This window comes from Pelecanus crispus, chromosome 1 (genome assembly GCF_030463565.1).
Source record: "Pelecanus crispus isolate bPelCri1 chromosome 1, bPelCri1.pri, whole genome shotgun sequence".
Lineage (NCBI taxonomy): Eukaryota > Metazoa > Chordata > Aves > Pelecaniformes > Pelecanidae > Pelecanus > Pelecanus crispus.
In genome coordinates, this window is record NC_134643.1 from 43,247,202 (window position 1) to 43,535,559 (window position 288,358).

A 288,358-nucleotide genomic window follows, 5' to 3' on the forward strand; every position below is an offset into this window, starting at 1 on the left:
TTTAGATTTGACAGTACATTCTCAAAACTAGTGTATTTTCAGTAGGTTGCGAGTATAAGCTATACAAGAAACACCCCCAACTCTCTCCTCACCTTCTCTTCAGCCCTCATAAATGCTTCTTTTCATCCAAGCAAACTTGGGATTTCCTCTCTCAGATAAATTGCTACAGCTTATGTATGTCTTTAGCAAAGCTGGCAAAAATGTCAGCAGCTGGATAACAGACTGGCATTAAGGTATGCTATGCAAAAGGGGCTATGCAAGAGGGAGCGTAAGTACAGAAGTACAAGTGAAGACCTTTGTCTGTGCCCTCTCTACAATAAGGATATTGTGAGAAGGGAGCCCTGCAGACCCCAAGCGGAGAACAGCCCTCTGGCCAGGACAGTTGGACAGCGCAGCGACCATCACAGTGACTATGGCTCTGCTTGCCCACATCTCATGGGTGCTTCATCCCACAAACATTAGCCCAGACAGGTTGCGGCTTGGCTTCTCTTCATGCTGAAACAGCTCCCAGGTGTGGATAACAGTACCTAGTTGAAAACCAGGCACACAGCTGGAGTTTGGTGCAACAGACCAAATTCTCCCAACTGGAAACTCACAGATAAGCTTGATGGAAAAATAACCTCCTGAAATGCTAATATATCCATTAAATCTCCATGTTCCCTAAATAGTATAACCAAAATGTATAGAAATCAGCTACAACTTTTCATATGGTTTGTGACGTCTCCAACAGTGCTCTCTATGATGTGTGCTTGGTTGCAACCAATAGTTGCTGTCAGCTATAAAACTTGTTGAGTTTTTCAGAAGTTAGAAGTAATTCATTTTACTAAGACTAGTTTTGCCTTTTTTGTTTTATAGTTATGATTCCATCTTGAAAGATATAAGCTTTGAAAAGTTCAGCTAATTTGTTTTCAACCAGATACCGTAATTTTTCTTTTGAAACCCGCTGGCTTGTTATGACTTGCCAATGAAATAATGCCTGATACTCCTTCTTCATAACATAAAATTTTAACATGGACTGTTTATCATTACAGTCTGTCTTCTGCCTAATGGCACCCAGATGAGTGAGGGCTCCCCATCTAGACATGAAAAAAATGAGGTTTTTCTGTGACTTTGCTTCTTTAAGTGGTCCCAATAGTCTCGCTGTGAAATTAGAAACTATAGATCTAGTAAGAAGCTCAATTTTAAGTCTAACTTCTTCCACTTCTAAAGAAATTCAAATAACATTAGTTTATGGTTTCCTAAATCAAATGGCTACAGAAGTTATGCTATTATCTAAGGTGTCCACATGCTGACAGCTGGAAGACAGTGAAGCTGAGGACTCCTGGCAGTGCTCTCACAAGGTAGTAGCTCACCAATTTTTTGCAACAATTTTTGTAAGTTTGCATTTGACCTAGCACTAACCGGTATTAGTTCTTTTTTTTTACATGAATTTTACATAAAAATTTTCCTCATGGCACCTTAAAGAAATTTGCAAATGAGACCAGGATCAATATCTCTACTTTTACAGACATAGAAAATTAAGGCATAAGTTACCTTGGCTGTGTAACTGAGCAGCCCAAGGCTGATCCAGGCTTCCTGAGCATTCAAGATCTGGTCAGCCAAACCTGAAAAACAGAGTTAACTATGTTACAAATTACCAGCCCTTGGCTGGAAATCCACACCTCTCACCTGAGGCACTGTATCTGTCTCTACTCTGCCCACAGCCCATTCCCATGCCTGATAAAACAGCTTAACTAGCTGGCACTGATGATGGCTGGAGCTGGGAGAGTCATAACTTCCAGCTGAGGAGGCAGAAGCTTAATGAAAAACATTAACTCCATACTTGGGGCTTCTTGGTCTTCCTGTGCCCCAGATGCCCGATGGTTTTGGCATGCACCCAGAGTATCACCTGCCCCACATGCTCTGCCCCCAGCTCTGCCCTGGCATGGATAGCACAGTGTACCTCCAGCTCCCTGGCATATTTTTTCTATTAACACTGCAAGTTCTGTTGCATATTTTAGGTTGTAGCTAGCCTCTTGGGTAAGCACAAATTCCATCCCTTTCCTAGAGGGGCTTTTCTGGCAAGATTCAGCTCTGGGCACATAAATGCAGGTGTCTACATGCAATTTGGGTGCCTTAGCTCCCAATATAGCCAGTGAAGAAAAGACGGTCAGCGGAGCCTAGGCTGCAGGCCACCTTTTCAGATGGATTTGACTGCTTCAACTTAGCCTTCTGGTGTCATCTGAGATGCCCTTGTGTCTCTGCCTTGCCTCCAGCAGCCATTACAGGAGACCTGAGGTGCTCTGTATATCCTGTGACATATCTGACAGCTCCGGAGATGTCTAGGTTCCTCAAAGGCATTGTAAATGACATCTGAATCACACCCTCAGTTCCCTTTGGAGAGAATTGAATCATTCTCTAGGCTCCACTAACTGCTGACCAGCTCTCAATCAACTAGCATGGGAGTCCTGGCACCCCGCTCACATGCAAATGCTGCACGAAACCCAGGTTTCTTCTGCCTTCTCTAACTCTCACTTCTCTGTTACCTTTACTGAGCCACAACCTTGGACTTTAATTTATTCTCCTGCTCTGCTAATTAACAGTCAAATATGGCTGCCTTATTTTGAAAGAAATTTCAAGCTCCTTGCAAATATTTCTTCCAAACGTTAATAGGACCTGTTAGAAGATATTAGAAACTGTGTGAATAACTTGCTAGGACTTCACTTACAAAGTCTCCACGTTTTCTTCTCAGATAAAGGCTCTCTCTCCTGGTCTCTTGGTTCAAGAGGTCTACATCTTCTGCTGAGCTATAAAAGTCTGCTTTTAAATCCCACCTTTTCTCTTTCAAATGAAAAGATAAAAATCTTCGTAGAGTCTGTAGGAGGCTGAGTTTTTTCTGTTTCATGTTCAGTAAGTTTATGTGGCTTCTTTCCATCCCCTGTTCCTGGGTGAAGATGCTATTGCCTAAGTCTTTGTTTGAAACACTGAAGGAAATGCAGCATTTGGGATATGGGACCCATATCACCACTTTTGTACATACTGACATGAAGGCCTAGCTCCATGGCAGAGTACTCAACACAGGAACTGGGACTGTTTCACTGCAGTTGGACAACCAGGGCTGAGGCAGAACCAAGAGGTTTTTATGTTGACGATCTCTCCCACCTCTAGGTTGAAGGGTTTTCTCCTGACAAACTCTACAAAGGTTCAGCAAGCTTTTTGGTTTGGTTTTCAGCTAAGTCATTTACTTTCCTTAATTTGGAAGGAATGTTTTCTTCCCTGACTGTCCTTACTGTTTGCTAGCAGCAGAAGACCTGGAAATAGCATCATAGAATAGAATCATAGAATCATATAATTGTTTAGGTTGGAAAAGACCTTTAAGATCATCCAGTCCAACCATTAACCTAACACTACCAAGTCCACCACTAAACCAATTAAGGGTAGAGTAACAATTTCATGTTTCCTGGCTTGGTGGCTGGATTATTTATAATGAAAGTAAAAACTAGGAATCATTAAGATTGGAAAGGACCTCTAAGATCATCATTCCAATCATCAACCCAACACCACCATGCCCACTAAACCATGTCCCAAAGTGCCACATGTACCTGTTTTTTTAACACTTCCAGGGATGGGGACTCCACCACCTCTCTGGGCAGCCTCTTCCAATGCTTGACTACCCTTTCTGTGAAGAAATTTTTCCTAATATCCAAACTAAACCTCCCCTGGCACAGCTTGAGCCCATTTCCTCTCGTCCTATCGCTAACTACTTGGGAGAAGAGACCAACACCCACCTCACTACAACCTCCTTTCAGGTAGTTGTAGAGAGCGATAAGGTCTCCCCTCAGCCTCCTCCAGGCTAAACAACCCCAGTTCCCTCAGCCACTCCTCGTAAGACCTGTGCTCTTAGATGACCATGAAAGAAGGACATGTTATTGGCATAGGTTCTATGTCCCAGGCCCCCTAAAAATTTATGCACCTCAGCACATCTGAGAATCAAGGACTCATGCTCAGTCCTTAATCTCTGATTCTGAATCCTGAGATTACATCAGGATCACAGCTTTCATTAAAAAAGGTAAGCAAATACAGAAAAAAAGTGTTTTAGTCATCACAGGTTCAAGGGAAAGAGTTTGGACACATAATCCCCATGTAATCAATGCAGCAATCCAAGTGAGAGCAAAGGCAGGTCAAATCTCCAGCTAGAGAGAGCACCAAAAAGAGAGGAGGAGGCATGATCCTGCCTCTCCTGCATCCAACTCCTGCATATGGGTAACATTTCTGAAAACAAAAACTGACCCTTAAAATTGGGAAAGCATCCTCCCTACTCAACCTTTTCAGCTCTGAAGTGAAAGCCCCAGAGCAGAGATAGTCAGCAACACTAAGGCAGGGCTGAAGTGTCCAAGAAAAAGGGGGCAAAATTCTTATTGTAGCAACAGCAGCAGCTGAGGGAGGGAAACCCATAGGTGAATGAGGATGTCTTGTTTGAGGCTGGTGATGTTTCCCATGCTCAGTACTTTGAGGGACTCTCTGAGTGATGGGGGAGCTGCCCTTCCCTTGGATTTTGCTCCTCTCTGCTCTAAATTTGGGGAAGTAGAAAGGCACTGAATTGTGGGCAGGCATCCCAGTCATTTCTAAGGGCCCAAATCCACCAACATGGCCCAGGCAGGAAGCATGAAAGGGTTGTCCTGTGAGCATGAAGTGTTCACACTTAGCAGAGGGATGTTCAAGGCCAGGTGCAATCCTTGGAGGTCCCCAAGCACTCTCTCAACAGAAAAGTCTGTGTGTGGAAAGAAAAGGACCAAAGTTTGGGTTCAGTACTAAAAGGCACTGCAAAGCTGCTCTTGTCTCTCTTTATGGAGGACCCCTACTACACCTTTCACAGGGGAAACAGACACCTTTATCTCTGGAAGAGGCATCTCTGCTACCCAGAGCCCCTAGGGCCACTTGACTTGCTCCTCAGCTGAATTACACGGTCTGGGAAAGAGAAAAGAGATTTTGTACTCAGAAGCAGATTTTAAAGTTAGCTAAGAGGCTAGCAGCACTTGCCCTCCAGCATTCCCTCTTGAGTACCAGATGTCCCCTGCTACCAATTCTGCTATTTCCAGGGGACAGACAGAGCACATTAAAACCACCTCTGTCACTCCATAACAGGAAAGGGCTTGTGTGGATGGTTTTGGACAGAGGGACAGGACAAGGAATAATGGATTTAAACTAAAGAAGAATAGATTTAGACTAGACATAAGAAAGAAATTTTTTACAATGAGGGTGGTGAAACACTGGAACAGGTTGCCCAAAGAGGTAGTGGAGGCCCCATCCCTAGAAACATTCCAGGTCAGGTTGGATGGGGCTCTGAGCAACCTGATGGAGTTAAAGCTGTCCCTGCTCACTGCAGGGGGGTCGGGCTAGATGACCTCTAAAGGTCCCTTCCAACCCAACACATTCTATGATTCTATGATTCTATGAAGGTCAGAGGGGATCAAGGCATGTGCTGTTGTCACTACACCCCTGGTCTACCTTTCCCTGCCTTCTCATGGAGGAGGAAGGGATTTTGAGAAATCCCTCTGGATATGACTTGCAATCCATCATCCTTAAGCTCATAAATGAGTATCCAGAAAGCTTCCACTCTTACATGTATTTTTTATGAGTGGGTTGGGTTTCTGGGAACAATGTGACTTCAGTTAGAGGTCTTTAATTCCAGCATCAACAGATTTTCCTTTAGAATCATTGGACATACTCTTTGTGATTTTTGGACCTGTAACCTGCAGTGGTTTTTTTTTTTTTTCTTCCCTCACCAAAGACATTGGTAAGTTCTGACTCTGTGGCTGGAAGTGGGAATGCAGAGTTTAACAATAGGTTGAGTTTTCTGTGATATACTCTGTGTGAGCCCTGTCATTGTTCATAATTATTGCTCAACACAATTTATAAGAGAAATGACAGTAATCTACATTTCCTCTAAAACTATTATCATTCTGCTATGGCACTAAAATTCAGCTGCCCTCAAGAAATATTTCAATAGGAACATCCATATATAATACATGTGTTCAATTTATTATTAATGCACTTCAATCTGAATCACAAATTCAACATGATGTCTGAATTTTTTCATACTCATTCTGTTCTGTGTCAGCTCTTATAACATGTTCATCATCATAGCATCTGAGCAACAGACCCATAGTGCATTAAGCAATGGACTTAAAAATCAGTCACACACTGTTTATCTTCTCAGCTTTGCCCCAGCAGTACAAGTCTGGATCATGTGGAACATTCAGTTTTGCTAGGGTTTTTATTTAGTTTGGTCTGATGCAGGTTTTCTTTTAAAATATTTGTATTTGAGCCAGTCAAAGCAATGGCTCTTAGCATCAGAGTAATGTGATGGACAGGTTAGTAACCATCCTCAGTTCCTGCACAATTAGTTTCACAGTCTTGGCTCAGCCATCAAGAAAGGCCCATGCCCGCAACAGGCAAGCCTCACCTCTGTGATAGAGAAAGCACCAGTCATCACTTAGCAGTTATCAGCTTTGGTCTTGATCCCAGCATGTCAGGACGTTTTGTAGATATTTGGGCCCAGGTTCAAAATAAAGATTAAAGCCTAGCAATTAGCTACAAGTCATAGAATCATAGAATCATAGTATCGTTTAGGTTGGAAAAGACCTTTAAGATCATCCAGTCCAACCATTAACCCACACTACCAAGTCTACTCTAAGCCAATCAAGGGTAGACTAGACTAAACCATGTCCCGAAGTGCCACCTCTACCTGTTTTTTGAACACATGTTAAGAAGTCCTATGACCTAATCTCATCTGTATGCCAAGCTGTGTCAGTGGCACCCTGAGCCTGGCTGCAGTGCAGGACTGATTGAGCAGTGAGTCAACTGTGTCCTGCTCACATGTTAGCATTAGCCTTAGGTTACCCAACGGCCATGAGATACTGGGGCAAATCCACAGGTGAGGGATCCTGCAGTGATGACATGGTGTCCCAAATCTGATCACTCCATACACAATCCCAGGAGAGATGCAGGGCATCGTTAGCACCTTGCCTGCATCCCTCTTTCAGACAGCGGAGCACCATCTCATGGGGACACAGCAACTGCCAGACTGCATCAGGCTAATACCAGTCCTCAAGTGCCTTTCATCTGATGAGCCAGCATCACACAGTTTTGGCTGGAAAGTTAAGCTTTCTCACCAGGCAAAACTGTTTCTAAAGCTCCTTGGGTCCCTTCCCAGCATTTCCCATTTGCTCCCATGGAGAGGAGTTTTAATAACACTGTTACCACCTGGTGAGGATAACGACTGTGCCACTGGGCATACAGAGCCAGTGGGACCATTAAGCTCAGATCCACATGCTTATCACTGGGATTCCAACAAGCCTTTTTGGGAAGCTGAGAAATAAGGAAAAATGAAGCCAGAAGCAACTCAGATGCCACACACTGTCATTTCCCTTTGCAGAAATCCAAGGAGCTACAGGGAAGTATAGATTTCAGAAGTGGTTGGCTCTTTCCTGGAGCACAGGGTATTTTGCTGTCAATGTAAATATTCCATTTATGACTGTCATCTTGTTATCCAGCTCCCATATGTTGTTCAAAAGGCACCCCTCGGTATAATTCCTCAGGCAGTCAGTAAAATACTAAAAATCCCACAAGTCAAGTTATGATTTGCTACAAAAGCACAGACACTATGTGCTATACACCAGCTGGAAGGAGTCCATAAGTACATTAAAGCATGCCTTTTGAAGTTCTTTGAGAACGTGAATGGCAAGCTAGTAATGCAATGATACTACTGAACAAATTCGCATGTGAGATTTCTTTACTTGAATGGAACAATCTAGCCAAATTATCTTTCAAACCTCTGAAAAGAAAACAAAACTTTCATGTGAGTAAGCATTTCAGAAGAATGCGGCTGAGCCAAATAATCATCATTCTGACACTCATAAAACTCACTTTAATAAAGACCTTGGCGCATATTACAATATTAATGCAGCTATAAGAAATGGGAAACAGGCTGAGCCTAACATCTCCCAGCAAGTCAGAAGCAAACCTGGGAGACAATTCAAGTACTCTGACTTGCAGGCTTCCTGTGCATCAGGCCAAATCTCCCCTTCTAAAGACCTGTGTTGCCATCTCCGCAGTATATCCCTGGGGTCACAAAGCATGCTGCAAGCCCCAGAAACCAAAAAGAGGAGAGAACAGCAGTTTGCACCCTAAAAGCCTGATCCTGCAAATAAGATGTGTATATCACTTTCTGCACAGGTGAGCCCACTGAAGGGCAGCCAGGTTGTATCTGCTTGCAGAACAGAAACCTCCCAGGACCAAGTCCTCTGTCTAACCTGAGCCAAGATCTCAACTGAGGCAAGGCATCACGAACAGATAGGAAGTCAAACTGAGAAGGGAGAAAAGAAGGAGAAAATGCTATCAGTAAGATGATAATATATTTACCGCAGTAGATTGAGAAGAGGTATATAGGAAAGCAGGTCTTGGTCAACAAGTATTTGATAAAAGCTGGAAAAAGGATAAATTTTAAAAGGCTGTATTCCACTAACAGGTTTTCATTCAGAAGGGCATTCTGTACAAGGTGGAGAAAGCCCAGCAGCAGCTCTTAGCTGCTGTAAAAATGAAGTTTATAAGGAAAAAGATGGATCAATGATCACAGCAGCAAGCCTGAGACCCTATCAGTTTCCCTTATGCCTGTCTGCAAGTTATATGCTTTCCACGCCTGTGAATCCCTTGTGCCAGACAGCCAGCCATTCCCCAAAATAGGCCAGCCTGCTGATCACTTCTTTTCTCCTAGCTGAATTTCTGTTCATGAAAGCCAGCTGTCAGTCAGGTGTTCCTATTAAATTTGTAGTTCAGAGTGGTCTGAGTGTTTTAAAAATTTACCAATGTTCCATTTGTGTGAAATCTCTCTATGATATTCTAAGGAATTATATTGTAGTTTATAAATATTTGATTAATGTGGTTGCTAAAATATTACCTTATCAGCTTTTCTCTATGCTACACCCTAATCAAGGGTTTAAGGTCAAAGTATATGGAGGTTGCAAGGGCCTGCTTTAGAGAGCATAATCTGCTGACAAGGAAGCTCAGGGAAGGCTGAGGGGATGGGGACTCAAGGACATGGGTGACTATCCTGGTTTCGGCTGGGATAGAGTTAATTTTCTTCCTAGCAGCAGGCACAGTGCTGTGGTTTGGATTTAGTAGGAGAAGAATGTTGATAACACACTGATGTTTTTAGTTGTTGCTGAGTACTGCTTATGCTAGTCAAGGACTTTTTCAGCTTCCCATGCTCTGCCAGGCACACAAGAAACTGGGAGGGGGCACAGCCAGAATAGTTGATCCAAACTGACCAAAGGGCTATTCCATACCATATGACATCATGCTCAGTATAGAAACTGGGGGGGAGGTGGCCAGAGAGCAGCGATCGCTGCTCGGGAACTGTCTGAGTATTGGTCGGCGGGTGGTGAGCAATTGCATTGTGTATCACTTGCTTCGTATATCATTATTATTATTATCATTATTATACTGTTACTATTATCATTACTATTTTACTTTATTTCAATTATTAAACTGTTCTTATCTCAACCCAGGAGTGTTTCTCACTCTTACTCCTCCGATTCTCTCCCCCATCCCACCGGGGCAGGGGGAGTGAGCGAGCGGCTGCGTGGTGCTTAGTTGCTGGCTGGGGCTAAACCACGACAGTGACCCACTTCCACATGCACAGAGACATCTTATTGTCCTCAAGATTTGACAACTGTACCTCCATCCCCAAATCTGAGCCCATGAAGCCTTTGTTGCATAATTGGGGAAGGGCTGCAACCTCTCGGCTGGTGATCTACCCAAGACAGGGAAAGCAGCTGGCATGCCTGAGGTGCTGTGCAGGCAGCTGCAAGGATTTACTGCTGGTGCTGGCAAATTGGACCCCTTTAGGGTTAGGAACCACTAAGCAGTGTCTTGGAGACTCTGGATGTTGGATGTAAGCACTAACAGTGGATCGGGCAAGTCAGGTGAGTACCTGAGTCCTTTCGTACACTGAGCTAAAGGTGAGACCAGAAGGGGGTATGAAACAACACCCCAGAGTGGTGGGTTTTATAATCTATGGATAAAGGTATGAGATTTCCCAAGGAAAAATCTTGTTGGACAAAACAGTACATATAATTATGTTAATGAATAACCCAACGATATGCAGTCTCCAGAGCCATTAAACATTTAATGCTGCTATTTCCAGGTTAATTTATGCTTGCCTGTTTTTTTCCCTGCTGTCTGATTATTAGTAAGCAGAAGCGACAGTCGCCCTTGAAAGAGAGATTCAGTTTGAAGCTGCCAGAATTTTCCTGAAGTGATTAAACATTTCCAGCAGATTTTTGTGAATGATCAGAAGGAGCTGAGTCACCTTATTGAAGAATTAGAAAAGGAAGCAATCTTTAAGCAATATCTCACAGAGATACCTTACAAGATCTTTATGTGCTCAAAGGGCATTATTTTGCAGTCTAGATTTTGATCATAATGATGATACACTAAGACACTTACAGTTGTGTTTGAAGTGCATCTAAAGTCAATGGGTCTTGCATAAGTGCATGCATTCAAGTGTACCTAACTACTCTGCTAGAAAGGGGTCATTGCTCAGAATTAAGATTTTAGATATTAGCCCTGACATTCATCTGGGTGGTCTGCAATCGTGACCAAGCATTTCTGGCAGAAACATGCACTGTGTAAGGGACTTACACACTCAATCTCAGAAGCAGTTTGCATCAAGTCAGAGCTAGTTAAATGATGGACGTGCCAAAATTTTAAGATAAAGGATGAAGCAGACAACTTCTCGATGCCTTGGCTGTGAGTAACTGTGGACAAAGACAATATCCTGAGTGGAAAAATGTAGAGGTTAAAATTGCCCTAAAAAGTTAAAATCTCTGGTGCCTTCACTAGAGTGGGTGTTGCCCAGGTGAGGAAGGATGCCAAAGACTCTAGAGAGATAACTGAGTCTTTTGGGGCTGATCTTCTTGCCCAGATCAGCAGCATAAGAGCAATTAATACGCAGAGGCTTTCAGTGGACTTGGGATGAAAATCCAAGCAAGAGGTCAAGAAGCTGAAGGAGTCCTGAAGTTTTATGACAGCAGAAGGCAATGATGATGGCACAAGAAGTGATAGTAAGAGGCTGTAAAAATTATATCAGGTGTTGGAGGAAAGGTAACTTCATTATACCAGTCCCCTGAACAGGCTAATCAACCCGTACTGACTGATTTTATTAAATCTTGAGAGTGCCCGATAGACCTTTTAACACCAACATGTGCTTTGTAGATATACTCTGAGCTCTCCATGGAGAACTGGGCAAATTTTACAACAATGTGAGTAAAACTGGAGATCAGCATCCTCCCGGGTACTTACATATACAGATAATGAAGGCCTTTGCTGATCATATTAAAAATGCTGAGACACTTTCTAGGAGACCAGTACTACCAGGAAATGACGAAAGTATTGCAGCTTCCAAAGGGTAGGACCAACCCCTGCACCTCCAGACAGGTGTGAGTGGGAAGCCCAAGAGGGGCTCGGTGGTCACAGACACCCGTACTTCAAGTACAGCAAACAAGGACCAGTACAAGACTCTGTCTGCAGTGTCCGATGAAAAGTGTGCCAGAGGTCAGACAAAAAGTGTGTGCAGATAAGGATGAGGCCTTGCAGAAGGAAATTAAAGCAAATAGCACCCCAATTAAATGCTACCTCGGGCATGTTCTCAGCCCTTTGCATCAGTGAGAGGCAGAGCTCTCAGTAGTGGATTTTTTTCTTTTCCTAGAAACAGAATGGTGTATCATTCCTTAATGCTTACAGAAAAATGCATTTAAAAGGCTGTGTGAGGGTCATTCAGGGATTGAAAAATTTCAGAGGGGAACCAGAGACATTTTAGATTGACCTCAGATGAACTGCGGCATTACAGAAAGTCTAAAGGTTTGTCACATATGCCAAAATACAAGACAAGTCAAACGAAACAGCCCATGTTGGTGGTGCAGAAAAGGGGAAAAACTTGCTGCCTGGAGCAAAGTAAGCATTGGTGTGTTTAACCTGGTGAAAAAAAATACTTCTTGTTTAGATCTATTTTTAAAAACTAGCAGAATCTCCTTTCTAGACCTGGATGTATGCTGTCAAATATTTTATGTGAGTTATCACTTTTTTTTTAATGCATTTATTAGAGACATACCCCTAAGAGTTTTTTGGATTTGCTTTGAACAAACACTTCTGTCACTGAATCTTACTGGCACTTCAGTTTAATCTGAGTAAAACTCATCTTTGTGCAGACTATGATATGAATTCAATGCACTATTTCAATCATCACAGTAAGAACAAGCAATTTTTAGGATAGTGGATATTTACTGCATTGGCATTTGAAGCAAAATGCAGAGTTGTGGATGCAGATGACTGTAGAAAAACGAACTTTTAATTCACAATAGTAATCTTTATTCCAGAAATGTTAGTCCACTGAGGGATCTTATTGTTATAATCAATCACAAATAACCACAGACAGATGAAATATGGAACACTCACAGACTCCATGGATTTCATGCTCACAATAAGCCACATTCCGATCTGTTTTCTTATGTTAGATAATTTTCCCACGTTATCAATATGAACATTTTTGGAGCAGGAGCAACCTTACAAGAAGAGGAGAATAAGAATTTGGTGCAGAATGTATGCCTAAGATTTCATCCATAGACTTTAAATATATTAAAAAATATATCTATCACTTTTCCCCCAGATCCATTCCAGAAGATCATTTTCTGTATTTGTTTAGATCCTCAAAAGCAGTAAGAAAGGCTAAACTTTGAAGCTGAATTTTTAGTCCTGAATTATTAGCTTTTCATTTACTCCTTTACTGTTTTTCACTTTCAGAGCTGGACAGGTAATCTAGATTTCCTTTCAGAGTTACATTTCTAGGACATTAATCTTTTCAGGGGCAGACTTTGGATGGGTGGGTTACAGTAAAACTTTGAGACTCAGCATGTTATTTTTCTCTTGCATCTTTGCTCGTTTTTTCCTGCTCTGCTGTCGTGGTTTAGCCCCAGCCAGCAACTAAGCACCACGCAGCCGCTCGCTCACTCCCCCTACCCCATTGGGATGGGGGAGAGAATCGGAGGAGTAAGAGTGAGAAACACTCCTGGGTTGAGATAAGAACAGTTTAATCATTGAAATAAAGTAAAATAGTAGTAATAATAATAACAATATAATAATGATAATAACAATAATAATATACAAAGCAAGTGATGCACAATGCAATTGCTCACCACCCGCTGACTGATACCCAGACAGTTCCCGAGCAGCGATCGCTGCTCCCTGGCCAACCTCCCCAGTTTATACACTGAGCATGACGTTATATGGTATGGAACAGCCCTTTGGTCAGTTTGGGTCAACTATTCTGGCTGTGCCCCCTCCCAGTTTCTTGTGCACCTGGCAGAGCATGGGAAGCTGAAAAGTCCTTGACTAGCATGAGCAGTACTTAGCAACAACTAAAACATCAGCATGTTATCAACATTCTTCTCCTACTAAATCCAAACCACAGCACTATGCCTGCTACTAGGAAGAGAATTAACTCTATCCCAGCCGAAACCAGGACATCTGCACAAGGACTTGTTCAAATTTCAAAGATGCCTGCTCTTGGCACACTGTATATTAACCAGGGGCTTTTGATGTCTGCAAATGGCAGCATTCATGAATGCTTTTTCCTGCAATTCTGTTTTTCTTAATCTTCAGCTCCAGTCTTCTATTATAAGTAATAAATATTTACGTCATCTTGCATTAGTGCTCTTCATATCTTTGCAATTTCGAATGAAAATTTCACTGGGCCACTCTGGTTTGAAAATGTGAAAGCAGCTGCCATTTTGATTCTGTTTTGAGGAAAACAACAAAAATGTGCTTGAGGCCAACCTGCAAGCCACTGTGCACCTTCATGTGCATTTTCTAGAAAAGTCATATTTCTAAACTTACCTTGCTGCTGATGAGGAATTTGTGAAACGTGAGCAGAAGCTCAAAGGCTGCATATAAAGCAATATGCAGCATTCGCAGCCCCTCTGTCTGACTCATTCTATCAAAGCCATTTACACCCTTCTTCTGGTAGCCAAGAGAGTTACATTTGTACAAGGTCTCCATGCTGAGAGGCAGAGTGAGACATAAAAACACATAAAATGAAGAAGGGTTATTGTCCTTGTACTTGTCCTCTTTATCTCTTAGTTGTTCCTCCTGCAATTCAACTTTGCTCTGACCATGAGTATGATGGCAACAATCTGGATCTTCTCACATCTGCAGTCAAAGGTCAAAGAGGACCTTGATCCTGGGGGACCTTCGGATGTGTGTTATACTGGTCTCCCAAGTTTTGCAGTCGATAAACCAGTGTCAGCTTTCTACACTGGCCATGAGCCACCAGGTTTTCTTTTCGGCAAACTGTAAATGAACTTCTGATGTAGCCAATTTGCATGAGATATTGTTTATAAAGTTCTGAAAACAAGCTGCACTGAGGTTTGGGCAAGGTCGACAGAAACGCAAATCTTTCTCATCTTTTCATAGGTGTAGGGCTGGGGTTTTTCTTTTCTCTTTGTTTTTCCCCCAGTACATAGGCAAGTTTGTTGACATTGCTCCATAATATCCTGACTGGGGAGCAGCCCCACATACAGCTGATTTGTGTTCTTTGTTCTGGCCTGCCAAGCACCCCCCCCTCATCTTTCATCCCTCCTTGTTACTGTGCGGTGGGCAAACACCATGTGCTCTCGTAGTGCTCATACCGCTTTCATCAGCAAATTTCAATTACTTCGTTTGAAACTGTGCTCCTAACGCTACATGGCAGGAAGAAATGTCTTCCCTAAAAAAAGATTGGCTATGATGTGAATAGAAGAACATATGAGGCATTCAGGATTCATGTCAATTAGGAGTGTTTGAACATGTTTATACCAGTTAGGGTTGTTTGAATATTTTAATGACTGCTGGGGTTTTTTTTGTGAAAATGTTTGTGTGTGTCACACATTTGCAGTAGAAGAGCTCATCTCTCTGGAGCACTCATTGCCTGCTCAGATTCAGCCTATGCAGAGAGTCAGCGTGACAAGCAGTGTTAACCTCTGCACAGTTAAAATAGGACCGATGTGTGGGGCACTGTGCTGTTCCTCTTCAGAATGTGCATGTGTCCCAACCGATGAGTCAAAGCTACCACATCAGAAACAGCTTACCCAGAAGCTAAAGCAGATTCAGCAAATGTTTATTGATATTAATGACAGCTGAACACAGTCTCAATGGAAAGGGCTAATACATATGGGATCTGAAAATAACTTAGTTGAAATGGAAGTTCAGTGAAGACCTTTTGTGCAACATACTACTTTCAGCTTGCCATCATAGCTTGTTAAAAATCGTTCGTGTTAATACCACTCTATAATGGCTTTCACTAAGTGTTTGATACATGAAGGAGGAAAGCAAAAAGGTTAAGAACCCTTAACTCTGGACACCACCCACACAACCGGGTTGCTGCCATAGCTTCTTTCATTATTGCCTGGTAATATATTATGTTATTGCTTCTTTACACGTTAGCAGTTAAAAATTAGTGTTGGGAAAATCTGTATCTCCCCAGTGTATAGCAGTCCCTGTACTCCAGAAGAGAAAGTCATATATTTTGATAGTGTAAAATATTAAAAGAAAGTAAAACAGAATTCTTTTTTGAGTTTTCATTTAGATGGGAAAAAAATTAACTCAGTGTGATCAAGATGATGAAAATACAATATCAGTCATTTGGGATGATTATTGAAAAGAGTTACTTTTGTTACTATTGTAGTTTGATTGCTTATAAACAGTAAATAGGAATCTTTCTGATGAAAGACTCAGGAGATGAAAACTAAGGAAGTGCACTAATGAACATCCATTAGATTACATGAATTTTGCTTCCTTAAATTATTTATGCTGGGATTTCCCTGTCAACATAATTTTTGGACAACCATTATATTAAACAGTGTTCCAAAGCTACACAGCGCTGCTTTGCAAGTATAGCTTTTCTTCATCCTTGTTCCTTTTTCTCTGGAAAAAAGAAAGTGCTGATAAATTCATTTGTAATCCAGGTCCACAGAGAAGGGCTTCCAAAGGCAGAATGAGTTTGTCTGAATTAAAGCCGGTAGCAGGTTGTGAAGTGCCCATACACTGAGGGAATGGAGTCTGTGGGGATGCTGCCCAAGAGCCAACGTGTTGAGAGAGCATGTCCTGAACTGCAAACACCTTTCCCTAGAAGGAAGGGATGCCTCCTGCCGTGGCTTCGCTGCCTTGGGGCACGGAGAAGTCTAATTTAGTGGTGCCGGCTGCCAGGCAGGGTTGTGGCTTCCCTGTGGTTTCTGGGCAGCTGTGTACGATGCAACAGAAACCCCTGGCACAACTTGCTAGCCCAGATAGCTCTAGAAATTCAGTGTTAAGTTCTAAAATGTGCAGTCAATTTGCATACTTATTGGTCACTGCACTCACACTGTCTGATGAGAAGGATAAAATTCCCTTTTTGGGGGGAAGAGAGTTTTATTTTGTTGCATGTTAGTGCAGCATGACAGAGGAATTAGCGGTCTCTGGAGCTCCCAAGCCCTGGCAGTGCCTCAGTACTCACGGCCCGACTGCAGCCTTCTCATCTGCAGCTTGGCGTGTGGCAACCCTCCTGAGTGACCTGTGACCAAAGAGACTAGCAGCTTCTTCACAGCAGTTGTGTTTGTCATGCATACAAGGAAAGGCTTTTTCCAACTACATCTTATCCTCCTTTACCCCCAGGGTCAGCACAGGGCTGAGAGTACCAAGTCACAGCTTGCCCATGCAGAGTACCTTATACACAAAGCATCTTTCAGAAGTGGATAAATAATATTACCCCCATTCATTTGTTTGTTTTAAAGAAGGAAACAGGCCCAGTCACTCAACATTTAAGCTAAGACAATGCAATAATTTAATGACCAACGTTGGAGTAACAGAGCTCTGGTTCCCATGTCTGGAGCAGATCCATTCAGTCTGCCAGATCCGGAAGCATTTAGGAACCTGCACTCCATTCATTTCAGTGAATCCCAGGGTCCTAAATGCTAGCATCTTGGCTTTTATCCATTGGTCCCTGCTGTTTCTCTTTCCCTGGCTAAAGAATAGAACAGCCTGACTTTTTCACCCAAGTGAGCTTGCGTGGACCAGCAGCGGGGCAGAAGCTTGTAGGACCAGAGCACCCACACTTGAAACCCCAGTATAGCCAGGAACCACCTTTCTCTGTGGATCCACGACTTCTGACACAGAAGAAACATGAAATCAAACACTGGTAGGAGGGAGAGCTCCTGGGATCCTTCCTTGCACGTTTGACAATAGGCCTGTTGTCCATAAAACCCAGTACCAGTACTTGTTTATTTTTTGTTTGAATCCTTTGAGAGGGGAGGCGGTCACCTGTACAATTTTAGTATGCTTTTTAACAGAAACCCATTTGAAGTTATGTAAAATTAATTCAGAAACACTGGTGGTCTTGCAATCCTGATGAGGCTAAAGACCACATGCAGCTGTGAAACTGTGAGCCAGCACTCGCATTTCAACGTCAGCTGCTATGCTTTTGATGTCTCCTTGAAACTGCCTCAAGTTGGTCTTGAAAGAGAAAATAGTGTTGCAAAAAAAAAGGAAAAAAAGGAATTCCAATGTAGAAGCTAAATTGGATATTTAAGCCTGACTAATTGGAGGCAAAAACATCCAAGCAAACAAACAAGCCCTGCTATCACCTTAAATACAACCACAATCAGGTTCTAGGAGAACATGTAAAAGTGGAAATACTCATCGTTTGAGATAAAGACAGTTCAATAAGTAAAAGAAAAAACAACAAAAAAGAAAAATAAAAGAAAAAAAACCCCAAAACCAAGAAAAACAAGTGGTGCAAAAAACCAAAAAAATTTGCTCACCACCAGCCAACCAATGCCCAGCCCGTCCCCAAGCAACAGCAGCCCTGGCAAGCTCAACCTTCCCCCGCAAGCTTTTGCTGCTCAGTATAATGTCATAAGGTGATCTGGGACATCCCTTTCATCAGTTGGGGTCAGCTGTCCCAGCTGTGTCCCCTCAGAACTTCTTGCGCAGCACCAGCCTGCTCCTGGCAGGGCAGTCTGAGAAGCAGAAAAGGCCTTGACCCTCTGTAAGCGCCATTCAGCAACAGCCAAAACATGGGTGTGTTATCAACACTGTTTTGTTCGTAAATCCAAAAAATGTCCCATATGAGTTGCTATGAAGAAAATTAACTCTGTCCCAGCCAAAACCAGTGCAATCCCTTGTGCAAAATGTGTAATAACAACTGCATCTCTAGGGGTCTAGAGTCCACACCTAGCCCACGGAGCAATTTAACAAATCTTGCCTTATGCTTGACCATATTGTTTTGGGCTGGTTGTGGTGACAAATGTACTTGGTGTCGTCTTCACAGTGACACTGCATTACATAGAGCATCAGGGAAGGAAGACAGAACCTCATTAAGGCCAAAAATGCACAGTGGTTTCTCGTTTTCCAGCTGCTGGGGATGCACAGGGGGTAAGCTGGGGCAGGAAGGAGGAGAAGAACTAGTGGCTGCAGTGATGCATGGGAGAGAAGGGTCTCCCCCTACCCAGGCCACCCGAGGCGCAAATGCTTCTCTGTGCCCTCATCCTGGGGGATGCTCTGTGCTTTCCATTGGTCTGTAGGAGCCAAATCAAGCCCCAAAAGAGAAAATGCGGGGACTGGGGAGGAGTGAGGTACTGCTTTGTGGCAAAGGGCCCAATATCTCTGGCTGTGAGCCCAAGGGGATGTGCAATGGGCAGTGATGCTGCACCCCGCTGGACCACCCCATACCTGTGCCCAAGCCCTGGTGGCAGCTCTCCCCACTGACCTGCAGCCTCTGCAGCTGCCTACCTCCTTGTGCAGCACAGCTCGCTCGCCTCCTGCCCACACCCAGAGCCCCAGCAGATGAGGACCAGCTGGATTTGGCCACTGAGACTGATTTGGGATATACTGTCTCTAGCCCTCACAGCGTGGTCCACATCCAACAGATCCCTTGGATGTTGGTGCAGGCAGGCCAATGCGTGCACACAGAGACCATCCAGTGCACATCTGTCCCCCTCTCAGGCCTACCTGGACCTGCATGACCCTCCAAATCCACCCACCTACCCAACAGGAAAAAACATGAACTCCTTTTCTATCTCTGAAAAAAAAATCATTTACAGCTGATCTCCCAAAGGCGTACTCCTGCAGAGAGATTTGGAGAAGATCCCCTGCCTCCCACTGCCTTGTGCTGTGAGGTACAATTTACAGTTTATACCGAGCACATGATATTGTAAAACACCAAGATGTGGCATTATTCAAACATTTTTGTGATGATGCGACTATTCTGCAAAGCTGTGGAGGCGAAGGGGAAGGGGGAGAGGGCTGTGACGTGTTCGGCGCTCGCCGCACAGCTCTGCTTCCCTGCCAGCAACTCTGCAAGCAAAGCCCACCACACAGGGGAAAACACCCTCATTAAATCCTCAGGACAAGAGGACACAGACACGTGCTGCAGCTGCATTGTGGCTGTCACATAACGCTGCTTCTTGGCCAGACAGCTTGTTCCAGCTGACTCGCTAAAACTTCTGTCAGGGATTGCACAGTTCAGCGTTAAGGTTTGAATGCTGTTACACTTAGCCCGTGCACCACCCGCTGGGTCTCAAACAGGGTGGCCGGCTGCAGGGGTGAAATCAGATCCAGGACCCGAAAGGGTGTTGGCAATGCTGTTGGCAATGCAGGTGTAACACCAGAGCTGTGCCCTGCAGAGGGTGTCCACACAGCTCAGTGGGCTGGGACAGGCTTTTCAGGGAGGCAGGGAATTAAATCCCAGTGCTGGCCATAGACAGATGCTGGCACCTCTCAGCTCTGCATCCTGAAACCTTTATGGGGAGCCAGGCAGCTGCAGTCCCAGCCCCTTCCTTTTAGGTTAGACATGGTAGCAACAGCCCCACTGAGGTAAAGGCAGTCCCACAAATCACCCCAAGGACCTGCTGTGAACTACAGACCATTAATTCGGAGCATCTCCGTTCCTAAACATATGTCTGCCTCCCCTGCCAGACGTTACAGAACATCTCACCTGAAAACTTGGGGAAGCATGTAACACAGTCTGTCTAGTATTTTTAAATAGACACAGGCAATGCAGGAATGACTGAATCAAAAACTTACCAGTTACTGCCTAAAGATTCAAATACAGATAAGTGAAACAGGCTTCCTGGTAATAGGGACAATAGAAGTCTAGAAATTATGTCCCATTTGAAAGCTACTGAGGACTATGAATAAAACTTAATGAACAGCTTTTGTCTAGGACTAGAATATAAAAACTTTTCTTAAAGTAAATTCTTATAGTTACCTTTGAGGGATGTTTATTCCCTGACATCAATTTAGCTAATGCACCTATTTTCATTGTATTTATCTTCAGGTCTGAAGGAAATTCGGTATTACAGTAAGCCTTAAAAAAAGGCAGAAAGAATCATGTCAGTATTTGTCATAATTTTTGATAAATTACCATATATTCAGCACTCCAATCATTCTGCTCAGTACTATTATATTGATTGGTAAATCAATAGTTCAGTGAATATGTGGTTGGAAAGTCTAATTTCTGAATTTGGTTTCTAAGCAATCATCTCTATCAGTTTTCTGGCATGTCCCTCTGCAGTGTCCCTGGCACTGGCCATATTCCAGTTGCAAACTGCTCTTCATTGACAGCTGTGCTGCTTTTAGACAGCACTTTGTGGTTGCAAAATTTAATGGTCCCAGCTGTGGTGGCTATACAAAAGGAGCTGCAGAGAATTGCAAATTCGAGCTGGGCCGGACCCAACTGCATAAGGCAAAATCTCCAACAAGTTTTAGTCTGCTTCACAAGAAAACTCCTCTACCCTTGTGATTAAGATCCAAATTCACTTACCTTTTCCCTTCCCAGCAGCTGTCAGGCAGGCTACAGCCGCACTGTAATGAGGAGACAGGCAAAGGAGGCACGTGGGCAAGTCCTGAATATAGGATGGGCAGAGTTGAAGCTAGGAAAGCTGCAGAAGGCAGAGAGCAGTGAAGACGTGCAAAGAAAACAAGGGAATAATCTACATAGTGGGTTCAGGAGACTGCAGAAGAAAATAAAGCAAACAAGTAACATGAACTTTGTTTAAAGCTTCTCAGATAGCCAGATGCTCTTCCATGAAGTGTTTCTGTAGTACACCTGGAGCTCACATGATAGCATGGTTTCAGTCAGAGATGTAGTTCTTACAACAAAAAAAAGAGAAGAAAGCTTGGGAGTCAGTGGGGACATGTCAGTCCCACGTACACCTGAGCACGAGCCACCTCACGGGCAGGCTCTGATTGCACACTCCCTTCCTCTTCTGAGAAGAACGCAAGTGCTACAAACTGTTTCTGGGGCAGTGGATGGGAAATGTTCATGAAGTAGCCTTGGCACCACACATCTGCGCGAGCAGGCAAAGCACGGGGGGCAGGCACCAGAGCAGGGGCACATTGCCTCTGCACTGAGCCTCTGCCCCTGCGCCAGGAGGGAGACAGGTCCAGCTACTTTTTCTGTCCACAGGCACTCGCAGAAATCAGTTTGACCCATGCTGAAAGAGGTATCTAAGATACGGGTAAAATAACTTTCTGGTCATGCTTGATCCATCTTCTTTAGCTCTGGAGAAACCAAGCAGCTTGCTTGGAGTAGGCACCAGGCATGCATGGGACAGAGGTGGTGCCACACACCCTGCGGGTGAGTTGGGTGTGGAGGTGACAATCACCTTCTCCTCCTCACCCCTGCACCAGGGGAGGGAGGTCGAACCTTCTAGCCACAGCGTGAAGCCCTGGGCACTCGCACAGGCTGTTCTGCTGCAGCAGCTGGTGGAGGATGGAGAATACGGGAATGGGGCACAGATAACAGCTGCAGCTGCATATCCTTATGGCTACTTGTATTCAAACCAGATTCGGTGACCACCACAATAAATGGTGTTATTATTATTATTATTATTTCAGCTGAAAGATGCTTTGATACAAAGATGTTGTCGATAAATGTCCTGGAAATGTCCATGACGTAAACCAGTTGCTTCCCAAGACCTAGTCTTGCTTAAGTAAACCAAGGACTGATTTGCCATTCATTTCAGTGAGGCCATTTCATGCTGGGAACTTGTTCAGATAATGTCCTGTACTGAGAAAACTCTTCAACAATTACAGATGAACCTATTAAGTTTGTGCATAGGTTCTTCCCTGAGCTCAGTCCTAGTGCTGTTAAGCTCCATTATTCACAGATTTAAAGCAAACTCATCAAGGGTTAAGAAGAGATTATAAACAGCAGTAACTAAATAATTTTTTTTGCCATGATTTCCAACCAAAACTAAGAAGACGAGTTTCAGAACTGGAAAAGTTACAGTCAATGTTAAGACACTGACATAGGGAAAGCTGCATATTTTTATTTCTGGGTGGTCACAGTTACATGCAGCAGATTCCGTAAGAGTTCAAGAAAACTGTGTCCCTCAGTGCTCCCTCTACCCCTCTTTCCAGTGTTCCAGTTCAGAAGAAACCTGATTTCTCATGCTGGCAAAATGCAAAAAGTACTACTAAATAATGGCATTGTTTTAAAACTTTCAGAGTGCCAAACACTGCGTCGTACCAACAACATCCATAGGCATGAAGAAATAAGATTTTCATAAAACCCTGGTGCTGCATTTAATTACAAAGCAAGGAAATCCCTGTAAGAAACTGAAAATCCATTCTATATTTAGCATCAGCCTAATAGGATAATGTGGCTACGGTTTACTATTCTTCAGATTGATGGAGGTTTGCATTGTTTTGCTGCAAAGGCCAAGCTTCTTAAATAAGTCTGATCTTGCTGCTTTTGCAAATAAGCTGTCTTAAGGTCAAGGGAAACAACTTCCACTTTCTTCTTTTGGTAGTTCATTACCTTATGCAGGTCTAACGCTGCTCTGAGGAGGCCAACACGAAACCGTCTGCTTTCCATGTTTTAAAGGGTGCCTATACCATTCTGCAAGACAAAGATGGATTACAGCCATCTATTACAGCCTCAGTATTTCCCAAGCAATATCTTTTTCTTCACATTACACCTCATGTTTACAGTCCTATAGGAGTCACAACCATTCTATAGAGAAAACATTTGACTTAAAATAGTACTCTCTGATGTGCCCTAGCATCTTATCTCCAAATCCCATTTGGGGAGACAACTGAGAGCTTCATGTGATAGCAAAATGCAGCGATGCTCTACCCAGATGCAGAAGATAAAATGAACACATCCCAAAAGGTTCAGTATAGCTTAGCTGTGGCCCTGGTTTTAAACCGATCTCCTGTCTTCCACCTGCAAATAATACAGGACATGTTAAATGAAATGCATAAAATTTTTGGTGCCAAATTTTCAAAAAGTGTCCACCTCCAATTTCTTTTTTTTTTTATATATGCTAGAATATTGCCATCTGTGAATGTGAAGCTGTGAAAGTATGAATCTGAAATCTGTCAGCTGTTCATCAACATGCTCATGAGAAAAAAATGCAAGTGACAGAAGGCTGGGTTTTGGGGAGGAGGTTGCAGAGGGCAAGGGAAGCACAGATATTTTGCCAGAAGGCAATGAGAAGCCGCACGTAGACTGTGCCGTGGAGCCAGAAGCTCTGCACCAATCGCACCTGCTGGAGCGCACCCCAGCATTCCTGCAGAGTCGACGTGTGACAGATCCCCATCTCTGGGGCCAGGAATGAGACACCTCTGCAATTTTAACAGTTCCCAGGGATATTCAGTTAAGTAGGAGGGAAATGCTGGTAATGGCACACCAGCTAGGTACCCAACACCCAACACTAACATCTCAGTATTTGCTCATGAGCTAACTCTCAACTTTAAAACCCACCATTTTTTAAATAACTTGTCTCTTTAGAAATTAAATAAATAACAAGTATTTCCAAGGGGAAAATAATGTATTATAAAAATATTAATGTTTCTGATAACTTTAACCTGATAGAAACCTTTGCTTTTTTTGTAATTTGTTCTCATTCAGTTAGTACTCACAGGCTCTATTATGGAATCGTTCAAGCCACTGCTTGTAATACAGCATACTAATATATTAATTTTCCCTTTCTAGTAACAGTTTTCCATTCCAATTTCCTTTATCTGACTTCTGCATGATATATTCTGATGATAAAATGCCCTCCTCTTTCATATAGTTAATTCATTCATAACTTTTAAAATTCATGTCTTCACATTAAATATGCTGGCAAGTTTGCTCATGTCAGATTGGTCCCTGCTCCCTCTAGTTTTCAGTAACCCATCTGAACAGAGGCTTCCTTAAATTTCCTTCTCTTTCAACAGTTTTAATTTAATCCAGACTTTTTGTAAGAGAACTTTTAGGAACAATAATTGTTTCACACATGGAAAAGCCCTCTGACATACAGCATTATATTAATTATCATTAGCTGCATGCTTCTTAGCAGTTCTGGCACCAGTTTACAGTACACGCCTATAACACTTGTAATACAGTGTCTCAAAATTAGCTGGAATAGCAACATGTTCTCAGTGCTGAATGAGGCCCCATAAGAACACTAACTGCGTTCAATGTCCAAAGGTCCCATAATCTACTCATATCCACCATACGTCACAGCTTTTAATCTCTGCACCAACCTTCCTGTTGCACTAGTTTATCTTTCAAAAAGATGCTCATTTTTGACATTTTGACTTTACAACTTTTAAAGGCAAACAAGCAATAGCCCTTGGTAAATTGTCTTAATGGATGCATTGCTTCTAAACTCATTGCTTGCTTAACTCTATCTAGTTTTGACTTCTAACCCTCAAGTGTTACTTATAAAAGGACCAGATAAGTTTTTGGACTCTTAAAGCAGGCCCAGAAATGCCCACAACCACCCCTTGGTGAGTATTTGATCCCCAGGACACCCACACTCACACAGCATCTTCCAAAACTCCCTCCTCCAGGTGCAGTTTTGCTTCTGCAGGGCTGAAGACCTCTGGGAGCTCAGATAGATCTGCTCTGCGTAAGAACACCACACTGTGAAGACACCCTTTACAAAAGATCATTGTACCTACTTATTTTTAAAGGATGGCCAAAAGAGGAAGTGGATGTAAATGTGCTGCCCATCCTCTGCATAGTGTCTGAGACATAACTGCATTACCCTGAAGAGTGAAGTCTAGGTTCAAAGCCTTCCTCAGTCTGAGAAAGTTAAACCTTGGTGGCCTACCTCCCATGAAAATGCACTTTCACCCCTTCTTGGGCCCAGAAGCAGGGGAATAACAGGAGGGGGCTAGTCTTTGAGGGCTGATGGTTAAGCCAAGTCATCATCTTAGAACAGTCAGATTTGGGTTGTAGTCCCAAGACACATGAATTGTTAATGGTCTCACCATCAGCTTGTCCTCCAGGTATGTCTTAAAAAAAAAAAAAAAAAGCATTTAAACATGGGCTTGGTTCACTAGGGGAAAAATAAGTAGCTGCAATCAGGATATTCTGAACTCAAGGTCCTGTGTTGGAGGAGGTCCATCCAGGCTTAAGCTCCTTACCATCCAGACACAGTAGAAGATGTCAGACACCTTCTGGCTATCAGTGTTTTCTACAGTCTTACCCAACACAATGCACAACCCTGTCTGCATCCCATCTGGGGCTCCTCGCTGTCCCCATGTAGCACTGAGGAAAGCCAAACACCTCTCTCTGGGTGCTTGGGGCAGACATCAGACCTGTGTGACTGGAGCTCACTGTGATCCTTGTCCTGGCTAACCACTACACCTCTTCTTCATGTGGGTACTGCTCACAGGTCACAGTACAGACAATTTTTAACCTTTGGGCAAACTCAGCACATTGAGCTTTCATGATATGTTACTATAACCCATCTTCCAAAACTTGAACACCTCTTGGTCCTGTTTTCTGGAATCTTTCTTACATTCCAGCACCCTTTCCAAAATACTGTAGTAACAGCCTCTCAGATCATGTGTACAGCTCTACTAGCTCCCTCACCCCTCTCAGACACTCTGCTTGTGTATTCAGGGATTTCACTGGTTGCCCCAAATACAATATGTGATTAGGATTTTTAAGCAACCATTTATCATGTCCTTTTTAGGTTGCCTTCACACCAGGATGCAATAAAACTGCTTTGAGCCTGATAATATCTAACCCAATTATAACTTCTGCATGAGGCATGGGGTCATTAACAAGAAGGAAGATTTTAAACTGTTTTAGAAGCCAGCTCATGCTAGTTTTTTAATTAGCTCCTCATGTACTCCAGGAAACTGGTTTGAGAATTGGGATGGCCAGTGGCAGGCAGGGGACCGATACAGCTAAAGAAAGCGCATGAGCCACTTCAGAAGATATGTTCCAAGTTCCTCCCCAGGTCTTTTGCCTTTTATTCTCCAAATCAGGTATTACATTTCCACTGGTTTCCACCAGGATTGTGCATGCACCTTGACATGTTCACAGAAGTTCCACGATACAGAGTTTCACAACTGGGACAGGTCCCTACAATCGGGACACCAGGGTGACAAAACAGATTCTGGAGAATTTCCCACTGAATAGGATGGAGAGAACATAATTACCACATCGTAGCACTACAATGCCTCATAAACATAGAATAGACTAGATCCATTTACCACAAAAATCACAGAAAGTAACTGATCAAAGAATATCTCTTTTATGTAAAATATACATTTGTAAGATATAATTTTAATACATCTTTTATAGTTATTGATGTTGGGTTTGCAACACTTTGAAATAAAAAAAAAAAACCCTAAATATTCTTGCTGCCAGAATTTTATTTCTCACAATACTTATAGTTTGAGGTAACAATGAAAGAAGACTGTGCTGTGAACAAAGTTGGTGATGTTTGTCTGCAGTCATATTTCTGTTATCAAAGTGAAAAGTAAACTTAAGACTTGGCACATAAACTAGAATTCAGACAAATATAGGTCATGGCAAACTGAGAAAGCAAGGACTTATGCAAACCTACTCTGTTCATATTTGTGACCTTTGCAAAATATACCATTATTATGACAGAAGTCAAGACAGATGTAGTTTACATCACTATCATTATTAAGTGTGTGTCTTTGTATGATCCACAGCACAACTTACTGCAGGAACCAGGAATAATACACAGGGGTGTGGGTCTTTGCATGGAGCCTTAGCAATGATGACTTTAATTCAGCTTTCCTTGATATAGATAAAAACTGATATTCCATGCACACACATTTTATTTACAGCTGACTCATCAACAGTGACTAGTCACCCCTTCCTCTGGCAGCAGTAATTATGAGCAGTCTTTAATCTTCTTTAACAAGCTCTGCTTCGCATGTAAAGTCTCAGTGACCTCCTCAAGGCGTGAGTTGTTTATCAGGGCCCATTCAGCAGCAGCAGTCTCTTTCCAGTACAGTCCTTGGTATGGCTAAATTCCATTGTCCCTTTTTCAGCAGTCAAAAATCCATGATAAATTCTGTACAACACTGTAGTTAATATAACAGCAGCACCAGATATTATATTAATTCCTTTGCTAAAAGCTCTTTGCAATTATCTCTCTATTGACAATATCTTACCAAAACTAAATCAATGTACATCTCTAAATATCAGAAATGTATACTTTGATAAATACATTATTGTACAAGAATTCTGACATGCAGATCATGCTATTGGGCTAGGCTATATACAGAAGAACATGTTACATGGTCAACAATAAGTTATATTTCTTTTCCTAACAAAAAATAAAACATGACAATCAGGGATTATTCAACAATCTCAAGGATCTCTTAAGATTTGGGTTGTTATGGTCTTCCCCATGTAGTTCTAAAACACTGTGGTTTAGGGTAACTTTTTCTCACCAGCCCAAAACATAAAATCTGCCATTGCATTTTTCCTGTTGCATAAACAGAGGTTAATATTGAATGAAAAAGCCACTAGAGGAGATACAGTTTCAAAACTGTAATGAATGCTGGTTGCTAGGAGGAAGATTGATGCAATAGGCAACCGGTCAGTACTATAAAGCCGCTACTAAGTCCCACTCAAAAAATCTTCAGAGTGCTCACATGAGTTGGTCTAGGTGATACTAACTTGCACTTGAAAAATATATATATTTGTATCTATACACATAAGTATAGTCCATATGAAAAAAAGAGCAAAGGAGAAAAATGTCCTTAGTCAACCTTAAAAGAGGGGGGCATTTTAACAGTATCTCTGTGCTTTATGGAGACAGATGGAGAATACAGTAGACAGGTTGCAAAACAGACAGACAAACAACATATAGGACAAAGCACCTCAAAAAACATTGGCTGAAGAAATTTTTGAAGCTCATGAGCCAGAGGTATAAGGCTGGTCAAAAACCCGACTTGAGAACTACTACCCTCTTATAGTGGTACAAAAAAGCCCCCAGTAATCTCAATTTTACTTGGTACTCAGCCTCTGAAAATGTTGAAGAACCCTGGAGTAGAGAAATGACTACAGTACCAAGCAGCACTTGCTAGCTTAAAATTGCAAGTCTGGATGGCGTTTACCTTTCTTGCATGTTTTGTGCCTTCCCCAAGCCATTAAGAAAGAGATCTGGCTTCTGCTTGCGTGTAACCAGTAATGACAACCTCTTTGCAGTTATCTGTGTGCAAACAACCGGAGACATTCAGAACTCTGATACAGCAATCCAGTACCAAAGTAAGTTAATCACAAAATAAAGCCATTTATAAACAAGTAGATCGTTAAAAAATAAAGGAAAAGGTTAAACAAAGAAAAACAATCCCACATGCAGACCAGTTTATCAGTGCTTTCATTTCAGCAGGATGGTACAATGCGAGAACACACATCCAGAGCCCTCAGTGGTCTCCGCGATCGGCAACACTGCTTGTCAGGTGATGGAGACAAGATGGTCCATGCAAATGAGCAGACCCAAGTCACATCATTGTGTGCAACCAAGACACGATTCCAGACATCTTCAGAATGGATTAGAGTCACAAGAAATGGAGGTTCAATGGAGTGACTGATAATTAGTTGGAAGCACATTATTTTAAGTAAATCTCCCTGAAAATATGCTTATTTATTGAATATACTGGCCAACGGCGTCCACTAACTGTCCTTTTATTGCCACAGGAAAGTAGGACAATTTAGTAGATAAAAGGAGAAGCACTACCTTAGGTAATCTTTAAAAGCCAAGATAAAAATCTTCAGCTACCCAAGTGGCATTTCTTATACTGACAGTTATATCATGCAGGAGTTATACCATATTTGTGGAGCCTATGGTTAATGCTACATTTATTTCCAATATGTGGTAAACAGTATTTGAATTAATACTATGTAGCCGATTGATGCCATCTGGTTTTTACAAGATGGAAGGGATGGGAGACCGAGAGCGCCTTAGAGGACAAGGTGAGCTGTAGGGTGATGTTACTGGAGACAGTCGCAGAGCATTGCCTGTCAAGCCAGCTATGTTGTTTAAGCTTCGGGATTTTTCATAGCCTTGTATGAGAAAATGCACAGACATCAGTTGAATTCAGCCAAAAAATAGACAAAGACAAACAATACAATGTAACGTAATCCAAGGAACTATCTGGGACTCAGAGGGAATCTGCCTGCAAAAGAACTCATGCTGAGACACATTACTACCAAAAGATATTAATAAATAAAATTATTTACAAATTAATGCAGGTATTCTTTCCCAGAAAATTAAACAGACCACACAAGAGGTCTGACCTGCTCTTCCACAACCCATCTTGCACTCAATGCTGCTCTATTGGCTTCAGCATGGTTGCATACAGTGCAAGATAAAGAATCCCAGTAGGGTTACTGGGTGAGCTATCTGGCTAAGCATAATCAAAACCCCATTAAGGCAGACTATAAAAACTGTTAGAATTATATAATCTCTTATAAACCCAATTCCCAGTGAAGGACAATTTTTCTTTAAAAATAAATAAAACAAAAAACAGGTAAATTGCATACAGTATGTGTAAATCACTCCTGCAGAGGATTGAATGATAATATGGGAAAGAAGCTCCATCTTCAGAAATATTAACCCTAAGACTCTGTGTCAAATATTAAAGTATAATAAGATAGCAGTTTGACGTATTTGCAAATGCCTCCTGATTGGCAAATTTAAAACACCGTATTTGTGCTTCTTCTCCAGCTGACTCAAATGAAATCAATGGTATTAATCCACATAAGCAAGTAGTAAATAATTAATCATTAAATGAGGCAACCACATAATGCCTCACAATTTGGAGGGAACATTGCACTTGCAGATATTTCTGTTCACATACACTGCGAGCTCTAGCTACCTACTTTTTGCTACACACAGATTGTTTCCACCTTGTAGAAGTTATGCTGTAAAAATGACAGAAAAGCATTGCTATTCACTGCATCACTATCTTCACACTCAAGTATTTTCAATAGCACCTGAATAAGCCCACTTATGAAGAAAAGGATCAGCCCATTGGTCCGGAGAGACATATCAGCAAGGAAATACAATGAAGATGAAGCCGGACAGGACCTCGCTCCTCAAGTACATGGATACATGCTTCACTGCAAGCATAAGAAGTCCCATTGATTTCAACAGCACTACCTATTTCCCTGAAGACAAGTATGCGTCTAAGCATTTGTCAGGTTAAGACATTCAGGTATACATTGCTTAGAGTGAAATACTGAGACTTTTCCCACAGAAACCATAAAATGTCAATGACAATACAGCTAAACATTACACGGGATGTCACCAGACTTTTTTTTTTTTCTTATTGAAATAGTTACTGTATTAAATTCCAGATCTCCAGATAACAGACAGTTAACAGAGAGTTGTTAGCATCTTCAGGAAAAATCATTTCTTAGGTTCTCCCCTAATGACAATTAGCATATTTCTTACCTACTGAGAACTGTATACTGTAAAACTATACTTAAAGCAAATGTATAACCTCATGTCTGCTAAAATGTTGTGCAATGTTATCTCCAGATTGCAAAAGCAGGCTAGACTGTGATGCTTCACAGACTTCTGATACATTTCAAAACCAGCCTCCAGTATCTGAGTTTCTGTAAGTATTTACACAGACTAGGAATAATCATGTTTGAAAGGGGAATCGAGGGGAAGCACAATGCTAGTGTATATATTTAACCTCCCCTGTAAACATTAAGCTTACCAAAAAAAAATCAAAATAATCAGGTAGCTTTTTTACACAGAAACTAGGAAAGTATTTTTTAAAAATATTTTTCCTGCTACTTTTCTTATGATAAAAGCAAAGAACTGATAGAGGAAGATGGTAAAGATGATAAAGAAATCAGGAACTTCTAAAAAATGAAAACCAGATACACAAGATGAATAGAGATAGAGGCATGATCCAAAATCAGTACTTTGCATGTATTTTAGTGGGGTTTGGATCAGCTCTGAATCAGTATCATCTTAGAGATGGAGATAAGGTGTTAATGCAAAAAAGCTAAGAATAAATGATCATTGAACACAACCAAAGACCAACCAAAGAACCAACCAAACACTAAGGATGTACCAAAAGGAAGGGAAAAAACAAAATGAAAAAGTGTGTGTGATGATGTGTGAATTAAATTCAAGTATTCAAAACCATTTGGATGCTACTTGAAGATGTTTTCCACTTATGAGCTAACTTCCCTACTCTGTATAAAATACACTTGAAAGCCAGTGGCTAAAACATTTCAGCCTAGACTAAGGTTATCATCAGAGCCAGTCAAAGAGCACATTAAGAAACTGTCAGTTCTGAACTCAAGCCCCCATTTTTCTACTAAAAACTATGAAACAATTTTCTTTTGAATCTAGGTTTTGAAATGAAAATGTTCATGTGGTCCCATTATAAAATATTTTTATTGTTATATAAATACATCTTTAGTAGCTGATGGGTAACTTCTTTTATTATTTCTGATCTGTTATGGTTACTGCCAAGTGAACAGCACTCAAATGTTCATACTACCATTCCTAAAAAAAGTCAAGAACCTTATCTTGCAAGATCCCACGGCAATCTGCCTTATTCAGGTGTTCCTGACCTCCTCAAAGACTGGACTCTTACCATTAGAGATATTTAAATAATCTTAGTTGTTGAGAAGACAGTGCGAGATATACACTCAGTGGAAAGCATCCTAAATCTGTGCAAAAACATGTTTGCAACTAAGTCCCATTTAATCTAAACATTATATATAGGAATATGTAAAACACAGGAGCATAGAGACAATCATACTCTCTACAAATACCATACACATCAAACTATGCTTGCCTTTCTGCAACCATTTCTGCATTTCACAGGTTTAACCTACTGAGCTAATGATTTTGAAGTGTAAAAAGTGCATTTGCAGAACAAGCCAAGAGAATTCCTTTAGGGTCTATGGCTGGCTGGGACAGCTACGTTCCCTGTACACAAAGCAAGTTAAAGAAAAAAAAAGGGGGGGGGGGGGGGAGGTGTCAGAAAAATCTCAGCCAAAAATGTTTGTCCAGTGCCACCTGGCTACTGCACATGAACTCTGAGGTGAACGACTGTACATCAGCACTCAGGAATATGAAACCTATTGGAATGATACAATTGCCAAGAAACCAAAGCAATTCTTATCTAAGGCAATGGCAAGACTGCCACTGGCATTGCTGATTTTGGGGCTACGCCCTGAGGTTAGGTTTGCAGCCACGGCCAGCTGTGGCCTGATGGGGTAGCCACACCATCAGTCACATGGGTGATATATACAACGACAGAAGGTTTTGCAAACTCCAGCTGGGGAACCCAATCCTACTGAACACTGAGTAATCAGATTTGAAGAGGCATTTTTAGCACCTTGCAAGATCAAACATTATTTACTGTAGTTGAATTCTGGTTGGGCTAGACAGTCACCTTTTAGCGTCAGTGGTGTATTACAAAGAGGAAACTTTTTGTGGCATTATAAACCCCAACTTTTCTTTGAAAGAAATCTAAATATCTCATATGATACACTTTGTTGTGTTCAGAACAAAAACGTTGCTTACTTCTGACATTTCAACCATTTAAATGTAGTTTATTCAGCTGTAATTTTTACTAAGTTATTAAGTGCAGACCAAAGTTATTAAATAATTAATTTGGTTTTTAGAATGACAAATGGTATTGAGTGATGAGTGGTTGAATGAGCAAGGTCTGAATTGCAGGCTTTTCCATTACAGATAACAGGCAAATGAAGACACAAGCGAAATGAGGGTCCAACATCAAGCACATTTTGTGAAGACTAAAGGAGATGAGTGTTTCTAAAAGGAAAGCAGGAGAAGAATGACTAGGAATAAAGAAAAAAGATACATTGTGAGTACAGTCTTTCCTCTAAGAGCATTGTGCACATCATTTTACTCTAAGATTGCTTTTCACAAGCACATTGCTGAGTAATCTTTTATGATCTAATGAAAGAAGTCCGTACCTTTCCTGATCCCTCCATCAGTAGCACACGTGTAATCACCTGTCGTCAGTAGGAAACATGTTCCCCCTCTTCTGTTTTTGTCTCTTGTACTAGAGCGTCTGATGGGAGGGAGCCTTTCACCAGGTGAGAGTGGCTGCTCACTTCCTGCACTGTCTTCACCTGATAACACTGGTTAAAGCACCATGCCCATTTACAGACAATAATGAATGAGGAAATGAGACATCACAAAGAGCTTATGCTGAATGCCGGATATTCCCATCACTCAAAAAATAGTTATAAGGTAAATCATTAGAAGAAAACAAGATTGCAATTCACCATTAATCAGTACAAAATGGCAAAAAGTATATTTTTGATTAAAGAACAAATGATCTTTTGACTTTCCTGTTCTTCTTTTCAATCTCATATAAAGTTATAGTAAACTAACAAGAAATAAGAAATAATCAAATCAAGGCTCAGTTAGTTGCCTGTTATGGACTGTAACTTTCCAGAGTACAGTCAGCCTTGGATATTTCAAACAAGTATTTACTATTTTGGCTATCCTTTTTGCTAAACAAGAGGTCATACTAGTCATTTTTGCTTAGAATATGTTGCTGAGCATATTTTAAAGACAATCCCTCCCACAGGAGGGTTAAATTTTCAACATTTGGCACTAAAACCTGTTTAATAACACACTTAGCTTTCATTTCTGTACTTATCACAATTACACTGCTTGTCATCATAAGTACCCAACATTAAATGCTGTCTTTGGTCTTTGTAGTTTATTTTGTCAAACAGTGAAACTCTTACCTCTCCTGATTTGGCACTCCCAAAGGACTCTCTTTTAAAATTATCTATTTCAGACTCAGTCCACACTTCAAGAAAAAAAATCTCTGCTCAGTCCAGCACATAACAGGTAATGGCATGTTACTGACTTCAGCTTTACCTTTGCATTTAAACCTGAGCATGTGTTTTTCTGAACTGGTAATGCAAAGGGCTATATTCAGCCTCGAAGTTTTGCACAGAGTTCCTGTGACTCTAATAGCATTCTCTGCCAGAAATAAAGTTACAGTGCACAACGTGAGTGGTGGCACTACTGAAGAGAAAGTTAACACTTTAAAACGGTTCCTTTTTGCATATCTGCTTTCTCTCTAGCTTCAAGGATTATAACACCTTGTAAATAAAGCTGAAGACACAGAAAAGTGTCTCTTTGCTCTGATCACACTGAGCCTCCTCCATTCTGGAATACCTTTAGCAGGACCTGATGGCATGAAAAAGCTGTTATCATTAACACTTTAAAGATGTTGTCTGAAAGTGAGTATCAGTCAAAGCACTGTAAAACTAACTATATTCCACCCTCAGTGTGAGTCCTCTCAAGGGTTTCCATCCTCTTAAATATATTTAGGTTGTTCAAAAAGCTGCGCTAACTTTGTCTGTGAACGCTCACTCGGAGACTGAAACCGAGCTTCTTTGAACATAAATGCTATTCAGTAACAGAGAAACAGACCAAAGACAGATATTGTTCAGAGACCAATTTTCCAGACTCTTTTTAAGAAATAAATTTCAATTACTGAATGACACCAGTCATGGGTGGTTTTGCTCTTATTAGTCTTTAGCAGCTTTCCAACAGGATTCTAATAACTGGTATGTAAGCTTTGTAATCAGATTGTGCTTGCTTTAAGAATAAATACATTCAAGAAACAAACAAAAAATCCTTGCTGTTAAAAAATTTGTTTTAATTATACTGAGAGATAAAATTTATTCTTTAATTTTAAGAGATATGGAATATGGGGCAGTGGCTTGGAGGGGCAGAGGCTGTCATTTGATATGCATTTTCACAGCAATTAGCACAAATCTCCTTATCCATCATTTGGAACTCTAACAAATAAGGTAATATAAATCATAGAAATGAACACTAATAACGATGATGTTTCTAGGGGCTGTCGTTTTCTTTTTTGTTGACAAACTTTATATCAACTATGCTATTATCATTCAATTAATAGTAAATATCACGCAATGTCTCATCTAACACAGACAAAGGAGGTTCTTCTAGCCAGGGAAGCAGAATGCCAAATGGAAAGAAAGCTAGAAAGAGAATTTCTTCCTATTTCCTTTGAGTGCTGGGCTTTTGATGTAAAGCACCTGCTCCTTTTAAATGACTGCTTCTTTGTAGGATCTTGCTTAACAGGCCACGATGTGGCACAGGCAAAGCTGACACAAGAGACAGACACTGAGGCAAAACACCATGGAGTCCAACAGGGTGGGACACGGTGGCTGCTCAAATAGTCACAGTCATGCAGAAAAACAAGAAACATCCATACGACGCAACAAACAACAGGCAAAAGAAAAGGTTGATATCATCAGCAGGAAAGCATTCTCAACAGAGCAAGCAAAACTGTATAGACCAGCTACATAGAGGTTTGGGAACATCGCTATACCTATTTTGTCCTCTATGAGACTGACACACGCAAACACTGGAGGGGAGAAGGGTGGGAGCTACATCTTCTCCTGGCAGAAAGACTGGCTGCTTTCTGGCCCCTACCAAACATACTGGTCTATAAAGTGTTTTCAGAGGACATGCATTTCCAGTGGGGTCCTACCTGATGCTCTGTTGTGCTCCATCAGCTGGTTGTCCTTGCCCAGGCAGATGTCCCCCTGTGTGCTATTGCAGGCCATGTTCAAGTCCGTCTTGCAGAAGGTGGGAGAGCTGGCTTGAGGAGCAGGAGGGATGTGCTTCTTCCGCTTCCTCGGCAGTTTCTGCTTTGCCATGGCCAGGGAGTAGTACATCCCAAAATTGTTAACTATCACAGGCACGGGCATGGCTATGGTGAGCACCCCCGCCAGAGCACACAGGGCTCCCACCAGCATGCCTGACCAAGTCCGTGGATACATATCCCCGTATCCCAGGGTGGTCATGGTGACTACAGCCCACCAGAAGCCGATAGGGATATTTTTGAACTGTGTGTGCTCACTCGCTGACGGGTCATTAGGTTGGGCTCCCACCCGCTCTGCGTAGTAGATCATGGTGGCAAATATCAAAACACCGAGTGCCAGGAATATTATCAGCAGCAAAAATTCATTGGTGCTGGCTCGCAGAGTGTGGCCCAGCACCCTGAGGCCCACAAAGTGCCGGGTGAGCTTGAAGATTCGCAGGATCCTCACGAACCTTACCACCCTGAGGAAACCAAGCACGTCCTTAGCAGCTTTGGAGGAGAGCCCACTCAGGCCCACTTCTAGGTAAAAGGGCAGGATGGCCACGAAGTCAATGATATTCAAGAGGTTTTTGATGAATTCAAGTTTGTTGGGGGAAAAAACAACACGTACTAAAAATTCAAATGTAAACCATACCACACAGACCCCTTCCACATATGTCAGGGCAGGATCTGTCTCAATTTCATACTGTAGCACAGTTTCTGTCCCGTTGATGACCTGCTCAGTTTTGTTTATAATAGTATTGAAAGCCTCGTGTGTTTCCAGGCAAAAGGTTGTGATTGAAACTAGGATGAAGAATAAAGAGGCAAAGGCGATGAACTGAAACAAAAAGAGGGAAAAGAGACATCAGAACCACACAGCTCTTCACATTAATACTAACAATGTCAGTGATCATTATAAACCTTTTCCTCATTCATCCCCAAATGATTCACAAACTTGTATGCATAAAACTTTGTATCTAGCCCAGAGGAGAGCAGCAGACAGCTCTCACACATAGGCCAGGAGTCTGGGAGCAGGAAGTCTTGGTGATGGACACCATGACAGGCTGCAATTCATTCAGAAAGTGGCTACAAATTCTTTAATCTACGCTAAATCATCTGAATTCCATTCAGTTGCCAAGGTACCTTACAAACAGCCCCCATACACACCAACCACAGCAAGATTTGAGGTTGTCCACCTCTCACATAGTGGAAAATGGGGCTGACCCTAATGGTCTTGAGATTATGGTTCAGAAATTCACACTTGGCCTGAATGGCACCTCAGAGGGTCCTAGGAACAGATCCAAACACCGGGTTTCCTTTGGATTTTCAATGATTCACAAACACAAGATATTTACTGATAGAAAATGCCTTCTGTGTTACAGGTAGAGTTGATTGCACAGCCTGTTATGTTCACAATCATTCATCAACTATATTCTTAGGCAGGACCTAGCAGAACGTCTCACTGCAGTGGCAGAGCTTTGCCAGTGTGTTAGGAACCACAATCCTGTTATCAAAGTTACAAATTCAGGACAATCTGAACAAATAGGGAAATACAAACTCAAATCTAGTAGAGGCAAATGAATAGATAAAATACAGTTAAATAACCTGGAGACATCCCTCACAGAGGATTGTTAAGGACCTAAAAAACATTTACTGCCTGATCTTAGACTCAGTCATCACAGTCAAGCATTGAAGAAAAGAGAACGTCCAGGACAGGATCTGATAAAAATTAACACTGAGCCAAACAGCTGAAGGGGGAGATAGATAAACTTTCTTACACCCAGTAAAACGTGCCAAATGAAAAGGTGTTTTGAGGGCAGTTGTTCCCTTGCTACAATGGTTAACTTCTTTTAAGTGACAATACATTACCACCATGTTAGCACTCCAACAGCAACGGTGGGGTACATGAATAAATTATGTCTTTAAATCCCTCCCTGAGCCAGGATTTATAACATGTTATCAATGTGTTTGTTATTCTGGATTTTCAGCTTAACAGACTTTTTATAGCCAGTATTATCCTAGAAAAAACTCTCTAAAGACTTGAAGATTTTCAAAGGTGTTAGGGGCCCAAAGAGAAAAGAAGATGCCTAAGCAGGTTTTTGAAAATATCTAGTACCTATGTGCTTCCTCACATATCTAGCAGCTTGAAATTTTACCATTGCATAATATCAAGAAAGAAACACATTTTCGTTCAAAATGGCAGCAAATGACTAACTCTTTTGGCTTTGGATTTTTATAATTTTAAACTGTTACTTGCTAGTAAAACAAAAATATCTGATAGGGATATTGAGGTAGCTTGAAGCAGGCTCTTCATCCTTTTTTAATATTATTTATTTTAGTAAATCAACTTGATGTATTTTATGTTTCCCTTAATACTACTTACAAATCACTCAGGGTATCACTCTTTTAATCTGTTAATTACCAACCTGAAAATGAGTACCTTAAAGAAGCCCAGCAAGCAGAAAAAAAAGTCATATAATCTACTACCACCCTACTGGAAAGCGCAGCTTACAGTCCTGGTTCCAGTGGTACAGGCAAGAGAAAATGTGGCAGCAGGATGATGGTATGTTAGCACACCCAGATCTTGAATCTCATTGAAAAAATCTAGTTACAACGGAGACAGAACAGCAGCCATAAGCAAGAATGCCTCCATTATGTCACTTTAATCCAGGCTGCAATATTGCGGCAAAACTGGTTTTGTGTACTTTGGGTATCAATCATGGAATTTAGTATTAGCACTCAGATATTGTGTGCCACAGGAGTTCATTTGGACTGGTACAATACTGAATGGTTGCATTTTTCTAACACAGAACATTAGTTAGACAACAAAATGCTCTCTCTACAACCGGTAGAGAGAATTGCTTTTATTCTGAGAAACAAGTTTAAATTTGCAATGTGAGCCTAGCAAATTTATTATATTCAGACTCACATGATATATCTATCTATCAAAAAAACCCATATATCTACCTATATCAGAGATTTACAGCTTGTTTATGGCTTCCTCTCCTCAATCAATGAAAAAAAGTTATTACACCAAGCCCCTCAATTACACACGCTTTACATCTGTTATCTTTCAGAAAGGACCAACTCAGGGACTGAACTGAATACTTATTATCCAGTCTGAACTTCTAGTCACAAGATAGGCAAACAATCTTATACTGCCTGGCTGATTTTTACCAAACTTTTTTTTTTTTCACCAGACTTTTCTGCCTCTGCTTTAACAACTTTGGTTTAACCCCAGCCAGCAACTAAGCACCACACAGCCGCTCGCTCACTCCCCTCGTGGTGGGATGGGGGAGAGAATCAGAAGGGTAAGAGTGAGAAAACTCGTGGGTTGACATAAAGACTAATAAGTAAAGCAAAACCCACACATGCAAGCAAAGCAAAACAAGGAATTTATTCACTGCTTCCCATTGGCAGGCAGGTGTTCAGCCATCTCCAGGAAAGCAGGGCTCCATCACATGTAATGGTTACTTGGGAAGACAAAGACCTTCACTCCGAACATCCCCTCCTTCCTTCTTCTTCCCCCAGCTTTATGTGCTGAGCATGATGTCACATGGTATGGAATATCCCTTTGGTCAGTTGGGGTCAGCTGTCCCAGCTGTGTCCCCTCCCAGCTTCTTGTGCACCCCCAGCCTACTCGCTGTTGGGGTGGGGTGAGAAGCAGAAAAGGCCTTGACTCTGTGTAAGCACTGCTCAGCAGTATCTAAAGCACCCTGTGTTATCAACACTGTTTTCAGCACAAATCCAAAATGTAGCCCCATACTAGCTACTATGAAGAAAATTAACTCTATCCCAGCCAAAACCAGCACAACTACAAAATTGCTGCATGTTCATAGCTCATTTATTCCTGGCACTGGACACCAACATACACAAAAAAGCCTCAGTCTTGTGTGAGAGAACTAGAGTCAGCAAATACAACCAGATTTATATAACCTAAGTGAATTAATTTCAGAAGATCTTTGCAAAACCTCTCCATAACATGGATAGAGAATTTATAAAACTCTAAACCACTGGTGGGCTAAGAATGAGCCTTGGGAGGCTCCTAAGGCATCCTCCAGCATCTTTCAACACAGTGAAGGAGGGAAAAAGCAAACAAATTTGTGGAGATTGAGGAACACTGAAGCTAAGTCAGCACTACAGTTTGCAATCTGGGTGGGAACTTTTAATAGATAAAATATTGGCAACCTCTTTAACAGCAACACTTTGGTGATTTCAGACAACTATGAACATTTTTTGTCTGAAAAGAACAGAAAATTACATTCAACCTAGACAAACTAAAATTTACCAACAACTCAGTTATAATAAGGATTAATTTAATTAATCAAGTAAATCTAATTGTGCATCCAACAGTGCACTGAATCTAATGGTAAGTAAATAATTAGCACCTGTTTCCGGTCTGTATTTCAGAAAGAGGGTCCATTCTGGTTCAGATCCTTTCTAAAAAAATGCTAAATACCAAGGAATTAACTACGGGTAGAACTGCCTGACAAGCTATTTATTACTGTTTTGCTCAACATTGACACTGCGAAAGACCACAGTGCATTTGGCACTTGGCACAGCAGATCAAAATTTTTAACTGTGCACCTACATTCAACGGCTTTTTATTATCCCTAAAGGAAAAAGACATTCAATCATTTCCAAAATCTGCTGAGTCTCCTACTCGGTTATCCTAAAAGCAATCATCTTTCAGAGGTTAGAGCAAACAAAGTCAAGAAAAAATTATTAATGTAGTGACAGATTTTTTGATTATCCGGCAATTTCCATTCATAGCAATGTAAAACAACGAGATGTACACATTTCGCCATGCACACAATAGCATATACATCACTGATTTTGAGCAAAGACACTCATTCCTTTTATCTTTTGTTGTGTTTTGTTTTAAACTATAAACTCCTTGGATCAGGACATTCTGGACAGAGCTTGCACAGCACCTAGCGCAATGAAACCTCATACACAAGAAGACCTACAATGTTATTGCAATAGTCAGAGAGTTCAGAGAACACTGTCGTGTCAAAACCAGGACAAACATGCAAGAAGAAAATGCAATGGTCAATGCAAGAAGGAATATTTCTTCAGTCAAAGAAAAATGCTTAGGGATTTATTTTACATTAACAAAGATATTTCCTCAGTATTATATTACATAATACTAGGCAATGAAAAGTTGAAAAGTCTCTAGCATGTTTTTCACAAACAGTTGTAATGACAGAAATTAAATTGTCATGTGCTATCCTCACTTTATGCTTGCCTTCTGCTTCATCCTAATTCCATCTTCTCTCATTTTGAAGGTAATGAGCCTCTAAAAACACATCCTTTTTTCTTCATGTGGGCAAGCACCACATTTCAGACAAAGTCAGTACAGATCCAAACTCACAGATTGTCTGGTGGATGGGACCAACCACGTTCTATTCCTCAGTCCTGCTAATGCCCACAATAATTGGGGTACCACGCACAACTTTGGGCTTTTTTTTATGAAGCACACAAATCTAAAAGGAGTGAGCCTGATCATCATTTCAGAAAGGTCACAGCAAAATACAGGTTTTTGTTTGAATCATTAGCAACCTTTCTCTGTGAGAAGTTCTGAAAACGGGTTTTGACAAGTTGCAAGACAAATTCAGCCTTGGTATACAGCAAAATGGCTTCATCAACCCCCTCTTTTAAACCAAAGATTTCAAGCACATGGCTTGAAACTCTTTGGAAAAAAAGTTGAAGAAAAGTTTTCAAATAAGATCCAAATAATCAGGATCCTTTTCTCATTTCTTAAATTTTTTTTAAAAACAGTTGTTTGTTGTTTGTTTCAATGGATGACATAAAATTATCTTTATTCATTCAGGTTATCTTTTTTTCACCTGAAGGACAACACTTAGAAAAGTGAGAGAATAGTTGTACAGACACTCCAGGGCCACGAAACCAGCCTTTTTCAAAACTGAAATTAATGCAAACTGAATTAATAAAAAGTTGAGTCCATTTTTGCCACAACAGAGCAGCTAAAAGTTACAAAAATGTTCAGTATGTAATACACAGCATGCAGAACATTCCTCATTAAGCAGTTAAAGCTCTCAGTAGGCTGCTGATTCCCTCTGCTCACATTTTGAAGGCAGCGCGCACCCAGTTTTGTTCATGTGTGTCAGCATCACATTTCAGGCAACATTGGTACAGATTCCAGCTCCCAGGTTCTCTAGTTGATGGGATCACCAGCCAAGCTGTGTTCCTGAGTCTTACTAATGTTCATGCTAAGTGGCTTAATCATCTACAACTTGATTTTTAATGAAGCACGTAAATCTAAAGTGGGTGTCAGATGCCTGCAGAAAACTGGTTGGAAGTAGAAAACTTCATGATTCCTATTTTGAATTGTGTCCCATGGGGAACTGTGGTGCTCAGAGTTTAAAGAAATTTCAAAAATGACAACCAATTCTAGGACTGCAAATTGAGCAGTCTGTGGATTATCAGAAATTCTCTGCATCCGATGTCATGTTTTACCTTTTACACAGGTCTTAAAGTGCCTTGAAGAAATTAAGGTCACTTTAAAAATCATGGCTGCAAATAACCTGACAACTGTCTCATAGGCCATGTCTGGATTTCACAGTAGGAAAAGACATCTGGTCAGAGGATACTGTGGCTCACATCTACCCCACCTGTCCAAGTTTCCTTTCCAATGCAAAACCAGACATGGGACTGGTTGCACAGCTTGTCTTGTGATGGAGCCAGGACCTGACTTCAGTCATCCTAAGGCTTATCAGCATAGACACAGCCCAAATAAAACAGCAACAGAGCTAGAAATTGATCCTTACACTCAGGTGTGTTATTCATATTCATAAGATCAGACTCATACTACTCTATATTCAAGATATGCTTTATCTGTCCATTCCGCACCCTTAAAACAGGTTATTTCTCCACATACAAGTGGAGTCCCTCAGGGGTCCGTACTGCGACCGGTGCTCTTTAACATCTTCATCAGTGACATAGACAGTGGGATCGAGTGCACCCTCAGCAAGTTTGCAGATGACACCAAGCTGAGTGGTGCGGTTGACACGCCACGAGGACGAGATGTCATCCAGAGGGACCTGGACAAGCTGGAGAAGTGGGCCTGTGTGAACCTCCTGAGGTTCAACAAGGCCAAGTGCAGGGTCCTGCACCTGGGATGGGGCAATCCCCGATATCAGTACAGGTTGGGCAATGAAGGGATTGAGAGCAGCCCTACAGAGAAGGACTTGGGGGTACTGGTGGATGAAAAGCTGGACATGAGCCGGCAATGTGTTGCTTGCAGCCCACAAAAGCCAACCGAATCCTGGGCTGCATCAAAAGCAGCGTGGCCAGCAGGTCGAGGGAGGTGATTCTGCCCCTCTGCTCTGCTCTGCTCTGGTGAGACCTCACCTGGAGTGCTGCGTCCAGCTCTGGGGCCCTCAGCACAAGAAGGACATGGACCTGCTGGAGCGGGTCCAGAGGAGGGCCACAAAAATGATCCGAGGGCTGGAGCACCTCTGCTATGAGGCCAGGCTGAGAGAGTTGGGGTTGTTCAGCCTGGAGAAGAGGAGGCTGCGGGGAGACCTTATTGCGGCCTTTCAGTACTTAAAGGGGGCCTACAGGAATGATGGGGAGAATCTTTTTAGCAAGGCCTGTTGTGACAGAACAAGGAATAATGGATTTAATCTAGTTAAGTTAATTAAGTTAATCTAGTTAAGAAGAATAGATTTAGACTAGACGTAAGTAAGAAATCTTTTACAATGAGGGTGGTGAAGCACTGGAACAGGTTGCCCAGAGAGGCAGTGGAGGCCCCATCCCTGGCAACATTCAAGGTGAGGTTGGACGGGGCTCTGAGCAACCTGATGGAGTTAAAGCTGTCCCTGCTCACTGCAGGGGGGTTGGGCTGGATGATCTCTAAAGGTCCCTTCCAACCCAAAACATTCTATGATTCTATGATTCTATGATTCTATGATTATTTAGTATTCCAAGATGGACAGCTCAGAGTCAGTGAAGAGGTTAATGCACAGTTAATTGTTGGCAGTCACAGTCACCCTTACTTCTTGTTTCACAGTTAAGTTTTGAATAAAATCTCTCATAATACTTCAGTATTTTCCCAGAAAGAGTCTGTATCCTGTCTGGATACAACTTATTCTAGGGTTGGATCTCAACACCTCCTCCTTCAACTCCCCTCACTCTGTAATGCATATTTTCTAACCTAGGTATTCAATAGCAGCTTTTCAGGTTCAGTAGTTCATTTGAGTTTCATTCCAGGACTTCGAAGGCTTGCCCTTGACACACTTGACTACAGAAAAAGAAAACTACTGAATATTTAATAAGCCCTTGGAAATACAAAATTTAATATTCTCTAATGCAGGTACAGAATTCCCTTTAAAGAAAAAATATGACAATTTTGCTTTAAATAAATATCTTTACAGGCACGTTATGAGACTTGATACATGCATGTTGTTGGAATTTAAAACAATTAAAAAAAAAAATAGTCCTCCCCACTACACTTAGCAGACTAAAAGGAGGAGGGAGACTGCCACAGAAAAGAGATTGTGTTTTATTTCTTGAAGAAACTAGCTTCAACAGCTTGCTCACTACTGAAACCAAAACCCTGCTTTCATTACGAAAGATGAGAGTTTACTGAATGACTTAACTTTTCCAGACCAAAACAAGAGTGGGGGAGTTTCCACAGTCATGAGTTCTTTGCTTTCCCACCAGATCAGTTGTGCTAACTAGAACCTTCAAAACAGAGTAACTTTTCTGTTAGATAACAAAATAATTAAAAGGAAAGCAGTATTTTTTTTAATATCATACTAATTTTGAAAAATCAGAAATAAGCGTCCATACTTTGGAGATTTAAAAATTATTTCCAGTGACATCTGATCACATCTGTTAGTTTAAGCCTCATCTTTTCATAGTTCAGAATATGATACAAATTATTTGATGAAATAACTGATTCAGTTTCTTCCTCCTACTAACCCACTGACCACAAGTAAGCTAACCTATGCATTAAATGCATCCAATCTCATTGACTGCAAAAATTTAGTCAGATATATTCATTACAAAACTGTATTTTACAGTTTTTCTTCATATGTACTCTAAGAGTGATTGATCAGCACTATTTCTTAGAATAAGACAGTTGTAAGTGGTTATACCAAAATTAAATATTCCCATCATAAACATTATAATCTAATACTGACTTCTTTTTCTCTCAAGGATCAGGAAAGAAAAGTCTTTGTTCCTGTAAATCTTCCATATATTTGTCCCCTAATATTCTTCACAAGCCTTTTTTATTCTTCCAGGAATTCAAACCCCCAGTTACTTTGTGGAATCCCCCTAGTTCTGTAGGAGTGAGACCCAGTCAAACAGGCAACAAAGCCAATGTCATGTGCTGTTTCCAATCAGTCACAATTAACTTGCAATGCTGATTTTTTTAATGTAGTTTTATAGCTGCTTAATCATACAAAACCAAAGTCTTAAAAAAAAAAAATCCCATAAAAATGCCAATAAATTTGAGGGATTTCAGTGTTCAATGAAAATATGACTTGACTATGGATGTTATTTAAGCAGAAAAAGAAACTGCATTTGTAAAGTACATGGCATGCTTCATTCTAATAAGTAGCAACTAACATTGGAATGAAATCATAGAATTAGATTCCACTTCCGGCTTTAAAGAGAGTTGTCTCTGCATTCAGATTTGACAGAGTGTCCTCATTTCTGATTTTAACATGATAGATTTTTTCCCTCTCTTTAATTTCATCTGACTATCAGGAGACTGCTAAAATCATAATGTGATTTCAGAATGAGCTCTTGTGATGACCTTACCTCTCTGTATGGTTTAAAGTTCTGTGGGGTGAAATTTAAATGTTAACATTCATTTTACAGTAACCCAGATATCTCAATAAACAGATCATCAGTCTCTTCATGACTCTATTTCTCAAAGTTGCTATTCTTCTTTAGCTATAAGCTCCCCTTGGAAAATTATCATTTTATGCAAAAAAAAAAGGAAAAGTCACATATGTTTTTATGCTGTGATGCATTTTCAGTGCATTGCATCTGGGTACACTGAGTAAGAAACCAAATACCATCAGTAGCTACTAACCAAACTGCTGGCATTTAAAATGTAAACTCAAGGCAAATATACTATCAGTTTGCTTCATCACTCATAAGTCACAATATCTCACATTATCATTCTCCAAAGATTAAGGAATGGGTACAGACACAGAATTTTAAATAAATCTTCAAGGGAAAAACCAAAACATCATACATGAAGTATCAGGCACTAAGACTAATTTAATGTCTCTAAAAATCTGTAATTCATCCTCCTTCTGGGCAATAAGGTGGAATGTCAGCCTTAAACTGTTTTTTAAATGTCTGCATAAAGATTTAACAGCCCAACTTTAGCATCTTAATTGGGAAAGCCTGGCCATTATAATTTCTCAACCAACATCAAGCCACAGATAGTAGAGTTCTTGCCAATATTTTCATTTTCATCCTGTGAAAGATAAGTCTACTCTTTTCAAATCCCCAGTACAGTTCTTCCTCATTTGTACTCTCCTGCTAACAGTATTTGGCATTCAATTTAACGGTTAACATTCTGCTGCTACAATTCTACGCAGTCATATTTGAATGAAAAAATCTATATATCAATACACTTTTATTGACATACAGTTTAAGAACAGCCTATAAGTAATATGCCATGCATAGATTTATAGTGTGAGAGTATTTACAGCTCAGACTGGCTACCATCTGTACATAGTAGTGGGAATACAAATGTTCTCTTGTTTGCTCATTCTTTTCCCATTTGTCATAATTTTACAAAGCAGTTGTCTTTCATTACCAGCTGGAGCACAAATAAAAAGGTTATGAATGCCTCTTTTCATATTCAGAAATCCAGGTCCACAATTAAGTCACTCTAACTCAGCTGTCAGGTAAATCAGCAGTCTGACCCAGTTTGACCCAGATACATATCTGACTCAACAAATCTTAGGCACATCTACATTTTAATGCAGATCATAAAGAATACCAGAGTTGCAAATTATGCTGTATCTTAATTTCATTTAAGTGCCATGTATGTTCCTAAAGGATTCAAAAGTGATTTACAAACCTACCCTGGTATAGACACATGTTCTTCTGCTCAGCACGAAAAACTTTGTCCCTGCTGAGCAACTGGAAAGATGTGACAATGTGTTTCAGTGGCGGCGCCACACTTCATGCAGTGGGAGTCCCTGGGACAGGACTGATCTGCTGCCCAGGACATTCCCTTGTACTCCATCCCTGGTTGCCTCATGTCCCAGAAAATTACTAATTTCCTAAATGACCAGTGCTGTTTCCCACTAGCAAATCAAAATCATCTGACTTTGTTGTCCCATTGAGCAGCTAAGTCGAACATGTCATACCGACCCACAGCATATATCCCACTGCCTGTTTTTCCCTCCTGAAGACTCAGCAGAACTGCTTGAAAAGCAATTACGCTGCCTCCAGAAGCTTTCTTTTCCCATCCACTTGAATTTATTGAGCTTGTTTCACTTGTGATCTTTCTGAGCTGTGACTATCGCAGCAATGTTTTAGGTTTTACAGCCAACTGTGCTGATTCTTTTAATTAGACTTGGCATTTATATTCCAGCAATCATTTTTAAAAAGGCATCAGCAAGGCTCGCTTTGACCTTGCGGTACTGAAAAGGTTTGCACGGTTATGTGGCCTGATAAGCAAACCACTGCCACTCATTCATTAAACGTTGCTATAAATCTATGCACAAAGAGGCAAAATATTTCTAGCGGCTGCAAAAATGCAATGGATGTTCTTCCCGGAACCAAGGCAAAGGTGAGAAAAAGAGGAATTCTCAGTCCATGTTCTGGGTCTGGTATCAGACATTCGGAGGCTTCTTATTACTAAAAGAGCATCTTCCAAAAAGAATCTAAAATTCTCTGAAGGGCTGAAGAAGACAGGTTTTGAAGGACCCATTTCAGCCAATCCCAAATTCACATGCTGAGTTGAATTAGCCTCTCTGTATGCTTTGTTTCCCTTCCCTAGACTACCCGCTGTTCACACCATTACAGCAGAGATTAGGCTCTGGGACCTGCCAACTTGAAATACTACACAGGCGGTATCTTTCTTTTTGCACTTGATTTATCGTGAAAAGGTTTCATTTGGCTCAATGGGTCAAAACTGGAAAAAAAATCTTCACTATAATACTATTTATTATTAATAGACTTTCTCACCCATGCAGACAAATGGAGAAAAGAGAGAAATCCTTAAGAAGACAAATTCATGAAAATTCTATTATAATGTAGTTTGCCTAGTACATAAATCTCATGTCCATTAAAATTACAGAAACATTTTCAGCCCTATCATCTCTGTCTCACTTAAGCATTCAGGCTCATTTATGTCTACTTTTTCTCGCACTCAAAACAAGTCTGATGGCCTAATTTAAAATTACACTTGGGTGAATTTAGAAAACTTTAAGATTTTGAGGCTTGACATCCATTAAGATTTGTAATAGACCCCATCTCATCTTTCACCAGAGAAGCCTTACAACCAAACCATATAACCTTTTTATGCCATCTCAAATCTAATCAAAACATACTGGAATTCTTTACAAGTTTTCCAGGCCTCTGTCTTTCCTGTACAACATAATAAGACTCTACTGCTAGTGCTGGAATAGAAATTATTAAACTACTTCTTAAAAATTGAAGGGACGGAGCCATTTCCCAGATACCCAAAAGTGTATGCAGAGCCTTCAAATAGCTGATTATCGGGTCTCTTCTGACTGGAAGCTCTTTCTTCCGTATACTAATTAAGCAGCATTGGTTTAATTTTTCATACCTGCACCACAGTAATACAACACAGTTGATTGGTACCCTTGTTTCCTAATTGCAAATTAGTTACAGGAAAGCAGAAACATAATGAATAGGCTACCTAGTCTACGGCATTGCCTAAATCTTAGTTGCTTGGTATGGTAGTCTTCATGATGAGCTTCCAATGCAGTAAGTTTTGTGGAGCAATCTAGATTTAATAAAAGCAAATGATGAACCCAGAAGCTATGGCTTCTTTCGGGAACTGTCACAGTTGCAATCCAGTAGACAGAACTCCTCTGCCATTTGCAGTATCAGGGTAGCCAACAACAGGAGTAGTTTAACTGACTCGTGGTAGAGCACACAGTGCCGAGACTCGGCAGTCTCAAGCTCCCTGGTCGTGACATGAAAAGCCTCTAAGGAGTACAGATTTTTTTCCCCATGTGCCCATAGCTTGCTCCTTTCTGCATTTCAGACTCCAGTGTGCCCTTGCCCTGCTATTGTCTCTTCCCTGTCCTTCACTCCATTTCTCAAACCCAGCTCTACTCCTCAGGTTTACAGTTGGATCCCAGACTTTCCTCCTCTCTTCTTCCGAGCAACTTGTTCTTACCTTATTTGTATATCCCTGTCCTGTATCTCCAATCATTCCTTATTTTCATACGCAGATCTCTCTCCAGAGCTGATGCGCCTCCCCTCTTCCAGGATCCTCCTCCAGCCTCAGCCTTCACTTCACATGCTATCCTGGCTCTTTGTCCCAGGCTGTTTGCTCAGCCAACCCTGTTTTCCTCCTAGTCTCAATCTCTGTGCTTTTCTACCTCCCTCCACATTTCTGAAGAACCTTCAAACCCTTCTTCTCTGACATAAATCACAACCACCTTCCTGTTCCCCATCTTCTAAAGCAACTTCATCTTCCTTCCGCTCCAGTGCTGATACCACCCCATGGTCTCCTGGTCCAGCCACTCTAAAGTATCTTTTCTGCTTCCACTCACAACTTGGTCAGGATTTTTATGCCAGTATACTCTCCCTGTGTGGTTTCTGTGACTTTTGTATTTGAATCTGAAGAGCACATGTGCCTGCAAACTCATCTGCTTTTTCCAACCGAATTACTGGTCTAATGAAAGATATTATTTCTTCCTCCAAACCTGGCCTTACTTTGAGGCTGAAGGCTTCTTCCCCACATCAGCTAGATGCCAGGAAAGCAGAAGGGAGCATAGGATAAATGCTGACCTTAATTAAACAAATCTACTGTCTAATAAATTTAAAACAGTTCCTCTTCAGAGGAAGATTTATGCCTTTCTGTAATCAAATCACTGGATAATCTATAAAATAAAAACAGCATCTCAGCTTTAACCTTTCCCTAGGCCAGACAAGACAGTGTCCTTGGAATTCCTCCATGATCTCACAGGAGCTTCTGAAAAGTCTTTTAGAATTTAAAAAAAAAAAATTGAGATACCTAAATTGATGAACTGTGTACCCTAACACCCTGGTACAGCTGAAAGAGTGAGGCACTTGGAGAAGAGTTTGAGGTCAGAAGGGCATTTTTATGAGAGGGGGAAGGGTAAGGCTGTTAAAGCTCCTGTGCATGATGTATGTGAGTATGTTTCAAGCTCACAACACAATCACATAGATCAAAGCTAAATTTAGAGACAGTGAATTATTCATTGCAACCATAGTCAGCTAGGCTTATCTGGACTCTCAGGAACTAAGCACACCACCCCAGACAACACTAGTTCATCCACATTGTTTTTTCAGATCTATCTTTTGGCTCCGTGGTGCAAAAACAATTGCATTGGTCAACCAGTTACCCAGAATCTTGTTGAAGGTTTTCCTAAAGATAGGTAAAAAACTATATGTAGCTCACTTGCAGTTTTTAACACATTAAAATTCCATTTACCCCATCTCCAGGGATGCAGAAGTGATAGTTCAATTGAACTGAGAAAGGGAACATAAGAAAAAGCCACCAGTACGACAGTTATTAGTATACTCAGACAACTGTGACGTTCAGATTTCACTCCTGCCCTGTTCAAAGCAGACACTTGAACTGAGATGAAAGATAGTTCAAGTCCCTCCTCATCCTGGGAGAAGCATGTTTAAGCATATGAAAAAGATTACACAAGTTTATGAGAGGGATTATATGACACTGGGCCTGTGCTAACAGAGAATTGGACTCAAAGACCCAAGAGGCTCCTCCAGCCCTCTGTCTCCATGAATATTTCCAAATCCAATTTACACATTTATTTAATACATAGATTATGTTCTAAGCTATTGCCATTGCAAGCATTAGCATTGAAGCCACATACAGCACCATTTCAAATGTATTCCTATTATTTAATAGCATTCGCATTGCCAACATTATTTAGCTTAAACATTCTCTTAGAGCTTTATCACCAGTTTGCCCTAGGGACTGACGCTAATCCTTATACTCAGAGCTGGACTAATTAGCACAATGACAAATACCAGCGATGTTGTGCACAGATCATCATCCTGCTGAAGATTTCTTTATCCAAGAGCTTGTTATGGATGAGAGGGAGCTTGCTAGCAGCAGAGGGGAACCATACGGGACTTGCCTTGCAACCTCAGGAGAACTGAGGAACAAATTCCTGTGTCAAACCTGTCAATCCACCATAGCATGTATTTCTTTAGAACCAGGTGCTGAGATGGATAAGAGCATTCATCCCAATCCGGCAGGCTGCAGAAGCAGCCTTCCCAACTTGCCAGGGAAAGCTACTGTCTCTCTGCTGCACTTTTGTTTTTTATGACAACTCTTGTCTCTTTCAGAGGTATAACAGTTATTCAGAAAATAAATATGTTTATCCTTTTCCTTGTGATTCTAAACCCCATTTATTTATTTTTTAACTTACATTAATAGCTTGCTTATGAAAAATCAATAGTAGAATATACACAGTGGACCCATTCCAGGATTTTTTTGATTAAATTCTCCACACAAAGGGGCATGGGAAGAAATATAAACTTAGTATAAATATTTGGATGTCCTGGATGGCTAAAATTCATCTGCAGTAAAGCAGCCAGCAATATCAATACTTATATTATCATATATGAATCGGAGTCAACATGCCATTGAGTTGGTTGGGGCAGTTCTTTCTTCATGCAACTAGGATTTTGGGCTATCTGAAGGAAAAGAACTCTGCACTGGTTATAGTTTGGGCTGGTATCTTCACAACAGTCCTCACAGCAATGAAAGGCAATGTTTGTAGCGTGCAGTGGAAACTCTGCATTAAGGGAATGCAGTTCTCCAGAGAGACTTTCTGTGGTAAATAACAGAGTCAGCAAACCACGCAGTAAAGGGGGTCTCTGACGTGACTTGAGATCTTGCTGCTGATCACACACAGAGTAGGGACTCCAGGGAATGAATTGCCACTGCTGCCACTACCAGGCAGACTCTGCTCCCTAGAGACTGTTTGTGAATGTAGTCTGCAAAAGGAGCGGCACACAATGCTGCACAGAGGCTCATTTTGCAGTTTCCTTTTCCAGTTTAAGGTCTACATGGGATATTTACTGCTGGCACATTCCTTTCAAGACTGGTTACATCTGTCTGCATACTTCTTTTAAATAAGAAGCAGGTTACTTGTACGTGGAATACAAGTGTTGTCGCTGCTGAAGTATGCATGTGACATACCAGCAGAGGTCGGTCACTGGTGGTGTTTATGAATAGCAAACTGGGCTTTGGGGAACTCTGTGTTTTTTATTTAGGCCTTTGCAGTCTTGATTTGAAGGGTAATAAATTCTCTTTGTTTACATATCACTGACAGTCATACAACATCTTGACAAAATGATACATGCCAAGAAAAACAACTTTATTTAACAGCATACAAGCAGAGAAGTCTAGTGGCAGGCTCAGCCTTCATTTTCACCTTGTTTCTTTAGTTCTTTTTCATCAGTTCACCTACTCACTCTTCTTTCACCATTCTGCAGTTCGAGATGTAGAATATGAAGATAAGCCATTTCACCACAAGTTTTCCAGATAGTTTGCTTCTTCAAGATTTGAATGAAAGCCCATTTCCCTGGTGTCTACTGAAATTTGCCCTGGTAACTCTTGGGGAAACTGAAAACAAAACCAAAAAATTAGCAGGATGCTAGTGGTGACTGTGTTCTTTACAGCCTCCTAATTCCTAATAAAACACTGTTTCTCACAAATGATTCTTAGCCATTAAGACTCTCCATCCCTTAAGATGTTCAGAATTATAATAGCTGCATTAAAACATCAACCTTTATTCAAATAGGGGTTGGTGGGGTCTGGGTTTTTTTTTGGGGGGGTGGTTTTTGGACTGAAGCTACTAGGAGAGGTGATGCTTACTAATATAATAGTCTAGTATAAGGTTATCACTTGCAGTGTGTAGGATTACTTTGCCAAGAAAGAGCAGAGACACATTAAGAGACTGTATGTTGACAAACCTGGAAGACTGGGGGAAACAGAAGCAAAATTAAATGCACCAGAGGGTTCTTTCTGGTTTGCAGCACACAGCAGAGAGAGGTCTTCTTTCTGCTCCATTTTAGGAATAAAAGGCTACTTCTTCCTTTAGTAAAGGATATGCTATAATGTAAATGTTATCCCATCCAGTCAGGTATTTCCCCTGCCCTCAACACATGAACAGCTCAAAAAAATATCATTCAGGAGCAGGGTTTATCATGTATGCTATGTTTATAAATATGTTTATAAGATACGCTATTTCCAGTTCAAATACACATTTCTTATACATCATCATGTTTGACTTGCAGTTTTATAACAGGCATTTTTGGTGCATGTGTCTCAGTGCAATTATGAGTTTGGTCCCTAGGGAGAGACAGGGAGTAACTGGTGTCAGATGAGCATGATGCAGGACTCCCAAGAGGTACCAAGGTTGAGAGCAGCATGTCCGCTCAACAAATGGAAGAATGCTGCTACAAATGGGATTTTTAGCATTGCAGGAAACTACAGTCATCTTATTTCACAACAGTAGCAGTGACTACTCTCTGCAAATCCAGTCTCCCTCTCCTCTAGAGGAAAACAATGAAAAGAGATGTTACTTGCTAAATTAAAATTAATAATAAACTCACCTGTACAGAATAATTTTCATCCACCCAGCTCAAGTACTCCAGAATGATCCATGATACCATCTGTACTGTGTGGGATCTTGAATCCCAGGTGCCTCTAGTGCTTCCTGATCCTGAACTCAATTACGTCTCACCATGGCAAGGGCAGGCAGCTCCCAGGCCACAATACTGCTCCAGATGTCCCAGTGCCAAAAAAAGTACTATTTCTAGCTTCCTTGTACAATGGAGATGAAAATCATTGAAGTTCAGATAGAAGTAACCTGTCTTCCACATGTCTCAGGGAGTCTGGTTGCTTCCCAGACCCTCAGACCTCTAATTTCTCTGTCATTGTTAGATGAAATGAAAAATTCCTATACGGTGAGTGACATCCAGTTATGTGTTTGGGTAAGTCCATTGTGCTTTGGTTGTTTTTTTCTCTTGGCCCAAATATGCCGACTTGCACCTTCTTCATTCATGTGAAGCTGAACCCTCGATGCCAGGGCATGCTTTCGGTACTGGTACCACACACAGCGGTACACAAAAGCAGCACCCAATAACAGCCATTAGCACCTCCAGTACATTTGCACATTACTGAGAGCATTTGGAAGGACTGCATAGTGCACGGCACTTTCACTAGCAAATTCTTATGTGGAGACAAAGCTCCTGTCTCAGGCCATATGACAGATGCCCTCCAAACCTTGCATATGAATAACACATTTCTAGTAATATCTTCCTTATGCTGAATGTGGACATTGATATGTTACCCTGTTTAACCAAGATAGATAGTCTTAATACATGAATATGACACTTGTTTCTTTTAAATCTTTCTGTGGCAGTGGATCTTCCAAGAACACTGAAAACTCAAACTTCTTCATCCCATAAATCTCAATATATTTTTAGGTGGGAGGACATAAAGAGGTGTTATACAACCTCTGGAAATGTTCCAGTTTGAAAAATCATAATGTCTGTTCAACTCCCTTAGTTCTAGCACATCATTTTCATGCTGCTACTCTAATTTCTAAAATAATGCAATCTAAAAGGTGAAAAGTTCAGTTATTCATGGAAGAACTGTTTGCGAAATGTTGATTAGGAATTCCAGTCTCTCCAGGTGAGAATTTAATTTCTGCTCTCCTGTCTCCCTCTCGCAAAAGATGTTTCCCACCAAAACAGCCAGTAGCTGGGATTTAGGATGCTCACAGGGGAGGTAAAAGACCACGTTAAAGTCTCTAAGGAGTCAATGCGTACCCCAAACTACAGCCTTGGCCTGATGTAGAGTCCACCTTTCCTCGCCTTTCAAAGGACTATGCAACAGACTGCAAATCCCCAAAATTCCATGAAAGAAAATTTTTGTTTTCCAGTCAGCCATAACCATGATATTATCCCAGTTCCTAGTGGGTAAGATTTTCTAACTGTAACACCCCAATGTACTCTCTCTCCTTCTTTTCCTTTCATCTCTTCTTTCTGCATCAAGTACCATCTGAAGTGACAGACAGGCAGACAATGCACCATCCTTTTCAAACCCTACTGGGAAACACACTTGAAAGAAAAGTATCAAAACCATCCAAAACCACACACAAAATATAACACCATGCAATTAATTAACCTGTCAAGAGAGAAGCAGACATTATTGTTCTGATGAGCTTTTTAGATTGTGGGTTGCTTCCTCTTGCCAGGTGCAGCTGCAGTGATAGCGGGGGGGAAGCTCACAAAAATACTATACTGCCAACCCAGAACAAAAACTGGCCTTCAGACAAACGGCCTGGCCACACGCTCACTGAATACAAGAGCTTCTCTCCAGAAGAAATCAGACACAGAATGAGACAAAACAAGGGTTGTTTTTTTTTTCCATTTTGCACAGCTGGCACCAATACTATTTCAATAATAATAATAATAATAATAATAATAATAATAATAATAATAATAATATAACAATGATAATAGAAAGAGTGGCTGGAGCTCAACCAAAGACAAATATATGGAGCTTTTTAGGCTCAGTCTTTTGAAATACTGAGCACCTCCTGCAGTAGGAACTGAGAATACTTGATACAAGGAGAGATAAGTAGAACACAGGACTAGTCTGGTGAGGGCTGTTTGCCCAGGCTCCCTGTAGGAAAAATATGAATGTGGGAATCTGTCAAAGCTCTTTAGCTTTACGGAAAATAAAACCAGTAGCAAATTCAGTTTGTACACACTGTTTCATCTGACACTCTTAGGCTTTTATCTCCATTTCTGTATGGGATTCATAGCAAACTTTATGTTAGTGCTTCCAGAGCTCACACCTTGCTGTCATAGCTTTCTGGAAATGTTTTCACTTGATTAACGTTTCATCTACTGTTTCTTTGATTATATAAGTCCTAGTGCAGCTCTTACAGTTACCCACACTGCCAGTTACAGCTTTCATTTTTGGCCTGATCTTTAAAAATTTTCTGGTACTCAGAAAATTCTCCATGTTACATGGGGTTAAATCACTGCCAAGATTAAGAGGGCTTGTTGAACAGTTGGCATTACACAAGTCTCCTTATTCTGGGACCTTTCTTGTTCACAAGTTCACTGTAGTTCATTCATAAGGTAAATGAGTAGGAAACAGATAATCCTTCAGGTACAGATAATTGCAGTGCCAGGATGGGAGGTTCTCTGAAATAAAAAATAGTTATTTATGTATTACTCACTTTTTTTTTTTCAGATTTCAGCTATGAAATTTCAGCTGAATCTCAACAGGCATGCTGGGGAACAGATACACATTACAGCATGGGAACATATTCTAAAAGCTAGGTTCTGAAATTATGGATAGCAAGAAGTTGGGAAGCAAGAAATATTGTTTCTCTTAGAAGACTACTAATATGGAATAGGTTTTGAGAGTACTTTTGTAAAAAACAGGGTTACAGAATCATAGAATCGTTTAGGTTGGAAAAGACCTTTAAGATCATCCAGTCCAACCATTAACCTACACTACCAAGTCTACTCTAAGCCAGTCAAGGGTAGACTAGACTAAACCATGTCCCGAAGTGCCACATCTACCCGTTTTTTGAACACTTATGTCCCCAGCTGAAGTATGTGTCTGTCCAGCTGAGATGGTGTTTCGCTCACTGAGTCTAGCTCTATGTTTAAAAGATAAAGAAAGTTTTATTCCCCATGTTGCTTGTAGAGATTTCATTAAACATTTCCACTACTAGCATGCTATCAAGCGATATAATGCTTCAGATATGAAGAGCAACAGTATGAAAATCTAAGTTTCACAGCTTCCTATTCATTAACAGTTTATTTCAAGTGTATGAAAAATTATGCTGGATATGGCCAGAAAAAGTACTCAAACATCTATTATTAAATCCCTTTTTATCTACTACTGGCTAATGATCCAAATACTCAGATGTTAGAAACTGAGGATGAAGAAAGCTGGGAAGACTTTTGTACACTTGCAGATAGACCTGCACCCACCCTAGAAGGACTGACTGCTGGTATATTACATTACTCATTGTCACAAATCCATGACTGCATCGGATAACCAGAACAGGAAAATAGAAAGTCACTACCTGTACCGGTTGAGTTAAAGTATTTTTCTTATTTTATTTTACTTATCTGATAATAGTACTATGTGAAAATATGACTTCATGTTTTCTGCAGTTTTGCATTATTGAAATATGCATATTGCAAGAGGCTAAAAAGGCCACACTATGACATTACCATAACTGGTTTGGCACACGAGGTTCTTGCATTTTCCATAGAAAGAATACAGGATAGGTGGAAAACTTCTCTTATGAAAGCAAAGCAAACCAAAATTCTGTGTAAATAGAGCCAGATATTAAACCATTTTGGGGTTCTTTTGGCTGCAGAAATGACAGTGCATAAAATTGGCTCATGCAAGATATGGTCATGTAAGATTTACATACATCAATGGATGCACATGGAGATCAGAAGCAGCCCATTTGAAAATGTAGGCCCATGAAAGATAAAAGAAGGCAATAAGGCAAGCCACATGCAAGAGCAAAAGAACATTTATCAGTTGAGTGTGCATTTACAAGGCGCACGAGGGAGGCAGTAGGCCATTAGATAATAGTGGTGGTACGCATTAGTGTGGTACACATGCACCCATCTATGTGATAGAGCAGCAACAGCCTGCACAGGCAAAGACATCTTCCCCTCATTCTATTCAGATCCAGGCTGCCTGCAATGCTAGCTGGTATCAATGACACTCTTCCAAAAATATAAGTTGACTCAGGCTTGTACTCTTTCAGTGGCCGATGATCACCATACAAGACCTGATTATGAATGCAACTGCACAGGTGTAATATCAGAACGACTTAGTACAACACAATGGAGTTTCATGCTGTTAGTATTGAGACCAGAAACAAACCCAATGTCACAGAACTGGGGAAATGGGAGAGTAAGCCAAAAAAAGTAACCTAGCCTGGCAATGTCAGACCATCTAAGACGGTGACTGTGCAATTCTTTTGAAGTCAATATGATGACACAGAGGTTTCAATGGGGCATCTGCTTAAGAATCTTGCTGACCCAGGAATAAACACATTGATTTTGGTAATGTGATGCTAACGCTGTTTCCCCTGCATGTGTGTAAGCTCACTCAATGTGCACAGACTACCACTGTATTGTTCTGCAGCTACTACGTGTAGTAAATTTATAGAGAAGCAATAAAACTCTGAAATCCATTTTACATGATCCAAGATTTGGCTTGTGACAGGGACCTTAAGATCTTTCTTTTTGAATAAAAAATACTTTGAATAAAAAATACTTTGAATAAGTAAATCTGGAAAGACTCGTGTAATTCAGAAGTGCCCAACAAATGTAAGAAGTGCAGGCTCGTAAGATATGCAGACATGCAGTGAGATGCTGGTCTGTGAATCATTGATTAATATTCTCTTACACGCTTACCTCAGAAGTAAGCTTGAAATGAAGTTCAAAATGGTGAAAATGTACGTGAGAAAGCTCCATTTCTCCCATGTCCCTGCTGAATTTCTCCACAAAGCTACTGGCATGATAAAAGTGTTTATTAAACTAAATCTGGATGATATATATGCATCAGGTCATTGGAAACTCTTCATATACCAAACCAGCCAAACTGAAAGTACTCATTTGTCACTATAAACCAGGCATGTGTGGACAGCTTGGTGTAACAGAGAAGGTTGGTAAAATAAAACTTACCCAGCTCTTCCCAAGGCACTTCTAAGACCATGACACTGCCATTTTTAAGACTACCAGCTGGAATGACTTATAGGAGAGTGCAAACAGTTGTTGCTATTTCCAAACTTTAGTTTCATAAAGGGACTCCTAATTTTTAAGACTAGCACTAATAATTACACCACATAGTGCAGCTGAGTACAAAAGGAAAAGTAAACACAGCCTTATTCAACCTCTGGCAATATTCTTATCTTAGATTCAACCCAAGTCAATGAAATGCCAGCAGAAATGTTTTGAATTAATGGCATCCATCTGATTAGAAGCTTCATTTTGATCTTCAGCATGAATTTACTCTAAACCTCAGGCTAGATTTGAAAGCTGCTTATCGTATGTGTGCTAACTAGCTCACGGAGGAGACAGGAGGAATTCCCAGGTTAGGAGGGAAAGGAAGGCTCACATACTTGATACAGAAAAATAAAACATTTTTTCAGTTCAGTGACCTATTAATTTTTTTTTAAATGTCACCTGCAAATAGGGCAGTTTGATTTAGTTCAGAGGCTTGCTGCCACCATGCAGTACTGAAGGAGCACTTCTTCAGAATTTCCTGTTTGTCCGATACATGTAATTTGGATAGTTGGTCTAAGTCATAGATAAAAACACCGTCAGGTGCAGGTTTAAATTTTCTAAAGTTCTTCCTGTCCTGGGTGTGTAAGTGTTCTTGTGTGTGTTTGTATATTCTGTGCAGTTCTTACTTTTTTTATATTTTCAGCCCACATTGTTAATAAGGAGAAAACTCAGAGAAAATATGTTTTGACTACTGTAACAGAGATTTACCCTCAATCACTGAGAGGGGAAATAAATCCCAGGCTTCAAAAGTTTATTTATTTTCTCAACTTGGAAGACTGAGAAAGAAGTAAAGAAGAAGGAAGAACCCATCAGGTTCTTCCTTCAAAAGCAATGCTAGATGTTGGAATGAAACAGAAAAATAAGATTCAGTCTACCTGAGGGAACATGTCTACAAGTGGGAGCTGCAGTGCACCTTTAAATGATCTGTTCTTAGCACAGTGTGTAGAAATACACACAAATAACTGTAATTCATTTGCTTAGAGCTGACCTTCAGTCAGATGGTTATGGTGTTTCCCCTGGGAAGAGCATCCTGATTCCTCAAGTAGACAGCCTGGTTGGACGAAAATGGGGCATGGGCAGAACATTTGCTCTGATCATCAGTACCTGTTTAACATAGCTGTTCACATATGTTTTGGCATCCACTTGTGCCACAGTCAAAAACAAGTTTTCCATAAACATCTACCACCTCCCACAGAAAGACTAGGATGCGACATGTAGTTGAGACTCAGACCACTAACTGTACATACATGATATCAGAAGCTTGTACCATTGCAAAGGCATGTCCACAGGTGGTGAGCTAATATTGAAAAATTTGTGAGGAAGGCACTTACCACAATTACCATAGCTGGAAAACACAAAATGAAACAGCGTTTCCTTCTGTCAGTGCAACAGCTCTGGGAATTGCTCTTGTACACTCAGCAAAAAAGGATTGAGAGAAGGAGCTGCTATTTAGAAGATAGGATCCCTCCGTAGCAAATATACATAGCTGAAAATATGCCATTGCTACTGGCTCCTCTGCAACTTCCTCTTTTCCAACCTAAACGATTCTATGATTCTATGATTCCACAGCGTGCTCATTCCTCTATTTAGGATGTTTTAAGAGTACATCTAAAGGGAGACCATATTTTCACTAGGAACAATAAAAAAATACATCATCTTATCTTCAACCTGACCATGCCACAGGCAATTAATTTGTTTGCTATCCTAATGAAAAGGTAAATAAACATGACAAATATTTAATCTGCAATCTTTCCCTCTTGCCAATATGTGGTTGGTTTCTCATAGCAACAACAGCCGTGCCACTGTCAACAACGGGCCACTTGAGTTACTGCGAGCCTGGACTAATTCCACTGAATAGAACAGTTCTACATCTTTCCTTCATCATAGCTGTTCCCCTGGTGCCAGCTGGAAAGGCTTGCTCATGGTGGTTCTGCAAGCCAAGGGTCAGCAAACAGTCCTAGTCCCAATCCCTCCCACATCCCTTGGCTCATCTCCCTTGCATGCTTCTCCTACAGGGATGCAGGAACAAGTGGCGATAAACACAGATAGCTACGTGCCCTCCAGAAACCACTGAGCAGATACGGCTCTGTGACAGGGAAAAACAGGGGGAACAGAAACCCAAGCTGGTTCAGCAACTTCAGAACTTAGTCCAGATTCAAAGTGGTGTGTCAGGAGTGGCATCTGACCCACCATCACCCTCACTGTGATGATATTAAATCTTTTATCTTGTAGTCCCTACTGCATTCTTGCTTTTGGCAATCAGTCATGCAAAGTCTCTGATTTCATTCTGCAGATGATCATGCCATTTTTCAGTGAACCAATTTTCTGCACATGACCTTCTCTTTAATATCTAGTTGGCCTTGGTCAAAGTCCCAATTAAAGATTCTTCCTCCATCAGTAAACTGTTTATATACCACTTCTTTAGCATAAAAGCACATCAGTCAAGACACCAGCAGTCACCAAAACAGGTTTCACACTCCATACTAGGAAGCTGTTTCTCAAGCTGCCTATAAATTTCACAGCTCAACTAGTAATTCATGAAAGCAGCTAAATGTGAGGAAAATGATAACAAACTGAACTATAACAGCTTTTTATTGCAGTTTATGTTGCCAGTGTTTGGAATCCTGGAAATATTACTGATCAAATCACCATTATTGCAAATAATTGCACGTAACACAGTCAATTATTCCCTCTTAATATTTGACTGCAAAAGAAACTGTCTAGATAAATTATCTGGAGCATTCCAGAAGACAAGGATTTAATCAGAAATCAATCAGCATAGATGCACTTTGAATTTAATAATAAGGAACTGTCAGTGCAGGTAGAAAACTTCCCAAGTTAGATTTCACCATAGTTACTAGCCTTTTAGAAGAATATGAAATATGATCTTAAAAATCCCTGTAACCAATTGACTACATGTGTCAGCTTGCCTTGAAAGATTAACTTAATTATGCAGAAGGGGGGAAACAGAACTGGTAGGATTGGCAGGATTTAAAACTCTTTGATGTATGTTTCTTAAGTGCTGAGACAGGGCAGTTGAAACCACATATAAAACTATGAAAATGTGCTTTGAAGTGCTTTGAAAATATATAGTGCTACATAGCTGCTATTACAATTACTTTATCAAAAATGTGCATGCACACATCATCTTTGAATGGGAAGTGTTATAAAATCCTTGACCAGGCTGGAAGTTATCTCAAAGAGGTCTTATTAAAAGATGTTTGCTTACATCTTGTAAGTTCCTGTTATTGTAGGTCTAATAAATTTCATCAAAGTTAGTGGGAAACAAGCTTGTGTTGAAAATCTAGCACTTGCTCATTTTTCTGAATTGGCACCTATGTGTTTTACATTTCTTCTTAGCTAACAAACTCCACTTTTCTTGGGTTCCCAGATTCATGAGGCCAAATTCAGAGGTCTTAGACACCACATGTGACTTACAGTCCCAAAACTATGATCTAAAAGAGCCTCCTCATCTCTCACCAGAGCTTGGAGGAGCCCAAAATTACCAGCTGACTCTTTATTGTGTCTTTACAATTTTCTGGGCATCAGGAGATGTGTGTATACTCCTTACCCAGAACAGCCCCATTTGGGGATTTTTAAGGGCTCTATTCTCTTTAAGCTGACTGGGGCTCCAGAAAATAGACATACTCTCACATTTATAGTGTGTCCTCATAGAATTCCTACCTTGTAGACTCTTTTTATAGTCAATGGAGAGAGTCAGGCAATTTTAAGCTACTACTCATCTGACCCGTAAAGGTGTCTCCTTTAGAGCTGAACCACAGGACATGAAAGTGGGCATTTGCCTCCTCTGATTACGAGACCAGCATGACTGAATTTCTGTGTGGACACCAACATTTGAGCAGGTGCTTCCCATCTTCATATCTAATGCACTTGGGATACTAATACCATTGAAACAACTTGTAGATACTTCATACACAGAGAGTAGATTTCTTAAGACAATAGATTTGATAGTGACAGCAACTCTAACTAGATCTGTTTGGCTTCAGTTACCCTAATTTTGAGGAGAGGGAGAGGCGAAATACAGATGAGGAAATTCACATCACACGAGCAAAGTCTGAAATGTTGAATATGAGATTTTACATTGGAGAGAAAATTCAAAATTTTTGAATATTTAAAGCATTCCAGAATTTCACTTTAAAAAAAAGGAAAATCAAAGTGAGGAGATTCTTTCCCCCCTGAAATATTTCATTATGGCTAGCCTGTATCACATTCTTTAGATGTCCTTGAATGTCCATTAAATTTCTTTACTTTCAAATCAAAATGTTTGTCTCAGACCCTGAAGCACAACAGAATAGTTTCTGCTTGTTGCATCTCAGGCCATTTGTAGCTGTAAAATTATGTCAAAAGAAAGAATTCTTTTAAATCAGGCATTAAAGGGAACTGTAATATAAGGACAGGTCTTAAAATATTTTTTCTAATTTATTGTTAAAGCCAGATCAGAAGAAATTTTTATCAAGAGAGTAGCACTGCAATTTTATCAGGTCATGAAACAAATGTGCCATTCTTAATTTGACCTTCAGATACACTTTATTTGGTTGAATGACTGGCTGCTTACTCCTTTCTATTTAAAATGCAGATACACAACCTGGGGTAGAAAAACAACCAGTTAATAGAAAGCCTACAAATGAACTTCTATACTAGAGTGACAAAGCACTCTATATATGAACAAAACCTCTTATTTTAAATACAAATTAAGAAATATTTTGCTCTAGAGAAACAGTGCAGAGAAAAACACCTTTGCTATAGTGTGATTTAAAGAGTGGTTTATACCCCAGGGACCAGTGATATTTCCTGTTCCACTAGCACAATTTTATTTAACAGAGGCAAACCTGGATTTGCTTGCTACTGTTCAAGCTAGACATCATGATTCAGAGAACATGAGTTTTGAAGGTCTCCCCAGAGACTTACCAACAAGACTGGCTTTTCAGGGAATGATCCCTTCACTGGAAACTTGGAAGGTGTCTTAATGCACACACTCACATGTGAAGCCTTTCAGAAGACCTCAGGGCTGACAGTGGGGTCTCGACACATTGCTGAGAGCAAGAGTGACTGCAACATAACAAACCTTCTTCTTCGGCCACAGTGTATTTTTTATGAACATTAGAAAATCATCACAGCACAACTCTTCATCTTTCCATGTTTTAAAAATTAGGAAACTGACACTTAATGCAGTCAAGTGAGTTTACTTACAGGAAGTCAGAGCGATAGTTTCCCTCCCTTCCCATGCTGTGGCTCCACAGCTAGGTGTAGTATCCCTTGCTGGTCACTTACGTCACTTTTCAGAAAAATGTCTCTAACTTACTAATACTGCCATCACATCTTCTGGTTTACCCAAACCCAGTTTAATCTGGTTACTTCCCACTTTGACTACTGACTACTGAACTACTAACAAAGCCTAATCCTCCCCTGTGTTCCCCAGGTAAAATGCCACTGAATTCAAAGATAAGAAAAGGAACTATAGACCATACAATTACTTGGGGGGGGGGGGGGGGGGGGGGGGGGGGGCGGCTAAAACCACTCTATTTTTCAAAGAGCTTCTTCATGTTTTCTCCATCATATCAATGCTTTGAAAATATACAGTGCTACATAGCTCCTATTACAATTACCATATCTAAAACCAAGCTATTCAGTTTATCATAGAAAAACTCATTCAGAAAAACATAAATCACAATACTCTAGGCCTATAAAAAAACACACTCTTGAACGTTTTTATGAACTGCTTTCACAAAATACATACACATAACTGTGATACGCAGAGGCCAATTAAGGCAGCGCATTCCCCTTCATAATGTTTGATGAGTCAAGAACAATATTCACAATCAACCTCCTATTTCCTAGATGTGCTACCATTGCTACATTTTCCTAAGCTAGATATATTTTACTGTGACGTATTTTGCAGTTCTTGTTTCAGTGAAGTAGTACTCTATATGGATCTAACAATGGCAAAAATAAACAGATGAATGGCAAAGTGTCACTTCTTTAATACACCCACAATAGATGGATGATTATTGCGTTGTTTGGTGAACTCTTCCTATGTAAGAAATAGCAGACCAGTATAAACTAACATAAGCAGATTTATAACCATTGGATGTAGGCAGTAGGTGAAATACTGTCCCTACAGAGTGAAAAATTAATTTTTCAAATTGCTGACCTTCAGAATTGCTGATAACTACATCTGTTTATACCTCTAGGTTTACAGCATATGAAAGAGAACTTCAACTTGTTGCCTGGCATATGCGCCTTTAGACTCTATATTCTCTTTTTTGTTCTGGAACAAATGAAAGAAAATAATAAAAATGAAAGTCCAAAAGAAGCAAACTTTGCATTGTAGATAGCTCTTTAAATCTTCAAAGCTAAGAAATTATTAGGAAATAGAAGCATTTAAATTATAAAATTCAAGTTAAAATCATATTTTTTAGCCAGCTTTTAAAGGCATTAGTTAACTTCATTCTCTAATATTTAAATATGTTTTTCACAGAATTAAAAAGGATCTGTGTTACTTTCCCTTTTATTTTTACATCCTCAGTCTACACATACACAGGCTGCATCTTCCTATGGAGTTACCAATGCAAGACAAAGCAAAACAAAACAAAACTACAATAAATACTGCTTGCCTTGAAAGAGGAAAATCAAAGCAAAATTCAGTACCTGATGAACCCCTTTCCCTATTGCTTCAAAAGTAAGAGTACACCATGGAAGAAAGCACTTTGTTTTCTCATTTAATTCAGTCAGTAAGCCTCCCAGGAGGAAAGGATGTCTGACTTAACGAACTAACGCCTCGAAAGAGTTCTCAGAATTCTCCAAGTATTTAGTTGCTTTACTCTCCTTGTCCTTCATCCCTGAACATCACATAATAAGGTTAAAAACCAGCCTGAGTCTTGACAGGCAGGTTTACGTGTGTCTTAAACTGCTATGGCTTTCATTTCTTGCTTTTCACATGGCAAATGGGGATTAATTATCTATATCTTTAATGGTGCTAAAATATGCTTAGAAATAATATCTGAAAAAATCAGGCAGAACATAACAGCAAGAATTCTTCTGTTCAGTGCTTTTTCTTTTGCAATGTAAAACTGCTTGCTGTAGAGACCTAGAAGTGACTTCATTTTGGGGGTATATTTTTGTAGTGCAGTGGTGCAACTTTGTTTGTTTTGACTTTTAAATTTGCTTTCGGATATTGAAAAGTTCTTCGTTTCAGTGGCACTAATTTTCATTTTAACTGTAAAGTAAAATTCCCATACATTTATCATAATTCCATGAAATGTATTTCTCTTTCTAGGGAGGCCTTTCTTTACCTCCCTTGTATAGATTGTCTCCACCTGCTTACAAATATTTAACAGCAATCAATAGACATTAGAAGGCTAGGTGCCTTCCTTTCCGTAGAACAGAAAATATGCAAAACATGTTCTTGTCCTTTGAGACACTATAGACCAAGAAGGCTTTTTGAGCATGCTAAAGGAACTAAGATGATCAGAAACGTTCAGCTCAAATTTCCCATGAAGAGCTACTACATGGCAACATCCTTTATTATCCTATTCTCACCTTTCTCAGGGTTTGTGGGGTTGAAGGTGGCATTTCTGGCTGACCACCGAAAGCAGCAGGGAGCCAATGGAAAGGAAGGAATCCATTAAACCTCTTATACTCATCATACAATGCTAAAACAGCATTCCTTCCCTTGTTTTGTCTGCTACCTCTTAATAAGAGGGCTGAGGAGTCTCTGTACTTCACTGTTCAAAGCTACGAAGATGATCAAGAGAAAGCCCTCCCTGAACCTTACCAGTCCTTTTCACCTCTGCAAGTCAAAAGGGCACATTTATTTGTTGTTAGACAGGCTATTTCTCCTCACCTTCAAGCACCTCCTTCTTAAAATACTGGGGGGGGAGGGGCAGGGCAGGGCAGGCGAAGTAACTGTTTTTCTGACATTCAGCAAATCCCTGTTTTTTACACAGTCCTCTCCAGAACCGTGTTCTCCTTGTCTCAATGAAAAGGGATGGTTCATAGATCAGGGAGCTGCAAAGAATAAAAGAAGGTCAGAGAAGCCAGGAAAAAGGAAAACTGCAGCAAAAGGGGCACTGTCATGGAGCAGTACAAGCCATCCATGGGTCACTGTCATTTAGAAAGTTCATGCGATGAGTAGTCTGCAGGCATGGGGAGTGAAAAGCACATCCCATAAAACAAGTACACAGGATATGGGGCACACATCAGCCCATAAAATACCTACATGAATGCCTATGATGTGCTAGCATCTGGCCCTCAGAGTACATCACTACAGTTGAACAAGATAATTCAGCAGTAGGGTTTATACTCCACAGTGGAGTATAAATACAGTGTAGACATGACACGGGCATGATACCATGACACCATCCGGAATCCCTTACATGAGGGACCACAGAGGTAGGGAGGATGCCATTCTGGGAACGTACACTTCAGTAAGGAGCTGAAACTGAAAATGTTAGATGGACAACATTAATGCAAGAAAAATTTCAAAGGAGGCAGGGAAACATTTCTGCCATTGCCTATGAAGGTTACATACAAGATACTGTTTTGAGAGAGCTTCAAAAGACAACAGATGGTGTTTACACGATTTCAGTCCTACTTGACTCTTTTATGGATATATCACTTATCTATTGCTCCATTTGCCATGTAAACAAAGAATAAAGGAAGAAGTTTAAATACTTGCTTTGATTGTGCATTTTCTTTTTGGTATTGAAATGGTTGCTTTTCATAATTTCACACTTCATTTCACTCACTGCGATACTCATTATGAAATAATAAAACTATGAAATAATGAGTTATACAAAACATACATTTCTGCAATAGTCCCTTAAGACACATGCTTGGGGCTAGACATAAAATAAAATCACCTTTCTGTTTAGAAGGCTTTGGCAGAATTATATTTAAAGTTGACTAATTTCTTCTAAATTGTTTGTTAATGCATCAATACACACAAAACCACAAGGGTTAAAATGATATGCCTCTATTCCTTCCCCATACCCTCTCCGCAGAAAATTCTGTAACATGTATTTGAAGTGACAGTATGTATACCATCATATACTAAATACTTTCAAATTACCATCTGTATATAGACATGTATACATGCATATTTCGCACTTCCAAGAAAACTTGTTATATATCTTCTGGTATAATAATATGTGTAATCCTAGAACAGTTTCCTTTTCTACATCAAACAATTTTCCCTCTCCGTCTCTACTGTATTAGGACAGATCCCACGATTAAAAGAAAAGAAAGCAAAGACAGAAGAAGAAATGCTGCTGGCTGATTTGAAGTTACTGAAGAACACTGACTAGGATGGACCCATAATTTCAACTACTAGGGAGATTCTAGATGCAGAGACCCTCTGCAACACATACAGTCAAAAGCAGTTTTCATTCCTAGGAACTGATATCATAACATGTCAAAAAGTCTGATAATTGATTATGGGGAAGAAAAGAGACAGGAAACCACACAGTTTTCTTCACCTCCTTCTGACAACGTGGGAAGAGCTGAATCCATGGGCTCTCTGCTCTGCTTCCAGCAGGGAAGGGCGTATTCACCATCCCCTCACCTTGGACAGCAGCTCAAAGCCACGGTTTATTTTTAAACACTTTAATAACAGTAGGCTGCAATAACCTTCTGAGGTCTGAATGGGTCTGATCCAGCGCGCATATCTGACAGCATGATAACTAACGCTGCCTGTGCAGCTAGTAACAGTCAGAGGTACTTTGAAGTAAACTTGACTGAAGAACACCAGCCAAGCACTACGTGCGTTTTGAAGGCAAACCCTCAGGCTGCGGCTTCTCACTCCTCCTCTGCCCAAAGCACCAGCTCAGTGAGCGGGCCCTAAAGCAGCTGCAGCTGAACCACAGTGACTGTTAATTGTGGATAGAAAAAGCCATTACAAGTGCCAGGGGAAGAGGAAAATCTCTGAAGTCTCAGGCATGGGGAGCTGCTAAAGGAGAAACACAAAATAGCTTTAAGTCACATTATTTCCTCTCATAAAGCACAAAGAAAGCAGGCACCACTGAATGTAAAATGAGTAACCGCAAGAAAAAAAATCTAGTTTGCACTCATGCCATCGATAACAACTTGGTTTGCACAAAATACATGACCCTACATATTCTGCGAGCATAGGAAGGCTTGTTAAAACAAAATCCATATTTAAATCCACAAAGATGGGCAATTTAGACTTAGGGCTCCTCTGAAAATGTCATTTTATAAGGCACTTTCACACCAGTTAACTTCCAGCCAGTTTCCTCTGTAGAGAAATGAGCACTATCAAGAAATCACTCTTTCTCTTCATTTACTACCTAAGGTTCCTCAGAAAACTATTGTCTGAATTTGGCCGTAGTTTCATGAGACGCACTGTCATTCTGACGTAAATTTTCCCAGCTCACATGCTTTTTAAGTCATCCATTTCCAAATCCAATTCACAGCACAGCTGCACAAAGCTTTGTGGTAAAACAGCAAAGGGAGCGACGTGGGAGGGGAAATGATGGGTTGGTGACAAAGCAGGACTACAACAGGCCAGTATCACACATATGGCTTTGTCTGATAAAGCCTTGGCTGCGGCTGGTTAATGAAATACCTGAATTTGGGTGATGAAATCTTCTCTCTTCTTCCACCCCACACCTTAGTGGTTAGGGGTGGCAAATAACACAGCAACCTCAGAGCAAACAGGAGTTGCTGCATTGGGAACCTGCCTCTCTCTCACTGCAGCCAACCTCTACAATCCATATGGCTTTCCACAGCAATACACATCCTGAAACACCCAGTGAACAACAAAAAACTGCAGTCATATTTCAGTAATATTTACTAGAATAATCAGTCTGCCACAGAATGATTAATACTCCTTGTGCAAAATATTGAGCATGTTACATTCCCTATACTGACAGGAATGCTAAACACTGTGTATGCCCCTACAACAAGCACCTACAACCAGTGAGAAATAATAATAGTCAAAAGGAATATGATAGAAGAGGGTTCATGAACAAACAAACGTAACCAGACTCTTCTTCCCTCCAGGACAAACCAGATATGATTGTGATCAGGAGTCACAGAGGTCTTAGTCCTGATTTAATAGAGTAAAAGCATCATCATTTTGCCAGGCTCTAAGCAGAAGAGATGGAAGGACAGAAAGCCACAAACAAAATCTCTCTGAAAACCGCACAGGGCATCACATGGTGATTTACAAAAGACAATTATCTTTCCCACTGCTTCATGCAAGGCATCTTTCCTTAGGTCCAGATGTGGGGAGATAACAAACGCTCACACAGCTCCGTTGGGTTTCAATGCTAGCTGTCAACACATTCAAACTGGAGCCCTTCAAACTGGAAATAGACAGCTAAAGCTGCACCTTTTTCATTTTACTTCACACCACTTCCAGCATCTAAGGTATCACCTTAGAGGTTATTGACTCCCCTTAGCTGTACAACTGGAGATGGGACAGAGGAAAGAAAGATTATATTTTTCCTTGCTAATCCAATTCAGTAAGGCTTTAATTTGCCTCAAAACAACTTTTCATTGATGAATAAAGAGGGAATATCTAAACACAGAAACAACCTAGCTCAAACAGCTTATTCCAGCAATGGAAAGTGACAGCATATGCACACATATAATCACATGGGAAATAATAACAGTACGTCCCAGTGCACTGCATAGCATAAGAAAGCCAACTGCCCAAGGGATATGTCAAGAATGATTTATTTGTATACAGGGCTCTCCTTCCATGTGTCACCGCCTGATTTCTTCAATGGAATCACCAAAATCTTGGTGGAAAAATAGCTATAGCTTCTTTCCCTTACCTCATCTCTTGTCATTTGAAAATAACTTTAATAGTCCTTTAAAAGAAATATAGGATCTTTCTCAATAGTCTAAAAATTGGAGGAAGCTGTTTAAAAATACTTTGCTTCTAACTTACATTCACACACACACACAAGCAGATAAAATGTTTAGATTCTACTGAAAAGATCAGTATTTTGATTTGAAAAAGACTGCTAATTCAGAAACTGATTGATGACTTTTCTTGTCTCTTCCTGTAGGTGTTATCTCATATAACCTTCTGTCTCAATACTGTCCAACTTTTGCCATGTGATTGTTTTGCTTCTGTATATCCATTATATTATTTCAAATCAGTCAGATGTATAGGTAATGTGTCCACAGATAGTAGTCACAAAGCTATTATCTTCTCCTCACAAGACTACTCTCTTCTTACTATCTTCTTTTATACTTTGTTTCCCACATCCTCCACTGCAACTTCCCTGGAAAGTTTAACGGAATCAGTATCTACTGTATAAGGAACTGAGAAACAGACAACATAAATGACTAGTGGTATCACCTGGCTTTCCCTGTAAGAATTGCTTCTGGAAGAGGGTGGTTAGTCAGAACTTTGTCGAAGATTCAGCAACACTATCTGCAGTACAAGGTTTATCCAATGCACAGGAGCAAGCTGAGTATGAAACAATGCTGCCTCATCCAGCGGTCTGACAGATGAGTGGATATTGTGTTTCCAAATCTCCAGTAGTATTAACACTTAAGAAACCAGAATTCCTCCAAAGGCAAAGGCAGTGCTCTTGAAAAGGATCCTAACTGTTCCCATTACTGCTGGATTTCAACAGTTAGTCCATCCTCCCCGTCATCTTCCTGTGTTCTATCTGCCACCAAAGCTCTTAATGACACAATCCCCTTTCTTGTGCTATTTCTAGACTTCAAAAATTTTGAAAAAGTACAATTTCTTACCAGTTTTCCAGGTGACTTTTGAACATCAGTGAGCTTTAACTTTGGCCTGGCAAGGTTTTGGAAAAATTAACACAAACATTATGAAGCAAGACCACCTATTACATAAAAATTATGAGACGGCACACCATTATGGTGAAACAGAACAGTTTGCAAGAAGACAAAGTCAATCTTAACACACTCAATTAAAGTGGGTCTGTATGAAACACATATATCAGTAGCATTCAATGGCATAGATGACAAATGCATTAAACAGCTTTGTTTTCACTGATTTTCTTATTACTTTCAAGAGAAATGAAGACAGAAATTACACACAGACTCATAAAATGACATAACATTGACCACATTTTGACCTAGTCAAATAATCTAGATGAATAGAAACGTTCAATACTTGATACAACACAGCATTTTTAAACAGGATGCATTTGGTATTCCTGTTGATGGTTTGCCTACATTATGCCAGAGATACAAGCGAATTATTGCTATTATTTCCTTGACAGCATCAAAATTGTCATCAAAGGAGTCCTCGGTCAACAGGCAACAGCAGGCCTGGTGAGAGAAGCTGCACGTGTTAAGCAAGTGTCCAAGTCAAAGGGAAGGAGCAATAGTGTTCCTCTATGAAGTGACACAGGTAGATACACAAGAATCTACAGTCCAAGTGCCACACGGTGAGTGCAGGAGGTATATGCTGCAGCACATAGCATAGCTTAGACACATGGGAGCTGGAGAGTTTCCTGATTCCCAGCACAGAATTTAAAGGCTTGTTCAGCAGGGGAGGAGGTGGGATGTACCAGAAAATCTAAAGGCAGAGGAAACCCAGCAAACAGAGGAAGACACTGTCATGGCATTATTCAGAGAGGCAATGCAGAGACAGAGCTCCTTGGATGTGAAATATACTGAAAGGTAGAGGTGGAAATTTCTACATAAGGACCCACATCCAAAGTACTTCTAACATTACTTTAACAGTATATTTGACACAGTATGATTAGGTAGTGACAGATTTATTTCAGCAGTAACAATTACTGCCACTCTCCATGCTAAACTGAAGAAAATAAACCAAAGATATAACCATTCAGTCGGGCTTAGTGATGAGCTAGAGTTATGCAGGGTAGAGGATTTCATGTCTTATATGTTTTCGGTTTGCCTACAGAAAAAATACTGCATTCATTTATCATCAGCCAATTTGCATAAAGGAGAACAAAAGCATAAACAATCATCAAGCATTTTGATTTTCAAAATGTTGTGGCCACAAGCCTCTTCTGAAAATTTCATAACCTGAGTTATTTTCCACCCATATTAGATAAGCGAGACAGGGATGATTATGCATTATACAAATTGCATTAGACAAGCCTCCAGAACAAACTATACGTTCTGAGCTAATGCCTTTTAATCACAGGCCTGCATCAGCAACTAGGAAATATCACCCAGCTGGAGAGAATGACTGGGGTATGTGTCAGGAGATTCAGTCCCCAAAAGTCACCTTGCCTTCTGCCTGGCAGAGACTCAGCTGAAGAGGGTAGGAAAACCTTCCCTGAGCTCCTTAAAAACGTGTGAGCTGCTGAGGCCAGCAGTCATTCATTTCTGCAAGGTTCCTGATGCTCTGCAGCCCCACAACAGTCAGTCTGCAGTCAGTTTTGCCTCCCCTCTCCATATCCCCAAATAACCTTTTCAGGTTACCTGGAAGCCTGAAAATAAAAGAGATGCATGCAGCTTTCTGAAACATGCATACGCCACAGAGATGCCAAGGGCTAGCACTATAAATGTATGACAGCCAGGATGCAATCAGGAACAGGTTTGTTTTATTCATAACAAGAACCACATCATCTCACCATGCAAATGTGAATCTATGCTGAAGAGAGAGGTAGTTTGTGCAGCATTAGTTATGCTTAATAAGTCATTTCCCCCTCTTCTTGAGTTCTTTTTAAGAAGCTTGGGAGAGACATCTGTTCATTTTGTTATTTGACTGCTGCTAAGCAGACAATAAGGACTTGTAAATACTCATATATACTGCAGTTATCAGTTCCTCTAAATACAGTTATGAATTGCCACCAATTCAGTACAGAAGACTTCAGAACCTACAATTCAACTACCTAAACATAAAGTTCTCTCTCTCCATAACTACCAGGGCTCAATCAAATACAAAGACATGTAAACCTAGATCATTACCTAAATGATATCTAGGCTTTAATTCATTTTGTTTCTTTGTTTTTCATTGAATCATAGAATCATATAATCGTTTAGGTTGGAAAAGACCTTTAAGATCATCCAGTCCAACCATTAACCTACACTACCAAGTCCACACTAAACCAATCAAGGGAAGACTAGACTAAACCATGTCCCAAAGTGCCACATCTACCCATTTTTTTGAACGCTTCCAGGGATGGTGACTCCACCACCTCTCTGGGCAGCCTCTTCCAATGCTTGACCACGCTTTCTGTGAAGAAATTTCTCCTAATATCCAATCTAAACCTCCCCTGATGTAGCTTGAGCCCATTTCCTCTCGTCCTATCGCTAACTACTTGGGAGAAGAGACCAACACCCACCTCGCTACAACCTCCTTTCAGGTAGTTGTAGAGAGCGATAAGGTCTCCCCTCAGCCTCCTCTTCTCCAGGCTAAACAACCCCAGTTCCCTCAGCCGCTCCTCATAAGGCCTGTGCTCCAGACCCTTCACCAGCCTTGTTGCCCTTCTCTGAACACGCTCCAGCACCTCAATGTCTTTCTTGTATTGAGGGGCCCAAAACTGGACACAGTATTCCAGGTGCGGCCTCACCAGCGCCGAGTACAGGGGGACAATCACCTCCCTGCTCCTGCTGGCCACAGCATTCCTGATCCAAGCCAGAATGCTGTTGGCCTTCTTGGTCACCTGGGCACACTGCTGGCTCATGTTCAGCCGGCTGTCAACCAGCACCCCCCAGGTCCTTTTCGGCCAGGCAGCTTTCCAGCCACTCTTCCCCAAGCCTGTAGCGTTGCATGGGGTTGTTGTGACCCAAGTGCAGGTCCCGGCACTTGGCCTTGTTGAACCTCATACAGTTGGCCTCGGCCCATCAGTTCAGCCTGTCCAGGTCCCTCTGCAGGGCCATCCTACCCTCCAGCAGATCGACACTCCCACCCAGTTTGGTGTCATCTGCAAACTTACTGAGGGTGCACTCAATCCCCTCATCCAGATCATTGACAAAGATATTAAACAAGGCTGGCCCCAAAACAGAGCCCTGGGGAACACCGCTCGTGACTGGCCCCCAACTGGACTTAACTCCATTCACCACAACCCTCTGGGCTCGGCCACCCAACCAGTTTTTTACCCAGCAAAGACTACGCCCGTCCAAGCCATGAGCTGCCAGCTTCCCAAGGAGAATATTGTGGGAGACGGTGTGAAAAGCTTTGCTAAAGTCCAGGTAAATGACATCCACAGCCTTTCCATCATCTACCAGGCGGGTCACCAGGTCATAAAAGGAGATCAGGTTGGTTAAGCAATATATACTGTCCTTGCATTTAAAAGGGCTTTTTATTTCCTTGATAAATATTAAATATTTCACATAAGGAAGAAAAATAAGCCTGTATGAAAGTGACATTTCTTCAGAAACAAACAACTGTATGAATCTTACAGTTTTAGAAGCCCTTCTATTACACAGGAAGATGCAAATTAACACGTCATGTTAGTGAAGTATATGTGGAAGTAAAAAGTAGAAATGGCCAATTTTTAAGAAAGCACTGATAATATTTGTCACATTCAGAGGAAACAAAGTATAACCCTCCATAAATTATTTAATGCACATCCTAAATATATGAAATTAAAAAATTCTTATCTTCTGCTATTAACTCAATTGTGGTAGTACCAAAACGTTCAACTGCAATGAGAGCAGAATTTCGCAAACACTGAAGCGACAAGTCCCTGCCCCAGAGAGTTTCTAACATAATTTGAATCCATGAAATCAGTCATGGCTTAATTGCTTCAAAATTTTAGATGAAGACTATAACTATCTATTTGACGAAAGCATGGAATAAATTTCTGAATAAGCGTAGTGAAAATGCTATTTCATTAATTCATTATAAGAATATAGCTTTGTGTATAGTTATTTCTACTTGCATCAACTTGGATAGCCAACAAGCCTTAATTAGCTGCAATTTTGACAGAGCATGATCTTCAGGGACAGTGGAGTCATTTGACATTACAGCAATTAATCTGTTAAGCCCTGTAGCTGTATGGTTAAAAGGTACATACTATTTATTACTCATGCAGAATGGAAGTAGATTGCGTGGATTATTTGAAAATAAAAGTTACACAGTAGTTGGTTCATTCTTTCTCTCTAAAATACATACATTAAAATTACACATGTAAGTATATACATATTATAATTTCTGTGTTCTAAGTATAAATATATGCATTGTATAGACTTTATATATACAGACACACACACAACCATTCACTCATTGATAAGGTTCCTTGCAGTTTCAATCAGCTAACACACACAAAAATGAGAATTTGGGTTCTCCATGCTCATACTGAAAACAGATTCCTAGAACTTGTTTACATGCATGCTGGCACTATGGACACTAGCCTTCCTCCCAGATACATAAAAGTCAGCTTTCTCTGCAGCCAGGTAAAGCAAGACTTTACATAGGCTCCAATACAGCATTTAACCAAGAGGTCCTGCCAAACAGTTGCTTCCTTTTCATCCTTAGACCTCACCAATCAAATTATACTAGAATAGTAAATCTGAAAAATTACTCTCTCCTTTATTCTTACAGTTGATTCCCCAATTTCTCTGGATCACTAGGCTATTTTATATGGAATCTAAAAAGACGACAACTAGCATACACAGCATTATGCAAGCATTAATGATCAAATGTATATGCCTGTACTGTAGACATCTAAATCTAGGTTCCCTTCATAGACAGAGGAGAGAAGTAAGCATTCTTAAGAGGCACAGCATCTCAGCCCAAAGTAAAGATTTTCTTCTGCCATTGCAGCCCAGATGGGCATGAGATAATGGTCCTGGAACACGTGAACGGAGGATTATATGGATGATAAAGAAATCGGACACATTAGCATTTGCTCTCATTTTCCAGTAGATGGACCTTCTGGGGCTTGCTGTGTTCCAGACAGGACCAGGCGAGCGCAACAAGGAGGGTAATTCCACAACTCTCCTGCCACTGAGTAATAAAGACAGGAACTATTTTGCCTTTTAATTCACCCTCAGGACTACTCTATACAGCCATGACATCTGAGTGATAGGCACTTTGGCTGCTGATATTAACATTATCTTCCTTACTTTTATGGACTGTGTTGCTAAGAGACGCTCATGTGCAACTTTTACTCTAAGGTTACAACTTTTTTTCTTTCACTTTTTTGTGAATTTTCTCTGAGTTCTCACTTGCCGTTGGACCCACAAACTTCAGTGCTGACCCTGAACTTCTCCAAAGCCCACAAGGTAACCAGCTTTCATCTGGAAGCTTCTCTGCTTCATGTAACTTAAAAGAAAAAAATTCAATAGACATTTTAATAAAGCACCAGCTTTAAGAATTAATTTACTGAAACTTTTAACTCTATTCATTTAGCGTGACCAATGCAGACAGGAGCATACACAGACATTGTGCATTACAATTCAGGGTGAAATGCTCAAAATCAATAGATAAGCATGGAATGGTTTCCACATTCATTTATTAGTCTGCAAATAAATGACTGAAGGTCAGTTATTCTTTTCTTATGCAATACTGAAGAGGGGAAATACACAGGGGAGCTCAGAGACACAATTTAGTTTCTTGTTGGATACACTGCATGGCTGTTTCAAAAAGAAACAGAAAATATTTGTTGTTAACACAGAGAATTGCTCATGGTCTTGTTTTTTTCAACAGTGCATGTTTTTAGACTGGGGCTAGGGGAGGAAATTATTTGTTAATTCCTGCAGGATTTTGCCTAGGGAGTAGAAAAATTGTCACTAAACTCAACTAAGATTACTCAGACCCTGTGTATTTTCTTAGTGATTTTTCTCCCTGGCCAACAAATAGTTGGACCTATGGAAACCTCATGTTGATAATGCCTCCTGCCAGGAATATCAACACAGCCAAAGCAGACATTTTCATGGGCTGTGGGTGAAACTATCATTGAACTATTTTCCCAAAGTGATTGTATATATTTCTGCTGCATCAGTTCCTACATCTTTTCAGGCTGTCCAACTGGTACTTGGTTTTGCACTAGCACTTCACTCCGAAACATTGACTATTTTTCAAAATGCCTGAGACTGGATGAGCCTACAGAGAGAAGAACATAGATGCTAGTAAATCCTCAATGAAATAATTCCTAGAAATTTGTCTTTAAAATGTTTCTTAGGATCAAAAGCAGGATGAAATGCAAATTTTAAAGGCTGTATTCATACATTTTTAACAGGTTTTCTCAATTAGTATCGATGTTTAGATATTTAGATGCAATAAATCTGTCTCATGGAATTTACGCAGTCTATAGCCTTATCTGAGGGTGAACTAAATATTTGGCATGGCAGACAGCCTCAGAAACATTAAAAAGGCTCTTCACACATAAAATTTACAGCTCAACAAAATGAAATCCACAGAAGAGAGTGAAAGTCACAGCTTCCATGTATAACCCAAGCCCAAGCCTTGGAGCAGAATTCCTGCTAAAAGTAGCACTATCCTGCCAGTCCTTGTTTTCTTATTAGAAAGATTTTCTAGCTAGCAGAAATACCCAACCATCGTGTGTTTGTGCTTTAAGCTCAGATTTTCACAGGCAACATCTCACTTTGAGTCTAACTGTAGCCAAGGGTAACCTTCCTTGTGTTCTAGTCAATCTTAGGTTTGTTACCGCAAGGGTTGCAGGCAGCATCTCCCCCTCCAGCACTTATTGTCCTTATCGAGTGTAAACAATTAACATTTGCTTAAGGGACTTCAAGAGACCACTCAGTTTCCCCTTTCTCAGTTAACTGCAGTTCAGCTAAACATCAGCCGTCAGAAAATTTCATAAAAGTAAATCCTAATTAAAACTTTTTTCAGAATAAAAAAATAATCTAGCTTTATAGTTTAACGGTGTATTAAAGAAGAATTCTCCTCCATATGATTAAAAGGCTCCTGCAACATTAAAGCTGTGGCTGAACTTGGAGCTGGGAGTTTTTCTGAGCTCATAGGTCCAGGAATTTGTTTTGACTTGTCCTGAAACTGTGCTGTGGTCAAGACCCAGATATGCAACAGTTCCCTCTTTTCCCTCCTCCAGAAGTTTTCCCCAAGAAGGAAAGCCAGGCATGCAAAGCTGGGAGTCCTGGAAGGATCTGGCAGATCCAGGATCTCTTCAGGCAGAAATTGTTCAGCCTCAATATAACCTGAGGCACCCACACAGCTCACCAGGAAGAATTATTTAAATCTTGCCTACAGCTGTATTTATCATACTCCCAGCATGCAAACCCCCCTTTTTCACTCTGCAGCAGTAATTGCAGCTTCTCCAGAATCCTAATGTTCATATATTTTTAAAAAGTTTCTTGTTCTCATCAAGAAAAGAAAAAGTAAACCTGCTAAAAGGCTCTTCCTACAAGAAAAGGCACTAAAAGCAAACAAAAAGAAAATCAAGGATTTTGGTAGTTTTTTTGCAGCACCCAGAAGTGCAGTAGCACTACAGTTACCTTAGGAGCACCCATGATTTGTAAAATGTTTGTGATGTTGTATGTTATGTGAGCAATGGGGTTACAAGAGGAGATGAGACAGCAAATAAATAGTGTTAAACAAAGATGAAGGGAAGTGCCTGAAGAGGGGGTTAGCAGAGGCTAGAATGACTAGCAAATAACTAAGGATCTAGCAGATAACTAGTGTGGAGAACAGGCGCTGAGAAGCAACTGGAAAAAGCCTACTTGCTGCAGCTAGGCTTCTTTTTGAAAGAACAGGGTCTGCACCTCAGGTGGAAAACGTGTCGAGTTCTTCCAGCTGAGGAATCATGCACACACCAGTGACTGAATTTCTAGCCTGGATAGGTCTGCAGGTAGGGGTATGCTGGGGGACAGGATGGATTTGGGTCAAAGAGCCTGAAGTACTACAACAACCAAGCTCAAATCAGAACAAAAGCAGGCAAGCAGATACATTAGGTTTGTATTTTTCACAGTACAAACCCAGGCAGGGCCAATATATCCCCTTGGCTGTTTGAATATAGATCTGGTTGAGCATAATACAGGAAAAAATTCAAGAAGTTGGGACAAACACAAATACTTTTGCTAAACCTTTCTTAACCAGGGATGCCTTCAGGAAAGCAATATGCTGGATGAGGAACCAAGAGTAAAATTACTCTTCTACAGTCTATGGAGAGAGATGGGTATCTCAGGAGAGTGATACATCTTACCCTATAGTAACTCTTTTCACTGATTACAGTGAGAGTGCAGACACTAGCTGAATGCAGACAAATAATGTTTAGATGGGTTAGGCTAGACAAAAAAAAAAATGGTATACACATCGATCATTTCCACCACCAGTTATTCTAAATCTGTACTACCCTGTCACTCACATATTGCTGGCTGGGATCAGCATTTCAACAGGCTAAGTACAAAGAGTAACACATATCAGTGACCTGCATGCAGAATGCTAGACAATTTATACCACTCTAGGAAGCAATTTTATATGGTCCCCAACCACAGGTCATGTAAAATGAGAAAATACGAGTTAAAAATCAACAAGAGAAATTTCAGCTTTTCTTATATTTCTAACCTGTGTGTATGTGCATCATCACCACCATTAGAACACGCCACCGCTATCATGAAGAGATTTACAAGAGGTTTATTCATGTGATACTCCAATGAACATACCTGCCTGCCAAATAAAGAAGTGTAGAGCTTCAGGGATAGTTCCTAGAAGTTGCAATGAGAGTAGAACATGAACTATCAGAAGGTCTTAAGGACAAAAGTCAGCTTATTTTGTTTTCTGAGAAGCATGATTAAAATCAGTAAGGTTCTTCAGACTTTCATCTACCTGATTAGATATTGTTTTCCACTCAAGTACAGACTCTAATACCAAACCTGTTCATGCTTGGCCTATTGGTTAAGCACAACTAAACCAGGTCCTGTATGCAACTCCATTGGGACGCTACTCAATGTGAGCAGAGGACCATCTCAGGGAAGTTCTTTCTGAAAGGTTTCACAGGTTTTGGAGGTACCATAAACAATTCACTATATATTTCATTTTATTTCCTAAGATGAATCTTCACCCTAGAGAATCCAGGAGAGCTGGTAACTCCTACTGGAAGCCAGGTTGCTGGAACTTTAAAAAGCCAGACAAATCCTGTTTCCCCATGAAGTTAATAGAAACACAGTGAAATCATTGGTTCTCTAGCACAGGCAATTATCCTGTTTATTAAGTGAGGGTCATGGTGTTCTTCAATCCATTAGGAACAAAAAGGAAGAAAGATAATTGAAAGTCCAGTTGTCTTTCAAGCTCAGTGTGAATCTGTTATTAGAGTTCTGGATGAGTAGGTGAAAGATGTTTTACAAGCCTGACATAAATTGCTAAGAGTAATCCCACTCCCATTCATAAAAAATTCTTTCATTCTATTTCTAACAGCTTTCGCCCAGATAGCTGCCCCTCTTAATTTTTGTGTTTAAACAGTGGGGAAAAAAGAAAAAAAATTTTATGAGAAGGCTGAAAATCTTCCACTGATGTATTTCTTCAGAATTTTTCTAGAGATACATCAAAAAGTGTGGCTATAGACAACTGCCTATGAGTTTAGATTATCATTCAGCTAACTTTCTGTGCATATTCATACTACATGGTGCATATGGTGATTCAAATCTTTCTACCTGGATAGTCTTCTACAGTTTTATGCAGCACAGTATAAAATGAGCATGGTTTCACTTACGCTTCAGAACTACCATTTTTAAGGACAGGGTCTCCACAAAGCATTTTAACTTGCATGATTTTCCCCTTAAGTCATTGTTTTCAAAAGAAATTTGGTATAAGAAACCATATATTACTAGCTAATAGAAACTGTTCTAGTCAGACAAAAACCTTTATCTGCAGACAAAGACCTTTATGTGCAAATAATACTTGTTTTTCTTTCAGGAACTACAGCTTTTCAAATTCCCATTCTGAAAAGCCAACTTGAGGTTCACTTGTTTTGATTCTTTTCCAAATTAAATATCCATGATTTTCAAGCCACTACTAAAGAGGACAGAAATAAACATTTTTGAAGCTAGGGTTTAGGTAACTAAAATTCTTCTAGTATAAATTTTTAAGACATTTCCCTCTTTTGCCCAATTAGCTTTAAAGATGTAAGAAGAAAGTAAATCATTTAGTCCAACTATTTTTTACATAAATGAAACAAATGTCCACAGTTCTAAGAGTTGAAGGAACAGTGACAGTTAAACATTGGACATTTGTTAAGCCAGAGAGCTACACAAACCACCATCTTTAGCCTATTATTTACACTGTGAATCTTTATTTGATTCTGTCTTAGTTGCAGTGAGCAACTTGGCTCTGATAAGACAGTTTTTTGCATCTGTTAAGCAATTGCTCTATCTGGACAGTACACTGAAATAGCTTTTGAAGTTGCAATGCAAAAACTGTAAGAACCTACAAGCAAAGCATGTAAGACGTTAATAAAACAAATGGCTAGGGAAAAGCCTCAGATACACTTGATCATTTTTCCTTTAAGAGTTGACAGTGTTGAGACATAGTAAAGTATAGATATGTAGGAATGCCTTGTGAAGGACTGAGATTATTGGCTCAAAACCCTAAATCTGACATTCAAAATCACATCATCTTTTCTCATATAAAAATAAAAAGATTGGCACAATTCACCCTGCTTATCACCATGCAGCTTGGTCAATTCACTGTAGTGATTCATTCCTATTCTATACGTTGTAAGGGGTGTGGATCATATAACGTAAAACTCATTCAAAGTTACTGCCAGGGATGAGGGAGGCTTCCTTTTTCATATAAAGGCAGATTATCAAAAGCTGGAACCAATTTGGTTACTACCTCTTCTTGAAATCTACACAAGGATTTTGTATTCAGAAGGCCTGCACTTTGAAAGGTTGCTCATTCATCTCTCATATATTACCTTGCAATCAAGTGCCTCAGGCTCTTGCAGAGTTGAAAAGAAACATTAAAAGAGTTTCCTTCTGGATCTCAAATAACTTCCTCCTTTCACTTGCTTTACATATATGTATTTCTTAGCATAGCAAAATTAGTAACTATAATAAACCATATGTTAGGGATAAAATTTTCAAATATACAGTGTTTGCCTAACTCAATAAAAGCTTATAATTTAATTAGAAGAAGGTTAATCCTGATACTTTCAGTATTTTTTCCTAGATGAAGAACCGATTTGGCTTCAGATTTTTCTCCTTTGTATTTGTTCCCTGGGATTTGTAGGAAATCTCATGGCAAAGACAGTATCTTCCTACTGGCTGATTTCCACCAGGAAAATATACACAGCATTTCATTTTCTTTTCACTAAGGCAATAAACCCTTAGAGACACTTTAGTAAGTAACATGCATCTCATTAATTCATTATTCACTTATTTTTAGCTGTTTGTTTCATTTGCACAGACTACCTCTTAAATATTTCACCATGGGACAATAAATGTTCCAATCCAGAGTAAATAAAAAAACAATAGTATGCTCAATCGTAATGGGATGGATGTTTTAAAACATAAAGTTGTTTTTCAATAGAAAAATTGAAGACAGTTCTATTGAAGAATATTTACTTTCCACCTCACACTCTAATGAGAAATTAAACAGGATTCAAATTTCAAAGCCAAACACTTTGTTTCAACCATCTCAATCAAAGTACCTCCAAAGAACTTCAGTTCTCTACTCCCCTAAACAACGGGACCTCTGGAGAATTCTAAAAGCATTTCCAAAATCAAATAGGTAGGATGGCCAGGAAAGGACAGACTATCCATCAAAAACCTGTGCGAGTTAGTTGAACTCAGGGGTCTCCCAATAAGTTTTTTGAGTTCAAGTAATCGGGATTTCCAGATTTTGCTTTATTTGAAAGTCTATGATAATTTCTTTTCTTTAGATAATACCTGAGAATTATTGTTGTTGCATATTCCTTGTAGAAATTCAAAATTATTTCAGAGTTGGAATAAACTGCAAAGACTATCAAAGTGGTATCTGCTATATGACATGAAAATGAGATTAATTTCTAGCTCTTCCACCATTTTCTTTTATAAGTTATTACTCTGGTACACGAGCTAATCAATAGTGTGCTTTATGCTCTACATAAAAAATTAGCACGTTAGCCAATTTAAACAAAGTAAGTTCTCTTATTGAAAGAATCATAGAATCGTTTAGGTTGGAAAAGACCTTTAAGATCATCCAGTCCAACCATTAACCTACACTACCAAGTCCACACTAAACCAATCAAGGGAAGACTAGACTAAACCATGTCCCCAAGTGCCACATCTACCCGTTTTTTGAACACTTCCAGGGATGGTGACTCCACCACCTCTCTGGGCAGCCTCTTCCAATGCTTGACCACGCTTTCTGTGAAGAAATTTCTCCTAATATCCAACCTAAACCTCCCCTGACGCAGCTTGAGCCCATTTCCTCTTGTCCTATTGCTAACTATGTGGGAGAAGAGACCAACACCCACCTCACTACAACTTCCTTTCAGGTAGTTGTAGAGAGCGGTAAGGTCTCCCCTCAGCCTCCTCTTCTCCAGGCTAAACAACCCCAGTTCCCTCAGCCGCTCCTCATAAGGCCTGTGCTCCAGACCCTTCACCAGCTTCGTTGCCCTTCTCTGGACACGCTCCAGCACCTCAATTTCTTTCTTGTACTGAGGGGCCCAAAACTGGACACAGTATTCCAGGTGCGGCCTCACCAGCACCGAGTACAGGGGAACAATCACCTCCCTGCTCCTGCTGGCCACAGCATTCCTGATACAAGCCAGGATGCTGTTGGCCTTCTTGGCCACCTGGGCACACTGCTGGCTCATGTTCAGCCGGCTGTCAACCAGCACCCCCAGGTCCTTTTCCGCCAGGCAGCTTTCCAGCCACTCCTCCCCAAGCTTGTAGCGTTGCATGGGGTTGTTGTGACCCAAGTGCAGGTCCCGGCACTTGGCCTTGTTGAACCTCATACAGTTGGCCTCGGCCCATCGGTTCAGCCTGTCCAGGTCCCTCTGCAGGGCCATCCTACCCTCCAGCAGATCGACACTCCCACCCAACTTGGTGTCGTCTGCAAACTTACTGAGGGTGCACTCAATCCCCTCATCCAGGTCGTTGATAAAGATATTAAACAAGGCTGGCCCCAAAAAGGAGCCCTGGGGAACACCGCTCATGACTGGCTGCCAACTGGACTTAACTCCATTTACCAGAACTCTCTGAGCTTGGCCACCCAACCAGTTTTTTACCCAGCGAAGACTACGCCCATCCAAGCCATGAGCTGCCAGCTTCCCAAGGAGAATATTATGGGAGACGAAGAAGTTGCAGTTGTTGCCATCTGACACATCCACAGGTCTCTAAGCGCTTTGCAGCCTTGAATTAGCTTAGCTTTCCTGTACACCTTTAACATGCCATTTTACAGACGTGGAAATAAAGACATGCAGAAAGGTTAAATGACTTCCTAAAGCTTCTGCCAGAGCTGGAAACAGAGACCATGCCTGACTCTTATTTATGTGCTTTAATTATGAGCCATTTCCTTTTTGCTCTAAAATTATTTTTCATAAATATAAATTCCAGCATTTTCAGAATGTTCTGCCTTATCTCTCATTCACCGTTAACATTCCAGTTCACCACTAGCTTTCTCTGTTTTGGGAGACAGGAAAAAAACAACACAACTATTCAGTGATGAAGGCTTTGGAAGTAAATTGGCCTAGTGTGCAGAGGAAAAGAATAGTTCATGAACATAAATTCAAGTATTTTAATATAGCTTGTATTCACAGATTTGACATCACTGTATGTCTTTACTAACTGGTTAGTCAGCAATAGCTAGTGCTGGAGGCAATTAGTGTATGTCAAATCTATCAAATGTCACCTGCCATTTATGCCTAAAATCTATTCAGTCACTATAAATTTGTTTAGACTATTTCACCTTACAATAAAAATCCTTTACAGTAATATTTTTAATCAGTTTATTGCCTTTCACTTTACATAAAGTACTCTGCAAGAAATGTAAATGTCCAAAAGCATCTCTCCGAAGCCGTTACATCGAAACTACCCGACTCTATACGAATAAAGACAGTGTGGTAGATTCCCTCTTTTTGAAGTCACATTTAATAATGGATTAATTTTATTTCTTTAGAGAAAAGAGACCTCAGTCCTCAAATCCAGAACACTTCTACATGTGGATTGGCACCACTGAAACCAAAGGCAAAGATTGGTCTGTGTATTAAATGGGGCTGGGTGTTCTCACTGAAAACACAGAAAACAGATTATTATTATTATTGTTGTTGTTGTTAATAATAATAAAAACAACAATTACAACAACAATAATTATAATACAAATGCTTAATTGCCACCTTGCTAGAGCCTTAGACAAGGTAAAGGGTATATTACATGAGACATTGCAGGACATAACTGCTCTAACCGTTATGTGTACCTCAGCCTCCATAACACAAAGAAAAAGCTGACATTCATGAACTTAAACCTATAATAGTCCTGATTAGTATATTTTCACCTCACCTCATACACTCCAGAGAGGTCTTAAACTATGTTGGGTTTAAACCCATATGTGTCTGCATCATGCCAGAGTAATTTTGTTGGTAACACATGGAGTTAAGACTCCATCCCTACAACTTAGCCCTATGTTTTTAAAGAAATATGTTTATTTTCTGTATGGAAATAAAATATTTTTAATAGATTATATTTAAATATTGGCAGACAGGGTACTGTTCATGTGTAATTTTTCTTTCAGCTACAGCAGCATGTAAAAACACTACCCATAGACCAAAACACCGGTAAATTATGTACCACATATGCATTTGAGAGCAGAGGCTTTGATAGACAAGAGAGGTCTTTAATAGACAAGGTTATGGTCAAAAAAGACATGGATTGAAAACGCAAAGCAGCAAGAATAAAAAAAAAAAAAAGAGCTTGCATTTCTATTTGGCTAAAAAGCTCAATACCAATAAACATTATTTAAGAACTTCATACTTACATCATCAAATCTCTTAACTGGTAAAGGAAACACCCTGAAGAAATGAAACTTATTGAGCAATTATATGCACTGTAATGAACAAGCAGAAGAGGGGAGGTGAATTTGCATGGGCTGCTTGAACTTTTGCATGCTCTGAACTTTTGAAGTGTACAAGCCTCATGACTTTCTTCTGCAATCACGCATGGCAGTAAGTCTGAGCATCCCCCTAGGCTTTTTGCATCCCTTTGAAGCATTACAGACCTTCTTTGTGCATGGTGCTATTGTTATCTTGGAATGATCTTAGAAATCTCAGTGCATCTCCAACACTGAAAACTGAAAATAAGTTATCTGCTGCTATGCATAGGCTTGTTTAGAACAACCTGTTGAGCTCCAACAAATTTCATCTTACAGATCAAGATGTTGACAAGAGCTCAGCCTTTCGCTAATCTGAGCTTGTTAAGAGTTGCCAGTCAGGTATGAGGTCAGCCTTCCTCTCCAGCTCAGCACCCGTACAGGGAAAGCTCTCCTTGAAAAGCACCTGTGAAAATATTCTTGCAAGAGGGGATTAAAGCTGGAGCAAAGAGTAGATTTGTTAGGAAAGTGTTCCTCACAGTTGATATCTTTAGCTGTGTAGTATTTCGTGGTAGTTGTTTTGCCATCTTTCCTGCTGCTAACAAAAATACATTTAAAAAAAAAAAAGTTTGCCACAGGAAAAAAAGGTTGTTTCCCTATTTTACCTATGCTACTTGACAATATACCACAAATTTTCACAGGTAAAAGCTCATAGTTAAACTCTCTGCATGTATTCAGGAGACAGGGCAGAAAGTCACCCTTCTCCTCACCTGAAAGGATTTTAGCTCAGCCTACATAGCTTGTATCAAAGGTTTTCAAACCTAATATGAGATATCACTTACCTGCTTAGGCAGATTTTACAAGCCACTTTGAAGAGGGCTTCATACCACTAGTTATATGCTTTCCACAGTTGGGAACCTTGACCCTACACCAACAAAGGCTGCTGAAAATAGTATACGTTACTTTTCCTGTCTAAAAACAGCAACCTCTTACCATCACAAAATTCACACTTCTTAAAAATAAAGCTAGATTCTTCAAAGATTCATATTTGCATCTTTGCAACTATTGTGTATTTTTTGTGTGTATTCGTGACATTTGTTATATTTCATGCGTACAACTTGCTTCTTATGTAAGCATAAACCTTTTAATACACAGTTCCCCTTTGCTAGGGAGAGGGATCTGCTTGATAAACTTCCCCTTCTGTGGACTGTAGATTAGTACATACTGGTATGGAGTGATTTTGACAAAAATATAAGCAACTGAAAAAAAGGGATTTGTGATGAAAAATAACAGGTGATATAAGTGCAGGTTACAGCTATGGGTTTCTTTGATTTTGTGTTCAGAGGAACTACCATCTTTGCTGGTAAATGAAAAGAAGGCACTAAAAAAGGCTGCAATAAGAAAAGACTGAAAAAAATTGAGGCATTGTTGACCAGAACAAGGGGAAGAGCTCATTATGGAATGTGTCTGGGTCAATTTTCAAATCTTCTATATTTTGTCTGCCTATTCTATATTTTTTTCCTAGTTGAAAAAATATATTGTCATTTTTAAGAGAGGGATGGAGAAGCTGTGAGAATGAGAACTAACATGTAATTGACTTACTAGAACTGAATTGCAAAGGAAAGAAATAAGACAGCAACTCTTCTTTCCAAGTATTCCCATGCTGGCAAACTAAACAAAAATGTCTGTTCTCATGACTTTTCCAGCTCAACAGTACATGTCATGGCTGAGATGAGAGGAAATGAGAGCAAGTATGCTCATATTTACTCATATTCACTCATATTCTCTCTTTTTTTTCTTTCTTTCTTTCTTTTCTTATTTTCCCCTCCAAATTCCCAAATCTGGAAGGTCTCCAGAAGGTAGAGTCACAGGTGCAATGCAAGAACTTGAAACCTAGTCAATTGTATCTGTATTTTTTTTTCTGTTTGCTCCCTTTCCACTTCTACTCTTGCAAAAATAAATCATTAATCATTACAGAACATCATATATAATAATCTCAAAATCCAAAGTCCAATTTTCTGGCTTTTGAGAGGAAAAAACAGAATTCCACTGTACAGGAACATCTACGGAAATAGTATACATGGAGTTTGACACAAAACAGAAGTTTAAACCCAGTTTCCAGGTTACTTTGTGCAAAAGTTCACAGAAGTCTGAATATACAAAGCATAAATAATCTATTTTCTCTCTCAGAACTAAGTACAAATTCCCTCCACAAACTGTCCACTAAAGAGTGTAAATATGATAAATTATCGCAACATTATTTTCAATATGCTATGCACAGCTGAAGAGACGGGATTTGAATAAAAGATCTGTCTCAGCTTTAATTATAGTGTCATTTCCTCAAAGCTGTAATAAGGTTCATCTCCACAAAGCAGTTTTCCATTTTTTCCCCTTGCTTATTTTATCTCAGCAGCAAATGCACAATTAAAAATTTCTTAAATCAGAACAAACGTGCCGCATTACAGAAAGATTTAACAAATCCTATGAACCTGTTCACAGGTGAAAATTAAGAGGGAAAAGCATAAGAAGAAAAGAAAATAAACTCAACACAAAAGAAGAAGCCAGTCCACTGTAAGTGTTAGAACAGAATAAACACTATTCATTTTAAATACCGGAAAAGTACTGGAAATATAATTTTTTCCTAACTATAAATGTGACAAAATCACTTGGAGTGAAGGTACTTGCATATTCAGCACACAAGGACCACTAACTACATTAGCAGATCACAAATGGTTCACACGTCTGTTTCAACTGTTTCTTCCACCTTTTTAACCTAAATCCTTTGCAAAGAGCAAGTGAAAAAGGCTTTGAACAGGCTAGAAATACTCTGGACACTTTATGAAGATCTTACAAAGTCTGACTCATTGTGCTCATGTTTTGGTTGAAGGTTCTCCATGAAGCAAACAGTGCCAACCAGGGAAAACCACTAGGAGTTTGGCTCTTTTCTCATGTCAAGATAAGAGGACTACATACCTTGAAACAAACTGAATAAGCAAAGATAATACAGAATTTGAGGCTGAGCATGAACTTAAGCCTCAAGCTAGCATGACTAAAGAGACTGCAAAGCACAGGCATTATAGTATAGATACAATAGCCATAGACTACTTAAAAATGCTTCACACCCAAAAATGATGGTGTAGGTCAGTTAGTGTCAGAGTCAAGTCACCAACAGACAAAAATACAGGTGGCCTTTATGCCTGAAGCTGATTTCTTCAGTTTGGAAAGGAGTAAAAGAGGTTTGCAGAAAGTATAGCGAAAGAAAACATAGCTGACTTCTAGCCTTCTGCCTCCTAGTGAAGGCAAAAGATAGAAAAAGTAGAATTTCTAGGTGGATTAAGAAGAACCAGAAGAAAGGCTTGGCAGCAAAACATAAATAATGCAGGAGTGAACAGGGAAGACTTCATGTCACTGTTAAAAACAGAGAGAAGGTTAAGGAGGGGTCCAGCCTTGGGGAAAAATCTATAGCTGTTTGCTGGTGTGTGGTACAGAACTGACTACAGTGTACAGACTGGAAGTGCTGTGTGTTGATACTGGGAACTACCTGGTTGTGTGTGCCATAATGAAACATTCGTTCAGTTCTGCTACAGAAGACCCACTCCTCGGACCCCACGCTGCTGCCCTTGTACTTCCAAACTCCTTACACAAAATCTGCAATCTCAGGTAACCGAGACCAAGCATAACGTGCACAGAAAAATCTTTTTCATTCTGATACGTTGAGTATTTGATGAAGTAAGGCTAAAAACACATTAAAAATTAGAATTACTGCTTCCTGCACCCATCATCTGGGACATCTGGCCACAAACTCTTCAAATAAAGGTTCTTCTACTGCTTCATAAAATTGAAAAGAGAGAATTTTTTCTGAAGTACAGTGTGGCACAGTAGCTTATAAACATCCCAAAACTGTATGAAATCTCTTACTGGCTAATTTATTACACCAGGGGTAAAAAATCACACACAACAAATATTTTTATATGGATGGTTATTTTCTATTTATGTTTAAGTTTTGACTAAATACACTAATCACATTTTAAATGGCCTGTGATCAAGAGCAGGATGTATCATATTGCATCACTGTCAACATGGAGAGGTAAACCTCTAGAGCACACAAAATTTAGCCCTCAGTTGTCTCCTGCCTGTTCATGCACTGCGCTGCAGCACTGTTGAGGCAAGCATCATCATTCTGCAATGACTCTCTGATTTACAGGACATGAGGAAATTAAAAAAAATGGATGGTTCAAGAATTTTTTTTTTTTTTAATCAAGACCCACAGTCTATCACTAATTCTAACTGAAAATTTTGAACATTACAGCAACATAAAGCCTGTGAACAAAACAAATCCCTTTTGTTGTAGGAGCTCTCTCAGCTGGAGATCACTACAGTATCAATGTATACTGGCCAATGTGGAATATTATCCTGCTGGGTTTAGACTAGTAGTCCAACTTTTCTCACAAATATAGCACTGCCATTCACAGCAAACATGATATAAAAGCCACCACGGTCAGTGGCAATGTTTGAAACTATTTACATCATTAGCTTAGTTCTTTGCTGCTGAATGTTTATTTGGGAGCACAGTACCAGAAGCAAGGCATGCACGTCGCACAGCCAAGGCACGCTGATTTTGTCTGAAAGCCAATCACTGCAACAAATGGAAAAGGAACAAGTTGAGTCTATGACCAGACAATCTTTCCAGCCCCGCTGTAGCTCTGCCCAGCCTAGCGGTTGATATTCAACAGAGCTCTTCTGCTTTTTACTCGGATGGTGCCCATTTCTGACAGATGGCGGTTTACATAATGATGACAAATGTGAGTGAGCAGCTGTCATCAGTGTTCATCATTTATGCATCATGCAGTATCGGTAGTCAAACACTCCCCTTTTGAAGGGGGAGGGGGGGGGGGGATCAATGTTTTCAAACTACCAAAATCAACACCTAAAATCACTCTCCCAGGCATAAAAATAGCAAGAGGAAATGGTAATCACCACAAAGTAGTTACTGGAGAGTTAGGGAAGAGATATCCTTGACTATTTTGGAAGCTATCAGAGTAGCTCAGTGTTACCACTCTTCCCCAAGCTGTTTGTTACTTGTCCTCTCCTGCAGCTTACCAGTCCCATAGGAAAAAAATGCTTAAGTGTCCTTATTTAATTTCAAAGCAAAGCTTTTCATTTTAGCTCTAAGTACCTTCCTAAAACATTTTGGAAGACCTGAATGACAACAGGATAAATAATTCTTCCTTGCGGCTAGTATCCTTTGGTCATAATAACCTCCATCGTGGTGATAACACACAGGTAGCTGTAACGTCATCTTTGATGTCTGCAGGCAAGGGGATCTGCCTTTGCCCTTCGCGGAGGAGGAAACTCTTTGTCATTCAGGCTCCCTCTTCACAGCCACATTTCAGCATTCGTTACAGTTCTGCAGTCACACTGAGGTCAATGCACTGGCACTAGTGTACAGAAAGGCATACTTTGGCTCATCTTTTTAATTTTTGACTCTCCCACACCAAGAAGAGGAGCTATAAAATTAATTAACCACTAAACATTAATTTGCCAAGACATACTATTCCTCTTTCTCTTTACATATTCGTTCTTTTTAGTAAGCCACTTACATGGCCACAAACTCTTCATGCTTACAAGAAAATTCAAAGTAATTTAAAAGATTAATTCTCCCACCTTAGTTACTGCCTTTTTCTACACTACCAGATACCCTGCAATATAGTTTCTTGTGCTTTTGGGCTAGTATTATGAAACTGTGTTGGCGCAGTATCTTTCAAAACCAAAATGGAAGTTGATTTTTTTAAAGAATCTTCCATCAAACTTTGTCCAGCTATAAAAAAAAAAAATATATGAGAAGGCCATCTACTGCCTGTGAATAATGTAAATAAAGTTAGACAATGGCCAAATAACACACCTGTCATCTGCTGCTTCCTATCTTTTCCAGTTCATTCCCTTTAAATCAAAAAAGAATCGTTAGAGCTTTATATTCTGTCTCTCAGAACATAAAAAATGGAATTTCAACAAACAGCCATTTCAAGCCAAATCAGGTTCTGATTAAAAGCAATCTGTAAAATTTAAAGTGGTGCCAATACACTTCACTTATTTCCCTCATTTTCAGCTTTCATCATCCATTAGGCATGCAATATGAAACTCTTTACTTTCTAATTATCCTTATATTTCTCAACAAACAGTTGTTCCTGTTATCAAGTTCCATGAAAAAGTGCTTTCTTTTAGCTGAGAGAAAAGTGTTTTGACCTAAATTTATAGCCATTCATTTTTTTTGTTCAAAACCTGATCTGATTCCAGATGGCAGATTTTCCAGCTGAAAACCACAATGGAGAACAGGTGTACTTGCAAGCACAGTTAGCGAATTGAAGCAATTGTAGTCCATCTACGTAGCTACACACTGTGTAGTACCCAGCCCACCCACATAGCCATTAGCTCATTTGCCCATTAAAATGCAGGAACTTAATAAACTATAATTTTGCATAATTCATAAGCAAACATATTCCATCTGTTTTACCTTCAGCGTCAGTGTTGATTAGGGGGCATGAATGTAGTACTCAGTGGTACTCTACTGGTATAAACATGTGCTGAGAGAAAAGCCTAAAGGCTTTGAAAGATTTGCAACAGTTTCAAGCTTATGTGCAAAAAGAAAAGTGAACAGGAATTGAAAAAACTGAAGAAGGACTCAGGGAGTTCCAGCACATCTTGTGATGCTATGCCACAGTATTTAATTCTCACGACCACCCTTGCAAGAAAGGTATGCACACAAAAAAAGGAAGAGTGCAAATGGGAACATGTAGTAACTTTATACCTTTGTAAGTGCAATGCTCATCTTTATTGATAGATCTGCAAAGCAAAAGTCACTTCAAGGGAGGCAAGCCCAGACCCATTTGTACAGCCTTCTTTTTAGACCTGGAACTGGAAGAAAGGCAGCAGGCTTTCCTACTGCATTTCCTACTCCCAATACAGTTCAACAATGTATTACCTCTTCAATACGCTGTGATAAAACCTCTTCTCTCCTCCAACTGCTGTATGTGTAAACATACACATTTTATTACACACAAATCGCAAAGTATCCTGAACTTTTCTTAAGTATACAGTAAACAGTATTTCAAATCCTCAGTTTCAAATGAGGAGCTATGGATATTGTATAAGTTTTCTATGTGTTTTGGCTTATCCCTTCCTCTGATATACAGGGATAACACATTTAGAATAATATTGTACATTTTAGGATTTACAGAAATAAGACACAAACTTATGACAAATCTTCAGCTGCTGCAAACTGTCTCTTTTCCATTGGTTTCTGTCCCTTTCCACCAGCCATGAATTACTCAGGTGCTCTTGGCTGTCCTACTGCATCTGTGTTCTGCTCCAAGGGACCATTTTGGAATTTGATTACCAGTTACTAGCATTTCCATTTTTTTAAAAAAGACAGTAATTCAGTTCCTGGCCCTTTACAGAATAACTCTTGGCCACCTCAGAACTACAGCTACAGAATGATTGCCTGGTTTCAGCATCTGTACTAAACAAATGTTGGCAGCTGCTGAAGGCTTTCCTCTCCGCTGCCTCCAACTACAATGCGTACAGATCATTTCTTTACTTCTGTTCTAGATACCATGCATGTGATATGACATCTGGGGAGCTTGTACTGGCATGTTCATTTAACTTTCCTGACATCTTCCCCCAAAAAAGAGAACTCTCTGATTAACACAGAAAAATGAGAGTGAGATGTAAGCTAAGCAGATTTATAATAGGAAGGAAGAAAGGAAGGAGGGAAGGAAGGAAAAAAAACTTTAGAAAAAAAAAAACAATGCAGCGGGCAACAGAAGCTCTCAAGAGTCCTTGAGGGGAAAAAAAAGCCATAAAACAGTATTTAAACACTGCATTATAGTAATTTGAACAGATGCCTGTCAACAAGCAGTAAAAGAAATTCCAGCATGGTGACAAAATAATTACCCAGACAAAAATGATCATGCATTCCCCCTAACATACCTGTAGACTTGAAGGAAAATCTGTATGTCAGCAATTTTTACCAGCCTAAGGCTTGCCTCCTCCAGATCAAACAATGTGATCCATCATAACAGCACACTCGGCACCACAGGTGGGAAGAATCCTTTTCTCTGAGTTGTCTAGATGATCTACATAATTAAATTCACAGTGACTGTCTTCAACCTGTACTATCTCTGGTTTTTTTGTTTCTCATCTGAACAAGGGCTTACAGCCAACACTTTGCCTATTTCTTCCATCTATGCTTTCTGATCTAACAAAAGGTATTATTTCTAACTGTAAATCATATTTCTCTTCCATCTTTACTCTAGTAGAACTACAACAGCCTGAGCACCAGAACTAGGACAAACATCTTGTATAGGATGGCTGGTTTCTCTTCAGCTAGTTGCTCTGTGAAAGAGCCCATTTGCCAAAATCCCAGGTTTCTGCTTCTGTCCTCAGTTCAGAAGGTTACAGAACATTACAGTTCCCAGCAGCAGAAAGGGTTCAAACTATATTTTAATTGTGATATTCAGCATTACCATTTCAGAACTCCCTTTTTATTTTCTTCATAAACTGCCTCAAGACTGAAGAAACAGTCACGATCTGCTGCTTAGCTCAGTTCTTCACTAAGGGAACCTCCAGCTGATGAGGTCTGCCCTCAGCAATGAGCACTACTAAGTTGATGGGAATAATTTTAGAAGGCTTGTGGGAGATGAAAGGCTGATTCACCCATATGAAAACAAAAACCAAAAAAGGAATAAACAAAATAAAAAATGTAGGTCTTGTATGTTTGCTACATGGTTACTTTTCATCTCACAGAATAAAATATTCATGAACTTTTCAACACTAGCTGCCTACTGCTCAGGAAAAACTGTTAAATATGTAGTAGGATGATATGCTGTGTGAGCTTTATACATTTAGACATTCAATTTTTTATATGACGCTTTTAGGATTTTCATGTATTTCACAGTTTTCTGCACCTCAGTTCCTTGCCAATGCCTCTCACAAAAGGCATTATATCACATGGAAAACAGGCAAAGAAGGTTGGAGAATTTTCTCTTTTTTTCCAATTCAGGCAGAAACACTCCTAAAAAAGGCAGAATTCATGTCAGACAACAGAGCAAAATGCAACTAAAGAAAGCATCTCTTTAAAAGAGAATATATATTGTGAAGTAAAACATAAAAACCATGGGAGAAAATTTAAGCGGAGAGGAAAAGTTTAGCAACCCTTTAGTTTGCAAAACTTAAAGAATTAAATATCTTCATCTTACTTCTGATAAGAATTTCAATTGTATAAGGAATACAGGAGAAAAAGGTGCTTCTCACTTTACTAGCTATATCTATCCATACATAAAAGCCCGCAATAAGTACTTTCAATACACTGGCCATCCTATCAGTGTCCAGACTGATCTCTGCCCCAGGGAAGGACCAGCCTCGAGACCCTTCTGAAGACATTTGCGTGTACAACCCATGCATACTGAGGTCAGATCACAGCACATTTCTTTTCCAGCACAAGAGCTACTGCGATGCTGCCTCCTATACCTCTGACAGTGTGAAAGATGTCGGTTTCCAGGAGTTTTATAGTTGGAAGTTAGAGAGCATGGTAGGTAATTAGATAATATTCCAAACTTTCGGAAGGCAGCAGCTTTATTTCCAAACACAGCCTAGGCCAGTGCTCCATTCAGAAGATTCTGAAGCAGTTTCTTCTCACGTCTTTTGAAAAGGGAAAATGTGTTTATATGATAAACACTCCCATAGCTAACAGACAATTGATAAGTACCATTTGGGTAAATGATTCCTTTGCTCATGTACATGAAAGAGCAATCATTAGTAAGCTCTTCATAACAGCTGCAACCTATGTAGTGGCAACAGAAGTTCAAAATTTCTCACTAAACACAGAAATCTGTTAATATGTTTGAATAAAAGACTTACTGAGTTAGAAGGTGCAATATTTGTGCGCTACCTCGGCACAAAGTAAAGTTGCAAATGTTTAAAAAGGACTGAATACTAAATCAATTTAATTTATAGAGATTTACCTTTTTTGAGAGAGGTCCACCTCAGGACTAAAAACATTTTTTGAGGAATACATTTCACCAGTGACTGGAATGTGGCTAATGAAACAACTGCTGAAGCAGATACCCGTTGCTTTTATATTTTGTTTTCTTTAAGTATAAGACCTAAAGTAAATGCTTCATCTTTCAAAGTTATTACTGCCTGATAAATATATTGACATAAAAAGGTAAAATACAAAAGGAAAAATACAAATATTCCACACTGATGGAAAAAGTACCTTTTGTATCATCTTTACAGATATTTCCTACATGTGAAAGTTGTTTTTTTATAACTGAAAAATGAGGTATTTTTCTATTCAGTATTTTTCAAAAAACAGTTTGCATAAAGCAATATTCTGTATTACATACTCCATTAATAAGGAAGTACATTAAAAATGTTAATTAGGTCATAAAAATCGAACACTCAGAAGCTGGAAGTGCCAGGCTCACTTGCTCAGCCCCCATTCACAGGAACACAGGAAGAGAACATGTTACTAGCGTCATCAAGCCTAATCCCTCACAGGCCAAGTAGGCAAGTATTACTATTGCAGGCAAGTAGACAACAGATTTTTATTTTATTTTTTAAAGGAGTGACCCCACATTGCTGCTAACAAGCACTTTACAACACTCTATGCAAAACAAAACAAGCCCCTTCCCAAACAAAAAAACCTTACATTTCTGTCATAGAAGAGACCTAAAGCTCCAAGGAAGTGGCCCAGACCCCATTCTGCAATGGAATTAAAATGATAACAAACCAACCAACCAACCCACTCCTAACTTCCAAACACGGGTGAGAATCCTCCCCTAGCTGTAAAACTTGTGAAAGGTCTGAGCATGTGAACATGACAAACCATCCAGGGATCGATGACGCACCGATACTTCTCATAGCATCAGCAGATCCCACCAGTTTCTCCTACCGACCTACTTGCAACCACACTTGTATGCTTCAAAAAGAAAAAAAAAAAGCCCTGAGAAGACAGGATATACAACAGAAGGTCAGGGGATAATCTCAGTAAGCTGTAGGCTGTGATTCATATAAAAAGGGTACAAACGAACATTGTCAACACCTATCACATCTCCTTTAGGGATATCACCAAGCTGGACTCATACTAGTTGGTTCAGTTTCTAGCAACCTTGCCACCCCATTCCATCCATAAATTTACCAAGCTCTACCTTAAATGAGTTTTTCATCTTTGTTGTTGGATAGCATGAGTTTTCCTAGTTCCAGCAAAGCCTAAGCTAGCCTACATCAACATCAATTTTACCATTAGAGTCCATGAAAAAGCTGAAGTGCATGAAAACAGTGGTCAGACAAAGGAAGACAAGGATATACAGCTTCTCCTTGCACCCACCCTTCCTGAGCATTACTTCCTTAAGCACTCCCACCCCATGGCTGTCCTTTCATGAAAGATCCCCAGTTACTCCCAGATGAGCATGTACTCAAGGAATGCCTAGTTTTGTTTACATTTCTTTGTAAACAGAAAATTTTCATTCTCCCCTCAGCACATACACGCATGCATATACAGTCCTGACCAGCCACAAGGGAGTATATCTTGAAGCGTAAGGGCAGCTTTCAATCTGCTTCTGGTACCTCTGCCCTTAGGGGCTATTTGCTGTAATCCCAAATCCTGACAGAGAGGCAGAATCAAACAGCAGGCAGTTTAAAGGACCAGATTTTCAGGCTCAGCAATCAAACTGTTTATAATCCAAGGCAATGCTCCATGATACCTAATCATATATTCTGCAGCTACTGAAGAGAGGGGATTTTTACTTCCCAAAAGAACTGCAATTATCCTCTACAGGCAAAGTCTGCAGACTTCTTACAGGACAACAACTGCAGAAGCTAATGTCCTGTTGCCTTAACTCTTGGACAGTCTGAGTGTCCATGTTCTTCTCAAGGAGTAATCACATCAAGGCAGGTATGTCCCATTAGGGCAGCAAAAAATTATTTATACAAAGGATGATGCCCCTACACAAATCTGCAGACTTAAAATGAGCAGACCATCATACTGGAAACTGATCTTCTACTTAATTCTCCTTTTTCCTCTTTAAGTCATAATCAAGCCATGATTTCTATTTATTTAAAAAAGTAGTACATGAATTTTATTCATAATGCTGTTGGAGCTATAGAAGAACCATTTCATGAATAAATATTGTTCTTTTAGCAGAGAACATGAACTGGCCAAATCAGCAAACCTCATGTTTAAATGTCTTAATGAGAGAACTGTTTATTTTCCACAAAACTGGATTAAAATTTGACATTTTGGAAGGATGAAACTAAAGCTGTTGCTCTTAACCTAAGCGCTCAGAGGAGAAAAGCCCTCATAGCAGCCTTTTATCCTCTCACCATAATGCAAAGCCTTCCAGACAAGAGACGATGCTGGGAAGGCTGGGGCGAGGCAACACAGCAATCTGTGGGAAGTGTGCAGGCTTTGAACCCAAGCCAAAGCCAATCTCTCTCACTCTCAAGAGCTTTCCATTGAAACAAATTAATTAAAATCAAATCTTGTTGCTAACATACCTTGTCAATCATATTTCAGAGCAGAAACAATGTATTCAGCGTAGCTACATCCTGAAAACCATGACTTAACAATGGAAGCGCTGACACATCCTGAATTGTTTGAGGCCACAAGTAGCACTGTGATAGCTAAATGAGCTTTCAAGCACTATTTCAGTAGTTTAGGAACAATGGTGGAGAGTAGTGGTAGAGTTAATCATGCCACACAAGAAAAGCTGTCCAGACAGTACAATTTTCTGAAGGTCACAGAGGACAGCAAACGCAAGACATCAAGAGACGTGAGCTTTGGCAACAGCCACTTGCAGTCTCTGAGTCCAGGCTGCTTCAAAACGTTAAAATTCTCTACATAACGGGGAAATGTCTCAGCACCGAAGAAACTAAAAACACAAGCACTTATTATTAATCCAAGCTGGGTTTCTATCGCTAGTGTGCTGTGCTCATAGATCACAAAGATTCATTGAAACGTTTGCTGCTGCGAAACAGAAGATTTTCACATGCATTGCTCAGAGAGCAGGCAATTACGAACCCATGAAGGCTACACCAGTTTTAATGGAGAAAAATGGTCTCACCCTTTGGCATGGCAGGCATGGTTAATAGGATTCTTCCCTATGTTGTGAAGTAAACATCTGGACTTTTTCTTTTCTGTGCTGTACTTCTTCCTTGCTAAAAAGTAAAATAGCCCACTCTCCCACTGGCTGAAAACTAAACCCAGCTGCTTGTCCTGTACATTTTTAACAGTAAATTCACCTGTAAATGACAGTGCAATCATTTAGTCCCTCATTATTAAGGGCCCATTCTGTGCTATCAATTTTTTCTGCCAACAAAAGTGACACTGTAGAAGTACATTGTTTTATAAATGCATATTAATTTTATTCACTGAGCTAAAGACTTCTTCTAACAGACAGCAGAAGAGAATATGTGCAATAAGAAGGCGCTGTTTCCTCTGAAACAGAAATTTACCTTTCTTCCAGTATAGTCAATGTTTGTTTCTTTTTTTAATCAAATTAGTGATAATTTATTTTAAATACTGAAAACTCATCAAAATGCAACACTAATAAACCACACCAAGTGGAATACTAAGAATACTGTTTTCCCATATGGTCTTAGAAAAATCTAGAAGATCTGTATCTTAAAGCTTTAAGTTTCTCCATACAAACAATGTGATGCAGGTATGTCATGATTCAAGCCAAGTTTAGGGCTGACCCAGCTCAGCCGTGCACCAGTGAACAGACTCTTCTCCAGTGTGCCCAGAGACAGGACAAGAGGAACTGGCACAAATCAGAATACAGGAAATTACCTTTAAATGCAAGAAAAACATGTTTTGCTGCAAGGATGGTCAAGCACTGGCACAGGCTGCCCAGAGAGGCTGTGGAGTCTCCACCCTTGGAGATATTCAAAACCCAACTGGACGCAGTGCTGAGCAACCAGGTGGCGCTGCTTGAGCAGAGTGTTGGATTAGACAATTTCCAGAAGCCCCTTCCTCCCTCATCCATTCTACTGGAATTTCTTGGGATCACTGATGACCTAATACTTATTATCTTTTGTATGTGTGTCATCACCTCAGCTCTTCTTCTAGCCTAAATAACAAAAGCCAATAAGCAAACTTTTTGGTTTGACTCTGACTTAGAAGCACCTTCATGTTCTTGACTGGGCCAGAACTGTAAATAGGGCTGTGTTACATGAGGGAAATGAAAATAAATGTGGCTTAGACTTCTAATTATGTTAGAAGAAAAAAAAAAATAGTATGGGAAGAGACTTATTGTATCATCAAATTATACAAGGAACTATCAAGATAAGAAGAAAGGGAAAAAAAATCAAAATCCCAATCAGGTGTAGGAAATAATTCCATCTGTTATGACAGTGACATTTAACAGGAAGTTGATATTAGGCCTAGAATTGTTCACAGTCCCATAAACAGGACTATATTTTGGCTTCCATCCCACATTAAATTAATTTCTAAAGCTTTCCAGATATGCACAACACAACCTCATGCCATGCCTCTCACGCACTTTTATGTTGCTGTCATACAAAAAAATAGTTTCCTTTTCCCTCACAAAATTAAAATATTCTCCCAAGCCAATTTTGCACTGAATAGTCAAAAGAAGCAAATACTTTTCAATGTCTGATCTGCAAGCAGAAAACTAAGGATGTGAATATTTATTAAAAGTAAAGCCATGGAGTTCTTGCATACAAAACTGAGGCTTTTTTCCTACTTAATAAAGGATAGTGATACTGAGAAAAAGAATCCTGAAGTAAATCAAGAAATAGTAATAATAGCTTTCTGATGCATCCAGTAAAGAAAAAACATGAGCTTTTATAGTGGTATAAACAAGAGTCCTGAACTACACCAGTATTCATTAAACCTAGTTTACAGCCATTTACAGGATGGGTGATATATTTGACTATTGACATCTGTCAACCGGGAATCAAAAAGCAGTTTAATGAGTTCAAACATTATTGGCATACAACACAATTTGGTATATAGTTTTCCTCCTTTGAAAACCACAGCTCTGAAACATGGAGAACTTCAGCAACAAGAAGCTCATTTAATTCTTCTTTTGGAATAAAGGAAATTTCATGAGATAGCAATTTTATTCATTGCGTGTAAGATGAAGACAATCAGTCGATATTTCTCTTAACTCCAGAGGTGTGGATGCAGCTAGATCCACAACTTCACTCCTCAAATGTTTCCTTCGCAAACATCTCAGTGTTGAAAAAAGAAAATTTGTTCCCAGTATATACATTTGATTCAGTGTTAAAAAAATACAACTACCACAAATCGGAAAGTCATGCTGCATTCAGAACACAAGCGAATAAAACATGCAAATAATGTGACCCCTCCTGCAATTTCACGGGGGTGGTATTCTTTTGGTACATTTCACAGGCCTAAGACTAATTTTAAAATGCGTATCAGGAAGATCAGACCATTCGCCTCTACATCAACAGGAGGCATTCAGTACTCCTGTGTTTGGACCTAATTGTACTACTTGCCTGCAAATGGAAACTTAACAGGCTCTGGGCTTGAAGACAGTGATTAATATCACAAATTTACAGGAAGGGTTTCTCCTGCTCTTTTACCCATTCCAATACTCCCATCAGCTTCAACACGTCAGATGTTCTTCCTTCACCCCATCAACCTCTGTGGCATCCCATCTGACTAGCGACACATTCAAATGTCGCAGCTTTAATTTTCAGTTGTGTCCTGAGACACTTGGCACTCTGCATGTAACATTTCCACCAGGAAAAAAGGCTCTGTGTGATTGATCAAATATATCATGTCACAGCAACCTGCATTTCTATGTCTCTCTGTTCCAGTGGCGCTTCATCTACTATTTTAAAAAACCAATAATTTGGAAATCCCCAAATGCCTGATCTGCTATGGTGGAAGTTTAATTAGACCTAAAACTAATTTGAAAGTGTCAGCAATATCTTTTCTGAAGAGCACTTAGGTATACTCCATTTAATAATAACATGACATGAAGTAAGTAATGAAATTATTACCGTAGGAGTGAAAATTGTTTTAAAAGACAGACTATTATTCACACTGAATACCACATGTTTAAGTGACTGGCATTGCATTAATAATTATAGTAGTTATCACTCTCCATTGAAGAGAAAATATATTCAGATTACTAGCTCTATTATATTATAGCAAAAAGAAAAAGACGACAGATTTAACAAATGTTATTGCCGAGCTGAGGTAGTCATTTGCCAAATTCTATTCCCATTATCAGTAGCCAATTTGTTTAGAAGTCACTGAAAATCTGGGTAAGAAAACTGTTATTCATACAAACATATTTTATTGATAGAAAGCCAAATAGATATAAACACAGAGTGAATTAAAGAAAATGCATTTTTGATCTCTTTTTGGTTTTTTTCACCTTATTCTATCTGTCCCAAATATAATAGACATTAAGAAAAATTAAAAGCTTATTCTAGTTTCCATTGTTTTATGACAAGTAGAGTTTCTATGTAGGCAAGACAGACATAAAAAAACCACTATTTCAAGTTCTATTTTCTATCAGAAATAGTTAGATAAGCTAGAATTGCCTTTACCTTGGCAGACCTCTTCAAATAACCATTTCCCATGATGACCACCCTGGTTTCCCTGGGATTGGAAGATCTCTCTAGCGCTTCTCCCACTTGCCCATCAGATTGCTTGCTATTCTTTAAATAGTTGTAATGCCAGTAGGTCACAATCAAAAGAATCGCCACCTTGGATACATGCTGAAATGACATATAGAGCAAACCACCATCTCTACTACAAAAAAAAAAAAAAAAAGAAAATCTATTTTCTAAAAGCTATTGGTTGCACCCATAGCAGTTATTCACTGATGCAAAATCAAATTCTTCCAAAAAGAGAGCTAGTTCATCATCGTACTAGAAATGCGATGAAGCAGATTCAGTCTATCAATCGCAACAAGCCTGTCTGGAACTGCTTGTTACTCCTGGGACAGACAGAAGGGAAAGCAAAGGTGCCCCATTTTGCCCTTTCAAGCACACACATGCATTTTCTAACTACCCTTTGTGCCTCTTTCCTCACCACAGCTACCCTTCCTCCACTGAAGAAATAGGTCTCCTTAACATAGAACACAACTGTGAAGTTCATTTTACCCTAAAAAGCCCCTCATGATGCATATTCTGGAGGGTCAGTTCAAAAGGTCCTTGTGTGGGTCACTCATCACCCCCCTCACTACAATATATACAAATGGATTCTGTGTCCAGATATACCTGGCCAATTATTAATTTTTAAGGCAGAGGAATCAGTGAAGAAAAGAGGACATGAGGACCATGTTTCAAAGCCCCAGGCAGAAGACCACAAGCTGAATGATCACACTGAAGCCAAGGTGCCCATTTCTGCAGAGCTGCCAAAATAATCCTGGCAGTGCTTAAACTCTGGGCTGATTTGAAAAATCAGCATATCCAGTCACATACTTACCAGGGCAGGTTTGGTATTTTCAAGGGTTTCCCCCCCCTTTTTTGATTGAATTATTTGCTGCTTTGATCATTCAAAGAACTTTTTAACCTCAAATATTCAAGATACACGCTTTCATTATTTTAGCATTTCTTTCTCCCTTTGGCAGCATTGCTCTGGAAGGAAATTCTTCTACAACATTGTGAATGCCAGAGAAACACACTGCTGCACCTCTCAGATGAAAACTTCCAGCAGCACCAGGAACTTAGCTCTCCTGCTAAAACATCTGCTGAAGACAGTTAACCTCGACAGTTCTGGGAGCAAAAATATTAATAACAAAACCAGCCTACACTGTGGGCGTATGTGTCTGCTGACATTCCTGTACAAAAGGCCTTCACCTCAGACTCTGTCCATCTTCGTTACCACGTCAAACAGATTGCTGAAGTGAGTTAACTCATATTTCAACTCATACTACAGTGACTGGGAAACAGCACTGAGCATAGGGCACATAAGGACTGCAAAAAAACCCTTCTGTTAATACTAGAACAAATTTTCGGTAAAATTAAGGATTTTTTGGGGGGGTTATTCCTTCACACGACACACTCTTTGTGTCTCAATTACGCAAAAGAGCTCCTCGTACATCTGCAGGGAACACGCACAGCAGCAGTACGCTCCTCTTGTAAGGGCTGCCAGCAAGTTATACAAACTTTTTCTCCCCAAAATGTTATTTTCCTGCAACCAGTAACTACTCTTGCAAAGAACAGTTCTGGTTTAAATTTCTGACTAGTTTATAACTTTTTCATCTTGGTGAGCAATTACCATTTAATTGAAATAGCATTTCTCCTGCTTTGAGTTTGCAAAGTGAAATAGTCATTTATACCTTGCAGATGGGATTGGGACTGATCAGCTTCATCAACAGAGCCAAGTCGAAACCGAGTGCTGTGCAAAAGGCTTCGTACTACGTGCAGAGAGAGAGCGCATGTAGGATGTAGCTCCCAATTCTCCGATGTACGGAAAAGGAAAGTCCCTCTCTACACATGAGTAGGTCTACAATGTTCTCTAGAAGAGGAGAAAGACTCGTACAGGTCTGCAAGTTGACATCGCTCCAGCCAAGTGGGGCTCGACAGCAGAATCTCACACCACAGGCACTAGGTAACTCAGCCCCCACAGGACGGCTGACATTCACAGGGGCAGGGACAAGCCTACACACTTGTACCACAGCTCAGTGACGCCTGGACAACAACATTTACACGCACATCTTACTCACAGTGTAAGGAAGATGCATCACGGCACAAATTACAGGAGCATATAAGAAGAAATTTTGATTAGGCATTCCAAATAGCAGAGCAAAAGCAACTCATTTCCCTTGCAGAGATGCCTTTTAAAGTGGTTTTTTGGGTTTGGTTTTTTTTTTTTCCCCCCCCAGTGGTGCGTCCAAGGATGATACTTCTTTCTTCCTTTAAGAGAAAAGGCTGTCCTTTGCCTGCATGCAGTCATACTCCATTAATTCAGAACAGTTGCCGTTACAGAGAAGTTAACCATTGTGATTTCTCACATTGAAATTTCTAACATTCTTATCCAGTTGCTTTTTTTGTTTCAATAAAATTTACAAGTAATCTGAATCGATAGTATTTATTTATACCTTGTCTACAAAGAAATTCTGTTCCATTTCTGCTAGTAATTGGGCCATTTCTGTTACAATTCACTTACTAATTCAGCAGAACAAAGCTCACCTTAGTAAGTTATGCACATTAATAACAGCCTATTACCCATGTCACCTTCTTATGAATCAATTAAGTCTAATGTCCAAACTTTAAAATGAGCATAAGAGACATATTTTTGCATAATGAACTCTGTTAGAAAGCCAACAAATGTTCATAAAGACTCACTACCTCTATCTACACAGGCTTTTAATAGAAGATATTCATGTTTATATAAGAAATTTCATCTACTACATTTTTCTAAAATTCGCCTCTACCTGAGCCTGAGATTTAATGAACTTATCAAGACCATCAAGCATACCAGGTTCTGGTTTCTTTTTTAACTTCTTGCACATCTCTTACTTCTGCTGAAATGCTGAGCTGTGACTCCCATTTTTCCTCTCACAGGACAACTATTATTCGGAAATTAATGAACCTTCTCCAGACAACTGCTATCAGAGTGCACGTAGCTTGGACATACCAGTACAACGTTTCAGGCAACCTGAGCACACGACACGGTCTTCTCCGACCTGAGCAGTCTGTCAGTTTTGCTTTGGGTGTTCCACATCCAGGGTGTTTTGCCCTTTAATGCTGCTATTGTAAGACTCCTTCAGAGCGCTCTAAATTCTGCCCATTTTCTTCTCACTTCCCCAGAAAGCCTTAAATGTCTAACCAGGGACAGTCACTTGAGCGATAAAAATAATGGACTTCTCAGTTTGAGGAACACACTGAAATACTAAACGTTAATATAGATCAGTCTATAATGGACATTATTCTGTTTTTTGCAGAGGAAAACATTTTTTTTGCTCAGCATCAAAATATTTAAACCTATCTTATCTTTTTTCCTAATTTTTAATGAGATATCTACTGAAAATGACATTTCAGAATTAACAGCTGAAAAAAAAAATTTCAACACCTTAAAAATGTTGCCCCTCCCCATTATTTCTTCTTCCCCATATCTAAATTATCCAACAACAACAACAAAATTTATGACTAGTTTCTATCTCCTCTAAGCTGCGGTTTGGATAAATTTATTACTGTCCAAGTAATAAATACTGCGCAGCATTTCAGCTGCTTTTCATGCATTTGAATGGACTTCCACATATGAAGCACACACACTGCAGGAAAATATTACAGCCCTAACTCAGAAAAGCACGTAAGCACATGAAACAGGCACTTACCTGCATAAGCACAAACATGAAAAGGCACAACATCAGAAGGCATGACAAATTCAGAAGGAGAAAGAGTTGAATGAATATAAAATATATGGAAGAATATCTAAAATCTGGTTGAGTTCAAGGTTTTGGAGGGTATTCCAGAAGTTTTTTATTATTAGTTTCAAGTTTTTCAAAACCTATTTTCAAATCTTGTTTCAGATAAAAATCTTGCTACCATTTTCCATGAGAAGAAGATAGGTCTCTCAATAAAGATGAAGTATTCTTGACACAAGCACACACTATAAATGTATAAATAAACCTGCACTTATTCAGATACCTCACTGGATTATTTATAAACTGGTATAAGTCTTTTGTATGGAGTGTAGACACAGAGGTACAAATTGGCTGGCATCTTCTCTTATGTAGAAGAGGCTTGTAAATCTTGATTTGTGTGACAGAAATCATAAATGATGACTCTGGATTTGATGCTGCCAAAACAATAGGATCTGACACCTCTTTAATCACTTTTCAGAGTCTACTTGTAAAAAAAACTAAAGCTTGCTTCATGACTAGAAACTGTGGAGCAGAAATTCATGACTGCAAATAGAGGCTGTAGAGCAAAAATGTTCCTACTTCCCAGCCAACTCTTCCCAGTGGACTACTGCTCTCTTTATCATCACTATTGTTACACAGTGATTTAAATATGAACGCAAATAGCTTCAGTCTATGTTGCCCGACTTCACAAGTCTCTTAGCTCCCAACACTCCTGTCACAAGGAACTACTTCAGTACTTAAAGGAGGCCTATAGGAAGGATGGGGAGAATCTTTTTAGTAAGGACTGTTGTGACAGGACAAGGAATAATGGATTTAAACTAAAGAAGAATAGATTTAGACTAGACATAAGAAAGAAATTTTTTACAATGAAGGTGGTCAGGCACTGGAACAGGTTGCCCAGAGGCAGTGGAGGCCCCATCCCTGGCAACATTCAAGGTGAGGTTGGACGGGGCTCTGAGCAACCTGATGGAGTTAAAGCTGTCCCTGCTCACGGCAAGGGGGTTGGGCTAGATGATCTCTAAAGGTCCCTTCCAACCCAAAGCATTCTATGATTCTACTTTTGTCACTTGGTGCTTTTAGCAGCTACACACAATGACAACATGGAGTAAGAATGCCTGCAAAAGTAAATTAATCAGGACTACAGAAAACCTTAACCTATAATCTGAGACCACCCTCTTGTTCTACAAGTCTATGTTCACAATCCACTGGCAAATACACATTTCCCAAATTTCTGTGACTAGAAATATATAGTCTCCTTAATATTAACAATTTCTATCACTTTTAAAAGCTCTCACAAAGTAGTACTGCAGTTAAGAACAAAACATAAAACAAGGATGGATGGGAATAAAGTATGGATGATGTCACCCAAGGCAATTGCTTGTCAATCTATAACTCTCCAGCTACAGAAGTACAATTTGAACTTTAAATCCTAACAACTGTTTTCAACTCCATAGAATTTGGAAAGATGCAAGGAGACTGGAGCAAAGTAACATTTGAGCTTTCATGCTTATGACTTCCTCTCAGTCTCATCTGAATCTGTTCTGGACAAACTAAAGCACTGAACTGAACTAAAATTCAACTAAATCTATAATAAATCTTTCCGCCTCCAATTTAATCCTATTATGTTTTGGTCTCTTTGGTATGGACACTGGTAAAGCTTACTCTTTTCTTTGTAGCAGCCTAGTTGAAGCCCTCTATGTCTTTCTACATTATGCTGTTCCCTAACACAACCTTAGTTCCTTTATTCTTTCTCATAGGCCATCATTTCTAAATTTCTGACAACTTTGGTGATCTGAACTGTCTCCATTAGTCCACATCTTTCTATCTTTGTTCCACAATAAAAACAAACTCACATTTACAAGAACAGAGGTTATGAGGAAAAAGCTATATCCACATACCCAGAAGGACTGATCACAATAAGTCATTACCTTCTTCCCTGTTTTATCCATCTTTCCCCAAACATGAGTGATCAATTCAGAGCAGTTCAGGGACACTTGAGAATTTGACCAAGACAACCAATGAAAAGATAGTACTCAACAGGAATTTATGCAGCAAATGGAAGATGCAATGAGCCTGACCCACCCATTCACACAAATGCCCTGGGAAGAAAAGCAGCATCACCTATTCCTGTTCCTGGATGGCAGCCACTAACTCACCCTGAGGTGGGACTTTGCTGCTGGCCCCACTGGAGAGCCTCTCAGAAGGGGTGCACCAGGAGGAGGAGGGCAGAAGTGCACTGGTAAAGCTCAAGGGGCAAAGGTTCAGGTAAGCTCAGGAGGGAGGAATACTGTGGTGTGTTGAGGGCCCAGGCTAATATGAACAAGTATTTTTTTTATTTTCCATTTTTTTTCTGTGTTTGTTTCAGGTATTGTTTAAAGGGAGTCATGTGGAAATATTTATACAGCTGTTCAACTGCAGTTGAACATACAGCTTTTGTGTCTAGGACGACAACCATGAATTACAGAAAAACAAAACCTTACAAACCACAACACAAAAGTCATATAAGCTCTACAGTAGTATTATCTTCGTGATGTTAGAATTTCACAATTCTAATTAAAGAAAATACTATCTTTTATCATATCAGTCTATCTGAATATTTAGTTTTAGTCTTAGTCCTTAAGCTACAAACTTTTCCAAGTTAATGGACTTCACATTTTTTTTACAAGATTACATAAATAACCAGAAAAATAAGGTAGTTTGGTTTTTTTAATGTGTTCATAAGTTAAAGGGTTAATGATGTTGGCACTCATATGGTCAAAACCTGGCTTCAGCATCCACAGAGGTAAATGAGGAAGTTCATGCCTCTTTACATTATTTTTTACTTTGCCTGGCTCCAGACTAAACAAAACATTACTTTGGATCCAGAATCAAGACCTAAGCTCTGCAACAGCCAAACCTTGGAAGTCTGTATCTCCTCAGAGGTCAAAATCATGAAACGTTAGTTTCTCTGCTAAGTCAGATCCTACAGTGGTTACAAACATTTGAAAATGTAATAAATCCTACTACATTTAGAAACAAACTTAATTAAAGAAATCCATCAGTATGAGGTAATGCACCACCAGCCAGTAAAGCAGCAAAACTGCTGGTTCTCACAACCTTTCTCATTTGCTGGAAACTATAACACAAGCAATGAAACGAAATATGTTGAAGTGGTACCACACCGCCACACATTGCATGACCGGGTTAGAGTCCCACTAGCAAGATCTGTGGCTTTGAAATTTAAAGCAAGGATTTTTTTCATATTTATGATATTTCCAATTACATTTAGTCAAACAATCAATCTCTTTCTAGTGCACTACAAGACAGTTTCCTCTGAAATGGGTGAAGCCATTAACTGGAATTGAGCAAATGGAGTTAGCTTCCAGCTTCTGGAAAAACAAAATCGGAATGGGCAGCTGTCCTTCAGAACCAGTTTTTCCATACCGCTCTGTTTATTCTGGCAATATTTGGAGGGCAGTTCCTGGCCTTTGACAGAAAGTTTGTATTTGTTCTCTAGCCTGTTTGCCACTGCTGAACACTACATTGCAGTGAACCGTCCATTCAGACCAGTGCATACATTAGTCATCCTGAACAAAGTGTCAGCTTGGATGGATACAAATCACAGTGATGCCCACAGCAGTGTTGAGAAGGTAGCTTACATGCAATGAGGAAGCCAAGATGGTCTTTACAGCGCCACCATGTTATCCTTCACTTAATCTCTGAATCTGTTTCTTTCAAACACACCCTATGAAAATAACATCCTCCTCAATGACTTTCAAATTTACAAGAATATTTCCACTTCCCACAGAGGTAGAATAGATATAATTCACAGAAAGGGAAACCCTCTCAGCACAAAAGAAAACAAAGTGATCCTGAATGAAAGCAATTCACAGCCTGCACTGGGATCCTTTTTTGATCGCTTTTGATTACACCAGACTGCTTGATCTATAGATACTAAATTCATTACAAAGTTTTCAAGGAAATATAAGGACATGACAAACTAATAGCTACCTACCAGCATGACTGTACTATGTGATGGAGTTTGGTGAATGGTGGAGGTAGCAACAGCGCTCATTGAGCAGGTGAACAGGATCACCCAGCAATCTTGCATATTAAATATACACATAAGGATGATGTTACTGCTAAACGCTGAATTTTAGTATTCCCTAATTCAGGGTGCTAACTGTACTATTTTAATAGATGTCTTTTACTGCAATTTCTGCATTTTAAGGCTACATATTGTATATGAAAGTGTTTCCCATACAAGAAAGCATGGGTTTATTATTTACAATGACAAAATGATCTTGAGAACGTTTGGGGGTTCTGTTCCCCAGGTAGACACAGACTGCGTAAATAATATAAAAGCTGCAACTGTGTAACCTCACACCCCACCCAACACAGAGGGCTGCATTCATTTTCTCAGAATGAATAGGGGTGTATAGCAGTGGAAAGGAGATGTTTAATGAAGAAGAGGGCAACAGGCAAAATTCAGTCCTGGTAGTTTCTTCTCCTATCAAAAATTAAAAGAGCAAAATTAGAATCTAGAGTTATGGAATTTGTCCAGCTTTATAAAGTAAAAAGAAACTAAACAGAGCTAGCTACTGCGATGCTGCATAGGCACGTAGTGCTTTCCACTTCAACATCCCTTCAGCACGGCTGAGCAGGTGCGTGCCTACTGCAGCCTAGTCGGAGGCTTCCTGCTGAGCCCCTGCTTGACTTTCTCTTTGAACAGAGACTATTTACATACCTTTTAAAATGAAAACGTGCTGGCCTCCATTTGGATTGTGATTGCCGTCTATTGTTTCATGTAGAAAAACAGCTTTTAAGGTTGCTGATGCTCTAGTGTGTCTTTTACTCTACCACCAAAAAAGGCCTGAAAGATAAAAACAAGGCTGCACCTGCATGGACTTTCACAGGTCCATCCAGGCAGCTGTCCACGTGAGCTCTGTCAGTACTGCTCTCGCTGCCTAGCATGGCAGAGGACAAACAGACCTCGCCCTTTAATCCTTCTGCATGTGACCCACCACAAAAACACGAGCCCACTATTTACTACAAGAATTTCTCTGCTGATTCGGAACACATCCCAGCCTCCTATCAGTCCTCCCATGCGACGCAGCCATCCCAGCCTCTGCTCCCCACCTTGGAAGGGCAGAAGTTGGGGTGTGCTGGGAGGAACAGAAATCTCTAATGCTGAAGTAACAGATTTAGAGGTCTGCCTCAACAGGGTTCATGCAGCCACAGCATGTCCCAAGAGCATGCAATAGCTCTGTTGGGCATTTGAGGGGCATGGCAAACAAGGAGGGAATTCAGCACAAATGTAAAGAATGAAAAAAACATCACTTGATGGTTACGTGATGTTATAAATTGCAATAAGGTATGCTGGCAGCTGTCACAGTTCTTCCCCATTAACATTAATAAGACACGCTAGAATGGAATTAAGATGATTTTACTGACTTCCTAAAAAAAGAAAACATTTAAGCTCTCTAAAGCTACACTTGACTTTGATGAGGTCACAGACTTGACAGCAAATTGCATTGGGAACTCATTACTATCTCTATTGCAGTAACAACTAGGGAAGCCCCTAACTGACACCAGGGCTCCTGCCACGCAATCCAAAACGTGCACAAGTCAAATACGTGTGTACCTATGGAAACAATGTCTGTGCTTATATGGAATTTACAGCTGGAAGAGACCAAGGAAGGAGTAGGAGCAGCAAAGTACTAGAGGCAGGCAGTGACTGGCTCGAAGCAAGTATCTGAGTAGCTGAGTCTCGGTTCAATCTGATTTCACTCAAATACTTTAACTTCAAGAAAAGCATTGCATACTGAAAGCAAGCAACTGCAGATATATCAAGCATTCAGGAGCAAAACTGATAGCTCTAGGCATACAACAGTGGTTAGCTAGATTATCAAGAGAGTCTGAACACCTTAATACCACAAGTGGCCTGTACAGAAATCACAGAGAAATTGCACCAATTTAGCTAAACTTGTTTGCAAATTGACTTATTTACATCAGAGCTAGCCTCTGGTGCATTCTGTTAAGTGTGGGAAAATTGGTTTGCAAGCCACACTAAGCTAAATGAGTACTGGCCACTCTTAACCTCACTGAACCATGGTCATACAAGCTTGCTACACTGATTTAGGTAAATCATCTTTAGCAAACAATTTATTTATATCAGTGCTAATTCTGTATTTAGGCCACAAATACTATTCACTCTTTTTTCACTTTTCACATTGCTTATTTCTCAGTAGTACAGCTTATGTGAAAACAAAAGTATCACAATGAACCCTTTTTCAGTCACAAATATAGCACAATTATATTTAAAACACTCAAAAGGGGATTTACTCTGTACAAATGTATGTGTATCTCTCAGCTACTTTTAATCATCTAGGCCTGTATCTCAAACTATTAAGACGGGGAACGTAGATTCCTAATTTTAGATGCTCTGAGTTGCACCTCCTGGCTGCCTAGCTAAAAAATTATATACCACAACATCTGAGAACTTTTCAAGCAGAAATTGTGTAGAGGATTCTGTAATAGGGAATAAGGGAGCTGCAGATAGGATAAAAAAAATAGAGGCAGTTCTCACTGCAGTTTCAAGTTTGTAAGCCTAACCTTGTTTGAAAAGAGAAGAATATTGTTCATTATATTTAACAGTGCTGAGCTGTGAGTCTACAGAGATTTTTTTTTTTTTTTTTACATTACCCACTAAAAGGGGGGAAAAAGGGTATGGACTCTGCTCATGTGTTCTGTGTTGCAGGATCAGATATCTAACCTCATGAGATGTATCACTAGCTCTACAGATGTAAACACACTTACAGAATGGAGCCTTGCTGATGAGAAGCAATGCGTTACTTAAATTTAGAAAATCCTCAAGTGATAAGAAAAAATAAAGAGGAAAAAAATAAAGAGGAAAACCAAGTGGATTAGAAAAACAGGAAATACCCAAAAGAAAATTAGTTTGCTCCAAAAATTAACAAATTTATGAAATAAGGATCATGATGATTTATATATTTGAATAAAAAAAGTTAAGAAAAATCTAAATTTAGTGCAGAACTAGAACTGTCTCTGACTGCATATCTAGGCAGAGTTTTCCTTTCTACACAATTATCAATAATGCATTCCAAAGTGAACCTCTGATGAAAGGTGTCATAAAATCATCATTCACACATACCAATTCTCATAAGTTTGGTTGTTCCATTTCTTCCTGTTTGTTCCAAAATAATTCCAATTTTCATAAAGTGGTCTGATTATGAACACAAAGCAGTTTATCAAGACTGTCTGACACATTAATTTCCATCATTTATAATTCAGGAAAATCACAAATCTCCAAGCTTCATTTTCAATTTTTACTGTTCTTTCTCCCCTTTCCGAGTCTTCATCTTAATTGAATGGATGCATAATAAGTCTCCTAAACCCAGTAATACAAATGTATCCTAGAGGCCAAGCAACATACCATTTTATGTCATTTCAAATTACTTGTTGTTCTGCTCGGTTTTGTCCCTCATTCTTCATACCAAACTAACATTAGCTAATAGCATTAACAGTGCTGTCTTAAAAGACAGAAAACTGATGACAGTCAAGAACAATGATTCCACTTTTTTATGGTATTAATCCATGACAGAAACAGTTCACTCTGAAATTCCCCTTGAAAATAATGTAAGACTCCTACAGCCAAGCAAAGAATTTCCAGTTCTAGATTACTTACAAGTATGACTTCTTTAACCAGTATCAGAATTAGAGAGGCACATTAAGTGAATGAAGCAAACCACCTCTTCTTCATTGCTGAGAGCATAAAAATACATTATAAATCACAAAAACATTTTCAAGGCCATCACGTTCCTGTATTCCAGACAACAGCTGAGCAAAAATTTAGTCCTTTTCATTCTAGAGAGAAAATTAAAAAAAAAAAAAAAAAAGGGGGGGGGGGGGGTGTTGAACAGTTTCTTCTCAACATTACCTTTGACCAAAGAAAAGCATGACATAAAATCAAAGGAGGAATATGGGCTTAGGAAACATATTTATTAATTTTATAATTCATTCACATTTTCCTTTATTAAAAGAGGGTGAATCTCTGCACTGGGATATGTAGAAAAAATTGACATAATCTTTTAAAAGTTCCAGCCCATCATTTATAGTTATTGTCACCTCTTCTCTGCAGAGCAAGACATTAGCTATTCTAGACACTATATTCTGTGGTTCTCTCCTAAAAGAATAAAAACCACTGCTAGCTGATACCACATAAATATAACTTTTGCAGAAGAGTACCCCACAATGGACTACAGCTCACCTATTTTTCTTAGCCTCTAATAACTCTAAAATGCTCTCTTTATTTAAAAAAGTAGAAGAATCACCTAGTATTTGAGGTTCCTCAAAGCGTTATTAGGATACTTTCTTACTGTTGCAGTACCAGTGTTCTTCCAACAACAGCCCTAAAAAAGGTTTTGAGATGGAGAAAAAGACTTGATTTGAGTATGTCAGTTCAGAATGTATAGTATAGCTCCCTTTAGGATAATCTTATTCAAGGCTCTTTTGTAAAAACTTATGAGCTAGAAATAAAAGAACAAAATCTCTATGCTACTTAGTGGTTTTCTTGAATTTCAAATATTAAACATTTATCTTATTAGCCTCTTCTCTTTAACATGACCTATTTTTCACTTTCCTATGAACTGAAAAAAACCTCCAGTGTACAGTTTTCTTGAAAATGACCAGATTATAATACTCATAATATTCGTGCATAGGGGTACATACTTAACTCGAAGTATTCTAACACAGTTACACCTCAATGCCATATATGTTACATATTTCCAGGCATTTAACTTCAAAATCTCCGATCTAAAAAGCTACAAATACTGCTGAACAAGCACCACGTTTGATAGAGAGGTTATGCACAAGCATAGTATCAAGATTGTGAGCTACTGACTCTCTAGAAAAAGAAAAAGCAAATGCATGTACAGCTACACATTCTGAAGCTTATAGAGGTACACTGAATTTTTTTCCATTTGGATACAGCTTCAGAGAGATTCATGGTAAACTGGAAGATTTTATATAATGCTTTTCAAAATTAAAGAACCAAGTGTATAATTATGCCTAAGAAGACTGTGTAGCTCTGTACGAATGGGCATTGAGGCTTCTCCCTGTCCTTCTCCTTTCCCTTCCCCCCAACCAATACTTTATTCTAATCAGCTCAAGAATTCCCAGGGACTGTGATAAATGCAAATATTTTCACCCTACAAAACTGTTAACATGTATTTTTTCTTCCCTAGGCAACAGAATAAAACGAATCCAGAAGCAACTATAACCAACACAACCTACGTTTCAGGGCAACACCAGTCCCCAATTTCCTGAGCCTCACTTACTTTGTGGTCTTCAAACAAAAAAATCCTCCCCAACAGGCCTTTTCTTTTCTCTCCCCTGACCTTTCTTTTTATTTAATTGCCATTTCAAATACATCATTTTTCTTCAGCATCTCCTGATGAGATTTTTTCCTTTAAGATTCTCTCTCTTCAAGGTCTCAATGTATTTTTTTCAGACTGGTTTCCTATTTATAGTAGCACTCAAATCCTCGAGCACACTTAGCTTATCAATTTGACAATGCTCAGTCTGTCCAGGACTCCCTGCATATTCTAGGAAAGCCTTTCCCGATTCAGAGATCGCCAGACTAACGCAGGAAGTGCAGCGTCCATTTAAACACAAATACCCTTGATTTGAAAGAACAGTACTATGAACTCCACTCTTCACAAAAAGCAAGGTAAGTATTTAGCTTGAGAAGTTTTGAAAATATTTTGAGATATTAAAATATCACAGCAGTGAAGGAGGACCTTCTTAATATCTAGTGCCAAATTCAGTTTAAAAAGCACTGCAGCTCATTATAATGGCTACCAGCTCGTAACTTTTTCAGGGCCGAAATAGTCACCCGTGTCAAGAATTTGCCATTACCACTAGGAATACATGGAACTATTTTTTCATGTTGAACTCTTGTAAGGGAAGGTTTGTTTTTTAAAGTTATATGGTGAAATAAGATCTGTCCTACACTCCTGGTTCAGAACCAGCTTTGGCAAATTCAGAACCATGCACAACATCAGTATGGTGCATGCACAGAAAAGAAAGCATATGCAGCAGACTTATAAAGCTATAATTCTATAAATTTTCTGTTGCTAAATACTTTACAGTTGGTTTATTACTTGGAAACGTGCATTCAATTCTAAAAAGATTTGACATTGTTTCACGATCAGACATTATTCTGTGTAAGGAATCATGCTGAAATCCAGCCCTGCATAGTGCGGCTATTAACAACACACCACAGAAGAATTTTTCAAACCTCAAAGCCTCAGAAGAAATCCCCAAAATGCAGCTTTCTCCTGTCAAGGCTATAGGCAATGATCATTTCAGGTAGAAAAAGAAACTGAGCTCACTTGTTTATCTTGCATCTTGTTCCAGAGCAATTAACTGAATGAAGAAATTGCTTGCCTGTCCATGATCAGAGCAGACTTAACACTTGTCAGCCGTCATCTTTTGGAATTAATTCAGCCAACATCATCACATGCTTCAAGCACATCCCCAAATCTTGGCCAGATATAGCTAGGAGTTTGGGGGTTTTTTTCCAGCACAGAAACACAGCAGTTAAACAATTAATGAATTTCCTGTAATAATTCATTATGGCTTCCCTGATATGTAGAAATAAAGTGGCAGCCTGTGCTGAACCGGGAAGGGGTGTTTGTGGGGGAAGAGGGGAAAATCAAACTAACATTGTTGGTGCCCCCAGGCATCTGTAAAGGCAGATCTTCAAATACTTCAACAATTTTGATGGCAATGCTCTTGCTCTCCATGGCTTCCACCACTTACAAAACAATTCAGATTTCTGATCAAGTTAGCAAAATGTTTGGCTTTGATTCACAATAAACTATTAAACAACATCTTACTCATGAAAATGCATTCACATATATAGGAAGTATTCACTCATCTCTACAGGGAGAACTCACAGCTAGAGTTCCCGTATAAGTCAGTTTTGTACGTGAGAAGCAAGACACAAAGATGGGTGTTATTTCAGCATTCAGGCACAGGTATTACCTACTGCTTTGGAAAAGTCTCCTACCAAAATTTAGAGTAACTCAGTTACAACACTGCCCTGTGCTTAGCCAATACTGATCACCAATATAGTTGAGCACAACTAAGAAAGATATTAAAAAGCAGCAAAGAATAGCAACTAGCTTTCACTAAGCAATACAAATGTTCCTGAAATACAAAATTAGGTACTGCCATAAGTATTGCTCACACTGGGCACTCCTTTGGGATCTTGCCTTCTTGTCTTTTTTTTTTTTTTTTTTTTTTTTTTGTAAATAGGAGAAGTCTGATAAAATGCATCCCCTATAAGTACGGCCTGCAAGCTCCACCATTCCCCCCTATATCTAGCAATGGTGATCCTTAGCCACCACACTTCAAAAGCAGGTACAGAACACAATCAAAAATCAACATGAGATCATTAAAAATACGAAACAATCTTTCTAATATACTGCAGATCAAATTGGTAGCAGAACCGATTGTAAAGATTGTCCAATATTTCTCATTTTTAAGACTCTCTACTCTGTTGTGCCAGAATTTAACTGCACAGGCTGAATGCCAAATGTCTTCGCAAACATTCAGCAATCCGTGAGAATAATTGAGAATTACATTGTTTTCAGGTGCATTCAATTCTGGAAACTTTTTATTTCAGAAATGCTACCATTCCCTTCTGGAAGAAAAACTTTGACAAATTGTTGCTGTGCCAAACCCCACCTTAATTCCATTTCCTTGTGTTCATGTGCTACAATGCAATTTTTATTAACATGACTGAAGAATCTTTTCCCATGTAGACCCTGCGTCAGTCAGTTCACAAAATGGACAATGTTTTCTTATTGAATTCAAAGTTTTCTTTTTTCCATATTGTTCAAGCGTGGGATATATGCTTCCTTATCTGAATACACTCTTCCAACTCTGCTCTGCAAACAAAATTATCAATATATTATGAGGATTTCCTCTCATACTCATTACTGCATATATCCAAATGACTACAGAGTCCCAGTTTATTCACAGTGTAGATCCACACTATAAAGTGAATGAGGCAAAAGTTTTGAAGGTGAAGGTGGTTAAAAAAAAAAAAAAAAAAAAAAAAAAAGAGGATCACAAGATGATTATGTATGTTTAAATCTTTGGGCACAGAAAACAGCAAATGATCCCCAACTTTCTTTAAAAAATACCTAAGCTCTCCTTTGCACTATATTTGACAGTCACCAACTAAAATACAATTCCCCTTTATTTTAGTACATTATGTGAGTACTGCATAATTTTTAAGTTTTTTTTTATTTTCTAAGGTAAGAGAACATTTGTACCTTCCCAGTTTGCAGACAGGGTGAACCTCAGTGGTGTAGTGAACCACAGATGTTACAACCTAGCAAAGACATAAACCTGGATCTCCACAATTCCCTGCTAGCACTTTAGTCATTGAGCCCTCTTCACTCTCCATGTCCCTCCTGGAGTGACCAAATGAGTTCATCATAACACAATCCCTACACCATTCACGGCTTTCACTGTACTATGACCTTTTGGATCTTCTGCTTAAATGTTGGTTTTGTGGTTTTGTGCTTCTCTTTATTCAGTATTCCTCACAAGAAGCAGAGATGTATGAACTCGATTTGAACTGATCCTCTCTTCCTTCTAAAAAAATAATTAAAAAAATACAGATAAATGAATAATAAAACAGGTTGCAACACTTCAAAGATGAAAAATCATGCTGTTATCAACATGACCTGATGAAAATTATTATCAAATCTGATTGTATTTAATATATCCCCTTACCAACAGCTGAACAAGGGAAAGCTACATCCCTGGGAGACATGATTTTCTTAAAATGTCTTATAAAATGAAGAATATATAGGTTTTTTACAGTATAAAAATCAGTAGGGTTCTAGTGCAATTCTAGATAATTTACCAGACTAACTTGACCCTTTTGCAGGTTTTTGAGCCATTCTGCATAACTCTATAAAAGCAACATAATTGCTTGTTGTAGGATGTTCAAAATAAAGTCGTAGAAAGAGTGGTCTCCTCCTTTACATTTTATAGATGCTTTCCTATGTACAGTTCCTAAAAAACATATACCACAAAATATTGGTTTGCTTTGGAATAATTAAGTACTTTTTAAATGACATAATGCATGTCATAATACAGTAGGGACTGCACAAAACACAGTAAAAACATTTCCATCTTGATTTAGCATTCATTGGACAAAAGGCAGAGCTCTCAAGTGTCGAAGGATTTCCTTATATCAGTCAACCACCCTCCCAGTCACAACAGTCCTTCAGCCTCTGCTTGGCTTGCTCTTTTAACCTGTTCTTGGGCTCCAGTTACTTAGGCAGAGTTATGCTTCCTGACGTACGAGTGTAAATGTAAGTGCTTTCTTGAGAAAAGATGTCTTAGGTTGTCAGGACTTCCAAGTGAAAAGCAACTTTATCTTGTTTTGCTCTTGTGTTTTTGGTGGTTTTTTTTTTTTTTTTAAGAGGGGAGAAAAAAAAAAAAAAAAAAAAGACTTACTGATCTCCTGCCAAAGAGCTCTGAACCAGCTGGCCATTTATAACAAAGTTAGACCACAGGATAGAGACTTTGAAAACAATTAAATCGCTACAGGATTGTGCAAATAAGGGACCTATTTTGACCGATCCAAAAATCCTTCAGTGAGAAAAAGTGAGTTCAGAACCTTCTGACAGCAACACATCTGCGCTCAGAGGAGACTTTCTAATATGCCAAGTGCATGAAAAAGTTTAATTGGCCCTGAATAGTCGCCCATAAGATATACATGCACAGAAAGCAAGATTTCTTTAGTTACAAAACTGCTTCAGGTTTTTCCATTTTTAGTGAGATAAAATTTATAAAGAATAGAACACTATTCCTATCATTAAACATGATTAACAAAATACTGTAAGCCAATACAGTGATACATATGTATAGCCAGTAAGATAGGTCTATGGTATTCAGACAATCCACAAAACTCCACTTGAACTTATAGCTGGGAGCTGAATTGAACAAGTAAAAGCAAGAACACTGAATTAAGTCATGAGATCTGGGATGCAGCCGCCTTCATTAAAATCTTCAAGTACAAATGGGAGAAAAAAAAAAAAGGAAAAAAAAAATCTTCTTGACTACCATAATTACATGTTAGGAACACCAATATATGCATTTGTTTAGAAAAGTATGTGTGTGAGTGCATGTACATACATACATATATACACACAAAAAATACTTGCATCCATATTTATATCCATGGATAAAAACTCCACCTGAAGTTTGAAAGCACTAGGACCACAAATGTTCTCCTCCTTTGTCTCAGACTCACATTTCAACCCTGTTTCTGCAGTGCACACAGTTGTCACACTGTATTTGTCTGAACATTAGACTTGCAATGAAAAATGTATGTCATGCATTTTCCTGTAGCCTCCACTGTTGCCAAGACTTTCCCACCCAGAGACAAGGCTTGGGTTTCTGGAGGCAATATTTTTACTCACAGTATGATTAGGAAACTCTAACAATTACCTTGTTATTTTAAAATTGCTTTGCCAGTAAACAAACAAAATAAGATTTGTGAAGTTTGTTCATTATAATTACTAATATACACCTCCTGATCTGTATTTTCAAGGAGTACACAAACAGTAGCAGCACAAGACAGGAGTTTAATAATTTTCCTCATGCTACTTTAGAAAGTTAGCTATTGATATTTGAACAAAAGCAGACATTATTTCAAAGAGGACTGCCTTCATCTCATGAATCTGTCAGGATTGCAGTGCAAGGTAGGTTCCTCTAATGAAATACAAACCCAACGTGAACCACATCTGCACTTCTCTAGAGACTAATGGGTACATTTGTGCTACCAAATTTAAATGTCTTTAAATTGTTGAGAATACAAGATCATTGAAGTTTTGCTGGGTTTGCATTTCAATAAGCGATGTATGCCATCACGCTTTCAAAGAAAAGCTGCTAACACAGCTACTAAAGGTAGTATTAACAGCAGAAAGGTATTTATAACTATCATTGTACTTCAGACTGTGGCAGAATGCTTAATATTACAAAAGCATTGGAAAAGGCATTGATTCAGAAGTATTAGAATAGCCAGTCATTGGCTCAGTGACAGTGCAAGATACTGAATGCAGTGTGGTGGGGCTGAAGAGTGAGGAAACAGATAACCAAGAATCAACTCTGAGAGCCTCTGCAGATAGCTTTGCAGCTGTCACAGCACCTGGATTGAGGTGGAGACCGGCTGCAAGACTGTACCTACCTACAGTAGCTGTTTCCAAAATGTAATAAAGCCAGTCATTAGAGAAGTCATTTTGAAGAGATCAGAGCTGCCTTCTCACTTTAAGATTAAGGAAGTAGCAACTGCAACAAGAAGTATAAGTAAATAAACCTGAAGTTTAAGGACAACCATCTTCCATCCTTAAAGCAATGAACATCACTCAAAAAATGCCCAGACATGCAACACAAAAAGCCTTTGCCAGTTTTAAGGTTTGGCTGGCTATATTGTGATAAACCCAAATAATGAAGATACATTCTTTGCTTCAGTCCATGATAGCTCATTTTTCACCAAGATGTAATTTTCCCTTTTATCAAATATTTTCTCCTTTTCGGTTCCTCCTGCTCATTTGTTCTGCTATCAAGGCACCAACTTAAAACACGCAATGACTAGCCAAGGAGACCCTGTAGCTGCAATGCATCAAACCAATTTTGTTGACCATTCACGGGTCACTGAAACATCAGCTTCACATGCCTGTTTTGGAGACAAGTAACAAACATGACCATTTCTTTCTCCAAGCTGCACAGCTATGTCACCTAGGCAAGCAGGAAAATAACACCGGCCTGCTATCAAAAGTCTCAATCCTCCATCGAAACTATATTCAAATAGCCTCAAATATAGCCAATAGTAAAATTTACTGGCCAAAGGATGAAGATGCCTAAGGTGTTTAAATCAATTTGTTTAACATCAGGTATTACCAGATAATGAACAGATAGTTCACAACAGAGCTGATGTTCAATACCCACACCAAAGTCCTACCCTGCTTGATTTCTACGCAAAAAAAAAAAAGCTGTTGATGTAATTTATTATATGCCATTTACTATATACACTTTATTTTTTTAAACCATGAAAATATGAAACATCATAATTATTAAGTAAAAGGACTTCATTTTCCACTGTAAGGGAAAAGAAGGTTGGAAGACCAGTACTTATTTATTTAGAATAGAATAGTTCAGTTTGATGGGACCTACAATGATCATGTAGTCCAACTGCCCGACCACTTCAGGGCTGACCAAGTTAAAGCATGTTGTTAAGGGTACTGTCCAAATGCCTCTTAAACACTGACGGGCTTGGGGTATCGACCACCTCTCTAGGAAGCCTGTTCCAGTGTTTGACCACCCTCTCGGTAAAGAAATGCTTCCTAATGTCCAGTCTAAACCTCCCCTGACACAGCTTTGAACCATTCCCATGCATCCTATCACTGGACACCAGGGAGAAGAGATCAGCACCTCCCTCTCCACTTCCTCTCCTCAAGAAGCTGGAGAGAGCCAAATCTCAGTTCCCACTGAGTTTTTTATATATAATTTGTTTACATAATTTCCCAGACTAATGCAAGAATGTTCAAGATTAAATCCAGATATGCTTGCACATCAGTTATGCCCTAAAATTCAAATGGAAAACTGAAGGTAGATAACAGACTGAGAATTGAAAATGCAAGAAAACTCCTTTCCCAAATGTGATCAGAAACCAGAAAGACAAGCAAGGTTCTTCTCCAAACTGTATCTGAATTAAACTTAGAATGCTACCAAACTCCTGTCAGAAAAAAAACCTACATAACTCTTGGGTGATATAAAAAAAGATCTGTTAACTTTTTCAGCTCCTAACAATCATTATCCTGTGAAAATTAAGATACTCCTGAAACCAATTATTAAAAATAATTACCATTCATATGGGTAAAGCCTTACCAAGTGCCAATGAAGAAGATAACATAGCTTGCTTGAAAAGTACAGAGAATTTTTTAATACCCATATAAAAATAAGGACTAACGAGGACATCTCCTTTGGTGTTGTCTAAGAACCAAAGAAAGTTTATACCCACACGTTTGTATACTTTGAAAACATCTTTTACATTGTCCTTCAGTAATTTTTACCACCACTTTAAAAAAAAATTTAAAATCTGTGATTGCATAGGCTTTATATAAAACACTAATTACTACATACTTGATTACCCTCAATCTTATAGTAGACAGCATATAAAAGCCTAATATATTTTGTGAACATTTATGATCCGCAAAATTAAATAGGCCAATAGAAATATGATTAGAAGACATTATTCTTCCCTTTACTTAAGAGCAACCTGCCAGCAGGATGCCATTTGGGATGGTTAAGCACTCTCACTCAGTGCTGCGGCAGGCACCAATGCAGTCCCCTTGCAAAATCATCAGGAACTCAGCGTGCACTCCTTAATATTGCAACAACGCGTACGCAGCATTTCACAGCACTGCTCTGTAGCCCTCTTTTTCACTCTGCTGAACTTCATCTCCTCCAGTGCAATTTACTGAAAGAGAATTTTCTCAGCCATTAATTGAGTTCCAGCATTTGATTTCTGTTGCCTTAAAGTCCTACCTACTATCAGACTCCTAGTACTGGAGTAGCCTTGTGCTTTTATCAAAGCAAGCATTTTAGTGTGGTGGAAGTCATTCCTAAATAAGAATTATTTCTCTTAGGATAAGGATTAAACAGTTAGAAAGAAAATTAGTGCTATACAGCTAGTACTCTACACATTATCAAAAACAAACCCACAACCTTCAAGAGATACTTCACCTTTTTCAAAGACTAGGCACACTAAAAAAAAAATATAATTTTGTATGCTATACACTAATGAAAATGTAAACCAGAAACTAGACTTATCTCAGAAATAAGACTAGATGACAGTGTGGCATATTTAATGCATATTAATGAACTTTACCACATTATTCAGCACTGGGGTAACAGACCGTTCTCTACAGCATTTTTCAGAAGCATATCAAAGACCTAATATCTAAGGTTAACCTCGAAACACTAGAAAACTACAAAAGGCTGTCTGAAATACGAAAGGACTGAATTATTACACCGCTGTAATAATTAACTTACTGGTATAAAGACCGAAAACACAGCAACATCTCATAATTTCAAACTTAAAGGCAGAGGGGAGAAAACCAACACAGGATTATAATATATAATTGGATAATTTGGTTTTTAAGCTTCAAGACACCACTTCAGTCAAAAATTCTGTAAAGCAAATCACAAATCACAAGAAATTATACTTCATGTGACTAGATGGCATTCTATTTTTAATACTACTGATTAACAGATGGAAGTGGAGTTTTTCCTTCAAAAGTGCTTTAGTCATCATAAAGTACTAACAATGATGTTAATTAAACATATTTGTGGAACTGAAAAAAAACCAACCATGTGTTTTCATGTTCATTCCCTACAGCTATTTCTACAGCTCTCTCTGACAAAATTACTATTTGGTTATATCAACGTATACATGTGTATGTCACTATAGGGAAGGGAACATACCAGGTCATCACTACAACTTGAATCCCTTTTATCATGTTGACATTCCAAATCTTACCGTATCTACATTTTTATTTACCTAGCTACTCACAGTGAAAAGCAAAATGCAGAAATCCCTACAAGTTTCAACACTGAATCAATAAGCTTCTGTAAATCACATTGCCAGAAGTAAGGTCTAAAGAAGAGTTTAGTAAAGAGAATTAAAAGGGAACATATTATCCCCATCAGGTGCTAAATATAGAGAGCATAAACCCTTTATTTCCAGTTGCAGCTGAAGGAAACCATGTTTCCCCAAGATGTGCCAAGAGTCTGAAGCACAAGACGAGCAGGAGGAGTCTCTGCAGAAATGAACTGCACTGAAACAGCACCTGATAATGAGAAGAACTTGTCTCTTCCATCTTAAAACTACTGGACAGCAGTACTTCATAAGAAATTATTAAAATATTAAAAATTTATATAGGGATGCCTTTCCTCTTCTCTGATCATTCTACCCCAGCTACAAGGTAACTTCATAGGAAGAGGAGAACAGGCACTTTCTGCCAATGATCATTGAGGGAGAACAGAACAAGCAAATTTTACACAAACATCCCTTAAAATATCTTAAAATTCCTACAGCGAAGGAAACTAATCAAGGATTTGGGGTTAGTCTGAGTTCTGAACTTCTCTGATTATGACTCAACACAAATCCACCAAAACAAGCAAAAATGCTGACTTCTTTGCAGGGTATTGATTGATACATTGACCTTGTACTAAGTACCAGACACGTTAAGAAAACGGGGACCTCGAAGATACCAGTTTTCTTACATCACTTTTTTTGTATCCTGACTGCATCATGTGACAATGGCACGATAACGTGATACCTCATCTGACGGTAGTGTTGAAACCTATTTACCAGAAGTTGTGAGCTATTCCTCCCACCACCATCTTGATCAGTTTGAAGGTACGTTCTCATCCCCAAAGTATACCATTTAAGCATTTTACCACAGTACACAAAACGTGACAGCACATTATGTATTAACTACATAAAGGAAGGGAACGTGGTCTGCCAGATTTCTCAACCGAGAATACCTCTCCCACCATTATTATCTTGGGCTGTGTGTGTTAAGCTAATATCCACTTCCAGTTACACCAAAGCAAATCCAGCGTAAGTCCTTTTACCAAATTATTTTAGAGTCACTGGAAAACAGATCTGGCTGCATTCACGTGCACATACGTAACAGCTATTTCTGAAATGATAGGGCAGATCATCTCTGTGGCATTCATGTCAGAGCCATGACAAAATGCTTTTCCCAGATGAATAAGTGACAGCCAGAAGGCTGTGTTCAATGGGAAGAGGAAGCCAAGAGCTGGCTTGTTTCCATGGAAACAGTAGCAGCATCAGGCAGAACAGCTGTAGAAGAAAAGGCAGAAGTTCGGGAGGCAGAAATCTTGCTGATTTTACCTCACCGGTATGTCAGTGCCATCAGAGACCATCTACATTTAAGGTAGATCAAGCTAGTTTACATTGAATACGTCAGCTACAGTTTCCAATTAAGACTTTTAACAGCCAGCATGCCAGAAGTACATTAATAAAAATTACTTATAAAGGGTTTTAGTCAGCTCATGTACGCATGAAGCTACGGAATGTATGAGTATCTGTAACAGTGATGCATTATGATTTTTGTCATTAGGAACAAATCTTGCTGTTTCTTTAAAAACAACAGCTCCCATAAGGTAAATGGTTCAAGCAGAATGACTATTTTTCACCGATTTAATCTAATGGACTCTTTTCCCACTTAAAAATAAATTCAGCACTTCGATTATCAACATGGCAAAAGGAATACCCTCTTTTCAGTGTCTCTGCCAACCTTTACTATTCTCTTTGTATAATTTTATAATCATTTTCAGATAGATGTCTGCATAACTCAAGAATTATTAAAGGTAAAATCTGAAGTATACTTGCTTTCCTTGTTGGATAAAAGATAGAGAGTAAAAATTTGCACTTATAAACTAAAGGGCCTTTCTATTTGTTAAGAAAGCAAATAAACTCTTGCTAGTCGCTATTAACGTGTATTCTGAGATTAACACTTCTTCACCACTCCATTCACGATGTCTCAATTGAACTATCCGAGCAGCATTGCTTCCACCAAAACTACAAACTGTCTTGCATCACGAACAGCCAAAATTTAACCCACCGCATTCTTTCACCCTAGTACATGACAAGTATCTAGGTACCTGGAGAAAACATAAGCAAGCCACCAAATAAATATGTAAGTTATCTTTGATAAGAACACTCTCCAATATGATTTCCATGGCTTTAACCTTTCGAGGGGATCTATAAAATCATATTTTCTCCCTCTCCCATCTCACTCATTTCAGCTGATTCTTTCTACAACCATCCCCACTGAATGTTCAAAGCTGGTATAGATTTTATGGGACACTGAAAGGAGTCTCTGACCATAACTTCACATAAAGCAGTACATAGGAACTTCATATTTCCATCCAACAATACCGCTCACCGCTCAAGCCCAGCTCCTTATGTCACAATGAAGCAGCATAAGATCGGTATTTTTAAGGACACTTGCAAGGCATTAAGTATCTTGATGCCTAGACTGCAAGGCTTTTGTGCTTTTATTTGCATTTCCGCGCATACTTACTTACAACAAACTTTACAAATACTTACTAATTATTTTATATCCTTCCCTTGTAAACGAACTAATTATGATCTTTCCTATAGATAAAGACCGTAGAGCAAAGGACTTGTGTAACTTGCCTTCGGCTGCTGAAAACAGCAAGGGTGTTGCAGGCAGTGCCTGCTCGAGTGCCCTGGGCCACGCTGACTCCTGTGCTGCTGAGCTACCCAATTTTGCAGGCGCTGTCCCCTTCTCTGTGAACACATTTACAGCCTTCTCAGAAAGTGAAGGATATATAACTATGAACTTTGTGAACCCCGGGGCCATTTTTGAGTTCCTGCGCTAAGTACATGAGCAATCCATAACCCTTAGGAAAAAATCAATGACAAATACTAATTACTTCTTTAAACAGCATCATGTTTCAACTATTATTCAAAAGTAAAAGGCCTTAAAAGCTTAATTAATTTGAAATGTGATATCTGAGACTAGCGCTGACATTCTAGGTCCTGCTGGGCATCTGCAGACACTCTTCTAAACTCAGTGCTTAATCGTGCCTCTTGTACTTTCTTACAAACTATTTAGATGGATCTCAGCACTTTACTAAAGCATAACGAGTACCTTGCACTTACGAGCCATCAAAGGATTCCAAAATAATTTACAGGTATTAACTAGTCAAAGTCACAATACACATGTATGAATCAGATAAGAATCAGGTAAAGGTCTGTTTCAAAGATGCTTAAACCAACGCATAGAAAGATTTAGTTGCCCAAGGCTTCTTCTATGACAGTGTCTCATGCCAGTAGCTTTCCATATCTGCACAATAGCATTCTGTCAAATAGCAGTTTGTGAATGATTGCTGTGTTAAGCCTGGAATGAAAGGAGTACCGCTACACTCTTTAATTTCATTCCACAGGCTACGAAATCCAAAACAGTAAAATGAAAACAGAAATAATATTCAGATGTAACTCCTAAACTTCAGAGACAAAGAACAGTGTTGAAGGTTTCAAAGCAATTGTATGTACATGGATTACATTTTATATTTACAAAAAATGTGTTTAGCAGACATCGCTATCTGAATATCAAACTGCATACACTAAAAGTTGAAATTTTTTTTAGAATCTCAAATAAAGTAAACCTTCTTGTCAACAAACTAGTTTCACTATTTATATAACATCACTGGATGGTCTTGCTAGAATAATCTTGTGCATGCACTATCCCCCAATAGGTTACCATGGCAACTTATATTTGAATTTCTATAAATTTCTATTTTTAGAGATCACAGTTTAGGATAAAGAAAATCACAAATATTAAGTACCATTTCATTAATAGAAAATACCCCATTTTTATCATCACATACTTCCCAGAACAGACATTGCTGAAGTTAGATCAGGCAGTAATGCTAAAAAAATAATTACCACAGTTATTAAGAAAGTTTACCACTAAGCAGCCTCACCATAATCCGAGTGGTGTATGAGTCAGTAGCTTACACTATGAAGCAAAGATTGATGTTCATAGAGTTTTGTCTTTATTTCAGTAAGACAAGGATTTCACTCAGATGTTTTTTGAGTTAGTCATCATTTCAGCTGACACACAACAAAAGTGTATTTGCCAGAATACTCAGAAAATAATGTCTTTGTTTCAGGTGTGGGAAAATGTTGAATTGACAGTAATGTCTCGGTTCCAAACTAAGGTTACCATCACCTTAAATTACTGTGTTCAAGAGTGCTTACTAAGTGCATGCTAGTCCTTAAATACAAATTTACTTAATGCTTTAAAACTTGCCAGCGATTCTCCTAGTTGTCTCTCTACCTGAAAGATCAAGGTACAGAGTAGCAGCCGTAAAGAAAATTAAAACAGGGATTTAGATGCTGTAGTTATGGCTCTGACACTGCCTTACTCTGGCTGCCTGGGGGTGAAATCAGAATATAATGTTTGAAACCAGTTTTTAAGTTATAAAAATGTAAATACCTTATTTTCTAAGAGATTAATATCACCATGTCACAATTTTCTATTATGGCGTTAATTACGGCATTCATTTTGCAAACTCGAAATATCTTTACTCGAGCCACTGACAGTTCAGGATGGTCTACTAGTACAGATGGAAAATTTGGAAAGCAAGTGCCTACAGGCTCCGTCACAAGAGTGGACCAAAGTGGACTGAAAAACCAAGTGTCAGCCGGAACTCCAGGGCGCAACTGCAATCAGCATGCCTACCTTCCTATTTCTCCTGGTATCTTCCATTTAACATTTACTTCGCACCCCTCAGTTCTCCAGCAAGGCTGAGCGGAAAGATTCCCTATCGTAAAAGCTGCAGATTTGACGCTGTCAGCAACTTCCCGCGAAACAGTAAGTGAAAGGCAACCTGCAGCACAATCACCATGCGCGCTACTGTTTCATCAGGTAGCTGACAGACAAATTTTCTGTAGAATTCAGACAGCCAAGATGCAAGCAACGTGGGCATGTCATGGATGAGCAAAGATAGACGCTTCTGGTAGTTTTTCTTCAGAATCGATCCTTTATTAAAAACGTATTTCAAGTATCAGCTAGAGCCAGCTGTCAAGGGAAAACATACTGGTGGGCAACCTTCAAAAATATAAACAACATTGGCACTCAGCAAGACACAGTAATAACCACGAGGACTTTTACTTTCTGTTTAACTTACCTCACTAAGCTCATAGGAGTTGCTAATATTCACAGAGACTGCATGAGGCCCTAGAGTACAATTCAGGAAGTCACTTAACCACACACTTATGGTCACATCTGTGAGATTGCCAGTGAAATCAGTGGAACCGATTGGGAGATGACACCCACCGTAACTGCACTTTCTGCAGGATGAGGCTTAGCTCTGAATACTTCACGAGAATCCCGGTAAATACGCTGCAGAACACTTATTACCATTTATAATCAAACATTTCGAGCTACAAGTTCTTTTTCTTGTATTGCAGGGTGGATTTGCTGGTGGCTGCTTTTCTCGTTGTTAAATTCAAGGCACCACTGTATATTTCTCTCAAAGGAATTACAACCATTTGTTTGCTCCAAAGCCTTGGGTTAGAAAGCGAACCTGCATCGCCACCGACAACAACTAAACGACAGAACTAAAACCCAAATCATCAAAGTAGAAAGTAGTCTGCATGAAAATCTAAAATCCCTTTCTAAATCATGGAAACTCAGTACGACCATTGACTGCCTTATACCCATACTCTCAGTCACAGAGCCAGCGAGGGTCACCCTGAGAAATCAATGGAGGGAGAGCCAGGGTGACCCCCTGTCACACTTACTTTGTTGAACTCGGATCACCTCTCAGCGCAGACAGAGCGGAGCTGGGAGAGGGCTGAGGTCACTCTCCTGCGTGGCTGTCACCACCTCACCTCAAACCTGAGACCTCAGAAAGCTGGGGGAGGGACGATGGCCTCCGGGTGGGGCCAGCCGCCCCGGCCCCAAACGCACCTCCATGCAGGTGCTCAGAAAGGACGAGGGCACCTTGGGGCTGCTCCTGCCCACACACACGGGTGCCCCAGCGAGCGGCACCCCCAAACCTGCACCCAGGCCAGGGGGGCAAGCGTGGCTTCCTCACAGCCTTCCGGGGGCACTCACCCCACGTACGCTCCCACGGGGGTACGCCGGCACGGCGAGACCCCCTCACTGCCCGCCGCTGCCTGCAGACACAGAGGGGGCAAGCGCCACCGCCCCACAGGGGCCGATGTCACCCCCACGCAGCGGCCCACCAAAGCGTCACCTCCGCGCGCCCACCCCAAGCGGGACGAGCTTCCCCTTGACGCCCCGCGCGCCTGCCTCCCAGGCAGGGGACCGCGGCGCGCGTGCCCCCGGGCAGCCCCTCGGCCTCCCCAGCCGCCCTGGGCGGGAGCGCCGTCCGGTCCGGCGGCGCTTACCCTGGCAGCCCGCGAGGAGTAGGGGTCCTCGAAGAGCGCCCAGACGCGGGGCTGCAGCCGCCTCCAGCGCCCGCCCTTGCCCTCGGCGGTGGCCCCCACGTCCTCGATGCCCAGCCTCTTGGCGGCCAGGTCGTCGTCGTCGCCGTCGCCGGGCGGCTCGCCCGTCAGCAGGTCGGGCGCCTCGAAGATGTCGAGGGCCTCCTCGGCGTCGCGGTGCTGGCGGTAGGTCATCCAGCAGCAGGGCTCCACGTCGGTCTCGTCGATGCCCCAGAAGGCCAGCTCCTCCTCGAAGAGCGGCCCGCAGACGTCGGCGGGGCAGTGCAGCTTGCCGGTGCGGTAGTAGTTGAGCACATAGGCGAAGACCCCCGGGTGCCGGTCGAAAAAAAACTCGCTGGCGCCGCCGCTGCCCCGGGGGCTGCAGCCGCTGCCGGGCTCCGGGCAGCCGCCCGCCGGCGGCGGCGGGTTTTGGGGGGGCGGCGGCGGCGGCTCCTCGCCGCCCGGGGACTCGCCCTGGGACTCGCAGGCCAGCAGGGCCAGGCGGGTCCCCGGCAGGGTCTTCAGGGTGCTGCGGTAGGTCTCGTGCCGCGTGCCCCCCACGTTGAGGATCACCCTCTCGTTGTCCTCAAGCTTCCCCATCGCTCCGGGTCGGACATGACTGGGGAGGGCGCGGGAGGAGGCGGCAGCGGGGATGGGGCGGGGGGGAGCCGGTGGCGGGGCGGGGAGGGGGTGGGGGGGGCAGCCGGTGGCGGGCAGGTCCGCGGGGGACGAGCTTCTGCCTTAAACGCAAACAGAAAGAAGAAATCGAGGAGAAGCCCCCCCCCAAAGCATCACCGGGGCGGGGCTACTCCCCGCCTGCCCCAGCCCCCTCCATCCCCCCCCGATCTCCCGCCGCCCCGCACCGCCGGGAGAGCCCTCCCCCCCCCCCCCCCCGGCCCCGGGCAAAGCTGCGGGCTCTCTCCCCGCTTCCCCCAAAAGCAGGCTACCGAAATGGCACTGCTGCTTCTCCCGCGTACGGATCCGCCACCGTCCCCACCCCCTTCTCCCTCGCGGGGCTGCGTGAACCGAGCTGATGGAATAGAAAGTGTGCGGTTAATTATTTAATGGCCATCTATTTTTCATTATCCTAACAGCTTAACGAGGGCGGAAAAAAGAAGAAAAAAAAAAAAAAAAAAAAAGGATTAGAGGTTTTGTCTCTCCCCCCGCCTCTATTTTGGGAGGGAGGGATTGGTTTGGGCGACGAAATACCGAGCCCCCCAGCAGCTCGGGCAGCAGGCACACCCTTGGAAAAGCTGTCCGTGTGGAGCTGGGCTCGCTACTTTCTCGGAGAAATCACGAAGCCGAGCGTGCATCTCGGGGAAGAGCCGGCGGCACCGGCGCCGGCCGCCGTGGGTGTCCCCCCGCTCCCCCCGCTCCCGCCCCTCTTCCTCCCCGCCGCCCCGCCGCTACCTTTGCCGGCGGAGAGAAAGCGGCTCCTCTTCTCAGGCGGGCTCCGGTTGTGCGTGCCGGTGGGCGCCGATTCCCAGCCGCTCTCCGCCCCTCTCTGCCGGGCGAGAACTACTTGTTGTTGGGTTTGGTGTTTGGGTTTTTTTTTTTTTTAAATTTTTTTTTTTCCCTCCCCCCCCACCCCACCCCGCCGCGTTCAGGTAGCTGCTTTACCTCCCTCCATGCTCAACTCCGAAAGGCGTAAAAGCGGCTCCCGCCGCCCGCTCGGAGACGCCGCTCCCTTCGTTTTTACACGGGAGAGGCCGCCTTCCCGCAGCGGGACTGCGAGCGGGCACCGCCGGCGGAGCGCGGAGCCATGGGCGGCGGGTCGGCGCCCCTCGGGGACCGGGGCTGCCGGAATCCCAGCGCCTCTTCGGGAAGACGAGCCCAAAGGTGAAAACGCACCTCATTTGGGGCTGACGCTCCTCCCCGGGGCGGGGGCAGGGGAGCCGTCCCTCCGTCCACCCCTCCAGCCCCCCACTCCCAGCCCTGCGGGGCGGAGGGAGGCGACAGCAAAAACAAATAGCACAGCTCTCCGAAAAAGGCAACGCCACCTCCGCCCCTGCTACATGTGAATTTGGTTCACTTCAGGAAAACACGCGGGAAGGGAGCGGGGCTGAGAATAGCTATTTCTCGGAGGAATGCGGGAAAAGCAGCGCCGAGCCACAGGTGACTGCGGAGAGGGGCTGCTCCCCCCCCCCCCCCCCCAGGAGAGGGTCCCTCACCTGGCAGCTCCGTGCCTGCAGCACCCGGGGCACGCAGCACCCACAGTCTCGGCGTGCGGGGCAGGGGTGCGCAGGGTGCTGGCTGACTGCGGCGGCGAGGACCCCCCCGCCTCCCGGGGAGCCCCCGGCCAGCAGCTGGAGGAGCCCCGGCCTCCGGGGGTCGGGAGGGAGGGCTTAAGAGGAGGAGGGCAATCCAACTTTTCTTATGTCAGCTGGACAAAACAGATGCAGTGCAGCGTGTACTCTTCATGCTCGGTACACTTTGTACGTTGGAGGCTGAGGGTGGCGGAAGGATTGAAGTTGAGAGTCCCCAATAATATATAAGGGAGCCCAATGCCTGTGCCACAGTCTCTGCCTCTGAGCCAGCTATTTTCTACAGCCTATTTTACTGATGCCTGTTTTCAGATGGGTCAGTCAAAGGGAAAGAACCTTCCAGCCCCAGAGAGAAGATACACAAAATGTGAGGTGATCCCTCTTGCCGCTTCCTCAAAAGAAAAATCTTCCTCCACACCAAGGGTATTCCCCAGCATGAAGTAGGGTAATGAGTGGAATAATGGTATCTGAAATGCCCCCCCTTCCACATCAGAGCCTTCGGCTGGGCACTTGCCCAGGGAAGTTGGGAGGGCAAAGCTTTGCTGGAAGCGATGCTCAGAGGACACTGTGCTTAGACCAGATTGCTTTAACCCAGATCTGTCTGTATGTGGCATCCACAATGTAAACACAGACTCCCAAAGCAGCAGCAACTTTAAGAAATGGGTTTCAAAAGCTTTCTCCAGATGTACGTTTTAAAGCTCCTAAAAAAACCCCCAAAAGGCAAAATATATCCTGTCAAAGCAGATACAAAATTTAGCGAAAACGCCTGGGAGCCAAAATTAATATTCAATTACATAGTTGTAAATCCAGTGGAAAGGATTCACCCATCCTAAACCAAAGCAACGCTGCTCATGCTATACTTGCTTTTCTTGGCAGAGGGGATTTTTCTGAAAAGGGGACATAGAGGAGGAGGGAGTAAGACAAAATGAATATTCATTGTCTTCTCTCTGACCTACGAGAGGTTTCTGGAGAAATGCAACGTATTAAAACTCTGCAGCATTCATCCATTATGGAAAACCATGGGGTGGCAGTAGCTGCCAAAATGCTAGACAAACTGTACCATCACAGAATACCAGGACTTCCCTCTGAACTGTCACTGTGCTCAAGTCCCGCATCTGTGCTCAAGTTACAAGACAAGCACTCCCACCAAAAAAAAGACCCCACCACCAAGCCACCACAAACCAAAAAAATCCAACCAAAACAACAACAAAACCAAACACAAAACCCCCCAAAACCCACCCCTCAAAAAAAAAAAAAAACCCAACCAAAACAACCCACAACCCACCCAACAACCCAAGAAACCAAAGACTAACAAGGATGGCATCTTGTAAACAAAACCTTTACAGTCATACCCCGTAATGCCAGTGCCATGAAAAAGGCGTGTATTACAAGAAATCTGTTTACGCTCCAGACTTCTTAAGCACACAGGGGGTTTTATTGCATGGGGAAGAATAAGCCAGAGAAATAATTTTTCCAATTGGTAAGAGAAGGAATAGTCTCTTCCAGAATATAATAGTCCTTCAGTCACGTTAAAATGACCATATCCTACAATATGTCTGTTTCTAAATATAATGCTATTAATTTTTCTGTGTGTCACTCTTCCTCGTATTTCTAGCATGTGGCAGACCTCTCAGTAAAGGGCAAAATTACGTTAGGCATTGACTTTCCAGAGCTGACATTTTCTTGAATGACAATATTCTACATAGGCAACTGTAGTAACATTTATGAATTACTTTCCCCCTACAAGAGACTGACCTGGATTTTTGTACTCCTCAGTGCTTCCAATGAAAGTGAAAGCATGAGACATATGTAAGAGAGAGAAATGCGCCTTCTGAGGGAGTCTTACCATGAAATATATCTGCAAATGGAAAAAAAAAAACAAACCCAAAACAGTTTACACATACTCTCAAACATATTCACATAAAAGTTAAGTGGAAACACTTCTGTAGCTCAGGATTTGGAACTTTCTTTGAGGAACTGATTGACACTGAGCAATGCACAACCAATTTCCCCTGCTGGATAGGTATTATGAAAGGAAAGGTCCTATGTTACTGTTTTAACCAACAAAGCAATAAAATTAATGTGAAGACTACTATCAGAAACCCAAGCCAAATGAGCATTTTACTTACTAGCAGCAATCATTCTTCTTGCAAGCTTGAATACTGCCATGCAAAGTCATTGGGTTACCAGCTGTCTAACAATAAAAGAGTAAATGGAAGAAAGGACTTGTGGAAAAGAAAAATTTGAGGACAAATGCAGCGTACCCCAGTTACAGTCATGCTCTGAATCACCTTCTGGAGGAACTCTGTCCCTGTGGACTAGGGGCTCCCTGGGAAGATTAACCTGCCCAGCTACCATCTGTCTTCCTGACGAGGATAGAAGAGGCAGAAGCCACCAAGTTTTTATAGTGCAGGTCACCATTTCATATTTTTTGTATGATGTTAAAATTGGGGGGGGGAAATCAATTTTAAAATGGAAAATTATAATTGAAGACAGTGCAACACAGCCAAAATATGATCAATTTTTATCAGTTTAGTTGATGATTAAGTAAATGAACTAATCATTTTAAATATCTGCTGTCGTTAACATTTTATTAAGCTTCTACTTGTTTTTTTTTCACGTATTTTTTTGTTCTCCCTTATTATTTATAATCATCTCTAGTATTTACAATTACATGTACTAATTCATTATGGATCTTGCAGAACATGACAGGCACATTATACTGAAGTACACTGATAGTAAATCAGAATCCTACTCTGAAATTGCAAAAAAAGGAATTAACAGATTAAGTAAATGTCTGTAAAATACAACTGTAAAGAGCCATGGTATAGTTAAATTGGAGAAGGCTGGAAACAAAGCCAGCAGAAAGTTGTTATTATTTTTAAATTCCAAAGCAAGATTGCATTTTTAGTTAATGCAGTTGAAATATAAGCTTGGTTTGATCAGTAACATGGAATTGGTGAAAAAAGGTCTTACTGTAGAAAAATATAAATAAAACTACAATTGGACAAGACAGATGGACAAAATTTGAAAGCTGTCATGAAATCAGCCTACTGTTAGTCCCACAGTAGCAGGCAGGAGTCCCGTATATGAGGGGCTGCATATACACAGGTATGCTTCATCTGCCTCCTTCCCCCCACCCCAGATCTTCAATTCTTTGTGAAATTCTGGGGAATGTGATATTTGTCATCAAAAAATGAAGACCTGGAAAAGTTCCATGTATGTTATATTTATCAAGAAAAGAAAAACTAGAGAACCCAAGATTGAGGTCTCCGGAGAAGACACATGACACTGTAGAAAAAACAGGTGAGCACTAATTGCATTGCCTAATTAGCAATCCACAGCACACCCCATGCTACATGATTAAGTCATTGCCTTCCCTGGCAGCGAGGAGGGGATGGTAAAGCACACAGTTTTACGTACATTAAAATAGGCTTCAAGTTTCTCTTTTCAAAAGAAAGGGGTGTTGGGAAGGGGAGTGCGAAGCGACATCACTGTAGAGCTGGGACTGGCCCATTTTACCTTGTGTTAGCTCCAGCTGCAGCCCTGTGTCACACACAGCTCCTGTCTCAGCTCTGAGCCGAACTGTTGCACTTTCCGTCAGAAATCCTCATGTTTCCTTCTGCTCCAAGTTGAGACCCTGGAGCGCACCAACCTATATGTTCTCATTGTCTTCTCAGTTCTCCAGTCCTCTGACAGGTGCTCGAAAGATTTCAAAGCGACATCACTCTTCACAAGCTTCCGATACCACAAGCTACACCATTTCTTTGACCTTTCCAGGTTCAGGCAGTTCCAGCACAGAATCTGCCAATTCTCTTTTGGGGGCTTGAGGTGGAGCTGGGCTCCTTCCACGGGATGTCCCTCAGATTCCCCCCAACAGAGGAAGTCAAGTCTGTCCCATTCCATGTCCCAGCTCCCTCCAGAGACATCTTCCCCATCTCTTTTCTGCTCCTCTCCCAAATTCCTTCCACCTTTCCCTGTTTTCCAAAGCTCTCCTTAGCCCTGGCACATGCAAGTTCAGCAACCTGCTTAGCATTGCCCCTGCGGCAAAACAGGGTCCTTCAAATGCGATCATATTGACTAAGCGTATTGGGCGCAAACAGCAAGGTTTGGGCAGCAGGACTGCAGGGTGTCTGCAGGGAGGTGGCTGTGAGCTGCCCAGTGCCAGTCCCATCCATTTCCATCTGGCTCTGCCCTGCTGTGAGCAGCTCCCTGCCCTCCACAGCCTCAGCCAGCCAGGAGCCCCGGTGCTTGCCTCCCATGCGCTTAAAATAAAGTGAAAATTGCCCGGTCTCTCAGAGGACCCTTCTATTGTGGGGTTGCTGAGGGTCAAAGAACTCAGGACTGTTTTGCCTGCGATGCTACAAGGACACACATATAATGCAAGTGGAGCCATTCCAATCAATCACCTCCTCCAACCAGCCTCGTGAACTCCCAGACCCAAAGCACCTGCTCTCACAGGGGGCAATCCTTTAGAAACCATCACCTTCCACTTTCAATTCCACTGTTCCTCTAAATCAGGAGTGGATCCCACACACCCTTTGCCCAAACATCAACCACCCCAGAATCTTCTCCTAGCCACTGCCTTTTTCATTCGTGACCCCAGGGTGCCCTTTGGCTCCCCTGACTTACTAATGCCAGAGGTATTAGCAATGCAAGATGGTGGAAAGGAGGATTACTCACCTGTTTCTGCTGTAATTCAAGTAGCTTTGTCAGTGCTGATTCACATTTGTGGGATGCACGTTTTCTCAAGAGATACAGGATATTACATTCTGCTTATAAAAGAAGGTATTGCCTCAGGCTCCATCCATACTTACATTTTTTAGTGTCCAACGCTGAAATAGTTGGAATGAATTTTTGATCTATCCTGAAAATTTGCTTCAGTTCCAGTTAAAGGTCAGTGATGTGTCTTTGTCACTCATAACTTGCCAGCACATGATGCCATTTCTGAGGGACTGTCACCTGCCAGCAAGATAGTGGCTTTATAAAGAAGACTAAACAGTGAGAACAGTACTCAGCTCCTCAACTGGTGTTTACTCTTCAGTTCAAGTAGAATGTAAATGCATGGACTGAGCTTTTTGCAGGTGCTCTACATACTTACAGAGACTGAAAAAAGAAGGCCTTTGAATGACCTAGTCAAACATACAGACTCCCAAGGGACAGGGAAATGAATGCAGTACCTCCAAACTAGTTACAGCTCTCAGGTACAAGCTTCCATCATTCAAAAGGGGTAAATCTTTCCATTTGTAATTAGAAAGCGCAGAGGGATGGAAAAACAGGGAAATGCCCAAACCACATATCTTCTCTTACAGCATGGCTATCTGAGCCAGCAGAGATGAGCTACCCTCCACTGTCCGTGCTTCTGCTTCCTGACACAGGAACACAAGCCTCATGAACATTTTGGGAAATGCTATTCCCAATCTTTCTGTAATTTTCTATTCTTTATCCATCTCATTCATTTTGACTGAAGTTTTTCGGCAACACATCGATAATAAAACTTTCTCTCAGCATAATGAGGGCCTCATCTTGTTGCAAGTCTTAAGCACTCCCATAATATAAATAATCAACAATCACCTAGAAGATGCAGGACAAACAGTTTACTTCAGCAACAGAAGAGCATGCCCTGAAAGAACTAAATCTGTCTAAACAGAAGTGCCCTATTATCTATTTTAGCAGTCTCTTCAGAAAACAAACAAACAAACAAAAAAACCCAGATCTATAACGTAGTTTGCTCCGAAACATCTGTCATTTTCATTCCATTGGCAAAGACTGTATTAAGAAACAGCCAATTTACAGGGGCACTGTACAAGTACCACTAAATAACCTTACAAAGAAACTTAAAGTGATCTTTATTTTCTAAGTCTCTGAAGCGATCGAATTGAGTTGGACATAATTTGACTTGGGGGGGTGGGGGGAAAGACCTTTACATTTTTATTTTGGTAAATTATATTATCTATCATCCACCACACACGCTACTACCTTAATCAATATTCAAACTGTTATTGAATAGCTAGTTGGTGTTTTTAAAAGAATAGGTCCACTTACTAAAATTTCCTGGAAGCAGTTTTATGTTTCACTTAACGCTAACTTTTACTGATCTTCTCCTAAAATCAGTTCAAATCTCATCCATAACCCATATATCATGGTGATTTTTTGAGGAAGTCAGCAAATCCTCCCTTAGATGCCATCAAAATCAATGAAAACACACTAAAAGGACTACAAGGGTTTTCAGATGACTGGCATTGTTCCACCTAGTTTTTGCATTCCACCAAAGTTTAACTGGAAACCTACCTCATCTATAATTTTCCTCCTTTCTGTGACTAACAGACTCCATTATTTTAATTATTTTTTAGTAAGAGACCATAATACACATACCCCAAGAAGTCAAGGGATCTGCTTTAATAGGTTATCTTCTGAAGATATTTGCACTGATGATCTTTGAAGCATCCCTGAAGCAACAGCCATTTAATCGATTATCAGTCTATAGATGAGATTTTGTAACAATAGTTCTTTCTCTGCTATTGATTCAAAGTTTAGTAATTGTGTTTTGCAATGGTTTTGTCTTCCCACTGCGAGTAGTTACAGTTTACCAGTCAGAAGGGAAACTCCTAGAGTGCAAGTTGCAGAAGTCTCCCACAGAGTCTCACTGAGTGAGGCAGGCAGATTTTAAATCAGGTACCTTAGTTATGCAGGAAGCAGAGAGACTTCTTCATAGTGTCTGCAGTCTCATATAGCAGACCCAATCTCAGCGTGTGCAAGCTTGATTAATTTTGACTGCCTCCATTTCAGCTGCAGTGAAGTTTTTCTCTCCTAATTTTTTTCATGCTACTTTGCAGACAAGATTGCCCAAATCTGGACTGAGCTGTCTACTGCCATGGAAACAGAACAGTATTCTCAGGAGATAAACACTGCATCTCCTCTGCTTGTGCTTCAGTCTTGTTTGCAAAAGTTAGAGGTGCTGGCACAGATTTCTGCTATAACGTGTAAACCGGACCATTAACTTACCTGACAGGGGAGAGCCAGATGGGAAATACCAAATCCATCGTGGGTAGCATCGTCAGCACTTCCTCCTCAGAGGCAAGGTGCCAGCGAGCCTTAAAGAGCTCTGCAAGGTCATGCTGAGGTAGAGAAGTCTTGGCAGAAACAGCCTAAGTAACTCTCAGTTAGTAGCCCAAGTCAGTATAACGAAAGTAACACAAGGCTGTAAAACCGCAAGTTGATTTCTCGAGTCTCCACGTGTCTTTGAACAAGTGGGTGTTGGTCTCTTCTCCCAAGTAGCTAGTGATAGGACAAGAGGAAATGGGCTTAAGCTGCGCCAGGGGAGGTTTAGACTGGAAATTAGGAAAAATTTCTTTACGGAAAGGGTGGTCAGGCATTGGAACAGGCTGCCCAGAGAGGTGGTGGAGTCACCATCCCTGGAGGCGTTTAAAAAACGGGTAGATGTGGCACTTCGGGATATGGTTTAGTCTGGTCTACCCTTGATTAGTCTAGAGTGGGCTTGGTAGTGTAGGTTAATGGTTGGACTGGATGATCTTAAAGGTCTTTTCCAACCTAGATGATTCTATGATTCTATGATTCTAAGTCAGCTTATATACTTAAGCGCAGAATAAAACCGCGTTGGTCACATTGACTGTTACACTTAGTTGTCAAAGAACATGCCACGTCCATGCTAATCTTGTAAACATTTCAGCAACATTTGATACCCTTGAGATCTTTTCCCAATTTGTTTCAAACTGCAGTGCTCTAGTTACTCTATGCCTTCCTTAAAGGAAAAAAAAGGACTAGTTTGGAGCAACGGGGGGGGAGGAGTGGGCTCAGGGGCTGCTGTTGCTGCAGGTGCTGCTAAGGGGCATTTCTTGCTGCGCACACCACCTGGGTCAGGGAAAGCAGGTACAACACAGCCAGCAAGACAGCAACCCCTGGCCACGTACCTGTCCTGTGCACGCAGGGCGTAAATGGAACTGTGGAGAGATGTGTCCGGACCAGAGGAAACGGGGCCGTTGGGGCATCAGCGGTCTTGTCTAAGGCCTTGCGTACCTCTTGCAGTAGGATCTCAGAACAGAGACAGTTGTTAGCTCCTGGACTGATCTGATCTGCCAAACCACAGAAACTACAGTAGGGATCGATTTTTAACATCTGTGTCCCATAGGAAGAGTGAATACCCTCCTAACTTTTCCTAGTCAGTTTAGCTATGGTAATTTCCCTAAGCTTTTACATATTCAACAAGAGGAAGACACACATCTTTAAAGGTCTGGGACCCTGTTTTTTCTGCGGAATAAGCAGACAGCCTAAAGACTGTAGCAGCACAACAGAGGTGCCTAAAGCAGCTGCCTAAAAGTTAAGCAGCGCACTCCTGACAGCGACTAACCGAGACCTTGCCACAACCACTCGTGGCTCTGTTTCTTGAGATTGGGTTGCTGTAACACCTCCTTCATCCCCCCTACACCTTGAAAGCACGCAGGCTAAAATGACCCGAGAGGGGTATAAACCCCTCTTATTAAGAAGGTATTTTCACTTAAAGATCACAGCGTGCGTGCCGCAGCGCGGGTGCAAGCTTACTGGCAGCCTCTGGTGGGAATTGAGGGTGTCAGTTTTGCAGCCTTCACCCTTCCGCTTAGCTTGCGGTTCGGCAGTTCGCAGGACTGGCAGAGAGACAGAAGTTAATCTGCCATTGCTGTAGCAAGGAAAGCCATTTCAGTATGCAAGGCAGCTACTGGCAAGGCATGCACGAGGAAGTCCCTTACCGCCACTTTGTTCCACTCATGTTCTCATCTGCTTTTTCCCAAGATGGAGGTTAACAACAACAATACACGAACAAAACCGACAACAAAACCTTTCCTGTTAGATTTTTTTAGTAAATGTTGACTGTCAAAATGGAAAAAGCACTCCCATATCATGTAATAATTATGTTTTTAAAACCTTCTGTAGTCAAGAAGTATCACATGGGAGATTCAAAGGACCTTTCTAAAAAAGAATGAATTCTAAAGATTTGGGAGCTGCCTAAACAAAGAAAATCCTCTTAATATTTTAAACTCCTACCTATCTAGAGGTCTACTTTAGTGTTCCTGCTAACCAATTGCAGAGATGAAGATTTGCTCTGACTTTTCAATAATCTTTCTATTCTACAAATAGTTATCATTGATATTTGTTAAGCACTAGGCCACGAGATGTTTGGTTTTACATTAAATGTTAGCTGCTTGTATTATTAACATAATATTCCATCTTCTATCCTCATCTCTTCTCTTGTACCTTTTCCAACTCAGATTTTACATTTTCTGAGGCAAGGATTTTATCCCAAAGTAATCGTTTGCATAGTGCCCAGGCTCAGCCCATGGCTCAGTTAGTTTTTAGGAGCTTCAAAGCTAGAAAACACATTAATGAAACAGTAACTGACGTATGTTCCAGCTCAGAAAGTTTCAGCATCAAAAGGAGAAGCACAGTGAAAATCAAAATGCAAAAAGAGATACTCTGAGAACAGAGCTGCCATCTTAAATGTACCTTTTGTACCTTTAAGCTTCTCCCACTGCTGTGACTGAAAGATTGCTACCCTACCTCCAGAAAAGGAAGCTCTAGTTTAAAATCTAGCAGTATCATAATTAAAGTGAATATTATACTAATCTTGGAAAAAAATGCCACTGCTTATCAGGTTCATTTACATTTTTTAATAACTCCTTGGCTTAGGCTTTTAATACTAATTTCAAAAATTGCTTAGGAGGTTCCATGTGTCAGCTGATACTCTGCAGCCACCCAGCCCTTCCCTGAGGCAAAACGCATTCAAGAATACGGACGGGCAAAAAGGCCCCCGGTCAATCGTCTCTCCCAAAGGAAGAGCATCGCCACATCCTGTTTTGGCAACAGGACATTCAGCTTCACAGTACAGTATTGACATAAGGCACTTCCAGTACCGCAAAGACATGTCACCGTCGTCCACTTATATTGTATTAGATTACTAAATTGACATCTACCATGCCAATTTTTGTTTGGTGCTTCTGAACATTTTCTGTCAGGATATATATTTGGAACTGGCAATTAAAACTCAGTCTAAACTGAGCGTTGCTATGTTGTTATCATTCTGGGTTGGTTTTTTAAGTGTCAGAACCAACTTTTTCCACCTTCAAACTGCTCATAGATATGAGTAGCGAATGCACAGTCTACATTAACTGCTGCCATCAAATACTCTCTACAGCCCAAGAGCACAAGTCAATCTAACAAATTATCAAAAAGACTGTCTTTGAAGTAAAAGTGCAAAGGAACAGTTTGAAGTCCATGATCATTTGGAACTAATACGGCTGCTGTTTTTACTACTCCTTTCATTTTAGTGAGAGAAAAATGCAGTTAAGCCAAAAAGGTAAAACTAACAGGTTAGTAATCTTGACATAATCCTGACTAGTGTCTAAAGCAACCTTGTGGTCTGCTCCTTCAGGGTGAAAAGCAGTTAATGATTTTATGTATTATTCATGGTAGTAAATTCACTGCAGAAATTAATACAGTAGTAAGTTAGCCAGGGGGCTGAAGAAAAATCTCACCTGGTAACAGTGCTCTTTCACTATGTTTACTGAACAAAACCTTTCAGTTCACCAGATTAGAGACAGCTTAATTTGAGTAGAAGAGGGAGAAACAGAGCAGCAGAAAGTAATAGCAGTCCTACATCTTGAACATTATTGAAGAGAAGCAAGGTTTGGCTTGGGAATTACAGTGAAGTAACCATAGACTGAAGGCGATCTACCTGCACTTCTACGTGTCAGACAGTAGCAGGGATTAGTGTGCATAGCAAAATCTAATAAAGATAATGTTTCAGCTGAGACAAAAGATTTTCCATATGACATCAAAAATAAGCAATGACAAAACCTATTCTAATAAATACCTGCATACATTATTATATTACATTTATTAATTACATAAGAGACCATTTACATACAGTGCCTGAAAAGAGCTGCTGTTTGACACCTTAAATTTTGGTTCAGCTTCCCTTTATTCTCCCCCCTGCTCTTAAAAAAAAAAATCATTGTTTGGGTCGTCTTTATTTTCCATTATATGATTCCATGTGGATGCTATGGATTCCACTGACATATATCCTATGAAGGAAAACTAGGAAGGAGAAATAATACTTCTAGTCTCAGGTAAAGCTGATGAGAGCATACTAGCTATCTGAAAAGAAGCATAACCACAAAGCTCCCACGCAACTGAGACACTCAAGGCTAGGTTTTCCACCAGGAACATAGAATCATATCTCCTAGCGTGACAGAACTTCACCATTGCTCAAGTGAAATGATGCAAGAAAAAGCAGCTCTCGAGAACAAAGGGTGTGGGTTAAAACTCACCACAACCTCAGCAGTACTTAATAACATCAGGTTGTTGCCAAAAAAACCCCACCAACCCCAAACCAAACAAAAAACAAAAACAAAAAACCCCACCACCAAAAAAGAAGAGAGAAAGAGAGAAACACACTGACAAATAAAATCGGTAAGACAAGTCCCTCACTGGCAAGACCTTAACCAGAGCGTTGTGCATGTGTAGGGCACAGCATTCAGCACAAGAAAGGCACCAACTGGCACTTAAGGGAGAATAATGAGAATGAACTAAACATGTCCAGTTAATGTAATTTTCGTAAACAGCCATCTTTAACAGACTTCAGATCAAAGCGGATGTAGTAATAGTATTCAAAGCTGTTGCATAAAGAAAGGATGCGAAAGCAGAAACAGTAATCAGCTTAAACTGTAGCAAGAAAGATTCAGGTTAATCAGTAGGGAACTTCTAACATGCAGTGCAGTGAAGCAATAGAACAGATTACCTGGGAGTATGGTGGAGTCTCCATCACAGATGAGAAGGCGGCACACACGCTATTTTTTCCAGATAATATAGGATAATGGAGTAGACAACCTCGTGAAATCTCTTCCAGACTGTTTTCTTCTGACTGTATGTGAAGGAAGAGTATTTACAGTGACCTATAATACTGGGTAGGCTTTTGTTCACGGCTGGCATTCCAGAGGGAAGAGTCAAAACATATGAATGAACAAAAAAAAAAATATTAAATCAGTAGTGATGTCATCACAGCTACTGTTTGCTTTTAACTGCCCCACCTCCTATCCTCTCCCCCAGGGATTTTTGTTACTGGATGTTACTTCATTTTTTTATTTATTTCAGAAAAGTCTTTAGCATTATGGCTGTTACTGAAGCTCATTTCCAAGAAGGATGCTCCCACAAGAAGAGTGTTTGGAGGCATATACAGATAAAATAGGAAAAAGAACACAAAACTCACATAGTCTGAAGGAAGGGGGAAGGGTATCAGCAAAGAAACACAAGGAATACGGAAAGTTAATTATCTGGCACTGACAACTAATTCCCTTCTCACTGTCTTGGTTTTAATAAATAAATAAACTAACTAACTTTCCTGAGTGCTTATTTCCCTATGGTTACTTGAATCTATGCAACAATAATATCTAGAACAGATATTTCTCAAAAGCATATGAAACCCATAAAAAGCAGAATATTATAACTTGGTTTAAACTGTGTTGCTGTATTGGGCACTTCCAAACTGCTGGTGTTAAAGGGGAAAAAGAAGTTAAATTGTAGCATTGCTTTGACCTCTGTTGCTGTTCCCTTTGGTCATGAAACACTGAGAAAGATTCAAGAAAATTCAAGAATGTCTAGTGGATGAAAACAACTGCAGTATTCACAACCGAAACCTGCAGTTAATCATTAGCATCTGCAGGGCAAATACTATTGTCAAAAGAAATGACTTCAGGGGAATAATTTTACCAGTGTGAGTGCAGGATTTAATTCATGCCAAGACAAATCACAGGATCCTAGAATTAGTCATAGGAGTCATTAAGTGTTCACTACCTGACAGAGGTTGTATGAATATTGCTTTAAGAAACATCACTGAAGCTACTATTTTAGCTTCCACTGATTTTAACCTGTGCTTCCCTATAATGGCCTAGGGTTTTCCCACATGAAGTGTAAAGTACTGGAAAGCAGGTACAGCCCATGGCATGCTCTTCCCAAAGCGAGTTTTGGGAGGGCCTTGGCCAAAACTCTCAAAATAAGAACATGTGCAGAATTACCACCAACAACCCCAGAAATGAGACAGATAAAAGAAGACACCAGAACACCAGGAGGTATCATTGGAAGAGAGTCCTTTTGAACCTGAGTTAAGCAGTTCCTGCTGAGTTTCTCTCCCAACTTACAACCGCACGTGAGATGCGGCATAAAATAGAAGCACGGGGAAAAGACGGGGAAGCAGCATCCCAAATCCCTGCTGCCTTCCTGCTGCCAAGGAGCTCTTTGCTCTGCTTTTTCATCTCCCCTACTGCCCCTAAGTGCTAGCATTTTACGTCTTCTGCCTAAACCTTTCTTCGTGTCTTCTCTTTGGTTTGTCTCTGTCCAGCCTCTGCCCTCTCCATTACGCTTACCTCAAGCTAGACGGTACGAAGGGGCTGACGTTTTGAAAAGTTGCTATAAAGACCACCTTTGCCACGAGAGGGACAGCCCTTGTCTTCTAGCCCAGCAAAGGCACATGGGTAGGTAGTTAAATGTCTGCAAGACGTCCGCTTCCCACAAGCCTCCCCCCACCAAGGGTTATGAAAGGAGCCCACCGCTGCAGCAGCCAGAGCCCAGCCGCGAGCAGGCAGACGCGGGCACCGGGACCGAAGCAGGCACCTTCGCCTCCCCCAGCCACCAGCTTAGCCCTTCTCCCAGCGCTGGCGCGGGGCTGCCTGCTGACCTCGGCTGTCTAAGAGGAGAACCTCTCACGTCTTTCTAAAATTATTTCTGGTACGCGGAAGGAGTCTGCCAGAGGTTCCTTTCAGACTACTGAAAAGGGCAGTTTGAAAGCAGGGAGAATCCTCATTAGTTAGATACCTAGACAGCACACCTTCTAAATACCATTTTTTCTACCTTTTCCAGAGTCTCTCAGGTTCCTCTTTTCTCCTAAAACTGGGAGGGGAAATAACAGCAAAAGGTCAGAAGACACGAGCTAAAACAAACCACACAAGCCAGCAAAAGATCCTAAAATACTAAACATTTTTCATGAGAGTGCAGCCTGGGAGGAGGGGGGGAAAAAAAAAAAAAAGGGGGGGGGGGGGAACCAAAATCAAGCCACAAAGAAATGGCTATTACTTTTCTTATTTTGAAGCTGCTTCTCTGGGGATCCTGGGCACACAAAATTCTGCCGGTAGCAACAAATACAGAAGTTTCCATGCACAAATCCAATTAATTCCATCCAAACTCTAACACATGAGTGAGTAGGAAAAAAGCCAGAAAACAGGTACCCAGAATACTATAAATTCCAGGTAAACACAACAGATGCTATAATAAACATTAAGAAACCTGTGATAAACAGATTCACACACTGTCCCCCCCGCCCCCCAAAGGGTACTTTCTATAATCTTTAAGCCTCTAGTTCCCCACAATCAAAAAGGAGTGCAACAAAAGTACAGGAGCCACAAAACAAAATATTTCATAGGGTTATCATGTTAGGTACCATCTTACCACATTTCTTTCCTAAATACCTTCCAGTTCTGTTAATATGCTGAAATGTTCTCTGTGGAAAAAATAGCCTAAATAGTTCTGGAAGGAAGCATTGCTTTCCTCTTTCATCACTGGAGATGCCTCATGATTACAACAGAGGTCTTCTGACAGCTCCTCAAAGACAAGATGGTTAATTCTGTACTTGCTTTTCATGTTGTTATCTCAGTCTCTAAATTGCTGAGTATGAAGGAGAGGAAGGATAAATTATTAGAGTAATATGCAGAAAAAAGGCGTGTGATTTTCTACCTTACCTTGTTCTGCCGCAGAAACTTACCTACTTTGTTTTTCTATGGACTTAACAGACCAACACATGAGAAATCAGTTGTAGACTTTCACTATCTAGAGATAGCATGCTCAAAAAAACCCAAACCCAAAACAAAACCCAAAAAACCAAAACACCAAACAAAAAAAAAGCCCCAAAACCAACAACCAACCAACAAACCAAATAACCAAACCCCCCAAAACCCACAAGACCAAAAAACTGAACAGGACTTCCATACACACACACAGTGGTAGATACATTTTTAATGTTTTTGTTTTTCTGGCCCCAAACACCCACAAAATTTAATCAGCTGGTAGTAACTTTTATAGAAGATAAATGAACTTCTGGGTGTGAATCAGTAGAGATCGCCTCCTCTCAGCAACAAAGCTATCCCAGGTGAGTATGCCATATTTCCATTAGCTGACAAAGTGAAGCTACTGAAGGTTTGCACGTGTGCCTGGGTTTTGCTTTTTAAAAATGCTCTTGAACATTCCAGCTAACATTGCCAGTGCATATTCATTTGATGAAGCGGTCACAGACGTTGAGAATGAGGACGTACATCAATCACTTCATTAACTTCCACTTGCCTTCTGGGAGTGTGCGCATCTAACAGGAACAAAATATGTTTGTAGCATAATGCTCTTCTGATATTCTCAGTTTACAGCAGGTTTCTAAGACTTTTTAGCAGGAGTGTAAATCAGGGTGGCATGAAGACAACTAGTTTTATTAAGCAGTGAGTTTCAGGAAAGAAGCTATCCAGCTTCTGCGAGAACACCACTCCTGGCTAAGAACACATCCTAATTCAGAAAACATGGGCAATTTTGAGAAAGGTAGCAAATGTAGAAAAAGTTTTGTCCAAAACACATGTAAAGGCAGTAAACCCCACTAGACACGTCCAGAAAGTTTTAAAGCTACAAAGCGTTGATCAAAGAAAAGGATTCAGGTTCATAAAATGTTTACTTGTAAAGAAGAGCAAATCAGAATGCAATTGATCAGAGCATCGAGACCATTGTTAATGAAAAGAAGTCAGACACGACAGACCCTGGTTTGAATACAGTTTCTGTGTTTTTCTACTAACTGTAAGCATGGTGGGCCAGCCTTGGGTAGAAGTTGCTTTGAATTCTTTGTTACCATATTAAGTTTAGACAAACAGCAGGCAGACGGAAAACTACTTTTGTGAACTCCATTAAAAACTCAACATAGACATCATACCTGATGTTTTGAGACAGCCACTGATGCATAACTGACCTCGTAGTTAATAGAAATTATATACCTAGCAGGTTTTACATAATTACCAGAGTACCTACTTGTATTTTCATGAAATTTCTGACCTTTAGAATTTATCATAGATTACCCTGTTAAGGATCTGTCTTCAGATTAAGAAAAAAATGCATGAATACCAAAGCTATGGAAATAATGTTCTTGTAACAGCACCTCATTTTAGTGATAAGAGCAAAATAAAGAAAACTTAATTTTCAGCAGATGTGACCTATACAGCCTCTGTTGATAAGCAGGCTGACTAAGGATACATCCACTTTCATCAATTTTTCTATTCCATAGGATAATGTGGAATAATCTTCCTAAAAGCGGCACAAAAAATTTAAGCATTGCAAACAAAAAATATGTCAATACCTCATTTCACAATCACTTTTCACATTTATTAAGCTGAGCTACCATTTTACATGTTGGTACAACTCCTAAATGAACAAGTCTGATCTAGGTGATTCTTTGAAACAAACTGATAAAAATGCCACTTGACATTTTTCAGTTATTTTTCAGTTATTTGAACAGACACATTAATAAGCAGACCCCTGTAAGTTGCCCTTCTCAGAATCACCAATTCCAAGAACACTAATTAACAAAACTTTTCCAGCAAGAGAAATTCCAGAAGGAACGGGGAGTAAGAAAATCGTAATAAGCCACATCAGAATTCTTGCCTAGAATAAGCATTGATAGAATATGCCTTTCTCTGTAAACTAACACATCCAGACTTTTGCAGCCCCAAAAGAACCCCCCAATATCCCTCATTTGAGGATTTAGAGCAGAAATTGCAATTCTAGTTACAAGTGACTACAGGGCACAAACAATCAAAAGATAACAATGCACAAGCTATTAGAACACGAAAGTGCTATATCTAGAATAAACCCGTCAGCCATAGAGGGACCAAAGTCCCTCATTTCAGCATTCATTTCAGCACTGTCCTTAAATTTCTATGAAACAAAAATTCTGTCTCAGAGGAAGGTTCTGTTAACCACAGACTATAAAATTCAAAACCAGGCAGACAAGCACAAAGAAAACTAATATATTTTAATTGCATAGGCTTAAGAAATGCAGTTCAACATACAGTTAATTTTGGTGACAGGTATATTGAAACCAAAGGCTACCTATATCTCTCTATATATAATTCATAACACATTTTTTGTTTCTTAACAGAAATAATTTTACAGAATTAACAAGATGTATTACATCGAAAAGCACATCTGGCTGCGTATTTGAAGTAGCAAGGAATATTTTAATTCATGGTTTAATTTTTGTTGTGACAGAAGTGGGGGTTTTGGTTTGGTTTTGTTTTTTTCTTTTACACTTTTCTGTTTTATACTTTCAGACTAGATAGGAAATGCTACATATCAGTTTGACAAAGGATACCATTGCTAAGTTTTAGTTTAAAAAAATCACAGCAACAGAAAATACAGAAACCAGGTATTTAAATATAAATTATTTGTTTTGAAAGCCACTTAGCAAAATACAGGAAAGGAAGAGGTGCATTACAAAATATGTGTGTGTTTATTAAAACCTTTGTGATTCAATGCTCAGCTTCAGATGCCTGATAAATAAGATCAGTCAAGACGGTCCACATAGTAGTTCAAAGGCTAATTGGTGTGAACATCTCTGCACTTTCAGTACTGCAGACATCCTCAAAGTTGGAAAAGGATGACCTGCTCACTTTCAGGCTAAGTACCAACATAAGAAACAAGAATCGAGACAAAGAATATTATAAGAATAAACATATTATTTTTATAAGAATAAAACTCTGAAGAAAAGCTACCATTGGTACCTATACAATCAAATTTAAAGCTTTTCACAGTGCATCATAAAACTAAATTTTCTCTTGCACATACCCCTTCATGCCTTTTAGTTTCTAATTCCTTCTTATTTTAAAATAGGTCATTTCATTCTAATATCAAGTAAATGACACCTTTTGGTACGGGGAACAGCCTTTATTATTTCCAGTGAAAAGGAATGAACAGCATTTATATTTAAAAAGTGGTTAGCATAGCTCAACAAATGCTCTAAGAAATTTGCCATGTATTATTCTGAAAGCATCTAAAATTTTCAGTCCCTGAAATCAGTTTAAGACACTAATTATGAAGTAATGCACATCAAGACTAAATCCTCCCTTATTAAGCTCACTCCTTGTTTAGAAAATGTCTCCTCTTCATTTTTGTCATCTTGCACTCTAAATTCCCCAAGGGTTCCTTAAGATATTGACAAAATCATCATCAGCCATGATTCCAATACTTAATCCTTCATAGTAATCTTCAAACTCAGAATAGGACACTTCATTGGGGTTGCTGCAAGACTCTCCTAATGTTTCTAGAAATGACAATTTGATTTCTTCTTCTGTAGCTTTGCCTGTGAAAGTATATTTTTCCATTAAATATATGATAGCACATGATAGCATTACATATCAACGGAAGTATGAAGCCACAGTCAATTTCAATGAACTATGAGATCAGGAAGAATTTTTTCTTCAAATGACTCCAAAAACTGGATAATGCGTTTGGAAACTAAAATTTTGGTAATTCAGAAGTTACCTTGTAATAAAGCATATGTTTAATGTAATACAAGTTCAAAGTTCTAGGAAAGCCTTAAGATGCAAGTTTGCATTCGAAAAGTGTTCTGCAATTGACATGTGCGTTTTAGTGATTATTAATTAGTGATTAAATATTATACTTAAGATGATTTCATAGCATTGAGGAAAAAAATGGAAAAAATATAGCATTATAGCATTGGAAGAAATTGCATGTGCAACATCCCTATACCACCAAGTGTCTTCATGTGTTACCATTAAAATCACTGGCAATACAAAAAACACCCTCTTCTACAGGTAAAACAGAAAGGGTCAGGACACTAGGGAGACTTTCACAAATGACTAGTTTGGTACATGGAGATGTTCTTTTAGAAACTGACATACAAATATTTAAATTCCTATTTTTTTCAATGGCAGAGTTTAAACATTTTTGAGAATCCTGAAAAAATAGTGAAGATACCAACACTTCCTCTGTAAAAGATGACAATCCTGTCCCAGAAATAAATGAATAGTTTATTGAGAAGGAACTTCAAGTGCTGAGTACACTCAGTGTCAGTTGGAAACCTTGCATATTTTGATGGAAAACAGTAATACGAAAGTGAGAGTATCCTCCTAAGTGAAAATTACTAATATTATATGTGTCACTGATCACTTGCACACCAAAGCTGAGAACTAATTACTTAGATGTAGTCCTACACAGGTAGGGAAAGGAACTCCTCTGCGTATATGCAGTATTTGCAACTGGATAAAAAGCAAGTATTAAAATTGCATATATGAACTCCATTATTATTTATAATCATATTCCAGATAGACACATTATAGGTCATCAGAGGGAAAAAAGTTCCCTTAACAGCTCAGGTCTAAGCCAACATGAAAACAGTTTGTATTTGCAACCAGTTTCTGGACCTGGTATATCTGCTATTGAGATGACTTCAGTAGTTACGGATTTTATTTTTTTTTGTTCATGTGAATTACCTGCCAATACTAGAGGATGTTTCTTTGCACAGTAACATTTTCTGATATCTACCATAGGCACGCTCCCAGTTTTGTTGAAATCTAGTTTCATATAAGCCTATAAGGGAAAAAAAATTCATAGAAGCATATAAGGAAAAAGAAAAAAAGTGGAAAGATGGAAAGATCAAATGTATTTAACTACCTAGCACATACTGTTAGATCTTGCACAATGGATTATGTCAACTTACCTATTTTATGTAAGGCACCAGATACCAGAAAATTATTCTAGATTATGGAATTTCATGATTATTTTATCTCAACAGCTTTTACGTCAAATGTGGTCCCCTCACCAACTCAAAAAAATTTGTCTTCTCTCCAAAATTTCTAACTCATCCTTAGAATCAGAAGTTAAGCTGCTTCCCTTCTGCCTCTTCCAGTTACTAAGATTCCTGCGTCATTCTGACAGGCCTCAACACAGCCTCTTCAGCACTGCTAACAGCAGCTTCATTTTTATTTCAGTTTACTCAAATACACATGCTTGATACATAAGGCTAGGAGAGTCAGATCTTCCGTGATTAGAAGTATGAAAGTATGTGTACATTTTTCTTGATTTTGATATACAGTTGCTACTCTATTGGCTGGTTTGTAATCACCATTTCATACTGCAAACAGCTTCACATTATATTATAGACATATAACAAACGGCATTTCAAATATAGGAAGTCTCACAAATATAATAACTCTAATTGTAGGTCTCAAAGGAAGCAAGTATTATTGCCTCTATTTCAGACACTGAGGAAAAAAAATCTGCACACAGATACAGTGATCTGCCAAAATAAGGAAACAGACTTCTGGAAGAGATAGTTTCAGGGTGCCAGATGCTTTATACACTGGACTGAAGTGTAAGAATAGCACACATATGCATAAACTCAAAATAATAAAGGAATTAATTCTAGAGTTCAAAATCAGCTAATTCAACAATGGAAGAGCATGCAGTCTTCTAATTTATGTTTATTTTAAGAAACTGATCTGAAAGTTTAAAAAGTCAATTACCAGATGCACAAGTCAAGAAAAACAACAAAAAACCCAACAACCAGAACATGATGAATAAACAGCTTCAAAGTTAGACTGCAAAATATCTACACCTAGAATATCTGCAAAAAACTTACTTTTCTTACAAATGCTTTCCGATATTCATTCATTTCTCCAAATACAGCACGAGTAAATTCTCCGTAGTCGACCTTACCACTCTTGCTATCATCAAGAGTAAGCCATAAAGATTCAAAGTCCTGCAATTTAAAAATATTTTGCCAAAGTTCTTCACTATGTCCTAGAACTAAACAATTGCTATAATAGGAAATTACAGTATTCTCACAAAAAAACAACTTTCAAATCAAAACTGATGCAAAGATCCATCGAAGTAATGCAAGTCATCATCGGTCACTGATGACCAGAATTCACATTATTTGCAGTTTTGATTAGCTGTGGGCTGTTTTTAAAACATAATATATAAAATCAAGAAAAAAAGATAAGTAAATAGCATCATATAAATTATTTTTAAAAGGTCAAAAAAAGAAAAAAAATTGATTGCAAACCCACTTGCTGCACATTTTTAATTTTTTTAATTTTAAGGATTTCATATAGGACTGAATGCAGAAATGCCAATATACCACAAGTAAAAAAAAAAAAAAAAAAAAAAAATCGCAACAATAGCTATTAAACTATAGATTTAAGCAAAGAAAGGAAGCGATTCCATACATTAAAGTAAGATAATACCCATGATTACAGTTTCAGCTAGACTTACCTCTTCAGGTATTTCCAAACGGAATACTTTTAGAGCTTCTTTAAAGTCTGCCTGAGAGAGAAAACCATTTCTGTTCTTGTCTACGTGTCGGAAATACTTTCCTAAGCCTGTTATAACCCGAACTCCTCTTTTACTTAGTGTGTCTCTGAGTATACCTGAGGATTTAGAGAAATAAAGGACACAATGTTTACCTGAAGTTGGCCCCATGCTATGGAGCTGATATAAAAGTAAACCACAACTACTTACGATACTGCTGGTTAAAATGACACATACACACATCCAGGCTCCCCTACCTTTGGTGAGAGAACATCAGTTCAAAATGAAACTATCAGTTACTCAACATTTGAGTAGAAATCATATAAAGAAGCAGCAACCAACATCTAACAAAACATCTAAAGAGATCACAGAGGAAAGGAAGAATGGATATTGCCCTTCATGTGCTCAGACTATAAAACTGCTTACTTCTGCTAGAACTGATTACATACCACGATTCAACATACGAAGCAATTTAGGAACACTACTTTGGTAATTCAAGCATTCCATTATGGGACACACAGTTTATCCTTCATTGTACAAACACGTTAATTACATGTGAAAACACGAACAAATGTAAGTAATTCTGCAAAATCGTTCCAAAATTATACAGAGAGAATATTTCTATGGTAAAAAAATTACAGCCTTATCAAAATCTCTGGATAGCAGGGTTTACTTTAGGGATACCTGAGCTTCCCAGCATACTCTATTAACAGAAATCATCTGCTGTTATCATAGTATATCTTCACATTACTTGTATCTACAATTATAAAGCAAAATGGGGGGGGGGGGGGAGGCAGTGAAAGAAGAAAGTTTCTTTCCAGTAAAGTTCAAATTCAGACGTATCTTAAAATATGTCTTGAAGTATACACCTATAACCTTCTTCCAAGCCACACCAGCAAACCTTAGATGTAGTCAGATAATTGAGAAATCAGTTTGTGTCTATTATGCAAGGGAAAACATGGAATAACTAGAAGATTAAAAAATATCACTAATTTATTATTCCAACAATTTTTACAAACTTAAATGTCCAAGCAGATTTTAGTGACCAAAGACTGACTAGTTGAAACAGGTTTAGCTAATGACAGTAAATAGTGGAGATTCTACATGCTGGAAACTGTTCAGTTCAACAGTTCTTGCTGACCGCAGGTTACAAAGATAACACACAGCACTGCATAAACATCTTCCCATAATTTTAAACACAAAGCTATACCTTTGTCCTAAAGAGTGTAGGTAGGAACCTGGTAAAATTTAAGTACACATTCCAGAGTATACTACTCAATTGTACTCACCTATTTTAATAAGCATAATATTGAAACTATCAAAAACAACTTATCAATGTATAGAAATAATGGCCTAAAGAAGGATCTAGCACAAAATTAACTGAAGAAATGAGATTGCGTTTGTACATTTTGCCAGTAACTTTTTAAATTTAATTTAAATTTAATCAGTGTTATGCTTCAGCATTTTTTCAGAGATTATGTCAACACAGAGATGAACATTTTATTTATTGCATTCACAATTATTCTGTACTGTCTCCATGATCTTTAGCCAGACTGTTTATTTAAAGAAAGAGAGAGAAGAAAGTATTCTTATGATTGATTTATTCTGGTATCAGATTCTAATAATATTCTGGTAAATATTTAACTTTTGTTTAATTTAATTTATAATACTACTATTGTTCTTTGCGTTGAGCTGTAAAGATAGAGATACAGAAATCAAAATTAAATGGATTCTGGTAGACACAAACCTTGAATCTTCTTGAAAACTCTGCTGTCATCGACCACTTGCTTGGAACACTCTTGCTTGAATTCCACAGAAGAAGCCCTAAAATAATCAAAATTAATCTTGATTGGTGAAATTACATGTAATATTACTGTATACAAAACAGCTGTAGAAAAAAACTATTAAACTTTATATTTAATTCTTATACTACCCTTATAAGCATAGTATCCAATTGCTTGAGTTTGAGATGGCAGACACAAAAGCCTTTGCTGAACAGCTGCAGATATGCAGAAATTCCTTTCTGATGATATTCCATTAGCAGCTCCTCTACTAATTCATTAATCATGGATAATTCCTCCTGTGTGTAAAATTTCCAGAAATTTATTTCAAGACAGTCCTGATCTTCAGCTCAGGCCACCAGAACAGTTTGTTAAAGCAACTACATTTAGTTACCAACAGGAAAATAACATGGAGTAGCTACAAATCCCTCTTTAGAAGAATAATAGCAAAGGTGTAGACCAAAATCTGCATCAGCATATCTTAGGTATGATCTAGGAATTATGGTTATATTTTGCATTTTGTCTGGCAAGTGATTTCCTTCTGAGAAGGGCTTCCCAGAAACCCCCATCATAAATTATTATAGAAGTTGATAAAAAACAAAATACTGTGGAAGAACCCATTGGAAGGGGAAAAAAAAAAAAAGTCCAATAATTATTTTAATCATAATAGGAAGGCAAATGCAAAATCACTACTGTCAAATTTGAGCTGCTTTCTCACCAGTGCTTTGCCTGGAGTACTCCTTCTTCTTTCTGAAGCCAAAGACTTACCTCTCTGCTGTCTATTAAGACCTTTTATCTCTACTTTGGGTACCTCCCATTATTAAGTCCCTAAAAGCTTGTCCATATTAAACCACCTAAACTGGAAAGTCAACAGCCACCTACAGAGGACAGTGTACTCTCTCTAAAACACATGTAAACCACAAAAGATTCATAGCTTGTGACAGCAGGGCATAGCTGCTCCTGAAAACCTGTAACAGACCTCTTGGACTGCACCTGAGCAGGATTCTCTGTGAGTACAGTAATGGGTGTAAGAGGACTCAATTCAAGAGTTTTGCACCAGAGAATACGAAGTTCAGTAACACCCCCATTCAGAAGAAAAAGACAGACTTCGCAATCTGAAATTTAGTCACTAATGGAAAGAACACAGAGAGAGATCATAAAAAAGAAACAATCTGTTCCACCACAGGTAGCAGAAAATCCAAAATTATAACCCAGTGAGCAGGTCTTTGTTCTGAAGCCTTCAGAGATAACATTGGATCAATTCCAAATTTCACAGGTTTAAGATTAGCAACAAATGAAAGAAAAAGCTGTTTACCAGAATGATAGGCTTCTGAGATGTAAAATGTTTTACATAAACTATGTGAAATTAAACTATATTGTTTTTTATTTCATGGAAACCTTGTGGAGAGGGAACAATTAGCACTAAGCATCCTACAACTATACATTCCTTTAACAAATTACATTTGAATTTACTGTTTTATGTACTATTAGCTCACTATGACTCCTTTGCAAAGCTTTCAGTGTAAAGGGACCTTAAAGTGAATATTACCGTAACTGAGAACAAGGTTCATGCGTCTAAACGCTTGCAGAAAGAAAAATAATAGTTAAGTTGTTCTAACAAAAGTAGTCTTCAGATAGTGAATGTATTTAATTGAGATTCTGTTATTGCTCTTCCTAGTCAAGAAGGGATTGAAACATCTGATATATGAGTAGAGGCCAGGAGAGCTAGGACTGTTTAGCCTGGAGAAGAGAAGGCTCAGGGGATCTTATCAGTGTATATAATACCTTACAAATACCTGACAGGAGGGAGCAAAGAAGATTGAGACAGGCTCTGCTTGGTACAGCCCAGTGACAGGACAAGAAGCAATGGGCACAAACTGAAAACAGGTTCCCTCTGAATATCAGGCAACACTTTTGTACTGTTAGGGTGATTGAACACTGGAATAGGTTGCCCACAGAGGCTGCACAGTCTCCATCCTTGGAGATATTAAAAAACCCAACTGCTGCAGCCCTGAGCAACCTGCTGTAATAAACCCTGCTCTGAGCAAAGGGGTTGGACTAGAAGCCCTCTTGAGGTCCCTTCCTGTGATTCCATGATTTTATGAAAATTTGGACCTTGTAACATCTACTATTGGCTAACAAAGTTTGATTATTCAAATTTTGGTGAGGAGTGTATTTCCAACACTGCTAAGTAACTTCCATGTTCAGACAACACAGCAGTGCACTAAATTTTATACCAAGATTTCACTTGTGCTAAGAACCAGTATACACACAATAAAAGCCATAGCATTCTCCTTTTCCCATAGCATTCTCCTTGGGAAACTGGCAGCTCATGGCTTGGATGGGCGCAGTCTTTGCTGGGTAAAAAACTGATTGGGTGGCCGAGCCCAGAGAGTTCTGGTAAATGGAGTTAAGTCCAGTTGGGGGCCAGTCACGAGCGGTGTTCCCCAGGGCTCCGTTTTGGGGCCAGCCTTGTTTAATATCTTTATCAATGATCTGGATGAGGGGATTGAGTGCACCCTCAGTCAGTTTGCAGACGACACCAAGTTGGGTGGGAGTGTCGATCTGCTGGAGGGTAGGATGGCCCTGCAGAGGGACCTGGACAGGCTGGACTGATAGGCCGAGGCCAACTGTATGAGGTTTAACAAGGCCAAGTGCCGGGACCTGCACTTTGGTCACAACAACCCCATGCAACGCTACAGGCTTGGGGAAGAGTGGCTGGAAAGCTGCCTGGCCGAAAAGGACCTGGGGGTGTTGGTAGACAGCCGGCTGAACATGAGCCAGTAGTGTGCCCAGGTGGCCAAGAAGGCCAACAGCATCCTGGCTTGTATCAGGAATAGTGTGGCCAGCAGGAGCAGGGAGGTGATCGTCCCCCTGTACTCGGTGCTGGTGAGGCCGCACCTGGAATACTGTGTCCAGTTTTGGGCCCCTCAATACAAGAAAGACATCGAGGTGCTGGAGCGTGTTCAGAGAAGGGCAACGAAGCTGGTGAAGGGTCTGGAGCACAGGCCTTATGAGGAGCGGCTGAGGGAACTGGGGTTGTTTAGCCTGGAGAAGAGGAGGCTGAGGGGAGACCTTATCGCTCTCTACAACTACCTGAAAGGAGCTTGTAGTGAGGTGGGTGTTGGTCTCTGCGCCAGGGGAGGTTTAGGTTGGATATTAGGAAAAATTTCTTCATGGAAAGGGTTGTCAAGCATTGGAAGAGGCTGCCCAGAGAGGTGGTGGAATCACCATCCCTGGAAGCATTCAAAAAAACGGGACTTTGGGACATGGTTTAGTCTAGTCTACCCTTAATTGGTTTAGTGTGGACTTGGTAATGTTAGGTTAATGGTTGGACTGGATGATCTTAAAGGTCTTTTCCAACCTAAACGATTCTATGATTCTAAAGCCAGAAACCCCAGAGAAAGATGCTTCATTCCCTAGACAGTTTACTTCTGTATAGATATTGAGATGAGAATATTACCATTAAAAATAACACATACTCAAAGGTTAACCCTTCACCTAACCATTTTAAAATGTTCTAAGGAATTCCCATGTTTCAGACTATGGAACAACATAATTTACTAAAACATATTTTGAAAGATCAAGTGCAGAAATCCTGTCGCAGTTACTGAAGTCTTCACCATGTGGCAATATCTGGAAGAATAAAGAATGAAGGGATAGGAAGAGGAAGGAAAAAGAAAATACAGAGAGAGAAACCTCCAATTCTTCCCCTGCCTATGTTCAATCACTTGCGTTATCATGATTGATACAAACTTTCAACATAACCTTCACAAAAGATTCAATAATAATGTTGATCACCAAAAAAAAAGCATTTTCCCCAGAGTATTTTTAGTTCATCACATATGAAAAGTTTCAGTATATGATTTGAAGTCAGATATTTTTATATACAAATAAATAGGACAGTTTCATAATTTAATTAATTCTTATTTTAAAATTACTCATTATTCTAGAAAGTTACTGAATTATAGAACATCCACTAACATCTATTACTAATTTCTCTATGATTCTATTACTAACTTCTCCTAACAACAGCCTAAATACAGATTTTTTTTGTTTGTTTGTTTGTTTTTAGCAGTATAAGTAATAAGATGTTAGAAGCTCTTACTAAAAAAAAAAAAATCTTTTTTGCTTAAGGAAGGAAAGGTAATTTGAAAAACAGTTAGCTGCACTTACTTTAGAAAATCCATAGCTGCTTCATCAATACTTATCACACGAAGGGTGAGAACTGAGCTCTGCTTAACACTTTCTGGAAGGTTATGATCAACACTTCGGAAAGTTAGGTTAGCTCCCTGTTGGTAAAGCATACAATGACTTACAAATAGGTCTTGTATTTCATAAAATACATTCTACAAGACTTTCAAGAGGTATGATTGTTAGAAGCCTTGGTATGAAATGATGAAAAGATGTAGCTAAGGTCAGTTAACCTTCTTAACAGAGCCTTTCTAGTACTAAATAAGAACAGCTACAGGCTCCAAGATACCATGTTATCCTCTACATAGAGGTTTATCTAATAAGAGGGCCTACTGTTGCCTAACCTACAGCCGAGAAACACAAGACTATAGATTGTTGTTCCCTCAGCCAGGCTCTACTTTTGAATTTTCCTTTTGCCTTCATCCCTATGGGATCCAAAACTCACTGGACCATAGAAGAGAGTCACAGAAGGTGCCACATTGATTCCATGAGAGCAAAGTTCTCTCAGACTAGAAGAAACCCTCCACAGTTATGTTGAATAATCTAAAAATCATACTTGAGATAAACAAAAACCTAAAAAGTAGCCTTCCCAAATTCAAATCATCCCTGCAGTGTTTAACTATAAAGTTATTCTTTTAGAAATGCTAGATTCCACTAATAAATATTGAATAAAACCATGTTATTAATAGCATAGAGCTCTATTACCCAGTATAATCTCTTCCTCTTCCCTTCAAGTTGGGGACAGAGGACACATCTCATGTATTCTGCAAAGTTAAAGATGCTTTTTTGTTTGGGAAAAGAGGGAAGGGGAAAGAAAAGCAGCAAACTAAAAGCAAAGAATGCTCAGAAGAATAAAAAAAAAGCAGTAGCTCTAACTGTAATATCCATGCAGGCTTCGGTTATGAAACCTTCAAAACTCATAAATTAGGAAGGAGACAGAGACACTGTTATTGTGCAGGTGTCTCAACCATTTGGACTTGTGAGAGATTTGTTTATCTTAATGTCAGCCCTGAAACCCAGTTTGCAGATACAGAGATTTACAGATATTACATCATTCCAAAGAGCTATCAAACTCAGTATCAGTACGCTTTCTTGATGGCTTTAAGACACATCTTTATTCAGAACACATTTCTATCTGCACGTTGTAAAGACACATATGACAAAAAAAACCAAAAATTCTAAAAATTAGCTTCAACCTCCATACCATAAAGAAAGTAATCAATTTCATCTTGGAAACTCTTATATTGTAGCCACATGTAAACAGTTAGGATTAGGCAGGTGATTAGACAAATCACTAAAAAATAATGTTGTCTTCTTTTACTTTCAATGCTTCATTCAAACACAGTTTTTGCTCTAAACTTAAGACTTGCAGGAGGTTGTAAAGAACTCTGAAAACACTCTGTACGTGAAAAACTGCTCAAGTATTTATAAGCCAGGAACACTTAACCCAGTACAGAAGTACTGAAGATGCAATATGATTTGTAGTCGGTCATCAGATTAGCCAGTAGATGAAGTTTAACCATTGTTTCAAAAGCTCTCTCTAAACAGCCGGTGGTAAACATTTTCAAACTTCAGGTTAAAACCAATTAACCTGCAATTTCCTCATGTTTAAAAAAATATTTAATCATTGCCTCATGTCAAAAATGCCAGCAGACCTTGCAAGGACTATTAATTTTTAACAAGTATTTCGGTCTACTTCATCTTCAGGACTCTTCTTCCTGAGTTGTCATTTTGCCTACAAAAAGGTCTACACTGTCTGCAGTCCTGTGCCCTCCAGTGGGAAAATTACAAACTACAGCTTAATCTGAAGCCAAAAATGGAATCTCTGAAACGTGGGACAGCAAAACAATCCAGACTCTTGAAAATCTTTACTTTGAAAACGTTACTGAAGGGAAATACTTTTGGTCTTCCCTGAAAGCTAGATCACAGTTTTCAACTCGAATATCTAAATATTACTTCCAAAATTTACTTACATTCAACAGAAGAATACTTACAATATAGAAGTCACTAAGATCATAAGCTTTTCCCTTCTTTTGTCCACGTTGATGTTGATAAACTCCCTTCTGAATGAAAGGCAAGGCATTTGTTCTGTGAAATAATTCAAAAATTATATTAAACCAGTTAAATGTATTTAAGTTTCTTAGATACAGTGGAAGATGTTTTCTAAACCCCTTTTTAAAAGTAATTTATCCTACCTATTTTTTCCAAATTGTCGAAATTCATACACAGTAAGGGATCTGTCACACGCAAAAAAAAATCCAATCAACTCTCTACAAGCATCGCGACCATTTCTAGAAGGAAAATTGAAAAGCACCTTTATGTTTTTGCATCTATATAAATCCAATTCAACCCAAACATAAATAACATTTCTATTTTGGAACATGCATTTTCTTTCCAGTTTTTCATATTGTACAATCCTTTTCTTTGTAAGGGGTATCTATTTTCTCTAAACCACCATGGAATTCAACTTGTGGATTTGGACACATATTTTAATGCAATATTCCATTCTCCACAATGTTAAAAACACTTTTCAAGGTTTCATGTTTTAGTATACCAATGTAATTTTAACTCATTAACTAAAAAATTACTTACACCAAGACTACTGTGTTCATTATGCTATATGAAGCTGTGTGGCTGAATCCTCAGCTATGGCTAACAAGTATACAGCTCACTGCTTCAGAAAAGCACCACTTTCAGAGCTGAAGAATATGTTTATGTCACTGCTAGTCAATTCAGAACAGTTTCAAAGATGCCCTAAACCTGCAAGTTTAATACATAAGGAGCTACAAACAAGACACAAAGCTATCCTTTCCATTCACAGTGGTTGCACATACTAAGACAAGGCTAAAATAAATTTTAAACTGAGGTACAACAGCTAAGAGCACTATTTTACACAGCCCCTATGCTAACTGTCCTGCACAGAGCTACGGGCCTGAAGGGAATGTAATGTTACTCATGCATCCGAACGCTGTACAATGAGACTGTGAAGCCACTATCTATCAGACATGTCAAAATTTGTAGTATACATATATGCATATATATACCCACAGAGCACATACTTTTTTCTAAACATAGGGAACAGAAAGGTTCAGTGCAATTAATTATTTCAAGAGTGTAAAGATCATCATTCATAAATTCATAGAATTGAAAAACTTCACAAAATTTGCTGTTACCTCGATATAATCCTACTATCAAAGCGTAGCTTGTTAGAAAGCATGTTTTCAGTTAATCCTGATTTGGTCCTTATTCTGTGAAAATAATGCAGCATGTTAATGATACCTATATGCTGACAGAGAAGTGTTACATAAAAATCAACTGTTCCAAAACAGCAAAAAATGTGAAATACAGTATCCTTGGCAACTGGCTGAGGAGATGATCCCCTCATAGTTGAATTAGAAAGCAACTCAGAGTTGTAAGGTGGAAGGTGTTCTGTAATTATATGAGAGTACATTCACAGAAGGCACATATATGAATGGGATATTTTGTTTACATACACTTATATCAAGAATTAAACCTCTACCACTCACCACACATCCACCAATCAATGTGTTTTCTTGAAAAGTACCCAGGCTGGAGCTTCTTTACCCACCTAGATATTTTGTATTGGCCATATTACTAGTTCTGGAAATGGACATTTGTCCATGTGATGGGTGCAAGAGCTTCAGACTGGTTTTGTTGCCTTTTTTTTTTCTTTTTTTTTTTTTAAGAATGCAAAGATGACATTTGTTGAGAACGACTTTAGAGCAGGATGCTAAAACGTGCAAAGCAAGAGATGCTTGCCCGAACACTGAGAAAAATCAATGGAAGAAAACTCGGACCTGCAGATTCATTTAAATTTTATGGATCACAGTGTTTTCTCAGTTTTTCTTAAGCCCTTCGAGTTACTATTTCAATGCTCACCATCCAGGAATGACATTTAAATGCCAATATGGTTAATTATTGCAGCAGAAATCAAAACATGAAAGAAAAGTATGATTATATTGTGAAGATCTACATTAGCATTTACGGATGCATATTTATGCAATTTTATGTGTCACAGGATAGGAATCTCTAAAAGGATATGACAAGATTGCAAGCATTCAACAGCTCAGAAAAGGCTGGCAAAACCCTGTGATGAACAATATCAATATAAGCTTAAGAATGTTCTCCCAGGTTTTATAAATTTTATGAATCAGTCATTATATACAGAGAATCCATGTAAAAAGGTCCCACTAGGCAATTATAAGCATGGGGAGGCTACAAAAAAAGCCTCACATGAAGCTGGTGGATCTAAGCCAGAAATAAAACATCTGAAAAGGCAAACAGGCTTTGCAGAGCCCCAAATAATAAAAAATACAGCAGAAAATGTATTTCTAAAGAAAATGACCGCTAGAGAAAACTTACTTTGTTTCATGCAGCATTCTTTTTCTAAAACGCATTGGTGCTGTCCCAAGTCCCAGAAGTCCATGAGCTTCCTTATAAACATCAGCACGCATGGATTGCTCTGGGTCACTTATAACAGCTCTGACCAGAAAGAGCAGGGAGAAGCACTCTGACTATTAGTAAGTTTGAATTTCAGATCTTACATATTCTTACTCAGGAAAGAAAACATCCAAGAATAACACAGCAATAAAATCTTGGAGTTATCCATTATTTGTGGGCTTATTTTTTTGTTTGTTTTTAAAAATTCTGAAGTCGATTATTCAAAATCAAATATATGCAGTAATATTCTGGCAGTGCACTACTATGTAGTAACTTTACATGTATATATATTATTTAAAGTATATTTCATATATGTATATATAAAATAAGTTTTAGGATTACAAAGGGAGGGTTTTTTTTTCCTCATTTACACTATTTCTGTAAATATTCCATCAGTAATATTCTTTACCAATGGCTCCCTCCAAAATCAGTGATAGCAGTCACTAGTACTGGCCACTGACATCATCCAACAAAACCACTGGCATTTCCTCTCCCAAAGCACTGACTACACAGCCCATAGGAACTCAAAGTCCCATCAAGCAGACAAGAAATCATATAGATGAACTGGTTTCTGAACATTTTGATACTCTCTGTTTAACAAGTAAACAAAAGAAGAGACCCTTTAAAAATACATTAGATTCTTTTTATGTTATTGAAATGGTTCATAACCAGAAGGTGTCCTGGTTTCAGCTGGGATAGAGTTAATTTTCTTCCTAGTAGCTGGCACAGTGCTGTGGTTTGGATTTAGTAGGACAAGAATGTTGATAACACGCTGATGTTTTAGTTGTTGCTAAGTAGTGCTTATGCTAGTCAAGGACTTTTCAGCTTCCCATGCTCTGCCAGGTGCACAAGAAACTGGGAGGGGGCACAGCCAGGACAGCTGACCCAAACTGACCAAAGGGCTATTCCATACCATATAACGTCATGCTCAGTGTATAAACTGGGGGCGGTTGGCCGGGGAGCAGCGATCGCTGCTCGGGAACTGGCTGGATATTGGTCGGCAGGTGGTGAGCAATTGCATTGTGCATCACTTGCTTTGTATATTATTATTGTTATTATCATTATTATATTGTTATTATTATCATTACTATTTTACTTTATTTCAATGATTAAACTGTTCTTATCTTAACCCAGCAGTGTTTCTCACTCTTACTCCTCCGATTCTCTCCCCTGTCCCATCAGGGTAGGGGGGGTGAGCGAGCGGCTGCGTGGTGCTTAGTTGCTGGCTGGGGCTAAACCACGACAGACGGAAAAAATAACTTTGCACAGCTAATATAGTTTTATAAACTTGCTCTCTATGCAGATCCATCTTTGCACACATCAGTTACACGGATATAACTGCAAGATTGCCTCTACAAAATAATAATAATAATGAAAAAAATCTATTAAAGGAAACACAAAGGTGTTTTTTTTTTTTATGCAACAGTTTTGAACTAATCTTCCCCAATTAACATCCTGCTCTGTGATACCAATTTGTTTGGCAGTACTGGCACAGTTATATTTGGAATATAAACAGAGGTATTTTTTAAATTAAAAGTTCACCCTGATGCAGCTGCAGCACTACTGAATATTGTTTTGACACTGTCAACAGAAGGGTTCATAGTAGGAGAAGGAATACATGAAAAAATAAGGCAAAGCAGCTGAAGGAGGTTAAGCACAGAATGAACATCCATGATCCAAGATGCACAAACCTGTATATTTAATCCAGCATCAGTAGGATTGAAACACTGCAACAACACCAGCACATTTTTAAGATAATCTCTGTAATCACCTGCTTTCCTACATCTTTGTAGAGATAGGACATGGGACAAGCATTTCTTTGAAAATTGGGGATTTCTGCACTGAACAATTCCATATTTTTAATCCTGCTACAATGACACTTGGAATTTAACACTGTGTTTCAAGTACAATCTTGTTTCTTTCATGCAACTTTCTTGATATCTCAGCTTTTAAATAGTGTAAAAGCATTTTAAGACTTTTAAACAATACAGGTCATTTAAACTGCAATTGGAATGGAAACCAAGAAAAAATAAAATGTTGAAGTGCAACAACATTTCAACCTCAAAATCTTAAGATCTCATGGGCTATAATATCAGTACAGATGACTACAGAGATTGTAAACCAAGCACAGAATGCAACATACTATAAAGCTATCCACAGATAATTTATAGCAAGTGTAAGGTAACATGAAATTACATTAAACTAGCTTGCAGCATCCTATATTGCTATAACCAGACAACTTGGATAAAGCCCTGAATTATTAAAGCATGCTTAAAAATGAGAACAAGTTTATGGGAATAATAATAAGGAAAGATATTTTTACTATACTCATCTTTACCTGAAAGTTATTTTTTTCCCCTTAACATATAAAGGGATCTTTCTGCATAGAAGCAATGATTTCTCAGAGCTAAAGGGATAGCAATGAAGTTAGGAAAGCCTTCCTGTACAACCTTGATCAACTTGATTCATCATTGTGCTTTTTCTTTCTACCTGTCCAACATTGGTATAATACTCCTTTACTCCACAGGGATGTTGTGCCAGTATTAATGAAGGAATACTAATGAAACTGAGATTCTTAGAAAAGAAAATAAATACTGAAGAAGTGTAATTTGTAAGAGCAGGCATCCATGTATTTTGCTGAGGTGCAAGAGGGTTATTTCTGAGAACTAATGCTATTGTAAAGCTCTTAAAATAGGTTCAAGTATAAAATTAAAAATTATTCTCAGAAAAAAAAATTATCTTACACATAGCTTTAAAGTGATCTTTTAATTTAAAGTAAAAAGACTTTTCATGTAAAGATTTTTTGCAAATAACAACACTATGTAAGACTTGGAACAAGATGATCAAAACAACTCCTAGGCAAGAAAAGCCACACAGTCACAGATCTAAATTCTTCTGTAGGAAAACCAGAAATTTTATATTATAAATTCACTTACCTAGATAATTGATCCACCATCACTTGTTCTACTACAGCCTGTTTTCTCCTCTCTGCAGCAACATCCTCCTGCAATGAAAAACTGACTGAGAGAAAATGAAATATATAGCACCAGACACTTCAAATAATAAATTACCCTTTACGATAGCATTCAGAGGTCACAATCTTACTGATGTCAAAATTAATCTTTTTTTTCCTCCATCTTTTTGAAGAGTTCTATTTGCATAGCAAATAAACAAATAATATTCTCTGCTATACACTCAAATTGTCTATGCATATAAGTTGTCAGTAAATATGATAATTCTAATATTTCTGTTGACAGACAGCATCCTTATCTCTGTACTGTTTCCAATAAATTCTGTAAGTACAATAGAGCCTGAGGAAACTCACACTATTCCAGGTTTCATGGTTGACAAAGATTCCAACTCAGAGAATGACGTTTTACCTCCAGCAATATTTAGTGAAAAAAATTCTTTTCAGACTTAATCGCAACACACAATTTTTATTTGCTGCATGCCACAATAATTTTCTGCTGAGACAGGCCAATCTGAAAAACCTTTCAGGAAATATCATCCTAAGGGGGAAGAGGATTTAACATGATCTTATTATTATTTTTATTAGAGTAACACTGAACCATAACCTTGTGCCATTCACTGTAAAGTGCTCAGGCGATGATCATTATTTGTTTCATAGAAAGAGAAACCAAAGCACAAGAGAATGCCCCAGGACAGCATGGAGGCCACTGGCAACAACCAGGCCCCAGCATCTCTCTGTTTTATCTTCCAGATTTCTGAACTTTTTCACTGCACTTAAATTTGCTTTTTTTTTTCCCCAAAAAAAATTGTTATATATGAGAAAACAGAAATTATTGTTACTGAGGGGGTTTATGCAACATTTTTGACAACTCTGTAGGCATTCTGAAACTGAAGAATTAAGATATTTTTCTGATTCGTTATTTTTTCCACACAATTCTTGTGTGCAAACCGAATTCTAGATAGATCAAGCCTTCCCACTGCTGAAGAACAACCGAAAGTTGGTTCCTAGACACCAGGTAACTGTAAGAGATAATCCCTAATTCCACAGAGATGTTATGGGTATAATTCACAACGTTCAAGTAAATACTGATTGGCACTAACAAAAAAAAAACCAAACCACCCAAAAAACCCCCAAATAAATAATGTAACATCAGACTAGCTGGTGTTTATTCTGAACTGATTTTAAGCCTTAAAAGATTTCTGAATTACAGGACATAGGGGGCTTTTTAGCTTGATTTTTTTGCACCTATCAGAACTACAGCTGCTTTATTCCCAGTTCCTGAATCTTTGCCCATTAACTGTCACAACAGATGTATTAAAAAGCATTATGTAAAGGAAGGCACAGTGATAATACTGAGCAGTGTTTGTTAAAACACAACATATTCCATGGACTCCAGCTTACAGAGCCAAACGAGCCAGCATGCTGAAAAGAACCTGATTTTTAAAGGAAGAAACATTACACCTTGAATGTCAATCGAATGCTAGGTCATTAAATGTACTCTTCCATGGAACAGCTTCCGTTCAGCTCTTAGACAAAAGCTCGACTGTGAATTTACAAAATTGCTGAGACAAACATTGAACTTGCAGCAGCCCACACTGTTTAAAAAGTAGCAACTCTTGTTCACAAAATATGATTATACAGAGAAAACCAACCGTCTCCCCCCAAAACCCTGATGTTATTATATATAGCATCTATTGGCAATCACACACGTATTATAATCTGTCTTGAACAAGGGAACTTTCATCCCAAACTACAGAAAAATTAAAAGAAACTCTACTTTAATATTAGAGGTTTTGATAATGATTACAGTAAAAGGAAGTTTTAACATTGTGTATTCTTAAGCAAATTTTTAAAACTCCTTAAAATCAAATTCCTACAATTGAGGCAATGTATACCCAATGGAATTAATACACAGTTACTACTTCAATTTTTTTTCCCTTATTCCCACCACTATCGGAAGCTTGAAACTGAGAGAACCTAAGAGATACTCCTGGAAAGAGACAGCCAGCCTGTGCAACCATGAGTGCTAATCAATAACAAAAGTGCTTCTAAAGGTCCCCATGACACCTTGCTCAGATGCCTGCTGGCTTCCTTTTAAAGCATACCAGCTGCAGTGTACCTGTTATTTTGTGGTCCTGCACTGCTCCCTTTCTCAGTGTTTTCAGCTTACTTGATTTAGCATTAAGTAGTTACTCTAATGATACTTCAAAACTTTCTTCCATTATCTTCACCCTATAGTATAGATTTTTAAATTTATTCTAAAAATAACAAACAGGAAGTTCTTCAAGTTCTTCATAAAAGTACTTTCTGAAAAGATTTTCTTATCATGAAAATGAATAGTGACCTCAGTAGTGCAGCATCCATGTTCACTTTGACGAGACTAGAAATCAAATAAATGTTTGCAATGATGCAAGATTCAGTGCATAGTGATGAGCAAACAAAATAAAATTATTACTTTTACTATCTCATGAAATTTCTCATGGCTTGGTATTCCATGAGAAAGTTAGAATGCTAACTCTGTTCAACAATACCTTTAAAAAAAACAGTTTTGAAAGCCATCACTCTGCATATACAAATACCGAATCATGCAACATCAAATCTCAAGGTTCATCATCATTGTAAATAATCCTAAATTCAAGGCTTAGCCTTAGATGGGCAAGACTCCTATTGTTCAGTCCTAAATAGAGTAAAAAGCTTGTCTGTGTAAGAAATTAAAGAAACGTATTAGATACGTCCATACAAGAAAAGTTTTAATTCCCCTCTATGCATGCTAATGAGGCCATACTTCTTTTCAGTTTTCAGGGCTCCCTCCTTCCCAAGATCAATAGGGCTGAGAGGAGTCTGGAAAGGATCTAACAGAAGATTGGAGCCAAAGCAACTGAAAGGAGAGGCTAAAGGGAGCTTGGGTTTGTTTAGTTTGCAGAAGCAGCAGCTACGAGGCATTCTGAAAACATCCTACAACCAAAGGGAATTTACAAAGACGACCGAACCAAACTTTTTTTGACAGTGGCCAACAGTGTAACAGGAGGCCAAGGTTACAAACTGAGCTTTGGGAGGCTTGGTATGGATAACAGGAAGAATTTCTTCACAAGGAGAGTAGTGTATCACAGGAAGATGTTGCCTAGAGATGCTGTAGAAACTTCATCCTTGGAACTTGAAGACTCAGCCAAAGCAGTGGCTGACCCAATCTAATACCCACAGCAGAGCCTGCACAGCTTACAAAGCCAGTTCTCATCACATACTCCATTTCAGGAATTAATGCGGGAAAACAGCCTGTTTACTCTAGAAGCGCATCAGAGTAAGAGCTGATGGAATCATGGAATCCATGGATCATGGAATACAGCCTCAGGTACAGGCTACAGACCAGAGGAAATGTAACACTATACAAATATATACATACAACTCAGATTGGGTGACTTGTGTGAACCTGAGTATTTATTATTCATAATTTGCATTCTCATTTATATACATTACTGCATAAAACACAACCATTGCTGTTAAAAAAACGCTCACTGGATTGCTCAGTTCAGCTCTCCTTGAAACAAATGTTTAAACGCCCATGACTTCAGTGGATGCAATTAAATACTAGGACCAAATCATCAAAGGCCTAACTTCTGTTGAACATCTGGGAAGTCATTCTACGAGTCTAGACAGTTAACAGCATAATACCAGCCAAAATACCTACAGCTTCGGATTTCCTTATACTGTGCTGCATGTTATAGGGGTTGCTTGTGTAGCATTGTTGCAGGAGAGCTTTCTCATCAAGAGCTGTAAGATCATCATTATGTCCATCTTCAAGCTGTGCACCCTATACAAAAATACATTATTTTCATAAATGAAATTTAATTAATTGTAAGAAAAAACAGACTAAAAACCCCACAACACATTTTCCTCAACAATTTATTTAAAAGTATTTTTTCTTCTTCTTCAGCTTTTAAAGTGTCTACTTCTTCCATTTCATGCTCATTAGAGAAAGTAAGAATTTTTCTAAGCCGAGTTTTCTACAGAAACTGAACTTACAACTCTTGTTCTCATCTCTCCTTATAGCTTTTGAATACTTATCAGCTTTTAACCATACTGAAATGAAAAAAAAAAAAAAGAAAAAAATCTCAAAATACTGTGTTCCTACAAGTTTTGTGAAATAACAGCAACTCAGAGAATGCAGACTTGGTACCTCTCTGAAGAACACAAAGAGCTCATCCTTTCTCTGTTCTGCTCAAGAACAACCAAGAGAAAGTGGCAGATTTGCCATTATGCATATATCTCAAAGTTCACTATTGCAGAGATGATGCTTTTTGACCAAAGAAGTTAAATACAGTCTAGACAAGGAAAAGCTAAAGCATACTGCTGAACCAGGTCTAACAGACTTGTAAATCAGTCCGAGGGTATTACAGAAATACATCCTACGTGGAGGACATAAAGAAAACTGACAATGGAGACTGTGTTTACAGAAGTCAGGAAGGAGGTAACATGGGAAAGAAATCAAGAGTAGGTTTTGTTAGCTATGCTCCTCTAGGAGCAGCTTCTTTTCAGAGAAGAAAAGTTATTATAAGTTCCACTAAGATAAAATAGTAAGTATCTCGAAATCGAAAGAGGTTTTGATTTATTAATTTAATCAGGTAGTGACAATATCTAACACAGAAAATTGTTCTGCTAGACACTGTATTAAAATCTGTCATAAGAACTGACACATGTGGGTTCTTAGTGCTTAGCAAGTACCTTTCTGGAACCCAAAATCACCAGAATAAGTCAGTCCTGCTTTTTCTCTCCCAGTATACACTTGCCACCTAATTCTTCAGTTTCAGATTAATTTGGCTGCTCCTGTAAATACCCTTTTAATGGGTTTACAGTACAGCATAGAAACGAGTTACTCCTTGGAAAACAGATGACATAGAATCATGATGGTGTCAGACTGGTACGTAAGAGTGCAATCATTTAAAAAAAAAAAAGTAATACTACAACAAATCCCCAGAACCCACAACCTTAACTGCCACCAAACATAACAAAATAACAGAATTGGTTTTATCACTCAACTCTTACTCACAGAATGTTTACTTATAGGTACTTCCAGGCTCTCCAAGTTTTATCTGAACACTAAAAGTGTGAGTATAAGAGGAAAAAGCCCCTTTAAAACTATCAACAATATGTGTAAAACAATAACAGCAATATGTGAAACATAATCTTCGTCTTATGTAAGACCTTCCCTTTTCATTCTACTGAACATTAAACAAGTAAAATGAGTAAACTCATTGTTAATCACCACAAACCTTTTCTCTGAAAAGCAATGAGCACAGTATGTTCCCTCAACATCTGCATACTTAACTTTTCATTAAGATTCTTAAATGGTCATCTACCCTCAGCACAGCCTATCATTTGACCAGTCCTCACAGCTATTGCTTACTCTTGTATCCTGTTTCCTTACACCTACAATGATGTATCTTGCTCTATGCAACCACCCTTCTCCACTCTCTCTTCCAGAAGAGGAAAGTTCATTTTTTTCACCCCTTTGTTTTCCAGTTTCTCTCCACTGATCTTCCCTTGTTTGCATCTTAGTTTTAATTTAAAAACACAAAAGAAACCTGGTGCAATTAATACAGCTTGCAGTCCAACTTTGCAGTCCAACTGTAGTGGATCTTCTACAACATCAACACAAAAAGTCCAGATAACATCTTTGATTATTTTAATGCCATATTCCCTTCTATTTTCAGTGTTAATAGTTCTCTAAGGTAGGGACTACATCTTTCACTTCTTTTTTAAGTCCTATATACAGTCATAATTGAATAGAATAATAATTAATATACTTCTATATTTAAAAAGTAAAAAAAGCTTGAATGCATTTCTATATTTGGAAATAAGATATTAGCAAGATCTTCCCACTGTCTCTCATCTTCTTAGGCTGCAAACTCTTCCCTATGAATCATGCTAATCTTCATGCTCAGGCTAGAGGTGCACTATGAGGGCAAATATTACATTTCTTACCAGAGAATACAAGCATACTTAGATTCTCAGAGCTCCTCAGTTTCTCGCTCTGGAACAACTGAAACAAGTTTCCTGTATTTTATTTCCTACTCAACATTTGATGCTGAAATTACACTTGGTTTTATTTCTTTATGATAAAAACATGGTGGAAATTAATTACACACACATGCAAACCTCTCCAAACATTGTAATGAAATACCAGAATACATTTGCTATTTAAAAATGCAATTACTTCTTTGCCAGCTACCTTTATTGAAGCTTCTGGACACTGGAGGTGGTCTTTTTTCTTTTCTGCAATTCTCTGAGAATACTCCTTATATTCTTCCTTCATATCTGCTTCATACTGACGATACTTCTGTTTATATCTGTCTGTTGGGGATGGCAAATTTTCTGGTATTGTTTTCTGCTCCAAAACAGACTGCTAAAGGAAAAAGTAATCAATATAAAAGCCTCTGGTTGATCTATTGAATGAGAACAGCATTATTATAATTCCCATCCAGTATAACTTCTGAAACTTCTTGACACTATGCTTCACATTAAGAAAAAAATTGCAAATATGACTGCATATTCAGGCTTAATTTTGAGTTCTTCCTATTCTGCCATGTTTTAATCTAAAAAGTACACAGCCAAATGTTTTTACGTCACACTTAAAGAGAGAAGCCAAGATTCAGTGGTTCTGTCCTATAAGATAATGTTACAGAACACTAAAATGGGAATTCCGACATTTGGTTTTGGATGGCTGAAAATGGGCTGATGGATTTTTTTCTATCAGAAGTTCTAATATTCTTGCATGGCAGATGAGTATTACTGCTGGGACTTCCTTCCCTAGAACAACATCAGCTGAAAAGGCTGTGAAGCCAGCTAAGTAGCTTCCTAACTTTACGTCCATTTCAGTGCTCTACACAATGGAGGCTGGATCACTAGAAACAGCAGCAATGACAGAAGGCCAAGACTCCATTCTTCTTCCTCTCCCTGTATAACTAACACCTTCAATGTTTAAGTGATATTCCTTCAACGCTAACGAAACTAAGACGGCCTTATCTAGCATCTCTACTTGACACATCTCATCTTGCAACACCAGCGTAACAGTCCTGTTCTAGAAAACCATTTCTCAAAAACCCAAAAGATATATGTTCTTGAAAAGGCAGCCTTCTCTTTTGAAAGAGGATCCATATCCCTTCACTGGTTAATTCCTGAATGATAAGACTATATTTAAATTATTCTTCCAAAAGTGACCTATTTTGGGAAGATTTACTTACACAGTCTGTTATTGAAGAAGCTGGAATATATCTTGCTAAAGGAATGCTCAGTCAGGGCCCCAGAAGCAAGCAATGCAGAAATAAAGGCCGCTCAGAGGAATACATTGAAATATTTTAGAACTGCTTGAAAATCTTCTCCACAAAAAGAAGGGGAGAGGGGGAGAGAAAGTCAGGCAAAAAGAGAGAGGGAGAGCAAAAGAGGGTAAGTGAACAGCAGCACGTCAGTATTTAAGACATAAGGAAGGCAGGAAGAAAGCAACAAGAGATAAAGCAAAGCAGAGAAGAGAAAGGGAGAAAGACCATGAGAAACTGACAAAGCACCCTTCCGTTAGCCTTCCTATAGCTAGACAGAATTATACGTATGAACTTTATATTAAAAAAGGTAAAGCAAGTGGTGAAATTATAGGCATGCAGACCTATAAAGAGTATAGCAACTCAAGTATGTTTGCACTGCACACTTACAATTCAATAATGAGGAAAATAACCTATCCATAGTTACAAGTTTACAGTTACATCTGAACACATGCATAAATACCTATGTTGGGCATATAGATACTCTGAGAAGTAGTACATTCTTAGTCCATTATGTAAAAAAAAAAAAAAAAAAAACCCAAACCACTTAACCATTTCAGTTTTTATTTAAATGCAAACTATTTGGTTATATAGGAAAACATATAAAATTATGATCTTGGCAGATTCACTTTGAGCTCCAGCCAATTTGGAGTCTTGCCATACAAATTGCTACATTATTCGTTTCAAGGGGCACAGGTTATGTACAAATTAATTAGTAGTTGTTTTTCCCTCTAGCTATACTTCTGTTTTAAACACACTCATTAGAGTATTTCTTAGGTTTACATAAGTTAAATATTTTTGAAATAATGGATTTTTAAACAGTATGTTTTTTCAATTCTTCCAAAAAGAGATAACATTAATAAGTTAGGATATTTCCTGCACCTTAACCAAATAAAAACGTACTACTACTAGTAACATTTTTACCATGATTATGTATGGTGCAAAATTATGACAGAAAATAATTGTGTAGGTAGCATTCCTGAATTAGTTTGAAGCTCCAGGTATCTAATCTCTTGAATATATAGACTACAAACAGAAGACTACTGTTTGCAGTACTTCAGCATTTTCCCTTTAATTAGCGCATTTGAAACACTCAAAATACTGATAGAATGATAGCAGATTAAAAATAGTCTCTCCAAAAAGCTAGCTGCTGTCACACAAAAGTTAAAACATACTACATTTTCAGACCATATACTGTAGTACTCTGCTACCAAGTTGCTAGTGTTATTTTGTCAGTGTGTATTTTTTCAGCTACTTTACCTCTATTTTCTTCTGACAAGATTTTCTAGACACCTGTTTAAACTAAATGAAAAGAGAAATTAAATATGTACCAATGATCAAATAAAAATTTGTCACATTCATTTTTTCAAATTTAATTCAGATATAAGAGGTCTATGGAAAATTTTTCCTGCATTCAGGGAACAACTATAACAACTGAGTAATTAAATTAAGTCTTAAACTTGTTATACTGAATATTGATCCTGAACGGTTCTGTACTGCACTATAAACCAGAATGTTAGCACCTGGACTACTGATTTTCCTTATAAAGCACCTGAATTAGTGGTGATTAAGTTTCTTAGTCATCCAGGGGAAAAAAAAAATACTGACATGTGATCAGGAAATTTTACAATAGAAGTGCTCTGACAAATTGAACATAATTCCGAAGTTAACACCACAGTTCTGTTTTAAAGACAAGAGACTTAAGAAAAAACCCTATGAAATGGCTGCACATAACTCCAAAAGTCTCCTTTTCACCAAAAGTAACCATTCTTCCATACAAATAACACTTACTGTTTGTAAACTTGGGTTTTTTCTTCAATCAGATACTTACTGACTACTATTGATCTTATCTTTATTTTTGTAAGTTCCACTTTGTTTACAAAAATAAACCAAAGTTCCATGCTACCTCGAAAGTATTACATTTTTCAGTTGCTTTGACAAATTGTTAATAAAGTTAGCTATTAATATATCTTTTTCAAAAATAAGTAGAATGAAACAGATGAGTGTTATCAACCAACAAAGAAGAGCTAAGGTATTTAAGAAAATAGGATTTTTTTTAAATATTCTAGAGGTTTCTCAGTAAAAAGTTTGCCAAAAATATTTTGGACCAACAGCACTTTGAGAAATGAGTTTAACCAAAAGAAATAAAGAGAACTTGTATAACAAAACTAAGTATGCTTTTCTAAATTACTGCTAAAGGGGCATATTTTAAAGGTATTCATAGCAACAGACTGACCTGTTGAGCCTGATGATGCTGTGCATATGGTGTTTGTAATGACGTTCTCCAATCTGAAGATGAATCTAGAAGGCATGTATGATGATAACTTCCACTGTTTGGTATGTAAGAGTCCCCATCCTAAAATTACAGGGGCAGGAGAAAAAGGACAAGCAATCGTAATTGTTTTATATTCAGAGTGATATTTTGATAAACTCCTGCAACACATTCTAAAAACTATGCAGAACAGAATTAATTTATAATTACCTCTTCATCAGAATCTCCCAGCCTCCCTAGATCTAGACATGGCACCCTGCAGGAAGTTAAAACGATTTTAATAGCAGTAAGTTCTCTTATTTTTCAATTAAAGTAAAAGCAAACTGCCTATTAGTTATTATTATTAGCTCATTCACAAAAAGTTCCCTGCTATGAACCGTTTCACTACAAGTGGAGATGGCCTACTCAGCAAATCCCTATTAGTCCCTCTTGCTCCAGCTCAGAAACTGACCAGTGAGCTTTTTCTCTTCCCCACTTGCAGAGTAGGCTGGAAGCCGAAAAGGGCCCCTGCAAGGGCATTCCCCTCTCCCCACATGGCCATCCCAGCTTCTCTTCACTCCCAACAGGAGCTCTTGCAACCAGCTCATAAATCAGGGATTCCTTATTCCGGTCTTCCACAGCAGGTCTGTGGCAATATCTCTCTATAATCAGTCACCAGAGAGGCAACAGGGAAGCAACAGCTCTTTGGCATGCAAACCTTCCAAACTTTTTGGAAGAGATTAAGCAAAATGAAATACTGAAGTATAGTTGGCTTCCACTGCGCTAAAGAAATGAAAACTTCACCCAATTCATCAAAGCATCTCTATATCTTCTGCCTTTACTCCAGGTGTGCTCCGGAATTATAACAAGATTACTTTCTGGAATAAGAGAGTTCCTTAATTTCTGGTCTTTTTTTATTAGAGAATGACCAACGGTACACAGAAATTGAAGTTATTTGACTTCAATATGAACAATCCAAGGCCATGGTCACACATACTTATAAAATAACGTAGACAGGTACACTGGATGTAAGGCGTTTCAGTAAACAACCCTAAACTATCAAACATGATCCTTGGAATAGCAGATGTTACTTATCTGGCGAAGTCACTCTAAGGTTTTAAATTTTATAGGCACTGTACAAAATTTCCCTTTGCTTGTAAAAACCCTTACAACAGTTTCTCTGTAATTTTTACTGTAATACCTGCAAAGAAGGGTAATTGTTAAAACAAACCAACAAAAAATATTTCTCTTTTTTGCAGACTATTATATTAAAAATATTCAAGAAAGACTAGGTATAAATATGAAAGCCCTGAGTATAACTCTACCATTAAGCTCAACCAAATGTAAATCAACTTAATTCCAATGTAAATAATGCATCAAAAATTCTACTCTAAATATAAATCATAGAAAACAAACCTATGATGATAAATTTCATGGAACACCAAGTTGCATACCAATACAAATGCAAATGCATTGTGTTAATAATGCACAGTTACACAAACTGATCAGAAATAGAAGCAGACTTACTCGGGTGGGCGAGGACCGCGAGTAGCCCGTGTATCTGGTCTCCAGCCCTGAAAGAATGACACATTATTACATACCTACAGGGATCAGGATTAAAATACACAGTTCTCTCTTTCAGCTTCCCCTGGAATACTTAAAATCAATGCCTCAAAGTATCTGTCTGACATATTTGACTGAGATGCTACTAACAAAAGGACAAAACAAAACCTTTTCATTGAAAGTTGACGCTTACAGATCATGAGAATAAAAGACCAAATATTCATTGCGACAGAAAGATTTCCAGCCATTAAGAATCCAGATAGTATCCATGTCAGCTATTAATAATGCATTAAAAATAATCCATGCTCCTGAGACTTTGTACAATCACTGCTCACAAGGGTTTAGGTCACATGGTCCTTGTTTGTTGGGAACCAACCCCTCAGACAACCCTTAAACCAAAACCATAATACCAACAGCCAGCTGGCTCACACGGAGCTAGCTCAGACCCCAAAGAAGCCCGGATATTTGGTGTAACTGTATCATCTCAGCTTTAGTATAGCAGCATATAGAATCATAGAATCGTTTAGGTTGGACAAGACCTTTAAGATCATCAAGTCCAACTGTTAACCTAACACTGCCAAGTCCACCACTAAACCATGTCCCTAAGCACCACATCTACATGTCTTTTAAACACCTCCAGGGATGGTGATTCAACCACTTCCCCCAGCAGCCTGTTCCAATGCTTGACAACCCTTTCAGTGAAGAAATTTTTCCTAAAATCCAACCGAAACCTCTCCTGGTGCAACTTGAGGCCATTTCCTCTTGACCTATGATGATGACTAGGCAGCTTGTGTACTAGGCAGCTTGTGTACTCACACTGTTTATTTGCATTTGCCCACATCTCCAAACGCAACCAAGCAAGAAAGTAGCAAAAAGAAAAGACTAGCCAAAGCTCCATCTACCCCACTATGGCTTTCTGAAAACAGCCAACACCAAATGCCTAGGGAAGACAGTTTGACTGGGGCAAGCACATAGTAACAATTCCCCCAACTGGCCACCAATCTGGAAAAAAAATGCGGTTCAGGGCTGTTCTGAACCAGGGTGAGCATCTTTGTTTTCACATTCTTCAGCTCAGATAGCATCAGTCTGAACTGAGCAGACATCCTATTTCAGTGGTGCCTGAACACCTTTCATGATTTGAAAGTAGTCACAAAACTGTAACTCCCTCCCTGCCACACAGCCTTGTAGCCTGCTCCTGAAAATGAAGTTCACAGTTCAGCAACACTACCCTCTAGTGCCTTCAAAAAAGGGTATTCAGGTTCAGAAACAGGAAAAAAAGTTTCTCTCCAGGAAGGTCGCATGTAATAAACACCACCACCTTGTGGTCAAATATGTAAAAAAAACGTTAAGAGATCCAACACAATTCAGTCTTATTCTTAAGACTAAATATAATGCATGAAATCACAAGTATATAATTTGTCTGTACCATTTCAACTGTGGTAAGATAAAGAACATACCACATTCTAAATGTTAAAGTCTTAATGTAATGCCTTTTCCAGAATTTATCAAATCAGGAAGACAGCAAACAAAAATCATCCTGATGACTGTCCACACTTACAGGGCAAAGCACATAGTTTCAACCTAGTTTTATGTTTTATTTTTGAAAGCCACCAAGTAACAACTGGACTAGGGAGTCTAAATTTAGAAGCTGAGGGTCACAAGAAAGAGAAGAAAAAATGGGGTGAGATATTAAAGAAAGATGGACATTTCTTTTCTTTTACAACCTACAGTAAATGCCCCAAATGCTCTTGTTTTATACAGGTATTTCATTCTCAAAAGACTGGCTAAAAGGTAACACTATAAAATTGATGTGATATCATTTACAAAAGGTCCTTTTTCATTCCAAATCAAACAAAAAAGGAAAACAGCAACTTGGCAGTCAAATTCCAAGAATTCCTCATGTGGTCATCCAACAAATAAGGAAGTTAAATGGGTGCTTGGGGGCTGAGGGAAGATTACCAATTAACTTTACATTATGGGCATAAAGTCCACAGTATCTGTGAGAAAAATCAACTGTTATTAAAAGTATTCATATTTACCTTAGCTATAATAAAAACAATGGCCCTCAGAATCCAAGATCGTATTTTTACTACTCAGGCTTTCAAAAGTTAGCCTGAAAGTTTCTGCTATAGTGATCTTGTGAGGGTTGCACACTTATCTCAAAACATAAGACTATTAGGAATACCTGGAAAACAAAATTCCCCTTCATAATGAATGCAGAGTGCTGAGATCCATTTTACACTCAAACTGAAATCATGCCTTTTGAAATTATGTTTTGGGATTTGTTTTACTTTCTTGCCGTCTTTCAAAACAAAAACATAAGACACACCTGTTACCAGTTTCACCAACAGCCTAGACAGGACGCAGAACAGGTTCAAGCCTCTATTGCACTTAAGTGCAAGCACTAGTTTCTTCCTGAGTTTTCCACATCCTAGCTAAGCACCCAGAACATCAGTTATTTTAGGACAGCTGCTTTTACTGGAAATTCTCTCCTTCATTTGAGAAGCTGTCGTACTGAACTATCGCTTTCTGACAAAAATAATTTCTTTAGAAGTTTCCTTCTCTGCAGAATATATTATGACCTCAAACTAAAAACCTTCTGATGTATGATTAAAATATTTGTAAAAATGTCAAAATAAGGAAGGAAAATAACGACAGGCCTTCTATTAACATACCTGACGTTTCTTCCCCATCGATGACAGCTGAGTCTGCCTTCGAGGGGACGCAGCAACTCCTTTAACTTCCAAATCCATGCAAATTGAAGGACAGCCGTCAGAATAAACTGCAAAACAGAAAAAGCTATTAATAATGTATTTTTTTTATATAGGTACTTCTGTAAATAAACATTATCACATTAGAAAGAATGCAGCTGTCACCAATAATGTGGGTATTGCCTTCAGCAGTCTATGAAATGTTGCTGGGTTCCCTTTTTCACCACCTCTTAATTTCAGTCTTTCCTTACTAATGCTTAACCAGATTCCTGTTCAAATTTATCCCTTTGTCTTAACTCCCTCTTTCCCTCATGCTTGATACCTTCTCATACCAGCATTACTGAGTTGCTACCTGTTGATAACATCCAACCTTTTTTTACTCTTCAATTACAGCTGCTGCCTGGCTCCCGACTGCACCATGCCCTGGGACGAAGCATTTTCAGGAAGACACAAGGGCTGTCCTGGCGCACGCCTGGCCTCCCAGAGCTCCAGAGCGACATTTTATCAGCATGCTAACTCCTGCTGTGCTGGTTTCTCCTTCCACCCAGCCAGTTTGGAACCAAAAGCCTATCATTTATTTCCCAGCAATCAGACGCCCCATTTTCACATCCCCATCCACAAAAGCTGACCCCGTTTGTAGCTATTGAGCAGGCTGTAACTCCCAAGTACCCTTTCCTTCACCAAGCAGCAGCACAGCTGCGGGGCCTACTCAGAGATGGCCACGCAGCTGCTCACCCACAGGGCAGCCCTCCAGCCGTACCCCCTTGCCCTGAGCACTTAAAGCGAAGAGCCGCTGTCCTGGCAGGGCCTCAGGCTCCTCCTGAGGCGTCGCACCCGGCCAGCTGAAGGCACGTTAACGCACTGAAATACGTTCATCACAAAGAAGAAAGCTGTAAGAGGTGAAATAAATGTTACGGGGCTCAGCTCCACGGAAAGGATGTCTTTTCGCGGGAGGGCACTGGGGCAGGCCCCAGGAGAGGGGGGGTCTCACAGACGGGGAGCGCCAGGCCGCGGAAAGGGCCCGCCCCAGTGCGTCTCCATGGTAACCGCGCCCCGCCGACCGCGCTCCCCGCCGGGCCCGGCTGCAGGGGCCCGGCCCGGCCGCTGCCGCTGCCTGAGGGTCGGGAGCGGCTCCCGCCGCGCCCCACCTGCCCGCCGCCGGCCGCCTGCGTCCCGCCGCGCCTCCCCGGCCTCCGCCCGCCTGGGGGCCTTGCCTGATACAGCAGCGCGGAGGGGCCAATCCGAGCCGGGCTTCGCACGGCAGTTTGGCAAGATGGCAGGCACCTCCGCCGAGCGGGGAAGGCGAATTCCCTGTTCCTCCCGAGGAAGCACCCTGCTCGGGGTACGGCTGCGTGCCCGAACATCTCCCCCTGCGCTCACCTGCCAGTCCGTCACCGGAGGGGACGGGGCGGCTGCCGCCCGGCCCTGGCAGACAGCCGACGGGAAAGCTGGGCGCGGCCATTGCCTCTGCCGGGCGCTGACGCGTTGCACAGGTTTGTGTCCTCAACTAACCCGTGCAGCTGACATCAGAGACTTCAAAATAGCAGCAACAGGGCTGACGGCGAGCGTGTGTAGCCCGGGGGCAGAAATACAGCGGTTATCCCAACGTAGCTCAAAGCCTTACGGACGGAGGCTTCAAGTAGCAGCAGCATCCGAAGTCTAGCGAAGGCAAAAGCCGCAGCAATGCTTCAAAGGCTGCCCGCGGCAGTGAAACCCTGCAGGTAGGAAGGTCACCAGCTACAGTGGCAGCACCCAGAAGGCAGCAGGACCTGCACCCACACCAGCTCTCACAGCAGGAGAGGCAGCGGAGCCACAAACAGCAAGCACCGTGGCAGCGCAGCACCACTGGTTCCCACTCCTTCATTCCCTCTGATGAAAGGCTTTGAAACTAGCTTCAGTTTACTTTAGTTAGACTTATTAGTTACCTCTGAGGATAGGCTCCACGCAATTACAATTTTTTTTAAACAGTTCCAGTTGTCCTGAATGACCAGTCCTAACCCAGTGATTTTTAAAAATCAAATTGTGTCCCAGTACCAGTTCTGATTCATCTGTTCTGCCTTGGGGAAAAATCTTGTCACCTCTTGAGAAACCCTGGCTTTTTGGTCAATCAGTTTTCCAAACTTAGGCAAAATCTCACTTGTTGCAAAACAAGTAACACACCGACACTCAGAATGTATTTCTGGATGCTGCTACTTCCAAGCCTGCGTGATCCATTTTTAGAACCAAAGACATACTATGTTTCTACACAAGAATGAACAATTCATTCCGTTTCGGTGAGTGACACAGTAATAGTTTTGGTCCCTTTTAACTACAGTACATTTCCTCCATAAAAACAAATCCAAGTGTTATTTTCCTGTTAGAAAAAAGATGGCAAAAGAGTTCAGGTGTTATAACTGGCCTACTTAACAGCTGTGCAATTATAAATCAGAAAATTTAACAGCATTGTACTGTCAGACCTACCTCTTATGTAATTCCTGTCATTAAAGGGTGGCTGTTTCATAGCCATGTGCATTAAGCGAACAAAAAATTAGCAGAAAATAAAGGTCTGGACAAAAATTATTCTGGCAAAGGAAAAAAAAAATGCTTTTCTAAACACTGACCTAAAAAAAGCCACTATTGAGCTGGCATCATGTGTTGGGAGAAAAAAAAAAAAAACCCCAAAGCCACACAGTTCTTCAATGATATGTAGCAATCTATTTGTTAATACTGATGTAAGAAAAAGTGTATTACCAGGCCAGGTTCTACAGTGTTAAAATATGTATGAAGCAGGGATACTAGTACTAATGGGTATCAATCATTAGGCAGCTGCTGAGTTTAACGAGTGACAGGTGGGGAAGAAATTAAGTGATCCAGTGTAATGCATCAAGGTTTAAACTGACAGACAAAACTATACATCATTCCTGAGGAGACAGCAAACTGAGACATAATTATTTTAGAATAGTGACTGTGGCTAAATTTCTCTCTCCAAATAAAGAAATTTCTCTATGAATGCATCTCCAAGACTTAACCTGTACTGCTTTTCATTCCCCGCCCCTAGAGAAAAGTTTTCCACAGAGAGCTAAATTCATCAGTGCATGCTCTTTAATGAACTCAAAGTCACAGTTCAAGTGGCACCATGCTTACTAGTTAGAAAACATTTATGAAACATCTATTCTTAATAGTCTTAATTACAAGATATTCCAATATTTTAGTGAAGCATGAGATATAATTACAGTGCATTATATACAGAGTACAGAAATATTTTTATAGGAAAAAATAAATAGAAAAAAATATATAAACTTCCCAAGTGAAATTCTGCTGCCATTGAAGTCAGTTGCAGAACAGAGAGATGAGCACAGGCAGTATTTCACCCCTCTTTTAAAGCATACAGCAGTGCACGTAACTTCATTCAAAACAGTTTAAAGTGCATACAATATTGTAAAAAAAAAAAAAACAAACCAAAAAACAACCCATAATCTTTTGAAAGTTTTACATATGCAGATTTCATTCATATCTATTACGTCTCCTCAATCCCATCTCTTCTGATTCAATGGCATCTTTGTGTATCATTTCTTGCTCTTCTACCACATCTGGCTCAAACTGATGTACTTCACATTCATCATATAATTCATGCTCTTCTATTTTGTAATCATTATCAACATCCTCAAGCAAGTCTTCATTACTGTCATCTTCTCTGTCATCTACTTCTTTCTCTTGAGAATGTTCAGCAAATGACTGAATGAGATCTTCGAGTTTCTCATTACAAATGTGGCTGACGTCTTATAATGCACAAAAAAAAAAGAAAAAAAATGAAAGTTTAAATTACTAGAAAGGCTCCAAATTCCAGGGTCAGTTTAGAAGTAGATTTGTTTGTTTGTTTGTTTTCTCTCTTTTATTAAGACTGAACTAATGCAAAAAATTCCCCAAATTTGTAGTGAACCATTCTTAACAGGATTTCTCTTGGACTACTATGCACCTCTTGGAAGTCTCCAGTTGAAATTAATACATAATTTGCTGTTCAGTATATTGTGCAAGCATTACCCACAGCCTCAGAGGTCCCTATCTGGGAATCCTCAGACTAGAGTTAGCCCAATACTAACAAACTGCTCAGGAACCCACATTCAAGAAGCCTGGTTTAACAAAGCAGAATGTGGCTGTGTGGTATATCCTAGTTCAATGTCTTTTAGCACCTATTCTTAAAGAAAAAAACCATGATATATCAAAAATTTGAAATTAGATACACCTCAAACAAGAAGAATGGTACTCCTCCAGAATAAAATTAATTCCACACATATAACCTAAGATGCAGGAGCTGAACATTATTATAGTAAGATCTGTTTATTCTTTTAAACTATAAACTACTTAGTTATCTATCCTACTGGAAATCAAAGTACCTTTCATCTTGTTTTCTGATTTATCCAATCCACTTTCTTTCATCAGCCGTCTAATTGATTGGAGCTGTGTCATTATTTCATCCTTCTGCTCACAAGCTAAAGCATTAACACTAGAAAAAAAAAAAAAAACACAGTGTCAACAGCTGAAAAGACTACCTTGGATGTGAGTGCTTGATAATAATGCACAAGATTGCAGTATTGCCTTCAGTGGATAAATACCATAGTTAAGTTAGCAACACGTTTAGGTCAAGCTTTTCTTTGAGAACTGTCCCTTGAGAAGTGGAGAGCCCATCACTTACACCTACTGAATAATCTAGTCGCTGAATTCTAACATTGGAGCCCCAATGGCCAAGGTTGAGTAATGACTACTGAAAGAAACAATTATCGAAAGTAATTCCATTTTGAGGACAACAATGCCTAATACAGAGCTTTACAGTTCAGAGGCTTTTCTCATTTATTTCAGATTTTATTTACTCTCCTCCCCATCACTATTAGAATTTTTTTTAGGCAATTTGGTCAGTGAATTTGCTGCTTAATAGTTTCAGCACATACTAATTTCAGAAGTACACTAAAGGAACAATCATGAAATTCTGCACGTTTTAAACTAGATTTCATGGAGGATGTCAGTCTACACAAAATGGACTGTATGGATACTTTTATTTCCAGTAGATGGGTAAGGCCCTAGCTTCTTAAAGAAAGAACATCTCTAAAACTGCAAGGAGGTTATATTACTTATTCCCTTGTTTTACACAATAAAGAAGTTATGGTTACCCAAAACACACACAATCACTTAACAGGTTCCTTTCAAAACACAAAAATAAGCAGCTATACCTTAATAACTAGTTTTGTCTTCTGATGATATCAAACAGATGAAACTCATTCTGCTACCACAAACCTAATTCCCAGAACGGCTTTCAAATGCTACTGAGATATTACTCTCCTTGGTTCACATTAAAGTTCAAGTTGTTAAGCTATAGGAACTTCCTCGTAAGTCTGAGCTTCTACATTTAGGTTTGGTGAACAAGACATGGGAAGCGTCTGTGAAAAGACTGCAAATGGCAGAAAAGGTATTATCTGCAAAAGGCTACAGAATCAGTAAGTAATTAAAGAAGGTTCTGAAACACTGTTCCCTTCTTATACGTAAGGATCATTTTAAGAACTCTTTGTTAACATTCTGGAGAATTTCAATTTACAGAAAACTAATACTAACTGAGATGTTTTAGAAATGCTCACCAGTTTGACAGTGGATCCAGCTGAGTCAATAAAGAATTTAACATTTTCTCTGTTTGTGCTAGATGCTGCTCCAGTTCTAAAAGCTGATGCTCTAACAAAAAACAAAAGCAGATCATTATATCCTTTTTCAATACCCTATTAATTCTACGGATTATTGTATCCTATTTAAACATCCTATTCTACTGTATTAAAATAAACAGGTCTTAAGTGAGAAAAATATCAGACATTAAAAGGCAGAGAATCATACTATATTACTACAGGTGTTTTAATGAATATTACCATCTGGAGTTTTCAAACAAACCTCTAACAAGGGTTTCAAATATATAGAATAACAAAGTGGGTCTCGTAGGTTCTTAACTGCACTTAAGTAACTTAAAAGACTGTTGTCGTTTAGATAGACTGCATCAATGAAAATATGCACCTTTGTTCCAGCAGCAAATAGGCATTTCTGGTGAACATATGCATTCTGAATGGGTATCTTACCCGTTTCCTTTGCCTTGTCTTCTGTACTTTTTTCCTTTTTGGAGAGACTTTCTTCATGTGACTTCATCTTTAATAAACACAATCATGTTAAAAGAATTCATCCCTATTTGTGTATTAAAAACAAAAATGCATTTAGAAATTTACTGAAAGTAAATAGCAACCACAAAAATGTGGTCTATTAATTAAACTTTTTTTCTGCCATGCCTTCTTCCTGTCTTAAACTAACACTTCTGATTTTAAGCAATGAACTCATGACAAACAAAAGTTATAAAAGAAAGCAGTTACTACTTCAACTCCAGTTTTCAAAAATGAACAGAAGGAACCTTCTAGGTTACTGGATCCAGTCTCCTACCATTAACTAGAAGGTAAAACTTCTCTCTTAAAGTAATAAAGATGCTGTTATAAAAATATTTACATTTCAATCCCGCAACTGTTAAGAGTTGTAAAACCAGTATTTTGGGTGTTATGATGTTTAAATCTTATTTACAACCCAATTAAAGTTATTTTTAAAAACAAACTGGTCAGCCTCTACGTTCATCGTGCTAAGCTGTTGTATTCTTCTCACATAGGATGTGATATGAAACTGACTATGGAAATGAAGACGCTGCCTCCACTCCTGTTCAGGTTTAAGGTTTTTTTCCCTGAAGGCAAGCAACAATGTTTCAGGTGCACTCTTAGCATTGCAAGTGCTGTAATATCCCTTACTATAAATAATACATATCAAGACTGGTATTTAAAAAAAAAAAAAAAAACACCAAAAAAACCCCCAGACCCAAACAACTGATCATGTATTCTCCTTTCTTAATTTACTAATGGTAGAAAAGGTATCACATTTCATGGATGAAAGTCTATGTTGCAGCTGCATGACCAAATGAGAAGTCCAAATAAAAGGTCTAGACTACTCGCTATTCTAATTGCTAATCTAAAACTACTACTCTGCAGGAGTCATCCATCTCCTTCCCATACTCAATCTCATTCTGAAGAATGAAAAGGAAGTGAAATACTGATAAGACTTAAGTTACAGCCTCAGGTAACAGCACTGTTTAGGTTCTCAGATTCTTATTTGAGGTCGGGAGGGAGGTAAAATTCTCGCTTCTTTAAGTGTCTAAAAAAAGATAAGTCAGAAGCCTTCACGAGGAAGAATCAGATATGCTATAATTTTAACTCTGGAGCTCACATTCAAAGTCAAACTGAGCAAGAAATGCCCTTTGGACAATCATATATCTGCACTCAGAATTGGGGAAAAAAAAAGAAAACCAAACCAGTTACATTTCCTTCTAATTTCAATAGTTTAACGCTTTTCTTATGGCTTACCTTAAGAAATTTGTATGCTGCAAACACTCCCACTCCAAGAGCATACAACGGCATGAGGGTAAATGCTAACTCTCTACCATTTCCTCTTGTTCTCTCTCTCTTTATCTCTTTTTCCATTGCATTTCTCATCTGTTGAATACTCTGATAAGTATTACTGTCAGAATGTCCTGGATTCAGGTGAACTTGATGAAATGTCTGAGGACTACCTTAAAAAATCAAATTGAGAGAAAGAAAACAAAGTTAGAAAGGAAATTAAGAGTCCAATTAGTTTCACAATTGCAATTAAATTGTTTTCTTCTTGTGTGATTATCCTTGTTCATCACTATTCTAAGATGGTGTGGTCAGCCCCGCATCCAAATAAAGTTACCAAAAAAACAATTAAAAAAATCACTCTTTCGTGAATTGAATGCAAAGTTAAATCTAGGAAGCTAAGACTCTCAAACTAAGTATCTAAGTTTCTTTAAGATACAAGTTTTAAGTTTCTTCCTTCACAGCAACATTGCCAAACCCACAGCAAACCACAGAAAGGTAGATGTAACAAGAAACAACTTAAATCTTGAAATTAAAGTATACTCAGGGAAACTATTGATAATGCCGACAACAGTTACAAATTAGTATTTCTCCTCTGTGACAAAGAAAGGAGTTAAGTAGAAACTGAATTGTCTAATCCCAGGAAAAAAAAAAAAAACCCTTTTGTTGAAATGCATATGCTGTGTTGCTGCTTTCATTATTTTGACAGTAAATTCAGTGTATGTAGATATTCCCACAGGCTCAGAAGTGCTGTACCTCTGCAAATCAAATATTTAGCAGGAAAAGATTACACAACATGAAAGAGATGCAACCTTGGAAGTCTAAAGTATTTTTGCATGTAATTTGCCTGCCAGAACAGAGAGCAGATGAAGGAACAGCCAGTGTCATTGCTCAACTTAGAAATTAGGTTATTTGGTAGTTAAATCTGGGGTTCATGGGACATGCACATGAGAAACAGTGCTATCAGCTAAAGAATGCAGGTGCTTGCAGAGACAGGCAGCAGGTAGGTGATTGGGGGGGGTGTGAAGTTTTACACTGATGTCTCAACTGACTGCCTAGACTTACACTTTCAAATCCCTTTGAACATTCAGTTCGTCATAATTTAATATATCAGAACTGAGTATGGCTAAAACAAGATTCACATTCTATAAAAAGTCCTAAACAAAAGACCATTATGCAAATCACTCCTTGTCAATTAATACCGAAACAGTGGCATTTCAAGAATTTACAGTAACATAACTTGACTGTGCAAGAGATGGCCGCAATCAGGTAGAGAAAAAAAATTAACGTAAGTTACAACTCCCAGTGAAAACAACTATTTGGCTACAGCTTCTTCCAAATACAAGAGAAAAGGAATCTAATTCTGCTAACCTAAGCTGGTACTTTGTGGTAACAGATCTCAAACAGTGTTTTAGAATTGTCTAAAATGAGTCATCCAGAAAAGTTTTTCAGACTTGCAGGGATGACCCTGACTGTAGAGAAGTTTACTATCAGCTCTGCAGTCAAGTCATACCAGACTTTACTGTGAGTTCTTCCACATGCCGGTGATCAATTTGCAACATGTGCATTTGGAGTAGACCTTTTATCTGCACGTTTGCTCACTGGAACTCGAAACAGAACTGGACAGTTACACAAAAAAATTAAACGCCCTAGCTGATACAAGCAGAACTCAAGCTACCTTAATCATTTAATGCAAGTTCAGGCAGACGTTCTCCTTTCAACACAAGCAAATTTAGATTTACTAATACTGCAGAATCACATTTTATCTTACACACAGTTTTCTTCCTTTCAGAATGTTTCCCACTGATTACTAGTTTTAAGTTTGCACTCACTCTTTTTTCCTTACTTTCAGTTCTATTTGTTTTTAATGTAAATGAGGAGATTTACTAAAATACCTAATAGCACAGATGAAAAAATTTCCACAGGTCATACAAATAAGAACGTGGTCAAGGGAAACACCACCTTCCTGGCACAGCGGAGAGATGTTGAATCCTAATGGAGTCCAGTGTCCTGCACCAAATTTATCCCACAGAAGAAACAGCAGAGTGAGTTACAGGCTAAACAGGAGAAAAGAACCCAGACAGGTGAGACCAGCAGATCTGCCTGAAATTCATTTTACGCAGTGCTGGGCCAATACATCAGTGGAATCAGAGGCATGTGAAGTATTGCTTTTTTTAAGGTTTGGTTTTACAAGAATTTTGATCTATAGGAAATGACAACTACCATATCAATTAAAAGTAATCAAGCAAAAGAGGCCAGGCTACAGCTTAAGAAGTAAGTTTGACATCAGCTGGGAAGAACATGGCAGCAGCTCAAGCCTCACTTTTTCTGCCTCCCAGGGAAAAGCACAGACACATAATTTGAAGAATTACAGCAACTATCTATCTCTTGGTTTACAATGCCTTGGAAGGCATCATCAATGAATCACAGAGCTACATCAAGAACGCAGGCTTTTTGCTATTTTCCAGGATGAAAGTGGACCTTTGGACCTTGAGCTAAATCCTCAGCTGACGTACACTGACATAGGTTAACATGTATTTATACTACTCAAACTTTATAATAAGCAGTAAGCTCTCTAGCCCATTCAGTGGTAACTTTTCTAAACACACGTCTTGGACTCCTTCCAATACACTACCTGACAAATCCCACACAATTCTGCATTAGTGTTTACTAACAGTAACACCTGGCTTCCTTATTGCAATTCCAACATGCGCAGTGAGTTTCTTCTTCCCTCTGACACCTCACAGCTACTCATCTGTCAGAGTAACTGTGCCCCCGCAGGCGTTTATCGGTTAAACTGCCCCAAGAGGATACGCTTCCAGTAACAAGGTGTTACCTGCGTTTAAAAGTCATTTGCTTAAGACAGCACGGACAAAACCCAGTAATGAACTAGAAATGGTAGCGTTAGGTTAATGGTTGGACTTGATGATCTTAAAGGTCTTTTCCAACCCACACGATTCTATGAAAAGCAGAACATAAAGGGGGGGGGGGGGGGGTTTAAGGCGGGGAGGTGGGAGCGCACAGGCCAGCTCGGACAAGGCCTCCCCCTTCACAGGCGCTGTAAAGCACCCAGCCCGCCCGCCAGACGAAGGCGAGCCTCAGCACGGCCCCCTCCGCTGCCGGCGGCTCCCCTCAAGCCCGCCCGAGGCAGGGACCGACGCCGAGCGGCTCCCGCAGGGAACCCCAAGCGCAGCGCGGCCTCGGGCACCGCCGCGGCTCCTACCTCTGCGGTGCTGACGGGGATCGTAATGGCCGGGGCCGGCCCTGCCGCTCCGCGCAGACCGGCCGACCCGCCCCCCTCCTCCTCCTCCTCCTCCTCCTCCTCCTCCTCCTCCGAACATCCTGGGCATGACGACGAAGACGCAGAGCACCAGCACCACCGAGACCACCGCCTGCTGCAGCGCCGACAGCACCATGGCCGCCGCCCCCCCGCCAGCGAGCCGCCGCCCCGCGCGAGGGAGAGCCGCCCGCTCCCCGCCCGGCGACACAGCGCCCCCCGGCGGCCGCCTCTCTCCACGCCGCTCCCGCCCCCGGCGGGCCGTTCCCTGGCGGAGAAGGTTCTGGAAGAGAGGCCGGGGTGGGCGGCGGCCCCTCCGGCGAGGCCCCGGCAGCGGGGGCCATGAGGCGGTGGGCGGCCCTGCTGGCTTTGTGGCTGGTGCTGGGGGCCGCGGCCGGGCAGTTGCCGGCCTTGCCGAGCATCACGGATGAGGCCTTCATGGAGGCCTGCGTGCGTGTGCACAACGGCCTCCGCGCCCAGGTCCAGCCAGCCGCCAGCAACATGCGGTACATGGTAGGGACAGGCCTGTGGGGGCACGGGGGGCTCCAGAGCCCCGCGGAGGGGGGACTGGGGTGGGACAGCCGGCCAGGGGTCCCCTGGTGATCCCCGGGCAGGGCGGCCGGGGTGGTGGTGTCTCACGAAGGGAGTTCCTTACCCGGTGTGCAAAAATCCAATCCACGCACTGAGTCGAGATAGCGATTTTATTTCATTGCTGCGCAGAGATGAGTGCTGGGTGGAAACTAGCACACCAAACGAGACTTTATGCGCCTTATTTGTACACAAAACTTACAGAGGTAGTAATGATTCTTTTTACGATGATTTGTTAGTAATTACCATCCTGTCTGCTATTGGTCAACTGTATTCTATTTAGCCTCTTTTGCTATGTAAATGAGCACGCATGCTCCTTATGGGTGTTGGGGGACGAATCCTTTTGGTCCTAAATTGAGTCGGTGGTCGCGATCTCCCCCTGCCGGAATTACCTTTCCTCCAGTTACTGTTTTTCAGCAATCGTCCAGTTTTTCCGGCACCTGCTGGGGTAGGATGTTCCCTTTTATCAGTTTCTCAGTACTTCTTCAAGGTCTAGTTGCTCCGGGATGTCTTTGGTTAAAGGATACGGAACGTTTGTTGTTCGGATTAGGGATGGTTAAGTGTTCTTTACTTGCCAGCTTACAAAAACATCTTGGCCTGATAGGATGTTAGCTAAGTTTCGGAGTTAGCTTTCAATAATGGTATCACTGCTTTGTGTTCAAATATCACGTTTATTTGATAGGAAATGTTATAGTGAGTCCATTGTAGACAGGTGAGTCTAGAAATGACAGGCATGCAGTACAAGGATGCAGTGACACAGGGCAGCTGAAGATGTTCACGTTTCACCCCAAGGAATTTCTCCTTAGGAAGAAGCAATAGTCCATCAGCAGGACTGATCCAGAAGTTAAGTTGCACTTGTACAATATCATATTAAAACCATTTTTGCTAATACCTTTGACAGTGATTCTTTAAGTGATCTAAATCACCCATTCGCGACAGCAGCCAGTGGAGTTATTGTAAGATCCACGTAGAGACTAAGAGTGAACTGAAATGTACAAACACCAATAAACGTAGGCAATAAAACACAGGATCTTTTATGTAAGACATAAAACTAGGTGTTTTAATGGTAGGAGAAACTTGCTGAATAACAATCATGACTGGAAGACAAATACCAACGATTGTTCACGTTCAGGAACCAGAAGTTGTGTTAACAGTGACAGACTGCAAAGAGGTAGCAGAATGAGTTACTGGCCAAACATTGGCCTGTTTACCTCATGAAGCTGTCTTTGTAAAATGCTCCAATGTGTATTTAAAGCTTTACTGTAGGAGGAATAAGTATTTGTTTCTGGGGGCTCTCTTAAAAATACTTAAAATATTTGTACATCTGAATTACAGTAGCTGTGCATTTTTACTTTGAATTAATTTCTGTGTACCAAATAGAAATCCTTAATGACCTGTTCAACAACAACAAAAAAACCCCAAAAAAGTTTCATGTTTAATTAATGTGACAGTAATTTTTTATCTGAAGATAAAAGTGCGTTTCAAACATCTTTTCAGTTGCTAGCAAATGCTGTTACAAAGTTAATTTTCAACAACGAAGGGGGAAAAAACTCATCTAGTGAAATTAAGTCATATTTCTGTGCTGCAACGGGAAAAGTCAATGAAAATAAACCACGGGTACTTGCCTAAATAAGGGAAAGTATTTCTTTATGAAGCTCCAGCTATGATTTCTATCTGTACTTTACTGTCTGACTGGTTTTATCTGATTGTTTAAGATCTCTCTGCAACTTAACATTGCACAACCGTTTCACCTTTCTTGTTTTGCAGACTTGGGATGCAGCTTTGGCAAGGACTGCGAGGGCATGGGCACATAAATGCATTTTTGAACATAACGTATACTTAAGTAGGAAACATCAGTGCCATCCTAATTTCACATCTATTGGAGAGAATATTTGGGTTGGAAGTCATCAAGCATTCTATGTTGCTGATGCCATTAAATCGTGGTATGATGAGGTTGCATTCTATACTTTTGCAGTGCAGAAATGTACTAAGGTTTGTGGTCATTACATTCAGGTAAGAGTTACCTTCAGTAAAATGTCCTGTATAGTGCCTACCAGAAGAATCAGTAGGGTCTGTAAATAATACAGAGTTGTATATATGGTTTGTAGTGACTGACAGCTTACTGTCTTCTGTAATCTCAAGCAATGGCTGTACTGCCAGTTACCCCTGCACTGGTTCACCTCTTTGTTTTGTATAGTCTTGTATAATAGTAATAATCCGTTCTTCTTGTCCACACTATTGACTCACTGAAAACCTCACTCCATTGTTTCATTCTACATTAACTTTATGAAGTAATAATTTCAAGTTTTCTAGCTGCAGGGCCACACAGTTCTGAATTCTGTAAGTTTGGAGATGCTGTTCAAAATAATCACAGTATTATTATCACATTGCAGAATGTCTGTGGGAACTTCTTAGTAGAAATTTTAACAGGAGGAGAAAATCCAGCCAAAGTAAATTGTATTCTTTACAAATCTTGTAAAAAAGGAAGGGGGAAAAAAAAGAGCATCAGCAACAAAAGAGGCAATTTATGACATATTTCTGAGTGGTAATTCTGACAAAGTTAATTCTGCTGAGAAAGTAAAGTGTTTCTTTGAACACTTATTATTTTAAATGGATTTACTCTTCCCCATGCTTAAAAAATAAGCCTTGCAGTAGAATTAGTTTCATCTATGACCAAACACATAATATTTCACTGATCTAAAACAGAAGATAATTTTAATGTCAAGTCAGATCTTAGCTAGTAAAAGTGACTGTTTAATTTCTTATCTCAGTAGTCACAGATGCTTAGACTGTACTTTGTGCAAATTACAGATGAAAATACTGTGCAGTATACTTAAAGTGAGACTGTTACCAGACACAATGGTAGCTGTGCAGTTCTTTTTGAGTGGACTCTCTTTGTCTTTGGATTGTGAAATGAAAATTCTTCAAGTTACCGGAATCATTTACAAAGCATTTTCTGTTTTGAGACTTTTTACACCTCTTTTTATGTCTTTTCTCATGTATTTCTCCTCAAGTGTTAATTATTGTTTCCTGCCTCTTGTTCTGCCTGTAACAAACTCAAAAGCAAGACTGGAGGATTTAAGTTTTGCTGTTTATTGGGCAATAAATCTTTAGAAGATTAGAACTAGACAATGTCTTGGGAAAGTATTTTTCATTTTTGCTCTGGCATAATAAATTATAAAAAGTTACATAACAAGGTAGTTCCCAGCATCTTAATATTTGCTGTTCAACCTTGTCTACGTAGAATTCTGGAGGTTTTTGCACATTTTTCTTGGAGTGATGTTCACTTCTAAGCTTTCCTTCTGCTGATTAAGATTGCTTGCTTCTTTCTTGTTACACATAGTTAAGTTTTATCAACGTGTTCACCCATTTCAGGCAGGATTACAAAGGGAATTAATCACTGGAAAAAACAAGCAGAGTACATGGGCTAAACACCAGTGAACATGTAGAAGTACATATTTCTTCAGAGTTGATGAGCAAAGACCCTGTGTGATCCAGGAGCCATCATGGTCTTGAAGGCTCAGACACAAAACTGAAAAGGGGTAAAATTTACAAATCGTCAATGGATAGGCTGTCTAGACCTGTAGAAATCTCCAAAAACCACATGAAACTGTTCCATAAAGGCCTCTGAAATGCTTAGACCTTATATGAGGATTTGGGTGACACCACATTAAACATTAAGGGCCTTATGTCTTCTGAACATAACCACTTCTTGCAGTTAGTTGAAGAGGTAGAACTTATGGGGATGTCAAATAAGTTTGTCAGTCTGAGGCCTGTACCGTTCATACTGAGGAGATACTGAAAGTAATCCACTACGTCTTGAGTTTTCCAGATGTGGAATGTATGATCATCCAGATGTTCTAGGTATATAGTTAAACGTTTTTACCTGAATTCAGTACAGTTTGATTATTCATATGCAGAACATATAGGAAGAATCTCCAAGAAAAAGCAGAGGATGCTCAAACTGTGATAGTAAACCATCTTCTCTTAAGTATGGTGGATAACACTGGTTAGTCTGAAAATGTGCAGTGCTTTCAGACATAAGTTTACAGTAGTAATCAGCCAGACCACTTCTAGCACACAGGAGAAGCCCTTCTTGCCTCTGAGTTCTGAATGTTGACATTAATTAAAGGAGCTGTTGGGTAGTTGCCACTGATTTCCCTTTTGTTCCTTGGAATTTACTCCTGGATCAGAAAGTCAGTGACTGTTACTGAAATTGTTCTGTAGAAGATTCTGGAAACTTGCAGCATAGGTCACTTCATCTTGAGGAGTTAATATTTAAAAGTTCATCTTCAAAAGCTCACTCACTAGCAATTTTTTAAAATGAATAAACAGGTAAGATGTTACAAAATGAAAATAATATGTAGGATACCTGAAAATAACGGAAGCTTTCTAGATACTAGACTAGGTAACCGTTGAGTGTAGTTTTTAATATTTTTTAAAACTGGGTTTCTTTAGGTTGTTTGGGACTATTCATATAAAATTGGCTGTGCTGTTACTCTTTGTAAGGAAGTTGCAGGAATACGAAATGCAGCGAATTTTGTTTGCAACTATTCACCAAGGTAAGTTGCTGGTTTAAATGTTAAAAAAAATGAAAGCAATTGTAATGACATTTAGCTGAAAGTAAATTGGGTTCTTTATTTATTGGTAGTCTGTAAATGCAATCAGAGAAAACAGTGGTTGACTAATTCAGTTACCAAGAGAGCCATGAGCATTAGAACATGTACTTGTTCAGTTCTTTAATCTGTTAACTTTACTGATAAATGTCATTCTGTGCCAATCATAAGCAAACAAATCCCAAACTTAGCTCATGCTCCACTTCATTGATTTCTTTTTCATATGAAACAGAAGAAATGAGAAAGTTGCTGCAGGCAACTGCTGTCAGAGCTGGAATTACCTCTTGCAGTTTTGTACATTTTTTTAATGCGCATTAGCTTTTTACACTGTATTTCTTTTTTTAAAAAAAAAAAATCTTTAGAAATAGAAATAATAGCACAGTTTTTAGATCAGGTGCTTTTCCTTTTTGTGTAACTGAGTAAAGGTAAAACTACATATAATTTCTTGCCCATTTAATAGCTGTGATTATACCAAATGTTCATTAAGTATTAGAAAAAAGTAAATGATGAATGTAAGAAAAAGCTAACTGCAACATGTGATTTTACATTTAAATTGATATTCTGAAAAAACATAGGCCCCAGCCCCTGCTCTTCCTAAAGCAGGAGGAGTTTGAAAACAGAGGCAGATAGTTTTAATATATTTTGTCTCATAGTAATGCACAGTCTATAATCAAGCACGTGCATATGCAACCTGTTTGTCATTTTTAAAACATACATAGCTTGTGAGCTTGCATGACAATTGTTTTTAATTTTTCTTCTAGCAAACCTGGGACACTGTTGGGGAGTTCGATTAGCCTGAACTAAAAATTTCATTGAGCTCTGTCCATCTTCCTCCGTGTAGCCCAAAACTGGACCTGTACTTGAATTGTTATTTTGAAACTTGCTAGGCTATGGAACTTTGTTGTTTTCTTTTTAAAATGTGAAGTAAAATATTTCCAGTTGCCAATTCAGAATAATGACTAATTGACATAACAGGGGTCTGTAAATCATTATCACTTGACTCTTTTTTAATCTGTAACAACGTACCATGTTGGGGTTTGCTGTGCTGTTCTGCATATCCTGGAGAACTGGTAGCTAAGCTGAATAGCTGTCCAAGATGAGGTCTAACATGCCATTGTTATTCTTTCCACTGCTTGATACAACGAACACTCATCTTTACGTCACCACAGAGACAAGCGGAGTTAGAGCAGACAGACCATCTTCTAACAGCCTTTTCCTTTCTAAACTGTCTGAAAAAAGAGGTAAACCTTAGCATTCTAGTCTACCCTTGATTGGTTTAGTGTGGACTTGGTAGTGTAGGTTAATGGTTGGACTGGATGATCTTAAAGGTCTTTTCCAACCTAAACGATTCTATGATTCTATGATTGCCACCAGACCTCACCACACACCAGATACTGGAACAGCCTTTTCCAACTTGACCATCATGACTCCTTCTTGAGGTTTGGACTCTTAGTGCTCAGTTACCCTGCTAGATAGCAGTTTCTTTTCAGAGTTGGGGATGCACCAATTTAAGGACCACCTTGCCAAAATTACTTTATTCAGTGTAGCAGTTTTACAGTGTAGTCCTTCTGTAGACCTTTTCTGAAGGTATTCTGCTGGGACCATCCATGTCTGAGATGCCCAGAGTTTCCTTCCCCCTGTTTAAAGAGAAGCATACACTACTTTGGAACGTGCCCTGTTCTGTCATCATTCTCATACCCAAAGACAGCTGCCACATCGTTGCTACCAGGCTCTGTTTATCATGCTGTTCTTCTCATCTCTTCTACCTACCTTCCTCTTGGTAGGTGAATCTTCATCTATTATGTCCAAGAAACCTTTGGCTCTAAGAAGAACCTTAGGATGGTCTTTAGTATTCTATTTGAAAGGGTAGCAGAATCTTAGAAATGCGCTCTCTAGTAGGATGTCACATAGCTTACTGGACATTCTTCTCAACCATCCTAGAGAGCTTTCCCAACTAGTCATTTTCTTTTACCTAGTTTTTTTCATTTACCTAGTTTCTTTTTCTATTTTAGCATTTCAGTTTCTGTACCATGGGCAGAAAGTCCAAACTAGAAAAATTGAACACTCTCTCACTTCATCTCGGTGTCATTTCTGATAATCATGGCTAAAGGCAAGAAATATAAACAATCTGCTGAAACCTGAAGGAAACACTAGCTAGATACTGTGGTGATTATCAGTTTACAAGATACTGTATCAGCTGCAACTACCAAATTACTAAGAGTTGTATGCATTATGTGCGTACAGGGTGCTGTGACATTTACACGATGACAGAAAAATCCTGATATCTGACAGTTTCTGGAGCCTTCACAGCACTGCTGCGTGAAGGCAGGCTATCAGTCTGAACTGGATTCAGTGGATCCAGTGAAACACTGGTGTCTGAGGTTGGATGCTAGCATTGTTTTTTAGGTACCCTGTACAGTTTGCACTCACCAGCCCTGGGGAGACATACCAGAGGATCTCCATTTGAGAGTTCCAGCTTGTTCCAAAACAAATCAATATTCACATGTTTATGATGCTCAAGTCATTTTGAAATCACATAGTTTCCACTCTACACTATGAAGGAAGTCACTGTTGAGACACTTTAAAATGCCTTGTTAGACACTAGCATGTGGCAGCTCTGTTTCCCATTCCAAACCCTTTTCGAATTATTTTCTTCTCCTGTTTAAAGTCTGTTCATTTCATTTGTCTTTCATAGGAGGAGATGGTGATTAATCATACATTGACTTCTAGGGAAACTAGTTTAATGCATGCAAATCATATATCCCAACTGAAAGTCTTCCATCTTCATGCTCAATTTTCTCTCACATATTTGGAAATGGTATATCAAAATTACCAGGATGATTGTATTAGAAAGTGGTTAGGAATACCAAATACCATCACAGATAGATGGACTGTAGGTGTCATTGAAAAGATTTATTCAGTTCAGTTCAGACTGTTGCTCTTATTTGTGCTTCTATTTTACTATTCTTGAGGAGTCTTTATCTTAAGTCTACTTGTAACCTCTCCTGGTTTTGGAGTTGTAAGTTTCCACTTATTTTAGAGCAAAGGACTTTATAATTGCTTTCTGTTGTGAGTTGAAGGTGATACATTCCAATCTTACAGAATTAGAACAGCTGTATTTACAGTTTCAGATTAGGATTTGTAGTGGTTGAGGTTATCCCAACACTGTTAAAAATAATGAGGTGCCTTTAAACAGCAAGATACCTTCTTTCATATCTGTCTTATTTTGTGAGTTTTAAGTGCTGTCGATCCAAATGCTGTCACTTTACCTTTTCACATCAAAAGAGGATTCGTTGAGGTCCTGGATATTGTCAGGGACAGGATATCCCTATTTTCGTGTTCAGCAGATCATGGCATCCTCAGAACAAGGGATGTGCCATGGCTTTCAACAGATGTGTAAAAACTACCTCCTTGTCCCAACTTCACTCGATGCCTCTCAGTTCTTCTGTTGTAAGAAAAAATGATAATCCATGATACTTCTATGCTTTGGGAATATGAATAACATCTCATTACCTTTTAGTTATTGTACCTCTCCATGATTATGACCTTCCAGGTCTCCACTACCTCATTAGAAAGATAAGTGACATCCTGTGCCTGATAGGTGGCTGTATCTGCCATTTTTAGGACTCGGTTTCTCCTGAAGCAGCTGTGGGAGTTTACAGTGTTAGAGAACCTCAGTGGTTTGTCAGTAAAGTGGTAAATGAAAATCACTGTAAGTAAATATGAAGTGATACACATGGGAAAAAGGTGGTCACCTATAAAACCATGGAAGATGTCAGCTCAATACTCACTAGCTGTCAGAAGCAAATGAAACAGTAGTAATGAGAGCAAAACATAAAAGACAATAATGTCACCTTTCATAAAGATAGCTTGTAGTTTCTGTGGCCTAAACCAGCAAGACAAGTGAAATTGAAGCCCCTATGATAGTCTCCCCTGTATTTTATTTCATTTAAGTAATGTAGTCTTCAGAAACCACCTGAAGTTCCTTGAGAGAGTGGCTTTTTTTCTCTCTCCAGAAGTTAATTTGTGCCTTTTTTTCCCATTCCTTACACCTTCTCAATGAGGCAGCACTCTACAACCTAGCTGTTAACCAATCTGTAGATATACGGATAGATAGATAGATTTACTCATTTGTAATGACAAGATAGGGCCTGTCAGAGAAAAAGACAAGGCCTTTCATCTCTCTGGATCTGTGGCTGAGTTCTGTGAGTCTTCTCGAAGAGGATTTCACAGTGGATTATGAACTGTGTGAAGTAATAATGTAATTATCAGTTACAGTGGAAGCCTTTGATACCAAGAAAGACTTGCTGGATTGCAGCTCATGCAACATCTGTGGCTGCTTTGTATTGCATTCCTGCAGTTGAAATGTGCGCAGTCACCAACTGGGTCTGCTTTCACACCCTTTTATAAGGCATTATGCTCTCGCCAGAGCTTCTAGAAGCAATGCTTTGTCCTTCAGCCTTTCTTATTCTGGATTCTGAGACCCTTTTTAAGATAACCTTATGGGCTACTGTTTGGAATCACCCATGCTGTGAATGTATGTATGGACAATCACCCAAAAGATATGTTACTTAACCTGTAACTTTATATTTTTGAGAGAGAGATATATATATATGTATATTCACAACTCTCTTTCCTGCTCTTCTCTGACAAGTTCAAAGCTTATGTTCGATTTGTGGGATCAGAAGATTCCCCTTCCTATTTTATTACTGCCTGGACTGGTTGTCAGGGCATGTTGTTGCAATATGCCACTGTAGATGCTGCTGGGATAAGACTCAGGCCAACTGTGTGTAAATGTATATAAAAGACATTTCAAAGAAGAGTAGTCGCAAGTTGCATGTAATCTTTTGGGGTGTTCTCCCTCCATCTTCTACAACAAAATTATACCAACTCTTAGATCTCTATGCCTGGTGCATAGCTTTTGTTTATAAATATAGAAGATGATACAGGGTGTAAATAGAGACTTGGAATCCTGAAAAAATTATCACCCGTCTTGGTGCAAATTATCTCCTTTGAGGAAAAATCTCCATAGTACCCGCTACTGAGGTGAGTAGAGTGACAAAGAAAACTAATTATAATAGCCCACAGCCCTTTGAGGGGACTAAATCTGTTCCTGTGTTCCCAGGATTAGGCTAGAAAACATAGCATTGTGTCATCTTTTTGAATGGATGCAGCATAAACTGGATAATGTGCTTCCCATTACCCAGTGGTATAGTATAGGCAGTCAGGATGATAGTATCTGCATTGTCATTTTCAGCAGTTGTATGTATAAGGAGCCTTTCTGAGAATATGCAGTGGTAAGTACTGCAGGCTGATCTTCATACTTAAACCCTCCTGCTCCACTTGGATGAGGTGCTAAAGCATGTAAGGATCCCAGTGTCGTTGCTAAGACTGCATACTTACTCTTAGACATTTGCGTTTTGTGGAATGAAGGTCTTGTTTCTCAAGGTTATAATTCACCAGTAAGTAGCTCACAAGATTTCTTTTTTTTGCTAAATAGTTTGTTTTAAGCTATTTGGGAGTGTGTCAGCTTCAGAATTTTCCATTCTAAAATCCTCATTTTTCCTCAATTAAAACCAAGCTTCATCCAGAACATTCTGGTTTAGTAGTCCATATACCAATGTAAAATTTGAATAAAAAGCCTGAGTATTTTCCCATAAGAAAAATAATAGCTTTTTAAGCTCTTTTGTTTCACAGGACAGAACAATGAAAATGAAATGAAAGATTTCAAAATTATTCTGAGATTTTTAATGAGTTGTCAGCAATTCATTGTATTTTCAGTCTATTTACATCAACAAATTATTTAAGAAATTTAACAAATCATTTAAAACTATGTATGAAACTTTGCTTTTTCCTTTGTAGTGGTAATTTTCCAAGACGACCATATATAGAAGGAAGATCGTGCAGTAATTGTGGAAAAGGGGATGCCTGTGAAAATAAACTGTGTAGTAAGTAAAAGCAAATGTAAAATGTAATATGTAAAAGGAAAAAATACAACCACCTGTTTGATAAAGAATGTTGCAAACTGTGTTTTGCTCCTTGATGGTGCTTTCTGAGGTCCAATTCACAAGTAATTTAAAACTATTCTTAAGGTCATTTACATTCAGGAAACAGATAGTTCATATTTTACTAAATCTGGGCGTCAGTGATCATTATGAAGTCTCCATTTGATTATAGACAGGTATAATTCATGATTGTAGTTAAATGTGTTACTGTTTCTATTGCCCTCTGATACTCTGCTGACTTCATTAATCACACCAAAAAAATCAGCATCTAGCTACGTACTTTTCAGAGTAGCACTTGGCAACAGCTCTTGAGTAGTTTCATAGGCCTTCAGAGACTGCAAAGTTACTAATCAGTTGTATTTAAACTAAAATAGTAAAATTGCAGCTACTGAGCCTGTTGTGACTGTTTTGTGCAGCCACAAAATTATGTTCGAGCATCACTATAGCTGATGCTTATACGCTCTGTAAGCTGTCATGGTAACTGTGGGAAAGTCATTCTGGGTCTGTCATTCTTGTTAGAGTTGTAGAAGAAATTATTCTGGGAGGCACATTGTCTTTCTCACCTGGTTATGTCTGTGGGAAAAGGGACTGCATACTGATTTAATTCGCTAGGTATAAAGTAGTTTCCCCATGGTGAATAGGATTCGTTCCTTAAAGAGGGTAATTCTTTTAACTCTGTTCTTGTCAAGAAAATGAATTAGTGTCATGAATTGCTAAGTATGCATCATGTTTTGATGGAGTGAAACATCAAGAGACAGTAGGTGGTCTCTCAAGAAAACTTTAGACCTCACAACTTCCACCTACTGGGAAGTCACAAGCTAGAAGTTTCCTATGGCTAAGGTTAGGACATGTGTTTTTAAGTTTCGAGTGGGGAGTAAGGCCTGTGGTTGCTGTTTAACAGTTACTATCTTTACCCAATATATGTGTTAGTATAGCTTGAAAAACATTCAGCAGTCCTGTAGGTCTTAATTTTTTGGTAGCAGACACTTCTGAAAAACAGATACAAGGAATACCAGGTTATACTTGATCCCAGGATTAGGCCCCACTTAGGAAACAGTCTGTCTCCTGTTCTCATCCATAAAATTGTATTTGATAGGATTTACTAGTTCATGTGTATATTCTGAGTATTAAACAGTACTTAGTGTTTCGAGAAAGACAAAGGAGAGAGGGTTCAAACTGAAAATAAAGCGGCTGCATAATATGTCCCTCTCCCCCGTCCATGTCATTGTTATAAAAAAGAATAGCTTTATGCAGACATTAATATTATGAAGTATTGTTTTTAGTTTTTATCAAAACATTTTAGCTTTTGTTTTAGTTGTAAGGTTTATCAATGGGAATTCACAGAGTTTTTCAGATTCTATTGACTGTAAATCTGATGAGTTTGTTTTAGCTGGCTAGTAAAGATTTAAGGAGAGAAATCATGTCTGGCTGGTAAAACTGTTTATTTTTTTCCCTTTTTCCAGGAAATCCAGAACGTGATAAAATTATCTGTACGTATTACAGTTTTACACTGCTACTTACATTCCTCAGTTACTTTAAATATAGGTACTCCCAATAAATCTTACATATATATATATGCTTATTTATAGATTATTCAAGATGGCATCCCCCTTGGGAGTTCAGAATTTTATGTGATGAGGCTTGTATCACTCTTGTAGTTTTGAGAGCATCGCTGATGATTCTTGGTTTTGTAGCTGTTTATTTTATCAAAAAACACTTCACAAACATGTGTATGTCCACCTAACTAGATTGGAAATGCATACTATTTTCTGAAGATATGCACTAATGAATTAAGCAAAAAGTCATACTGACATGACTTTAAAGACAACTTTATTTGACAATAATTTTGTTGCTATTATTTGATGCTCCTTAGAGAGAGCTAACATGCCAAAAAAAGTGAAATTATATGTGGGTAAAACCCATATTGGGAAAATACTAAGCTAAAGATGGTATCTGGTTAAGGTTTGGAGCCTTATTTTTAAAATATCACATTTCCCAAAACTGTGACATACTCTATTCCTGGAACTCAAGGAGAAAAGTGTGTGTCAATTAAATAACTGTTGCAATTCATACTAAGCCAATATTTGAAATGACAATTGCTTAATTTAGATGCTGAGAGAAAGCTAGCATCATATTATGTGCTCAGTCTTGTTTCCTAGAGTGACAGAATGTTCTGGATAAAACTTACAAAGTAAGAAGATTTCATAGAAAGATGGTTCTTTAGAAGTCTTGATGTTTGTGAAGTTAGTACAACTCGCTATTTATAAGATAATGCATTTATTGTTCCTCATTCAAACTGTGAAGCTTTAGATTTATTATTATTTTGTTCCTATCTCTCTCTAAACCTTGTGCTTAATTTTAATTCTTTTATTCCATGTTTTAACATGTACCATTGCTTACTCATAGCATATTTCCTGTTTTGTGAGTGTTCTAAAGTTGTAATAATAAATTTTCTTTATTTTACCTTGAAACTTGCTCAAGTCCATTTGATCAACACAGAGGTTACTCTTCTATATCCAAGATGTGAAGTCTTTCATTAATATGCTTTAATTTCACTTTCTCCAAAAGACAGATCAAATTTATACAAGAATCTGAAGCTTTTTTTCTTACCCGGATAGCAAACTACATTTTCTCCTGATTGTATCTTAGTCTTGTCTAGTGAATGCCAGTATGACTGTATGAAACTTCACTATTCTTAGGTAATGCTTCACCATTATTGTAAGATGAACAAATAAAAAACCCCACAAAGTCAAATTCGGCTGTTTCCTTAATGTTCAGAACTGAAATTGAGCTTAAACGAAGCTTCTATGAGTTCAACTGTAGGAACTAATTTGTCCTTTTCCCCAATTTGGTGTCTTTGGGAGGAAATCTATGAATGGCTGAGAAGATAGTTCATTCCAAGATCCCCTTTTGAAAAACAGCATGGATGTGGACTGTAATGGTTTGCTGTTATCTTCTCACAGGAAATTCCTGAGTTACTCCATAATATTCCAGTAGAATTGTAGCGGTTCTTGAACTTTCATGCTTCCATACTGCTGTAGTGCACCAACCATTTCTGGTGTTCTCCTGTGAAAAGGGGCTTACGATGGACAGCAGAAAAGCATTCTCTTTTTTCAAATGCCTTGAATTTAAAAAGAGAGAAACAAATGTGACAAATGATAGTAATTTAAGAAATTTGAATCATGTATGAAGGGCAAGGAAGATAACCAGAGATTCTGTCCAGCTAGGCATATGCTTGTACTCTGTAACAAGCTTCCTCTATCTATGTTGTTGAGATAATGCTAAATCCTTCATCCTGCACACCCTGCTGAAGCTTTGGCTCCATCAAGGAATCACAGAATGGTTGAGGTTGGAAGGGACCTCTGGAGGTCATCTGGTCTAACACCCCTGCTCAGGCAGGAACAGCTAGACCTGGTTGCACAGGACCATGTCCAGGCGGCTTCTGAATATCTCCAGGGGTGGAGACTCCGCAGCCTCCCTGGGCAACCTGGGCCAGTGCTCAGTCACCCTCACAGTAAAAAAGTGTTTCTTGATGTTTGGAGGGAACCTCCTGTGTTTCAGTTTGTGCCCGTTGCCTCTGGTCCTGTCACTGGGCACCACTGGAAAGAGCCTGGCTCTTGTCTTCTTCACCCTCCCTTCAGGTATTTATATGGTTCAAGAGATCGCTGTCTTCCACAGCGCATTATCACTGCCTGTCTATCTTCCCTTCACAATCTGTAGCAGAGCTATCACCAAAGGGAGGAGCCATCCTTCAGTGAGTGCTTCACGCTTCCCTTATCCTTTGGTTGAGAGGAGGGAGTGAAACAGGCTGTCCTTGAGGGGCAAAGTAGATGTCATAAGGGGCCGTCTTGGCTGGCAGGAGGTAGGTACCACAGGGGAAAGAACACCTACCAAACTGTCGTGCTTTGGTCTGTATCAGAACACAGTACTGTGATCAGAGAACGCAGCAAGCAATGCATTGTGCTTTTGCTCAGTTAGGCCAAGGGGCGTAGTTGCTCTAAGCAGCACTATACAAATTCCCCTAACCAAAACTACAGTAAAACTACCTGCAGTCCAACCATATACTGATGGCCTCCCCCATTAATTGTGAGGCTGTTTACTGCCTCATTATTACAAAATAACGGCAAGATTTTTTTTAATTTTAATGAACAATTACTAAATACATTATTACAAAATAATTCTTGTGGAAATCCAATACCACCACCATCCTTTAAATTAATCTGCTTTCTGCCCTGAGGTGAAATTGTGTAATAGAAGTAGCAATGCATGTCAGAGTATTAGTTTATTCACAGGTCAGGAAGGCCAAGTGATCTTGCAGCTGCCTAAGCCTGTGGACAGAATGAGAAAACCCAGCAGATCCACCTCAGTTTGTTGAGCTGAACCTAGTAAGTCAAGGACAAACAGATTCTCTCCCCAGCACAAATAACAGTACTCTGTGGGGAAGTTGATTATTTGAGGACAAAATTAAATGTAATTTTACAGATTCCCAGGCATCTTGGATTTTTGTAATAGTCTGTAATCCACCAGCCTTTAGTCCTCTGACTGAATCGCACATTAGGGAAAAACTAAGAATCTTAGGTCTTATGTTTCCAGCCATTTTAAACTGAAAGCAGGTGAGACGTGAGAAAGGGAGATGTAAACATGGGGATTTTTTTCAAAATCATTGGGCTGTACAGCTTCCTGCCCATACCCAGCTCATTGTGCTAAATTTCACTTGAGATCAGTGCAGGGACAGGCAATGCTTGTATTGTCCAGACAAATAAAATGTGATGCCCAAATCCCAAAGCTTAATTTTCATCTGGTTTACAAGATCCGCTGATTAATGCTGGCAAAGGTTTATGACTTTGTGAAAAAATCGGTTATAGATGCTTGAGGGCAGGCTGGTATAATTATAGACAGAATCACTAGATGGAGCCAGAGTCATCTCTGAAGGACAGGATTTTATAATCTGGACTATGCTGGATATGTCCATTTCCCACTTCATAAAGGTCTCAATTCAGTTTCCAAGCACAGAATTTCAACTGTACACATATATAAGTGCCAGCTCACTGCGTTGCTAAATTAATGGTGCAGTTTTAGTGCTGATAATTTTTGTGCAAATTGCATGTAGTTGTAATATAATCATGGTTTTACATTAAGTCTAGCTGAGCAAAGGCTTTAGTTTCTCATAGATTGCATGGGCATTATTAGAAAAGACAAAGAGAAAACATTTTCTAGTTTCAAGGTAATACTCAGCTGGAGAAAGGTAATAACGGGCAGTAAACTGAACTCAGTTGGCCTTGGTTTAGAAAAGAGACAAGACGACTTTCAAAGGAAGCAAGCAGTGGACAAGCTGCCCGTGTTCAGTTTGGAAGCAAGGGAGGGGCCACTCACCATAATGATCTGAACTGCCCTAATTTGGATCCAAGGATCACCTGGTGCTACACACACCCCCCCCATACTGCCGGTGGCACCTGAGTGGTACCTTGTGGGCTTCAGGAGTGCACACGGTGGAGTGGAAGGTCCGGGTAGCCCAGAAGCTGTGTAGCTGACAGGAGAGACCAGCCTCTGTCCTCTGGTAGGACGGAAGGTAATGGCACCCCCGGGAAGAAACCTCCCTCCCAAAATCCCCTTCACCATCCCAGCCTGACCAGCAGGCACCAACACCAGCAAGAGGCCATCCTCCTGTACATTTTAAAATGTCCCACCACAGCTGAGGGCCCTGTCTCCTTTGCCAATACCCACACACAGTTTCTGGGATAGAGCATGACAGCACGTTGTGGTTTAACCCCAGCTGGCAGCCAAGCCCCACGCAGCCGCTCGCTCACCCTCCCACCCCCGTGGGATGGGGGAGAGAATCGGAAGGGCAAAAGTAAGAAAACTCGTGGGTTGAGATAAGAACAGTTTAATAATTGAAATAAAATAATAATAATAAAAAATAATAGTAATTAAAAATTGTAACAAAAAAGAGAACAAAGAGAGAGAGAGAAACAAAAGCCAGGAAAAACAAGTGATGCAATCGCCCACCACACACCAACCGATGCCCAGCCAGTCCCTGAGCATTGAACCCTGCTCCTCAGCCAACCCCCCCCAGTTTCTATACTGAGCATGACGTCATATGGTATGGAATAGCCCTTTGGTCAGTTTGGGTCAGCTGTCCTGGCTGTGCCCCCTCCCAGTTTCTTGTGCACCTGGCAGAGCATGGGAAGCTGAAAACATCCTTGACTAGCATAAGCAGTACTTAGCAACAACTAAAACATCAGTGTGTTATCAACATTCTTCTCCTACTAAATCCAAAACACAGCACTGTGCCAACTACTAGGAAGAAAATTAACTCTATCCCAGCTGAAACCAGGACACAGGAGAAGAGAACGGAAACTGCATCTGCTAGGCAAGGGACCTTGGCACTGTTAGTGGTACACCGGGAGGCACAGTCAGCAGGTGGATCTAGTAAATGCAGGTGAGGTCATGACCATGGCATACGTGAGGTCATGACCATGGCATACGTGTTCTGGAGGCAGGTGGAACCACAGCCAACCACTGATAGAGGAACGGGTAAAGCCATTAGAGCTAAAAGCCAATGGCTGGGCTGCAAGTGTGGCTACAGCCCTGGACTGGGTACACAACTCACTGTTGTGTCAGGGTGGGTGCTTCACCTCCTATTTTCCTTTACTTGCCAAGGGAGGTGAGAGTTTGAGATGGTTGGTAGTGCCTCAAGCATCTTTTCATCAAGGACATGACAGGATCAAAAGCTTCTTGCACCCCACTTGCTGTGCCCACAGAGAAAGAGAAAGTGGCCACTCTCCTCCCACTGACCACATCGGCTTGGTCTTTTTTAAACAAGTAATTTATTAGAGAAAAAAATGGTGATCTTACTGGGAGAGTTTCAAAGCACAGGAAACTATTGTAAAAGGGGAAGAAAAAAGAATACTTTTTCAGTTCCCTCTCTGTCCAGGTCTCTGGTGCTTCTAAGGGTTGTTTATTGGTAAGGGCTGTGTTAAGCCTGTCCAACAAGAATAATTGGAGGCCCCCTTTTGTTTCTTTCCCAAAAGATCCAAAACACCAGAAGCACCCCCTCAATTTTGTTGCCTTCTGCAGCTGCCCCTACCTTCATGAAATTGGTCAACAAATCATGGCAGGGCTAAGAGGAGGGTGTGGAGAGTTAGTAATGCATGGACATCCATAAACACATGCACACAGAGAAATATTTGATTATATGCCTCCTGTTAATAGCCTAGATACGTATAGCTGTGATGGTGTTGGAGGGCTACAGCTCCTTTAGCCTAGCTGAATTAGGTGCATGGATTGTTACAAGACTCTGAAGGAAATCAAGGCTTTTATTTAAGAGGGAAAAGCCATCATGCAAACAGAGAAGGCAACACCAGAATGGTAATTTCCACAAGTGTTCAGCAGGATAAGGCCCGACCTGCAAAACTGAGCAGGGAATCAGACCCATGGACATTGTTTACAATCCACAACATATTTTCTCTGTAAACCTACCTAAACCTGAGTTACAGCACCTTAGTTCTTAAAACATATGGTTGTTCTTATGCTCTTACATACTTTTGTTACACACCAAACCAGGTCAGAAGGTCTGTTCTGCAGCAAGCTGCTGTTGAGGAATTTTTTTCTTTCTTGTGGTGAGGTCAAATTTCAATATATGCAGTTTCCCTAATTCTGTTTATTCCTAAAGTAATTCTGAAATGGAACCAATGTCCTGCAGAACGATTGTAATCAAGCTGGTATGACTAAGTTATACTGTAGGAAAATCAGCTGAACAGTGGATTTGTCAAAGCTACATTTTTTATGGTTGATGCATGTTTTAGGAAAGCTGTTCTGCAGCATCTCTTCAGATAAGACCTACAATCACAGAATGGTTTGGCAGTCAACCAGAATGGAGCACACTCAAAGAAAAGGCAGAATTACACCTGGAGTGTTGCCCCTTGCTAATATGCACGGCAGATGCCTGTTTCACGATTTACCCTTTGACAGCCAGCTGTGATGTCAGATAGACCTGTCCCTTATGAAGCAATTTAACTTCCTGTTATTTTGACAAGTTTGAGTGCTTCCACACCCAGAGGACAGCCCCTGAAGAACTGCTTGCCAGTATTATCTCCACCTAAGAGATTTTTCTTTTAAAAATTAAAAAAAAAAATACTGAAAACATTGAAGAATTATGAAAATCACATTTTTCTTTGCTGCATTGTTCTTACTGGATCTCTTTGCTTGCTGTTACGCTTATCCACAATATCCCTTGCCTGACATAGAAGATGCAAAGTTCATTGAAGACTGTGTGAGAGCTCACAACAAGTTTCGATCCAAAGTGAATCCACCAGCCAGCAATATGCTTCGCATGGTAAGGAGGCATTCGTGATCTGTTTGAAAATTAATATAGATTGTGCTGCTGATTTAGCCCATCTTATTATTAATTTGCTTTGTGTTTTTCTTTCCCTTTCTGTCAATGACTTCTGTACTGTATATGTTAATTTTTCATAGGAAATAGAAAAGACAATTTTTACAGTATTGTTCAGTTTTAATAATTTGAAGGGAATTCCTTGTTTAGGGACGGATTGCTAGTCTAAACTTCAGCCAGAGCAAAGGGCTGTATTGCAAAAAATCATGTTCAGTTCTCAGCATTTCATTTACCTCTTTCTAAGAGAGAGAGTAATCTATTTTATGTTAGTCCAGGTTTCATACAGGGAAGCCGTTTGGTATGAAAAAGCTCCTGAATAGGCAGTCTGCACAACAGGATTTGTTGAAAATCTATCATCTCCCCTTGTTTCTTCCAATCTAGAACATGTGTTGAAGAAAGGGATTTGCCAGGACATCCATTTACATGCCTGATCTTTATTTGCTGTAACAGGGTTTGGGGAGTAGGGATACTAATATCTGGGCTGGAAAGCAGAGCTTCCTATAAATATAATGGATCGGAACAGGCCATGGGTAGGTCTCAGCTTGCTCAGTGGAATACATAAGGAAAAAGGTAGGTAGATAGCTGAGGGAGGTAACCCCAGTCAGTTCATGTCATTACTCTGAGCCCTCCAGCAGCGTGGCATAGCTGCAAAGGAAGTTAAAAGCACAACTGCACGCACAGTATGAGTAATTTCTGTGAAAGGAAGTTCATAGTAAAGGGGTAAAATTCAGACTACTCATGATTTTAACTTCTTGCCATTTTAAAAAAGCAATGTTTAATTTAAAATGCTAGGTCACAAGAGCAAACTTAGCTGTTCAGACCAAAGATCCAGCAAGCCTGGAATAAGACCAGGACAAATATACAGCAATCTCTTGAATCAAAGGTGTTGCATTGTATCTAAAAGCTCTTGATGGATTTTTCTTGCATTACTTTTTTTTCAGCCTTGAGCTCATGCAAGTTTTTATTGTCCACAGCATTATGTAGCAAGAGCTGCACACCCTAACCACAAGTCATGTGAAAGTATCTCCTTGTGTTTGATTTGGACCTGTTAATTCCTAGCTTCATTGATAGTCTCTGGTCTCTGTATTGGAAAGAACAAGTAATTATTGCTCATTGACCTACTTCACAGAAGATATCCAGCTGTCTGTGATCCAAGCTGCAGAGCACCCTCTGTTGCTTTATGAAAGCCCTCCATTCTTGAGGATGATCAACCTCTTCCATGTCCCCTCTGCCCTTTCCAGTTCTAGTGTCCCTTCTTAAGATGGGGTGCTGCACACAGCATTTAACAGGACTTATACAGTGGTGTAATTATATACATGGCTTTATTCTCCATTCCTTCTCAAGGAATTTCTAACACTTTCTTTGCTTTTTAGACTACTACTAAACATTGATTTACAGGTGGTAATAGCCATCTCCAAACCTGTCATTATGAACACAAAGTCAAAACTGGGTTTTTTTTCTGACATCCCTTAACTTACATTTCTCTGTACTGAATTTTACCTGCCATTTTGTTGCCTGGTCATTCAATGGCATAAAATCTTTCTGCCAGTCTCACAGACCAGTTTCTCAAATTATCACTTGTGCCACTCAGGATGGGAATGGTTCCTCCTCAGCCCAGCAGAGATGAGTGAGCCTTTTATTTGCTTTGGCCACACACTGAGGAGGGAGAAGAGCAAAGAGGCAGAAGGGGCTGGGGAAGGGAGCAGCTGTGATTCTTCTCCTCTCCATCTCGGCCAGCAGAATTCCTATCTAATCTAGTGATAATTGCAAAGTGCAAATCCCTGGACAGCCAACAGTTCCTAGGCATAAAGTCCCTCAAGCTCCTCTAAGGCTGGGGGTTTCACCCAGTTACCTCCTCTCAGGCCTAGCAGCTTAAAGACTGCAGTCCAGCTCTAAATATTTTAACAAGTCAGATACCACAGGACAGTGGATAGATACTAAGTGTCTTGCAATATTGTCCTGGTTTTGGCTGGGATAGAGTTAATTTTCTTCCTAGTAGCAGGCACAGTGCTGTGTTTTGGATTTAATAGGACACTGATGTTTTTAGTTGTTGCTGAGTACTGCTTATGCTAGTCAAGGACTTTTCAGCTTCCCATGCTCTGCCAGGTGCACAAGAAACTGGGAGGGGGCACAGCCAGAAGAGTTGATCCAAACTGACCAAAGGGCTATTCCATACCATATGATGTCATGCTCAGTATAGAAACTGGGGGGGGGTTGGCTGGGGAGCAGCGATCGCTGCTCGGGAACTGTCTGGGTATCGGTCGGTGGGTGGTGAGCAATTGCATTGTGCATCACTTGCTTTGTATATTATTATTACTATTATTATTATATTGTTATTATTATTATTTTACTTTATTTTATTTCAATTATTAAACTGTTCTTATCTCAACCCAGGAGTGTTTCTCACTCTTACTCCTCCGATTCTCTCCCCCATCCCATCGGGGTAGGGGGAGTGAGCGAGCGGCTGCGTGGTGCTTAGTTGCTGGCTGGGGCTAAACCACGACAAATATCTAAGGGAGAAAGAAGAAAAAAATTTGCTGTGGGAGTAGAAATGTCAAGTCAGAGAAAGAAACTGAATGCAGGGATAAGAAGCAGGAAAGGGGAAAAGAATCCTTACAAGTTTGTGTTTAAAAATGTTTTAATTCAGCTAAGTCACTGCAGTGCAGGTTATGTTACGTTTTCTTCCTTTTCTACAGTCCTGGGATGCTGCTTTAGCTAAGACTGCTAAAGCATGGGCGAAAAAGTGCAAGTTCAAGCACAATATCTACCTTAAAGTGAAGGGGAAGGTGCACCCCACCTTTACTCCTCTTGGAGAAAACATCTGGACTGGCACAGCCACCATCTTCTCCGTTGACACAGCTCTCAGTGGCTGGTTTAATGAAGTCAGCAGCTACAGTTTCAGCACTAATAGATGTAGTGGCATGTGTGGCCACTACACCCAGGTGAGTCTTACATGCCCAATGATTTATAATGTAATGGTTTCACAGAAAATCCAAGTACAGGCTTGGAACAGACCCCTTTGGAACAGGAATTACAGCAGGGGTTTTCACCCCCCGGTTTATTGCTGCATGAGATTGGAAACAAATATTCCAAACCCCAGGGATGTCCAAGTCCTATTTTCAGTAACGGTGGAAAGGTATTATCTCCCTGACAATTTGATTTTTTCAGGGGAGCCAGGTAATTGCAAAAACATCTATCAATCAGTCATTTGTCTAAGCGCCCTTTGGGTTGTCAATGTTGCTCCTGTGTCAGCTGTTTTAAACTTCCACGAGATCCTTCCCTTCCCCTTCCTCCCTTAATGCTGTTGCTTTTTCAGTCTTTGAACAGGTGCATTACATATTTCCCTTTGCTCTTCAGGTTGTATGGGCAGAGAGTTACAAAGTTGGCTGTGCAGTTCACTTCTGCAATACAGTTGAAAATTTTCCAGGACTCTTCAGAGCAGCACATTTTGTTTGCAACTATGGGCCAGCGTAAGTTAATTATGGCATTTGGGGTTTAGGTTTTTTGGTTTTTAAATATCCTATAATTGACCTGGTTATCAGATGCCAACAATGATGGGAGCAGTTGTAACAAATTTCAGAAGAAGCCATGGCTACATGTCACTGGTCCAAGGGAAACTTCCCCCAGCCATTGAGAGCAGAAGCTGCTGGACATAGTTGGAGCTGTAGAAAAGCCCTTTGTAAAAAAGCAGAAGAGCAGATCCTAGCTGAGAGCACTTGCCATAACCAAGAATGGTGGAATATGATCTGTTTTGATTTCAGTCTCTGCAGGAAAAGTGCTGCAAGAAGGTGCAAGCTTTCTGCTTGAGAAAGATTACATCTTTCAATGGCCCCACCCGAACTTCAAAGAAGACATTTTAATTGCAGAAATAAAAGGAAGACAGTCCTTTAGTTTATCTCATACCTTGCAATTTCTGGATTTACCTTTTACAGATTTGTTTTTAAAATACAGGTGGATAATGAGGGACTAGAGGCAGATTCTTGTATGCTTACACTGAATAATACAGTATTGCCTGGGAAGTCTCATTAATTTCAAATGGCAAGAGTCACCAGGTAGCTGCTCCCCATGCCAGTGAGAGATTTAATCTGATCTAAAAGGAATTGCAAACAACTGCAATGATCAGGTTTTGGATAAAGGGATTTTCCCCCCGCCCCCACCCCAGCTTTTCATGATAAATTATTCTAATAATCTGATGAAACCATGTATTTAAATTGCTTTTCAAATGACTGAGCTAACAAAATACTGTTCTTCTGCTTTGCAGGGGGAATTACCCAAGAAAACCATATAAGGCAGGAGAACCATGCAGTGGATGCAGTAATGAGAAGTGTGTAGACAAGCTCTGTGGTAAGACCAAAGTGATCAACTAAGAAAATTGCACAGAAATAAAAGTAGCATAATTATCAGTGGAAGTATAACAGTGAGTCAATTTGCACTAAGTACATAGTGGGTCTGTAGCCCACCACACAGCAACAGTACCAAACCCTGGTAAGAATAGTTTAAGAAAGAATTAATTGAAATACTTTGCTGTTGAATGCTCTCAGAGGTAGAAGCCAGAGTTTCTGATGAAGGGAAGTATCAGACTACTTTCCACCTTTTATCTGATCAGGAAGTCAAATCTAAAACTTTAGCCCCAACAAATATTCCCCATCTGGTTCTTCTTTCCTAGCAGAAATGGTATATTTAAATTCTGCTTTCTTGCTTGTTTAGTGTGTTCTAGCACATTTTCCAGAAAACTACAGTTCTGAACCAATAATAGGACTATACTGAAAAGCACACTTATTTCTAACTTCCACAATTTTCTGAAATACAGCTGTGAAAGCTTGTTTTTCCACAGCAGTTTGCAGCTGCGGACCTTTATGTCGTTACACCTAGGCCCAAATTAGGCAGAAATAGTGTTTGAAATAAGCAGAGATTAAAGGACATGCAACAATGTCTTAAATCAAGTGTTAATTTTATACAGAGGTTTAATGGGGAGGGTCTCTACTAGCCAGGCTCTCGATTGCTTTAGCTGTAGAAATACTTGAGCATTTGGTATTCTTATTTCCTTCTGTGGTATTCTGGCTGACTCATCTTGAAGTCTCAGACTGATGCATCACAGAAAAACTAGAAACATCTCAAAGGCTAGGGAGTGGAGAGGAGGAAGAGAGCTTTTAAAAATTAAGTGCTAGACCCTACAACCCATTTTACCATGTTCTCCTGTAGGGCAAATCAGCAATTCCAAATAGGATGCATGTAGGCAATCCTGCAAATGCATCAAAGCTCTTAGTAAATGTCTACTTCTGTGATAAATTTAGTAGTTACATTTGTCTGTCTGTAACTACTTAAATGTGGTTTGTGTATCAATTTTAAATAAATTCCATGTTTTGTTTTTATTTGCTATCCTTCCTCCCCATGACATAAATTCTTCTTAATCAGCTGCTTCTTTTCTGCTTCTCTTTCAATTCAATAAAAAATACGAGCCCCATGCCAGTTGGGAACCTGCTCTTTTTGGCCTGCTCCCCCCTTGAAGGATGTTTTAGGCACTGACTGGCATCGTCAGGGCAATCAGCCAGGCAGCAGCAATGGTTTACCTCTTTACATTAAGAACTGAATGATACTCACATTTATTTCCTTTTCTGATCTCTCTACAGAAAACCCAGAACGTGAGAAGCTGATAGGTACGTATCAAATTGTTCTTCATTCCTTTCCTATAAGTACGGCTAAGTTTGATGGCTCTTAACAGCTATTTCTTCACTGTTTTTTAGATTATGCTTACTGGTATCCGGACTGGGATACACAGCCCCAGCCACCACGGCCCCATCCCTCCAGGCCTCCCACGCCGCCGTACATCCCACCTGCTGAGCATCCACATCCCTCTTGTGACCAGTACTGTCTTACTGTTTCAATTTTAAGGCCACTGTTTTTGGTGCTGAGTTCTGGTGCTGTTCTTTTAATACAGCAGCGATTTCCACACACATTTTTTTATGACTAATGATCAATTAAGATACTGATAGGGATCCTACCACTGTATTACTCTCAGAAAATTGCACACATTTGCAAAAACACTCAGTCATCTCTCCATTACCTTTGTGATGTTTATCCAGCATAGAAAAAGCTTCTTCTTTAACTCAAGGCAAGATATAAGTGGCTGTGCATAGTGTAATTTATTGGCAGTAGCCGCAACATGCTTGTACATCTGCACGAGCCTCTTAGGTCTGGCTCAGGAGTAGATTGCTAGTGGGATCACATAGCCTGTATATTACTACACATGCTAACAAGCCTCCTGGAGACCTGGAGCATCACAAAGACATGTCTGAAGCAGCATAGCAGATCGAAAAGAAGCAATAACTCATCTCCATTAACCTTCAGTTATCCCAGATGTTGTTTCCCCAGATAATGGAGATTTAACTGTATGTATTAATTTTAAGAATAGAAAGAGTAAAGCTTGTCCTTTACTCTATTTAGCCCATGTGTATCAGTCTCCATTAAAGTTACTCTATTATCAGTTGTACTATTCTGTTGTTCTCCTCTCGGAGTTAAGCTTTGTCCTCTACAGTTAGAAGAATACCAGGGAAAGTTGATAGAGCAAGGATTAAGATGGAGTGTCAACGGGGAGAGCTTAATTTTAGGATGTGAGATGGTGACAAAATCTGAAATGCAGAGTAGATGACAGCCATCCTGAGCCTGCAGGCAGGGGAAATGAGGGGAAGCAGGGAGGGAAAACAGAAGAAAGAAGATGAAATGGGCCCAGGACAGATTCTGGTTTGGAAATAGAAGATCTCAGCCTCATGAAAAAAGCCCAAACTGTTGATGGATTCAGTTTGTTTTTAAAGACATTTAGCCCTCAGCCTCTATTGTTCCTATATATATTTGTTAGTAAGGGAAACAAACCCATCTTTCTAGCTGAGAGATGCTGGCTCATATTAGCAATGCGTAAGTGTGTTATCAATATTTAAAGCTGCTTCTCCTCTTTTATTTTAGTCCTAATGTTTTGAGAACACAGTCACTCAAATTCTGAGCCACGTTGCAGCTCTGAAGGAGCATGGCGTCCCACAGAATAAAAGTGAGCCTGAAATGTTTGGGCTCTTGTCATATGCTGCAAAATGTCACCGTGTAAGATACATACTTAATTTCACAATTGTACGTTCTGTCTGCTGCCATCTTTCATATCTAGCAACAGCAAGTAGGCTGGGGGCAAGTGGTTGGGAATGGGACACAGCTGGGACAGCTGACCTGAATTGACAAAAGCAATATTCTATACCACATAACATTGTGTTCAGCAAAAACCACCAGGATAAAAGAAGAAGAAAGGTGGGGGGCTGCCTTCCAGGGTGGCCATTGCTCAGACACTGTCTGGGCATCAGTCTGCCATTGGGGGTGGTGAGTGATTGCCTTTGCATCACTTGGGGGTTTTGTTTGTTTGTTCCCGCCCACCCCTTTACACACATATTAAGCTGTGAGTTTTCTCACTTTTTTTCTTCCTGTTTTCTCCCCCTATCCTGATGGGGAAGGGGCAGTGAGTGAGCGGCTGTGTGGGTGCTTGGCTGTTGGCAGGGGCCAACCTACCACATTATTCTGCACTAAAAAGTGATCCGTAGGAGAGTTGTGAGCACAGTGTTTCTCATCCACAATTCCCTCACAGGGCCTTTTCACCTGTTAGCAGTCTGCCCATTAATAGCTGGAGATATGCGACCCACAGGACCTCATGTGTGCTGGTGGGGCTGCTGTTGCAGGATCACAGGGTGACCCCAGACCACCAACCTGAACGTGGTCTTGCCACCAGCCCCGCCACCTACATGACTGCATGCGCAGAAGTGATAACTGGCACCTACACCCAGCTGTTCAGAGAATGCAGATTCCTAAAACAAAATCTGGAGCGGGAAGAAACCCAGCCTCATTCCCACAGAGATGCCCAGGTTGGGACTGTCGGAAAGGGCCTGAGCTTGATGGACAGGTGATAGTTAAGGGCAGAGTGAGGAGGAGGGTGTGGTGGTGGGCCTGAGCAGGGAGTGTTGGGCACCTGAGGCAGTGTGCATGGGACATCAGCTCCCAACTCCTGGCTGTGAAACCCAGTGTGGGTGCTGCACACCCGACACGAGACAGCACCAACCTTCATAGCACCCAGCTCTCCTCGGTGCTTGGGTTGCAGGGAATGAATTACAAATTGCTAAAGCTTGGGAGGAGAAATTGATAGCAACACATAGCACAAGCATGTGAACACGGGAGAAACCCATCAATAACTGCAGCATATTTAAATTGCAGTTCTCAGCCAAACATACCCCTCCAATAACTCAATGTGCAACCAAAGTGACTGTTCATACTGTAGTAAAAGTTATAGTTCAAATCAATTATTTCTCAGAGCATTTTAGCTCAGAGTAACAGCCTTAACAGCAATGCTATTTTCATGAAAAGCAGAAAATTTATACAAAACTTTACTGCAATCCATAGTGATTGCTATGGATGGTGTCCTGGTTTCGGCTGGTGCTTAGTTGCTGGCTGGGGCTAAACCACGACAGATGGCATGGTGGGGGACAAAAAAACAAAAACAAAGAAGCCCAAAGGACCAGAGAAAAGAAGCTTGCCCCCCACAATTAAAGAAAGAAGAAAAAAAAGAGAGAGACAAAGCTGACACAGCTCTGATGTGAACTTGTAGCTTAATTTCCTTATTCTCATAGCAACGCTCCTGAAATATGACTCATTTCCTGTGACCAACGCCATATTCAATTACCATGGCTAAGATAAGTCCAGCCCACAAGCCTCCAAGCAAAACGCTGCCGGTGGAGCTAAAGCCACCTCGTACAGCTGAAACACTCTGCTGGTAAAGCTGGAAGACCAGAGGCTGAGAATCATGACAAGCAGATTTTCTGCTTGTGTGCTGGCTTTACTGCACTTCTGTCATTCCTCTGACTCCTATGAACCATCAACATTGCCTGATATTGGAGATCCAAAGTTTATTGAGGAATGTGTGCAAACTCATAACAGATTCCGGTCTGGAGTGAATCCACCAGCCAGCAACATGCTCTACATGGTAAGGGGATCTTCACAACTTACGTGCAAGTGTGTAACATTGTGATGGTGTTTACAATTCTCAAAGATTGTTTTTGTGATCAAATGCAAAAAAAAAAAGGAAAAAGAAAAAAACTCCAAAATCCTGGGGTCATATGAGCTACTTCTTTTTAAAGCAGAGAAAAAGGCTCTGAGTATCAGATGGCTTTATACGATCAGGTATGTGTATAGTTTTGCCTGGCTTAATTTCCTCATTTGAAACCCAAGATTTCAACCCTCAACCTAACGCTGTCGTTTTGTGCTGTGAAAAGCCTCCTCGTTCCAAGGCACCGCAGCTTAACAGCCCAGGGTGTAATTTATGTGCAGACCTAAGCACAGCCTTTCATCCTTGAGTCGGCCAGGGCAGAGACAGTTGCCAAACGATGCTGGAGAGCTTTCTCTAAGCTTTCTTTGCAAGGCTCTCACGGACCGATCCAGCAGAGCAGCTGTGCCTAGGCACTGGGGCTGCAGGGGAAGCCAACAAGCGACAAGTGCAGCAGGAGCGAGCGCTGGAGGCATCAGGTCCCATGCTGCTGTGCCCCCCTGCCTTCTCCCAGGCCGTGCTGGGGGCCAGTGTCTGCAGCCACCATGCAAAAGACAGCCTGTTGTGATTCCAAATATACCCAGAAATGGCCACCTCTCATTTCAGACGGCTTGTGACGCTTATCTCCCTGCTGGGTGGCACATGATAAACCCAGCAAGGAGGAAGCTGTAAATGCTTGCGCAAAGCTGGGCTTATGGCTGGGAAGCCCGACTGTGATTTGTGAGATGTTTGATTCCAGTAGCTCGGGAGCTGGCTCTTGCAATATCCATCACCTTTTGTGCTTTGACTGGGTAATATGTGAGATACCATGTTTCTTCTTGGGATAATCTCCACAGATCTCTGTTTCCTTTTGCTCCTTTTATTACCTCGCACGGGCACCAACAGAAGAGGACATAACCACATCTCTAATTAGCAACACCCCAACCGAAGTTCAAGATGACCCCCTTCATTTTCCATTTCTGGTTCTCAAACACTAAATAGAAGTGCCTGTTAGGGGCGGGTAAGTGAGCAGTGAGCAAGCTCGAGTTGCAAGCCTGACAGGAAACAATTTAGTTTCTCTTCTAGATGTGTCATTTACTTCAGCTTTCTTCAGCTGGCCATCCTGAACTTCCAGTACGTATTGCTCTACACTCTGTTTTCTAGATTGCTTTACTGGCCCTACACTAACAAAATCTTGCTATGATGTATTAGAAGAGCAGTATTAGTATTTTTAAATTGTCCCTAATTTTTCTTTTTGAAAAATTGAAGAACTGAAATCTGAAAAAAACCAGCTTAAGAAACAAACAAACAAATAAAGATTATTACAAATAAGCCAAGAACTAAATAATGCTAAGTTTCTTTTAAAACACTGCAAAACCCCTAGTCTTAAGTATGACCTCTCCCAGGAAGAATTTAATGTGGAGAAATCAGTACATGATAAAATCTATTATGAAAGTAAAAGCATTGGAATTTAAAACAGCATATTTCTTCATTTTTGAATGGCCTTTAGCACTTCAAAATGAGGAAAAGAAGATTACTTCTTTATTTCACAGGGAACTTCTGTTTGCTGTAGAATCACAGAATCATAGAATGCTTAGGGTTGGAAGGGACATTTAGAGGCCATCCAGCCCAACCCCCCTGCAGTGAGTAGGGACAGCTTTAACTCCATCAGGTTGCTCAGAGCTGTAGATAACTGTCCACCTTGATATGTAAAAACAAAGACTATGAACTCAGGGCATTTCCACCTTTTGGAAAAACAGGGTTTTTTAAAAGAAAATACAAGACAGAAACTCCTTTACCTGCAAGTAACAAAGCCCAACCATCTATATTTGTAATATATTTATTAGAAAATGAGAATGCTGATCGAACTTTTTTTTACCTGACAAATTATTTACCTGACAAAAAATACCTTTTCCCATTCACCCAAAGCATTGTTTAGGTCTGTTCCAAAGCTCTTCAAAACCAGCAGAAAGAGTCTCACCAGCTTCACTGGGGCTTCACAACAGTCTCTTTTGACTTACTGCTGCCTCACATCACTTTTCACTTATCATACGTTCAGTTTTCCCTCCCTAAATCAGCAAGCAACTCATCTGAGTTATAAAACCAAAACTGAGGAATAGTTAATGGAAAAAAAAACTTGCCATTACTATTTTCTCAAACAGCAATGATACCTATATGCAAACCTCCCTGTCCTGTGCATTTTTCCCCATGCAGTTTAGTCCAATCTTTTTCCATAAATGCAGTTTCATAAGAAAATAAGGACTATAACTATAGTTAAACTAAAGATCATTCTGAACTATCAGTTTCTGCACATTGCTTTTTCAACTGTCAGCCAGCTTAAGCATTCACACAAAAAAAAAGAAAGTACATTTAAACTTATTAATTTACCTTTAAACTCATTATTATGTATACCTCTATGGAACTTTAAACTTATTATTACTACTATTATAGGATGAAGGAGAAAAGAGATATGCGGACTCTTAAAAAGCACAGAATGTGAAAAACAAGACTGTGAAGCACTAAAGTGCATCCACCACTGTCATACATCTTTCATCACGGTCTTCTCCTTGTGACCTCAGAGCATTACCAAGATGTAAACTCCAGCCTCTGTCTTAACTTGCAGTAATGCTAGGACTGTGTCGTGGTTTAGCCCCAGCCAGCAACTAAGCACCACGCAGCCGCTCGCTCACTCCCCCTACCCCGATGGGATGGGGGAGAGAATTGGAGGAGTAAGAGTGAGAAACACTCCTGGGCTGAGATAAGAACAGTTTAATAATTGAAATAAAGTAAAATAGTAATGCTAATAATAACAGTATAATAATGATAATAATAATAATGATACACGAAGCAAGTGATGCACAATGCAATTGCTCACCACCCGCCGACCGATACCCAGACAGTTCCCGAGCAGCGATCGCTGCTCCCCGGCCAACCCCCCCCAGTTTATATACTGAGCATGACGTCATATGGTATGGAATAGCCCTTTGGTCAGTTTGGATCAACTATTCTGGCTGTGCCCCCTCCCAGTTTCTTGTGCGCCTGGCAGAGCATGGGAAGCTGAAAAAGTCCTTGACTAGCATAAGCAGTACTCAGCAACAACTACAAACATCAGCCTGTTATCAACATTCTTCTCCTACTAAATCCAAAACACAGCACTATGCCTGCTGTTAGGAAGAAAATTAACTCTATCCCAGCCGAAACCAGGACAGTATCCACCCCTTATTCTATACCATCTACGTCATGCACAGGCCCTCCCCTTTCCAATGTGTTCCAATTAATCACCACCGCTTTCCCTATCTTGATATACACACAGATATCATTCCCTTCGTCTATGGCCCATCCCTCTAAAATGTCCATTGAGTTCATTTAGCCCATGACTTTGGGTTCCATCTGTCATCACAGTCTTTCAGAGCAGGACAGGTGGTGTGCAGTGTTGGACTGTTGCATGCTGAAGTCAGTTCTCATTCCAACATGGTTTCATCAAAGTTCATTTTCCTTAGGCTGGGCAATTCTTACTGCAATACCATTGATGCGGCATATAGCAATCATAATATATAGTATTATATACTTAATATTAACCTACTATATTATTATATTAACATGCAGTTAAGAGATAACATACAGTTAAGAGATAACATACAGTATTATAAAACAATTAATATTATACAATTCAGTTCATTGGCTATTTTCACCCAAAATCAAATTCCCTTGAGGTACACATTGGGCTTCCCCATCCTTTCGCATCACCCACCAAGTGCACCCAGGTCCTTGAGCAAAAGCAATCCCACGAATGGGTTTGCCTTTGCCAGAGGGGGAAGTAACCCAGACTGTCTTCCCCAGCATATTTTTCATGTGCACTACAGGAACTTTATCTCCTTCTACAGTACGTAAAAGTTTTGATTGGGCAGGGCCAGCTCGATTGGCAGATCCCCTGGTGTTGACTAACCAGGTGGCTTTTGCTAAATGCGTATCCCAATGTTTAAACGTCCCACCACCCATTGCTCTCAGGGTAGTCTTTAACAATCCATTGTATCGCTCAATTTTCCCGGAGGCTGGTGCATGGTAAGGGATGTGATATACCCACTCAATGCCGTGCTCTTTGGCCCAGGTGTCTATGAGGTTGTTTCGGAAATGAGTCCCGTTGTCTGACTCAATTCTTTCTGGGGTGCCATGTCGCCACAGGACTTGCTTTTCAAGGCCCAGGATGGTGTTCCGGGCGGTGGCATGGGGCACGGGATATGTTTCCAGCCATCCAGTGGTTGCTTCCACCATGGTGAGCACATAGCGCTTGCCCTGGCGGGTCTGTGGGAGCGTGATGTAATCAATCTGCCAGGCCTCCCCATATTTATATTTTAGCCATCGTTCACTATACCCAAGGGGCTTGAACTGCTTGGCTTGCTTGATTGCAGCGCATGTTTCACACTCATGAATAACCTGTGCAATACTGTCCATAGTTAAGTCCACCCCTCGATCACGAGCCCATTTATACGTTGCATCCCTTCCTTGATGGCCTGAGGCATCATGGGCCCACCGAGCTATAAATAATTCACCCTTATGTTGCCAGTCCAAATCCACCTGAGCCACTTCAATCTTAGCAGCCTGATCTACTTGCTGGTTGTTTTGATGTTCTTCAGTGGCCCGACTCTTAGGTACATGAGCATCTACATGACGAACTTTTACAACCAGGTTCTCTACCCGGGCAGCAATATCTTGCCACAATGCGGCAGCCCAGATTGGTTTGCCTCTGCGCTGCCAGTTGCTCTGCTTCCATTGCTGCAGCCACCCCCACAGGGCATTTGCCACCATCCATGAGTCAGTATAGAGATAAAGGACTGGCCACTTTTCTCTTTCAGCAATATCTAAAGCCAGCTGGATGGCTTTCACCTCTGCAAACTGACTCGACTCCCCTTCTCCTTCAGCAGTTTCTGCGACTTGTCGTATAGGACTCCATACAGCAGCTTTCCACCTCCGATGCTTTCCCACGAGACGACAGGACCCATCAGTGAACAGGGCATATTGCTTTTCATTTTCTGGCAATTTATTATACAGTGGGGCCTCTTCAGCACGTGTCACCTCCTCCTCTGGTGATATTCTAATGTTTTTTCCTTCTGGCCAGTCCATGATCACTTCCAGGATTCCTGGGCGACTGGGGTTTCCTATTCGAGCCCGTTGTGTGATCAATGCAACCCACTTACTCCATGTAGCATCAGTTGCATGATGTGTAGAGGGGACCCTCCCTTTGAACATCCAGCCCAACACCGGCAGTCGGGGTGCCAGCAGGAGCTGTGCTTCAGTACCAACCACTTCTGAAGCAGCTCGAACCCCTTCATATGCTGCCAGTATCTCTTTCTCAGTTGGAGTGTAGCGGGCTTCGGATCCTCTGTATCCCCGACTCCAAAACCCTAGGGGTCGACCTCGAGTCTCCCCTGGTGCTTTCTGCCAGAGGCTCCAGGTAGGGCCATTCTCCCCGGCTGCGGTGTAGAGCACATTTTTAATATCCTGCCCTGCCCGGACTGGCCCAAGGGCTACTGCATGAACTATCTCACGTTTAATTTGTTCAAAGGCTTGTTGTTGCTCAGGGCCCCATTTGAATTCGTTCTTCTTCCGGGTCACTTGATAGAGAGGGCTTACGATCTGGCTGTAATTTGGAATATGCATTCTCCAAAAACCCACAACGCCTAAGAAAGCTTGTGTTTCCTTTTTGCTAGTTGGTGGGGACATAGCTGTTATTTTGTTGATCACATCCATTGGGATCTGACGACGTCCATCTTGCCATTTTATTCCTAAAAACTGGATCTCCTGTGCAGGCCCCTTGACCTTACTCTGTTTTATGGCAAAACCAGCCTTCAGAAGGATTTGGACTATTTTCTTTCCCTTCTCAAAAACTTCTTCTGCTGTATTGCCCCACACAATGATGTCATCAATGTACTGCAGATGTTCTGGAGCTTCACCCTGTTCCAGTGCTGTCTGGATCAGTCCATGGCAAATGGTGGGGCTGTGCTTCCACCCCTGGGGCAGTCGGTTCCAGGTGTACTGAACACCCCTCCAGGTAAAAGCAAACTGGGGTCTGCACTCTGCTGCCAAAGGGATGGAGAAAAATGCATTAGCAATATCAATTGTGGCATACCACTTAGCTGCCTTTGACTCCAGTTCATATTGAAGTTCTAGCATGTCTGGCACGGCAGCACTCAGCGGCGGTGTAACTTCGTTCAGGCCACGATAGTCCACTGTTAGTCTCCACTCCCCATTAGACTTTCGCACTGGCCATATGGGACTGTTAAAGGGTGAGCGAGTCTTGCTGATCACTCCCTGGCTCTCCAGTCGACGAATCAGGTTATGGATGGGAATCAGGGAGTCTCGGTTGGTGCGATATTGCCGCCTGTGCACAGTTGTGGTAGCAATCGGCACCTGTTGTTCCTCAACCTTCAGCAACCCTACAATTGAAGGGTCCTCTGAGAGACCGGGCAAGGTGGACAACTGTTTAATTTCCTCTGTCTCCAAAGCAGCTATACCAAAAGCCCACCGGTACCCTTTTGGGTCCTTGAAATACCCTCTCCTGAGGTAGTCTATGCCAAGGATGCACGGAGCATCTGGGCCAGTCACAATGGGGTGCTTTTGCCACTCATTCCCAGTTAGGCTCACTTCAGCTTCCAGTACAGTGAGCTGTTGGGATCCCCCTGTCACTCCAGAAATACAAATGGGTTCTGCCCCTCTATAGTTTGATGGCATTAGCGTGCACTGTGCACCAGTGTCCACTAGAGCCTTATACTCCTGTGGGTCTGACGTTCCAGGCCATCGAATCCACACAGTCCAGTAAACCCGGTTGTCCCTTTCCTCCACCTGGCTGGAGGCAGGGCCCCTCTAACACTGGTCACAGTATTCGTTGTTCACTTCCTGTAAATGTGAATCAAAAGTTCCCTGATCAAGGTCGGAAGTAAAATTAGCCCTCTTACTCTGTCTCGGGAACTGCTCACTGGAAACTGGAGCTGCAATTTTCCTGGGAGAACCGCCTTTTCTAATAGTTTTTCCTTGCAATTCACGCACCCGTGCCTCTAAGGTTGAGGTGGGTTTTCCATCCCACTTTCTCATGTCCTCTCCATAATCACGCAGGTAAAACCACAGGGTGCCCCGTGGTGTGTATCCTCTATATCCTCTCTCTTGAGCATAGGGACGTTGACTCCTAATGGCTGAGACACTGGTCCGTGCAGGTGGGGAGTAGGACAGATCCTCTCTGAGTTGTTGGAACTCTTGGCACATTTTTTCAGACAGTTTTTCCACAGCCGAGACACAGGCCCGTAGGGAGGAAGAGAGCTTTTCTTCGTAGTCCCGGAGTTGTCTAGCCACTTCATCCACCGTTGGTGCCTCGTCGTCTTTCCAGGCTAGTATTGCCAACGAGTTGGAATACGATGCTGGTGCGCTCCGTACCACCTTCCGCCACATGGATTGTGTGCACCTGACTTCATCTGGGTCTTTGGTTAACTGCTCATCATTCAGGTCACTGTAAATCACCTCCAGCACGCCTAATTCCCTCAGGTACTGGATACCTTTCTCTACGGTGGTCCATTTGCTTGGGCGGTATAAAACATCCTCCTTGAAGGGATACCTTTCCTTCACGCTTGACAGAAGTCGCCTCCAGAGGCTGAGCGGTTTTGCCCCTTTTCCAATTGCTTTGTCAATGCCCCCTTCCCTGGAAAGGGATCCCAGCTGCTTGGCTTCCCTACCCTCTAAATCCAGGCTACTGGCCCCGTTATCCCAGCATCGGAGCAGCCAGGTGATGATGTGCTCGCCTGGATGACGACCAAAATCTTTTCGCATATCTCGCAGCTCACTCAGGGATAGGGATCGGGTGGTCACCATCTCATTTATGGGTTCTTCCTCCTCTGGTTCTCGTGATGGCCCTGGTTCATCTTCATCCCTTACTAAACGAACTGATTTCCTCGTGTATTTTTTCTTCTGTATAGGGGCAACTGATACCGGCGCAGGTTGGTTCTCTGGTTTAGCCACAGTGTCTGTCACTGGGGTTTGAGTAGCCGCAGTGCTCATGGCTGTGGCTGGAGTAGCCACAGTGCCTGGGGCAGGGGTTTGAGTAGCTGCAAGGCCTGTAGTGGGGGTTGGAGTAGCCGCAGGGCCTGTAGTGGGGGTTTGAGTAGCCACAGTGCTTGTTGTTTTGTTATCAGATCCAGAGACCTTCTCTTTCTTTTGAGGGTACTGATTAGCGTTGACCACGGCTCGATAGGCATGGGCCAGTCCCCAGCATGTTGCAATGATTTGTGTCTCTCTGGAGCTACCAGGGTGACAACATACTTCTTCCAAATACTTTACTAATTCTTCAGGATTCTGCACTTGTTCAGGGGTGAAGTTCCAAAACACTGGAGGTCCCCACTGCCCTAGGTACTTGCGCATACGATCCCACACACCCTGCCACTCATAACTATCCAGCCTTGGGGTAGATCTCTGGATGGTATTTTTAAACTGCTTACTGACCTTTATCAAAATGGAAACAACATTCCCAAGAATTATCAATAGAAGTATCTTAACTGCCCAGGGGTGTTCAAGATACAGGAAAGTTGTTGTAATGAAGGAGGAAACATCATAGAAGAAAGCAGCAAAGGTGCCATTCTGTATTTCCTCCACAACAAGCCTCTCAGAGTAAGAAGTATAATTGCTAACTCTCTCTATGAGGTAGTACCCGAAGTACAGTAGTGACTTCTGTATGAAACCCAAATACCAAAGAATGCTCAAGGTCAGGGTTTTGATAAGGAGCCTCCCAAGCAAAAGATCATGAATCACTGCAGAGCATAGCACACTACACAAACTGACAGCAAGCTTTAACGCGTGCTGCAAAAAAAAAAACATGGTGCAGATCAGAAGAACTAATATCGTGACCGGCAACTGTTAACAGACTCCTTAATACACTCTGATTAATCTGTTGTTATCTCATGCCCCACGTTGGGCGCCAAAAAGGACTGTCGTGGTTTAGCCCCAGCCAGCAACTAAGCACCACGCAGCCGCTCGCTCACTCCCCCTACCCCGATGGGATGGGGGAGAGAATTGGAGGAGTAAGAGTGAGAAACACTCCTGGGCTGAGATAAGAACAGTTTAATAATTGAAATAAAGTAAAATAGTAATGCTAATAATAACAGTATAATAATGATAATAATAATAATGATACACGAAGCAAGTGATGCACAATGCAATTGCTCACCACCCGCCGACCGATACCCAGACAGTTCCCGAGCAGCGATCGCTGCTCCCCGGCCAACCCCCCCCAGTTTATATACTGAGCATGACGTCATATGGTATGGAATAGCCCTTTGGTCAGTTTGGATCAACTATTCTGGCTGTGCCCCCTCCCAGTTTCTTGTGCGCCTGGCAGAGCATGGGAAGCTGAAAAAGTCCTTGACTAGCATAAGCAGTACTCAGCAACAACTACAAACATCAGCCTGTTATCAACATTCTTCTCCTACTAAATCCAAAACACAGCACTATGCCTGCTGTTAGGAAGAAAATTAACTCTATCCCAGCCGAAACCAGGACAGACTGGAAGATAACTTCTGTACAATGCCAGATTTTGTTCATTGTCCTTAAAAGTTATCATCTAAGGAAATATCAACTGCTTACTTGAAATAAGATCCCCTGCCCCAAGTTTACCTTTAATATTCGATACAGTGAGTTCCTAGGCAAATTACTTATGTGTTAGTTTTGTGGGAAAATACACCCCCCATAAATGTTAGCCATAAGAAGAAATGGAAGACATAGGTTGCAAAGTCTTTTCAAATCTCTGTAGATATATTTTGGTATGCTCTTGCAATTTTTATTTACTTATTGGTAGCATAAATGATACACAAATTGTTTCAGACTTATCTATGGTACAAAACAGTTATATGATAGCCATAACTTGCCATAAAATCTAACTTGCAAGTCCTTTTCCTTAGTCACTGTTACTGAGCCATTCAAAACAATTTCTCTAGTGATTCTATTGTTTGCAGAAGCAACTGAGTTATTTTAATCCATATAGAAAAGGACAAATAAAAAAAAGTTTATTTTTTCAAAAAGTCCAATCCAAAATAGTGTAAAATGCTGAAGCACAAAGTGTAATTAGAACTACAGGCATGCACTCATGATACTGCATTTTCCAGGAGGTACAATGCTGTATTTGCTCAATCAAGTTGTGTGCACAAGAAAACCCAGCAAAACCAGACACCACCTCCAGTGCAAACAGAAGACATTTATATAACTCAATTGCTTAAATAACTACTTCCGGTAGGATTGAATAGCAGGTAAATGAGTGATTCCACAAATATGAATTCAGCACTAGCATTTGAAGCCACCAAACACAAAGATCCAAATGAAGGGGTTGAGTTTAAACTGTTCCAAAAATCGCAGCATGCTTGTGAACTGACCTGCAAGCAGTGGCCTTAATGCATGAGGCTGCACTCCAGTCTGATTGGTGCGATAAGCATCCCCCCCAATTCCCAGATTTCCTGTAAATTCACTGTCTAAAGCAAAATTCTCTCATGGCCATCACAGCCTGGAAATGCACATTGTGCCCCAAACAGTGTTTGACTGACGTACAGCTCTTGGTGTCCAACAAACCTGTCAGCCAAGATCACCCACCACCCCAAAAACTTCCTCAAGTTTAATGAGTGACTAAGTTCAAATCAGAAATGAACCTACAAGCCAACTTACCATGTAGCTCTCTAAGTCTCAGCAGAAGCAAAAAACAAATGAACATGAAGCATATACATTACTGAGACCCAGCTTTTCCAGAAAGTTGCTCTGAATTACTGCATTGTTAAGATACCAAAGTGATTTTTAGTTGTCTCTATTTTGCAGAGTTGGGATCCAGATTTGGCAAAGACCGCGAAAGCCTGGGCAAAGAAATGCATGTTTAAACATAATACACACCTCAAAGATCCAGGGCAGGCTCACCCCAAGTTTACCCCCGTTGGAGAGAACCTCTGGACTGGCTCACTTTCTCTTTTTACTGTGCAAGAAGCCATCACCTTTTGGTACAACGAGGTCAGCGCCTACAGTTATGCCACCAATAACTGCAGAGGAGTATGTGGCCACTATACGCAGGTAGGCATTGCATTTCTCCATCTAAACCATGAACCAGCATCGCTATTTTGACACAGAAAATCTGTGTTTCTGTTGAAGATTCAATGAACTGTTTTCCACGTGTTGTAGTCTTATTTTCCGTCTGTGTGCACGAGATGTTCTCATGTTCCCATTTTAGGAAGGAAAAGAGTGACTGCATTTTTTTTTTTTAAATATGCCAGTTGTATTTTGTTTCCAGGAGGAAAACAGGACAGCCATCAAGCAGTCAGGTTTAGCCAAGCAGTGGCCAAAACCCAGGCAACAGCAATGGCTGTGGGCTGCAGTGCGTGGTGGGATGAGGTCCCAGCTCTGGCAGGCAGCCTCCGCACGGCACCACAAGCCATGCCAAGGGGCTGGGGAAATACTGGCACGTAAAGAGATGTCTGCAGCTCTGCAAGCATCACGTGCATATTTTTCCCAACCACAATTCCCAGAGAACTAACCATGGCTATGGGAGAGCGGGATGGCTTGCAACAGTGGCTCTAGGGATTAGATTTTGACCTGAAGCTATTTAATATTTTCTGCAGAGATACATATATTCATTTAGGACTTGAAGGGATGAGCTGAAGCTGGTAGGGTTTCTGAACGACATGTGCAGGTTCGTGCTTTCAGAGAAGATACTTGGATGGAGGAGCTGTGAGAGGTGACATCACGTTGCTTTTTGACCTTGCTCACAAGGACACGGCAAGAGTCAGCATCTGGAAACTGTGATGAAATGCACCCAACCTGGCACTAAAGCGCAGTGCTGTTTACCACATTGTTCATAAAGGAGCAGCCCAGATGGTTGCATGGGGGAGAATGAGAAAATAAGGTTATTCTCACTTGGAGGCAGTGGTGATAGTGACTGTAGCTAGAAGCTGCATGTCTGCCCAGCTTTGGGAGGCATCCCTTGGATCTTCACCTTTGGGGAACCCCTCGTTGCTCTCCCTCCTTCCCAGCTATGGAGAAGACGAGTTTCCTCCGGGTACAATTACTGCAGCTACTACAACCACATCCCCAGCATGAACGTGGCCTCCCGGGATGGGGAGTGTCCTGTGATTCAGTCCTTCACCATCCTCAGGGATGCAGCTGTCTATGGCTGACGTTGGGAACAGCCTCTGGAGCCCAAGCAGTGTGTCCTCTTCCCAGCACTGGCACCAAACAGCCACAAACAGAAAGGGCCAGGCTTCCCCTTCGAGCCGGCAGAAGCACGAGTGTGTTTCTTCATCTCCTGCACTGCTGGGTTCTCTCCACATCTTTTGTGTAGTCAGTCACTGCTGCTGTTGTACAGCCCTCAGATACCACTGCGCCCTTGCCTCCCGTCTACTTCTGTCACAGGGTTTGTTTTTCCAGGACTGAAGCATTTGGCTGCACTGTAATCTTTGAGCTGGATACAGGATGCTGGGCTGAACTGAACAGCTTGCAGTAGACAGAGGATCATTAGATGATGTGATGCCCTCGCCTTCAGATTATCTTAGTTGTGGCTGTGATGCTAAAAGGCAGGACTAGAGGCTGGACATGCCCTGCTCCTCCTGTAACACAAGCGCCTTCCGGCAATTTGCTTACACATCCCCTCTGGATTTAGTACAGGGGTAATCAGCCCTCGTAGGAGCTGTAGCAAAGCTAATGGATTGCCATGAAGCAAAGCAGACAAACTTCACCTTCCCCTTTGCAAGAGAGGAAAAGTACCTGTTACAGCCAGTTTTTCCTTCAGTCGTTCTGATAAACACCTGGTGAATTGTGCAAAACAGTTAGATGTTTTTAAGAATAAGCTATGATTTCGAGATCCATCACTGCTGCTTTCCCCCCTGAACCCTGCCCAAGGACTGCTCCTCAGACAATTTGTTGTCATGAAACAGAGGAGGGCAGGTCTTTTCCGTAATGCTTCAGGTGCTGAAGCAAAGCCTTTGTCACCGGTGTACCCATCTGTCTTTGCAGATTGTTTGGGCTACGAGCTACAAGGTTGGCTGTGCTGTCCATTTCTGTCCCAGTGTGGCGTACTCCTCCATAACCAACGCAGCACACTTCATCTGCAACTACGGGCCAGCGTAAGGTTTTTCATTACAAATATTTCACTGGGTTTGGGGTCCTGCCCCTTCCCTCCCACAATGTGCAACTTTATTAGATCAGCCCATCCATTCATGTGTTTTGTGGAAGGAAACTGTCCCCAAAATAGAGAAGGGGGTACACCTCTGTCCAGCCAGCTTTTTTTGGCTAGATGAGGGCTATGTATTGTAGCCAAAAAGCAGTGGCACTGGTAGAAAGGGTAAAATTTCAGATACTGAAATGAAAATACTAAAGTGATCATTTGAAAACTAATCCCTTACTCCTGAGTGCCAAGACGGCCCCAGAGGGTTGCCAAGGTGCAAGCCCAAAGTCTGAAAATATTTACACATGTGCCTGCAGAATTAAGCCTCTGTATCAACGGTTTGGATAAATATTAAAGTGTGCAATGCTTGCAGCTGCAGTCTGAGCTTTAGCATGACAGTTTGGGGCTGAGGGCTGCTTGTGAGGCTGGGGCTCCTCAAGGCAAAAGTTTATCTGGAGGTCCTTCATATGGATTGTCACCGGGATATTTGTTGCATCTAGGATGGATAGGTTTTTACCCTTCTCCAACTAATTAATGCCACCACAGTCTACATACAGCTTTAAAAGCATTAAATGCATGCTGTGTTGGGCCAAGGCCATGCCAGTCCATGAATTCCAGCAAGTCTGGCATTCCTGTTGTCCATGCTTCATCCTTGAAGAATATGTACCCTTGACCAGATACCTTGAAATGACACAGCTGCTGCTGTGCCAAAGCAACAAAACCACTCTCCTCAGAAGTCTCACACCCAGACAGGCTGAGGGACCATTGCCTCTGCTGGTTCTCAAGCCAAAAGCCGCTGGTCACTCAGGGCAGCCTTTCCTTTCCCTTCTCAGCACTTGCTATGCACCCCACCATGCTAGATGGTGCAGAAACCCTGTCTGTGCACAGGCAAGCAGGCCCTCAGCGCTGCCGGGAGGTGCCCTCTGTTCCTCAAGCCTCACACCTGGATCTCCCCAAAACACGAGCCAAGCCTTCCTCCTTTTGCCCCTTATCCAACATCTGTATTGCGCAGAGGACCAAAATCATGCTGGATTGCTTGCCCTGCATTGGCAGGGACCCCATAGGGAAGGGGAAGGGTGCCCTCAACCCTCAACAGCACCCAGCAGAGCAGGCAGGGTGCTCTCTGGGGAGGCGAGGGGCTCTAGAGAGGGCTTTCAAGCTGGGCCCTTCCCTGCTGGGTGAGGACGCTGCAAACAGGCTGTTGCAAATTAAAAAGTGAGGTAATGTCACATCTGGCTGTTGCTTTTGAGAAGCAGCAACTTAAGTTCTTTAGTTATCTAATCTTTAACTGTTTTCAACTCTGCCAAGGGCCAAAGGAAGATGCATGCACCATTTCAATTCCTAAAGTGAACATACTCCAAAGGATTTTCTTTACCTTAGACCAAGCAAAGAAAGCCTCACCTTGCTGAAAGTAATGAGGTTTTACCACAAAGTTTAGCACTGCTGAGATTGCACGCATATGAAATCCTTCTCAGTGTGTTTATGGGCAGTTTGAGGCATGCTGTAAATCTCACTTTGGCCATGCTCCAAGCAAAGCAGGAGCATTGAGCTGCGTTTGGTGCAGTATCAGAGGTGGGCAGGTAATACTGAGCCAAGAGCCAAAAGCCCGGGCGGTTTAAGAGCAGCGTTACTTTCCTTTGCAGTGGGAATTACCCAGAGCTGCCGTACAAGACGGGAGCAGCGTGCAGCAACTGCAACGGCGAGCGGTGTGCCAACCAGCTGTGTCGTAAGTAGAAGACAACCAGCCCTCCTCCCCAAGCACACGTAGAAAGGAAAAGAGCTCACAAAAGATAATGGCAGGAGGCAGGCACAGCGCTTTCCTGTTCCTAAATATAGTCTCAAAACCTGCAGTCAGAAGCGAAGTGAACAGTGATGCACAACGAGAGGGGAGGAGGGTGGAAAGAGTCTGTTTTCTACCCTGGGAAGTGATGGGATGGGATCTGCTCTTCAGGTGCTGGAGGGTATGATACAGGAGATGTAGTGGCTGCAGTTTAAGGTGTTATTACCCCCACCAGAAGTTACTGCTTGCAGAAATGGGAAGCACAGAAGGGGATACACATCACCTCGTGGGAGCTCCAGGTTATTAACTGGTGCATGAGCTGCAGCTTGAGCCGGTGCAGGTCCGAGCAAGCCTTGTCCCCACCGTGCCGCTGCCCGGGGGAGCACTGCCGAGCACCGAACATCAGCTGGGCCGTCTGCTTTCCCCGAAGCACGGGGTGGGAGCCAGGCCAACATGCACATGTGCAGGTGTCAGAGCCCTTCACAGGGAGCTGGTGCTCAGCCTGAGCCCCTGGCAGCCCACCCGATCCGCCTGCCCTTGGCTTTGCGATAGTCGGGTGGAGTCAGGTGGCGAGGAGACCTTCTGCAATTCCCGTAAGAAGGACAAGGCACCGTGCTGTGGACATCTGCCCAGGGGGGAGCTGAGGGTACGGTCACGCTTCCTCAGCACTCAACCCCAGTGGACTAACGGAGCAGGAAGGTGGTGTTAAAACACCAGCACTGCAGGAAGGAGACTGACTCACGGGACAGTTTAACATCAGTTACAGGCTGAGGATCTTAAACACAAGGCACTGGGCAAAAACCAAAGCGATCTTGTGAAGCACACCCGGGGCAGTGAGTCCTCTCTATGCCAGCCATTGGCGGGAGGAGATGTCACCATGGTGTGATCAAGTGCTCCTCAGCAAAGCCCTGAGAGTCGCTGCAGGGCTCTCCCAAAGTCAGCGGGTCTTTGCTTCTTCCTGGAAAGAAACGCAGCTCCCATAGCTGCATTTGTGAGCCCACCGCGAGGCTCACACTTCATTCCTTTTCTAGACTCGAATTGTTTATCATGTGTAAGCCTGTTGACGTTCCCTTCTTTTCTCTCCCCAGAAAATGCAGAGCGTGACAAAGTCATCAGTAAGTACCACCAGAACCTACTGCTTCCATTTGTTGCCCTTGATGCAGTTATACTTGAAAACAAGTAACCTGTTTTGTTCATAGGTGATTCCCGGTGGCATCCAGAGTGGGACAGACCTGCATGTGATGAGTACTGCATCACTGTTACTACTTTAAGGCTGTTACTCCTTATACTGACAATTCTGGCCACCTGGCTCCTACCAAAATACTGGTCTATAGCACCTGCCAGTGAGTGACACACATGCAGAAGACCATGAGAGCACTTACGTCAACTCATCCCTTCCCTACACATAAGTTACTGGCAGCACAAAGATTGGCAGAGACATTGTTTGCATCCACAGGTACAGAAATACCATCTTCCTTGCAGGCAGCAGCTAGGAGAGCTGATAAGCAGCTTTCTCATTGCTCAGAACCAGTAACTGGTTTTAAATTACCCATGTATTTTTTCAAAGTGGAGCAGTGTGAGGAGGATGTGGTGGGTAAGGTAGCACGCTGCCCAGGCAGCGCACTGAGGTGCAGGCAGCTGCCTGCCACACTTTTAGGAAGGCCTGGAAGGTGCCCAGCCCAGGAGCCTGGCCCGAGCCCTAGCCGAGGCAGAGCACGCACCACTCATTACTACTGCACTCTTTCCTTGGACACTCCTCCAGCAAGATGCAGAGTAGCCTGGAGAGATTTTTCATTTAAATGTTTTTCCAATAATTTTTGGACCCATGCGAGCTCCGGCACTTGCATCCTGGGGCAGGCAGTGCCTTTCTGAGTCTCACAGTGCATTGGGGCCACTGGTACTTCTCTTTGCTTAGAATTTGTTTTTAACACGCGTCATCTGTGCCAAAACATAGTTTCACCTGTGTTTACACATGATTATGTATCATGGCAATCTTTTCTCGTCTTTTTTTTTCCTTTTTTCTGAGCACAGGGGGTTTGACTGCTATTTCAAACAATAAATCCTTATTTCCTTCTTCCCATGTATGGCAATCATGTATTTTGCAACATGATCTAAAGCTTAACTGCTGGTGCACAAAAAAACCCCCACATTCAGCTCCAACCTGCACAATGCTGAGAAACACAATGCTGGGAAAGATGGCATAAGACTCCAAATAAAATCACGCTGTGCCCATAGTTATGCCTTTGGTTCAACAGCTGCCAAGGGATGAGTCTCCTGGAACGTGCACATCTGGAGCAGGCAGAAAGCAGCGGGGACAGCTGCTGTGTTCAGCTGGGCTTGTCCTCTACCGACCGCAGTTGCTCAGCTTGAGCGGAGGCTGGAAGGAGCAGAGCTGCACAAGCACACAGCTGAACTGTAGCAATCCGTATCTATTCGGAAGTGGGTTTAGATGCCTCTGCACCACGCCCGGCTGCAGGGCACAGATACAGACTGCTGTAAAGGAAGCCAGGAAGCTCCCCTCACCGCTTCGTTTCTGCAGTCCTGCCCCTGCAGTACCTGTCAGTGTTTCTGCATCCCCACTCCCGACCCCACTGCTGGGGTGGTTCATAACTGAAAACACTGGAACTGGGACCCGAAGTTTCTCAAGTTACTCTTCCAGGTAGTTAACTGCTTGCACTAGAATCATCTCAGCATCACAGCATTCCCTGAATAAATCATTTTTCAAAATGCAAATACGGCTGGGGACAAAATTCCGAATTTTGTCCTTGATATATCTTTGTCCTTGATACATACCAGAGCCCCTGTAGCCAAGACATCACACTCACAGACAGGACATGAGCAGTTTCTTTTCCACACTCCAGTGACCAGGGTCCCAGTACCCAGGCTGGCCTACTTGTGAGAGAGCCAAGCTCAGTTCTGTCTTCCAAACTAGGCAGATTAGGGTGTTAAAAAAAAAAAATCCCCATTGCAAAAGCAAGGCCATGGGTCTATCTGTTAAAAAGAGCAGCTATTTTCTTCCTCACTTCTCTTTTTGCCACTCCCTTTTGTGCAAGACCCGAAGCCTCAAGCTTCATGTACTGCAAAGTCCCATCTGAAAACGGGACGGCAAGCAGCACGCGAGCGGCAGGACTTACTCTGCCTACGCTCTTTCGCACAGGGCTCCCACACCAGCACGGAGCCTGGCACGGTGCCTGCCCCCCTGAAGCCCCGTGCAGTTAGATCCTACTGCTACAAAAAGAAATGCAGGAGAGGGAAGAGCACACGCTGCTGTGTCCAGGGAGTAAAAATGAGCTCAGTAGGAATTCTCCCCTGCTTAGTTTAATCTGTGCTTGGTCTCCAGGAGAGTAAACAGGACGAACACAGAGCCCTTAAAGTTCAAAACATTCACAGCACTGTCATTTAACTATATACTTCAGCAGCTCTAAGGAAATACCATAGAAAAAGCTTCATTAAAAACCCTGCAAGTCACTGGGGCTTAGGTGAAAAAACCCCAAAACTTTACAACATGGTATCTTTCAAACAAAAAAAGCCTGAAAGTCAAAAAGCCAAAGCTAAACAAGTACTGCATCTCATTTTAAGGACATCCAAAAATCCAGTTATTTAACTCCTGATGATCAAACCACTTTGAGTTGTCCACCATTATCTTACAGCATATGCCCATGAATTCCATATGATAAATGCAAAACACCGATATATAAATACAGCCTTTGAGTACTTTTTTGCAAGTCTGTAAATTCTAAATAATCAGTTTAAGGAAGTAATTTGCAATAGTTCAAGCTGTTCTGAAAATACAAAAAACCACCCCCTTTTTCACCCTTCCAAGTCCACTTTGTTCTCTATTCTTTACTTTTTATACAAGTGTTAGAACTGTATAGCCATATTCTTTACGAAAACGGGTGCAACAAGCACCAACAGCAAGCCCACACAGCCAATGCCCATTCACATACAGACTCTAAGCAGACAAATCCTTTGGTTTAACTTGCCTACAGGAACATGAGTAAGCTTTCTTGATTTTCCAGTTTAAGTAAATAAATGTCCAGCCAACAATCCTCAAGACCTGTCAACCGTAACAACTGAAAAAGATTAGACACAACGCAAAGCCTTTTCACTCCGTAACAATAGAAGGGCAAGACTCCCTGAAGTCTGTTAAGAGTTTTACTATGGATAGGGATTTGATGCAAAAGCTACATAGATGCCTCAGCTGTGTGTAGGTCCTAAATTAAAAAAGCACAATGGAAGTATACATAATTTAAGGCCAGGCCGCAGCTAAGCTGAGCTGTGTTTTCCTGCACTGCAACTCAGGCAACCAGGCAGTTAGCTGATGCAGCTGGAAAACACTTTTTTGTAGGGTGCTTTCAGCTAGATCAGGTTCCTGAAATGAAATGCCAACCTGCAATACCAGTGTAGGGCAAACAGCCCTACACCTGTTTTTAAGTTTTTAAACAACAGGGGGACACTCATGCCAGTCCTCTGCAGTGAGAGGGGCCTCATCCAGTCTAAATTAGAACCAAGGACTCTCCCTCCCCTAATACACTCATGCTCCTTCCCTGGCTAAAGGCAGGCTCCTCCTTACTGGCTTCTAGCCCTGCAGACTCCTCTGTTGAAGCACTCACGGGTGGGATCACACTGTGAGAACAGGCATCTAAACTCAAGTATTGCAGTGCCTCCTGTTGAAATTAGTCCTTTCACTATTTGAGAGGTCTGAACTACCTGACTGGTCCTGAACTCAGGTCACCCCTGTACACTGTCAACTGCTAAACGCCAGTTGATGTTTCTAAAAAGCTTTTCCTAGTGCTGGTATCGCCAACCCATCAGCACACTAGTTTCTGAGATGGGTGTTAGCAACTTATCGATCATATTCTCAGTGAAGTATCTGTTGAAACAGTATTTTCCCCGATTGATTCCACAAGTAATTAAACTGCCGCTTATGAACAATGCAGTCCCTTAAAAGGATCGAGTGTTTCTTCCTTAACAATTAAGTGCATTACTGAAAAGCACGCTAAGGCTAATGTCGTTCCCTACCCTGAAGGACAAGCGTCTCAGCAACAAGCACCTTAACAACAAGCCAGTACATGTGTGTTGAGAAGTAGCTATTTAACCACATGTATTCTAAATTCTTATATATGCAAAAAAGGAAATGGCTGTGTTTTCACTTACTAGTGTCAAGTAAAAGGTCACTAACCTAAAAGCAGCAAGTTGCAACGTTCCAGCATAATCATTTCCACTGCATGTGCCGGTGATCAAAATCCCAAAACCTGGCAAAAACACTCCAACACAATCATGAAATTGGTGTGGCTCTACCACCTCCTATTCATTACATCTGCTTCTTTATTCTCAGATGTATGAAATAAGCAACATCTGTTCTTCCAGTGAACTTTATTTCATTACAATTTGCATTTTCAGGAACTAAAAACCTCTAGACTTCCTTTAAAAAAGGGTAAGGGCCTCAAAAAGAAAAAAAAAAAAAAAAAGAGGAACACAATTTCTTAGACTTTCTTGCAAGCAAGAAATAAATTAAGAATATACTTTAAGGAAGGTAACAAGACTTTATGCTTTCCCTGCAGCACATTCAGTATGGAAAGATACTTGCTTTGTACCACATTCTGTCTAACAACCTCCAGGATAATGCTAATAAATTACAGCTTATTAATGGAGTTCAATTAAGATTATGGTTTGTCTAATTCTCACTTGAAGCTGTGAGCTTGTTTCCTGGAAAACTACATGTAGGTTGCGCAGTAGATGACTAATTAAAGGATTTAAGAACAATGTATTAAAATAGTTTATTAACACCAAGACAAGACACGCAAAAATAATCAGCTTTTACAGAAACAAAAGCATAATATAGTAATAAATCTTGCCTGTTTTGCAAAAGTTATCACCATAATTGAGGCTGCATATAGTCTGGTAGTCTTTCACAGAAGAATTACCTCAAACTCCCACCGAGTCCTCTGACCCTAATGTTAAATATCCTGCATCAAATTCCTAAATGTTTCTATTACGAAACCTTGCCTTTAGGCAGATGGGTATTATCCAAATACACTCTCTTACTTTCTCAAACACCACAGCAGCGCAGATTTTCTCCACCAGCCTTGGCAATTTTGCACAGCTGCTTTAGGTCCACTCATTAAAGTGTACTTATGAAAAGAGAATGATCTTTCTACCTAGTCTTTTCTTGTCCACTTTATACTGACAGCAAGAAGTCTCTAATCTTCCAAGTGTGAAAATGTTCATTAACATGGGAGAAAAGTGAGCATCTCAGGTGGTGAATTACTTCTTTTTCTTTTTTTTCTTTTCATCTGCTGCCATTTTTAACTTGACTTCTTCCACAGGAAGTGCTCCTAATTTCTTCTTCTTTGCATTCTTTACCTTTTCCTTGATAGCTTCAATATCAATTTTTTTCTCAGTGGAGGCTACATAGTAAAAAACACAAAGATAACAGACATGAATTTTACTTTTTCTAAATTTTAACAGTCTACAAGATGACTTCATATGTAAACACAGTGGCACTGGTTAGGACTCGTATTTGCTAATGATTTTATAAACTATTCTAATAATAATTTTTGTTGAAACTAGTATTATCCACAAACATCTTTCAGCAGAATTCAAAGGAGAAGAGTTGTCTAAAAAATCCTATACAACTGCATTTGAACACAGATGCCACACACTGCACACATACAAACTATTATCACTCACTCTCCTCAGACCACAAATGTAGTCCTCCTGAAATTAATACATACACACTCTCTTGGACATAGGCCTATTGGCTTGATTGGTCTCACATAAGAACAGAGGAAATTAATTACTGAGTTCTTACACCCATGGAAGCTTTCACGGTATTTTGTCTTTCTGCATGTAACTAAGGTGGTAGGATCCCAAACATGCCTGTCTCATCCTTACACTCTTTCCCTGGCCATCCATTAACGGCCGCTGTCAGAAACAGGATGGGGTGGACTGAGGGGATATGATACAGATCTTTGATCTGATCCCTGCATGAAGACCTTTATAAGAGACTTCTACAGGGAGTGCCAGAGTACTTAAGTAACACTTAATGCTGAGCAAAATGAATAACCTACTCTTATGTTCATCTAGGTGATGGTATTTTCTCTTTTGGGCATGAGTCATGAGTTTGGATCTAACTCTTCTCACACAGTTAATTCCTACATTTCAGAGTGGGTACTGGCTGTCCTTCTTGAATCTCAGTTCTTCTCTACATATAAAACGGTAATTTATTCTTGGAAGACCAAAGGATTTCAGGTCAAAAGACACAGCAGCTAGAAAAGCACAGTATTTGAGATACAATACAGTCAATAGCAGGATTATTGAAAATTTACTGCCATCACAAGAGAGTACTGTATCAATGCTGCAGAACACATGCTTTTCGAGAAACATGAACTTTTCAGTTAATAAGAAACTGTGTAATATATAGTGTAATAATATATGTACATAGTATAGCTAATACAAAACATACATACTATATCTAATACAATCCAGAAAACTGAAGACTTGTTTCTCTAGTGTGTAAAAAACCAAATTATCTGAGAACACAAGTTCTTACCCTGCATATAGTGTGGTTTTACTTTAACTTTTAGAAAAGCTATTTACTCTATCTTGAATCATAGAATGGTTTGGGTTGGAAGGGACCTTTACAGATCCATCCAGTCCAACCCCCCTGCAATGAGCAGGGACATCTTCAACTAGATCAGGTTGCTCAGAGCCCCATCCAACCTGACCTTGAACGTTTCCAGGGATGGGGCATCTACCACTTCTCCGTGCAACCTGTTCCCATGTCTCACCACCCTCATTGTAAAACATTTCTTCCTTATATCCAGTCTAAATCTACCCTCTCTTAGTTTAAAACCATTACCCCTTGTCCTATTGCAACAGGCCCTACTAAAAAGTCTGTCCCCATCTTTCTTATAGGCCCCCTTTAGTACTGAAAGGCTGCAATAAGGTCTCCCCGCAGCCTTCTGTCCTCCAGGCTGAACAACCCCAGCTCTCTCAGCCTGGCCTCATAGGAGAGGTGCTCCAGCCCTCGGATCATTTTGGTGGCCCTCCTCTGGACCCGCTCCAGCAGGTCCATGTCCTTCCTGTGCTGAGGGCCCCAGAGCTGGACGCAGCACTCCAGGTGAGGTCTCACCAGAGCAGAGCAGAGGGGCAGAATCACCTCCCTCGACCTGCTGGCCACGCTGCTTTTGATGCAGCCCAGGATTCGGTTGGTTTTCTGGGCTGCGAGTGCACATTGTGGCTCATGTCCAGCTTTTCATCCACCAGTACCCCACATCCTTCTCAGCAGGGCTGCTCTCAATCCCTTCACCCCCAGCCTGTATTGATATCGGGGATTGCCCCGTCCTAGGTGCAGGACCCTGCACTTGGCCTTGCTAAACCTCATAAGGTTCACACAGGCCCACTTTTCCAGCTTGTCCAGGTCCCTCTGGACAGCATCCCGTCCCTCAGGCATGTCAACCGCACCACTCAGCTTGGTGTCATCTGCAAACTTGCTGAGGGTACACTCGATCCCACTGCCTATGTCATTGATGAAGATATTAAACAGTACTGGTCCTAACATGGATCCCTGAGGGACACCACTTGTCACCGGTCTCCATGTGGACACTGAGCTGTTGACCACTGCCCTCTGGATGCGACCATCCAACCAATTCCTCATCCACTGAACAGTCCATCCATCAAATCCATCTCTCTCCAATTTAGAGAGAAGGATGTTGTGGGGGACTGTGTCAAAGGCCTTACAGAAGTCCAGATAGATGACATCCATAGCTCTTCCCTTGTCCACTGATGCAGTCACTCCATCATAGGCCACTAGGTTGGTCAGGCAGGATTTGCCCTTGGTGAAGCCGTGCTGGCTGTCTCGAATCACCTCCCTGTCCTCCATGTGCCTTAGCACAGCTTCTAGGAGGATCTGTTCCATGATCTTCCCAGGCACAGAGGTAAGGCTGACCGGTCGGTAGTAGACTGCTTCCCCAGTCCCCGTCTTGCGGTCCATCCACATCTTACACCAATACTTACTTGTAGCATAAGTTTTCAGTAAGTATTGCTTTTGGGTTTCTTTTTCTTAACAGAAAAGCCATTTGAATGCAAAAGTTATGGCAGCTTCACTACAAGATGGAAAGCCAAAAATTGATGTAGTCACAACAACCAATTGAGATGGCTGTCCCAGTATCTCCATCAGGAAAATGTTCTACAGAGAACTGTCATTTTATAGGTGCAGAGTTACGGGCTGCATGATCTTTCCACTGTCCCTGGCAACTCTAGGCATGGATTTAACCACTAGGATTTTTTTGCGTGACCTCTCTTATTTCCTACAGCAGTATCTCTGAAAAGTCAGTCAGCCTAGGAATCAACAGCAGGATTTAGAACAGGAAAAAAACCAAATGGTTACCTTTCTTTGTTTTCACAACTGGCTTTTCCTTCGGTGGGATAAAAGCTTTATTTCTTTCTTCTTGTCTTTTCTTGATTGCATCTGCTTGCTTTGCCTAGAGTTACCAATAAAAAGGTCAATTATCAATAGAGCAGGGCAAAAGGGACAAAAAAAAATTTCCAAGTCAGCAGTCAAATACTTTTTAACTGAACAGCGGGTTAGAACAACTTTACCTTTATCTCTTCCATTCGCTTTCGTTTCTTCTGTCTGTCTTTCAAGAAGTATTCACCACTTGCCAATTCTTTATCAATCTGCGTAAGACAAGTACCAACAAGCTTTAGATAATTATGCAGCACAAACCAGATGTATAGTATAAGGAAATCAGAACTTGACAGAAAAGGCCTCCCAACCTCTTGTTACCAAGAACAAGATTTCAAATTGTGCTGTATTCCTGCATAACCAAATAAAGTTTCAGCTGACCTGGCTTTCTGGCTGCGGAGGTGGGAATGGTGTGTACTCCTTCTTAGTATTTTTCTTCTTTGGCTCCTTGCGTTTTTTCAAGTTCTTCCGCTTGAACTTAGGCAAAAATCTTTCCCAACTTTGTGTCCTCAGTTCAGGGTCTTTTGATAATTCCCTTTTGATCATCAAAGTCTTCAGTAGTTTTAGAATGTCACAAAGAAGTTATTAAAAATATAGTGTTACAGCAGTAGCCAAGAGCTCCAAAATACAAGTTTTACTAAACTTTTTTACAGTGAATATGCTACATCCGAAACTTCCATCTCTCACTTCAGTAAGAGCAGAGGTGTTTAATTATGAACAGCGGAACCAGAAACATAGATATGTCTCAAAACAGGAACAGAATGCACTGGACAAGGTGCCTCACTTTATACGAACAAGTATCAAGAAACAATCGAAGAGAGGAAAGTTTATACACACTTTTCCTTTGATGTTTTCTCAGATACTGTTAATAATATTATGGCTTATGGCGATATATCCTGGTAAAACGGAAGATATGAAACTCAGGGTTTTTCTGAAGAAGCAGCACACTACAGAAATTCTTAAAAATAGATTACCACACAGAAGCATGTGAAGTATTAACATACAACTCTCTGAGAAGAAACAGTACTTTCTTGTAAATAAAGATGCACAATGGACCACACTAACCTTAATGTTATAAATGGGATGTATATTCTTCATGGTGTCCAGAACAACTTTTCTAACCTGTATTTAATAATAATAATAAAAAAAAAAAAAAAAAAAAAAAAGAACAGAAAACTCAGCTAGTATTTCATATTCTAATCAACTAAAATACCAGGTATACTATCATGCTTCTTCTCCCCACCCCTGCCCACAAAAGTAGGTAGATTTAAAAAGCTAACACACGTGTCTAAGTGGAAGGTACAGCACTTCAGAAATATCAGTAACATTGTCATGTTTCTAATACACTCCGGCACGCCCCACAAACATTACTTTCATGTTACCATGGATTTTATGGTGTCACTCTTCTCCTACATAGTTACTAAAACCATATTAGGTATTTCTTAAGGTTATATATCATTAACTCTGCAGTATTTTCACTCTTACCAGAAACTACAAAAATTCTTGCTAGAAAAACCCAACAGTATTTCACAAATACATTTTTACTTCCAAGACAGAAAGATCTCAAGAGTCTAAACAAAATCCAGCAGCTAAGATGCTAAGACAACGGACATTCATGTAAATGTAGCTTACTAACACACAGCTGAAAAGCCACTGAGATGCTCGTGAGGTTGCCAGATTTTGCCTCGTCTGTCCTCGAGCTGGGCCCAGAAGTATACTACACAAACCACTCACCTGCCTCCCCTTACCTCTTTTAGCCCACTAAAGGGTCCAAGAGCTGAAACAGTGTTGCCTTGCACCATAATATAACAGTTCGTTAACAGTTCCAGGGCCTACACAAAAAAAAGAAATGAAGTAAGTGTAAACTGAAGACCTGACACAAATTTGGGTGTAAGAGTTTTCTGGTTACTACACCTATCAGAAATACCTTCAGAGTAGATCCTTTTGGCCCAAGAAGTCGTCCTCTTCTTTTTATAAAGGTGTCCCTCTTCCTCACCAGAGAGCCTATTTTAATGATGTCACATGCAACATCATCCTGAAGGATACGAACTGCCTAAAGAGAAAAGCAGCAGGCAATATCATCTGAACGCAAACGGATTATTCAGAAGAGTCAAGACAATACTGCAGTTTATTCATCTCTCTTCACTTTCAGAAATATTTACTTTAAATATTTTATTTTACTTCACGCACTTGAAAATGCTACATTTTTAAAATGTACTGTTTTATAAGTATTATGATAGAATTTGATACAAACTTCCAGGATTTAATACAGACCTGTTCAAATGGAACACTTCTTGCCAGAAGTTTTATTAAATCTCTAGCCCTGATGATTGCATATGGATCAAAAGTCTTCTTAGTGGTAGCGACAGTCATGCTTCCTTCAATTAGATCCAGTGTTGCATTCACATACTGCAGTATTTCAAAAGAAATAGTGAATCAACCTCTAAAGAACCTCAGAATTCATCTTTGGCAGTAATAAGTTAACAAACAGAACACTACATACTGAATGGAGATCCATTTTCCAAAATTCCTAATGTGACTTTCAGCTTAAGGAAATTCACACATAGACATGCACAAAATAAACCTGAATATACAAGTCACAAAGCCCGAAACACCACCACTTTCGTCTCCTTGAATTCAGGTGCAACAAAGTTGTCAGCATCTAGATGACAAGATGCTTGCTGCTGCAAAGAGATTTGCTGACAACATCTGTAAAGAACTGCAAGTCTGGCTACACAGACCTTCACTGATTTCAATGCAGTAAAAAAATAACACTAAACACAAGCACAGTAGAAACACATACAAATACAGTATCAGAAAAGCTACTTGCACTATTTTTATAAGCTTAAGTAACACCCATATCTCCCAAAAGATAAAACATAGTATCATAATTCATAAGTATGCATACATGTTCACCCAAGGCTTTCTGGACGAGGGGCCAGCACTCTTTCAAGTACGCTTCTCGGTACTTTGGGAATAATGTTGCAAAACTGCTTTCTTCCAGCAGCCCTTTGGGATTATCTTCTCTTGTAAAGGCTGGCTCTTTCCATCCATCGGGCACAGTGAGAAGTTCAGATTCATCAACTGTTATGGGTATTAAAAAAAAAAAACAGTTGTTTTTTTCCTTCTCTTTCATCAGTGACTATTACTTCTCCTCCCCGTTTAACTACAAAAGATACAATAACTGAAAGCAGGGACACAAAGTTTCGTTTAATACTCGGTTGAATGTGTTTTGCATCTCATCTGACCTTACAGAAGTTACGGGTTTAAGGTATTTAGTAAAAAAGAAAAATAAAAACTGCGCAACTGAAATAAGCGTTGTAGACAGGAATATTACACGAGCAACCAGAGCACTCTGAGGACGGGCACACCACAAGGCACCCCACAGCCGCCTCTACCCTACCCCAGCGCCGCAGGCCGGGAAGCAGCCTGCTTTCCCCACGCTGCCTCTCCGCGTACACGAAATCGCGGCCCAACTCCTCAGCCCCGCGTTGTTTTAGGAAACCGGAGGGACCCCTGGCGCCGGGACGGGGCGGTGGGCCCACGGCCACAGCGGGGAACCCTCAGCCCAAGGGCTTCCCGGCGGGCCGGCGGCCAGCCCTGCACGGACCCAGACCCTCACCCCACCCCACCTGCCGCTGCTTTCTTTTTGTTTTTGTTTTTTTGTTTCTCTTTTTGCTTCGCTTCGGCCTCGGTCGCCTCAGGGGGATCCGCCATGTCTGCCCGCGCGCCGCTCACCCGGCGCCGGAAGTGCGGCCCGCCGGAAGGGGCGGGGCCGGAGGCGGGGCCGGGGCCGCGGTGCAGGCCGGGAGCGGTAGTCCCGGCGGGCGGCGGGCCTGAGGGCACTGGGCAGGCGGGGGGCACTGCGCGGTGGAGCGGTAGCTGCTAAGGCTTTGCGAGTGGCTTTAACGTTTGTATGCAGAACAGTACGCGTTTTCCTACTGGGTTGTCCTTCCGTGGGAGCAAAAAAAGCGAAAATAAGAGTGGTGTGAACCGGGCGGGATGCCCGCTCTGCCTCCCAGCGAGGGGCAGTGCCGGCCTCTGCCGTGTGGGTCACGGTGAACGCACGTAGGCGTCGGGTGCTGCAGGCCGCGTGCCAGGTCGAAGCATCTCCTTGCTGCTTGGGAACACCAAAAATTCCTGCTGCTCTCCATCAGGGTGACTTTACCTCAAGGTGTGTCTGCACCTGGGCGACAGCGGCTCCTGTGAACGCAGCAGGGTCTGCCTCAAGCTGGCAAGGGTCTGGTGCGTGGTTACGCTGCTGGAGGCCTCACTCACTTCCCCAGTGTGGCTCTGCAGCCCCTTTTGGACTCTGTGCCTCTGCTCTGCTTACAGGCACGGGCTCTAAGAAATTTAACATCGCAGTTGAGGTGAGAGGCGTGTAGCAAGCGTCTTGCAGTGGAGGTGAGGGGTGTATAGCAAGTGTCTTCTTTCCTTCCTCCTCTTTCATGTGAAACCTCTTTTCCAGCCACGCTCTTCAGCTTCGAATTTTCTATTGCTATTATGCAATGCAAAGGAAAAAAGGACCAGCATCATCAAAATGTAAACTGAAGTACATTGATGAATACTTGAAGTACTTCAGTGCTCGTAACTAAAGAAAACGTGTTCCCAATGAGACCTAATTATTCAGTTGAATAACATAATTTAAGGTTCTCTGGGGGATGCTCTGCATCTTCCTCCCTCCCCCTTCCTGTACCTGTAACTGAGCATTTTCTTCAGTAAAAAAGCAAGAACATGCCTCCTCCGCTCTCTTTTATGGGGACCATTAAAAGCCAATGGAGTAAAGAACTGGAAGAGACTTTTTTAAGAGCAAGAACACCTGCATCTCTGAGGCAGGACGGCGTTGTCCTTCGCAGGCATTCATCAGACTTGTTCATAAAAGCCGCACTCTGGCGTGTTTAATTACCATCACGACAAGAAAGATACTACTATCATCTGTTCCACACATAAGTAAAATTTTAAATCAAAAATCAGTTTTGACCCCCAAAAACTTTTCTTTGACCCTGACTGCTGTCTCTCCTAGCCTGCTCCATCCCCCAGCACTCTGCCCGCCTCATCTCCCACAACAAACAGGACACTGACGTCCCTTCTGCCTGCAAGTTTATTGTCGAGCTGGTGCATGGTTTTTAGCCATTTATTTTAATTTCTGTCTGTCCACGTCCTTCAAACAGGGAGGCTGCTGAGGGAGTGCTTGCGGGCCTGCAAAGGACAGAGCGTCCTTTCGCGGGGCTGCGAGGGGCTTAGAGGGGCGCGCCGTCTCTGTTCCGAAACGGCACGTCCAGTGTTCACCTTCTGCTCTGAGGGTAAAAGGGAAAAAAAAAGCGGGATGGGGAATCCGCATGGCCCCGCAGCAGAGGGGTGCTGGTGGGTCCCTCCTGCCATTTGGGATGGCTGGTTATCCATCCCCAATCCCCTAGATGGCAGTGACCGCTGCGCTAAGTGGAGCATCCCAAACGGAGCTGCCATCTGCCCGGTGGTTTCTGCTTGAGGGAGGCGAAGGGGTGAGATGGAGGCGATGGGGAACGTGCTCTCCTCTGCCCGCACAGCCCTGCCTTGCGGGGAGAGGCTGGGGTCCTGCTCCTGCCTCGCCGGGCACCAGGCTTTGGGTGCCGTATGCCATTGACAAAAGTGCAGTGCCCCTGAGCGAGCAGAGGGAGGCGAATTCGCTTCTCTCAGCTCTTGGGCAAAGAAATCTCCTGGGGCTGCTTACTGGGTTGGTATCCCTCTGCGCTGCGCAGCCTGCGAGGGTCCAGCCCAGACGCAGACACCAGGCTGATGCGAAGGCAGGGCTGGGGGGTCCCGGGGAGGCATTTCTCCTTGGGGAGGTAGCACGTGAAGTGCACAGTCTCACCTGAAAGCTGGCCAGGTGTTGTGGAAGCGCAGCAAAGCAGATTTGGGAAGAGTTTGAGGGAGGAGAATTAGATAGGTTCAGCGTTTTTTTATATCCTACGCGTAGGATGCAGCCCACCAAAAAATCACAGGACTGGGCTGTGGAAGGGGCGTGCTGGCAGCGCTCAGCAGTGGGAAGCAGCTTCCTGACCAGGGATGAGAGGGGAGAGGTAGAGAGGCAGTAGGCCTCTTCAGAGCGTGAAGAGAAATTACAGGCTGCGGTGAGGGAGAAGAGGGAGCCCAAGGGAGAGGTGCAGAGTGGGAGGTGGCATGGCCAAGGCAGTGGGTGAGGCAGAGGATCTTTGTGGCAGCACTCTCTGGCTGTGAGCAGTTTTGAAGGTCGGAGGAAAGGTCTCTGGTGAGATACACCTTCTTTTTCTCCAACCTGCAGACCTCTTGGGCAGTGCGCCTGCTCTGGGTGTACATCTCACGCCTCTGCAGGGGCAGCGACAGCCCACTCGTGTGCCCGCTCCCCTCCTGCATCCCAGCCTCTGCACCAGCTGCTGCTGCGTGGGGGTCACTGAGCCCCCCAAGCCCCAAGAAGGAGAGAGGTGCACGGTGCGTGGTGTAAGGGGGCAAGGCACTGGGGCCTCGTGGCACTCGACTTCTCCGATTCAAAGGATGGACAACCCTCTCTGGTGCAGCGCCACACTGAAGCATGTCTTTGCCCAGTTGAGGCAGGTCCACTAAAAATACCAGAAAACAGATGCAGTCGTGCTAACAGGTTTGGAAACTGTGATTCAGGAAGGTCCCTCATGTCCCCTCCTGTCTGATTCTTTGAAGAAGACAGTAATTTCTCATCTTTCCTCTTACCTCGCGATCTGTGGTCTGGTCGGGTATGGGGAAGCCACTTCCCTAATTCCTGGTAGGGACAGGTTGCTCCCACAGACCCGCTCCTCTCCTCCAGGCAGCCTTCTCAGGCTCCAGACAACAGCATGTTTATATCATTTTTATTAGTCACTGCTCAAATGCAATAACCAGCCACCGCTGGTCTGGCAGGGTTAGGAGGGTGAGTACAGCTAGCTGGGGGGATAGTGGCTGCTGAGGGGACGGGGGACAGAAGGCTGGTGCCCAGGTGACTCCGGCTGGGCTGTGCCGTGGTGGGAAGCTGCAGCCCGGCAGGAGCGGGGTCCCCCACATGCTGGCTTGGCAGCCGAGCTCCCAGGGAGAAGGGGCAGCGCGAGTGCCGGTGTGGTGGTGGGGCAGAGCTACCACCCCATGGCCAGAGGGATGCAGCATCGCTGCGGTTCCCTGCCCTCAGCCGCCCTGGCCCCCGGGGTCTGCACACCCTGCCAGCTCTGCCAGCACCAAGGGGCAATGCGTTTTCTGAAAGCAGCTTTTGCTGGCAGCACGTACCGTGTTCGTTGTTATAGCAGCCCAGCGTGGGATGGAGAGTCCCAGGTGTGAAGGGCTCCTTTGAAGAGCTTTGTCTGAGTGATACAGATCCCAGCCTAGCAAAACCCCTACACCTGCTCAACCCATTGCTGGGCTTTGGGGGGACCTGGATCACCTCTGTGTGTGTGTATGCGTGCATTTTTTTTCTCTTAAAAACAAAGCGAAGGAATGAAACAGCACAGCCACACAGCCTCCCTTACATGCATTTCAGGCTATATGACAAAAAGGGCAGAGCACTGCTGTTAGAATGAAGGTGCCTCTTTATTATGCAGCAAAGTAATTATTTCCCAGTCAGTAGATAGGACTCCAGCCACTTGGCACTTTCTTATGTGCCATTTTCCAATCCAAAAGAGCAACTTGGGATTTTGTGATAATTCAAGCAATCAGATGAGCTCATGCACATGGCATTCATTCACTAGAAACGCCACACAGATCCCATTCAGCCTCAGCACTCGTAAATCCATGTGACACTTTTATCTATTTATAAACTTTTAACAGCAGGTTATGATTGTTATGCAAGCCATTTTCCAGGGATTAATAAGCAGCTTGTGTTGATGGCAGTGAGAAGGGCCATTAACTGCTCTGGGAGGGTCATTAATCTGTAGTAAATGCTCAGCATCTGGATCATTTCTACATAATTAAATAATCAATACTGCCTTTTGATTCAAATAACTGGAGAATTGTATTTCAAATTTATCTTGGCTTAGGGTGTTCTTAATTCTTTTAGCTTACAACAGGGCAGGAAACAGGCATATGGGCAAGCTAGAGCTTCTCTTGGTGTTGCTGGTTCTTAAATTATCAGCTATTTCATGCAAGACATCTCAAGTGATCAAAATATATTTCAAACTGCCCACCAAAACCTATTAATTGGACTGGATGGAGGAAAAAAAAATCACAAGTGTGCTCTCCTTTTTCTTGTTAATACAGAGATCTTTCATTATTGGAACAAAATTCCATCTCTGAGTGACCCAACACTGGGAGGCAGCCGGGCAGGATTAAAATAATCAAACAGAAACTCCCCCTGCCCAGCCACCTCCAGAAGAGTCCCTTTTGATTCACTCCCCATCTGGCTAACATGACCCCTGTGCCCTCAGGCGCACAGGGTTGTGGTCTTCATTTCTCCTTCCGCTCCCTCTCCCTTTCTCTCTCTGGGCAGTGGTGTAAGTCACCTCTGTGGTTTTGTTTTGTTCTCGTCTTTGCTGTCAAATCCAGTGCCCAACAGAACGCATCCAGAACGCAACAGTGCCCATCGTAAACCCGGTCAGGCAAGAACCACACCGCAGTGGTACTGCTGCCTTCTCCGTGGAGAGCCGGCGAAATGCCCAAGCAGGCAGAGTTTGTCATAGGTGAGAGCAGGCAAGTGGGAGTCGAAAACATTAATTTCAAAAGAGAGAGAGAGACTTACTGTATCGTCACAGGGTCATATGCTAATTTCCATCCTTTTGAGCTATCTTTTCACCAGATAACACATCTGCATCTTACCACAAGGACATGATGGACAAATAACAACTCACCTTCACTGTTACTGGGGTTAAAACCCAGGAGAAAAGCAAACACTCACACATTCAGATATCTATGCATATTTTGAGGCTGGAAAGACAGGAGGAAGATTTTGCAAGAAATAGAGGAGTATCACTGACCCGATAGCAAAGCTTTCAGATGTAGCTGCCATGAAGACACTTGTGAAGTTAGACATGAAAAGATAAAGAGGGAACAGTGGCCGTCATAAATTCAGCTCAGCTAAGGGATAGTTGAGTTTGTGAGAGTGTGGGCTTCCCTTTGAAAGAGAGCAGAGAGGAGAGCACGTGCTGAACCCTAAGGGGAACAAGGAGGTGGAAAATGAGAGGACTGCAAACCTTAAAAACATCTGAAAGGGCTGGCTGGAAAAGCAAAACAAACATAATTTGTGGCAGAAGGAAGAATCCAGGATAAGAAGGAAAATCCAGTGGGTAAAAAAGATGATAGCTTTGTCTGGGGAAAGGCTTGCTTGCAATAAAATTGCTGTCAATTTGGGGACAAGAAAGGGATGAGAGCCGAACTGGGAAAGGAATTTAGTATCATTATGAAATCAAAGCAGCAGGTTTAGATCAAAAGGTCTTTGGAGCAGGGGATGTGCCCAATTATGTATTCATACAGTGACTGACAGAATGAGGCTTTTGTCTTGACTTGAGCCTCTGGGAGCTGTCAGAAAGCAAACACCACACCATGGCAAGCTGTGCCAGGACCTCCGAGATATACACAGGAGAATAAAAATGGGAGGGTGAAGGCGAGTGCTGGTCAGGGGTAGGTGTATCGGAAGCTGGGGGGGGAGGAAGGCAGGGGGCTGAGGAAGCCGGTGGAAGGAAATGCCTAAATCAGAATATTGGTCCAAAGCCTCAGAGGGGAAGAGAGTCAAGCAGGGATTAGAAAGCAATCGCTCCTGTCTGCTTTAGAAAGTCTCCCACATAGCGTGGAGAACAATCACACGTTCCCAAAGGCCCAGCAGGGACAGCTAACAGGGATTTCTCCAGCTGTCTCAGTATCCATCCTATTTAGGTAATGCCTAACACAGGCTGTGCCTGCTGCTGGTCTAATGGCTCTTGGCTCCCCAAAGGAGGAGGTGTCCCTCGTCCCCACGGGTAGTCGTGGCAGGAGAGCACCACATGGGGACCCGCTGCCTGGAGGCTCAGGTCTGCGGCAGCACTGCAGGGTCCCCTCTGCCAGTGCATCTGCCAGCCCCTCCGCAGTGGGTGCCTGGGGAGCTGCGGGGAAGGGGGCTGCTCCTCTCCGAATCAGGGCGGGGAAGTGCCCCCAAGCCCCTGTCCTCCCTGATACAGCCCTGTGCCAGGGCCCTGCCGGAGCAGCAGAAGGCGATCTGCTGTGCTGCTCCCTGTAAACTTGCAAAGAGCAGACCCTTTCTCAAAGGAGTGCAGTGCTGCAGGGCTGTGGATTGAAGCTGGAATTTCCAAAACAAAGGTTGTTAAAATCATTTTAAAGTCATACCTGAGCAGCCGGAGTTTGAGCACGACTTTTCTTTAGGTATTTGCAGCAATGCTCCTGTGCGTTATTCTGAAACACACAGATAGAATGCTCCCTCGGTCTATTTTTCTCTTGTACTAGAATCCGGACATTATTATGCAGATTTCCACTATAGCAATCTTACGGCAGAATAAATAGCTCTGCTATACACGAAGGGGAATCCTATTACATCTTCAGTAACTCTCAGTAAGCATCATCGCTATTATACCAATTGAAGAGACAGAAAACAATTTTTAATTAAAAATATTTATAGCAGGCATAATACCAACTGCCAGTTTCACTATCCAGTGAATGCATTTTGCAGCTGGTACTAATTCTCTCTTATTTCCACGAGGTTAGCCAATATCAGCTGTTCATTAAGCAGAGGACATTTCAGGAGTATCCATATTATATGCTGCAACTAACTGAGAAGTTCTTCCTTTGACAGATTTTAGGAAATCAATATTGCTTTGCTATGTTATTCTGGGACTTCATAATAGAGAGGTCATTTCCCAGTGATCTGAGTGGGCTGCATCATCAGTTTTATTCAAATCAATCCTACAAACAGCTTTCCAGCAGATAAGAACATTTTAATTAGCAATATATCTTTTGTCTTCTATCTGCAGTGAAGCAGGGGGTGGGAAATTGATTTCAGCACGCCCTTTATTTTACTGGGAGAGCAGCATAATCAGAAGGTGTCAGCAGAACCACAGGCAAATTAATTTCGAGATACAGAGCTTCGTATAGCTGACCGCATGGCTGCTCCTCGCACTGAGTCCGGCCGGGCTGTGTGGGCGAGCTCACTGCTGCTGACGGGTCTCCAGGGGTAAAAAGTCTGATAAGGCTCTCTTGGGAGAGGGGCACAATAGCAATTGGCTGGCCCACCCTGAAACACCCTCACAGAGAGCACATAAGACCTCAGTTCTTCTCCTGGTTAGATGTATATATCAGTAAATGTGCTTATGTGTAGCTGTAAGTGATGGCCAGCTGGCCATAGGAGCACTATAAGCCTGCAGCTCAGAGGAAACCGGCAGGCAGAGGATGGGGCACACAGGAGCCCTATTCCCCCATACACCCCTTCCTCCTGCCTCTCGATGCCAGAGAATGCGTGTCTGAAATCCGGAGCTGGAACAGTGTCTCCACCAGTTTTGTGCCCATGGGGAGCTCTATCCCCATAAACACAGGGATTCAGTGGAGTCAGTTTGTCCTTGGTTCACATTCATGTGGCTCAGAGGGGACTCGGCACACTGAAGGCTCCAGCCCACAAAATCTAATACTTCTTGTTCACTGTATTCACCCCGGGATAGCCAGCAGCCCAGCCAGTGAGGAAATCCCCTTGTGATTTATCAGAGTAACAGCTGGGAACTGACAAACCGAGCAGCTCATCATAACCTGACTTGTGACTTGCTAAATCCCATATGGCTATTGTTTTTCATTTTAAAATGTTAGCAGTGAGTTTCAAAACCCAGAATTTAGCAAGCTGTGTTTCATAATTGGAAAGATCAAACCCCGTTTGAGTCTGTGAAGTCATTTACAACATCCTTATCCTTCCACCCGCAATAGATTTTATAGCAATTTCCCCTGGCCCGGATCCCCAGTGGCAGAAGAGCAGACCAGGGTACCCAGCTGGAAAGGCGAGCGATGTGAAATGGTGGAGAGGGGCATCACGAGGGGAGCAGAGACTCTCCCAAGAGGTGAGTCAGAACAAGAATTCAATGTAGGGAGGTGCTCTGAGTCGCTCCTGCAGGAGCTTGCCTCCCTCCACTGCCTGCAGACCGACCTGTGAAGAGCAGCTGCTGTCGCTTAATTATCCTTTGTGAATATTCTGCTTTAATCCATCTTTAAAGCTTGTGAAAGCCTAGCATTCCCATGTGCTGATCTTGCTCTAGGCAAACATTTTGCTAGTCATCAACAGCTTCAAGAAGCCGAGCTCCACCAGCTCTGTATAGGAATGTCCAAGATGTTGCATCCATTTTCTTTTATCTACATAGGAATAAGTCAAACAACCAAGGAGTGAACCCTTTCTTCTTGCACAGATGGCAAGAAAGGCTTCCAGAGCACTTTGGACTGAGTGTATAGAATAAAGTCACCACAGCAGACCCAGATCTAACTTTCTGAGTAGTCACGATGTCCTAGGCTAGCTCTGATTTTAACTTTTCCCCTCAGTATTTTGTGTAGGTATACAGTGTGCATTAGAGTGATGTTCTGTTTATTTCCTAATGGTAGCAAATTAGGAAGCAAAGATTCAGTGAAAAAAATGATACCAGTCAACCCTCTGGAAAGGCGGTCTCTGAACAAGTGGAGCAGCAGAGCGTGAAGCATTCCTTCTCTTGCTACTCATCTTTTTGGTCAGCTGTTCATGAAATGGCATATGGAAAAGCAAACTGTTATTTCCCCAAAATGTTTTGTCTGGGTTTAAGTGGAGTTCATAGGTTGAATAATAGTGAATTTGCACCAGCCCTGGCAAAGGGGAGTCAGACAGTGTAGTCAACACTACAGTGAGCTCAAGGACCTGGGTATCCATTATCAGAGCTACTACTAAGCTTGACACACCACTTTCCTTGCCTAAACTGTACATTTTCAAAGGTGGGAACTTTCTCTCTAAGTATGCATTTGTACAGGAGGGCAATTTGAGATGATCTTGTGTGAGATACAGCTTCAACGCAGACTGCTGGCTGCTGAACGTTGAGTTTGTCATAAAGCCATATCCGATGCGGAAGGAAATACAACGGAGCTGGTGGGTGGCAAAGTAGCTGTTAAAACAACCATTTCAGATAAAATGTCACAGTCTGAAGCTTGATTGATAAAATTTCATTTTTGCATGCCACCAGGAGAAAGAAAAGAGCCCATCTGTTCTCCAGGCATTGCACATTGTTAAGCAAACTGCTCGCAGCTTGGCAGATCAGAACATTAGAAGAAAAAAAAATTTTGAAAAGCCAACCATAGATGAGCATGAATACAAGATAAGTCATTGATGTTTACCCAAAAGCAACATAAAAATTATGGTTCTTGCCAGGAAGTTATGCCGGGGTATTCTCATGGGCTTGGCTCGCCAGGACGGGCAGGCAGAGAGAGAAAGCGGCGGGGAATAGGGGTGCATTCTTCCGCCGCCGAGGCTGGCGAGGGCCTCTTGGCTGCTCGCTGCGGGAAGAATGCGTGTGTTTGTCTTAGCAGACAAGGGGCACCATTATCACATACCTCAGCAGGGTTGTAGATGTCAACCAAATAATTGGTTTTATTTAGAATGTGACGTCCAAATGGTGAATGAAGCATTTTGGGTGTCCTGGCAAGATTTTATATACAAACCAGCTGGAATCCCATTGACAGAAACAGCCTCTTCCTTTCCCTCACCCCCCTCCCCATTACTTTCAGTCAGACAGAGCTGGAAGTGGCTGAGAGGAGCTCCAAGAAGCCTGTGCCTTTGAGCAGTAAAGTCTACTGGTGCTAAACATCTGACACTTGTTCATTAAGAGAGACCCGGGCAAGCATTTCATCATTGAGATGAGTATTTAATACATGAATGGGTAGCGAGAAAACATATTTGTGGCCATTTCAAAAGGCTGTCATACAAGGAGACTCCAAGTCTGAGCAGGTTGGAAAAGCTGCAGGGCGCTTTGGAAGTCTCTCAAATGAACTCACACTTGTAAAGCACAAAGTTACTCTTGCAGCTTCCAAAGAAAAGTGAGAAGTGGAGTGAGCAGGCAGGCATGGGGCAGGCAGTAGGTGCTGGGCCCCAGCCTTCCTTTAGTACAACTGCTAAGTTATTGGGAAGGGGGGACCTTACACAGCTTGCCATGCAGAGCATCACAGCTGCACCCACCCCAAAACAATACAACTTTAGTCCCATCGCTGCATAGCTGCATGAGTGATGTGCTAGGATTTTCCAGAAACTCAGAGAAGGACAGCCTATCCTGGTAGCTCTAGTACATCTCATGGCCAATGCAGGATAAATGCATCTTCTTACTATGGGAATCTACCATTTATTCAAGGAAAATTATTAAATGTAAAGATATTAAAAATAAGAGCTGAAAATGAGTGAGGACCACCAATAACTGGAGATAGAAGAATGTTTCAAATGAGACAAAAAAGTGCACAAACAGTCAGTAAAGTGCTTTTTCTCTACTTTTGGAAGATGCAGGATGCTGGCTCCTGTAACAGGAGCAGAGTGCATCTTGTGCATCCCAAGTGTCCCAAAAGAGCTGGCTGAGAAAGGAATGATTTTTCAATAGCTTTTTAAGTACCAGGGGAATTACAGAAAATTTGAATCAAGATGGTGATGTGCTAACTGAACAGGACAAGTAGGAGGTCACTGGTTGAAAGCTACAGACTAGCTGTCTGATTTCCATCAGACCTTGGAGAAGCTCAATGTGCAATTGAGTGATCAAGAAGATGTACATTTAATCACTGACACCAATGCTTTATAAGAACAAACTGGCATTATTTAACATATCTTTCACTTTTCCAGTTTACAAGTTTGGCTGATAAAAGTCAATTGTGGACACATGACAGACTTCTAACCCATACTCATTGTAATAGGCTAGCTGGCTGTTATCTCAAAAAAAACCCACCAACATCAACAAAAAATCCCCACTACATAATGCAAGACACAACCAGTGGATTAAGACCTTGCTGATTAACAATGAGGAACAGTTGTGAAATGAACTGCCAGATTTCTGACTCAATCAATGTAGGACCAAGGCAGGCAGTGTTTTTGCTGAGCACCTGAAAGCAATTACAAGAACACTGCAAAGCCAATCTGTGGAAGATGCCCAGGTTGCAAAGGAAATATGCTATGATGTGGCAGTCATGCAGAGTGAGCTGGGGCACTTGCTTACCTCAAGTCATCCAAACAAGAAGTATTTTAACACAAGGCAATGCAAAACCACACATTTAGGAAGGAGGAGTGCTGGCTGGACCCACACAGTGGGAAATAGGATCCTGGAAAGAAATAACTCTGTGTAGCATTTGGGAATTAGAAGAGAACAAGCAGTACAACTGAAGTGCTCAGAACAGAAAAACAGATATGTGACAAAAAAAAAAAAAAAAGAGTGACCAAAAAAAAAAGTGACACACACGAAAAATAGATGTATGGCTATATGGACAAGAAAATAGTGAGCAACACAGTGACACAAATGCTTATATACAACATTGGTGAGGTGATCCTGGAAACCTATGTGAAGTTAGCAACTACATTTCTTACGGAATAAAATTAACTTGCAGAAGAGACCCACCAAATAATTGGAAGACAGGAAGATTGCCAAAAGCTGCAAGAAAAATGTCATTTGCTTGTCAAAGTCTGTAGAGAATGCTTCTATAGGGTTTCAGAATACCTAGTATTAAGAAGGTATTAATTCGGGTAAAGGTTTCGGTAGTAATATTCAAACTGTCAATAGATAACAACTATCAGTTTTAGGCAGCAGTAATAAGAAATACATTTTTTACACAAATACATTTTTCAAAAAGAAGAGTGATTATCAAAGGTTGAGATATAAATGCTTTCTCCACTTCTTGATGGCATCAGCTGAAAATTTGGTGCCTTTCTGGATGATATGCTTTAGTCTAACACAAGTTATTTAGTTCAATATTTGGACATTGAAACAAAATGTAATGATCTGTTCCCTGTAGGCAACTGTGCTACATCTAAGTGTCCTTTCCTGCCTTCAGATCTGTGACCCTCCCAGTTCTCTCCCCACGTTGCTCTGCACATTAAGGCTTGCGCCGTGGAAACCACAAATAGAGTAGAAAATTTCCATGTAAATCACTGTGGTTAAGCAGGACTTCTTATTTAGGATTTGAGACCTTTTTCAAATCAGGAGAGTGGAAACAAAGGGAGTCAGCAAGAAAGATGCCAATAGCAATAGTAAGCGCTGGGATTGTTAGGGCCATGGGCACCCAGCAAGCTCATGGGGAGCGAAGGACACTGCCAATCTCATGGGTCAGATGACCCCAATTCAGCATGTGCTGGACTGAGACATCCTGCCTAAGTGGTCTCAAAGCCTTTTACTGTAGGTTTGGGCTGCGTGCTGTTCCTGTTATCAGGTTTAAGAGCAGGAACTGTGGTCCTGCCAAAATTAGATAAGGGTTAAAAAAAAAGGGCACCAGCAGACACTGCTATCAAACAGAGTGCTTGCTTGTGCTCTTACACTGTTGGAAGTCATCAGCAAATTAGGTATAAAAGGAACAGGCAGGCAGCATGATCCCAGCTGAACTGCTATAAATGTCACAGCATTTGTATTGACACCACAGGCTGCTTCATCACACACACACAAAAAAAAAAAAAAAAAAAAAAGAAAAAAAGGGGGAAAAAAAGGAAGATAATTTTGCAAAGAGGATAGTTTTTCAAATGAGAAAAGTCAAACATACTTAGCAAAATATACCCTGCAGGAATCTAATAATCAGACTATAATTGAGTGATGGTCAAAAGATGATCAGAGCCAAATGGCTAAACAGTAACTCTACATCACTGATAAAAAATACTTAAAACTTGTAAAATGTCTCATACCAAAGAGTAAATAGGAATGGGATAAAGCTATGAAAGAGTTTGAACTATTTATTTAGACCAGACAATCCTTAGAAGTGGATGAAGGATGGGCAAAAAAAATAGTAGTGCAAGGAAAAGTACTGTATTGCTTTAGGGCTGATGCTCTTCCATTATCTTAAAGAACTCCTTGCTCACTATTAGCAAACAAGCAACACTTTCCATAAAGTCACAAAACCCAGCAGTTTCTCTCTTGCTGCTTCCTCAGTATCCGAAGGAGCAGTTCGGCAGGAACTGTAAGTGACGGCTATTTCACCTCATCATTTTTAAAGAGAAAATTAAAAGTTCTCTTTCAGTAGCTTGGCTGAAACATGGCTTTCTACAGACAGCCTTATGCAAAATATTCACAAGCACCTGGTGCTTCCCAAACCAAGGCAAAATTCTCCTGGTTTCAGTTTGTGATGAATTCAACAGTCAGGACAGGCTTGCAAAGTTCTCAGTGCCCCAGATAAAACTTCAGGAGAGCTTCATATTTTCAGGGCAGACGTGCTCAATGCACAGAGACTTGGGAGTCATTGTGACTGCAAAATCAGAGGGATAAACACCATGAGAAATATTGACAGGTCAGGTGAAATGGTCTCTTCTAGAGCCACCAGTATTCTGCAATGACTTGAAAGTCTCCAGAGGACTTCAGCATCTCTTGGTCTTTTGGTGAACAAAGAAGCGGGGTGGGGTTGGTTTCTGCATACAGTCATGCAAGTCAGAAAAGGGACCCCAAGTTGCTAAAGGGATTTTATGAAATCTCAGCAAGGCAACATCTGCCCATTCAAGAAAGCTCTGCATGGATGTGTTAGAAAGACTCCTATAATGGCTTGAATACCGCAATGCGTCATTTAATCCTTCTCATCCAGGAGGAAACTTCTCTCTTTATGATTTATGAAACTGTGTTTGGTAACAAGCAGGCTGTGACATCTCTATGGGGAATGACAAACCTTAGAGCAGATACCACTTCATTATTAATTTGTGTAGCACATGAGAAGGAGCAGCAAAGACATTTTACATACCACTTCAGTCAGCCCTTCCAGAGAGACCACGGCTCTTATCTCTGCCTCGTAGAAGTAAAGTCAGGGCATACATTGCAATGGGACAACATTTTGATGCAAGAACATTTTCATACCTGGTCCTTAAGCTAAGAGAAGAGAGCTAGGCTATGCCTGCCCACTCCTGCAACAAGAACATTTCCTTTCCTGAAGCCCAGTTTGGCCTCCCTGCCTAGCCAGCAGGTCCTGCTTCAGATTTGGTCTTCACATTTGTTCCACTTGCATCAAGGGGCTCAAGGGCATTTGTTTTTTCCCCAGTTTCTGTCCACCCAGATCTGTGACTTCTAGCTGTAGGAGACAGTGAGAGGCATCTTCAGAAGGCATGACATATGAATAGACTCATTTCAACCAAAGTGGTTATAATCAGTGGCTTTAATTGCAATATAAATTAGCAGCAAGACACTTTCCTTTAAATAATTGATTTGAATCTTGTTCTGCATTTCTTCTCTTTGATTCTTTTGCAAGGGAGAGGCAGACCTCACTGATTACTAGCCACAAAGATGTGTTGATTTGGAGTTGTATATGGTCTTTGCACAGAATTTGGTATTTGTTTTTGCTATCCAGAAGGACACACGGTGAACATATTTGAGCCATTAGACAACTTAGCATACCCTTCTTAGGTTCTTCATCTTGTATGACAGAGAACAGCAAATGAAAACTGAAAAAGCCAACTCGTTTTGCATCCTGCTGTTTCTGGATGGAAAGTGGGATTTAATGAAAGTGCAGAAATTTAAAGCTATGGTAAATTTCTTTCATATATATAATTTACTCTTCTCAAATTACATTTTGTGCTGGGAATGAATGGCTTTGTTACTGAAAGCCTTATCCATAGTCAAGGATTTTAAACAACTGAAGTAAAGCAAAGCAGATATTCCTTCTGTACCTGGAAAAGAGGCTGCTGCTGCCGAAAGCTGGTACATCTCCTCGGTAAAACCCTGTTTCAAGGTGGTCAGCTGGGACTCTCCTTCTTCTAGACCTCCAACTGTCTCAAGGACTTTGAGAGTAAACAAGTATTTTTTGAATATTGTCTATCAGTGTTTATTCGGTTCATGCTATTTTAATATCTTATGGTAACCTTAAAATAGGCCATCACGATTGTGAATTAAATTTCATATCTATACTTATTTTAAGAAAAAAAATGAAGTTAAAAATAATATGTGAGTTTGTCAATACGTAAATAAAAAAAAATATTTATTAATACTTGGTAAGCAATATGCCATATTTGTTTAATTTTTATCATATTTAAATATTAATCATATTTAATTTTACTTATTATCCCTCCATGGTAGGCGTTACAGTGCTGTGTACCTTCACTGCATCTGCCTGAGGCAATGTAATGAAGTTCATGATCCAGCGTGCTCAGGGAACGGAGGAGGACAAGGCTTGGCTAGCAGAGAGTTGGATCTGCAGTTACGGTAATGGCAAGGACCACATGCAGGATGCTGAATGAGTAGGACGCGGGTATTTATCACATTGTGGGGGGCAGCAGCTTTCGCAGTTGTCCCACCTCTGGAGCTGGGCACTTCTGCAGGGGGAGTGAGGCACTTCGGGGCAGCAAGCACCCCTCTCCGCAAAGTGCTGGGGCACTTCAGGGGATACTAGCTGCATCCAAGGCTACTACTACCCACTGAGAAGCCTGATGGCCTAGGGTTTCTCTGAATTACAATGCCAGAAGATACCAATTCATATGTTTATGAAATACAGGTCAGACTCGCAGCTTTAGTACTGAGAAATCATATTATATTGTCATATTACATTGTCAAGACCCTTTTGGTCTTGACATTTACAGTCCCCTTTCACCAGGATTTTAGGTTATAACTGTGCTGTAGCTGCATACAGGATCATGTAAGCACCATGCCATAACAGCATTTTATTCTGACAGTCATTTACTCTCCGCTGTAACCACAGCTATGAGCAGGAGTTAGACCTACGCACTGTGGAAGAGGATGTTTTTCTTTCAAGCAGTCTCTGAGAAAACACTTGAAATGAGCCTCCAAACTTTGTACACATGGTTAATATAATCTTTAATTTCTGCTTAAAAAGCAGTGGCAGCAGAAGTAATTTTCTTCCTTGTGAGCTTCAAATCCAAATACAAGAGTAAAATAATAGCATATGAAGAGATGAAAGCCCCATCCAGGACAGTTTATATGCATTGCTGTTCTTTTTGAGAAGGTTTTTTTAGGTTTCCCTACTTCTAAAGCTGTCGGTTAGCTTTACTGCCACATGCACTTAACAATCCCCCAAACACCAACTTCAAAGCCTCAGTGCTTTGCGGGCGCCATCGGTCATTCAGATACCAAAAAATACTGCTTTTCCCTAAAAGATGTGCTTTGTTCCTTTTGTTGGGTAAGCAGAATGTGCCGGCAGCCTCAGCACTTCATCATTAACTGCAGAACATAGTTCACACCCAGCTTGGGAAAGAACTGGAGCAAAAAGAAAAATGGTTTTGCCTCCCTGCCCCTGACCCCATGCCACCATGTTACTTTTCACAAGATCACTAAGACATTCATGAGCATAAATCAGTATCATTCAAAAACCAAGCGTCAAAGGAAACAATAAAAATCCCAGGGTTTTATGAATGGGAGGGATTGTCCTGCGCTGCCAGGCTCGGATCAATGTGAAGCTGGCAGGGGACACCACTGCAACGCAATAAATGCTGCCATCTGTTACTTCCGAGCTCCTGGACCATGTAAAAGGCACCAGTGAAAATCAGCCCTGGCCTGACGTGAGGTGCTCAGGCAACTCATTCCCACCCACGAGGGCAGCGGGCAAAGCCGGTGTGTGGTGGTGTTGGTGAGTCTTCACCTCAGTGGAGCCGCCCCAGGGAAAGACACCTAGGGGGGCCGGGACCGCTGCGGGGCACCCCCATGGTGGAAAGCCTCCATGAGTTTTCCAATGCCATGGTTGTCTGATGCTCACCCACCCCATAGCACCGGCACAGATCAGTGCCTTGGTGGCATCTGGGCCCTCCTTCTCCTCCTGGGAAGGTCCAACGCCTGGCACACTAGGAAGCACTTTGTGTATTTTTGTGTGCATAAAACCACCAGCTCCCCTGCAGCAGCTCACCCCAGGTCTAAGGCTTGTTTAGGAGTGCGTGCTGGGCAAGGGGGCTGCTTCCCCTCTCCCCAGCCTCCCTGCAAACACTGATCTCTCTCCAAGTGCACGGAACATGTTTCCCAAGACACTCAGGTCCAGCTGGCTGTTCAGGGTCCTGCCACCCCTCCGTAAGCATGACACCCCCGTTCCCCCTCCCTGCACAGGGGATGAGGGCTGCCTGCCAGAAATCGCCCCGGCCATGGGAGCAAACAGCTTCCAACATCACCCCGACGATGACTGCTCTGTTTAGGGGCGCTTGCATTGCTTCGACAGGCTCAGGCACGGTGCGTTTGGGATAATTTACACCCAAGATACCAGCAGATGAGGTCTTAAACAGGGAGGCACTCCAGAAGATAACAGGCCATTGTTCTCTGCTATGCAGAGAAATCCATGGAGCCTAATGACAGAAACAGAAAGGAAGAGAAGACACCCACATACAAAAGCAGTCTGCTCAAAAACTACCCTGTTATTTTTAGTGCAGAGTACTACTCATGTTTGCAGGCATATTTTTTTCCCCACCCAGAGTCCATGAAGGGAGGGGGATAAATCTCTGTAAACAGCTCATCATTTCCATTTTCTTTACATTCAGATAATGCATTTCCAGGTTGAAAGACTGAGTGAACAATACTAGCTACACATGCAACACTGTTGGAAATGGGACTTGTATGCTTATCTTTGAAAATCTGGCCCTTGGGGAATGTGATAATCTCATTATTGTAGCTGGTCCTCTCGAATGCCCTTCCCCTCCCAGGCGTGTGGCAACTTGGACCTGTGGCTGCATGCCCCACGAACACATCAGGAGCTGCTGGCCGTACCACCAATTCACTGGGGAGCTGCAGGAGGGACCAACTGTGCCTAATTATGGACAGAAAAACACCAGTCCCACAGCAGGGACAAGCATGCAGATGAACCTCTCAAAAGATTTAATTATGTAGAAGTGATTCTATTTTGAAATCCCACAGGATTTCTATTTAAAAAATTAACTGCTATAAAAAATGCTTTTTCTGTCTATTTGTTTCAAAATATTTGTGTCCCTCCTACCCTCTCCCCTTGTTCACTTTATATTTACAGGAAACAGTGAACGCATCGTGATGCTGCACGTATTTGGAGCAGCCTTTTTCCTTAAAACCAGATTCAGTGATCATGATTAAACTGAGATGTGCCTGGGTTTCCACTGAACATGAATAAAAGGCAGTTAGGTTCTTCCCTTTGAGCTTGTCAAACAAGACTGATTAAAAATATGCAGCTAGCTGGAAAAAAGCAAGATAGAAACCTGTGAAGCTAAACAGAACAGCCTCATAAGGTGATTTTCAGCTTAACTGGTTTTTATCTAGCAAGAACTTCACCAGGAGGAAAATAAGCCTAATCAGACAAGAAAAAAAACCCAGTTCATACTAAAAAACACAATTCATTTGCCAATTAGGTCTCGAAACACTATTAGCAATGACTGGCAGGTGCCTGGAACACAGCTACCTTTGCTAAGTGATCACTTATACGGTACTCTGGTCCAGCGATTATTTACTGCATTAGCAGGTAAACATGTTTGATCAGAGCTATGAACTAATTTAGATAATTCATGAGCAGTCATTACCCTATAGGAAGGAGTGAACAGACTTACAGTGCCTTTGACTGGGGACAACACAGTTCAAAATCCCAGTGTGAAATACAGACCTTGTATACTACTGGTCATAGCATGTGGGCAAACATTTTTTTCCCCATCAAACTATGGCCAAAATGATCACCAAAAAGGATATAATGACAATACAGATTAAAAGCTTCCCATATTAAGAACTAACAGGTTTCAGGAGGATGTGCCACCTATGGGCACAAGGGAACCAAAACCCAGCGGGCACCTTGCAGGTTCCTTTTGCAACACGGTCCCATGAGATGGGTTGGGTTGTGTTGGGCTGGGTCAAGAGAGACGAGCCACTGGCCGAAGCCCTCTCCACCCAACACAAGCCTGCTGTGGGTTGGCAGCCAGGAGAAGGGTGATGGGCAATGAGCTGCCTGCAGCTCGTGTCGCTGGTGGGGATGTGTCTGAGCCAGGGAGTCTGTGGAGGAGACGGCTCAGATGCCTCCTGGCACAGGTGATGGTGGCACAGGCTGGTGCATCCTGCTGGGGACTGGGGTGTTCATCACCCCCTTGTAATGGCCATGGCACAGCCTTGGCTGTTCAGGGTTAATGTAGCCTCGCCTGGCTGGGGAAAGTCACTGTGGACAAACATGCATGGACAGATGAAATCATGCAGCAGAGCCAGGCCCTGGTAAACACCCAAAGCCAGCTGCTGAATTAAGGCATGAGTGAGTGTTGGACTGTCCTTTCCCTTTCCCTTTCCCTTTCCCTTTCCCTTTCCCTTTCCCTTTCCCTTTCCCTTTCCCTTTCCCTTTCCCTTTCCCTTTCCCTTTCCCTTTCCCTTTCCCTTTCCCTTTCCCCTTCTGTGGTGGGTTGACCCTGGCTGGGTGCTGGGTGCCAGGTGCCCACTAACGCCACTCTATCACTCCCCTCTTCAGCTGGACAGGGGAGAGAAAATATAACAAAAAGCTTATGGGTCACGATAAGGACAAGGAGAGATCACTCACCAATTACTGTCACAGGCAAAACAGACTTGACTTGGGGAAAATCAGTTTAATTTATTACCAGTCAAATCAGAGTAGGATAATGAGAAATAAAAAATAAATCTTAAAACACCCCCCCACACACACACTCCTCCCTTCTTCCCAGGCTCAACTTCACTCCCAATTTTCTTTACCTCCTCCCCCCAAGCGGCACAAAGGGACAGGAATGGGGATTGCGGTCAGTTCATCACGTTGTCTCTGCCGCTCCTTCCTCCTCAGGGGAGGACTCCTCACCCTCTTCCCCTGCTCCAGTGTGGGGTCCCTCCCACAGGAGACAGTCCTCCATGAACTTCTCCAATGTGGGTCCTTCCCACAGGCTGCAGTTCTTCATGAACTGCTCCAGCGTGGGTCCCTTCCACAGGGTGCAGTCCTTCAGGAGCAGACTGCTCCAGCGGGGGTCCCCCATGGGTTCACAGGTCCTGCCAGGAGCCTGCTCCAGCGTGGGCTTCCCACGGGGTCACAGCCTCCTTCGGACACATCCACCTGCTCTGGTGCAGGGTCCTCCACAGGCTGCAGGTGGATATCTGCTCCACCGTGGACCTCCATGGGCTGCAGGGGCACAGCCTGCCTCACCATGGGCTTCACCATGGGCTGCAGGGGAATCTCTGCTCCAGTGCCTGGGGCACCTCCTCCCCTCCTTCTTCACTGACCTTGGTGTCTGCAGAGTCCTTCCTCTCACATGTTCGCACTCCTCTCTCCGGCTGCAGTTGCACAGGCGTTTTTTTTCCTCCTTCATAAATATGTTATCACAGAAGCACTACCACGATTGCTGATGGGCTTGGCCTTGGCCAGCGGCGGGTCCCTCTTGGAGCCGGCTGGCATTGGCTCTATCAGACATAAGGGAAGCTTCTAGCAGCTTCTCACAGAAACCACCCCTGGAGCCCCCCCGCTCCCAAACCTTGCCACGCAAACCCAATACACCTTCCCTTTTCCCTTTCCTTTTCTCCTTTCCTTTTTCCTTCTCCTTCTTCTCCTTCTCTTTCTCCTTCCCCTTGCCCTTCCCACAGCAGCTGGTGATCAGCCCAGAGCCATTACCTCCCTGAGCTGCAGAGGCTGCCCCGAAAAGAGGTTTTAAAGGTCAGCATCACTGCTTGATGCTGATATATCTAAAAGTCACTTGCAAAGGAAAATAAGACTTTTCATCCCCCTCCCAACGCAGCAGCCATTGGATGTGGGTGCCAGCTGGGTCCTGCCACATGAGCAGGGACGTCTGGCTCCATGGTGGCCATTCCTGGTGAGCCCCAGCTGCTGCCTCTCCACAACAGGCACTGTGCCGGGGACCGAGCATGCCGGCAGCAGAGGGGCATGAGGCAACAGCCAGGAGGAGGAACCACTACATCGGTCCTGAGGTGGGCTATCAGAGCTCTTGGCCTCCAAGCTTCACATCTGCTGGCAAACTTCAGGGTTGGGAGAATGGCTGCAAGATGCACAAACCCATCTGCACAGCAGGGTCTCTCCTGGTACTTCTGTGGAGGAGCAGAGAAGGTGAACCAGCAGCTGCAAGGAAACCATGTGTCTGTATGTGCCTTCCTAAACCCCTTTCAGTCCCCTGTTTGCTAGAAAAAACAAATAACTAGTGTGGTTTTCAAGTGTGTCCACTGGGAGCAATACCAAATTGTTTTACTTGAACACAGGAGAATGAGTGATGGATTTGAGTTGTACCTGAAGTGGGTGTCCTGCTGGGTGTTCCCTTGATCCCAGCCCCTGTGAGGGTAGGGACAGACCTCCCTTTCTGTTCCTTTTTGTCAGTGCTGAGATCTCTCAACACCTTGTGCATGCGACTTCTCCTAGTTTTGCCTGCCTGATTTCATATATTACTTTTAGCACATAAAAAGGAATGAAGACAAGCGAAACGACCATGTAGGACAGGCGGTGAGAGCTTGGATCAGACAGACGGTGGGTGGATCCTGCCAAAACAGGCAGCACAGCTTCCCAGCCACTGTGGAGGGAAGGGTGCGATGCTGCCAGACCCCAGACTGGCTGGGAGCTCTGCTGTGATCCCACGGACCTACGTGCCTGACCTCTCACAGCGACATTACCACAGTGTTATTCTGGTCAGGAGAGGATGGCCACAACAGTTTGTGTCCTGGGAAGCAAAGTGTGCCACGCAGCAGCACAGAGGACAAACACCCCAGCGGCTGCCAGCTCAGGCTCCCTGAACGCCTCTTGCCCTGGTTCCTAAGGTTCCTTAGGAGAGTCCTGTCTCTCAGCTTCGGTAGCAGATAGCAAGTCTGGATCTCACGCTGTAAAAATCCACCAGAAAACATGGGCTTGGATAATTTCTCTAACCTAAAATGCTTTTTTTCTTTCTGTGCACAGCCAGAAGAGGTAGAGGAGGGGGGCAGATTTCTAAGTCATAAAATGATGATATAGATGCAAATGTGTGGCCAAAAGCCAAGGCTGGAAACCTGCCAGCGAGCCAAAGACTTGACTCAAGCGAGTGGGTGCGAGGGCTTGGGATCCTGAGGGGTCCTGGTGTGGGTTAGAGGATCACAGGGTAATTCAGGTAGGAAGGGACCTCAGCAGGTCATCGCTGTAGCCCAGCCTCCTGCGCAGAGCAGGATCAGCCCGTTGGCCATCTGCCTTTCCCTTTCCCTAGTTCTGCTTCTTCACAGCTGACCCTGGGGATCAGACTGTCTGGCAGCAGGCGCAGCCGGGTGCCTGCAGTGGCGTATCCCAGTCGGTGCAGCTGTTTTCTTCTCCGGGCAGTGAGAACGGGTGCTAGGCTGCTGGGGGGCACATCGTGCAGGGGGTAAGGGATGCCTTCAGCAACTGCTTCGAGCGCTTTGCCGCGAGCATGACCTGAAACTGCTTTGCAAAACCCCTGCAGTTTTCAACACGAGGGTCATACAGTCTTAAAAATGGAGAATACTATTTTATTAAATACACTGAACATGGCACAATCTAATGCCCTTATTGATTCAATTTTAATGTATATATATTTACATTCATGTTTGTAGAAACATTATTTTCATAATGCTGCCCGCTGAGGTCGGTAGGGGGACCAAGAGATCGGACAAGCAAATGGGAAGAAAAAGGCAGTCCTTTATTTGGAAGTGGGGCTGACAGGGGGCTTGGCTCTCCATTAGAAATGGTGAACTGCTGCTACAGGAACCTGTTTTGTTACTGAGACACGTTACAAGTCAGCAGACAGCCACATTTTTCTGACTCATCAGCTGATATTAATTAATGACTTGGGAGCACACCAAAAATTCCCATTAGCCTTCCTTCCTTGAAAGGCTGTGGTTGTTTCTCTCCCCCTCCCCTGGCTTTAGGGAAAAAAAAAAAATCACATCGACAAAGCTATACATTTTAAGTACGGGAAATTACCGAAATAGCTCACCCCTGCATTCCTTGTAGAGCAGCGCCCTGCCTGCAGCTGGGACTGGTCCCAGCTCCCCCCGAAGAAAGGTGTAAAACCCCCAGAGAGCAGGACGCAAACCTAATAAGGAACATAAAAGATAACACCTATCTTTTTTTCCTCTCTTTCTTATGAAAATCAGCTTTGTGTGTTATCAAAACTGCCTGTGACAAAACAAATGCCCATGTCTGTGGGCTGCTGCAGCTTCCAGCCAGCCAGGCCAGTCATTCTGAGCAGCAGGATTTCAGGTATATAGATTTAAAATGTCTTCATTTCTCTCAAACAAAGGAAGGAGGCAACTCTACTGAACTAGCAACTGCAAAAGACCCAGCGTCGTCCTCCTTCCAAGAGAGCATCCATGGCCTTTTGTCTCCCTGGGGCTGGCCACCTTGGCTTATGCCACATCTGCATCCTCACCGGGGCCAGCACCGGTTAAAACCCAGCCCCTGAGAGCCAGGTTTCCAGGCTGAGTCCCAACGCCTGCATTTCTATGTCGTAGGAAACAAGGCCACTGGTCTTACCTTTTCCTGGGATCTTTCATCCTTTACCGTAATGTCCAGTTTCTCATTTAAATAATCTGCATTGATATGAAACCAGTTTTTCCAAAATCCCCTATAACTATTAATTCTTGGAGGACTGTATTCAGACAAAACGTAAATAGTTTCCTTTATATAATTTTGTTTGGACAGAATAACTGCCACCAAGATATCATGCGGTCTCCAGGGTATCATGAATAGTGCTTTCATACTTTTCTGCCACTGGGGTGTAATTAAAAGATCCTTTTTTTGTCTTGAGTCATTACTGGATAAATAAAGCCTCCTTGTGAATTACCTCAGCCTCCTTCAACATAAATACAAACACAGAGCAAAGCCGTGTTTCTGAATTATGTCCCTTTTTAACAGATATAACCCTCTTAGTAACAGCTTAGCCACGTCTTTATGGACACGGGTGCTCAACCACATCTTTACTTTGGTTCTCATACTCCTATACTCCTTGTGAAGTACCAAGGAGCATTAAATGCGCTTTACACAATTCATAGAGGACATTTTAGTGAGTGCTAGTCCTGAGGAAATAATCCCACCTTCATCATAGAATGATGTATACATCTAACTCCAAATGAAATATTAGCAAGTCTTAAGAAGATACAGCTGAATAAAAAGGGCTGAAATACTTACCTCCAGCAGGTACCCTCCCAGTAAATGACAGCATCTCCAGTGGAAAGTTCAATAAGAGCAGCTTTAGTGACCTGCATGCATGCAGAACAAAGTCCTATGCAAAGTCATGCCTCAAAAATACATTCATTAATACTCCTATTTTTTATCTGTAGGGGTTTCTCAGAATGGACTTTCTTGGGATGGCATTTTTGTTTGCTGCTGCTATTCTTCCTGTTGTCACATTTCAGTGGCTGGAGCATACAAAAACCAGTTACAGGCATGGCCCGTCCCAGCATTTTCTTCTTCCCTGGAACATAAGGAGCAAATGCATATTTGCTTTGGACTAATGACTCATACACATTCAACCTCGAAACAGGTCTTATCATGGCATTATGAAGATTATAAAAGCGGTTGACATAAAGCTGCCTGCTGTAACAGGGACACTGAAAGGGCTGCTGACTGCCCAGGACCAGAAGCAGGGAGACTATCTGGAAGGCAGGCTGAGAACGAAATTACACCTCCCTAAGTTTCATATTCAGAATTATGAACAGCTTCTCATGAAGAGCTCAGAATTTAAAACTTGATGAATTATAGAATGAACACAGGCAGTTATTGACTTTATCCCTTACCCCTGTTAATTCTGCAGTGTACACTTGCTTATCCAAAGCCTAGCCTTAATTTAGTCTCAAAAACTCAAAAACGTTTAAGTAATTAGACCTAGAAAAAGTTTACTAGTAAATTGGCCTGTCTATGAATTTATAAGAGCACAGAATTGTCCTATTTATTTTATTTTAAGTTCCCAATGGGTCAGTCATCTCAGGGGAAAGAACATTTGATGAAAACTCCCAATCGTTATCTGCCTTCCTCAAGGGATGGCCACGGCTTTTTCTCTTTTTCACTGCTGACCTGTAGTGGGGAGTGTTGCTTTGAAATACAGCCTTAGACATGAGGCACCTTTTATGAAAAGGGAAGTAAAAAAAAGAAACAAAAATAAGGAAACGGAAGCAACAACAAAAGCACATCTGCTTTCATATGACACGACTGAGAAACCCAGACCGGACCATTTACTCACCTCACAAACCCAGACTGATTCATCTTTTTCTGGCAGAAGACTCAATCTCAGCCCCATGTTTCTGTAGACCAAATTTGCCTCAAATTCTGATTTTAGAGTGTGCATGTTTTGAACACGTGAGGTTTTAGGCTTCTCAGAGGAACAGAAATGCAAGTCTGAGGCAAGGCTGTGGGGTGATTTCTAAAGCAAGCGTGGAAAAAGGGTCTGAAGGTTTTTCAGTAGCATTTGTCTGTACTTACTGGTGCCTCAAATTATTGTTATTTAAACAGAGAAGGTTTGTATTAACCGCGTGTTTGTGCATGGTAAATCCGAAAACAAAGTTTGGTTTTAATAATGGAGTTGATAGCACTGAAATGCTGAATCTAAACCCCTGTAAATATCAAATCCTTTTGTGGGTGCCCTCGAAGTCCAGCCTGTAATCCATGCTCTTTGCATTGGATTTTCCCCTCTACTTCCTCCACTTTTGTTGAAAAAAATGACAATTAGCTGTCAAACAAGTGTGCCTGTACCATCCAAATTCATGGAGAAAATATGTTCATTTGAGTTCATTTCCCCAATTCATCAGCCTAATCTGGGTTATCAATCTGTGTCTGCACATACCAGACTATTTAAAAACAGAAACTAGAAAAGCTTCTGACTGCTCCATGTCAAGAGTGGAAAAATGAGTTGTACAAATCATTCAAACAATCATCTTCAACCAGCCGAACACCTTGAACTAACCCTAATAAAGATCTTTCCTCAAATTTTACATGCAGCATTTGGCAACATTATCTCCTTAAACACAGCTGCTTTTTTATTATTGCTTTAGCATATGCATATGGTCAGTTCATAATGGTGATGTAAATGCTATGTATTATGAGTCCACATGCCATAGCCTTGTAAACTCTTTATAAAGATAATAAATATTACAATATCATTGTAATAAAACAGTGACAATGATATACTAAAACCAGTGAATGGTCTTACCCAGGGATACCTCAATAAAGGAAATTTTAGTTCTCTTAAACACAAGGCACAGACTAGGTGTGGCAAACGGTAGAATAACTGAGTCACTGTACCTAGCAAGGCCTGATTTAAGATACCCTTAAGCTCAGTTACTCGCCCTGCTCTCCCTCCCCCAGAAAACGAGTGTAAAATATTCATCTTGTAGCTCAGTAGCTTTTAACATTTGCCTGGTGCGGGCTTTACAGTGTACAAGGCTAACCTAGGCAAAACCAGGTTACAGAGAAGCATTTCAGCAAGCGCCACATTGAAACAAGATGTCACATCACGTCAAAAAATGCCACCAGTCCTTGATGCCACGTGAGTGAGCAGAGCTTCTCTGCAAGGTAGCTCTGCTGCGTGCTGTCGCATGTCTCTGCAAGCTGCTGTGTGCCTGCAGCCCTCCCGCAGCTGTGGGGACCGTCACAGTGCACCCCTTGCAGTGCCCGCAGAACTGGTGCTCCAGTGAGCAAACCAGTATCCAACATAGCTGTTACTGTCATCCCCACTTGCTCTTTTTAGCTCCTCTCTCTCCTGATGCCACCTCAGTTTCGGCTCATCACAGTACCAGGCGCCAGTCTGGATCCTGCAGCTTTTGAAAGCTGCATTGAACTTCCAGTGCCATAACAATGTGGCTACTGGAAGAAAGGGAGTTAAAGGCTTTGAAAAATTAAAATCTCACACAAACTAGCAATGAAAGATTTATTTTTTAAATTACGTACTCCTGAATACACATCTGCATTATACAAGTACAATAAAATATGGTTATAGGTGATATATGGGGCTCAACCATTTGTTTTTTCAATCCCTACTTTGCAAGCCCTTGGTAAAAGGCCTAACTGTTCTTTTTAAAAAAGGGTGGGATTTTGGCTGAAGTTCCCTCAGAACACAGAAGCAGATTCATAATCTAATAATTCATTTTCATAATTGCCTGCTATGTTATGGAGTGCTCCTATGAAGCTTTGGATATTGCAGCCTGATTGTGAAACAAGTCCTTCCCCATTATCTGCCAGCAATGTTTATGCACACAGAGCTAAAGATCATCCAAGATTTCACTACAGGAAATCAAAAACACTGGAAGATGAATGCAAAAACTATTTGCTAGAAATTTGGAAATTAAAGATACTGAAATGAAACCTTTTTCCCATATTGAATTAGGAACAGAATATGTTACAAGATTCAAAGGCAGAGCTAGAAGAGATGACCGAGATCATTTGGCATTTTGCAGAACATGGACCTCAGACTTCCATGTTAACCACTGTTGTAACCAGAGCATATCTTTCATCAGGAAAAAAATGCAATCTACTGTAGTTATTAATGAGGTTAATTGTTAATTACTCTTTTTGTTAGACTCTTGGACCTTATTTTTAATCTAAAGTATTCCTCTCTTCGGCTCTTCTTGATGGATGTTGCTATATATTTGTCTGTTAGGCTGAAGAATTATCTGCTAATAAATATTTGTTTCCTCTGTAGATATTCACAGGCTGCATTAGCCTTGTTTTTGATAAGACAAACAGACTCCTCTCCTTGAGGCTTCCTCATGTTTTCCTTTTTTTTTTTTTTTTTTGTCATCCTGGTAGTTCTTACTTGAATCCCCTCCAATTTTTCAATATCCTTTTTGTGTTGCTGACACCAGAAATGGATTCATTTGGTCAGTGTGCTGCTGCCAGACATGGAGGTAGTATATCCTACTTAACTCCCACTCAATATTCCCCTGCCTTTAATCACTTGGCAGAAGGGCTGGGCTAGCAGCTCATGTTCAGCGTGGCCTCCAGCTCTTTTCCAGTCTGCCACAGTTTCCTGGGAGGAAGCACTGCCCTTCCCCCAGAAGGATGCTCTGCACCCCATCTCCTTGGGTGTCTGGATTTGAGCTTGGCTGCATTAAGTGCATGGTTTTTAACAGCAACCAGACTATCAGGTGATGCAGACTGCTGTGTGCCACTGCCCTATCTGTGCCTTATTTGCCATTTCTCCTACCTGTACATCACTGGCAACCTTCGGAAGATGACAAAGCTTCAAGACCTATTTCAAAGCAAAGGACTGTGTTTCTGTCAGAGGCACAAGCACAGGCTCTTTGTTCAGGGATCTTTTCTCTCCCAGTTTCTCTTCTGTCTAACTGCAGGTCCATTGCCGCTGAACTATGCACTATCACCAAATGGTAATAAGCTAACTCACCAGGTTACGTACAGATTAGGTTTAGTTCTGCAATAGATCAGTTCTAGTTAATGAGATTGCTCAAATCACAGAGAAGTTTCTAGCAATCACAGGCTGGGAAGTTAAAGCATTGCTTTGCTCCTGAAGGGATGTTGACCGCTTATTGACATTTCGTGGGAAAGCACTGTCACGGTGTCCCCACTGTGAATGCAGCAAATGAGGCTGTATATGCTTATTAATAATAACAACTTTCTTCTAGTTACTTCATATCCTTCTGTCACTCTTCTATAAGCTTTACAATTTTGGCTTTCCAAACTGCAAAGAGCAGTTTAAAACTTGTAATTTGCCTCTGGATGCTGTAATTGCACTTGGGTATGCCTGCGTGTGCTCAGCTCACTGCAGACCTGCCAGGCATCTCCACATTGGCACCAAACTGCAATAACCTGCCGAACCCCACCAGAGACCCCCCAGTCAGCCTGATACCAGCCTGCGCCTGACATATTGCCCACCACAGCACTGCCCAGCCCTCCTGTTGCAGAGCCCGTGCAGCAGGCATGGCTGAAACCCAAAGGGGGACTGTCACCTCTTCCAGCCAGGACCCAGAGCCGGGCTCACCCTGTGCCACCACACAGCCATGCCGCTGTCACCTGAGCCCTGTGCTGGGTTCCCAAAAACTGGGATGCCTGGAGATTGGCAGCCTGCTGCCCCACCAGCTGGAGGCAAGAGAAGTTTTATGGAGCCCAATGAACCCCATGGGCTGCAGCTCTCAGTACAGTTAGTGAAAATAACTCAATAACAGTGGTAAGAAAAATGCAGTTCGCTGCGGCATGCTAAAAGGGAGTCCCTGCTGAAGCTTGCCTGGTGCTTACAGATGGGACACAGCACCCACAGCAGCGTGGGCAGGAGAGACGGGCCAGCAGGACCTTGGTCTCGAGGGTCCACGTTGGAAACACCCAGCAAGGCTCTCTCCATGCAGCCATGGCCACGAGCAGCGCAGAGGGCAGCTCCATCAGCCCATCAAGCAGCTGCACCCAGATTCAATTATTTCTTTTTCTGTTTGGCTGTCTGACAGTGAGCAGAAGTGCTGTTTAGCGTTAGGGGCAATTTGTATCATATGTTTAGGCAGCAGTGGTACGTCACATCACCATGAGCCACTGTGGTGCCTTTGCTCTCCCCTTCCTACCCTCTGGGCACACACGTGCACGGCACCTGACATCACTTGGGCGAGCTGCTGTACAACAAGATTTTTCCAGCTGGTGCTGTTTTAAAAGCTTCAACTGATCCTATTAACTGTCTTTGGAGAAACCCACCTTGCAACTCCAATGAGATCACAACATCCTCAACGCCTCTGGAGGCCAGACGTTTCATTACGGGATGACTAATGGAGAAAAAAGCTTTTCTTCTTTGTGCGTGCAGACAAAATCCACATCCCTGGAGACCACCCTTCCTATCCTGTCCCCACACGTCATTTTATACTGGATTTTAAACTACTGATTCCTAGGGAAAAAAACACGTCTGGTTTCAAGCTTCAGTGGAAATGGCCCCGGCGCAGCCCCCGGAGGCGGTGTTGGACTGGATGATCTTAAAGGTCTTTTCCAACCTAAATGATTCTATGATTCTATGATTCTATGATAGGAAGCACTGGTCCAGTGGGGCACCAGCGCTGAGCGTGACACAGGAGCAGGCTCCAGGGGTGGACCCAAAGCTCTGCAGCCGCAACAGTGAAGCAGCCATGCCCCTGCGCAGCCTAGGGAAGTAGAGCAGGAGGCAGCTGCTGGGCTGTTGCTCCAACCTGGCAAGAGAAGCAGGAACAGAAATCCATCTCAAGCCAGGCAGCGGATTTACGCAGCCTGCGTGGCTCTGTGCAGCCTGCCCGTGGTCTCGTCCCACCCCAGCGTGGAGGGCGGCTCTGTGGGGAGCTGCACGGCACAACACCTCCGCAGCAGTGGCTGACTGCAGGCGGTCCAGCGGTCTGCTTCACTGGCAGCACCAAGATTAAGGCCATCTCCAGCTGATCCCAAGATGAGGAGGAGGCTGAAGTGGCATAAATGCAATTTATGGTCTTCTCCGTGCACGCCTGAACCCAAGCAGGCCTTGGCTGGGCTTCAGCAGCCTACAGCTACAGCAGCCGATGGTGCTGAGGTTCATCTGCGGGGGCTTTCAGAAGCCAGGACGTCTGCACCTTCCTCACATTTCTGGTCCTGCTTGGGCTGTGTCCATACAGTGACACAGAAGGGCAAAACCATTTGGATTTCCAATTCCAAATCTAAACCATTCCAATTTTCCAGTGCTGGAAACCCAGGATTCACAGCCGCATGTGTCAGATCCCATGAAAGAAGAGAAAAAAGGAAAAGATGAACTCAAGAGTGCAGTAGGCCTGAGGTCCCTTTCGTAAAACTGGGCTGAACAAAGCACTTGAGCACACGCTACCGGGAACAGCCCTGGTGAGGACGGAGGAGGCCAGTGAGTCAGCTGAGCCCCTCTGTAACTTCCGAGCACCACCTCTCATGCTTCATACTCCCCACAGAGCTGAGCTAATAAGTACATAAGCTCTCCCAATCTTTTTGCCAACCCTATTTAATGCACGTACAGTTCCACCTCTGATCATTTTTGCTGCCATCCCTGTGAATCCAACAGCCGAATTGCTAATATTTAAGGCAACTCGCCTTCTTAAGTAGCTGCAAAACTGCATTATAAAGCAGATTCATTCTTATTCAAGTGATACTGATGCAATACTACAAGCCTCCTTCATCATAAACTCTGAGATCAATGCCTGGGGAGTCCTCAACAAGAAAGGCTGCCCTGGTTAATGACAGTGTGAAGGATACCAGGGAGCCACTAGTTATTTTTTGCCCTCACGAGGTGAATGCGTTGCTCTGCATGTACAGTAGTTTTTAACTGCTGGCCTGCATGTGCTAAAGAGTCATGGACAATCCTGATAAGCCTCTGTTCAAAACCTGAAAAGGCCAGGAAATATTTTAATGTACTTATTCTCAGCTTTAAAAAAAGCACACAGAAGAAAGCAGGCTGCTTGCTTCCATTCTCTCCTTCCAGCTCTACTCAGCTCCTTTCCTTGGCTGGAAAGAGGTTTAACACCCCCCTATCTTAAGTGGGGGAGGTTGAACAGCAGGTTGAGCCAGATGAAAGCAACCAAAATGCTACTAGAGCTTCAGCAATTCTCCATTCTTATAATTTTTTACATTCTTTCTCCTTTGCCACTGTCCTTTATTAAAAGCCTGTATTGATTTTTGTTATCTGTCCCTCTGCTGGTCTCCCTCTGGTTGCTCAGATGCTTACAGGAATTTAAATAGACTTTCAGAAATGGTGCTCTCAGTTCTGAAGGTTGTTTAAAAGGACACTGTCAAGACATTTCCTCCATTTATATTTTAAAAGCTTGCTCTCTTGAAATCTGAAGATATTGATGTTTAGCCAAGCATAGGTCATATTCAGATTTCACTTACTACCTGGGCTATAACTGAACTAGTATTTTTCCTTCATCGGAGAACTGCTATCAATATAAACGTTCCTCACACAATAAACTCAGGTCTTCTGCAGAAAACACTAAAAATAAAAAAAAGGATTGTGGCATTAGTTTGCTGTTTTATGTAGATACAGGAATTGGTGCTGGAGTCTCTTTTTTTGATTATTCCTTTGATACCAAGATACATGGGGAGAAAGGAAAAATCATCAGCAAAGTCAAGCTTTTGTTTCCTGCACTCACTTAAACAAACCCACCTTTTTCTGTGAATATTTGGAAATTGTGCCATGTAACAAATCCCAACTGCAAACTACCTTCCCATTCTTCACCATAGAGTATGTAAATTGTTCTCAGGGAAAAAATATAATAAAAAAATCAAGTATTATCTTTGACACAGCTGTGTGGAATGATATATCCTTCTCCTTTCTCATGTGTTTTTGTTTTGTTACCAGGGTAATCTTGCCCACAAAGAATGGTTCCTGACCAAGAGAAGCATATGGTAATGAGATAACAGCCATCAATGGCTGCAGCAGAGTAGAAGGAAAATTAGAAGGAGATAACTGGATGAATAGGTTTTACACAATCAAATGATTTGTGGGGGAAATGAAACTGGACTACAAAGCTTGCAGTATGTGACCCCATTATTCAAGTTTATCTACAACATACAAGACCAATTCCCCCCTTCTCTGTACTCATCATATATTTCCACAGCTTCCTATTTATTTCCTCGGTGATCCAGTTGCTACTGCACATCTCAGCTCTTCTGTTGGGTCCTAAAAAAACTCCCACAAAATAATTGTAGCATAATTTCTTGTCTCTCCTCTCCTCCTTTTCCTTTCTGAATCTTTTCTCCCCACCATTTCCAGAGTGCATTCACCAACCTGGCCCAACAGCATGTAACAGAGATTTTAATACTCTGGTCACGGATGTTTTTCTCCCTTGTCCTGTGCTCCAAGAGCACTGGTGCTGCTGTGGGTTGGGATGCGATGTCAGGCACTGCTGACATGATTTGGAAGTATTTAATCCCTTTACTGATGCTATTCATACAATGATGGGGTCCCAAGAGAGGGAGAAAAGAGCTTGTGCACACTGCAGAGCTGACCTGTGCCCGCACCGCGATGCTGGCTACCCTCTGTGGGCTCTGGCTCAGCTGCGCAGCACAGTTGCATGTCAATGATGGCACGGGTTCGTGATGGGCATGTGGCCACCGCCACTGTGGTCCCCAGGGCACCAGTGAGGATGGAGGTCCCAAGCGCTCCCCCTCCATTCTTGTTTCAACATAGGAACCACCAGGCTTCCTCCCAAAGAGGATAAAGCAGTGGACTCCTGTGCCTCCCAAGATAGCAAAAGAGAGAGGAAATAATTTTCTCTGAGAGTCCCTAAGCTATGTCCTCTGCCAGCCTTATGCTGGGGACATCTCTTCCACCCATCCAGTTGGGTGGTTTCTTCCTTTCGGAAGAAACACACACTGTGCTTGATCCTGTTCAAAGTAATTTAAATATCTCATTAAGGTAGCAATGGTTTTGTACGTTGGTCCTACCCTGCTTTCAGCAGAGAGAAGAGAGATAGTACAAGTATCATAAGCATAGGCTTAAGCAAAGCATAAGAAGGTAGGCTTTGGAGCTAGCCTGTACTTTGTGACTCAAAAGACCTAAACAGCAAACAAAACGTAAACACCCCAAGCCCACTGACAGTGGGCCATCAGTCAGGCTCAGGAAAATTAAGGGCTCTCCTTGCAGATAGCTGACTTGGAATTGCTACCAGAGAAAAAAAGTGGTAACAAATATAGTTTGAGGTGTTTGTGCTCTGGTCATCAGGCCTGTTGATTAAGCAGCTGTTACTAGTTACACACAGTCACCCCTCCAAAAATACAAAATCCTTCAAAAGCAGCTGCTCTGCTGAAGCAGTGAAATGTCATGTGCACATATGTTGAAGGGTAGCTTCTCCAGGCAGAAACATGCCCTGGGCAGAGAAACCCAACTTTTTGCTGTAAACGTGCAACTACAGCAAGTGTCTGTGCCTTTGAATCAGCAATTACCCTCTCTGCCCCCTCCACCCCCAAAAGAAATGAACTTAAAGTGCTCACTGCTTATAATCATACAGGTATTGTCCCAAAGAACTTTGTGTTGATTTGTATTTTTCAGACATGAAATGCTTTTCTCAAATGGAAACAGAAAGTAAAAGAGAATCTGACCTAATACGGTTGCAAAGAAACCCAGAGGTATTTTGGATGAAGCCACAATTTTGGTCTTGGCCAAGAATCATGAACATTAATTATATGGCAAGTAGTTGTGGATCCACTCAGTTGTCTGTCCTAGAAAAAGAAATCATAGTCAAGTCAGTAAAAGAAACTGGTCAAGAGAAAGGAAGGAGAACAACAATTTTAACTAGCGCTGGTCAGCAGGTTGGTTTGCTCCTGGAATGCTTCGAAGAGCCATCTAGTGTCCATCTCTGCATTTCTCCTTCCCATTCATGGGCTTATTTAAGGTTTTTTTGCTTTTATGCCTGCTACTAAATCTTAAGGCACAAAGAGCACTATTAGGTTTCTAACATTTGAGCACAAATAAGGTGGTGGGATTTTTTTTAAGGACTTCACTTAGACATTGAGTGGGGGATGCTGTCATACAAATACCGCTCCTGCATGTAGAGAACTTGTTGATATCTCCTTGCTGCTGTACTTTGGCACTGAAGCACTGTCATCGCAGAGAACATCTTTGAAGTTATCCTTTTAAAGGGAACTGACTGGGAAGACTAGATAAAATCTGTTCTGCAGAGAAATCAACACGAGTGTTGCAGCTCTTGCTTTTATAGAACCCAATTATTTCCCCTTTGAGTCTAGTCCTGTTGAACTTTTCTTCAGTAACAGGCCTTCTTGCTTCACAGTTTGAAGTAACCACAAAGATAATCTTTAAAATCACTTTTATGCAGCTGAGAGACACTAAATTCCCTTCTACTGGCTAGAACAACCTTATTCTAAATGCCATGAAATTAAAGCTGATCCAGTGTCTCAACACTGGTATTTTACAACCAGCATGTTCTTTTCTCAAGCGCCTAAGAACAACAATGAAAAACATGTCATGACAAAAACATTGTTAAGGCAAAATAAAAATCTTATAGAATTTCACATATATGTTAATTTCCATATATTAGCAAGGTAAAGTCTAGCAGACATGTGGAGATGAGGGATGTTTAGGACAGTAAGATTCAAGAGAACTGTATTGCCTCCAGGTCTGATACAGGCTTTCTGGTTAAAATGGTCTCGTACTATTAAGTGTCATTTTCCCATCTGTGAAAAGGAGACAAACTAATTCCTTTGTCCCAGTCCCAAAGAGTTTATAATCTTTATTGGGAAGACAGTCTCTTACACTATGTGCAATGCCAAGAACCAGGGGATCTTCCAAGACTGAGAATGCACAGACACTATGTTAATATAAATAAAAGATGATCATTGCAATGACTAACTTGCTATTAATTCAACTGAAAGATTACTCAGGCTAGTATAAAGCAGCTATTCTGTTAGCTATTCTGAAGTATTACATGTTTTTTAGATGTTAACAGTAACAATTGTCCTAGTCTACAGTATGCTTGAGTGACACAAGTGTTATTCAGTTCAATTTTTATTAAGCAGTTGAAAGTCAGTTGAGCAAACTTTTCATTTTCTCACTTACTTTTGAGAGATGTTTGCCTGGAGTTAACTCCAAATTAAGCCAACAAGGGGTTTCTAAGTGAAAAGATACCACCAAGTATTGATAGCTCTAATACATGATGTCTTCCAGAAATAGCCTGGAGCTTCATTTCCACCTTAGACAGAGCTGAACAGGCCAGCTGGGATTTTAGCCAAAACCAGGGTGGGTCAGAGACAGATGGAAAATTACAGATTACTTAAAAGAAAACAAAGGCAACATGAAAGCTCTTGAGATGCCTTAGAAATATACATGCTCACATAACCAGTGCAGAGCTAGCACTGATAAACAGTTTCCTCGAGCAACAACAAAAACCACCCATTTACTCCTGTGAAGAAGTGTAAAGTAATCCAACAGACATTTTCCTCACTTTTGCGAGACGTTATCGCTTACAAGCTTTTGAATTGCAGCTATGTATAAAGTAAAAAATGAAAAAATAATATGTATTTTTTTCACAGTATTGAAACTAAAAACATTCAGAGCTCTTTTAAGAGGGATGACTTCCTTGTGGTTCTGGTCAGTTCCAGTGAAGACTGAGGAGGAGGAATTTTCTGCACCCCTTCTTTGCTCTCCAGCGGGAAGCAGTACAGGCAGATGATACATCCCGAGATGTGCACGTTTATAATTTTGAACCCATTTGTCATCTTACTGCTAGGCCATTTACTCCACGCCCACATCCATTTCAGTAAACGGAGATGTGTGCAGTGGCTGACTGCTGTAAGCAGAGCAGAGGGGGTCTAAGGGCCAGGCTGGCACTTTGGGGACCTTCCTAGTAGGTGACTTCTAAGAGCATTCTGGCTACCTTTTTTCTACTAAAGGAAATGGATTCACAGGATGGATTTGAGTGCCAGCCTGCAATCACCCATGCTCTCTAAGAGAAAATGAAGAGATTGTCCTCATCAGTTGGCTTTTGTGAATACTCTTCTGATACTACATTTGCTGCCAGGGTCACTTTTATGAAGGAGTTGGGACAGAAGGAACCGCAGCTCAAATGCTTCCTGCTGCACATTTTTAGCTGCGGATAAACCCAACAGAAATGCTTCTCTGTGTGCTGTGTGAGGGGAAAGTCTCACGGGCGCAGGAGGCTGTGGAGGTGGGACCCAGCCTGCTCAGCTCTCGGCATGGCCGGCCACAGTGCCCCACATCAGAGCATCCTTAGGCATGGGCACAGGGAGCAAGGAAGAAACCAGCCAGGTTTTCTGGCAGAAATCTGTCTGTTTCACCAGAAATTATGTTTCCCGGAAGACGTTTTTATTTCCACAAACTGGTAGTCTCTGATCTGAAAAAAAAAAAAAAAAAAAAAGCTTTCTCAGAGCCTTTTGTGTAGTTTTAACATCTCTGAATGGCATCTGAAATGCAGGGCTTTTTGTACTAGTAAGCAGATATTGTTTTGGCTAGCTCAGGAGACTGTTCTGTAACTTCATCTTCGCTACTGAACTAGATGTTCCCTGAGTGGGAGGAATTGATATCTGAATTTCAAAGCAGTTAATAGCCTTACTTGCACTTTTGCAATATTTGGAAAATTGTAATTAACCAGCTTAGCTAATTTACGTTTTTAATATTTAAATGTTGCTTGTTACACAGAAGCTGATTGCTGTAGTAGCTTCATTCTGAAAGCTCATTAGAACTGCTAAAAGGTTTAAATACACACAGCTGAAGAAATACATGCATTTTTATAAGGCAGGTATTATGGCAATACTTTGAATTTCATTGGCCTGAACAAATACACCAGCCTTCTGCAGGATTTTTTAATCAAGCTCATTTGCATTTGCTTGGAAAGGTACCTCGCTATTTTTCTAAGCTAAATACTTAAATGACATTAGCT

At 41.1% G+C, this 288,358-nt stretch overlaps 7 protein-coding genes across 18 annotated transcripts; 3 read left to right on the forward strand and 4 right to left on the reverse strand.

The window, feature by feature from the left end:
* Positions 1 to 27,289: 27,289 nt before the first annotated feature.
* Positions 27,290 to 133,000, reverse strand: KCNC2 (potassium voltage-gated channel subfamily C member 2). Of its 8 annotated transcripts, XM_075715979.1 has the most exons (6): positions 132,365 to 133,000; positions 35,878 to 36,808; positions 35,464 to 35,488; positions 34,474 to 34,510; positions 34,224 to 34,253; positions 33,347 to 33,469 (listed from the first exon to the last, which is right to left on the reverse strand). In XM_075715979.1, the coding sequence occupies exons 1-6, from the start codon at positions 132,998 to 133,000 to the stop codon at positions 33,347 to 33,349; spliced, it is 1,782 nt and encodes a 593-aa protein (XP_075572094.1). The 8 variants fall into 8 exon arrangements, with proteins under 8 accessions (XP_075572065.1, XP_075572088.1, XP_075572109.1 ...); XM_075715950.1 differs by lacking the exons at positions 34,224 to 34,253; positions 34,474 to 34,510; positions 35,464 to 35,488 and adding an exon at positions 27,290 to 27,399 and having other exon boundaries at positions 33,302 to 33,469; XM_075715973.1 differs by lacking the exons at positions 34,224 to 34,253; positions 34,474 to 34,510; positions 35,464 to 35,488 and adding an exon at positions 28,474 to 28,535 and having other exon boundaries at positions 33,302 to 33,469.
* A 19,912-nt stretch (positions 133,001 to 152,912) lies between these two features.
* CAPS2 (calcyphosine 2) lies at positions 152,913 to 183,344 on the reverse strand. 3 transcript variants are annotated; one of them, XM_075721170.1, is made up of 17 exons: positions 183,267 to 183,344; positions 180,556 to 180,602; positions 179,260 to 179,305; positions 179,014 to 179,133; positions 175,694 to 175,867; positions 173,153 to 173,275; positions 169,433 to 169,500; positions 166,419 to 166,538; positions 165,209 to 165,283; positions 164,231 to 164,326; positions 164,030 to 164,123; positions 162,018 to 162,133; positions 157,808 to 157,884; positions 156,025 to 156,179; positions 155,390 to 155,509; positions 154,242 to 154,338; positions 152,913 to 153,088 (listed from the first exon to the last, which is right to left on the reverse strand). In XM_075721170.1, the coding sequence occupies exons 1-17, from the start codon at positions 183,342 to 183,344 to the stop codon at positions 152,913 to 152,915; spliced, it is 1,782 nt and encodes a 593-aa protein (XP_075577285.1). The 3 variants fall into 3 exon arrangements, with proteins under 3 accessions (XP_075577285.1, XP_075577294.1, XP_075577302.1); XM_075721179.1 differs by lacking the exon at positions 175,694 to 175,867 and having other exon boundaries at positions 179,023 to 179,133; XM_075721187.1 differs by lacking the exons at positions 164,231 to 164,326; positions 173,153 to 173,275; positions 175,694 to 175,867; ... (2 more) ...; positions 180,556 to 180,602; positions 183,267 to 183,344 and having other exon boundaries at positions 169,433 to 169,489.
* Positions 183,345 to 186,719: 3,375 nt separating this feature from the next.
* CCDC107 (coiled-coil domain containing 107) lies at positions 186,720 to 194,151 on the reverse strand. Its single transcript, XM_075727936.1, has 6 exons — positions 193,959 to 194,151; positions 190,706 to 190,911; positions 189,392 to 189,458; positions 188,909 to 188,999; positions 187,676 to 187,785; positions 186,720 to 187,060 (listed from the first exon to the last, which is right to left on the reverse strand). The coding sequence occupies exons 1-6, from the start codon at positions 194,149 to 194,151 to the stop codon at positions 186,786 to 186,788; spliced, it is 942 nt and encodes a 313-aa protein (XP_075584051.1). The 3' UTR covers positions 186,720 to 186,785.
* A 203-nt stretch (positions 194,152 to 194,354) lies between these two features.
* LOC104038985 (GLIPR1-like protein 2) lies at positions 194,355 to 206,965 on the forward strand. The gene is made up of 6 exons (XM_075727641.1): positions 194,355 to 194,525; positions 196,368 to 196,613; positions 199,059 to 199,162; positions 205,079 to 205,164; positions 206,685 to 206,711; positions 206,811 to 206,965. The coding sequence occupies exons 1-6, from the start codon at positions 194,355 to 194,357 to the stop codon at positions 206,963 to 206,965; spliced, it is 789 nt and encodes a 262-aa protein (XP_075583756.1).
* Positions 206,966 to 213,280: 6,315 nt separating this feature from the next.
* LOC104035223 (glioma pathogenesis-related protein 1) lies at positions 213,281 to 220,023 on the forward strand. Of its 2 annotated transcripts, XM_075718662.1 has the most exons (7): positions 213,281 to 213,556; positions 216,310 to 216,555; positions 216,971 to 217,083; positions 217,875 to 217,957; positions 219,244 to 219,270; positions 219,358 to 219,386; positions 219,462 to 220,023. In XM_075718662.1, the coding sequence occupies exons 1-7, from the start codon at positions 213,377 to 213,379 to the stop codon at positions 219,582 to 219,584; spliced, it is 801 nt and encodes a 266-aa protein (XP_075574777.1). In that variant the 5' UTR covers positions 213,281 to 213,376; the 3' UTR covers positions 219,585 to 220,023. The 2 variants fall into 2 exon arrangements, with proteins under 2 accessions (XP_075574777.1, XP_075574770.1); XM_075718655.1 differs by having other exon boundaries at positions 219,358 to 220,023.
* A 2,417-nt stretch (positions 220,024 to 222,440) lies between these two features.
* On the forward strand, positions 222,441 to 238,958 carry LOC104035222 (glioma pathogenesis-related protein 1). Its single transcript, XM_009488443.1, has 6 exons — positions 222,441 to 222,620; positions 233,496 to 233,741; positions 235,677 to 235,786; positions 237,471 to 237,553; positions 238,696 to 238,722; positions 238,807 to 238,958. Exons 1-6 carry the CDS (start codon positions 222,441 to 222,443, stop codon positions 238,956 to 238,958), a joined length of 798 nt encoding a protein of 265 aa, XP_009486718.1.
* A 4,110-nt stretch (positions 238,959 to 243,068) lies between these two features.
* Positions 243,069 to 250,803, reverse strand: KRR1 (KRR1 small subunit processome component). Of its 2 annotated transcripts, none has more exons than XM_075711605.1 (10): positions 250,712 to 250,803; positions 249,988 to 250,163; positions 249,354 to 249,488; positions 249,007 to 249,132; positions 248,828 to 248,911; positions 248,145 to 248,201; positions 247,461 to 247,631; positions 247,214 to 247,291; positions 247,002 to 247,095; positions 243,069 to 244,017 (listed from the first exon to the last, which is right to left on the reverse strand). In XM_075711605.1, exons 1-10 carry the CDS (start codon positions 250,794 to 250,796, stop codon positions 243,875 to 243,877), a joined length of 1,149 nt encoding a protein of 382 aa, XP_075567720.1. In that variant the 5' UTR covers positions 250,797 to 250,803; the 3' UTR covers positions 243,069 to 243,874. The 2 variants fall into 2 exon arrangements, with proteins under 2 accessions (XP_075567720.1, XP_075567728.1); XM_075711613.1 differs by lacking the exon at positions 243,069 to 244,017 and adding an exon at positions 246,608 to 246,717.
* Between the last annotated feature and the right edge of the window lie 37,555 nt (positions 250,804 to 288,358).

Coding starts and splice junctions, on each gene's coding strand:
- KRR1 (XM_075711605.1), bottom strand. CDS start 250,796: ATGGCGGATCCCCCTGAGGCGACCGAGGCCGAAGCGAAGCAAAAAGAG. Junction 250,164..250,711: donor CAAAAAGAAAGCAGCGGCAG/GTGGGGTGGGGT, acceptor TACCCATAACAG/TTGATGAATCTGAACTTCTC. Junction 247,096..247,213: donor AGCGAATGGAAGAGATAAAG/GTAAAGTTGTTC, acceptor TGGTAACTCTAG/GCAAAGCAAGCAGATGCAAT.
- LOC104035222 (XM_009488443.1), top strand. CDS start 222,441: ATGACAAGCAGATTTTCTGCTTGTGTGCTGGCTTTACTGCACTTCTGT. Junction 235,787..237,470: donor ATCTGCAACTACGGGCCAGC/GTAAGGTTTTTC, acceptor TTTCCTTTGCAG/TGGGAATTACCCAGAGCTGC. Junction 238,723..238,806: donor AGAGCGTGACAAAGTCATCA/GTAAGTACCACC, acceptor TTTTGTTCATAG/GTGATTCCCGGTGGCATCCA.
- LOC104038985 (XM_075727641.1), top strand. CDS start 194,355: ATGAGGCGGTGGGCGGCCCTGCTGGCTTTGTGGCTGGTGCTGGGGGCC. Junction 194,526..196,367: donor CCAGCAACATGCGGTACATG/GTAGGGACAGGC, acceptor CTTGTTTTGCAG/ACTTGGGATGCAGCTTTGGC. Junction 196,614..199,058: donor TTTGTGGTCATTACATTCAG/GTAAGAGTTACC, acceptor GGGTTTCTTTAG/GTTGTTTGGGACTATTCATA.
- CAPS2 (XM_075721170.1), bottom strand. CDS start 183,344: ATGGATTTGGAAGTTAAAGGAGTTGCTGCGTCCCCTCGAAGGCAGACT. Junction 162,134..164,029: donor ATCTTAGTGACTTCTATATT/GTAAGTATTCTT, acceptor CTTTACCAACAG/GGAGCTAACCTAACTTTCCG. Junction 154,339..155,389: donor GGAAAGCATTTGTAAGAAAA/GTAAGTTTTTTG, acceptor TTTCCCTTATAG/GCTTATATGAAACTAGATTT.
- KCNC2 (XM_075715943.1), bottom strand. CDS start 133,000: ATGGGGAAGCTTGAGGACAACGAGAGGGTGATCCTCAACGTGGGGGGC. Junction 36,809..132,364: donor ACTCCTCGCGGGCTGCCAGG/GTAAGCGCCGCC, acceptor TTTTTGTTTCAG/TTCATCGCCTTTGCCTCTTT. Junction 33,470..35,877: donor GGAGCACAACAGAGCATCAG/GTAGGACCCCAC, acceptor TGCTTTAACCAG/TGTTATCAGGTGAAGACAGT.
- CCDC107 (XM_075727936.1), bottom strand. CDS start 194,151: ATGGTGCTGTCGGCGCTGCAGCAGGCGGTGGTCTCGGTGGTGCTGGTG. Junction 189,000..189,391: donor AGACAAGGCAAAGGAAACGG/GTAAGATACCCA, acceptor GTTTTTTGTTAG/AGCATCAGCTTTTAGAACTG. Junction 187,061..187,675: donor ATCAGAAAACAAGATGAAAG/GTACTTTGATTT, acceptor GTGCATTATAAG/ACGTCAGCCACATTTGTAAT.
- LOC104035223 (XM_075718655.1), top strand. CDS start 213,377: ATGAAAATCACATTTTTCTTTGCTGCATTGTTCTTACTGGATCTCTTT. Junction 217,084..217,874: donor GTTTGCAACTATGGGCCAGC/GTAAGTTAATTA, acceptor TCTGCTTTGCAG/GGGGAATTACCCAAGAAAAC. Junction 217,958..219,243: donor GTGTGTAGACAAGCTCTGTG/GTAAGACCAAAG, acceptor ATCTCTCTACAG/AAAACCCAGAACGTGAGAAG.